The sequence below is a fragment of the Patella vulgata genome, chromosome 3 (assembly GCF_932274485.2).
Source record: "Patella vulgata chromosome 3, xgPatVulg1.2, whole genome shotgun sequence".
Taxonomy (NCBI): domain Eukaryota; kingdom Metazoa; phylum Mollusca; class Gastropoda; family Patellidae; genus Patella; species Patella vulgata.
The window spans coordinates 42,496,544-42,784,901 of NC_065881.2; the positions used below are offsets into that span (position 1 = coordinate 42,496,544).

Genomic DNA, 288,358 nt, shown 5'->3' on the forward strand with positions numbered 1-288,358 from the left:
AATATCTTCACTCAGAATAAAGTAATTTGAATGAAATTATCAATATATTCAACTCTTTATCTAAATCTTACATAATGTATCTTTAATCAGAAGCAGTTATTGTGTTTGAAAAGCTGTGACAGATGGACAAAACCATTACAATATTCCATTGAAAGGCAGGGTACAAAAATAGGAAAATTACAATATGTTACAATTCCATAATAATATGTATAACATAAATGTCACATACATCAATTATCTAATGGAAAATCTATACCTTTTACCAGCAGATTGTCCTAAAAATTTAGTTTTTATCCTCTCTTGTTCATCGTCTAGTGGTTTCATACAATCTACATCTTCACTAGAACCTTCTGAAAACCTGAAAGTTGAATAAAGCACAACATTGTCTATAGGGGAGGCAGCAGGATAGAAGTAATAATCGTCGGTCTTTTATGATGTATCATAAAATATCTTTTTAACAAATTTTAAGTGGAAAAAAACAGCCTGAGAACCACATAAAACACATTGTAAATTTCAAAATATTTAATTCAGTAACAAAATACATTAAATTAACATCAAAATGAATCCCTTGAAATTACATAAACATATAAAAGGATGGTTCTCAGGTCATTTATATTCCAGTTGAGAATTGGATTACACTTTGTATCTAAAAGTAAATGGAGACAAAAATGTATTATGAAATGTTTATATTTACAAACCACAGCCTTGAAAAAATAAACATTCTGTTTGAGAGAGTCTATGTCACTAATTCTTATGAACTACATAGCAAGGGGTTTTCAAATATAATGACTAGCTATAGACTCCTCACTAAATATTAACATCTCAATAGAAAGGTGAGCATGACCCATGATACAATCTTTACTACATATTATTTAAAAACATAATGGTCGTAATTTGGTAATCTAATATACATTTTTGTTACTTTGAACGAAAGATGGCCTTGAAGCCACTTGTATGTGTCACAGTACCTGAGAACCAACCCATACATACATGTATAATACTGATATTGCTCATTGAAATCTTAATCTTTGACATTCAATTTAAGATCAAATATCTAATAAAGAAAACAGTAACAAAACATGAAAAATATATAACAGTAACTGTGATAAACATAAGTATTTGCTAACAAGCGGTTGCTATGCAAGTTACACCCACATTTTGAAAGAGATGGACAGAGAACGAGCTAAAAAAAATAATGTGATTTTTTGTACAATCAGGGTCCATAATCCAGGAAGATATGCTCCGATATGCACGAATATCGAAAGGAACCGAGATCTTTGGGTTATGAACATATATTTCAAGTTTAATCAAAATCAGATAAAAATTGTGACCTCTAGAGGGTCCACAACCTTCGTATTACATACTTTTACACAATTTCCGTACAAAGTGTGACCTCTAGAGGGCCTACAACCTTGATATACCAGATGTTTACACTATTTGCGTATGAGGGGTGGCCATTTTGTCTGACAGTTTTGGTCTGATTTTCACGAAATTCGAACTCATCCAACATTATGGTGTAACAGTGATATATTCCAACGTTTTTGTAAATCAAATAATAATTGTGACCTCTAGAGGGACCACAAGCTAAAATCACGATTTTTCGTACAATCAGGGGACATAATTCCGGAAGTTACAGTTCGATATCCGCAAATATCAAAAGGAACCAAGATCTGTGGGTTATAAACATATATTTCAAGTTTCATCAAAATCAGATCAAAATTGTGACCTATAGAGGGTCCACAACCTTGATATACCAGATGTTTACATTATTTGAGAACGGGCGGGGCAGCCATTTTGTCTGGCAGTTTTGGTCCGATTTTCACGAAATTTGGACCCAACCATCCTTACGGTGCAAAGGTGATATATTCACATGTTTTTTTTTTTCAATCAGATGATAATATTGTGACCTCTAGAGGGACCACATGCTAAAAACGTGATTTTTCGTACAGTCAAAGGCCATAATTCAGGAAGTTACGATCAAATATGCGCAAATATCAAAGGGACCCAAGATCTTTGGGTTATAATCATGTATTTCACGTTTCATCAAAATCGGATCAATCGATATACCATATTTTTACACTGTTTGCAAACGAAGGGTGGCCATTTCGTCCAGCAGTTTTGGTGCGATTTTCATGAAATTCAAACTCAACCATCATTAAGGTGCAACGGTGATATATTTAAAAGTTTTTTTTAAATCGGAATAAAATTGTGAGCTCCACAGGGTCCACAAGCTAAAAAACATGATTTTTCGTACAATCAGGGACCATAATTCAGGAAGTTACGGTCCAATATGCACGAATATCGAAATGAACCAAGATCTTTCATGTTATAAATTTACATTTCAAATTTCAACGAAATCAGATAAAACATTTGACCTCTATTGGGTCCACAAGCTAAAAACGTGATTTTTCATACAATCAGGGGGCCATGAACTTACGGTCTGATACATGCCAATATCGAAAGGAACCAAGATCTTACGGAGATAAACCTATTTTTCAAGTTTCGTTGCAATTGGATAAAAATTGTGACCTGTAGAGTGTCCACAAACAATTGTGGACAGACGGACAGGGGCGATGGCAATATATACGTCCACATGAAAATGTGGGCGTATAAAAAATATATAATTAAGTTTAAGAATTCTTGGAATCACCAGTATTAACTAAATAGTAAAGCTAACGGTACCCATTATTAGTCTTATTTACGACAGAAGTATCCGATAAACGTCGCACTAGAGACTTTTTTATAATGGACGGACTAGGAATTTCCAAAGGTGTCGTCTTAACGGGTGATATGACTGTTTTCCTGAAATGGAGAATACAATGAAAAGACATAAGATACAGATCAAAACAATAATTTAACACTTGTCAAAAAGTCTATAATGACTTCGATATGCATATTCTTTGGTAATTAGGCTCACATTCATTAAAATAATTACAATTTCATAACTATTAATAATCGACACATTTGATAAATGGACAAATCCTTTTAATTACTTATCTAATTCTAAGTTTGGTAATAAAATAATATTGACATGTGCGGTAACTGTAATTCAATACTTATGTAAACAAAATAATTCATTAAAATATTCAAGCAGTATAAAGAGTTTGCATTACGAAAATATCCCAGCGGCTGCCAGGCAGGATATGCCTACATTTTGCAAGAGATGGATAGAGAACAAGCTACAGAAAAAGCGATTTTTCGTAACATCAAGGGCCATAATTCAGGAAGGTACAATCAGATATGCGTGAATATCGACAGGAACCAAGATCTTTGGGTTATAAACTTACATTTCAAGTTTTATCAGAATCAGAAGAAAATTGTGACCTCTAGAGGGTCCACAACATTGATATACCATATTTTTACGCTATTTGAGTATGATGGGCGGCCATTTTGTCCGTCAGTTTTCGTCCGATTTTTATGAAATTCGAATTCTACCATACTTAGGGTATAAAGGTGATTTAGTCAAACGTTTTTTTTAATCGGATAAAAATTATGACCTCTATAGGGTCCACAAGCTAAAAACGTGATTTTTCGTACAATCAGGAGCCATAATTCAACAAGTTATTGTCCGATATGCGCGAATATCGAAATGAACCGAGATCTTTGGGTTATAAACTAACATGTCAAGTTTCATCGTAATCAGAAGAAAATTGTGACCTCTAGAGGGTCCACAACCTTGATATACCATATTTTCGCCCCTCAAACGCAAACAGTGTAAAAATATGGTATATCAAGGTTGTGACCCCTCTAGAGGTCACAAATGCCAAACTTGTCAAATTTCCATAGTAATTGCTTCAAAAAGCTTTACAGGTTGATTTATCCGATCCTACTAAGCGAGCTAAATTCACAATGAATAATGTTTATTTAACACCACACATCGCATGGGTTGCCAGGCAACAAAACACACTGTATGACCATCAGAAGCTTTGCGCCAAACTGTGACAAGCTGAACAATAATTTAAAAAATATAACAGTTAAAGTCTCTAACGTGCTAACAAGATTTATAACAAAGTTATTATTGAAAATGAATGGGATACTTTCTTCCTTTGAATAGTACAGACAAAAAACGTTAATTCAGAAAGATAGGTTAATAATTGCAGCCTACAAAGTGGCAACAAGGGCTGGCGACAAGATAAATGTAAATGAAGAAAATATGTTTTAATATAAAGAGAAAACTTACACAGGAGACTTTGGAATGGATGGCTGCGGCAAACTGGTATGTTCAGCCTCACTGGTAGGCTTCGCTTTTTGTAAGGCAATCTTTGGCAAGCGTGCTCTTTGAAAGGGAATAGGCATATCTGGATCAGGGGTATGATCACTTTTATAATTAGCAGAAGGCAAACATTTTAACAGTTCTTCAAGTTTATTCATACTCTGTTGAACAACTACTTTGGGTTTTTCTATTTTCAATTTTTGAGTAACAGTTTCGCTGTCTGATACAGCATTTCTTCTCATATCATTTGATACTGTATTCACTTCATCCGATGAACTAACTTCTGTTAAGTATTTTTGAGCCTTGGCATTATTTTGGGGCTTCGAAGTGTTACTGATCAATTTAATGAAGTTATTAATATCGGCTTTAGTTTCAGACAGGTTTCGACATGGTACAATCTGAGTAGAGTCTGCATTATTTACATCTAAAATTATAAAAATTAATAATTATGTGTAGGCCCTACATTTCTAATGTGCTTTTCTCAGCAAGAATTACAGACCGTTGGATGGCAAATTCTAGCACGAATTTAAATAAATAAATATTTAATTAAAGATAAATTATTTAAGATTTAGATAATGAGCTGACAATTCTCACTACACAGTTAACCAAGCAGTTGTCATGCAAGATATGCCCACATTTTGCAAGAGATGGACAGCAAACAAGCTAAGAAAAAGCCATTTTGACAACAAGAAGGCACCATGTAAATCCAGGAAGTGCAAGTATCAAAAGGAACCCAGATCTTTGGGATATAAACATATTTGGAAACTCGGATAAAAATTGTGACCTTTAGAGGGTCCATAACCTTGGTATTAGATATTTTTACATGAAATGAAATGAAATGAATTGGGGTTTAACGTCCTACTGTTCTGCCCCTATACTGGGCTAATGAAGACGGGCATACGCCATACAGTGTGCTATGAGGGAAATTTTGCCCGGCAGCGGCACTATCGCTTACTTTTATATCGAATTCCAACTGCCAAGGGATCTTTTACGTGCATTCCAATGTATACACAGGACCTCGGTTTTTCGTATCATCCGAAGGACTAGACAGCTGTCCTTGTCCGGCCCTCTGTTCTGCACCACTGACAAGGGGAAACCATGTCGGAAAATCCAGATGAACTTTCTCGGCCAATGCAGGGATCGAACACCCGACCTCCAGGCTAGCGAGCCAGCGTCTCAACCAACTAGCCACCGTGGCCCCTTATTTTTACACTAACTGCATACTAATTTAGTCGGGCAATTTCTGTCTGATTTTCACAAAATTCGAACTCAACTAGCCCAGGGCTAGTCGTCTACTGTCAGACACTAGCCCGGCATTAATTTCCACTAGTCTGTAGTTGGACATGGTACAAGCTTTAATATTAGTCTGCATCTAAAATAAAACTTGATAAATGGAATAACTGAAGAAGATTAGGTGGGAATGTGAAAGTCTGCACAAAATTTTCCTCCTAGTGCATGAACATCAGGGCTACCATAATTTTGCTCATCAGACATTTTTAGTTCAAGTTAATATAGAGGTCAGAATTAGGACACAACATCAATAAGCTTCCATTCCCTCTAATAGACTTCAAATACAAATATTTTCATGTTGTATAGCATGTGTTCTGAATGCAAAAAAATATGTGTTTTTGTAATACGAGAGAATGAAAGTGTAGCGACCTGTAACTGCTTCAATCCCATGCCAGTAATATTCCTCCAAAATTATGTGCCTTCATTATTATGGCAGAAAATGAAAGCATACGGCTAAAACACAGAAAAAATTTTTTTTCTTGCAGTGGCTTGCAATTCTAATTATCAATAGTTCAATATTTTGGTCAGTAAAATTTAAACACCACATAAGATGAAAAATCTAAATTTCATGTACGTATAGCCAATGGTTACTATCTCCACTTTACGGCAAGTTAACACCAATCTGATTAAAATTAATTCGGCTATTAACGTTTAAGTATCCGACACGCCAAAATGCTTTTCGTTTTTTTCAATTACGACCTTAATCTGGTTGATTGGCTGGTGACGTCACAGGGACTACACACAGAATATAAATTATCTATAGAATATATCACTGTCTATACACACCACCAGTTGACAAGTGTCTATAGACGGTCCAAATAACATGTGATTGGCCTAATCATAATCACCGAATTATCGTCTTGCATTGTTATAGATTAGACATTTGTGATTGGAATATTTTAGAGTGAATTTAAAATGTTGTATTATGCCGTAGATCCATTTGATCTGCCTTTGATCAAACAGGCCACATGGCAACTGCAGACGACACAAGCAATTAGCGCATTTACCAGTAATTTGGATAACCCCGTAATACTTGATATCCCAAACTATTTTCTATAAGTGCAGAAATACAAATGGTGCCAGTCACTTGTCGATATATTCATTATTAGCTATATATAATAATAACAACCATTTCTATACACAAAGAACAACTTTTATCATACTCATTTGAAATTCACAGCGAATATAGATTTCTCTGATGACCATGCATAACAATAGATTGCCCTCATTTCTCAGCTAATCAATGCTGGGAATCTTATTACCATGTACGGTTCCATGCACCCTACGGGCGTAGTAACTGAGGTTAAATTTTGGCGAGAAAATTGCATGGGATTCATGGACATGAATATCAAATACATGTGATCATACGTGGAGTTTCTGGTGCCGTTTGGTGAGTGTTTAAACTGTCAATGTAATTGTAAAATACCTTTATTATAAAGAAGTTAAACGATGTTAGACATTATAACCTAATCTTATCACAACCGTTTATCCATCGAATAATTTATATTCAGATTTCATATCCAGTCAATTAAATGTTGCTTAAACGCCAATCAACAAATAATACGAGGCTACTTTATTACAAAAACATCGGTAAACAAAGCTAATTGATTGTTGGGTAAATAATAATTATAAACAACAACTGATGAGTAAAACATAATTATTTTATACAATTAATGTGTGTATGATTCTACGATTAGTTGTCGTGAGGAGAAATGTTTGTAGAAAAGTTCCCCCGTAACTTTTTTCGTTTGTTCGTGGGGTATTACGCACACGTTCCACCATAATGTCTTTGATCTGGCCAGCATAAAAAAGTAATTACATAATCATCATTCTTAATCCCACATCGAGGTGTAAAGTAATTTATGACCCCATGTCTGTGCAACTTTAGTCAGATTGATTAATGACAGATATTAACGACACTACACTTGCCATATTATTATAAATACACAAAGATAGTTAGATGACCCTTCTCAATCTGTTATTCGATTTAGATGGTTAACAAAAAATTTATTTGTACTGTACTAACGTATATTGAGATATTTTTTCGTATTTCATTTTTACGGTCTATTTCAGAGTAATGAAGTCAAATCCACATGCAGAAAGAAAGGCTCTGTACGATGGCTACAGGAAAACGCGATACAGTTGACTACTTTGATAACGGATAGTCATTTACAAATCGCGTTTCAATCATGTTTGACTTTTATGATACATTTTGCATGACCACATCTTTTTACTCCTGTACTCTTTTACTCAGGGAAATTAAAACCACAATACTCTTCCGATAGAAAAGTATCTCAAATCATTTGGACTGCAAACAATGGTAGAGGAACTCTAACAAAAAGTCACTTTAAAAAAGTTTTAAAATCGCTGTCGTTAGAAGAGAGGGCGGGACATTATAAGACAAATTTTAAATTGGATCTTAAATTACAAAACAAATTATTCCGTAGTCAATTGGTTATTTATTAATGAATACGCACGCCGGCTGTATATAGGTAATTAAGGAAAAAACATTCCGAATATGCATTTGGGGGATTAAGAGTGTTTTCGATAATTGGCAAAGTCGTTTTTAATTTTAATCAGATTGGCTTGAACTTGTCGTAAAGTGGATATAGTAAGCATTGGCTATACGTACATGAAATTTATATTTTTTATCTTATGGGGTCTTTAAGCTTTTTTTGCTCCAGTAGCTGTTACAAATAGACTAATGTGAATCTTTTTAAGTATGGGTCACTGGTAATGGACACTACAACAGGCATATAATAACTATTATTTTACTGAAAATAAAACTCTTTTATTCAAATTTTGACAGAAATGACAACAAGCGGTTGCAATACAAGATACACCCACAAATTGCAAGAGATGGACAGAGTAACGGGCTTAAAAAAAATAATGTGATTTTTTTGTACAATCAGGGGCAATAATCCAGGAAGATATCGAAAAAGAACCGAGATCTTTGGGTTACAAACATACATTTCAAGTTTCATCAAAATCAGATAAAAATTGTGACCTCTAGAGGATCCACAACCTTCGTATTACATACTTTTACACAATTTGCGTACAAAGACCGGCCATTTTGTTGGACAGTTTCATTTCAATTTTCACGAAATTCGAATTCAACCTTCTTTATGGTGGAATGGTAATATATTTAAACGGTTTTTAAAATAGGAAAAAAAATTGTGACCTCTAGAGAATCTGCAAGCTAAAAATGCGATTTTTCGAACAATCAGGGGCCATAATCCATTAAGTTAAGTTTGGATATGCACGATTATCAAAAGGAACCAAGATCTTAGTGTGTAAAAATTGTGACCTCTAATTGTGTCTTCTCTTTTGAGATGGTATGTGAGGGTTCGTTTTCGTCTGGACTGTTCTGCCATTGTCGTTTTTTTTGCAGGTTTATCGGCATCAACATTACTGAAAATAAAAATTCTTTTTTGGTTCCAATCCATTTTCCAAACACCATCAAAAATAATCTGTCGGTCTTTGTCTGTGAATTCATCACACCGCGTCTGTTTGTTCTTTTTGCAGGATGGCTTACAACCACGAGGTAAAATAGCCTTGGGTTGTTTGATTGTAGAATAAGTGCGTTTTCCCTCTACGGTTTTCTTTATACCCTTATACAACTGACCCTGCATCCTTGCTAAATAATTTATTCGTCTTTGGCGAAGTTTTGTACTTGAATTGTAGACATTCGCAGGATTTTCAGTAGAGGAATCAAGATCAGAAGCATTCTCTAAACAGGTTATCTCAGTAATTGGTGATTGCGCAGGGATTATTTCGAATGGGAGGGTCCATTTAGGTGATTTGGCTTCTCGAACCTATTCCAGGTCTTCAGCATCAGAAATATCTTCAGAATCACCAGAGTTGTTCGGACTATGATTGATAGTAAAACAGCGACGTTTACTTGTCAAGGGATTAGCTAAGTTTTTCGGTTCGCTGGCCGATGAATAAAGATTAGATGTCCCACTCTGTGATTGAAAAATCGGGGCAGATTGTTTTTTTTGTTGTAATAGACTGTTGTAGAGCCATTCGAACACATGTCCAGTTGCTGAATTTATTTGAGATCATTGTGATTCTGAAATTAAAAAAAAATATGATGTGAATTGTCATGATCTATTCTTTCATTTGATTTACGGCTGCCAAGGTGGCTCAGTCTCACTAACTAAGAGGCCTGAGGTTCGATGGCCTAGTCGTAAGGATGGGACGAAATACAGAGACCTCGTGTATAAATTGGTGGGCACATAAAAGAACCCTTTACAGTTGGAATGCTATTGATGCCCGGGCAACATTTTCCTCGTAGCACATTGCATGGTGTATGCCCGTCTTCATTAGCCCGGTTGGAGCGGAAAAGTAGGACGTTAAACCCAATTTCTTTCTTTCATTTATTCGTTTGATTTGCCGATAGATCTATGCAAAACCACGCAAGTCGATATAATTAAAACAAATTAGGAGAATGCATAAACACGTAACTCCAATTTAGGCTCAAAATAGGACGTTGTCAAGGCGTTTTCTATTAGATTGCTCTCATATAGCACATTCTATAAGACACAATTTACTTCTATCAGTCATACAATATGCCAAATTTGAAAATTCAAAAATCTGACAATTGTCCTCATTAAACAAAATAGGGGAAAAGATTAATTCGAAAACCAATCCATATCACTTCAGAAGTAATATTTATCTTAGTTTATCTTGAAAATATCAAGCATATAGTACAAAAACTTACCTAATTACACCATTTAACTCTATTTAGACATTTAGGCTTCCTCAGGCTAACAGTGTACACGTGGTCGAATGCGAGGTACGTGGTTTTGGCGTGCATCATTTCTAACCAATCGAAATACAAGGTTTTGTTCATGTGACTTTTACACCAAATTTTATTGGTGTAGACGTACAGGTTTTTTAGACAGTATTTATCACGGCGGAAATAGTTGATTTAAGCAAAAACATGAAAATCGCAAAAAAAACGAGTTACGCGGTTTTGATGCCCGATCGACGATCTAAGGTCTAAAGAAAGACCTGTAATAGGCAGATTTAGCTTTAATTAATTGCCCTTTTAAGACAATAGTATGCTGGTGAAATATGTACACATGCACATTGGGAATGTCAATTTGCTAACCTTAAAGTGGGGTATGGGAATGTCAATATGTTAACCTTAATCAAAGTGGAGAACAAGACCTTAGCAAAAATATAAACAATTCTTTGTGCAGAGCGGCTAGGAAATATACTTGCTTTTATTATCTAGTTGATAAACAGGTGAAACAGTAGCATACTTTTTCTTCACAAGATCATCATTAACACAAATTCTACCTGAAGGTGTGTTGAGATACAATCGAACATATTTTACACCTGCTGTATTTACATACTTTATCTCTACCTGAGATTTAGTTGATTCTGAAAAATTAGGGCAGAATTCCATCACATCCAGATTCAAAATTTGTAACATAATGAAAATTGATCTCTAGCTGTGAACGACTTGGGCTTACAGCTATACAGTGGACTCTGTCACATCCGATCTCTGATCACTCCGGATTGCTGTGACATCCGACATGATTTTCATGTCCCGATTTATTTCCTTATTACTTCAGCCAAAAAATCGCTGGTAAATCCAAATTCTGTATGTTCCGGATTCCGACATCAATCAGCCGTCCCGTCACATAATTTCCATTGAATCGACACCGTATAATCCGTACTTCAAACGGTGGGTGTGAAGCATCCAATTATCGGTGAGATTAAAACTCAATGGGTGTGAAGCCAGAAAAGATTAACAAGCAATCACCAATCAATTATCGGTGAGATTAAAACTCGCAAGCGCCGGTCTGTGTTGATTACTTTGATAATGTTATAAATTCTTTGTTGATTATTTTACAATTTATATTCTCTTGTAAGAGTGCGCTTGGTATTTGATTTTAGTTACTCATGTCAAATACCGCGACATTATATAAAAATTGCTGCGATTGAAGAATCATTATACATTATTGTATTCAAAATGTCTGAACATCCTGCAAAGCGTGCCCGAACAGATTTTACATTAGATGTAAAGCGGCAACTTATAGCAGATTTCGAGAAAGTTCCACGACCTGCGCAGAAGGATTTATCCGTTAAGTATTCAATTGGCCGAGCTACAGTGTCAAACATATTAAAGCGTAAAGATGAATTTTAACAGAAGTTTGCCGATAATTTAAACTGCAGTAAGAAACGATTTTACACCAACTCAAAATTTGAAGACGTCAACACAATGACACATTGTGATCGGTAAAGCAGAGAACAGGAGATGTTTTAAGGGAGTGGACAAGATCAACCTGCCAGTCAATTGGTCGGCCAATCGCAAAGCTTGGATGACAGGTGCCATTTACTCTGATTGGCTTGAAAAACTCAATATACATTAACGACAGACTTGACCTATTCAAAATGCCTACGCATGCTCAACGACATTAAACACTTCGCACAGATTAAGGACGAAAAGATGATCGCAACAATTCATTTGTTAGAAGATGTTACGATATGATTCCGGTAATCTTAAGCAAACTACTTTAAACGATTACATGCATTGATATTTATAAATATATTGTACGCATGCATTGATATTACATGTAAATGATTTTATGAATATATTGTACGCATGCATTGTTATTGTTAATTATTTAATGTAATAAAATTTTGAAAGTACAGAAAAGTTTATCATTTATAAAGGGAATAGCATTCTGGTGATTCGAAGCTACAATATAAAAATACTTCCGGTTTTCGAAGTTACAGTATTTCCGGTTTTGGAGAAAGCTCGGTATTCCGAAACGCTGTGTGATCCGAATTATTGTAACGATCCCGTACGATGTCGGATGTGACAGAGTCCACTGTATGTGCAAATGAACTGACATGAGAAACATTGATATTAACCAGTTGATATGTGGCACAATCATTTCTCTTAAAACCTCTTACAAGCAATGAAAAAAAAAAAACATTCTCTATATTCCAGTCAACCAGCCTATTTAAGCATTTACTACCAATAGTCTTGTAGTAGTCGCAAATCAAAATCTACATACACTAAAGACCAGACTACAGACCAGACTACAGAAACTTCTGGTCGACCCGTATCCAGCTCACCACACATAAATTCTAGCAAACTAAACATTCAGATTGGTGCAGATCGAATTCCTAAACAAAGATTTTGTCATGTGTGGTTTTCGTACAACTTGACAGTTTTCCTTGCCTGTCCTTACTCTAAACCAGTGTGTTCCAGGCTTAAAAATCAGAATCATACAGCTATATTTACCTTTATTCAAATCCTTTAAATATTCTTTAGCAGAAAGATCCCACACTACACAAGGGCTGAAATTTAAATAATATCAAATCAAGATCATATAAATTAAGATTTTATTAGGACTTGATAAAACCTTTGAATATTACACCATTTTAAGCTATGATGTAAATCTTATTATCACAATAGCAATAATATCTGTGTGTATCATAGCATGTCCTATGGTAGTGATTGTTTAAAAGATTAATTTTTCATTGTTTACTTTCAGCTGGGTTAATTGCAATAATTAATTTAATTATGACAGTTACTGCAACATAGTAAATTTTCTTTTCATTCTGAAAACATACAGATTTAATGGAAGGAAATTACAGCCTTGTTATAGTTAAGATAGCTGTTTCAATCCAATCCGGTCAGGTAAATCCCAGACACAATGGTCTTATAAGATCGTCATGGAAACAAAAACTAATTATTTTTATTACACCAAGAGATATCTTGAAACCAAGTCAAGTATTGTGATTTTCACTTACGTATCTTTGGCCATTAATTCAGCATCTAAAGCAAGTGTCAAAGCCTGTATTCCATACAAAGCATATCTTCTGACTTGATGTGGCACGTGTCGAAATTCTTCAGGTATTTTACGAATTCTAAATCATGAAATTATATATGACAAATTACAGTATGATCATATAGCTAATATATAATAATTCTGGATGAGTTAATCTAATCAAGTTCTTATGTTCACAATTACTGTTTTACTTTCTGTGTATATATAACACTACTACTACTACTACTAATACCTGTACTATCTAACTTACTCGTTAACTGGTATATTTTCCATTTGTCCATAATCCACTAAATAGCATCTGAAGAAAACAACAAACATAATCAACAGGGTAGGAACAACTCAGAACACTTTAAATTCCAGGAGTTTTCAAGGAGTTGATTACCAGATTCCAGGAGTCCCTGTATAGAAACATTTTATGACTACCTTCAGTTTTATATTTTAAAATATATAGCGAAACAACAAATGTTAATTTTCCAGGAGTTTCAAGCAGTAATCTTATTTTTCCAGGAGTTTCCAGTACTGGAAATCATATTTTCATTTTTCCAAGAGTTTCAGGTGTGTGCAAACCTTGAATAATGCATACTGGTATTAAATAATACATGAAACTATATGTCATTAACTTTGATTGGTCACTGATTACATTTGTTTTCACACTTTTGCCTAAAGAAATGGGGTTTAACATAGTACAATTCCACACCAATCAGGCACACTAGGGAAATTTTAACAGGGCAGCAAACTACAACATACTCTATTTCCAATTATCAGGGGATCTATAACATGCTGCATATACAGGATCTCTGATTTTTCATCCTATCTGAACAAATAGATGCTTTTCCATACAGACTTTCTCAGTCAACACTGGAATTGTATCTTGGACCCTTCTACACACAAAAGACACTTCATTAAAACTTTCAATTATAGACTACTAATAAATCAATAAGACAGCGCTTTTATCTCTATCGATTTTTACAGCCAAGTTTGAATAAGAACTTGTATATACCACCAGAAAAATTGGCCTTTTTATAACCCTTAATAATAATCAAATCTTACATGCACTGTCTTCCTCTACTTGTTTGAAGTATATTCTCTACTTTAACACGATGCCATGTTTTATCTTTTATTCGAAATCCTGCATACACCTCTTTTCCCTAAAATACGCAATTATTCATTCATTATCTTCAACCTTGAATATGTCATAAAATGAATTGTAACTAAATCCCTTTGATTATATTACTATTATTTATATTCCTGACATGACAAAACAAATTATTAGAAAACCAGCGGCTGCCAGGCAGGATACGCCCACATTTTCGAGAGATGGATATCGAAAGGAACCGAGATCTTTGGGTTATAAACTTACATTTCAAGTTTCAACAAAATCGGATAAAAATTGTGACCTCTATAGGGTCCACAACCTTGATATACCATATCATTGTGTTACTTCAGAATGAAGGGCGGCCATTTTGTCTGTCAGTTTCGAACTCAGTCGTCCTTAGGGTCTAACAGTGATATAATAATACGTTTTTTTTAAATCGGATAAAAATTATGACCTCTATGGGGTCCAAAAGCTAAAATCGCGATTTTTCGTACAATCAGGGGCCATAATTCAGGAAGTTACTTTCCGATATGCGCAAATATCGAAAGGAACCGAGATCTTTGGGTTATAAACTTACATTTCAAGTTTCATCAAAATAGGATTAAAATTGTGACCTCTATAGGGTCCACAACCTTGATATACCATATTTTTAACGAAATTCGAACTCAACTGTCCTTAGGGTGTAACGGTGTTATAATAATACGTTTTTTTTAAATCAGATAAAAATTATGACCTCTATAGGGTCCACAAGCTAAAAACGCAATTTTTTGTACAATCAGGGGCCATAATTCAGGAAGTTACAGTCCAATATGTGCGAGATATGCGCAAATATCGAGAGGAACCATGATCTTTGGGTTATAAACTTACATTTCAAGTTTCAAAATTATTGGATAAAAATTGTGACCTATAGGGTCCACAACCTTGATATACCATATTTTTACGCTATTTGAGAACGAGGGACGGCCATTTTGTCTGTCAGTTTTGGGCCGATTTTCACGAAATTCAAACTCAGTCGTCCTTAGGGTGTAACGGTGATATAATAATATTTTTTTTTAAATCGGATAAAAATTATGACCTCTATAGGGTCCACAAGCTAAAAATGCAATTTTTCGTACAATCAGGGGCCATTTCACGAAATTCAAACTCAGTCGTCCTTAGGGTGTAACGGTGATATAATAATAGGTTTTTTTAAATTGGATAAAAATTATGACCTCTATAGGGTCCACAAGCTAAAAATGCAATTTTTCGTACAATCAGGGGCCATAATTCACGAAGTTACGGTCCGATATGCGTGAATATCAAAATGACCCGAGATCTTTGGGATATAATCATACATTTCAAGTTTCAACAAAATCAGATAACCAGCGGCTGCCAGGCAAGATACGCCCACATTTTAGAGAGATGGATAGAGAACAAGCTAACAAGAAAGTGATTTTTCCTACAATCAAGGGCCATAATTCAGGAAATTACAATTCGATATGCGCATATATCGAAAGGAACTGAGATCTTTATGTTATAAACTTACATTTCAAGTTTCAACCAAAATCGGATAAAAATTGTGACCTCTATAGGGTCCACAACCTTGATATACCATATTTTTACGCTATTTGAGAACGAGGGACGGCCATTTTGTCTGTCAGTTTTGGGCCGATTTTCACGAAATTCAAACTCAGTCGTCCTTAGGGTGTAACGGTGATATAATAATATTTTTTTTAAATCGGATAAAAATTATGACCTCTATAGGGTCCACAAGCTAAAAATGCAATTTTTCGTACAATCAGGGGCCATTTCACGAAATTCAAACTCAGTCGTCCTTAGGGTGTAACGGTGATATAATAATAGGTTTTTTTAAATTGGATAAAAATTATGACCTCTATAGGGTCCACAAGCTAAAAATGCAATTTTTCGTACAATCAGGGGCCATAATTCACGAAGTTACGGTCCGATATGCGTGAATATCAAAATGACCCGAGATCTTTGGGATATAAACATACATTTCAAGTTTCAACAAAATCAGATAACCAGCGGCTGCCAGGCAAGATACGCCCACATTTTAGAGAGATGGATAGAGAACAAGCTAACAAGAAAGTGATTTTTCCTACAATCAAGGGCCATAATTCAGGAAATTACAATTCGATATGCGCATATATCGAAAGGAACTGAGATCTTTATGTTATAAACTTACATTTCAAGTTTCAACCAAAATCGGATAAAAATTGTGACCTCTATAGGGTCCACAACCTTGATATACCATATTTTTACGCTATTTGAGAACGAACGGCGGCCATTTTGTCTGTCAATTTTGGGGCGATTTTCACAAAATTCAAACTCAACTGTCCTTAGGGTTGAACGGTAATATAATAATACGTTTTTTTAAATCGGATAAAAATTATGACCTCTAATGGGTCCACAAGCTAAAAACATGATTTTTCGTACAATCAGGGGCCATAATGCAGGAAGTTACGGTCCGATATGGGCAAATATTGAAAGGAACCGAGATCTTTGGGTTATAAACTTATATTTCAAGTTTCAAATAAATCGGATAAAAATTGTGACCTCTACAGTGTTCACAAGCTCAAAACGTGATACATGCCAATATCGAAAGGAACCAAGATCTTAGGGTGATAAACCTATATTTTAAGTTTCATTGAAATCGGATAAAATTTGTGACCTGTTGACTGTTCACAAACAATTGTGGACGGACGGACGGACAGGGGGGACAACAATATACGTCCACATGAAAATGTGGGCGTATAAAAATGTGTTTAACATCCACTAATACAGTGATATTTACTTCAATAATTTTCAGCAGGCTTTAGGCTGGCTACCCTATACCTTGTCATACATGTATTAAAAGCCTGATATTGAAACTTGATGCAATAATGTGATGACGTTCAGTTCATGTGGTAGACCACTCAGCCACCCCCCATTAATACATTTATTCTATAACTACATGCAAATTCAAGCAAATATCACTGCATACAGCTATTGAATACAGTAGAATCTGTATGAGCAGCCACTCCTATTCAGCGACATCTCCTTGTAAGTGGTCACGATAAATTCCTCCCGTAGAAATTTTGTTGTTTCATCTCTATTCAACGGTCACTCCTCTAACGCAGCCAGAAGTCACTATTTTACTAATAAATTCAACAAAACATCGCCCATTCAATGGCCATTGTTGAATGATACCATCTTGTCATTCTTTGTAACACCCCCGCTAATCCCGTGAGTAGTAGTTAATTAACTGGACCCCCACTGATCAGGTAAAAAGAAATGTAAAAATAACAATCAACCCGGGATTATCTGTTAATTAATCTTTTGTTTTATTAAACGACTAACCTAATCATTGCTTTCATGCATAACGACACATTATTTGATACTGATTGAATAAAATAAAAGTACCAAGTTTTGTCACGATCATCTAGTATCTCTTTTCCATTGCCACTTTATTGTTAAACAGACATTTTAGCGCCTCCTATAATATTACATACATAGTTACACCCTCTGTAAATAGGTGATAAAATTAGCAATGTTTTTTTGTTCATGTGCTTTTTTGATAAAATAAAAATAATTCATCGATTTTCTTCACAAAAATGGATAAATATTATCGAATGCATCACAATGGTAGACAGTAGTATCAAAGGTTGGTACAAAATGACAAGTTTACAGAAGTTATGTCTGAGATTTGAGTAAAGAATTTTTGTTCGGCGCAAGATTTAGCGACGGTCAAATTTACCGCTTCCAATGCATTCAAGCGTAATATTTAATTTATGTCAGCACAAAAAGCACCAAGATTTTATTAAGAGGCCACCCCCGTTAAGTTATGTCCGAGATTTGAGTAAAGAATTTTCGTTCGGTGCAAGATTCAGCGATGGTCAAATTTACCGCTTCCAATACATCCAAGCGTAATATTTAATTTATGTCAGCACAAAATTACGTCAAACTGTAATGACATCACCACTAGCAACCACAATTTTTGCCAAAAAAAAAAGAAAGATCAAAAGGGCGGAACTTATGATGAATTTTAACGTTATTGGTGATGATTTTTAGTTTGTAATCTGGATAGTACAGTGTATTTTGAGATTTACATGTAGTTATGGAATAAAAACAGAACTCAATGACCAAGGATACACTCTCTGGAACCATTGAATAACCCCGAGCGGTATTCAATTGTCATTGAGTTCTATCTTTATATCATTCAATATATAAGCATAACAAGTTTAATTATTATTACTTATTGAGATATTTGCCAAGGCGACATGACACTTACAAGTTGAGGTTGAAATTTATCATTAAAAAACAGTTGATCATTATTACAGTATTCATTCATTTCCTGAACCATTTGATGAAATATACCAAAAGCAGAGGTTTTATTCACTGAAGGAATTTCTATACCTAAGAAATCTCCGGGGTCATTGACCTGAAAAATTAATTTTTTATGTACTATGTTCCTTCAGACAATAATAATATTATTATAATTATAATATACCAGCGGTAACCAGGCAAGTTACGCCCACATTTTGCAAGAGATGGATAGACAACAAGCTAAAAAAAAAAGATAGGTTGCCAGGCAACAAAACATACACCCACAGCAGCTAAGTCGTCCGAGCAGTCAACAAGAGTTGTCACATATTTTTTCTATTGTCGCTAATGAAACATTCATAAAACACTAAAGTCTGGTTAAGAGTAACAACTCATTAAGTAATTATCAGAAAACTATTAGAATTTGTATGGCTTTTAGTTATGCCCCATGCTAACATTTAGTATACGAAACATCATGGATTTAGCTGTTCAAGTTATCAAGATTTTTCAAAGTAATTAAGAGCCAGGCTTCTTCGTCTCATGGCCTTAAACACTGTGCATAAATTTATAGTCATTCGGACATTAGCTTTAGCCTCTAAAGCGTCCACAAGATTTTTCAAAGTGATGAAGGGCCATAACTCTGGCAGTAATTATCGGAAACTGTTGAAAATCAAAAGACTTCTTCATCTCATGACCGCAAACACTGTGTATAAATTTAATGTCAATTGGATATTAGCTTTAGCCTCTAGAGCATCCACAAGATATTTCAAAGTGATAAAGGGCAATAACTCGGGCAGTAATTATCGGGAATCGATGAAAATCAAGACTTCTTCGTCTCATGACCTTAAACACTGTGTATAAATTTTAAGTCAATCGGACGCTTGACCGACGAACAGACAGACGGACGTCCGGACAGACAGGGGTGACGACAATATACGACCACATTTCAAAGCGTTTTTCATACAATCAGGGTTCATAATCCAGGAAGTTATGGTCTGAAATGTCCGAATATCGAAATGGACTGAGATATTTGGGATATAAAAATATATTTTTGAAGTTTTATCAAAATCGGATAAAAATTGTGACTTCCAGAGAGTTCACAACCTTGGTATTACATACTTTTACACTATGTGCGTACAAGGAGCGGCCATTTTGTCAGGCAGTTTTGGTCTGATTTTCACGAAATTAGAATTTAACCTTCATTATGGTGGAATTGTGATATATATTTAAATCGGATAAAAAATTGTGACCTCTAGAGAATCCACAAGCTAAAAAACAAGATTATTTATACAATCTGGGGCCATAATCCAGGAAGTTACACTATTTGCTTATGAGGCACATGAGGGGCAGCCATTTTGTCCAAACTCAACCATCATTAGGGTGCAACGGTGATATATTCACACAGTTTTATAAATCGGATAAAAATTGTGACTTCTGTAGAGGGACTACAAGCTAAAAACGCAATTCTTTGTACAATCAAGGGCCATAATTCAGGAAGTTACGATCCAATGTGCGTGAATATCAACAGGAACCATGATCTTGGGGTTATAAACATGCATTTCAAGTTTCATCAAAATCAGATGAAAATTGTGACCTCTAGAGTGTCCACAAGCAAAAAACATGATTTTTTGTACAATCATGGGCTATAATCCATGAAGTTTCGATTCGATACATGCCAATATCGACAGGAACCAAGATCTTTGGGAGATAAACCTACATGTATATTTCAAGTTTCGTCAAAATCGGATAAGAATTGTGACCTGTAGAATTCCACATTTCCGGTTCGATTTTCACGAAATTCAAACTTAACCGTCATTATGGGTTACGTTACAGTCCGATATGAGCAAATATCGGAAGGACAGAGATCTTTGGGATATAAACATATTTTTTAAGTTTCATTACCAGTGGCTGCCAGGCAGGATACGCCAACATTTTCGAGAGATGGATAGAGAACAAGCTAAAAGCGCAATTTTTCCTACAATCAAGGGCCACAATTCAGGAAATTACAATTCGTTATGCGCAAATATCTAAAGGAACCGAGATCTTTGTGTTATAAACTTACATTTCAAGTTTCAACAAAATTGGATTAAAATTGTGACCTCTATAGGGTCCACAACCTTGATATACCATATTTTTACGCTATTTGAGATCGAAGGGCGGTCATTTTGTCTGTTAGCCTTGGACCGATTTTCACGAAATTCGAACTCTACCATCCTTAGGGTGTAACGGTGATATAGTAATACGTTTTTTTTAATCAGATAAAAATTATGACCTCTATAGGGTCCACAAGCTAAAAACGTGATTTTTCGTACAATCAGGGGCCATAATTCAGGAAGTTACAGTCCGATATGCGCGAATATCGAAAGGAACCGAGATCGTTGGGTTATAAACTAACATTTCAAGTTTCAACAAAATGGGATAAAAATTGTGACCTCTATAGGGTCCACAACCTTGATATACAATATTTTTACGCTATTTGAGAACGAATGGCGGCCATTTTGTCTATCAATTTTGGGCCGATTTTCACGAAATTCGAACTCAGCCCTCCTTAGGGTGTAACGGTGATTTAATAATACGGTTTTTAAAATTAGATAAAAATTATGACCTCTATTGGGTCCACAAGCTAAAAATGCAATTTTTCGTACAATCAGGGGGCATAATTCAGGAAGTTATGGTCCGATATGCGCGAATATCGAAAGGAACCAAGATCTTTGGGTTATAAACTTACATTTCAAGTTTCAACAAAATCGGATTAAAATTGTGACCTCCATAGTGTCCACAACCTTGATATACCATATTTTTACGCTATTTGAGAACGAAGGGCGGCCATTTTGTCTATCAGTTTTGGGCCGATTTTCACGAAATTCGAACTCAGCCGTCCTTAGGGTGTAACGGTGATATAATGATATGTTTTTTTAACTTAGATAAAAATTATGACCTCTATAGGGTCCACAAGCTAAAAACCCGATTTTACGTACAATCAGGGGCCATAATTCAGGAAGTTACGGTCCGATATGCGCGAATATCGAAAGGAACCGAGATCTTTGGGTTATAATCATACATTTCAAGTTTAATAAAATAAATGGGATAAAAATTGTGACCTCTACAGTGTTCACAAGCTAAAAACGTGATTTTTCGTACAAACAGGGGCCATAATCCATGAAGTTTTGATCCGATACATGCCAATATCAAAAGCAGTCGAGATCTTTTGGAGATAAACCTATATTTCAAGTTTCGTCATAATCGGATAAGAATTGTGACCTGTAGAGGGTCCACAAACAATTGTGGACGGACGGACGTCCGGATGGACAGGGGCGACGGCATAAAAACGCGATTTTTCGTACAATCAGGGGTCATAATTCAGGAAGTTACGGTCTGATATGCGTGAATATCGAAAGGAACCAAGATCTTTGGGTTATAAACATGCATTTCAAGTTTCATCAAAATCGGATTAAAATTGTGACCTCTACAGAGTCCACAACCTTGATATACCATATTTTTACACAATTTGCGTACAAGAGGCGGCCATTTTGTCCGTCAGTTTTGGTCCGATTTTCACGAAATTTGAACTCAACCTTTATTACGGTGTAACAGTGATATACTAAAACGTTTTTTTAAATTGGATAAAAATTGTGACCTCTGCAGGGACCACAAGCCAAAAACACGATTTTTCGTACACTCAGGGGCCATAATTCAGGAAGTTACGTTCCGATATGCGCGAATATCGAAAGGAACCAAGATCTTTGGGTTATAAACATGCATTTCAAGTTTCATCAAAATCGGATCAAAATTGTGACCTCTAGAGTGTCCGCAAGCAAAAAACGCAATTTTTCGTACAATCAGGGGCCATAATCCATGAAGTTATGGTCCGATACATGCCTATATCGAAAGGAACCAAGATCTTAGGGAGATAAAGCTATATTTCAAGTTTCGTTGAAATCGGATAAATATTGTGACCTGTAGAGTGTCCACAAACAAATTGTGGACGGACGTCCGGACCGACGGACAAACAGGGGCGACGACAATATACGTCCACATGAAAATGTGGGCGTATAACAATAAGCTATAGTCTGCATCTGTATTTTATAGTTTCACAATTTATAGAATTCAGTTCTCACCTCTATAATATTTATGTCTATCAAATTATCCATATTTACAAATCCTTGTGGTAGTAGTTAATTCTGAAAAAGAGTAAGTTGAGTTTAAATTATATGTACTAGTAGATCTTATGTGTATTGAAATGCTACATGTACTCAACACAAAAGATATAAAAGCTGGATTGAACCAGAACCAGTAAACACATTGATCATTAATTTTTTTGTATATCCCCAGGAGTCTGAATGGTGTATGCATCCATATGGAGACTGTCATATAACTAATATTCTAACCAACCCAATACATAACATATTCTTTTTATTCAAGGAAGAACACAGATACCAGACCAGAGCTGTTATTTTAATTTGAGAGGGGTCATTTCATCCGGTCCTGATTTTTATACGACTACATGTTTTTGTGGATGTATACTGCTGTCGCCACTGTCCATTTGTCCGGCCGATGTTGACAGAACTTGAAATATGGGCATATCTCCCAAAGATCTTGGTTTCTTTCGATATTGGACCGGGTCTCGGTTTTAGCTTGTGGATCCTTTAGAGGTCACAATTTTCATCCAGTTATATATTTATATCCCAAAGATCTGGGTTCCTAATGTTGATACTTCAGACCGTAACTTGCTGGATTATGACCACTGATTGTACAAAAAAAACGCCTTTTTGTTAGCTTGTTCTGTCCATCTAATGAAAACGGGCAAATGCCATACAGTGTGCTATGAGAGAAACTTTGCCCAGGCAGCTGCACCATGGCTTACTCTTATATCGAATTCCTACTGCCACGGGATCTTTTACGTGCACGCGCATGTATACCCTGGCAGGCGGTTTTGGTACCATCCGAACGACTGGACGGCTGTCCTTGTCAGGCCCTCCGTCCGGCACCACTGACAAGGAGAAGCCAGGCTGGAAAATCCCAACAAACTTTCTCGACCGATGTAGGGATCGAACATACGACCTCCAGGCTAGCGAGCCAGTGTCTTACCCACTTAGCAACCGTGGCTCTCAACGATTTAAGATACTGATGATCAATAAAAATGTAGACATTTTAAAATATTTGGGAGCTTTTGTATACAATTTGTTCATGTCTTTGTAAAGTGTATCTTTGTATAGTTATGTACGTGTATATGTATCTTTGCTTACTGCATGTATCTTTCTATTATTTTTATTTGTATATGCACATAATCTTGTAATTTTTTTACGCAATAAAGTTTCTTCTATTACATCAAATTTAAAATATAAAAAGCTTAGTATAACTTTATGTAATATTTGAATAATTATAGAGCAGTGTAATATGATACTTAGTATGCCCTAAACACCACATCATCTGTATCAGATAATTATACATTGTCTTTGACAAGTTGATGACAAGATTCTCTTCAACAGAATGTATTGTCTGTGGGGGTCGCATTCCTAAATTTGAGGAAAAATGGCTAATTTCCACCTAGTCCAAGCACTGTATGTATATAGGGATCAAAATTTTGTGGTACATGTATATCTAACATTTACTCAGTTAAAGATATATTATTCAAGAGCTAAATTTGCCTATGGCAGGTCTTTCTTTAAGCTTTAAAGGAGAAAAATCTCAATATTTTGGCACCTAGAAATGGACGCAAATTGGTCACAACGCATACAATAATGCAATATGAATGCACTGATTTACATTCAATTGTTTCTGTTTTTACTGTTATTTCTAATCAGTTATGTTCAACGAAATATGCGAAAAGTGCAAACTGAATGGTGTCTGGTTATTCCAATCTATGTCAATTGTCTTCCCCTGTGGGATATGTTTAACCTTGTTCATCCAGTTGCTTCATTACAAATGGCACTCAAAAGCATTCTGGCACGCGATTCATGTGCCAAGTTTAAAATTTTCATTGTGTCCTAAATATTGAGTACCAGAAACCCATCTTTTCACGGTAAGATAACATCAATGTTGATTTAAATTGACCAATAAGTCATGTTTGCAATGTCGAAGAATGTGGATGATACCGAGTTAAAGACTTGGCTACCGTCCTTTAAATGTTATATAAATTATTAATTAGACATTTATTAACATTTAAACATGACAAGACCATAATCAATTCTTGATGCCATTGGATGCTGAAGTTTTTAACTAGATTAGAATGGTTTGGCAATTTAATGATTTAATTTTAAAATGGAGAAGCAAGTCTAAAACTAGAATATACCAGTACCGTGATTACGATAATTAACAATCAATGCACACATCTTGTCAAAACTACAGTGATAAATTAGCTTAGAATAATGTATCTTTAATAATATTAAAACATAGGTAGATGAGGAACATCAGTGCAAGATAATTGAGGGTATTTAGTACTATCTGCCGTAGCTATCATGAATCCCACCACATGAACTGAACAATAACTCGTATTTTTCTTCAAAATAACAATTGATTATTTATTCAATTGCCACCACACCCAAATATAATTATTTTCTACACCCCACCCATAAATAATTTTTCTCCTCTAATTAAGGTCATTACATTTTTCAGCGCTTGCAAAAATAAATTTTCAATCCTTATCTGCCCCTGTTGTCCCACCCTATCAATATTCTCAACCAGTGTGTGCCGTGGCACACAGGTGTGCCGCTAAATCTTCCTTAGTGTGCCGCGAAATTTTGAACGGCACACCAAGAAAATTTCTCACTAAAGAAGCTAGCTATTTGACTGATGAAATTCGAAACACTGCAATAAAGTAAGCCCACAGCCACGTTTTTCTTTTTTTAGTTCAAGTCATTCAATGTGTCTATGACTAGACTGTGCCTACGGTTGTATGCCGTCTATGACTTGACATGTTTTTATTTTGCAAAATTCAAATATTGGCAAAAAAAGGTTGAGAACCACTGGAATAGAATAAAGTGCATCATCGTTTAGCTGTTCTCCCTCTATAATTTCACCATTTCAATATAGAACAAAGCAAGATTACACGTCTCATCAATGACATACATATACGACAACAATGAAAGAAATGCCCACATTTTTTGTTCTTTTTATGAAACTAAATTAATCGGTAATTTATCCAATAGGTACTCATACAATTTGGATCTAAATTAAAATCAGTTTGGAAAAACAATATTATTTAAAGTGCACATAAGATCGACGTGGGAACTTTTCGCTATGTGTAGCCAATGGTTACTATATCCACTTTACGGCAAGTTCACACCAATCTGATTGAAATTAATTCAGCTATCTTAACTCAAAGTCGCAAAAATAAACCTCAGGTTAAAACGACTTTGCCAATTATCGAAAACACTCTTAATCCCCTCAGACGGCAGTGACGTCACAGTGACCGAATGAATATTCGGAATGTTTATTCCTTAATTACCTATATACTGCCGGCATGTGTACTCATTAACGCCCGACTGATTCATTAATCCCCTAATCAAATAAGACAACTGACTACGGAATAATTTAGAATTTGTTTTATAATGTACCGCTCGCTCTCTTTTCTCACGACAGCGATTTTAATACTGTGCTTTAAAGCAACTTTTTCATAGAGTCCCTCTACCATAGTTTGCAGTCCAAACGATTTGAGATACATTTTCGTCAGAAGAGTATTGTGGTTCTAATTTCCCCGAGTAAAAGAGTACAGGAGTAGAAAGATGTGGTCATACAAAACGAATCAAAATAGTCAAACATTATTGAAACGCAATTTGTAAATGACTATCCGTTATCAGAGTAGCCAACTGTATCTCGTTTTCCAGAAGCCATCGTACGGCCCCTGTCTTTCTGCATGTGGATTCATTACTTCATTACTCTGAAATAGATCGTACAAATGATGTACGAAAAAATATCTCAATATACGTTAGAATTAACAGTACAAATAAATTTGGTTGGTAAATGGAATAACAGATTTAGAAGAGCCATTTAACTATCTTTGTGTATTGATAAAAGTGTAGTATCGTTTATATCTGTCATTAATCTATCCTACTAAAGTTGCGGACATGGAGTCATAAATTAATTAAGAATGCTGATTAGGTAATTATATTTTTTTACGCTGGCCAGATCAAAGACATCACTCTAGGTGGAACGTGTGCGTAATACCCCACGAACGAACTAATCGTACACACGTTAATTGTATAATATAATTAAGTTTTACTCATCAGTTGTTTATAATTATTATTTACCCATTAATTAATTAGCTTTGCTCACCGATGTTTTTGTAATAAAGTAGCCTCGTATTATTTGTTGATTTAATTGACTAGATATGAAATCTGAATATAAATTATTCGATGGATAAACGTTTGTGATAAGATAAGGTTATAATGTTTAACATCATTTAACTTCTTTTATAATAAAGGTATTTTACAATTACATTGACAGTTTAATCACTCACCAAACGGCATCAGGAGCTCCACGTATGATCAAGTGTATTTGATATTCATGTCCATAAATCCCGTGCATTTTTCGCGCCAAAGTTTAAATTCATTTACTACGCCCGTAGTGCATGGAACCGTACATGGTAATAAGATTTCCATTGTTGATTCGCTGAGAAATGAGGGCGATCTATTGTTATGCATAGTCATCGGAAAATTCCATATTCGCTGTGAATTTCAAAAGTTGTTCTTTGTGTATAGAAATGGTTATTATTATTATATATAGCTAATAATGAATATATCGACAAATGACTGGCACCATTTGTATTTCTGTACTTATAGAGAATAGTTTGTGATATCAAGTATTACGGGGTTATTCAAATTACCCGTAAATGCGTTTATTGCTTGGGTCGTCTTCAGTTGACACATGGCCTATTTAAACAAAGGCAGCTTAAATTGATCTACCGCATGATACAGCATTTTAAATTCAATCTAAAATATTCCAATCACAAATGTGTAATCTATAACAATGTAAGACATTAATTCGGTGATTATGATTAGGCCAGTCACGTGGTAATTGGACCGTCACTAGACAGCTGTCAACTGGTGGTGTGTATTAATAATGCTATATTGTACACACAATGAGATATTGTATAGATAATGTACAGTGCACTCTGTCACATCCGACATCGTACGGGATCATTACAATATGTCGGATTACGCAGAGTGTCGGAATACCCAGTTTTCTCAAAACCGGAAATATTGTAACTTCGAAAACCGGAAGTGTTATTATAATGTAGCTTCGAACATAGAACTTCGAATCACCAGAATGTTATTCCCCTTTAAAAATGATAAACATTTCTGTACATTCAAAATTTTATTACATTAATTTTTATTTCATTTAACATGCGTAGGCATATTGAATAGGTCAAGTCTGTCGTTAATTTATCTTCTTCGCCGTCTTCAGTTGATCGCACTCTTGTCTTTGCTATCACGTGTTCATTGGGCGTACTCGATTGAACGTTCCGGAATTGAATTCTCTCAATCCCAAAAATAGTGACAATCGAGTGAAAATGGGTACTTCGGGCTACAACGCATGCGTCAACTGGATATATAAATATCTCATCCAACCATGCAGCCGAGACCTGTTCGTCGTGTTTAATTACGTCACAATTCTACTCACACCACCTCCGTCGCCGGGACTGACAGAACTGTGAAAGGACTGAATTCTGCGTCACTCGATTGCAATTCTGTTAATTCGGGACGTTCCGGACTGTGAATCGAGCATCCCCAGGTCGTCGTCACACGGTTCGAAGAGATCCGTTGGGTGACCAAACTTATAGGTTATTCAGGTTCAATCGGCATGCGCAACGAATGTTTCCAACAGGTGCTAGGAATATTTTTACGACTGTGAATTCGGGGAAAAATTCGTGGATATTCTTGAGTATTTGTCACAACTGTCGTACAAGAGATTAAATTATCAAAGTAATCAACAACGACCCACGGTAGCGAGTTTTAATCTCACAGATAATTGATTGGTGATTGCTTGTTAATCTTTCGTGGCTTCACACCCATCCAGTTTTAATCTCACGGATAATTGATCGGTAAGTGTTTGCTTCACACCCACCGATTGAAGGCCGGATTATACGGTATCGATTTAAGGTCGTAATTGAAAAATTGAAAAGCGAATTAATTTTAATCAGATTGGTGTGAACTTGCCGTAAATTGGATATAGTAACCATTGGCTATACGTACATGAAATTTAGATTTTTTGTCTTATGTGGTCTTTAACATTTTTTGCATCACTCGAGAAACATAATTATGAAGGTTTTATATTTGACAACAATAACCTTCGCTCTACTCAGGCACTGATGTCTTTCGTCTTGCTCCTGCCACAGTGGCGGATTTTTCTAAGACCTTCCTTTGAGCAGGTTTTGTCATGATTTGATGACAAAAAAGTTACTGGCCTGTAACTCCTGTGATTTCCAATTAAACCGACTCCAAACTGTACTGCACATAGCTTAACATATAATAAGCCTTAACTGCAATATTTGTAGCCGTGATAATTCTCTTATAATTTACGGCTACAGTACAATTGTTACACTATTCAAGGCATTGCGCAAGTAAAATTAGGTTCAATTGCAAAATTTTCAACACACATCATCACAGTTTGCATGGAAATAAGGCAACTTAAGGTAGGGGAGGACGTATTTTTAAGAGCATGCTGTGTCGCATACTGACTCTATAGTGAGGTAAGCAGGGTCTTATTTTCTCACTTAAATGTTCCTTTACATTGTACAGGTGTTCACAGGAACTGTCACACGACCGTTTAGCAGTAAAAAGTTGTCCAGTAAAACTGGGAGCTGAAAACTTTTTGACAAGGAGTCAATAGTATTAGTATCCTTTTTTAGTCTCTCTATGCCAGTTCCTGAACGTGAGTGCATTTGAGACCTACGTTCAGAGCTGAACTACCTGTTACGTATTAATGTTTCCACTCCTACGGCACGTACTGAAAACCTGCAAAGTGTACCCTACTGTAACGCACCATAAAACTAGTCTGAAGTCAAACTAGCCTACTGTACAAAGTGACTGTCTCTTGTGTGTGTAGTACAACATGTAGACAGGCAGTGAGTCACAGTGTCGTGAAAACGAAACCTTGAAAATCATTGCATTTACTTATTGACGCATGACAACCATTTATAGTTATCAGTAACTTTGAACTTCTTAATATCAAATCATTTACAATTTACTATATTTTACTATCGTTATTTAAATCCATACCATCATAAAAATAAATGGTTGATGATTCTGCTTTCTGCACTCAGTTTTCGCTTCGTCCATGACCATTCGGAAGTTTCCCGCTTTATTGGGTACAAGTCCAATTAAGTTACGATATCCATCAAATGAGTTTTAATCAACACAATTTACATGAATTTTTTTCAGATTAAATCTAATTTGAACTTTTCGTTTACAGATTTTATTCTTAAAAAACCGAAAGTGGAATAACTTTGAATAGTATAATTTCTGTCTTGTTACAAACTAAATGATCCCAGCGGAAGCACGTGTTTTAATACTTTTATGTGTGATTATTGAGTCTTTTTTCTTGGAAACAGAATTTGTGAAAATGGAATTTAATTGAATTATTAAGTTAAAAGCTGTATTCTGTCACTAATTCATCATGTCTGAAAAGCGACAGACAGCTAACCTCTCAAAAAATCTGCTTCAAATGAAGGTAAATATCGCCAAGCGGGGATCCAATAATAGACTCTTCAAAAAAAGTGGGGGATAGGCATATAATATCATATTTTGATTAGGGCCTAATGCAAATACCGGTACCTATCTGGCGCTATTGCACTTTCGTACCTCTACCAGTTCCTGTGGTCGTAGGAACTTGAAATTATTAGAGGATGTTACGGGGGACTAGCAATGACCACACACCAAATTTCAGCCGAATCGATCAATAACTTTTTATGCTAGCCCCCCTTAACATCTTCTGAAAATTTCAAGTGCCTACGACCACGGGAACTGGTAGAGGAACGAAAGTGCAATAGCGCCACCCTATCTTAGTATCTATGCAGGTGTGTGATAAGATAAGATATGTTTATTGCATCAAAACGCCCATTAAGGACATGATAAATAGTCATGGGCGTCACACCTTGTTTTTCTGGGGGGTCTGAATTGGACCGACCCCCGACCCCATATTTACATAGTAGGCTCTAACTCCTATTTATTTACAACAATTATTTGGATTAGTTAAGATTCTGTCTGTATAAAACAATGTACAAATTAAAACACAATCACTTATGTTTACTTTTTGAAATCCATTTATACACAAAATGTACATATTACTTTAAATATCTATACAACTTTCTTGTAACTGTCAATGTGTATATATATATATGTATATAGTATTGTAGTTAAAGATGGGTTCCCAGAAAAGTATTTATTCTGTGGTTATTTCCAATAAAAGTATGGCAATTTTGGTATATATATGGAAAGTAGAGATATCCAATCTTACTAGAAAAATACTGGATTCCCCGAAAAACACTCGTGGAGCATATACAGGACAAAAATGTAAGGGTTCCCCATATCAACAGCCCGACGATTAAGAACTTCTACACGCTTAATGTCAAAGGTCACAAGCGAACATTGAGCGCTTGATATACAAGTTGATAAACTTTATGAAGAGTTAAACGTACAGTACTTTCTGAGATAAAAATGACTGAAAAAGACGCAGGTAGTGGATGATCCGAGAATTTAATTAGGATTCGATAATTGTAATAAATAGTAAGCGATTAAAGACACCATCGTCTTATGTATGCAATGAATTCTCCTCTGACTCCCAAGACGTGACGTAAACATGACCTGGTTTGATCGATTTTTAATAGCAGGGCATTCCTTCGTAACTACAATGTTTGAGAAGGATTTGAAGCATAATTATGACAAATTAATTAGTTTGAATATGTTTTTGGTCCATATTTACCATTAAATCACCGAGTTTGTACGCGGGAACCAATCTTTAACAAGGTGATTGTCAAATATTCATTCTCATAAACTAAAGTTATGTGATCAAGTTTTGTTTCATTTGGATCCTCCTCATAAAAATTCCCTTACTAAACTCCCTTTGTCGTGTTGTTCATAACTCAAGCGTAACATTCAATATGTAAAATTCATGAAAAAAATATGAATACGGCACCCCCTGACTTAAACATGATAAACATTGTATTGGTGTGATGTTTTAGTTTAACTCCGTAAAATATGCCAAAACAGTGTTTACAGAACACTGAAACTTTAAAAAAAATTTATGGGGGTGGCCCCTCCAAACCCCCGTAGTGGGAGAGTGCCCCCCCCCCCACACTCCCTATCGCGCTACATTGGCTGCTGCGCAGCCTCGTGCCTCCAGCGTCACAGATTGTCAACATTTTACATAATTTCATTTGCGGACCCCCCCCCCCCCAAATATATATTTCACGGCTAGGCCTCTGTAAATAGTCATGGACACTTGACATGCTTTGAGAGTATGTTCACAGATGAAGAACTTATCTCCCCAACATAACCACTGAGCTGCACATGCGACACGTAATAGCGCCATACATGTGGAAGGGGCTCATTGTCAAATTTGACACTTCAAGGAAGGGTTGATGAAAACTGCCGCTTGCTGGTTTATCCTATCCATGTTTGCTTTTCTATCAGTTCTTACATAAGATTTACTATTTAGCGTATCTTTGCTTTAGAGTTAGAGTGTTACGTTTTATTTGTTCGGGAGACGTGTGTTCGTCAACGTCAATTAACCGACAACACTGCAAGAATTGGCCGTGGCACTGCAAGAGGAGTGGATCAGATTGCCCCAAATCGTGATTGGACGGTTGATTAGGAGCATGCCACAATGAATTGCTGTATGTCTGAGGATTGGTGGAGCAATTACTCATTAAGGCATAAAACAAAAACGTCTGTTTTCACTTTTGACAGTGTATCTCTTTGCGAGTGAAATGGTGCTGTCAGATAAGCCACCCATATGAACTGTTTATGTTCATGTGTAGGCAGTAGTAGTAGTAGTTCTTGGTGTTTAACGTCTGCTTCCACATAAGTGATATCGCAGACAAATGTGTAGGCAATTGGCCTGTTATTAATATACACTGGTTACCTCTAATAAAAACAGCAGTGCGTTTTTGCAGTTTTGTATTGTTTCTGAATATCCCCTACTTTGTTTGAAGAGTATAATATTGAATTAAGAGTAATTTTCAATATTCAGCATTGGCATATTGTCATGACATTTCATCCACTATTATGTAATTTTCATCCACTTTTTATATATTTTTTATCTATTTTTTTATGTATTTTTCATCCACTTTTTTTTAATGTCTTTCATCCACTTTTATAATGTATTTATCATGCTGACTGTAATGTATAATTTACATGCTGCCCAAAAAGGGTGTTTTATGTAATAAAATCTATCTTTAAAATCTCTCTGATATAATTAAAGATACATTATGGGAGATAATATAAAGAGATGGCAGTTCTCGCTATAATAGTTAAAAACTAAATAGTGTAAAGGTAATTTCCTGAAAATTTCAGTCAAATTGATCCACTATGAGCCGAGAAAAATCATTAATAGAAACACTTAAAACAGCATAGTCTCGATTATGCACTTTTTTTGATTTAATTATCAATGGTCGTTAGTGATTACACTATTTTGCTTGAATACACTATTTTGCCTATAACGTTTTTTAGGACTTCGAATTCTGTCTTATGGTTTGGATTGTTCGTACTTGGTTTTATTTTATATAGGAATCTAATCCAGCCAACATCAAAGACTAGCCTTGACAATGACATCGAGAGTTTATTATGGTCTGGATAAGTTAATTAATGTCTAATTGATAATTTAGATAACATTTCAGGCCTAAAGAAATACTTGTAATAAGCAGATTTTGCTCTTGCATAATGCATGTTTAAGTAATGATATGTCATTATGAGATGATTTACATGCAGCCAGAAAATTCTGTTTTATATAATATCGGTCTATCTTAAAATTATAAAAACATAATAATGATTAGATCAGAGAAAATTATTCAGCACTTAATAACTTAGAAATATTTGACTTGCTCAGGCCTCCGATAGCTCGATAGCTGGTGGGTTTTTTTTACTACTGTTTTCATCCAGGGAGTGTTTGATACATGTACATTAGTTCTTGTTTTGGGAAATAATTGCCAAAGGAATACCATTGATGAAGGCAATAAATTATATCTTTAAAGAACAGTTATTTATAGATTTTCTAGATTACCACAGATGGTCTAATCTGACCCCCCCAACCCCCACCCATTGACTCTAAATTATAACATTCTTGTACTTTAGTAAGTGCTATGAATCACTGTCAAAAGGACTAATAGGCCAAAAGTTCGCTGACCTACTTAAACTTTTAATGGAAATGAAATGGGGTATAGTACGTCCCACTTTATAAAGCCGCTTTCCAGGTTGTTATTCAAAATAAAAATATCTAACTGGAAATAGGTTGCAATCTGACAAGCTATAAAGATCATCGCCAAGTATGAACCGCTGCTCACCTTGTGCACATGAAATTCCAACTATGTGGTTATTGGATGTCAATATCAACCCCTAATGACTTTACAGAAGGTTGTTACAGGGTTAGGTGGCCACTTTAAATCATCTTGCTAGTCTAAAGTTGTGTAACTTTAGATAGTCTTTGACAGTGTATCCAATGTTCCTTTTTTTGTGAGGGAATTTGTGTGTATATGCATATTCTCAAACAAGACCTTTGGATGTTTTCAAAAAATGACATAAAAATGGTCTCTATCATGATGTTTCTTTGCAAGCCGACATCCATCAAAACAGCCATTAACAAGCAAGCGAAAGAGTCAACATACTTTGAACTACAGTTTTAATTTTGCTGAAAAAGAAACATTTACATGGCTGGATTAAAGATACATTATGGGAGATTAGATAACAAGTTGGCAGTTCTCACTATAATCGTTAAAAACTAGATAATGTAAAGGCAATTTGCTGAAAATTTCAGTCAAATTGATCCACTATGAACCAAGAATTAAGCAATTGAAATTTCCACTAAAGTCGGTACGATAAAAAGCATAGTCTCGATTATCCATTTAATAATTAAATCGTGAAGGAAAGTTATTCAGTAAATCAGAATATAATCTACTAAATATCGCAGGCTAGCGATGCCATCGAGAGATGATTATGGTCTGGATAAGTTAATTAATGTCTAATAATTTAGATAACATTTCAGGCCTAAAGAAAGACCTGCAATAATCAGATTCAGCTCTTTCATAATGTATGTTTAATTTCATTCAAAAGAACTATAAAACTTACAGCACAGTAACGGTACTACTGACTCTCTTGTAATCACATCAGTTATAGCAGCAAGTAATTCGATTATAATAGTTTGCCCTTTTTTATAGTTTATGCAGAGAAGTGTTCTAAGAATAGAAGAAGAGAAAAATGCTGAAGAAAGACAAAGAGATATTGATGATGAACATTGGGTTTTAGATGTGCCTGATCTGCAGCAAAAGGAGTAAGAATTTTAGGAAAAAATATTATATCAATTATCATCATAAAAAAATGCTTGCAAATCATCTAAAGACTACTAGCTCAGCCTCCTGCATAGGTTAGGTTTAGAATAGATTTGAAAAATTATTGCCCTTGCACAGTTTGTAGAAGCATGTTAACACTTTAGCAGCAAGTCTCCATAAGATCTACTTGTAATTTATATCCTTATTTAAAGATACCTTAGCATGTACAAACTGGGGGATTTGATGATATATTTGGACTAAAAACATAATTTTTTACATATTCAATCTAATTTATTTAAGTTTATCAACATATACATCAAGTGCTCCCCAACACAAAGAGGTCAGACAATCTACGAGTGCAACCTTTGACTTCACTTGAGCATACAGCCCTTAATCATTTAGTGACATCCTCTCATTTTTGTCCTCTGCGTTTTTCGAGTAATCCAGTATTTTTCTAGTAAGATTGGGTGTCTCTACTTTCCATATATATGTTTCATTACCTTTTGGATTCCATAAGATAGTAAATGCTACAAAGAAAGTTTTGATGAATTTATGAGGCCCTACAATTTATAATATAAAAAAATTTCAGGCAAAAGTATAGAATTGAACCAAGTTTCGTTGTTTGTGAGAATTTGAATTATGGTAGAATGTCCTTCAAAGGTTGTAACCCAGAAATAGAGGTAAATCATTATATCTTTTTTTCATACATTAAGTTAAATCTGAATGTCTGTCATCTGGCTAATTTTTGACAGATTCCTCTTTCATTTGATGAGATGAACCCTGTTGCTGGTCAGCATTCTAGAGCTTTCTTTTCTAAAGGTAGGTATCCGGGAAAAGCATGTGAACACCATACAATTAGATTTATTGAGGGCATAAAGGATTCTTATCAAATTTGATCAACATCTGATTTTTCCTTTCGGATAAGCTGCTGTCTACGGATATCTTTTTTCAGGACCATGTGGACGTATATCCCAACTTTGCGTGGCTATCTTTCCTGATCATTTAGATAATTTATGTTATCCAATAGATGTATTTAAAATTGGTATTGTCAAGGAAATAAGACTTTCGTTCCCCTTTAAAATAAATTGAATTTTAAGAGTGAAAAGAAGAAATGTAAGTTTGACAGTATTTCAGAATTAACCATTTAAACATTCTCTTAAATGTAGATGAAAAATTGTCTAAATTTCTTATTTATTTTTTAAAAGAAAATAATGGCAGCAAGCAATGCTGAAAAAGAATATAAAGCTGCTAGAGAAAGTGAGAGAGAGACAGAAGTAAATGATCAGGAAATGGCAAAAAGGTAAGCTGGATTAGGTTCCTATTTATGATCCAACACTGCAATATAGATATACATGTGTACGACCGTCCTTCTTGTCTTTCTGTTTCTTCCTTTGCCCAGAATTCTTACAATCACTCTCAAACTTAAGCTGGATTATATTATGTTCCAACATTGAAATGTATAACAACTGTCACTCATATTCCACCGTTTCTTCCTTTGTCAAATGTATATGAGCTGCTTACATTAGAAATGATGAGCTGATGTAATTGATTTACTTTTAACGACTTAGCCTATACAAAAATAAAATTATTCTGGTTTGAAGAAAATCCTTTAAAGGAGGAAATTTTTATGCTTGAGCTTTTAAATAGTTAAAGGATTGTGTGGCTAAAATGGTTACAGTGATAATATATACATCTATTTTCATTTATGTTTTAGATATTCCACTCTTATTGGTATCATAGCTAAAAAGTTTACCAACAAAAGAGGAAGAAACAGTCAAGCTGGCAAAGAAGAGAATGGGGATGGTCCTCAGGAAGCAAAGAAAAAAGTTCCCAAAGTATTTCCGGATCCTCCAAAACCCTCCACTTTAGAAAAAGTTAAGAAATTTTTAAAACCTGAAGATTCTTGACAGATGATATTAATGATTTAAATTATGAAATTGACACTTTAATTGTAATTAAGAAAAGTTTTCAAATTAAAAACTTGATTATGTCCATGTGACTTGTATAGGGAAACAGTAATGGACAGTAAAGTGGGTTACAGCTGAAATCTGTAATTGATAAGACTATTGTAATTACATGGGGAATATGTAGCTATTGTTGACCTGGAAATTATCATCAAATATGCAGTTACAAATGTGTATATGGGCGAAATGGTAAATGATTAATAGGGTATAATGTGATCAGGATAGTGAGGGTTTTTACACTGACTTGGGGAAACCAGATACTGATGATATGTGTTTGATTTGGTTTTGTAAAGTAAACCACTGACACCTCTGCTAATGTCTTAAATTTATATATAGAATCTAATTACAATATTACAGCAAAATATTGAGGAGCTGTAAGCTAGTTTGTTTTTAAAACATTACTACATGTACATGTATTCTTGAATATTCATTTCTTTGTTGCAGTTGCTGCGTAATTTCTTAAGTTAGGATGCACAGTAGCAGAAAAACTGCCTTTGTTATATAAAATGTTATTTTTGGTTAAAAATCATGAATTCCCAGGCCATCCTCGAAATCCAAAACACTCATAAATAGGCATGGATAGAAAAGATAAAAAATCTTGGTACATCTGTATACCCTTGATATTCCCTCTCTTTGTCCAAATTGTAGCATAATTAGATTTAAAGAGTCTGTTATCCCAGATACCTTCGCATGACACTTTACATGTAATACATTAGATTTTAAGATATAGTGTTTGTAAGAGTGTCAATTTCGATTCAATGATCTGTAGAGGCGATATTCATATGCAGTCACTATTGTTGTGTTTTTCAATGCCTGAGTAACAATGGAATGTATACTTAAAACATCGATTAAGATTTTGCAGTAATGATTTAATTGTTATAAATATATGCTTTTATATGTATTATAAAATTAGACTATGGGTATTTAATAAATGAATTTATTTAGTAAGAAGATTATTTCTATTACTTAAATATGTGTGTTACATTAATGTATTTTTTTTTTAAACTGAATAAAATCATGAACAGTACATACATATATTATTTTTACTCACCAACAGCCCCCTAAACTGTTGGCCATGCCCTATATGGTATTCTGCCTGTGATGCAATAATTCCATAGGATTAGTTAAAAAGGCATATTTTTATACGCCCACATTTTCATGTGGACGTATATTGTCGTCACCCCTGTCCAATCATCCGTCCACAATTTTTATCCGATTTCAACGAAACTTGAAATATAGGTTTATCGCCCTAAGATCTCGGTTCCTTTCGATATTGGCATGGATTATGGCCGCTGATTGTACGAAAAATCGTGTTTTAAGCTTGTGTTCCCTAAAGAGGTAACAATTTTTATCCAATTTAAGAAAAAAAAACCCGTTTGAATATATCATCGTTACACCTTAATGATGGTCGAGTTCGAATATTTCAAAAAATCGGACCAGAACTGCTGGACAAAATGGCCGCCCCTCGTACACAAATGGTGCAAACATCTTAGTTTGGAGGCTCAGTGCGGAGGGGTGTCCATCAAATGGTCACAAAACCAGACCCAACTTTTCTATAGTAACATTTCGCGTAGAATACGATGCCGAGTGGTAATCAGTCCGCTGTTGGGGTGTTTTCGAAATATTCGGGTCAAATGAGTTAATTTGCACTGAAAGTGAATGCGCGGTCATTCTTGTATCATGAAAATAAGCTGAAAAAGATCGAAAGTAATCACCCTTTCAATAAAAATGTAAACTTGCTAAATTCACCTTTGTTCTTTGTGACCCCGGAGGTCAAAAGGTGAAATTTTCCGTTTTAACATTAAGAAGATTTAAAGTAATAAATGTCAGCGTAAAATATAAAAACTAAAGCGAAACCTGTTCTAATTAATAATCTGAACATTTAAAATGTATCTTTAGGTAGTCTTAGTACCGAACTTTTACTTTGGAACGTCGAAAAAGATCTTACATAACAGAACCAAAACACTTCGAAACCTGTTTCAAAAATACGTAAAAACTGTCAAATCAAAATCAAAATCTCTCCGAATTAGTTTTACAACGAATGATATACATAATGATACTAATTTTCTGAAAAAACAATTGAATAGTTTCATGCCTGGACTCCTGCCAAACATTTCCCCGGTAACATTTACCAATACGACAATTATATCCCGTGAGCTATTATGTAAAATGCATCCGTCGGTTTTATCTGTCAGCGTAAAATATAAAAACCAAAGCGAAACCTGTTCTAATTTATAGGAACATTTAAAAACATTGCAAAATTTTAACCTGTCGTCAGATACATGTTTTCCGGTCAAAGATTAACGTCGGTTTTCCCAGATTGGGATTCCCGGAAATCCACGCGGCCGGCAGTTTCATGGAGTTTAACCATGAAACTATACAATTGTTTTTCGGACAACTAGTTTCATTATGTATAACAATCGTTGTTAAACCAAACCGTGAAGATTTCGATTTGACAGTTTTTACGTATTTTTGAAAACAGGTTTCGAAGTGTGTTGGTTCTGTTATGCAAGCTCTTTTTCGACATTCCAAAGTAAATATACGGTGCTAAGACCACCTAAAGATTGGTTTTAAATGTTCTTACTATTATTTAGTACAGGTTTCGCTTTAGTTTTTATATTTTACGCTGACATTTTATTGCTTTAAATCTTTCTAGTGCAAATACGGAAAATTTCACCTTTTGACCTACGGGGTCACTAAGACTAAAGGTGAATTTAGCAAGTTTACATTTTTATTGAAAGAGTGATTACTTTCGATCATTTTCAGCATATTTCATGATACAAGAATGGCTGCGCATTCCCTTTCAATGCAAATGACCTCATTTGACCTTTGACCCCGAATATCTCGAAAACGCCCCAATGTCGGACTTATTACCACTTGGCATCTTTTATAATAGAAAAGTTGGGTCTGGTTTTGTGCCCATTTGATGGACACCCCGCACACTGAGCCTCTGGTTTATCTGGTATATCAAGTTGTGGACCCACTAGAGGTCACAATAATTTTGATCCCATTTTGATGAAACTTGAAATACATGTTTATAACCCACAGATCTTGGTTCCTTTTGATATTTCCTGAATTACGGCCATTGATTGTACCAAATTTAGAGGTCACAATTTTTATCCGATTTAAAATAAAACGTGTCAATATATCACCGTTACACACTAAGATCTTGGTTCCTTTTGATAATCGCGCATATCCGAACGTAACTTTCTGGATTATGGCCCCTGATTGTTCGAAAAATCGCATTTTTAGCTTGCAGATTCTCTAGAGGTCAAAAAAAAATTTCCGGTTTTAAATACCGTTTAAATATATCACCATTCCACCATAATGAAAGTTGAATTCGAATTTCGGGAAAATTGAAATGAAACTGCCTAACAAAATTGCCGCCCTTTGTACGCAAATTGTGAAAAAGTATGTAATACGAAGGTTGTGGACCCTCTAGAGGTCACAATTTTAATCCGATTTTGATGAAACTTAAAACATATCTTTATATCCCAAAGATCTCAGCCCCTTTTGATATTTGCGCATTTCAGACCATAACTTTCTGGATTATTGCCCCTGATCGTACAAAAAATCGCGTTTGTTTTTAGCTTGTTCTCTATCCATCTCCTGCAAAATATGGGCGTATCCTGCCTGGCAGCCATTGGTTCATTTTTTGACAGAAAGATGGGATCAAATGTAGGGATCTGGAAATTGACCTTACATTCTGTCAGCCAGTTGCATTACTCACTAATTTTCTTTAGTTAGACAATCGATTCCACAACATTTATTAAGTAAGTGGTTGCAATGCAAGATACATCCACATTTTGTAAGGTCCCGATGCTTCACATCCCTGTTGGGGGAGATTGCTGATTATCGGTATGGTTTTTCCCTGACGAACAGACGAACCAACAGAGATTGATCACAATTGCTAGGTTTAATGCTCTAATGTTCCCAATTCATCACACCAGAAAGCCTGCGACTTAATTACACCTTTTGCGTAAAAAGCGGAGACCATAACCCAAGTAGATCCTTATAATATATTCTAAGTTTTATTTAAGACAGATAGAATAACCATTTAAATGGATCAAAATTCACGTCAAGAATCATTCAAATGACTATACTCTGTTCCTAACGCGTTATTAAACCAGTGCACTCACTCAGCCACGGTGTCCCAAACAAAAGACAAAAGAAACGAATTTGAAATAATATTTTTTTTCATTTGTTAACTTCACATCATTATGATATGTTTATAAAATTAACAGATTTATTGATTAAATTTATAATAAGCAATGGTTAATATAATATAGGTAAAATTAAATGATATAATTAATTTAAGCATTAAAATTGTCAAATTTGACTTAAGCATTATAAAATGTAAGGGCCAATTCCCGTACAGCTTTCCAGGGGAGGCAATTTCACAAGTTGTAGTAATTTCTATAATTAATTTATGCCCAATCTGATCCATGAAAGTTTTTAAAAATTGACTATTAATCTAACAGTCCATCGAATGTTCATTATAAGAATTAAGCCTGGACTTTTCGGCTTATGAGCGCCATAAGTGCGATTATTACTGCTAATGCAGACAAGCTCAGACATGCGATAGCTATTAATGAACTTCCTTCTGATTCTCCTGAAAAATAATGTCAAAAAAATTAATGATTAGGGTGTCAATATGGTTGTGGCCATAAAAAGACTGAAGTAAGATAACCCCATAAATGTCAGAAATAAAATGCCAAGGCCAGGCCGCTGTGGCAAAGGTATTCTCTACTAGCCTGTAATATACAACATGGTAATATCTGATTATGCCTTTTCTTGTCTGTACGACCCCCTCCCAGCCTAATGCGCCTTTCTGATACTATACTTTCGATTAACTGGCCGAGCTAACGTCGACTGATTAACTTAGCCGTTGCTAGCAATTTAACCCTCTTTAAAACGAAGACGTTGGATCCACATCTTCATTGGTCTAGTGTGGGAGCAGCAATAAGTAAACTTACTTTTTAGGGTAGTAAACATGATAGGACCAGTAGTAATAACATAAGATTGATGTGATGAACGTTTCCGCCGTCTGTTATTGCAGGTTGCATCACATTCGTGAAAACTGCAAGCTGCTACCTCACAGTGTACGTATACTGTTGAAACTATTGTACTTTGATTTTGTGGGATCGCTGATAATTTGAAGCTGAATTTGATCTCGTTGCTTCTGGTTTTTCTAACTCTAACTACTCTTGATTCACACCTAAAATATTCAAACATTTTATTCAACCTGTTGAAAGAATATCCATTCCAAACGGAAGATCGCGGAATGCACATTATCGATGGGTTTTGTCCCTGACGAGCAGACGGACCAACAGAGAACGGTGAAATCATGGCCACTATCAGCCACCATACTATTGGAGAAAATCTGAAGTAGAATGTCGAAAGTCAAAGTTGACAGTACAAAGTCTATAGTTGATGTAGAAAGTATAAATTCTGTCCTTGAAATTAGAATTAGGACGATTAAAAGTTGAAAATCTTGATGTTTTTGCAGATTAAATGCATAAAGTTATAGGTTTCGACCTTTAAATTACCATTTTAGATAAAAAGTTTTTCTTTAATTTTTGATTTTCTACTTTTTATCCAAGATCGCATTTTGAACCCGATACCTGATGTCTGATTGTCGAGTTACGAAAATGGCGAAATTACATGGCCACCACTATCAGCCACCATATGTTGGAGAAAATCCACGGTAGAAAATCTGAGTAGAATGTCAAGAGTCAAAGTTGATAGTAGAAAGCAGAAAGTCGAGAGTTGATGTAGATAGTCGAAATTCTGTCCTTCAACGGAAAATTATGACGGTTTAATGTTAAAAACTTGATGTTTTTGCAGATTAAATGCATAAAGTTACAGATTTCACCATACACAAATGCTTTTAGATAAAAAAAAATTCCCATTTCTTTAATTTTCTATTTTTTACATTCTACTTTTGATTTTCTATTTTTTACATTCTACTTTTGATTTTCTACTTTTATTCTACATCGCATTTTGAACCCGATACCGTGCCATACTAGAAAACTCACAATTTAAACGGGAAGTCATGGTCCGATTTCCACCGAAGTCGAATTTGTCCCCGAATTTAGTTTAATTAACATTTATTTTAACGTTAATTAAAATCAAATAAACCATTGTGACCTTTGGAGGATACCAAAATCTTTCAATTCATCATATTTTTGTAATTACTGAACCGAGTGAACCATTTTTTATTTTAACTTATATTCCTTCTAGAGATTTAACTTTAACAATATTTGAAGGGATTCAAAACCATTTAAGTGACGTTCGGCTGATTTAACAGACGGTTCTAGTAACAATTGGTTACCCATTTTCATATAGTTTGGTATTCTCGTTATTGGCTGGAGATCGAGTTGTTGTTGCAATACAATTTTCGGCTCGTACTCCAATTTTCGATTGGTTTTCTTCAATGACCAATTGAATGTTGATGCTACCATCTGGTTGAATCTCAGCAGGATACTCAGATACAACTTCAGTAAAATCATCTTTCCTATATTGATTCATCCTAATAACACCAAGCAGACCTTTATTCTTCTCGTACAACACAACTCTGTCCCGTACTGGGAAGTCATAATTAGAAAGATTTTGAGTTTCCGGGTAATTACACTCGATAGAGATAGTACCATCAGCAGATGAGCCGTAAGCATCTGAAAATTCAACAAATAAAACATACAAATAACGAAACAGAAATCAGTATACGGCTGTATTAGTTGGAGAAAGGTGACGTGGAATTAGTTTAACACCGGCTTTCTTTTACGGTGATATAGGAAACATGTTGAGAAAGTTTCACTCTGCAACATTATCCGGCAAAAACAATAATGACCTATGTGAAACGCTTTTTGTGAATTTCAACATATTTTCAACAGCAAAGGTAATTTTCACGAAGAGTTGTATCTCCCAAGTACGGCAGAGTAAACCTTCTAGGGATAACATAATCTGATAATAAAAAGGATGATTACCGTAACGGATTTTACTAACCACGTAGCTCATTTCGAAAGATCAGCGAATGGTTGCTGAATTCAACGGTTGTACCACATTCATTCAAACCAAACTCTTTTAAGATATGGGTTCCATTAAACCTGGTTCTACACCCTGGGTCGTTTAATTTCCATTCTGTGGAATGTAAATATGTCTTTGGTATCAACAGTTGAATGGACTTCTTGGAACACACAATGTCGTTCCTGGACTGCAAACTTTCATTAGTTACTGGTTCTATAGTGTCTAAAATATTAAAAACAAAAACTATACAGCAATACATTCTAAACTGATGTTGATGTCTGTACGTACAGCGGCTCGGCAACCTGTAATATACTAAAAAGTGATTAGACATCTACCATCCCTGAAATCGTCAGCAGTCATACCCTACTAGTCCAGTCCCGTCCAGACTGCGCAACTTAACGCAAAATCATGCAATATACTCACGTAATGTATCTGTGACCTTCGTCCTACCACAGTGATTTTCAACATACTTACAGTTTCACGTTACCGCTCTTTGGTTGGGAAATTTAATCTATATATAATCGTCAAATCTCCAGCGTCTAACTTACTTCAATCTGAAATAAATAAAATATTTACAGTTTTAAATGAAACCCGAAATGACATAAAATTCATAACGGTTTTCATCACTGTTTCGTTATACTCAAAATTTTCTACCGGTTGCAGGACGGTGTCATCACACAAAACGTGTGCCCTGACCTGACCCAATAATGTTGTGTAATACAACGTACCTCGTAATACATCTGGGGAAGAAATCCATAATTACGTAACAGCAGCAAAAAGTACACAAACACACGGATGCGTACTTATCGATTTTGTTTGGGGGGGGGGGGGAGCAAAAATGAAACAGACTGATGCATAGGTCCCCAATACGAGTCGAGCAGCGCGGGTGCTAGCTTTCTAGAGGGGTCCGGGGCATTTTTTTTTAATTTAGAGTCCCTGAAATGCCAATTCCTGGACTTTGGGGGAAGATTCTACAGAATTCCGATGGTCAGAAAACACTTAAAATATGAGTAAAATTGAGTACTACGCATGGGAATCCATGTTATAAAATTACAAAGTAGGCTACTGTGAATCTGTGACAACTTATGAAAGTTATAATAATTACATCATTTGCATGGACCTTTATCTTCGATATATTGTCGTGGTGGATACAATGACATATGTACATAATAGCATAGATATGACTATGTCCTCATATTTTCATCAACCGCCCACACTTTTTCTAGAACCCTCCTGAATCTTCCAATTATTTCTAAACACTGTTTCCAGAAGTTTCCATGATTTCTAGAAGTTTCCAAATGACAATTGAAATTTTAGAAAGTTTGATCGCTTAAAATGGTAATAAACGATAAATTTCGATGAACTATTATCTATTATCGTGACCTGCAAGGAGCATGTCCCTGGACCCCCCCCCCCCCCATAGAACGCTCGCATACCTGTAGTGCGCCACTCATATTACGGACCTGTGCATCAGTCGGTTTCATTTTTACTAAACACCCCCCCCCCCCCCAAAAAAAAAATCGACATGTTCGTCCCTGGTTGCTTTACTGGCAGGTTAATGGATGTCGATTCTAGTGCATTTACTGTCGAATATTCAAATTTCACTAAAGAAGACTATACATGCAGTTACTATAATTAATTACCTTTCAGCTGAATATATACACTCGGTAGATTATGCGCATCTGATTGTCAGTCGAGCTTCAACATTTCCGTTTCGCTGCAATAGTTTCATTGGTTTTGGACGTTGGTCTGACAAAAATCAGAAATAACAACATTCAAATAATTCAATACATGTATTTCATTTTGAAAATCATCAATCTTTGATTCCATTTCCATTCTATCGTCTTCTTAATCAAAAGAAAAACAAATCACACATTGGTCTGCATCTTGACTATATTTGGGTGCCTTCTATTTTTTTTGGTCCAGATAGTCTTCTACGTTGATTTTAATGGAGTTTGCTTTAGAGCTTGAAACTTCATCTTTTTAATCTTAAACGTCCATAATTACGATGAGATCAAATTTCAACTCTTAATTTGTTGCTATCTTTAAACAATATTATATGACATCCACAGTCTTTGTCTTTAACAACAGATTATGCTAATAATAGCTGCCGATTGTAGAATAAATCAATGGCAGACGGGACCATATCTTAATTTAGAAAGTTCTAAGATGTACGGCCACAATCTGTTTCACAGAGAATTACGAGTCTTCTAATATCTCTGTAAAAGATGACTGCCTTTAACACGTGCCATCACAGCACGCGGCGTCAATCATTGGCTGAATGTCGCGTGCATTGTTTATATAAGACGTTACTGCCTCGGGCAGAATGCTGCCTTTTAGTCATTTTAATACCCATAAATTTATACTAAATAGGAAATAATTTTTACTTACAAATACGTCAAACGTCTTTATTTATTTTTCTAATACATCAAAAAAATGTTTTAGAATTTAATTTGTCGGTGGAAAAAAGGTAATATTTGAGACTCATTAAGTCGCATTGATGTCATCTTTATCAGTGATTGTAGCGGCCTAGCGAATATTAAAACACAGATCCTATTTCGTTTCGTTTTTATAGTTCAAAATTTAGTTTCACTTGTCTTTACTACACTAGGATCTCGTATGAACTCTGACGCGACCTATCGCTATACAAACGGTCAGATCTTGTAGTGTAGATAGGTGTAGTGTAGATAGGGCATCGAAAGTATAACCAGTGGTTGCCAGGCAGGATACGCCAACATTTTGCAAGAGATGGATAGAGAACAAGCTAAAAACAAACGGGATTTTTTGTACAATCAGGGGCAATAATCCAGAAAGCTATGGCCTGAAATGTGCAAATATCAAAAGGGGCAGAGATCTTTGGGATATAAAGATATGTTTTATGTTTCATCAAAATCGGATAAAAATTGTGACCTCTAGAGGGTCCACAGCCTTCGTATTACACACTTCTACACAATTTGCGTACAAAGAGCGGCCATTTTGTCGGGCAGTTTCATTTCGATTTTCCTGAAATACGAATTCAACCTTCAATATGGCAGAATGGTAATGTATTTAAAATCGGAAAAAAAATTGTGACCTCTAGAGAATCTGCAAGCTAAAATTGCGATTTTTCGAACAATCAGGGGCCATAATCCAGGAAGTTAAGTTCGGGTATCCGCAATATTATCAAAAGGAACCAAGATCTTAGTGTGTAATGATGATATATTCAAACGATTTTTTAAATCGGATAAAAATTGTGACAATCAGGGGCTATAATTCAGGAAGTTGTGGTCCGATATGCGCGAATATCGAAAGTAACCGAAATCTGTGGGTTATAAACATGCATTTCAAGTTTCATCAAAATCAGATAAGAATTGTGACCTCCAGAGGGTCCACAACCCTGATACATAATATTTTGACACTATTTGCGAACGAGGGGCGGCCATTTTGTCAGTTTCGGTCCCTTTTTATACGAAATTCGAACTCAGACATTTAGGGTGTAACAGTTATATATTGTAACGGTTTTTAAATCGGATAAAAATTGTGACCTCTATGGGGTCCACAAGCTAAAAACGTGATTTTCCGTACAAGCAGGGGCCATAATTCAGGAAGTTATGGTCCGATATGCGCGAATATCGAAAGTAACCGAGATCTGTGGGTTATAAACATGTATTTCAAGTTTCATCGAAATCAGATGGGAATTGTGACCTCCGGAGTGTCCACAACCCTGATACACAATATTTTGACACTATTTGCGAACGAGGGGCGGCCATTTTGTCAGTTTCGGTCCGATTTTTACGACATTCGAACTCAACCATACTTATGGTGTAACAGTGATATATTGTAACGGTTTTTTAAATCGGATAAAAATTGTGACCTCTATGGGGTCCACACGCTAAAAACGCGATGTTTCGTACAATCAGGGGCCATAATTCAAGAAGTTATGATCCGATATACGCAAATATCTACAGGAACCGAGATCTGTGGGTTATAAAGATGCATTTCAAGTTTCATCAAAATCAGATGAAAATTGTGACCTCCAGAGGGTCCACAGCCCTGATACACAATATTTTGACGCTATAATTTGCGAACGAGGGGCGGCCATTTTGTCAGGTGACAATTTTCTTCTGATTTTGATGAAACTTGAAACGTAAGTTTATAACCCAAAGATCTTGGTTCCTTTCGATATTTGCGCATATAGGATCGTATGGCCCCTGATTGTACGACAAATCGCTTTTTGTTTAGCATGTTCTCTAGTAAGTGCAGGGGGGCTGCACCACACAAAATTTACACAAAAACAAATACACGGACAAGACATCGTACTCAGGAAAACACAAACAGACAGACAATTCAAAAAAAGTGACTTCACTCAAATTTGAAAACAATCAGGAATACAACCCAAAGAAACCATTGTGCAATGCCAGCATGAGTCATGATCTGCTATATGCGACACGAAATACGAATGTAAGCATATGAAGTAAAATTCAACTATACAAGTAACCATATCGGTGAAATGTATAAAAAAGTAGTCTAAACTAACCATCTCTTGCAAAATGTGGGCGTATCCTGCCTGGCAGCCACTGGTTACTATAATTATAACTGTAAATATACATATAATTTTAACAGTGTAGCATCATTGGGAAAAGTCAAGAATAACAGGATCATTAAAAATTATAAAATTACCCTTTCGTGTTTTTATCCATCACATTCATCGTTTTGGTGCTTGCTAAACCAGGCGCTACAATTTTAAATCCGGTCTTATTCGATCGCAAATAAATCACATGTACTTCCCTGTTATCAAACAGTACTTAAATTGAAATGAGATACTTCCTTCTTTTGTCAGGCAAGGACACACTATTAAAGTATTGTCGGCAAATTGTGTACGAATGTCATTTCATCACACCCAGATTGTAAACCTAAGTTGATATTTCAAAATGTAGGCTTTCATTTAATTTAAGCAGAATGTTAACATTATATAGTTTTAAAACATACATATTTGGGACCTTTGCCTTTTGAAATAGGACCTTATAATACCTATTATAAGGTCCATGATCAGAGTATAAAAATCTTAATATTGCGTCCCTGACTCGTTGTGTATATTTCCTTAATAACAAAATAGTTTTACTATCATAAATTTTGAATAATCACATACGAGCAGGTTTGATAAAAACAATGACATGATTTAGCACCAAATGGGAAGAAAACAAAGAAAATCATATTTGAACAAGAGGTTGCCATGCAAGATAAGCCCACATTTTGCAAGAGATGGACAGAGAACAAGCTAAAAAAAGAAGCAATTTTTCGTACAATCAAGGGCCATAATCCAGGAAGTTACAGTCTGACATAATCCAGGAAGTTGTACGGACCGATATATGGAATATCTACAGAACCTAGATCGTCGGGATATAAACATGTATCGGATCAAAATTGTAACCTCTAGAGGGTCCACATTCCACAACCTTGTATTAGGGCTACATACTTTTACACTATTTGCGTACAAGGAGCGGCCATTTTGTCAAGCAGTTTCGATCCGATTTTTACAAAATTCAAATTCAACCAACATTGTGGCGTAGCAGTGATACATTTCAACAGTTTTTAAAAATGGATAAAACTATTTGCGTACAAGGATCGGCCGTTTTGACACGCAGTTTCGATCCGATTTTTACAAAATTCTAATTCAACCAACATTATGGCGTAGCAGTGATATATTTCAACAGTTTTTAAAAATGGATAAAAATTGTGACCTCTGGAGGCTCCGCAAGCTAAAAATAAGAAAGGAAGGGAGATCTTCGGGCATAAATATAAATTTTAAGTTACATAAAGTATTACATACTTTTATACTATTTGCATACACGGAGCGGTCATTTTGTCAGGCAGTTTCAGTACGATTTTCACGAAATTCGAACTCAACCATCGCTAAGGTGTAACGGTAATAAATTTAAACGTTTTTTTAAAACAAACGTGATTTTTCGTACAGTCAGGGGCCCTAATCCAGGAAGTTACGATCTGATCTGCGCAAATATCGAAAGGAACCAAGATATTTGGGTCATAAACATACATTTCATGTTTCATCAAAATTTGATAAACATTGTGACTTCTAGAGTGTCCACAACCTTGGTATTACATACTTTTACACTATTTGCGTACAAGGAGCGGCCATTTTGTCCGACAACTTCGGTCACATTTTTATGAAATTGGAACTCAACCTTCATTGATGTGTAATGGTGATATATTTAAACGGTTTTTAAAATTGAATACAAATTGTGACTTATAGCGGGCCCACAAGCTAAAAATGTGATTTTTCGAAAACAATCAGGTGTCATAATCCAGGCAGTTACTTTTGGATGTGCGCGATTATCGAAAGAAATCAAGTTCTTTGTGATATAAACATGCATTTCAAGTCTCATCGAAATCTGATTAAAATTGTGACCTCTAGAGAATCCACAACCTTGATATACCATGCATATTTTTACACTATTAGCGTACAAGGTGCGGATATTTTGGTCCGATTTTCACGAAATTCGAACTCAACCTTCCTTACGGTGTAACGGTGATATATTCAAGTGTTTTTTTTTTTAAATCGGATAATAATTGTTACCTCTAGAGGCACGACAACCTAAAAACGCGATTTTTCGTACAATCAGGGGCCATAATTCAGGAAGTTACGATCCGATATGCGCGAATATAGAAAACAGCCAAGATCTTATAAACATGCATTTCAAATTTCATCAAAACCGGAAAAAAATTGTGACCTCTAGACGGTCCACAACCTTGATATACCATATTTTTTTACACTATTAGCGTACAAGGGGCGGCCATTTTGTCCGATTTTCACGAAATTCCAACTCCTACTGTTTTGCTCCTAAAATTGACCTCTAGAGGGACCACAGGCTAAAATGCGATTTTTTGTACAATTAGGGGCCATAATCCATGATGTGTCGAACCGATACATGCCAAGCAACCGAGATCGTTTGGGGATAAACCTATATTTCAAGTTTCGTCAAAATCGAATAAGAATTGTGACCTGTAGAGTGTCCACAAACACTATGCGTCCACATGATGCGTCCACATGAAAATGGTGTAACAATGCACTTGTTAAGGTCTAACATATAACACCAGGGTCCGTATTTAAAGGATAGTCTAACATAGTCACTTAAGAATGCGTTTGCGAAAGAACCATCAGGGACCGGCACATGGTTGGAGAGCTATTTTCACCATTTTTTTTTTACGAATGATGGGTAACTTCTCCACCCCCCCCCCCCTGCCACAACTTTAGATTAATCGAAACATTTTTAGGGTGTAGAAACAATTTGAAATTTTATTTAAGACCAAAAAAAGCGCGTAGATTAATGAAATAGGGTAGCAGATATGGTTAGTGAGTATTCTGAAAGCTTGATGGACTTTCATCGAGAGGTATTTGTTATAGAGAAATGAAATGAAATGGGGTTTAACGTCCTACTCTTCTGCACCTAACCTGGGCTAATTTAAGACGGGCATACGCCATACAGTGTGCTATGAAGGAAATTTTGCCCGGGCAGCGGCGCTACGGCCTACTCTTATATCGAATTCCAACTGCCAAGGGATCTTTTACGTGCACGCCAATGTGTACACGGGACCTTGGTTTTTCGTCCCATCCGAACGACTAGGCAGCTGTCCTTGTCAGGCCCTCCGTTCTGCATCACTGACAAGGGGAAATCACGCCGGAAAATCGAGATGAACTTTCTCGGCCAATGCAGGGATCGAACACCCGACCTCCAGGCTAGCGAGCCAGCGCCTTACCCACTTAGCCACGTGATCCCCCGACTTAAAGTGCTCCAAGGTACCAAAATAGCTCAATTTAGGTATGTCATTTTATTCTAGCTCTGTTTAGGTATGTCATTTTATTCTATCTATATCTCACCCACTGCAGGTATAACCAGCGGCTGCCTGGCAGGATACGCCCAGATTTTGCAAGAGATGGATAGTGAACAAGCTAAAAACAAACAGGATTTTTTGTACAATCAGGGACAATAATCTAGACAGTTATGGTATGAAATGCCCAAATATCAAAAGGGACTGATATCTTTGGGATATAAAGATATGTTTTATTAAGTTTCAACACAATTTGCGTACAAAGTGCGGCCATTTTGTCGGGCCGGAGGCTGACACCTCTGGTACAATCCGCTATAATCCGCTACTCATTTTAAGTGTCATCAAAATCGGATGTAAATAGTGACCTCTGGGGTGTCCACAAGGTAAAAACATGATTTTTCGTACAATCAAGGGCCATATAATATATCCATGAAGTATACGGCCCATAACATGAAATATCGAAAGGAACAGATCTTTGGAATACCTATAGTTCAAGTTTCGTCAAAAGCGGATAAGATAAAAAGAAATTGTGACCAGTAGAGTGCCCACAAACAATTTGTGGACAGACGTCAGCCAGATCTTTATTAAAAAGCGTGCATATTAATATAATTATTTCAGAGAATCACGTCTATAATATGACGTCATCTGCAATGATTTCAAATCTAAATATTACAACTGGTTATTCGCGACATTCACCGTCGTGCGAGTAAGGTCCCTTTAGTTTAAGATGGTTGTGTTTTGGTTTTTATAAAACCAACCTGCCACATGCCGATCACTGTCCTCAAAAAAGTTACTCCTTTATAAACCTCTTAAAGATGGATATGTTTCGATACCCTTCTAACGGCAATCGTAGTAGGTAACACTAACAGCAGAGGAAGTACATGTACTAAATAACTGCCATCCAGTCAACAATCACAATGGACAATCAATGATCAATGTCGATGACATTATTAATCATCAGGAGGCCGTAAAGTTTAAGTAAGTTTAAGTTTAACAAAACTTTTTGGGCCATAAAACATTACAAAACCCGGGGTTGGGTGGTACGTCCATTGGTCCAACCGCTGCGCCTGGAACCATAAGGTCTGTCATTGAGTCAAGTGGTGTGGTTTTGATTCCACGTGTTGTACATAACATCGATAACAAACCTTAATCTCTCAACCCTCCATGTTTCGAGATAAGAGAGGATGCCATTACCTTCAATGTAGCACATGCTGGAGCGATTCGCACCCTGCATTTGTAAACAAAATTGACAATATTTTTAATCAAAAAAACGATTGGTTATTGTCATTGTTATTTATAATATTTCTGCCACACCCAACTACAATTAAGCATATAATCCTACCTGAAACGGGTACAAATCCCCGCTTTTTAAATCGAAGCGACAGTAGATTGCTTTTTCCGACATTTAAAATTTACGTCTGTAACACATAAAGGCGGGGCCTTGTGTGCAATAGCCAATCAAAGTACCCATCTGATCAGAGTTGCGCAGTAGTAATACGGCGTAATTATGAACGTCAGAATCAATTTTGATAAAAACAACGCTTGATTTACTTTATTGTCAATATTTGCTGATAAATGAATGTTGTTTCAGTAGATTGGACTGCGTATGTGTAATAAGTACTAATAGTATAAAATTAACTTATTTTTAAGATGATACATACATTAATAAAGAAATTGAGTTTGCCACTTGGAACTAAAGGCATCCAATCGTAGCTAAAAACAAGCACATCAGATCTCAGCGTTTTTAGTTACGTTCTCGTAGCTATACATAACAAAGAGTAGGGTCGCCTGTCCAACCTCATGGGTTCTCTCTGGGTCCTCCGGTTTCCTCCCACTGCTAAAGACGCAAATGAGTTATTGAAATAATTGTCAAGTGGACAATAAACCCATTTCTCTCTATCTCTCTCTCTCATTACAAAACCCCCCAAAAAATTACCAGGTAAAATATCAGTCAACAAATTACTTTATTTTGAACAAAGTTGTCACTGTTGGAAGTTTGGACTAGAAATAGGCATCAACTATGTCTGCACCATGTACAGGAATTTCCGATCGTTTGACAGACAATAACTCCACCCACATAGTCTCGATTATCAAGTAACATTCTCAATGGCAATCTCGCTTGGCAGGCCTTTCATCACCAGTTTCAGGTAGTGATGTCGGCAACTAACAGTAAACATTAGCTTGGTCAGCCATTTATTGATTTAATTTTAAATCCAAGTTGTATCCTAGCCATAAGGGGCCTACAGAGTTGATTTTGAGCTTGTCATGCAAATAAAGGTCTAATTAATAATTTCTGTAACATCTGAAGCCTAAATAAAGACTTACAAAAGGAAGATTTAGCTCTTGCATAATGTATGTTTAAGAGAGAATTCAAACTAGAATAAATGTAAATTAAAATTGTATGAAATTCAGATCTGACATGTCGATTGAATGGTAAACTTGTCAGGCCAATCTTTGTTTGATGTGCCCTTTTTTTTATATTAAAGTAGCTACGTAATGGTAATTAATTTTTTAATTATTTTCATTTTAATTTCAGTTGAATATCATCCAAGAGTTGATGTTACTAAGTTTAATGAACATGGAGGAAGATAATGTGATATATTTGGCACACCTGGAGCAATTTAAACAGGATCTGGTTAAAACTTTGGGTCAATTCCGTAAAGATAAAAGATTTTGTGACGTGAATCTTTGGGTTAATGACGTTTGCATCAAAGCCCACAGAAATGTATTAGCAGCAAGAAGTGCCTACTTTGAAGCCATGTTTTCTGGAAATTTTCAGGAATCTGAAAATGGTGTTGTTGATATTGACATGAGCCATAGTGTAGAAAATGTTGAACATTTAGAAACCTTTGTGTGTGCTTTGTATGATGGGTGCTGTAAAGTAACAGCTTCAAATGTATCTGCTTTATATCACTTAGCATCCTTTTTTATGTTCGAGCAGCTTAAAGATTGCCTAGTTGATAAACTTTTGTCAATGACATATAGCAGGCTCCAAAATATTGTACAAGCATATATATTAGCCTTAACTTATGACATATCACTTCTTCAAGAAAAGTGTTTCACTGTTATGGAAGGACGCTTCCATGATCATTTTATCTATCAAGAAGATATATTGATATTATCAATCAATCAGATGAAACTTCTATTCACGAAAAATGTCCATAGATATTGCTCACTTTCAAAGATTGTTATGTTTCTGTTAAGATGGATTAACCAAAACTTAGATGATAGAGAAACATACAAGTCTGAAAGTTTGGAATTAATTCATCATATAGCTCAACATCTAGATAGTGTGTCCTTGACTAAAATAAATGTCTTCTTAAGTAGTCAAATGGGCGATGATATTACCAATGAATTTTTACAGAGTGTTCAAGATAGAATCCATGCTATCCTCCATGCACGAGAAATCATTCCTCAAGTTTTATATGAAAATGTACCAACAACCAAAAACCCTACTGAACTATCAGGTAATCAAGTTTTTCCTGTACATTCAAACTGCCTGGTCCTGGTGGCACCTGGTCAAGATGTTATTTCAAATATATGCAACAAAGAATACGAATATAAAGAAGGCAAAAGAATTAATTTACATCAGCATTCTAAGGAGAGGCAAGTCATGAAGCTGGCAATATATGATATGGAACTGAAAAATTGGTTGAATGTTGGGGTTTTTACACCTTTTTCTAGATTCGATAATAAAAACAATTGGAAGGCAGCCACAGTTAACGATCATATTTATTTTGTCAGTCTGTATCAAAAGTTGTGCTATTCTCTGTGTCTTAAATCTTTAATATGCAAGGAAATTTGCATTAAATATATGTTGAATACATTTAATGAGGAGGCCAAGAGTGCCATACCTCTATCTGTGGATGGCAAACTTATTGTTTTGGTTTCCAATTGTGTGCCAGCCAGCAGAGAGAATAGAACAAGTCCTGATCAATATGTGGCACAGCAGAAATATTTTCAACTTGAATCAGATCTAACTTGGTCATTGAAAGCAGAAGTAGAACATAAACACTCATCCACACCAGCATCTTTGGTTAATGCTTGTAGTAAGCAAGTTATTGTCATCAAGGCCAACATAGTTATAAGTCTTGGTAAAAATTTACTAGAAATCAAGGAGGGACACGTGTTTGATTCTGTTACATCAACAATAAAGAAATTTTCAGGGCCATGTTATCTTTCATCACCAGTTCGTGTGCTTGTCAAGGGAGATAATTTACATATAGTAGATGCTGATGGTTGGAAAAGGAAATATGACTGGGTCATTGAAGAATGGATGTTCCCAGAGAAAATTGATCTATCTCTTGTTAGATGGTGTCGGTCTGTATCTAGTTTAGCAGATTATCCTTGCCTTTCTCATGTAAGTACCAATGCAGGAAATGCTATCTGGGAAATAGCTAATCATGGAACATTTGTCTATAGCAACTATTTACTCAAAATAGATGTTGATGAAAATGGGGAATTCCAGACAACTAAACACACTCCACCACCCTTCCGATATTTTACATTATGTACAGCTGGTTTTTGTAGTAATGAGCTGTTAAAATCTCTCAAAGATTCCCAATATATGGAACCACATCTCGTATCAGATAACTATTAGTGTAGTGGATGACCACTACTACTTACTTGTGTGACTTTCTTTGAACTAACATAAAGGACTTGCAGGCAAAAACATTTACAAGAATCCTTTCATAGCAAACTCAGCTGAAGAATATCACTGATAATGGAAATAAATGTTATTTTGAATATTTAATGTTTGTTATTAAAACAATTGACCTTAAATCACAACAAGCCAGATCATAAACACATATCTCAACAGTGCTATTTTAATGTAAAGCAGCTTTATGGAAGATTAGATAGAGCTGACAGTTCTTGCTATAATAGTTAAAAAAATAGATAGTGGAAAGGGAATATGCTAAATATTTCAATCGATTTACTCCACTCTGAAGCGAGAAATCCTCATTTTAATAACACTGTAGCATCGATTGTCATCATTACCGTTGTTAAGATAATAAACAAAGTCTTGATTATTCATTTTTATATTTAATCATCAATGGCTGTTGAACTGCAGATAGGGATTCAAATCTGTTGAAAATCAGACCTGTCAGATGGCATCAAGACTTGAAGAGTTAATTATGGTCATGTCACATTTAAAGATACATTATGGGAGATTTTAATAGAGAGTTGGCCATTCTTGCTATAACAGTTCAAAAATAGATGAAAGAAGAATATATTGAAAATTTTAGTCAAATTACTTTATTCTTATCAAAGTTATCACCATTGTAATTTTTGACTAGAAATAGGAGTCAACTCTCTCTTCACCGTCTCCGAGAATGGCCGATCGTTTGACAGGCGTTAACTCCACATACATAATCTCAATTATCAAGTAACGTTTTCAATGGCTGTGGTACCGTTAGCCTACTCGGTTTGAGACGGGGTTGCATTGGTTGCAATTCAGTTCGTATCACATTTATTTTTACTACAAATCAAAAATAAGACTTTTAATATATAGACAAGAAGCGAAAGTTTGAAAGGAATGGACCAAATCAATGAGGCATAATTATAGCCGACTTCTTGTTAGCCTGCGTGTACTGTAACTGGTAGGTCTACGTAACTCCCGAAGCAGACAAATACTAATAGGAAAAAGTGATCCAATGGGGCTGCAATTCAACTGGGGTGATGTTAGCTACGATGTTTATCAATTTCCATAATTTTTCTGTAAACGCAAGTGACAAACGATCGTATAATACCGACATCCAAACTCTCATTTTAACCACAACTAAACATAATATCAAGGCCGTAATATCGAACTTTCAATCAAATTGACTGACATGCTGGCTCGCTCAACAGCGGCCTCGCTTCGTACACTCTATCATTTAGCCTCAATCTAAAATTTCCGGGAGTATGACGTCAACCTAACGGTAAATCTCTGCTTACAATGCCATTTAAAAATTTAATCAATCAATGAAATCCTGTTTAAATCCAAGCCATCCGTGGGTCTACAGAGTTGATTTTGTGCTTGTTGTATAAATAAAGATCTAATTTATAATTTCTATGACATCTGAAGCCTAAATAAAGACTTGCAATAATCAGATTTAGCTATTGCATAATGTATGTTTAAGGCATAAAGAAAAACCTACAATAGGCAGATTTAGCTCTTGCATAATGTATGTATAAATAGAAATGGCCTGGTTCACAAAAAGCCTTCCTCAGCTTTTTCAGTTGAAGTACATTATATTAAAAATCTCAACAGACCAATATGCCTTATCAATATGCCACAATTGTATAGAATACAATCACTGCCTTTTACTAAGTGACTTTTTAAATAGGCTTCAAACAATGATGGAGTAGAACGGAACAACACCACTGGGGACACAGAAGTCGTCTAAATGTCACTCAGTAATCAGCAGTAATTGGGACCTGTTCAATAGTTTGCAGGATCTGATCAAAGACTTAACAAATTAAAGCGTGGGAGAAATGTGTCAGAATATAAATAAAGTGAAAGTATGCAAACAAAAACATTATTTTCCATCTTAATTTTTAAGCCTAATATCTTGGTTATCAATCCCTCATTCTCAACGATATTTTCCCCATTATTACCAATGGATTCCGTTTTTATTGGTTAAATCTTTTCGAAAAAATTTATAAAATCATCCAGATAATTCAGTTAATAAATTATTTTTCTAAAATGTATTAACTAGAGGTTTCTGAAATAAATTTTAAAATTGGTTGTTTCTGTTTTTACTTGGTTTTTGAAAATGTATTTGTTAAAATAAAATCAATCTGATTGAAACATTGAAAACCAGCAGCTGCCAGGCAGGATACACCCACATTTTGCAAGAGATGGATAGAGAACAAGCTAGAAACAAACAGGATTTTTTGTACAATCAGGGGCAATAATCCAGAAAGTTATGGTCTGAAATACGCAAATATCAAAAGGGATATAAAGAAGTGTTTTAAGTTTCATCAAAATCGGATAAAAATTATGACCTCTAGAGGGTCCACAAACTTCGTATTGCATACTTCTACACAATTTGCGGACATTTTGTCGGGCAGTTTCATTTCAGTTTTCCCGAAATTCGATTCAACATTCATTATGGTGGAATGGTGATATATTTAAACAGTTTTTAAACCAAACTCAATCAAAATTACGGTGTAACGGTGATATATTTGAACGTTTTGTTTTTTTTAAATCGGATAATAATTAAATTGTGACCTCTAGAGGGATCACAAGCTAAAAATGCGATTTTTCGTACAATCAGGGGCCATAATTCAGGAAGTTACGATCCGATATGCGATAATATTCAATGGAACCAAGATCTTTGGGTTATAAACTCACATCTCAAGTTTTATCAAAATCAGAAGAAAATTGTGACCTCTTAGAGAGTCCACAACCTTGATATCATATTTTTACGCTATTTGAGTACGAGGGTCAGCCATTTTGTCTGTCAGTTTTGGTCCGATTTTTACGAAATTCGAACTCAACCATCCTTAGGGTATAAAAGTGATATATTTAAACGTTTTTTTTTTTAAATCGGATAAAAATTATGACCTCTATAGGGTCAACAAGCTAAAAACGTGATTTTTCGTACAATCAGGGGCCATAATTCAGGAACCGAGATCTTTGGGTTATAAACTTCCATTTCAAGTTTCAACAAAATCAGATAAAAATTGTGACCTCTATATAGGGTCCACAAGCTAAAAATGCGATTTTTCATACAATCAGGGCCCATAATCTATGAAGTTACAGTCAGATACATGCCAATATCGAAGGGAACCGAGATCTTAGGGAGATAAACCTATATTTCCAGTTTCTTTGAAATCGGATAAGAATTGTGACCTGTAGAGTGTCCAGAAACAATTGTGGACGGACAGAGGCGACAACAATCTATGTCCACATGAAAATGTGGGCGTATAAAAACGATACAAATCCAACTTCACAGATAACAATCACAAGCAACTTTAGTAGTGTAAGGTTTCAACACAACACGATATTGTGTAAAATGTTGCGCTGTCAATAGTTGCTTACTATTATGTTTGAAGTTGGTTTTTTTTTCAATTTTTGATTAATTTGATTAAAATAAAGTTTATGGACCAAGACCTAGTTTTCATAAAGTATTAATTTCAGATTTGGACAACAATGGACCTGCCTGTAGATAGCAAGTTCCCATGAAAAAAATCCTAACAAAATTCTTGTTCTTTGGATTTCAGAAATGTTATCATTATTAAGTACTAATATCACATGTATCAGTATCAGGAAACACATCATAGTTACATCATTAAAGATAGGTTGCCAGGCAACGAAACATACGCCAACAGCAGCTAAATTGTCCAGGCAGTCAACAAGAGTTGTCGCATATTTTTACTTTTTTTCTTTCGGTAATAAAACATTTATAATGCATTAAAATCTGATTAAGAGTAACAACTTATTAAGTAATTATCAGAAAACCATTAGCATTTGTTTGGTTTTTATAAAGTTCTGCCCCATGCTAACATTTAGTATACGAAACATTTAATATCATGGATTTAGCTGTTCAAGTTATCAAAATTCATTGAAAATCAATATACATGTACTTGTTCGTCTCAAGACCTTAAACTCTGTATCAATCTGAAGTCAATCAGATACAAATGATAACTTTAGCCTCTAGTGTGTCACAAGATTTTTCAAAGTGATCAAAGGCCATAACTTTGGCAGTAATTATCAGAAATCGTTGAAAATCAATACGATTCTTCTTCTCATGACCTCAAACACTGTGTATAAATTTAAAGTCAATCGGATATTAACTTTAGCCTCTAGAGCATTTACAAGATTTTTTGAAGTGATAAGGGCCATAACTCTGGCAGCAATTGAAAATGAAGAGACTTCTTCATCTCATGACCTTAAACACTGTGTATAAATTTAGTCAATCGGATATTAACTTTAGCCTCTAGAGCATTTACAAGATTTTTTGGGCCATAACTCTGGCAGTAATTATTGAAAATCGCTGATAATGAATAGTCTTGTCTCACGACCTTAAACACTGGGTATAAATTTAAAGTCAATCGGATACTAACTTTAGCCTCTGGAACGTCCACAAGATTTTTTGAAATGATCAAGGGCCATAACTCTGGCAGTAATTATCGGAAATCGCTGAAAATCAATAGGCTTCTTCAGCAAATGACCTTAAACACTGTACAAATTTAAAGTCAATCGGATATTAACTTTAGTCTCTAGAGCTTCCACAAGCAAATGTGGACGCCGGACCGACAACAATATACGACCACATTTCAATGTGGGCGTATAAAGATAAGCTGAACACTTTTTTTCAGTGGATATCCTGAACCAATTTTATTGAAATTTTTATAACACATCACATCTTTAAAGATGCTTAAATAAATGATGATGCACAGTAACTGCACACATTTTAAGTTCAGTCTTGTAGATAAAATAGGTCAGGTCACCACCAAATCACATCAGGTTTAATGTTGTTTCCTTCTGAAAGAGCAGCCTGAAAGGTTACAAAAAATACTGAGAATTATTTACAATGAATTCAGAATATAAATGGCTGCAATTTTCAAAATTTTTACTATAAATCTTGTAACTATACTCTTACTTTTTACTGACATATCAGGTGTAACTTGTCAATTAACATGCGGGTGCGCCTGGCAATTACTGACCATACATGTACATAACCAGTCACCAAGCAAATGAGCTAGTATACATTGACAGCGAAGGGAATGGTAGGACTGAACCCATACTTGACAATACTACTATTTGATATAATTGTGACCTTCATTCAAAAGAAGTGTTGCGGCGTAGCTATTTCCCGATAACAATGAGTTAATTTACGATTGTTCAGTACCATTTATACTAAGCAGCAAAAGAAATGTTTATGTCACACCTTTCCTTGTGATTGGATTAGCTTTTAATGACTTTCTAACCACAGTCTTTTACTTTCTCTAAATTTGTTAACTGTTCCCTTTTTGTAGGTGAAAAAGAATAACTTGACACCCAAACATTAGAATAGAAAGCAAATGTGATTTTTATTACACTTTTCAATTATAAATACAGAATGACTACTATTGGAAAATGTTGACGTCTAATCTGGGCAATATGACTCCTTTTTGGCTTTTGGAACTCCCAAAAGACCTAGGATAATCTCTGTATAAGCACATGTCACATAATCTATTTTATTTGACTTGTATACAAAATAACTACTATTCAGTTTGTAATGTGACATCTACAGTACAATAAAACTCTATATTTTACCTTCTGTTAATCTGGCTTTTCCTCCTGTTGGTTGACACAAGACTGTGGAACAACCTACACATAACACTACTGTTTGTGCATGACTAAACACTGTTGTGATTTTGTAGCAGCCTGAAAAAATATAATATTATCAAACAATGATTGCTCGTAAATGAAACAAAAACACTACTTATATTTTATGAGTTTTCTGAACACTACTTATATTTTATGAGTTTTCTGAACATTAAAAACACGCCTTCGCACTGTTTGAGGGCTGATCTTACGTTGCCGTGTTCCAACAGTCCTCCCCGAGAGTTAGCAGTAGCTTACTGGAACCTGTTGCGCAGATGCTGTAGTCGGATGTGGCGATCTTGAGCAGCGGTTCTTACAGGTGGCGCTCCAGGTTAGGGTCGATCGGCAACTCTTCCAGTGTCGTGGAAGTGAGGTAAGCAATGGTCGATGGGTGGACATTAAAGTGTCTGGCGACGGCTACCTGTGAAGCCCCCTGATCCAGCATGCCAATAGCTCTGTTCCCGTTTTCTTGTGTAAGGCGTGGCATTCCCCCCCCCCCCCCGAGTGATGAACGTTGAAATTTTGATCTGTATTTAAAGGGCCAGAGTTCAGGGAATGCATGTGCAAAACGTGTGACATGGTACGTGAAAATAGACAACTGTTGCGTTTACACAAACCAAGTTCATTACCGAGAACTGATGGTGTTGAAACTACTATTCGGATATCCGTTAACGGATACAAAATAAGGGTTATCCAAATCATTTTACTATCCGTTTACTATTCGTTACAATATATTCTGACTTTCCTTATGCTCTATATTTAGCCATTTTTACATCTGATTACTTTGAAATTTTCACCAATGCTATTGATCACGTACGCAGCTTTGAGCATAAATGTTAATATCACGCGTATTATTTAGCGATAGTAACTAATAACAAGCCAACAGTGAGGCTGATGTCCCCCGCCAAAATACCAAAATAAATAGATGACACATTAATTTATCGCACATTTATTTTTTTTAAAGTATCAAGCAATCAAACTGATTATCAACTATACACTTAAGTTTCATCACTCTCTATCAAAGTTATCTTGTCCTAAAGCATTGACAAGGCATTGACCTAATCAACACATACACCAAGTTTGAACATTCTAGCTCAATTAGGAAGAGAGTTATCGTGCCCCAAAGTATCAACCAATCAAATTGCTTATCTCTGCTTACCCTAAGCGGAAAATGCTCATCTAATCAAATTGCTTATCTCTGCTTACCCTAAGCGGAAAATGCTCATCTTCGAACTCCATCAAGGCATTGACCTAATTAACACATACACCAAGTTTGAACATTCTAGCTCAATTAGGAAGAGAGTTATCGTGCCCCAAAGTATCAACCAATCAAATTGCTTATCTCTGCTTACCCTAAGCGGAAAATGCTCATCTTCGAACTCCATCAAGGTATTGACCTAATAAACACATACACCAAGTTTGAACATTCTAGCTCAATTAAAAGTTATCGTGTCCCAAAGCATCAACCAATCAAATTGCTTATCTCTGCTTACCCTAAGCGGAAAATGCTCATCTTCGAACTCCATCAAGGCATTGACCTAATCAACACATACACCAAGTTTGAACATTCTAGCCCAATTAGGAAGAGAGTTATCGTGTCCCAAAGCATCAACCAATCAAATTGCTTATCTCTGCTTACCCTAAGCGGAAAATGCTCATCTTCGAACTCCATCAAGGCATTGACCTAATAAACACATACACCAAGTTTGAACATTCTAGCTCAATTAGGAAGAGAGTTATTGTGTCCCAAAAAGTGTGACGGACAGACAGACGGACAGACAGACAGACGGACGAACCCATTTTAATAGTCCCCTGCTTGTTCGAAAGGCGGGGGACAAAAATATTAATGCAGTGCAACGAAAACAGTAGTCCAAATAAAAAAAGTATTCATTCATTCCTCGCCCTGGTTTATGCTAGATAGAAGCTACTTCTTGGGTTTACGGGATACAAGTTAACACTGTGTTTAGACTTCCCGCACTGTAATTTATTCACAACGACCTAGGTCACGTATATTCTCACTTACTGATTGGTTCAATAGCAGTAGATTATCAGAATGAGGCAAACGAGCATGGCGGAATAAATGTTAGATGTTTTTATTTTACTTTCTTCATTCGTGTTGATTGAGCAAAAATGATGAGTGGGAGGGCCGCGGATTACAGGAGTAGTTATACACAAATTTATTCACCTCGTTGATTTTTTTTGGATATCATGAATAGTCTTAATAATTGCGGCTAAAGGTAGGCACGTTTTTTTCTTCGCGGCTCAAACAATTTGCAAATCGAAAGTAAGATTTCATTCTCGGCATACGCAGACACTCATAAACATTGAAATAAGTAAGAAATTATGAGTATATGAACTTTTGATGTGATTTTGTTCAAGAATTTCATGTTTCCGAAATATCCGACGAATAGTATTCGGATAGCAAACAAAAGTATTCGGATCACAAATCTCGATCCGATTTTCAACACTAAGAACTGATATTGGGTTCAAACCCAGAACTCCACAAAATGAGACCCATCACAAGTTTCACTTATGTGCCATAAGATAGGAAAGCCCAAGAAAACGTTTACCAGAAATATTTCACGATTTAGGCATTGTGTTTTTACTTTGAGTGTAAATATCAAGACAATTGGAGAGCCATTAAGCTTAATATCAGAAATCATCGAAATTTAATGCATACATACATGTATAAAATTCAAGTCATTTGGAGAACTTCAATCTCTCTCAAGTGTCCAAAATGCAATCAAGGGGGGAACTGTATCCTCTAAAGTACAGACAATTTTAAAAGTGATCAAGGACAATAAAGAAATAATAAGACTTCTATGTCTCACTAACCAATACAATGCAAGTATACTGACTGCAAGGATCAACAAGATTTTCAATGTAATCAACAGGATTCTTCGTCTCAGTAACATATTTCTAAACACCACCTAAATTTTGATGCACGAAAAGGGTAACAGGAATGTACAAATGATATGTGGGGCCATTGGGGTGTATTAAAATAATGGCTAACTTCAATGGAGGGGCAATACATATATCGAATTTAAGCGATACATGTATCTACTGAAGAATATGTTTTTGTTGAAATAAACATTTTTATCCATTTAAATCATAAAAAACCAGCGGCTGCCAGGCAGGATACGCCCACATTTTCGAGAGATGGATAGAGAACAAGCTAAAAAGAAAGTGATTTTTTCTACAATCAAGGGCCATAATTCAGAAAATTACAATTCGATATGAACAAATAACGAAAGGAACCGAGATCTTTGGGTTATAAACTTACATTTCAAGTTTCAACAAAATCAGATAAAAACTGTGACCTCTATAGGGTCCACAACCTTGATATACTAACACGTTTTTTTTAAATCGGATAAAAATTATGACCTCTATAGGGTCTACAAGCCAAATAACGCGATTTTTAGTACAATCAGGGGCCATAATTCAGGAAGTTACGTTCCGATATGCACGAATATCGAAAGGAACGAGATCTTTGGGTTATAAGCATACATTTCAAGTTTTGGTTTTTTTTAAATCGGATAATAATTAAATTGTGACCTCTAGAGGGATCACAAGCTAAAAATGCGATTTTTCGTACAATCATGGGCCATAATTCAGGAAGTTACGATCCGATATGCGAGAATATCCAAAGGAACCAAGATCTTTGGGTTATAAACTCACATCTCAAGTTTCATGAAAATCAGAAGAAAATTGTGACCTCTTAGAGAGTCCACAACCTTGATATCATATTTTTACGCTATTTGAGTACGAGGGTCAGCCATTTTGTCTGTCAGTTTGGGTCCGATTTTTACGAAATTCGAACTCAACCATCCTTAGGGTATAAAGGTGATATATTTAAACGTTTTTTTTTTTAAATCGGATAAAAATTATGACCTCTATAGGGTCAACAAGCAAAAAAGGTGATTTTTCGTACAATCAGGGGCCATAATTCAGGAACCGAGATCTTTGGGTTATAAACTTCCATCTATGAAGTTACAGTCAGATACATGCCAATATCGAAGGGAACCGAGATCTTAGGGAGATAAACCTATATTTCAAGTTTCTTTGAAATCGGATAAGAATTGTGACCTGTAGAGTGTCCAGAAACAATTGTGGACGGACAGGGGCGACAACAATCTATGTCCACATGAAAATGTGGGCGTATAAAAACGATACAAATCCAACTTCACAGATAACAATCACAAGCAACTTTAGTAGTGTAAGGTTTCAACACAACACGATATTGTTTAAAATGTTGCGCTATCAATAGTTGCTTATGACCTCTATAGGGTTCACAAGCTAAAAACGTGATTTTTCGTAAAATCAGGGGCCATAATTCAGGAAGTTACGGTCCGATATACGCAAATATCGCAAGGAACCGAGATCTTTGTGTTATAAACTTACATTTCAAGTTTCAACAAAATCGGATAAAAACTGTGACCTCTATAGGGTCCACAACCTTGATATACCATATTTTTACGCTATTTGAGAACGAAGGGCGGCCATTTTGTCTGTCAGTTTTGGGCCGATTTTCACAAAATTCGAACTAGGCCATCCTTAGGGTGTAACGGTGATATAATAACACGTTTTTTTTAAATCGGATAAAAATTATGACCTCTATAGGGTCTACAAGCCAAATAACGCGATTTTTAGTACAATCAGGGGCCATAATTCAGGAAGTTACGTTCCGATATGCACGAATATCGAAAGGAACGAGATCTTTGGGTTATAAGCATACATTTCAAGTTTCAACAAAATCGGATAAAAATTGTGACCTCTACAGTGTTCACAAGCTAAAAACGTGATTTTTCGTACAATCAGGGGCCATAATCCATGAAGTTACAGTCTGATACATGCCAATATCGAAAGGAACCGAGATCTTAGGGTGATAAACCTATATTTCAAGTTTCATTGAAATCGGATAAAAATTGTGACCTGTAGACTGTTCACAAACAATTGTGGACGGACGGACGGACGTACGTCCGGATGACGGACAGGGGCGACGACAATATACATTCACATGATATAATAACACGTTTTTTTTAAATCGGATAAAAATTATGACCTCTATAGGGTCTACAAGCCAAATAACGCGATTTTTAGTACAATCAGGGGCCATAATTCAGGAAGTTCCGTTCCGATATGCACGAATATCGAAAGGAACGAGATCTTTGGGTTATAAGCATACATTTCAAGTTTCAACAAAATTGAATAAAAATTGTGACCTCTACAGTGTTCACAAGCTAAAAACGTGATTTTTCGTACAATCAGGGGCCATAATCCATGAAGTTACAGTCTGATACATGCCAATATCGAAAGGAACCGAGATCTTAGGGTGATAAACCTATATTTCAAGTTTCATTGAAATCGGATAAAAATTGTGACCTGTAGACTGTTCACAAACAATTGTGGACGGACGGACGGACGTACGTCCGGATGACGGACAGGGGCGACGACAATATACATTCACATGAAAATGTGGGCGTATAAAAATCCCTGGGCAGTATTGATTTTGTAAAATTTCTTGAAGGTGTCTACGTAGATTGAAAACCACAGTTTCTCCAGTTATATTTTTAATTTGATGAACTACATTACCTGGGCATTTGACATCCATGAAATAACTGTTAGGACTTTGAACTATTCTTTTGAGTTTATGTTTTTTCTTCTCATCTTCAGGCAGAGGATGTAATAAATCTGTAGCTAACTATAATGAAACAACAAAATACTTGTTAATGAGCTAATGAAGAGGGTTATAATACATGTATGTATTCTTCTGCGGGCTAAATATAAATAGAAGCATAATCTACTTGACACAAAATATTGCTGAAGCATAATTTACATGACACAAAATAATGCTGAAGCAAAATTTCAGAGAATTAAAGATGGGTTCCCGCGTACAAACTGGGTGATTTAATGGCATATATGGACCAAAAACATATTCAAACTAATTAATTTGTCATAATTATGCTTCAAATCCTTCTCAAACATTGTAATTGCGAAGGAATGCCCTGCTATTAAAATTCGATCAAACCAGGTCATGTTTACGTCACGTCTTGGGAGTCAGAGGAGAGATCATTGCATACATAAGACGATGTTGTCTTTAATCGCTTACTATTTATTACAAATATCGAATCCTAATTAAATTCTCAGACAATCCACTACACGCGTCTTTTTCCGTAATTTTTATCTCAGAAAGTATTGTACGTCTAACTCTTCATAAAGTTTATCAACTTGTACATCGAAGCGCTCAATGTTCGCTTGTGACCTTTGACATCGTGCGTGCAGAAGGTCATAACCGTTGGGCTGTTGATTAGGGGAATCCTTACATTTTTGTCCTGTATACGCTCCATGAGTGTTTTTTGGGGAATCCAGTATTTTTCTAGTAAGATTGGATATCTCTACTTTCCATATACCTAAATTGCCATACTTTTATTGGAAATAACTACCCGATAAATACTTTTCTGGGAACCCATCTTTAAGTTTTGAGATGTAGAATTTTTGGCCACTGCAAAGAGATTCTAGTACCCAGGATATATTCATTCACAGTGAGTTGCCAAGTTGTTGTTCTTGGTGTTTAAATTTAATGTCTGCTTCCACCGATAGTGATGATATTGAAGACAAGTTGTCATATGATATATTCATTTTCTTGGCAATGGTGCAGAGGGGTCTTTCCTGTGGGAGGAAACCCCTGAAGTAAACCTACCAAGGTTAGGTAGGCACCCCTATCTCCAAGCCACATACGGTCACCACACTAGCGATCAAGACCATGTTTTGTGTGCCACGGCTGCAAGATAGAGAGTGCTACTAGTAGCAATGCAAAAGCTCGGTAGAGGCGCCACCGATACTATTTTTATCAATGTATAAAAAACTGTCCGTAAAATGTGTCATTTTTGTTCCGCGACTTTCGGGAAGTTGTATGAACACCAACATCAACGACATCGCGCTTTTCGAGTTGAGACGAAAACAGAGTTTGTGTCAAGTGTGCTTTAGACATTCAGAAATGCATTTACGACCTATTTCTTATATTTTGAAAAAATAAAATTATTAGAAAAAGGCAAAAAAGGCGCTCGTCACTGAAAGTCAGGGAACAAAATAACCGGGTTCGCATCGCACTTTGCAACCCATTTCCGACGTTACTGTGAGTCAATGGAAAAACTGATTAGCAAAATTTTAGTTCGGAATCTAAAAAGTCGCAAATCATTTTTTATCAGATATAATTATAATACCATTTATTTTATCATTTAGTGCCTCAAAATTCAAGGGTGAATTAAAAATCCTTTTACGGTTACTCGAAAAACATGAACCAATCCTTTTTATTCTACATTTCACAACACAACGTTCATTTCAGGAGTTGGTCTGTTTTTGGTTGTGCTTATCCAGACACAATAAATGTATGGAAAACGTGACTACTTAGTACTATGCCGCATGTCTTCACTCTTCTCTCTAATGCTTAGTCTAATCGTAATAATTCATGATTTTCGATGTTGAATAACTTTTACAATGATCAAAACAATGCTCGAAGTTTGTCATATATTACATGTACGTAATTAGCCGGAAGATACCGCTTTGCAAAACTGAAATTTTGACATTGCATGCTTACGTTGGTCTTGTATTTACAGCAACTTCTGCACAATAAAAGATAATTAAATAGGCTACTACATGTATTGTGAATGTTCAGAACAGGATGAATGAATAGGTTTTTTTTTTTAATGCATTTTTAATTAATTAAATTATGTGTGATTTTACTCGCATGACAGCTATGTAACCAAAGGTGGACAAAATTACAGCAAGGTAATTCAGACCATGTGACATCAACATGAATCCTCTGCAGTTGGAATACCTTTAGCATCGTAAAGGATTGGTGTTAAAGATTATCATCCACAATACAATTCATGCCATGCGAGATCAGTAACTTGCAAGTTATGCACAAAATATGAATAGAAAAAAAAAAACATTTCCAAAATGACAATAACCCCCCAAATTTAATAAGGCCATGGTTAATTAATTGTCAGTTTCTTATGACCTGAGTTTGTGACATATACATGCTACATGCAGTAATTATTAATTATTGAGATTTGGTCGTTAAAACCCATTGGTAACCAGTGTCAGCGATTTATTCACATTTATTAAATATTTATAATTAAAATATCTGTTGCACAATATAGCTGGGCATCGGAAGATTTGATCATAATAAATAAGTTTAAATTATTAGTGATATGCTTCGAAGTTAACAGTTCGTTAATTCATGGCATTTCATTTCTTTATCCTTCGCTACTTTGACAGGTTACAAAATGACCTGTTCCAAACGGGTTGATGATTTGTTCTGACATAAATAATTAAAAGCATACCCTTGGACTTTTAAAGACAAAATAAGTTAGATTATTTAACAGGTCAGTCAAAGAATTTACTACACACTTGTTCATTTCTCTAGCCGTGAGGGAAGATAGTACCAATTGGGCAATGGCAATAGCCCGTATGTTAATTGTCGTCAACTTTGAACCCATCATCGGCACATGGCATCATGATAATATAAATACTTTTATTATTTTGTCTATCGTAATCAAACTGTTTACATTTATTTGTATCTCTGTGTCCTTTTGAGACTGTTTATATAGTGTTGTTAATAAAATACCGTGAAAGGCGTGAAGCAGTGTCAACCAGTCGGTATAGTCAGTAAATAAAATAATTTAGCAGGAATTAAAAGACATTTATATCTTTCTGTGAATTTTATTACAAATGACCAAGTGCCTTATTATAGAGTATATATGTGGTCTTTGGTGAATGTTGTAGCTACCATTCCTTGGTATGGATGAGATATGATACGACTTTATCACTTCCGTTTTGCAGCTGGACTTATTCACATTCTAGCCTACTTTTAAGTAGGCCCTACTTTACTTATCACCTACGGTGTCATGTTCATCGATAAATAGTGGATTTTAATGCGTCAATTCGCTGTTCATATTTAAAGGCAAACAAATATAGTTTTAAAGGACAAATTTTGGACCTCACTAAATTTGACCAAATAATTATGGAAGTGCGTAATTATTACGGATGAAAACGGACATGCGGGCAGGTCATGAGAATCAAACAATTAACCGCGGCCTGACCATGGCTATCACTGAGCAAAGTGTTAATTTTAATTACAAATTTTTATATTTTGAATTTAAACAACATAACTGATTTGAAGTTACAGTAAAAACGGGACCGATTGGATGTAAACCAGTTTATAGTACAGTATTCACATATTAAACGAGTTACGACCCATTTGTGTCAATTCCTAGGTCCCAAATATTAGCGATTAAACTCCTTTAAAGATACATTCCCGCGCACAAACTGGGTGATTTGATGATATATTTGGACTAAAAACATATTTAAACTAATTAATTTATCATAATTTTGCTTCAAATTCTTCTCAAAACATTGTAATTGCCAAGGAATACTCTGCTATAAAAATCGATCAAAAGAGGTCATGTTTGTGTCACGTGACAAAACATGTGCGAAGCCGGAGCAGAATTCATTGTATACACAAGACGATGTGGTCTTTAATCGCCGAGTCTGACTATTTATTACAACGAAGTGTATATTTTGCCGTCCTACGATTCTTTACTTTATTTACTATTTAGCCGTACTTCCGTTCGACATGCGCAGTTTTCGATTCTTGATATATTCCACCATTTTGGAACATTAAAAACAACTCGTCTTTCAAGTTCGGCGCAGAAGCACGATTTTACGGGAAAAACATAAACCACTGAAAGTCTAAGTAATTAAATTAAAAACCAAAATGCGCCCTTGACCAAAATAGAATAACATTCTAAATGCTTTTCTACAATTTACATTTATTATCTTATTTTCTTTTAAAAATAATTCTCCAGTTTCTACCATCAGAAATTTAAGTATGGCTATTTGCTTCCTCATAAGAAATGGAGAAAGGAGCAATGTTAGACAAAGGACGAATAGAACTGTCTGGTGGGTTGGGGTTGGGGTTAGGGTTGGGTTATGGGTTAATGTCAGACGGTAAAATAGTCCACGAGTTGAAAAAGCCGGCATCATTGCCAAAACAAAAACTGCTAAGTCCAGGAATCAGACAACTGCGCATGTCAAACGGAAGTGACGGCTAAATAGTAAATAAAGTAAAGAACCATACACTGCCTTATTACAAATATCGAATCCTAATTAAATTCTCGGATTATCCACTGCCCACGTCTTTTTCCGTGATTTTCATCTCAGAAAGTGTTGTGTCTAACTCTTCATAAAGTTTATCAACATACACTAGGGACCAGGTATCATTCAGATTTGATGAAAAACGGAAAGAAACTGAGCTTACCATCTATAATCTAATACACATATTCAGTTAATAGATTGCCATGCAGAAAGTATTAAATACCATCAAGATTCATCAAATAACGCCCAGTTTGTGCTACCGTTTAGTTTAAGAAACACCATTTAGTTTTGACATCGGTCATCTAGTTTATGACCATTTAGTTTAGTTTTGATATTGGTCATCCAGTTTATGACCATTTAGTTTAGTTTTGATATTGGTCATCCAGTTTATGACCATTTAGTTTCATAAACTAGACAACTGATGTCAAACTAAACGGTAGCACAAACTGGGCGGTTTTTGATGAATCTTGATGGTATTTTAAATTAACACTTTCTGCATGGCAATCTATTAACTGAATATGTGTATTAGATTATAGATGGTAAGCTCAGTTTCTTTCCTTTTTTTCATCAAATCTGAATGATACCCGGTCCCTAGTGATATGTAGGCCTACACTACACCAAGCGCTCAACCTTCGCATGCAACCTTCGCCGTCACACATGCAGGTATATTCCTAATCATTGGGCTGTCGATTAGGGGAACCCTTACTGGCCTAACATTTTAGTCCTGTATTATGTATACGCTCCATGAGTTTTTTTCAGGGAATCAAGTATTTTTCTAGTAAGATTGGATATCTCTACTTTCTATACTATATACCTATACGCCATATACGGATACCAAAATTGCCATACTTTTATTCATATTGGAAATAACCACCCGAAAAATACTTTTCTGGGAACCTATCAATCTAAGTCGTCCAGCTTGCAGTAGTATTACTACTAATAATAGTAATAGTAGATCTAATAATTAATAGAGAATCTCCTACGAATCGTTTTTGACACAAGTGAAGTAGATATTATAAGGTATGGTAACCATTTACGACAACCATTCCTAGGCCGTTAATCAAGTATCAATCAAGGCATGTGAAAACATCGAATCAACTGGGCATTTTTGCCTCGTTATTGCGTGTCAGACAGTAAATTCGACATGGCAAAATTTAGAATCGGTTGTACTAATAAAATAATAATTAAGCCCTGCTAATTAATGAACATGTGATACAATCGAATCGGCGAATTTTTCTTAATAATAAAGTGTACTCACAGGCATCTTGAACCGTGCAAGCTTCCAGGCAAAAAGACTGAATCGGGGTTTGCACAAATAGTAAACACGGAGTTCTTTCACAACAGGATGAAATTGCACCATGTTTTCGTAGAACTGATATTACATTTTGTTACGACATTATCAAAATTGCAGTACACAAATATACCATTGAAAGAATATGTTTATTTTAAGTCATTTGTTTTTTGGCTACCACTTTGGGGAGTATGGTATAGGCTACAGTAATAAAAGGGAGATTAATCCATTTATTATTCTCCCACTTGGAGGCAGACCACCATTAATTTCGGGTAGCACGATTTACCCATATCCACCCAAACCACCATTATTTCAACTTATAAGACAATAATTTTTATGGATATTTTATAATATACCGTTCTTTAAGTCAAATTGTCATTTTCAAATTTACATTCGTAACGTTTTGGTGTAAAAATTCAAACTGCGATTTCCAAGCAAGTTTGGATGTTGTACCAAGGGACATAACGCGGAAAACTCGGGTTTCGAATATTTTACTGGAAATTGATAATAGAAAATGTACATTTTTAATTTTAATAGATTTATCTGCCACTTTCGACACGGTAGATCATTCTATTCATTTACGTAGACTTCATTTTAAATTCGGTATTTGTGGCTCTGAATTAAATCTTTTAGAAAGCTATATTGTGGGTAGAAAACAGTGTACGTAGGCTACTTTAGTTATTTGTAAATCGTCGTCTGAATCTGTTTCGGTATCAGGGGTTCCCCACCTAAAGTTCTGTTCTTGGTCCAATTTTACTTACCCTTTATACGTCACCATTAGGCGATATTGTCAGAAAATATGGTCTCGACTTTCATTTGTATGCAGATGATACTCATATTTCTTTTACACCTATAATTGTCTATCTTCTTTCAATTTACCAAAACTGCAACTTGAGAACTGTAGCTAATTACTATTAGATAAATAGAAAATGGACGTCAAAGAACTTTCTAAAATTGAATGAGGATAAAACCGAATATTTGTTATTAGGCCCAAGGCATCAATTAAGTCGATTTGTACATGATACTCCACATGTTGTAATTGGTAACTGTGATATTTTTTCGTTTGATTCTGCTCGTAATATTGGCGCAATGTTTGATAGTTTTATGCTTATGGGAGCTCAAATAAATAATATTTGTAAACTGTGCTATTTTAATATCAGAAATATAGGTAAAATAAGTAAATTTTAAACTGTAGATTAGCGTTGTCGACTACAATCATCAATTTTATCAGCTATGGCAAATTTTGTACATCAGGTTTAGGCGCATCGTATAATATATAGGACTAGTACCAAATTACGAAATAAGTAGAAACCTATTATTATGGCAACACAGCTCGCCAGGCAACCAATTAAACTCCAACCTGTATCGACTCAGTTTATACTAACACAATGCTGTAAAAACGTACGGCAACCCCCACATGGGGGGGGGGGGGTTGCTGCAAGATTAGGTGGGCGTAAGATTTTGATCTGGGTCAATATGGCAATTTTTGCGATTTTGAACCCGTTTATTGTTATCTTTTTTTTTTTTAGTTTCATCCGAAATTAAATAAAATGGGGTTTAACATCATACGTTTATACAGTGTGCAATAATGAGGGGCGTTTTGCCCTGACAGCGGCGCTACGGTCCACTTTTATTTCGAATTCCAACTGTCGAGGGTGCACGCCAATGTATAAACTGGATCTCGGATTTTCGTACCATCTGAATGACTAGACGCCGGTCCTTGCCAGGCGCTCGGTATGCACCACCTTTCTCCGCCAACACCGGGATATGGGACTATAGGCTACGGACAAGGGCGTACATAACGATTTTGTTTGGGGGGGTGTTTAGCGAAAATGCGACCGACTGATGCCCATACCCCTAGTCAGGAACCGAGCACCACAGGTGCGAGTTTTGTAGGGGCCATGTGAAGTAGCGGATCTAGATAGGGGTGGGGGGGGGGTTCCAAATCTAGGGCGCCACCTCAGCCGCAATCCCATCCCACAATGAATGTCAACAAAATACTGGCTATAACATTAAGCGTCCCGGTAGAACATAGATGGTATTGTATAATTATATAGTTGTTTGCCGATCGTTGTACATAGATGGTATTGTATAGTTGTTTGCCGATCGTTGTCTCGCTGGAAAGCAGTTTTATTTAAGTTGACATAAAGTTTCTGTCATATATGATTGTGCCTATAACACTGAGCAACCTGAGAAAATTTTGAAAAATTGAGCCAATATCTTGGCATTTGAGGTCATTGCTGGGAGAAATTCTTGTGGACGAGGGGGCCAGAAATGTGAGTCAATTAGACAAAATCTCGAGATCTGCCCCTGTCAATTCCGCCTGTTTTGCAAGAGTTGACAGAACTTTTGTATAGTCTGACGCCCCACGACCCACACACCAGTGCCAGTGGTACTACTAACAGGCAGTTCAGTATAACCGTGAATATGATAGTGCTGAGACAGTATAAGACAACAGAGGAGTGGAAGAATGATGTTATAATGGAATCGAGCGGCGCAGGCGCGAAAAAATTTGAGATGTGTAACCGAGCTTTTAATTTTTGGGACTGGGCCTGACAATTTTAGTCAATGTCATGGCAAATGGATCCAAATTCTCGTTAACGAGAGGATAAGGAATGGGTCAGAATCTTGAGGCCTATCTGTCAATGTCGCCTGTTTTGTGAGAGTAGAACTAACAATTCTACAGTCTTTTGACCCACGACTCACTCACTAGTGGTACTACTAACTGGGCGATTCACTGTAACTGAATATGATAGTGATGAGATAGAAAAAGTCAGAGAAGGAGTTGAAGAATGATGGCATAATGAAATTGAGCGCCGTTATGTAACTGAGCTTTTAATTTTTGAGGACTGGGCCTGAGGGCACTTTACCTCAATGTGGCGCTTACTTGGTCTCTGAAATGCCCTGGACTTTGGGGAGAGATTTTGCAGAATTCTGATGGTCAGAAAACACCCCATTAATTCATTTAGTCTGAGACCGACTGCGGTGAGCACTTTTTTTTGAGACCGACTATTTTTTTGCCATGGGGTGAAAAACATTGTTTTCAAACATGATAAGTCGACAAGGTTATTTTATACTAAAGTTTTGCGTGAGTAAAGTGACGTGTGCAGTGAGCATTTATTTTGATACCGACTGCTCATAATAACGACCGACGTTGGGATCTATTCTGGCATTATTTGTTTACCTCATTAATTCATTAAGACGGCGATGCATAATTTTGAGACCGACTGCAGTGACTGCACTTATTTTGAGACCGACTATTTTTCTCCCTGGGGGAAATTTTGTTCTTAGACCTACATACAACAGAATAAGAGTGAAACACATTAAGTTGACAAGGTTTTTTTATACTAAAGTTTTGCGGGAGTAGCGTGACGTGTGCAGTCAGCACTTATTTTGATACCGACTGCTCTTATTTTGATACCGACTGCACTGATTTTGCGACTGCTCTTATTTTGCGACCGACTGCACTGATTTTGCGACCGACTATTTTTTTCCTGAAGCATAAATTAAGACTTGCAATAATCAGTTTTTGCTCTTGCATAATGTATGTTTAAACATACATTATGCAAGAGCTAAATCTGCCTATTGCAAGTCTTTATTTATGCTTCAGATGTTATAGAAATTATTAATTAGACCTTTAATTACACGACAAGCTCAAAATCAACTCTGTAGACCCAAGGATGGCTTGGATACAGTTTGGATTTAAACAGTCGTACATTTAAAATTAAATCAATAAATGGCGGAGTAAGCTAACGTTTACCGTTAGTCGCTGATGTCAATACCGGAAATTGGCGATGAAAGGCCCGCCAAGCGAGGCTACCATAGCCATTGAGCATGTTACGTGAAAATCGAGAATATGTGGGCGGAGTTATCGTCTGTCAATCAAACGATCGTCAATTCTCATAGACGGTGCAGACATAGTTGATGTCTATTTCTAGTCCAAACTTCCAACAGTGACAATTCAGTTCAGAACAAAGTAATTTGACTGAAATTTCAACATTTTCTTTTTTGATCATCTATTTTTGAATTATTATAGCAAGAATGGTCAACTCTTTATAAAACTCTTAACTAATAAAATAAAACCAAGTACGAACAATCCAAACCATTAGACAGAATTCGAAGTCCTAAAAAACGTTATAGGCAAAATAGTGTATTCAAGCAAAATAGTGTAATTAGCAAATGAACTGCTCCTCGTGTACAAAATACACGACAAACAGTGGTAACAGGTGTCCGGAAGAGTAAGCTTACCCTGCCTGGCGCCACACCCGCCATAGCTGCATCCAAACTATTAGGCGAAATGTCGGTAAAATAGCGTGATTGGCCAATGAACTATCGGTATGCAAAATGCACGCGATGAACTGTGTTAACGATGTAGTAGATATTATCAGGGAGATAGTAATAGTATACGTGTCAATTAAATATATCTAGAATAATTACTCATATTTCGCGCCTTTGTGGTGACCCATGGAAAGTTTTTAAGCTCATCTTCACCGACGTGTTCTGATGCGCTAAACAATAACAAAGTAAATATACAATTTATGATAAAGAAGAAAAAGTTATAAAAAATAACAAAAAACATTTCCCTAAAAACAGTAAAAGAAAAAACAATGTAAAAATGATATAAAAAAAAATAACTACACATAACAGTAAAATGTATAAAATAAGTAAAATGCATGTTTGAAATGCGTTTTCGAATGCGATTTGAATGCAATAATAGAAGGTGATTTCCGAATAAAATAATTTAATTTGTTCCAAAGTAACGTTGCATAAAATGAAAAGGCCCCTCGCCATAGGATGCTAGTCTGGCTCGAGATAGTACACAGTAAATTGTCACTAGAAGACCTAGAAGCTTCCTAAACAGTAAAGAACCAAATATATATGTAATTTAAAATATAAACAATAATAAACCACAAACAACCTCCAACACGTGATTAGAGTTTTTCTGGGATTTTATTCACATCATTATTAATTGCGACAAAATAGGTAACAGTGTGAAAAGACAAAAACAATGAAAACTGATTGAAAAGTCATATTAATTTTTAAATTAAATATTTTAAATTTAGCATCTAACAAAGCAGAAATTCTTTGATGCCCCCATTACCATGATGTCCTAAGCACTGCTTATTTTGCTTAATGGTTAATCCAACACTGATTAAATCCAAAACCCGATTTTGTTCCAAATGAGCTCATAATTTTTGCAGGTGTTTATAGTGTATGGTAGCTGGATAACCGCGAACTGAGCGTCTCGACCCGGAAGTAAATTTTATTAAACGTCACCGGAGTATGTAAATGAGGGTGTTTCCTGTGTTATAGTGCCAAGATGGCGAAAACATACGACTATTTATTTAAACTTTTACTTATTGGTGACTCTGGTGTAGGAAAAACGTGTTTATTGTTTAGATTTTCAGAAGATGCTTTTAATTCTACATTTATATCAACCATAGGTGAGAAATCTGATTGATTTTGATGTTATTTTCGGATAAAACTGGTCTCCAAAATTGACTCATAAAATACTGATTCTGACATCATGATGATGATCATTTCGTTCGTTCCACTGTCGGTACATTCAGTCATTTGGGCATCTGATTGTTTAAATGAAAAGTAATTGAGATATTGTAATCCAGGTTAGCACAAATAATTATCTTGCTATTAGATTATTTATCAATCTAGTGAAAAAAAGACTTTCTGCATGTTTGTCAAGTGGCCTACTCAAACTTTGAGTCAAACTCAAAGAATATTAAATTTTGACTTTGAGGAGCTAAATCGCTAATATTTGGGACCTAGAAATTGACACAAATGGGTCTCAACGCATATAATAATGTGAAATGAAATGAAATGGGGTTTAACGTCCTACTGACTGTTCTGCCCTGAACTGGGCTACTGAAGACAGGCATACGCCATTCAGTGTGCTATGAGGGAATTTTGTCCGGACAGCGGCACTACAGCCTACTCTTATATAACGAATTCCATCTGTCAAGGCATCTTTTACTTGCATGCCAATGTGTACATGGGACCTTGTTTTTTTGGTCCCATCCGAACGACTAGACAGCTGTCCTTGTCAGTCCCTCTGTTCTTCATCACTGACAAGGGGGAACCGCTTCGGAAAATCTGGATGAACTTTCTTGGCCAATGCAGGGATCGAACACCCGACCTCCAGGCTAGCGAGCCAGCGTCTTACCCACTTAGCCACTGTGACCCCCAATATAATGTAATATATATATATAAACTGATTTACATTCAATCGTTTCCATTTTTACTCTAATTTCAAATCAGTTATGTTCGGCGAAATACACCAGAAGTCTCAATCGAATGGAAATCTATAGCGTGTGGCTATTCCAGTCTACATAGTTTAAGCCATGATAATTTAGTTAAATTAGTGTAATAATAACAGTACAGTATACATACAGTGATTTCGTTTGCAACTACCTTTCCAAGAACTGGTGCTGGTTCGCAGACATTTCCTTTCGATAAAGCCACCGGTCTATGATTATGAAAAATAATCCAACAAGGGAATATTTCTCTCTCAAGATTGAAGAAGTTAATAATATTTCTGATACAGTATTAAAGATACATTCCCGGGTACAAACTGGGTGATTTGATGATATATTTGGACTAAAAACATATTCAAGCTAATTAATTTATCTTTAATTTTGCTACAAATCCTTCTCAAAACATTGCAATTGTCAGGGAATACCTATAAAAACTCGATCAAAAGAGGTCATGTTTGTGTCACGTGACACAACAGGTGCGACGTCGGAGGAGAATTCATTGCATACAAAAGACGATGTGGCCTTTATCGCTGACTATTATTACAAACTAGAAGAATGCCCGGCTTCGCTCGGGGGTCATAACCCCGAAACCGGAAGTGGTAGACTAATGCCACCTGGCCTATGTTACTCCCCGGTCCGAGCTACCCCTATACCCCAAATTTCAGACTCGGGGCAGACCTAGTGTAGCCGCCAACCCCAAACAGACAGACAGACAAACAGACAGACAAACGACAGTCACAATTATTAGTATAGATATAGAAGCCTAATTAAATTCTCTGATTATCCACTGCCCACCTCTTTTTCCGTGATTTTTATCTCAGAAAGTGTTGTACGTCTAACTCTTCATAAAGTTTATCAACATGTACATCAAGCGGTCAGTCTCCATATATACCAAAATTGCCATACTTTTATTGGAAATAACCACCCGATAAATACTTTTCTGGGAACGTAGCTTTAATAATATTGATCGTTTTCGTTTCTGGTTACCGGTATTGAATTTATTCTGATTTCTATAATCATAATGTAATAGAATTTTCTTTTATAGTATTACTACTATTACGTTTAAAAATTAATACTGGTACACAAAATAGTATATGAATATATTTTTCTTACCAGATAGGTCTCCTATTTTCACTGTAATGCAAGCTGATTTGGACCATTGCTGACTTGAAACATGGCTTATTCGATCCATGGATTATTTAGACCAAACGTCAAAGCTGATTTGGACGGTATTCGGAACACATTCATGGTTCATGACAGGCCTTGAGATCTGAAAATCACGCTGGTGTGATAAAATGCGTTCGCCATATAGTTTGCAGGAGCAACTTAACACCGCCAAATTTCTATCTGAGACAATGCTTATTATAACTAGTTTACATTAAATTTAAAGTTTATAAAAAAACACTGTTTAATACATGTAGTAATACTGACAAGTTCGCACACTCCTTGAAACTCCTTGAAAGTCCTGGAAAAATGAAAATGTGATTTCGTGTACTGTAAAATCCTGGAAAAACAAGATACTCCTTGAAACTATGACCAGGCATAATGACCAGTCAGTTTTACATAGTATTTAATGTGTCATGGTTTGATATCAATCAGCGTAGAAGCTAATTAGTTATTTACTTTATCTATTATTGTTTATTTATGTTACTGTCTCTAGTGATAATCCTGAATAGTATATGTTTTGATGTCAACACTTGAGCTTATCCATTTATAGTTAGAATATAAAAAGGTTAATGTACATCAATAGGTAGTCATTAGGTCACCCGACTTAGTAGCAGCTACGTCGGTCATCCACTGTGCTGTAAGTGTACATTGTATGTATTGAATTATTGTCATCTGTAAGAGATAAGTTCCAGTAATTAAAAGATTGAAGAACCATTCCAGACTTATTAGTTATTGAAGAACCTAGCGGTTATATATGGTGCAGATTGGGGCAAGATCCTGGAAACCTTTCTTCAAAAAGCCAAGCGAGTAGCCAACCCCCAACCAAAGATGGAACCAGTGATCCCAAGTAAACTAGAAGAAATACTTAAGGTAATGGATTTATATTCAGAAGCACATCTGTGGGGATGTGAAAATGGAAATAATCATTTCTCAGTTACCTTGACATGGAAAAAAGACAGCTTCTCACAAGGACAACCCAAAATCTTCTAGTAGAAAGACAAGAGATATTCTTAGATGCCAGAAGTTTAAAAAAAGGTGTGTCTTACTCAATAAAGAGAATACTTCAACTCACATTAATTCTCTGACTGTAGGTCCTGTTGAAAAAGGGACGTTGTATTCAACAAAAGACAGTGAGTCCCAAACGGAGAGCAGGAATACATCTGATAAAAATATTCAAGCAAAAACAATAGTGGCTGCAGCCACAACCCGGACCGTTGATAAGGGGCATGTTCAAACAAAATGGGAAACATGGACGGAAACAACACCACAACCTGATACGCCAATAGATCAAATTTTACAAAAAAGAAGAAGTAATTTGTATGGTGAATTTGAGTATTTAATTAAGTGGATAAATAAACCACATGCAGCAAATACATGGGTCTCGGAATATGACCTAGATGAGTATGGAAGATCATTGACTGAAGTAAACAAGCATAAGATTCCAGGACCGTTTCCAAAGCCAAAATGTGACACATATGAACTTTCAAAACCAGCAACCCAGACAGACATGTGAATGTGATGATCCTGGAAAATTAACATTTGTGATGTCGCTATATATTTTGAAATATAAAACAAACGTAGTCATCGAATGTTTCTTCAAAAGTTGACAATTCGTCGCCGTAAATGGACTCGTCTTTGCCGTAAATGGACTCGTCTTCGGCATTTCATTCCTAAAAGGGCATAGTAAATCTATAGTAAAATGTTAACCAGTTAGAATATATCTAGGTCAATCCGCTTACCAATCAACTGTTTCGATATTATGATAGCATAAAAGCTTACCGACCCGTTACCTGCTTCAAATCCACACCAGTAGCCTAATATTCCTCCAAAATTATGTATCTTCGTTTATACGGCAGAAAATGAAAGCATAGTTCTTTTGTCTTCTTTTTAAAATGGTATTTTAAACTGACATCGGCGTAGAATCTACTACTGTATGTAATACAGGTATAGTCTCTATGTTATTGTCATTTGCTCACGTGATTCATTTTTTCCCGCCAAAAAGAACCGTTCTTGTTAGTGATGTAGAAAGCAATGAGAACTCGGGTGCAAGTGCCATTTTAGGGGCGAAGCAGTTTGTTAAACAGAGAAAAATTTAACTGGTGTGTATTAGCTTGGATTGGAGAAATGAAAGTGGGATATTTTAGTTATTTATATATCTCGCTAGTTTAATTCACAAACTACAAAAAATCAGCATGGAAAGGGTACAAGCCCATTAATCATTTTTGGTAGCCCTGGGCGTCTGGCTAGTGGAGTTTTACACCCCTGCAAGTGAGTCCCCGTATAGAATTCTTCATCATAATGTATTTTTTTATGCTTGAAAAACATTGTTCGACTGACCTGAAGAAATAAAGGATCTCATCAAAATTAGGTTTCAACAGGCTTATATTAAAGCTTGTACTTTGTCCAACTATGGATTAGTGGAAATCAAAACTGGGCAAGTATCTGACAGTAGACTACTAGCCCTGGGCTGGTGGATTCAAATTTGTTTTAATGCCGCTGAACAGGGACTCCTGGAATCTGGTAAATAACGCCTGGAGGGTAATTGTATGCAATTAGAAACATCACTTTACTTAAGTACTGTAAGTATAGCAGTGTTTATAAGCTGATAATACCTGTTGCTTATCACTGTTGAGGTGCAATGTAGTTTGAGTTCTCTGTATTATTACAGTAATAGCTAATGAGTTTAGATGTACTGTATGCCTATAGTAGAAAACAGTTGTATATCTTCTGGATGTATATACCGGTTATTTCGATTTCATGGCATAGGTATTGCACATATTGGTTGTCCGATTCTAGATGAATCTGGAAACAAAATTATGCAGATATAAAGGTACCATTAATAATTTGTGTACTGCTAATTAATCTGGTACAGTATCAGCTATCAAAACAAAGTGATGACATCACATGGACACATGTAATACTTTCAAATTTTAACTTTAAGACACTGAACACATAAGAAGCAGGTCAAGATGGCTATAAGGAGAGATAGAGAGAGAGAAATGGGTTTTAACTTCCACTCAACACAAACTAGGTCATTTCAGGACTTACATATGGTTTAATTTTATTTCAATAATTTGCTTGCGCATAGGGGTCTTTAGCAGTGGGAGGAAACCGGAGGACCCGGAGAAAACCCACGAGGTTGGACAGGCGACCTTACTCCTTGTCAGGTACAACCGGGGATTCAAAACCATGCCAGTCGACTCAATGACAGACTTTATGATACAGCGCACACGCTAACCATTCAGCCATCCAACCCCCCCTGGCTATAAGGAAGTTCAGAATATAATCATTAATTTACCAAGTGTATTATACATATATGTTACTTCATCCCTTTACTTGGTTTAATGAAACTTATATTTTACAATGTATGCCACACATCGTTTTCTTGGATTATAATCATACTTCAGTGTGTTGGTCATGGTGTATGATAGGGGTAATATAATTCAGTCGTTGTTTGTATTTTAGAGGAGAGCCGAAAAAAGCTCCCCTTAATCAACAAATTGAAAAAAATCCCTCCCCTAAAAAAGCTCTCCCAGTTTCGATAAGAAGAATGATTTAGAAATTCATGAGAGTGATCTGATATTAATGAGAGTGATTAGATGTGTGTATGGGAAATGGTTCTGAAGATCAATAACTGCATGTTAGGGGGATCATTCCTGGTTTCATAAATGATAATATTAATAAACCCCCCTTGACAGTGTAAAGGAGAGCAATTTTTCATTTTAAGGAAAGGGTGAGAAACCCTACCGTCGGTCGACATTCAGGCGAGCAGCAGGTGCTCGAGAGCGATCGCTCACCTTAAAAAACATTGACTGATAATTATAAATCAACTAATGTTTGTGCTTTTCTACAACAATGGCTGAAACGGCAGCCATGCCCCAAAAAAGGTTTTCTTTCATATTTCATGTCAGGTTACATTGATATTTTTTTCTTAAGATAAGGACTGATTGCACTGACTGTAACCTTTAGAAATAATTATCATGCAGTGAAAACAAAGGAATGCACTAACTGGGCTAATAAAGAATACACCATGCAGTATCCTATGATGATTTGACTTATACACCACATCAACTTACACCCTCTAAACTACAGTAGATTAAGATTTCACCATTAGATTCTTCAGAACAAGAACTGTCAACTATGTAAAAGCACAATCTGATTAAAATACAGATCTATATTTTATTTCGTCTTTTTATACTTTCGATGGCCTACACTACATGAAGGTCTGACAAGTTGTAATGGAAGGTTGTGTCAGGGGTTTACGAGCGGCTTTTGACTCTATGACATCAGACAATGATTAATCAATTATTTGCCATTAAAACTCAAGAGTGCTAAAACATTAAGTTTGTTTAAATCAAACCTCAAGACCTATCTCTTCAAATGTTGTAATTAGTGAAATTGTGTTGTTGCGTGATGTGTGTGGATTTTAGCACAATACAAGACTCAATACACAAAAACACATACTTATGGAAAAACAGCTACTTAATTTCAATCAGGCTCCTAGTATGCTCCAGACTCCAGAGACTCTTATTTTATAATACGGCACAGCACCTGTCCAAACTCCTCTCCCCTTTAGGTAAAGAAGCCCCTTCGTTCATAAAAGACTCTAAAGACTAAAGATTCTGCGACAAACTACAGGACCAACCAAAAGACATACAGATCCTTTCGTACGATGTCATCGACCTTTTCACTAATATTCCTCGAGTTGAAGCCATTGACGCACTACGCCACAGATTAACTTCCTTAGATAACCCACTTGACACCAACCTCAGCACGGAAGACATCATTAACCTCACTAAAGTCCTGTATAGATTCCACCTACTTTTCCTAGGGAGATGATTTTTATGAGAAAGTACATGGATTACTCATGGGAAGATCTTTGTCCCCAATACTCAGCGAGATCTATATGACTAGTTTTGAAAAAGATGCCCTATCCACCTCACCGGTTCAACCTACAGCTTGGCTTCGTAACCTCCTCTTCAACCACCTCAACAACAGAATAAAATTCACGATAGAAAAAGAATAGAACCAATCCCTCCCGTTCCTGGACGTCCTAGTTAAGAGCAGATACATGTACCAAGAGAATCAGTCAGATATAAGTCCTCTACTACCAATTCAGCCGTGGCCCAACACATGCAATCCAGCCCAGGACACAGAATTAAAACGTATAAAACTCTGGCAGCCAACCTGAACCTCACGATAGAAAAAACCTGCAAACTTATTGAGGCCATACACATAACAGGGAACAGCCCAGACCTTAACCACGACACAGGGATATTCCTGCCTAGTGCTTATGATGGACTTACTAAATAACCTAAATATTGTGTTTTCCATCACCCCAACTCATTCTTCAGTACTGTGGAAAAGACAACTTTAATTAACTTTTTATGAATATGAGTATTATTATTTTCATTTTCCTAATAATATTATCAATACTATCTGTTATACCTACCCCTTTTTATACGCCCAAATTGAAATGTGGTCGTATAGTGTCGTCGCCCACGTCCGGCGTTCACAATTGACTTTAAATTTATATACAGTGTTTAAGGTCATGAGACGAAGCAGCCTATTGATTTTCAGCAATTTTCGATAATTACTGCCAGAGTTATTGCCCTTCATCACTTTGAAAAATCTTGTGGACGCTCTAGAGGCTAAAAATAATATCCGATTGACTTTAAATTTAGACACAGTGTTTAAGGTCATGAGATGAAGAATCCTATTGATTTTCAACGATTTGCGATAATTACTGCCACAGTTATGGCCCTTGATCACTTTGAAAAATCTTGTAACGCTCTAGAGGCTTATGTTATCATCCGATTGACTTCAAATTGATACATAGAGTTTAAGGTCTTGAAATGAACATTGATTTTCAATGAATTTTGATAACTTGAACAGCTAATTAAATCCATGATATTAAATATTTTGTATACTAAACGTTAGCATGGGGCAGAAATTTATAAAAACCAAACAAATTCTAATGATGTTCTGATAATTACTTCATGAGTTGTTACTCTTAATCAAATTTTAGTGTATTATAAATGTTTCATTACTGAATAAGTAAAAATATGCGACAACTCTTGTTGACTGCCCGAACGATTTAGCTGTACATCTAATCAAGAGATATGATAGTTGCTTTAAGATAATCACCGTTATCTAAACATACTATAGTATATCATAATTGTATTGTAGGTACTATTCCATTCTGTGGGTAGTATTGTATCATCATAGCTACTTAATTGCTTATCTTCACTCATGGCTACACTTAAGCTTAGTGTTAATTAGTTTGTGTAGAATAACCCCCCTTTGATCTTGTTGTTCTCCTGTATGGTTTCATGAATTGTTGTTGTAGTTTTTCTATATATATATTATTATAATATTAAGTAGCTGTTTTTCCATAAGTATGTGTTTTTGTGTATTGCTCTATTCAGTTACTAAATGCCTCTGAAAGATTAATACAAGACTTATATTATTATTATTATTATCAATCCGCGTTGACATTTCCAGTGGTTTACCCACAGATCCGTGCATGGCACGCCAAGAAGTCGCCGTAACAGCCCTTTTCATTGGCTAATCCCTCATTTCAACCAAAACGCTGGTAATATAACAACTCTTCCATATCCTAGTGTAGTGAAGACAAGTAAAAAGAAATTTTGAACGATAAAAACAAAACAAAATATGATCTGAGTTTTAATCAGATTGGTAAGAGCATTAACATGTTACAAAGCTTGAATTTTCTTGGTATGTAATATTGCTTGTAACACATCTGCTAAAGCTATATTTGTTATTTTTATGAAAGTAAGCTTCAATCAGTTTTGATTGTTGTTTGAACATTTTCCCAAGCCTATAATATTATTGTGTCTTTGTTTTGCAGGTATAGATTTTAAGATTAGAACAATAGAATTGGACGGTAAGAAGATAAAATTACAAATATGGTAAGTACTGTAAAGTTGCTACATGTTTTTTACCTTTAAACAGGTCAGAAAACAAGACACATGTCCCAGACACTGTCAGGCACAATCCCTCTGGGGCCTGTCATTTTGTCCAGCACAGATTTTCTCAGTGTTTTATTATTGTATTAAAACATATGCCAGGTACAATAGTTTCCAGTATCAGTATAGTATATTTCATTTTTTGTCATGACTCTTTGATTAGGTGAATTGATTATTTTAATGTGTTAATGTGAATATTTCCAAAATGATTTGTGAGCTCTAATGGCTGTGTTGTGACAGATGTCAATTTCTTTCAAATTTTCTTTATGTAGATTAAGCCAATTTTAAGACAAAACAGTTTTTTTCTATCAACAATGGACAGTCGCATCATAAGTCAGAAACAAAACTAAGCCACACAAAGCATGGAAATAGCCCATAGATGTTGACAAAGTTTAATCAAATGTAGTGCCTTCAAGAAATCAGATCTCTTTCGTGTTTAAAAGCTTTTCCAGGAACAAAAAGTCATAGAACGATAAATTTGAAAAAAACATTAAATATTGTAGCCTGTTGAATGGCAGATGACATAATCCTCTCATAACCCCAATGTTGTACATCCAATTTGTTTGAAAAAAAAAATCAGTAACTTCTGTAGCATTCTCAAGGTTTTAAGAAAAGGGTGTGTAATTCAGGAATGGGATTTCACAAAGTGCTGAAAAAAACACAATAGGTTTCACACTGTCATGACCTCAATGTTTCACACATTTGCAACATTAATTATAAATGAAATTTTGTCTCTAAAAAGCAATACCATATAAAAAGTGTCCTTACACAGCACTCTCTTTTGTTACAGGGACACAGCTGGTCAAGAAAGGTTTCGAACCATAACAACAGCATACTACAGAGGAGCAATGGTAAGATAAGATTATTAATGATTATTTGCAAATAATTTGATCAAAATATTTTATCAATACATTTCTTTAAGATTATTAAGAATATTTTCCACTGAAGTGTAATAATCCATTCAAGTATCATGAATTGGATGACTTTGTGAAGATGGCCTTTGTCATACTATTTGATAATTTATGCGAAATTGTATTAGACGAATATAAGCTCACCAGAGGACCCGAGTTATAGTTTAATAAATACATATGTTTTATTTGTATTCTCCATTGTTAGTATATTAGCTATGGTATGAGTTTATTTGAAAATGCAAATTAAATTGTTTATGAAATATTTTGAGAAAAACAGAAGGTGGGTCTGTGCTGATTTGATTCATGTATTGAACTCTAGCTTAATAAACACATTTGTCATATGCTATGTTAATGGTCAGGAATGGAACGTATCTGTTGTCTAAATTTGGTAATGAGTCCATATTGGTATGCAAGGTATGGGGTATGTCGATGGTCTAAAAATAATTTATTACGTAATATTTGGCCAATTGAATAATTAGTAGCGGAAATCTAGGCATATACAAACAATAAACAGGATTTGGGCGCTACGGCAGACAGCTATGTAGTTTTTGTAGGGAGAAGATGTAGGAATTTCCATCAGCAGACTCGCTGAGTCTGCATGGGAGCGGGTTAGAGAGAATGACTTTATTATATTCTGGTAACTATGTAACCTACATAGCCGTACTTAATATAAAATGTAGAACTGAAATATGGTATTTGTTGTTCCTATTGATGATATTATTTAAGATGTAGTATATTCAATAAGAACGTGAAGCTGTCATTAATGTGGAATGCCAGAGTGGCATTTAGAGATACGTCCTAAACAGTTAGAGAATTACAAATGCGACCAGAGACAATACTAGACGATTATGGGCTGTTTTAAAATAGGTAGTAAGAAAAGATGCATGGGTTACACGCCGTATGTGGCGACCGTCTTTTCCGTCGTCCGCTCTGCACTTCTGACAGATGACCCATGGTGCTACACCTTACTAATGCACCTTATAAGATATATAGAGTACTTCACAGAAATCTATCTTTTGTTACAGCACACACCAGATCTAGTTGGCAAAAATTAAGTTTAAAGTTATGTTGTCCTTTAGAGTGTATGCTTGAAAATTAAACCATGTATTTTCTGATAAAGGTCCAATATCAACATTCAAAGGGATGTGTTTAACTGATGGCGTGGGACAATGTCTACCGGTGTACTCATTTGCGTGCACATAAAAGATACCTTGACAGTTGGGGAATTCAATGAAGAGTAAGATGAAATACTGCTGTCTTGGCACGATTTCCCACATAACACACTTTATACGCCTAATTGGTTCACAAAAGCAGGATGTTAAACCCCATATCATTTTTTACATATAGATAAATAATGTATTTTAAGTTGTAAATCTAATAAAAGACAATATACCTTTAACTAACAGTAGAACCATATCAAGAAAATGACCCTATTTGTTTTTATTTTCAGGGAATTATGCTTGTGTATGATATAACCAGTGAAAAATCGTTTGAAAATATAAGAAACTGGATCAGAAATATAGAAGAGGTAACCTTTTTTCCTAAATATATTGCAAGATAATAAATACGTTAAGATTAACCTCAAATAATTAAATCATTGTACATAATGTTTAAACTGTAATCAATTAGTGATTTTTTTGGTCAAATCTTTATATTTGATTTATTATACTTGATTTACAGCATGCTTCTAAAGATGTAGAAAAGATGATTCTTGCTAATAAATGTGATATGAATGACAGACGGCAGGTGTCAAAGGAGAGGGGAGAAAATGTAAGTGGATATAATCTAAAAGCTTTTTAATGTAATTTGAAATTAATTTATAAATTTACACTCCTTACAAACTGATGTTGTCAGTTTGAATTTTAAAAAATTAGAGATACATCCAGTTTGAAGATGTTGGGCATATTTTTTGGGAGTTATGTCCCTTTATTTAGGTTACACAAACACTGAGCTATGAATAGGTAGATTGGTGACTACAAATAGGCAGATATTGGTGCTTTATACTAGGTTTTTATTGATAGAATATCTCTTCTTTATTGCATCAGAAAACAAACGAAACATAGTGAAATTGGTAGGTAATAAAAGCATGAAGGTTGAAAGTTAAGGTTTAATCCTAGCCTGATATGACAAGGTTTAGGATTACATGCCAGCAAAAGCAGGGTATTGAAATAAAAATGTTTTATGCTAGTACCAAAATGACCTAGTTAATGTTAAGTAAACATTAATGCCACTCTCTCTCACACATGATAGAAATATGACAATTTATAATTTTAGCTGGCCGTAGAACATGGTATAAAATTTATGGAAACCAGTGCCAAGGCATCAATTAATGTAGACGAAGCATTTTTTACTCTAGCAAGAGACATTAAAGGAAAAATGGACAGAAAATCAGTAAGTTTTATTTTATTTATTTGTGAAGGGGGGGGAGTGAACAATTTAAAAGTTACGCTTGTCTGTCAACAATTTGGTTGTGGTTTTGAATGTGACACACAGAAGTGTTCCCCAATTTAACCTGAAGATTTTATGGTACTTTCCATCCACTGCTAAAAAATCCTAGCTGTAACACCCCTGACAAGTAATATTTCTAAAATGCATGAATGGTACTAATAATATATAACAATACGACCACATTCTAGAAATATTATAGAATAAAACCAAAAAATTCTTCTTAAAGTGAAAACTAGAAACTACATAAAATGAAAACTGGAAACTACATAAAATGAAAACGAGAAATTTCTTTGTGTAGTGAAAACTAGAAATTTCATATAACAAAAACTACAAATTTCTTCATGTGGTGGAAAATATAAATTTCTTCATATACAGAATTTTAATATGAAGAAATTTATATTTTCCACTACATGAAGAAATTTCAAATGATAAAAACCAGAAATTTCAAATGTTAAAAACTAGAAATTTCAAATGTTAAAAATTAGAAATGACACACCAGAAACTGGACATCATTATTATATTTGTATAGATTTTATCAAGTAAAGAAATAGTATCTAAATACACATTATTTTTGCAGGATGCTACAACAAATGCGAAATCAGGCGGATACCAATTGAAGAAAGACAATGCTCCCAAGAAATCTTTCTGGAAGTGTTCCATACTCTGATTGGTGCTTTTAGTAAATGTGATTTTGTAATGTACCAACAATTTTGTAAAGAAACAACTTTTGAGCGTCCGAGTTCATCCGTGAAAAATGAAAAAAAAAAAAGGAACACTTGAAGTGCTTGTATCATTGTCTTGTTTATTACACCTTGTAGGTCATTATCTGAATCATGGATATATTTCCCAAGAGATGAATAAAAAACAGGGTAAAATATTGCCAGAATCATTCTAAAGAAATAAAAGATAAACTCATGGTTTATACATATTAACCAGATAAGAATATACCAAATCCACATACTAGATATTACAATAGTCCTAATCTTAATTTATTGAATACCAAAATTTTGTTTTGAAGATGGGGAAAAGAAAAAAATATGCTGATGTTCCTGCACACTGTTTATTTATTCATGATGACCTTTAATACAGGGTGAACAAGTCGACCCAATCTGCTTTTTGTAGGAATTACTGCAGTGATATATATATATAATGTATAAAGGTTTGCAGTAAACCTTTATTTATTATTACATGTATCTATATTAGATGTTTTAATGTGTATACATATTATTGATTTATATTTTCAAAACAATCATGCTCAGTATCTGAATACAGAAATCAGTTCAATTTGGGGATTGTTAACAATAATCTAAAATTGTGAACATGAAACTTAAATTAATGTTATTATTATTATATCTTGATAATTTTTTGGTTTGTAAATTCTCTTTACATTTTGGAATTTCATAATGTTTTGGTTAATCCATACAATTTTAATTTATCATATTTAATTATGAAGATGATATTACTATTTTGAAAAGGTTAAATCAAATTAATATACCTGTATATTTTTTATGAGATAAATATTTTATTAGGCGTTTATTAAAAGAGGCATTAGCACTTCTAACAAGAAAATAGATAATAAAGTTTATATATACCAGTAAACATATTAAAGATAGGTTCCCATCATACTAGAAAAATACTGGTTCCCTAAAAAAAAAAAACACTCATGGAGCGTATACAGGACAAAAATGTAAGAGTTCCCCTAATCGACAGCCCGACGATTAGGAATGGCTGCACGCATGACGTCGAAGGTTGCACACGAAGATTGAGCGCTTGGTGTACATGTTGATAAACTTGATGAAGAGTTAGACGCACAACACTTTCTAAGATAAAAATCACGGAAAAAGACGCGGGCAGTGGATAATCCGAGAATTTAATTAGGATTCAATATTTGTAATAAATAGTCAGCGATTAAAGACAACATCGTCTTGTGTATGCAATGAATTCTCTTCTGACCTCGCAAGGGTTGCTATAGGTACTGAGGGTGGTAAGTCACGTGACACAAACATGACCTTTTTTGGTCGATTTTTATAGCAGGGTATTCCTTGGCAATTACAATGTTTTGAGAAGGATTTGAAGCAAAATTATGATAAATTACTTAGTTTGAATATGTTGTTAGTCCAAATATATCATCAAATCGCCCAGTTTGTACGCGGGAATGTATTTTTAAACATTACATTAGACATTCTTTACTACAGAAAATCCAGACAGTGCTCTACTTGGGGCCAAGCATTTTGCACGAGTGTTCTATAAGCTCCTTTAAAACTACAATAGGCTATTGGTCTCATACAATCCAATTTGAACACAACACTTACACCACTGATGTAACAGTACAGTCAAATCCTTTCAAATCTCAACTTATTTTTCTACTGAAGATCTCTAAAGTATTGATGCCCCCTGTTAAGAAAAGATTTATACAAGTGTGTTGCCATTTCTGTATTCAGATGCATGTAACGTTACAGGCATATAATTATAAATTGAGATTACGCCAGCAACTTTGTAAATACATGTACATGCGTATATCCTGCAATAAATTTGTTATGAAAGGATTTATACCTATATTTTGTAAATATTCTGTCCAATTTGTTGTAGATTTTAGTTTGTTAAGTCATGTTTTGTTATAATATTTACACTTAATGTATGTTTACTGATAAAAAAAATTGTTAATTAACTACATTGTAATACCTTTTCTTTGCTTTTGAGGAAATCTTTTTAAAAACCTAAGGAAAAAGTCAGACTAACAGTCTACTTTAATCTAATATTCTAAATTTAAAAAAGAGTGGGTGAAAGGAAATACATTTTTGTATAGAGCTTATATATATTGAAAACACACCTCTTTTATTAATGGATGATTGTAAATCTCATTTGATACTATTTAATCTATAAATTCTCAATGTACAAACACCAGACCCTTGACGATAACATAGAATAATATTTTCATGGTCGCGTAAACACACCAAAGATCATTTCTCTCAAACAGATAACATTGTATTTGACAGAATGGGAATGTAAAAAATCACGATTTTGTCGTGCAGACATGGGGTATACCATATCCTTCTGTGGAAGATGTAACAAACATGTCAAGGTTGACACCCGAACACTGAGAACGTGCCATTACGTTAATTCCTATTTTCTTTGACATCATGCAGACTTTTCTACCTTAAAACATAAAAGATATTGTGCTTGGAAAATATTTGGTACTATAATGCAGCATTAATTAATGTTTTAGATAGATCATGACAACTTTAATCTCGCAAAATACTGTCTTCTAATGAGAACCAGGTGCAGTTGTAATATCCGACATTTGATCCTATTAACTCGTAATAGTTTACAAATCATATTCCTGGTTACAGTTTGTATTCCTTTAGTCAGAAGTATATGAATTATAACAAAGTCATCTGTGTCGGCCTTATGTATTTGAAACGAGTAAAACATCTTGGTCGTTAATATTTTTAAGACACTGACAGAAATATAAAGTGTTCTTGATTGTATGAAGAAGGGGATCTTTGTGTAACAAAAATGGAGAGCAAGGTCTTAAAGAACTAGTCTTAAAGTTAATACAGTCTTGGATAATTTCAATCTAATTAAAACACAGATCCTATTTCGTTTTGATTTACTTGTCTTTACTACCCTTGGATCTGGAAGAGTTGTTATATAAACCGCATTCTGGTTGATCTTAGGCATTGACAATGAAACGGTCTGTTACGGTGAGTTCTTGGTGTGTGGTGCACGGAACTGTGGGTATCCCACTAGAAACATCAACGCTGATTGGTTAATCAAATGTCTGACATCATAGGGTCAAAAGCTGCTTGTATAAAAAAACGAAACGAAATATACATCTGTATTTTAATCATTGGGATAAATTTCACAACAATTTCATGTAATCAATTTTTTGATGTGTTATAATGTAGCTATATGCTTTATCTTATAGACATGTGTTATATCTAGAACAAAACACAGCTAAATAATCACACTGGCAGCCGGCTTTATTTTTTGCAACAACAATGGTTGGTTGTTCTAGACAGTTCTTGTAAATTTCATAAATATATGTTTGAATTTCTTAAGGTTTAATCCCATACTGCATAATCTGCCATATAAAGGTGATCATTATTATCAAGTTTCTATTATAACTAAGATCTCTTATATTATTAATCAAAGAAAGACTTTAATCTTCATTGTGATAGACAATTGGATAATCCTAATACAAATACATTACCGGTACTCATTTATATCTAATTCAGAAAAAAAAAATTGATATTGTTTTAATTATAGGAGCAATCATTTTTTTGACATTTTCTGGCTTTAAAAAATTAATAAAGAATCTTTGATTTTAAAGTTTTTAACTTTTGATCTGAAATCTTCTCATGATTTAAGTTGGTCTATTTGTCATTTGATTTTACATTAAACCAATCATATTCATTGTGGATTTACAAATTTTGAATTAATATATGTACTGGTAAATGATCATGCTTATTGATATACTCTAATCTAATAGTTGCATTTATATGTCAATACACTAGTCTATGAAAGTAGTGTTAACTAATCACAAAATTCACGAACAAGTACAAGCATACTATGGACCAGGAACCGAGCATGACGTCATCACAGCCATCTCAGAGATTGTGAGGTATAAATCAGAGTCAATAATGTACAAGGAACAAGCATGTCAAGAAGATGATTAGTGTTTGGGGCCCAGTTTCTGGTCCAGAAAGATTGCCAGGCATATTTTGCATATATTTCACAAAAATTTGTGTACACTAACTTGTACTTTACAAGGTAACATTGTGTATCCACTGCTGTATAACTGAAATCTAGAGGCTTTACAGTCCATATAAATATAACAGCTGGTGAATTTATTTTTCAATTAATAAAAGTTAAGATGATTAATAATTTATTAAAGTTTAGATGTATTCCTTATTTGTAGTTCGCTTGAACACTTTAAAAACTTTAATTTAAAGAGACAACTGCTTTTTAAGGCATGTTACATTTAATCTGAGACCTTAGAACTTAAAATTGAAAGATGCTAAAATACCTCATTGTACATAATATTTTATCTTATTCAAGAAAGATAGAAAGATAATGCCTTGAACATCTTCATGTAGGTTTGTTTAAAACAATGTTCAAAATTTATTGAACAATTCAAAACTATATTTTTATCTGCATTTAGATATATTATCCTACATTCTTCAAACATGTCATTTGACAAATCTTTTGATAATTATGAAATATTAATGTATCTATCAGATAATTTTAAACAATTTTTAGTTCTATGTTTTCCAAATAATTATTGTTTACAAGCACATTATAGATGTCTATATTTAATATTAAACAAGGGCAGACTGATATACAATGTATGTGTATATAGAATATCATGGATAGATAAGTAATTAACTGCAAAGCTTCTTATTTAAAGGCAGAATGTCATTATTTGTCCATTACTGGTACAGATAGGGAAAATCTATTAAAAATAAAAACATTTCATGGACTGGATCATTGGTCGTACACTGTTCAGATATAAGTTCTTTGGATTTATCCAGTCAAGTATTTCAATGGGGGCGCATATTGCAAATGATACAAATAAAAACAGTAGGGTGAAATAAGCATATATTGTATAGGCATATGATTTTGCCTCATAATAGCACCCCTGTTCACTTTATATTATTATACACACATATATTATGTGGGATTATATTTCTGTCTATGTTGGTCATAAAGAGGGATCCTATTTAGGAATGCACTTTAACTCTTTATGTTGTTGCTCCTGTCACTGAAACTTTGTAATGTTCAGCAAGGAATAATTAAAATTTTGAATACATCAATACCTAGACTAAGTTTGATAGTGATATTGGCTGCTTTAGGCTAACTAGTAATAAACAATTTGATTGGTCAAGACTTTGGAACACAATACAGTAACTCTACTTTTAATTGAGTTAAAATTTTTAAACTTGGTGAATGTCTTGACTTGGTTCAATAATTTTCAATTTCCACTAAGGCTAAACCAAAATTAGCTATTTGATTGGTAGATGCTTTGGACAAGATATCCTTGATTCTAACTGTGGGAGACTGATGAAACTTTGTGTATAGTTTCACCACATCAAAACGTTGACTAAGTTCGGTCAAGAGCATTTCGAGTTCAGGTTAAGTATAGACAAACAGTTTGATTGCTCAATGCTAAATGATAAATCTGCAATTAATTAGTAGCCTATGTGTCATCAATTTATTTTGGAATTGAAGCTGCAGACATCAGTCTCACTGTTGGATTGTTTTAAAACCAAAATGACACATCCATTGTTGCCCCTGCCAACAAAATGCTCTATAGGTCATAGTTGTTGAGATTTCCTTCAAACTTGGTGTTTTGAGAAGCACATCAGCTATGTGCAGAGTTATTGCCCCTGTCAGCGAAACATTGTAAATATTCAAAAACAGTCAAGTGTTGTTAGGGAGTTCTTTTTCTTTTTTTTTAAAAACTTTCTGGCATTGTTCAACTAGTCATAAGGAGGAACCCTATCAAAATAAGAAGTCGCACATGGATTTTGAAGGTTTGTAAACGCTCTACAGTCTGCCCTCGTTCTAAGTTTAACTTGATATTGTAAAACTCAACTATATTTAATTGTGTATTTTTATTTAAGTTCAGCAGCTGTACATAATATAGCCTTGCTCTGTGCCATGCATTATGTACATTGTTTTGTACATTCATTGAAAAAGTTAAATAAAAATTACAATGTAGTATTCTTATTACAGACTTTTGCTTTTAGGTGTACAGGTTGGTTTGCATGTAAAAATATCGCCAGACAGCATACGATGAAGAACAGCCAACCACTGTCCTGGTGAAAAATTCCCTTCAGGGGCGTACATAAAGATTTTGTTTGGGGGGTGTTTAGCAAAAATGCAACCGACTGATGCACATGTCCCTAATACGAGTGACGCAGTCAGGGGCCGAGCACCACAGATGATAGTTTTCTAGGGGCCAGTAGCTGATCTGGATGCTTGGTCTCTGAAATGCCATGTACTGGACTGTGGGATCTGGGGAAAGGTTTTGCAGAATTCTGATGGTCAGAAAACACTTACAACATGAGTAAAATACTTTTTAATTTCTATTGGGATTAAATATGCAATAAGTAAAAATTCTTAAGTTCAATAGATCACCTTAACTTTCATAATTTAAAGATTTTTTACGTATTTCTGAAACAAACTATGCTTCCGATAACTTCTTACCAACTGTTGGACTAATGTTATTGGTATGACAATCAATAATATAATTTAAGTTATCAAAATCTTTGTAACATGCTCTCTCAATTTCTTAGACCAACATACTCTATTTTGGTATTGTTTACCCCATTAATTCATTTAGTCTGACCACTTATTTTGAGATCGACTATGTGACGTAAGAAATTTAGGTGCACGTATATTAAGTATTTGAGGTTTTTCCCTTCTATTCTGGCATTATTTGTTCACCTCATTAATTCATTTCATCAGTCGCCGATGCATAATTTTGAGACCGACTGCAGAATAAGGGTAAACAACTTTTTTTCAAACATGAAAAGTTGACAAGATTATTTTATACTAAAGTTTTGGGTAACGTTTGCAATTTTGGGATTTTTCCTTCTATTTTGGCATTGTTTGTATTAATTCAGTGAGCACTTATTTTGAGACTGACTGCATTTATTTTGCGACCGACTATTTTACACCCCTCCCTTTCTTTCCTTTAAAATTAATTTGTGTGACTTTTTCAACAAATAAGAATCTGCCAAGACCCAATACTGAAATGAAATGGGGTTTAACGTCCTACTGTTCTGCACAGACTGGGCTAATGAAGACGGGTGTATGCCATACAGTGTGCTATGAAGGACAGCGACGCTACAGCCTACTCATGTCGAATTCCAACTGCCAAAAGGTTAAAAAATTTTGGGACTTGCATCGCTCAGCAACATCCTCATTTGCACCCCCATCCTACCCTTATCAAAATTCCTATATCTGCCCCTGGTATTGTAAGGAAAGATATGTTATAGATATGCACATTCTACACATATCCGAAATTTAAATTATGACTAATTGATATATTGAGGAGAGCATTTATTTGTCAATTTCACTTTTCCATAATTTTGTTAAAAGAAAATTATGAGTACCGGTGGCCTAGTATTTAATTAGATGGTATTTACTGATAATTTAATCCATGAACAACAGTGCGGTGATAAACGATCAGTGCCCACTTGTGTTGAATCTATTAAACTGGTACTCACAGAGCATATGATTATATTTTATCACCCAATAACATGTTACCGAACGGAATCTCTCACCCGTATGCCAGCACACGGATTCGAAATCAAGTTATCAAACATATTCCTTGCGCCAATAAAAACCTATATTGACACAATAATAATTGTTACCTTTTATATTAGAAAATAGCAAGCGTTTTTATCGACCAATGATAAGCCAAAGTGGTTTGCATTCAATCAAATTTTCATCTTTAAAGTCTAATTCAAATTGGTTACCCTAACCAACGAATTTATCGACACCGATTTCCGAAACGTTTAACCTCTAGGTGCGATTTGATCAGGTGATCACATGGGTTTTTTTCAACTGGCCAGCCACAAGAATTGTTTACTGCCAATAGGCAGTAAATAAGTAACTCATCAAAGTACTTTGAAATCGACTAAATACAAATCGATTTGGCAAGTCGATAAGATATATTTAATGCATAATAAAAGACAAAAACATGCCAAAAATATGGGGAAGGCTCACTGCGCATAAAATAACTTCTAAACTAGCTTTAGTGGCTTGCAGATGTTTATATCCCCAAATTGACAGATGCATAAGGTATAAACATGCCAAAAGCCATAAACTTTCTATGTAGCCGTAAAGTTCCTAGCACCCAGAGTCAAGGCAAAGTTCGTGGGTTCATATAAACAAAGGGTACATCCATGCTACATCAAAGATAGGTTGCCAGGCAACTAAACATACGCCCACAGCATCTAAATCGTCCGAGCGGTCGACAAGAGTTGTCGTATATTTGTTCTTTTGTAGGTAATTAGGGGGCATTTAATAGACAATTTCATACAGATGACATTATAATTTTCGTCGTTTGAGGGATCACAAGGTTCTAAAAACTAAAACAAGGGCTGTAACTCTGGAAGTAATCTACAGAAATTGTTGAAATTCAACAGACTTTTTAGTTTTACTAATTCAAATAATACATATCAATTTCATACAGATCGGATGATAACTTTTGTCATTTGAACGTTCACAAGGTTCAACAATGTAAAACAAGGGCCATAACTCTAGAAGTAATTGAAAGAAATTGCTGACATTCAATAGACTTCTTCATTTCACTAATTTAAATGATGCATATGAATTTCATACAGATTGGGTGATAACTTTTGTCGTTCAAGCATTCACAAGATTCAACAATGTGAAACAAGGGCCATAACTCTAGATGTAATTAACGGAAATTTGCTGAAACTCTGAATTTCATACAGATTGGGTGATAACTTTTGTCGTTCAAGCATTCACAAGATTCAACAATGTGAAACAAGGGCCATAACTCTAGATGTAATTAACGGAAATTTGCTGAAACTCTGAATTTCATACAGATTGGGTGATAACTTTTGTCGTTCAAGCATTCACAAGATTCAACAATGTGAAACAAGGGCCATAACTCTAGATGTAATTAACGGAAATTTGCTGAAACTCAATAGGTTTGTTCGATTTACTAATTTAAACAATACCTATAAATTTCATACAGATCGGATAATAACTTTTGTCGTTAAAGCATTCACAAGGTACAACAAAGTGAAAAAAGGGTCATTACTCATGGTGTAATTACGGAAATTGTTGAAATTCAATAGGCATCTTCCTTGCACTAATTTAAATGATGCATATCAATTTCAAACAGATCGGATGATAACTGTTGTCATTAGAGCGTTCAAAAGATTCAACAAAGTGAAACAAGGGCCATAAGTCTAGATGTAATTACGGAAATTGCTGAAATTCAATAAGCTTCTTTGTTTTACTAATCTAAATGATGCATATAAATTTCATACAGATCGGATAATAACTTTTGTCGTAAGAGCATAAACAAGGTACAACAAAGTGAAACAAGGGCCATAACTCACGGCGTAATTAAAGGAAATTGCTGAAATTCAATAGGATTCTTTGTTTCACTAATTTAAATGATGTGTATCAATTTCAAACAGATCAGATGATAACTGTTGTCATTAGAGTGTTCACAAGATTCAACAAAGTGAAACAAGGGCCATAACTCTAGATGTAATTAACAGAAATTGCTGAAATTCAATAGGCTTCTTTGTTTTACTAATTTAAATGATGCATATAAATTTCTTACAGATCGGTTGATAACTATTGTCGTTAGAGCGTTCACAAGGTGCAACAAAGTGAAACAAGGGCCATAACTCCAGACGAAATTAACGTAAGTTATTGAAATTAAATAGGCTTCTTCATCTCACTAATGCAAACAACATATATCAATTTCGAAACAATCAGATGATAAATGTAGTCTGTAGAGTGTTCACAAGAAATTGTGGATGACGGACGGGGGCGACGGCAATATACGACCACATTTCCATGTGGGCGTATAAAAAGCACCCAAACCAGCTTGGGTGTCAAAATTTTATTTATTTCATAGAATTTTGGGATAATTAAACTCACTAGCCTGCAAAGTTTCTCAGAAGCCTCCCTATGTTGCATTGTCAAGAATATTACTGTAAACATAGCAAAAATATGGGTAAATAGGGTTAGGGTATGTTCACTGCACACACTATAACTTCCAAAATAGCACTGGCGGCTCGAAGATATTGATATCTCCACATTGATATTGATACTTTAACATAAAATTGCCAAATTCACTGTTTTAAAGGGTGTGAAAAAAAAAAGGCTACTGACATAATAGCTTAATTGTATAAAGTGCATAAAACATACATAATAATGTAGCAAAGCGGAATTTTAATATGTTTATAGGTTTTATTATGTCAAGTAATATAGTGTATTGAGTGAGTGCACCTTTAAACTAACAAACTGACACTAATTTTAATTGCAACTGGTCTATAATAACATCTCTCCTTTAGCTTGGCTTGTTAACCTGTACTGTTTTCTTAGAGCCCAAATCTTGGGGTGAGTACAATTCAACTCCCTTGGTTACAAGCAAGTTTTCTTTTTATCTGAACCTCACTTTAGACATCAGACATTAGATAGATTTCGAAGTGTAAGGACAATTTGATATCTTCAATGAAATTGTTTTACTTTATTTTCCAAATCTAGTTAGGTTATTTTCAGAGAATTGTTCCAGTTATACTACTTCAGTATTACAGGTATGTGTGCTAATTCTCTTATTTTGGGTAATTGGGGTTTAGATGGAGCGGATGTAGGAATGATAGAAATTGTAATATTAAGCAACCATTTTATTTAAATAGATAGAAAATAACATGTAAAGATCATTAGTTTTTCATATATACATATATATAGTAGATTATAAGGTACCGTTTTGAAAGTATATTGTATGTATAATCAGAATAATGTTATTTTCCAGAATATAGTTATCTGAAGATTTTGTTCACCATCTTGATAGTCTTATTTAAAAACCCCTTCTTTGGGTATGTTATCAATTACTTATATTATATTTAGTATAAACTTAAGGCCTGTTTAATATGTTTAATTTAATTAGTGATGTATTTTAGTGTATAAATTATTGATATATTTCATTGAGTACCAATATGCATGCCTTACTATTATTTTATTGTACTCAACTGTTACTGTGATATGTATATTAATTTTAACGTATATATATTTCAGGGTTTTTAATAAAGGTTTAAAAACTAACCACCTTAGTTTTTATTGAGAATTTACACCCCCCGGTTACAATAATAGACTATATAATATATACAGATTAAAGTACAAGTAATGTTCTAAGTGGGTAGATGTTGGCTTGCTAGCCTGGAGGTCGGTTATTCGATCCCTGCATTGGCCGAGAAAGTTCATCCAGATTTTCTGGCGTGGTTCTCCCTTGTCAGTGATACAGGACGGAGGGGCTGTCTAGTCGTTCGGATGGGACGAAAAACCGAGGTCCCTTGTACACATTGGCGTGCACGTGAAAGATCACTTGGCAGTTGGAATTCGATATAAGAGTAGGCCGTAGTGCCGCTATCCGGGCAAAATTTCCCTCATAGCACACTGTATGGCGTATGCCTGTCTTCATTTGCCCAGTTGGGAGCAAAACAGTAGGACGTTAAACCCCATTTCATTTCACAAGTAATATTGAATCCAATCTTATGATATCATATACTATACCAGAAGAAATGACAATAAATATAAGAAATGTTGGTTTATTAATTGTATGTTTACATATCAACATCAGTTTAAAATGTATAAGTACAAAAATACATAAAAGTCATTGATAAATAGAACCAATGTAAAATCTATAAAATTAAACAATGCAGACGTGCACAAGACATAGATAAATCAAAAGATACAATAAAACGGTATAATATTCTTAGAGAAGGTAAAAAAAAAAAAAATTTAAAGGCATCTGCACAGCATTCTCCAGGTGTTAACAACAAATTCATAAATAAGATGCCAGGCCCGGATCCAGGATTTTGTCGAGCGGGGGGCCATACATTGAGCAAAGGGTAATCATCAGAGTGCCGCATGCATTAGTGGTTTGGTGTAGTCCCCAGAGTCTTTGTCGCGGCCTCATTAAACAGAAACTAAAATCTGGGAATCCCATTGCTGGCTGCAGGTGCTGGTCTGAACAGTGACGACCAGTCTCACTGGGGATGAGGGGGGGGGGATGCCACGGCCCCCTGGGCCCCCCCCCCCCCCTGGATCTGCACCTGGATGCCAACGCTCAACAGCCTTTATCCAGCCTTTAACCGTCTGTAGGAAAGTGGACAAAATAAACAACTTAGAGAAAATGATAATTACATTATCTCACAACACTGAATATGTCTGACTTTAAATCAGAAATGAAAATTTCAATTTCTGTGTTTTAAGCAACTTTTTAATTTGTCTATAAAGTTCACAACACCATTGTTTAAAGATTTCACATACAACCCATCATACTTGACAAAGGCATAAGCGAACAAAAGCTCCAGATCAATCAACTGATTTCTATTGTTTTTATTTCTTAAATTAATGGTGATTGAGTAATAAAAATAAAACACCAATTATCGAATAAAAAACATACGTTTCAAAAAAGGATCTTCTGCTTCTGGTATTTACGTCAGAGGTGAAAATTCACACCGTGTCAACGATTTGCATTTCCTTTCCAAAACACATTTACGGCAAAAATTAGCCTAATCGGTTTCACCTAATTGTCGTATTTACCACGACGATTTGCCAAATCGATTATGCAACTTGCTCGCCTGCTGGATTGACGATTCGATTTCCAAGATGGCGTCCCCAACAAGGGATATGACGTGCCCGTTGCTAGATCATTTTCTTTTGAAATTCACGTTAAAATATGAATATTATGGACATTCCTAATAAAAATACGGGGCATTTGGGGACAGTCAACTGGTACAACTTTTCTTTTTTATTTTTGGGCGGTGTCGCCAAGAACATAATAAAGAAAAGTGAATTTTTTTAACATATTTCCTCAATTCTTCAGTCTTCAGCCATCTTGCGAGGCAACTCATCGCGTTTACGAGAACCGATTCGAATACCAACTCGAGACCTATGGTGACGTTATGGTGCAAAGAATACGTATAATCCAGCCAAGATCAAGCGTGTCGGCCGCCATCTTGAATAGGCTTCCAGACAGTCGATACCACAAAACTTACGGATAATAATTCTAGACTTCGGAAAGCTAAATAGAATCAAAACTTTTAGGATTTGATATATACTACATATAGGATTATTATACAGTCGAAGATTTCAAGTATATATTTTTAATTTCGACGCAATGAAGCAAAGAAAACGACAATTCCAGCCATATCCAAACAAAAAGGCAGAAATGCCAACTGCCAGCAGCTGAAGTTACGGTCATTTGGAGCGATATTTCTTTTTAAAAGTTATATTTACTTTGAACACTGCTGCCAACGTGAGGGACTATATTTGCGCTCTATTTAAAAAAAAAAAATCTTAGGGAATAGGCCTACTTGTTCACATTATTTTACCATTATGACAGAAAAGTCATAATTTTAGTGGAACTATGACTTTTCAATATTATTTATAGTAGGCCTTATATATAGTTGCCACTTTGTACAATTGAATTTTATATCATTGGAAAGAACACCACAATCTGTACATTTTTGTAACAGAGTATTTCTTTGTATAGAAAATATTTGTTTAGTTATTTTCAATTTTGTAGAGGGTATTAGGATTAACAATAATCCACTAATTGGCTTAGGGAGATGGGCCCGGCTGATTTAATGAGTCTAGGGGTAGGTAGCTAATCTTTTAATTGGCTCTAGGGCAGGAGCTTTTGAGTCTTATCACTGGTGAGAATGTATCATAATTTGGACCCTTACGATCTTGACAAGCTTTTACTAATCAAGGGCAGTAAACCTGTAATTAATTGTTCAAGATAAACAGTCATTTATGAAGGGGGGTAACTGTAGGAAATAATTCAAAATACAGGAGAACTTAACAACAAAACATAAACAGAACAAATGATACATATTCTGAAAGACCCAACATATCATTTACTTGATTCGTTGTTTGAATTGTCTTTATATATTGTCTGAGTGTTTATCTTGTGTTGTGCAGTCTTCCCGCAGTTACTTTACAAGGCTACTGCAGTATACAATGGTCACATCCACACTTCAATGTGGGAGTATAAAAATACCACTTTAATAAAAAAAATAAAAGGTATGTCATAATACACATGATGATCCCAGGTTCGTTCTGACTTTCCAAAATATTGTACAATACAAAAGGAGTTAAAAACTGTTATGTCTGACAGTCCTCACTGGCACGATCTTACAACAATACCAGCTTTACCATCAATATATAGCTGATCTCCTGTAATAAATACAAAATTATACATTCTCTTATAACTCCTTTATACACCAAACTATTTAATTAATAAAAACAAGCAAAAAATGTTTCGTGAATAGATTTTTAAATCACAATTTAATAGAGATATTAATTTACATAGAGTAGGATAGAGTCGCCTTACCTGATTTGATTTGTATTGTAGCATTACATATATTAACTACACATGGTATACCATATTCTCTAGCTACAACAGCACCTATTATGAATGAAATGAAATGGGGTTTAATGTCTTATTGTTCTCGTCCAACTGGCACATGGCATTGCATTTGGCTATGAGGCAAAGTGTGCCCAGAGAGCGGCACTAATTAGTTTATACTAATTTCGAATTTCAACTGCCAAGTGTTCTTTACATGCATGCCAAAATATACACATGATCTAATTTTTTTGGTCCCATCCAAATGACTAGACAATGTTCCTTGCCAGGCCCTCCATGCTGCATCACTGAAAAGGAGGAACCATGATGGAACAGGTACCTCTCGGCCAACACAGGGATAGAACCCAACTAAGTACAAATTTGAAGTAGTGAAACTATATACAAAATATCATCATTATCCCTTAATTAGAATCAAAGTTATTGTGCCCCAACAAAACATCAACAAACAAATTGCTTCTTAGACAAGAAATTAACCTAATGAGCACCTCACCCAATTTTGAACATTGTACTTCAATTAAAAGCAGAGTTATTGTGTTCCTAAATCGTGATCTATCAAGTCATTGGTATATAGCCTAAGCAGAAAATTCTCATCAAACTTAGTCAAGGGATATTGCCTGAATTAGAGCCAGTTATTGTGTTCCAATGTCTTCACGAATCAAATTGCTTATCTCTGCCCAGCTTAGTCTATCCAGAAATTGCTCATCAGCGAACAGTCAAGGTATTATGTTCTAAAGTCTTGACCAATCAAATTGCTTCTCTCTGCTTATCCTGATCAGATAATGCTCATTATAAAATTTATTCAAGTTAGTGATTTAAAGAAACTATAGACCACGTTACATCACTATCATTCTATTAGAATCAGAACTAGAACTGCGACGCAGTAATGACGGGTTTCACTGGTGCCACATTACCCTTGAACTTATGTCACTTCCGGTGCCTCGTTACCCTTGAACTTATGTCACATTCAGTACCAATGGAACCGTTAAACAGATTTCAACGTTAGCATTGCACACGTGTTATGAAATGGACGTAGTATCAACCAAATCCAGCAATATCAATTCCATTTATACATTTGTTACCATGCGTTAGATATGTCAAAAATGTGATCCTGACAAAATTTATTACTAACTTACCACTAAGTTAACTGACTATCTAATGGGAACTTAAAATGTGAAAAAAAAGTCTTAAAAAGTGATCCTGGCAAAATTGGTTATTTCTCGACAAAGAAAGATGGTAGAAGCAATTTTTGGACATCTATATGATCGTATTGATCCAATCTATATCTCCATTGGAATCAAATGTCATAATGTTAAACGAATAATAAATATAACTCACTTAAAAAAATATTTGTTTTGAAGGCTAAAAATAAAGTTTTTGCCAAAACGACATTACTTCCGGTGATAATGAAAATGTTAAATTAGTTCCATGAAATCATAAATGGCATCAGGCATCAAATGGTGAAAATTTTATGAAAATCAAATAATAATTGACACTTTTATAGACCAAAAACCTATTTCTCTGCAACCGTAAAAGTTAGGAACCATTTTGTGGTATATGTATGATCGTATTGATTCATTCTATTTGTTGATTGCAATCAATGATCATAAATTTAAAAACATTACAAATCGACCCCTCTGAAAAAAATATCTGTTTTGAAGGCTATAAATACAGTTTTTGCCCATATGACGCCATTTCAGGTGACACTGAAAATGTAAAATTGGATCCGCCCAGTCAAAAATCATATGGTGAAAAAAAAAAGAAAATCGGATTATAATTAACTCTTTTACAGGCAAAATAATGTGAAAAGTGACCCATGCAAAATTGCCTATTTCTCGGCAACTGCTAATATTACAAACTAATTTTGACATAAATTGTCATCGTATGGATTAATGCTACAGGTTCGTGAAAGTTGTCAAGAAATATTGTAAAAAATGAAAAATCTGAATGCATTGTAAATAGCTCATTTTTACACCTTTTTTCAGCTTTAAATCAAAATGATGCAAATGCAAAACCGAAATAAAAAAAACAAAACAAAGCAAGACATATTTTGCGTCTTTAGTATGAGCATTCATCTTGATCTATTAGATTTGTAAACATTAATATTTGCTTTTTAAAAGACCTTTCGACACGTCAAAATTGAAGTTTTGGGCAAAATTACGTCACCTCGGTGCCGTCAGAAACTTTTATATGTAGAAGTAAGTTGAGAATTTGCACCAGGTGGGCTTTTCTTTTACACAAATAAGGCAATAAATAATTAACCCAGAACCCATACACTGAAATTAAAATGTGAAAAATTTTAAAAAGTGATCCTGACAAAATTGGTTATTTCTCGGCAAGGGAAGGTGTTAGAAAATATTTTGTGATATCAATATGATCGTATTGATTGATACTATTTGTCCATAGGAATCAAATATCATAATTTTACACAAATAATGAATATCACTTACTTCAAACAATTACTTGTTTTAGAGGCTAAAAATACAGTTTTTGACAAACTGACGGTACTTCCGGTGATAATGAAAATACTAAATTACTTGTATGAAATCCTAAATGGCGTTAGGTATCACACAGTGAAATTTTTTATGAAAATCGAATAATAATTGCCACTTTTATGGACCAAAAACTTTGAAAAGTGACCTGCTGAAAATCGCCTATTTCTCCGCAACTGAACAAGTTAGATATCTATATGATCGTATGGGTTTATTCTATTAGTTGATTGGAATCAAATATCATAATTTTGAAAACATTACAAACCAGACTCGTTTGAATAAAATATCTGTTTTGAAGGCTATAAATACATTTTTGCCCAAATGGCGCCATTTCCGGCGACATTGAAAATGTTAAATTGGTTTGAACTAGTCAAAATTGACATTACGCATCAAATGGTGTTATTTTTATGAAAATCCAATAATAATTGGCTCTTTTACAGGCAAAATAGCGTAAAAAGTGACTCATGCAAAATTGACCATTTCTCGGCAAATACTCATATTACAAACTAATTTTGACATAGATTCTCTTCGTATGGATTAATGCTACAAGTTTATGATAGTTGCGAAGAAATATTTTGAAATATGAAAAGCCTGAATGGGTTGTAAATAGATCATTTTTACACCTTTTTTCACCTTTAAATCGAAATGGCGCAAATACAAAACCAAAATTAAAAAAAGTGAGTCCGACATTTTGTGCGCCTTTTGTAGGGGCATTTATCTTGATCTATCAGATTTGCAAAAATTAACATTTGCTAGTGAAAAGACGTTCTGACTCGACAAAATTGGAGTTTTTAGCAAAATTGCGCCACATCCAGTACCGATAGAAAACTTTACCGGTAATAAAAAAATTGAGAATTTGCACCATGGAGCATATGGACTTTGTTTTATAAAAATTGGGCAATAAATAATTAACCTACAACCGATAAACTGAATTAGCCAATAGGGGCAAAAAAAAATTATCGAGATAAGACGACCCCTTAACCCTGGGTAAAATGCCGTAAAAAATTATTCATTAATAAAAAAAGTTTTTTGTCAAAATTTGGCACCTAATATCTCCGAATATTCGTCGAAAATCAAAAATCTAAACTACTGTAGCTATGTGCCCTGTCTCAGGCTATGTCAAAATGTATCCAATGTTAAAATCCGACGATTATTGTTAATATTACTGCAATATTTCAAAAAACGACAACTTTGGCGTTTCAGACATTTCGCATAGTCGCAGAATGTTCGAAATAGCTTTAATCTCTAAGTCACACCCACTTTCCCAGTAAAACCGAAGACATCGAATTGATCCGACAAGTAGTTTCTGAGATATGCTCAAGTGGAAAAAAAAAAAAATAATAATAAAAAAATAATAAGCTACGCAGTGTGAAACCCTAATTATCATGTTCCAAGTCATTGGCAAACCAAATTACTTATCCCTGCATCACCTAAACAGAAAATGTTCATCAAGGAAATCATTCAAGACATTTACTTAATGAATATCTATGCAAGTTTGAAGATTCTATCTCAATCAGAAACATTGTGTTTCAAAATTGATAAGCACCTATTCATTTTCAGTTGGAAGTTCAAAAGTGCAGTACTTACCATGGGAAATAAGTCCACCAACTTCTGTTACCAAACCATTAATTAAAGGAAAATATGGTGACCAGCCTACATCTGTACATGTTACCACTAGTATATCACCAGACTGACATAAAAAATACAATTAGCTAACCTCACGCCATCACCTTTTTGTTTTAAATTTGTGATGGTTTACATAGGCTAAGGTTATTCATTAAGTCTATTCAGATATCAGGATAAAATATTGTTTATAAAAATAAATTAATCTTCAGATTATAATCATGATCACTCATCAGAATCCTTCCAAACATTTCATTTCATTTGTGATATATTTTAGATTACAATATGAAAATATACAAAACCTAATTAGAATTTCCTTGAGTGCATAAATAAAGACCTTGAAATATTATACAACTATATTATTTGCTATATTTGTCCATATAGAGAGAGACACACACACAAACTAGCTCATTTTGGGACTAACATATGGTTCAATTCTATTTCAATACCCTGCTTTTGCTGGCATGTAATCTCTTAGGCATCTGGAAAAATTTGGTGCCCCCGATGGACGGTGGGGGGCCCTTTGCCCATTGGGGAAAAAATCGGCTCCCCCAATGGGAGCCAAAGATGCCCTTTCCATTGGACGCAATACGATGCAACGACCAACGTGCCCATATCAGTACTGCCACATAAAAGCCGAGTGACATTGGTTGGACGTCCACAATGAGATTGGCGCCCATAATATCGCGTGAGGTTGGTTAGGTGTGATAATCTTCAAAATTCAAACAAGTTGCACTCTAACACGATTGCGAACTTTTTGTTTTTCTCATAAATTATTATGTACCTTAAAGTGTAATCCTTCCTTCAAATTTTTATAATCTTCATATCAAAATATCATAATATGCCAATATCGCAAATTCGGCCTCAAAATTGAAATTGTCCGTCATTTTCAGGTGCAAATTCTATTTTCCAAAATTTTCTGGGTGGGAGTGCACCCTTAGTAGGTGTGTCCACGGTATCGTTCACCGTGGACCGTCAAGTGTAGAAGCCTTCCCTCCCCCCCCCAACAATTTTCGGCTAGCTACGAGCCTGGGCCTACATGGAGTGAAATGTCTTTTAAACCTCTTCAACCCAACCAAAATTGGTACACCTTGTAAATAGAATGCTAAGAACATCCATACCTCAACTAAATGTGAACACTCTGGTGTAAATGTCTAATCATATACCAGTTAATTGAAATAAACAGATCAACATAAATCTCCAAAGATACAATGTTGGCTTTAAATTCATACTTGGTAGTTTCAGTGAACACTAACCTGAATATTGCCTGCATCTTGTAGAGTTGTTACAACTCTGGCTGTTCCATGGGCTGTACCCTGACTTACTGGCAATCCTGTTGTATATAATGATACATAAACATATTTAGACGCTGTTACCTACCTTTAATAGTACAGTACATTTAATAAAATTTTATTTTAAAAAAAAATGAATTTTTGCTTTTTCTGTGAAATGGTATAGTGTGCTTGTAGATATGTAGAGTGCTTAGCACAAATGACACAAGGTAATATTGTAAGAATAATGGTATAATTTACCTGTCCATGTAAAATCTGCACTTACAGAAACCTCTACTCCATCTTCAACCTACAAAAAAATATCTTCATCTATTAACTATTGATATCACCCATTTTTACATGTTTTTATATATATTTTCGATTCATGCCCCCCTAAAGTCCCAAAGTGCAGGAAATAGCATCTCTGTGCCAGTTGCACTCAGCAGTAAACAGTGTTGCCAACCGAACTTACTGTGCAGCTACGGGCCTGATGCTAATTATCTTACAAATATTAAAGTAGTAAATGCACTAACTTGACTAGACTATAAAGGAACTCGAATCAGCCAAATTTTCCATTGCTTAATTATGTGATCTACTTTTTCAAGCTTACAGAAAAATACTAGGGGATTATATTTTTGTTAGCAATAGTTTGCAATTGGCAACAAGGGTTGGCCATACAAAATCCACCAAAAGCATAATTTTTATCAAACCTAGTTGATAAAACCCACGACAACACAAAACTTTAAATCATATGGTATGGATGTTAAAATGAAGTATAAATAACGTTTGTTAAATTTTGGTTACTATAAGTAGGCCTACTGGTATAATTAGTCACAGGTAAATATATGAACTGGTATTAATACTTACTAATTGTGGATGACCGGAAACTACTTTTTTAAATTTATATAGCATCTGTTTCTGGTGGATTTTCCTTCGTCTGCTAGCTCTGTAAAATGATTATCAGTACTTCTAAACAGAATTAACCCTTTTGATTATCTAGAACAACAGCCAAATCTTACTTACTTACTCTTTTCTTTGATTTACAAAAAACAAATTCTAACTATCATTTTAGAAAAGAGAAGGTCACATAAATTTAAATTTTGGTCATATTCATTTCATGACACATTAATATCTTGTTTTCCAGTACCGTATTTTTCGGTGTATAAGGCGCACTTTTTTACCAGGTATTTTATTTTCTAGAAGGGGTGCGCCTAATACATAGTATTTAGCAAATCTTGGCTTTTCTGTGTGTCAACATCGAGGTCTGAAGTTGATCATATCGACAACAGCAATAAAGATGGCGGCCATTTCCCATACCGATATCCCGTATACCGTTAGTCATAGACGACAGTGGCAATAATATGGGTCAATAGCGGTTTAGTGTTATTAAAATATCTGCAAAGATATCGTAAATAATTAGATGACATATTTTTCTGCTATTCCGACATTCCGATGTCGTCATTTTTCGAGCAATAAATATGGCGGCCATTTAAGATACGGTATCGGCTTTTCCGTATACCGTTAGTCATATTTCTATTATTCCGGCTTTTCCGTATACCGTTAGTCATAAACGACAGTGCTAACAATATCTGCAAAATTCTCGTTAATATTTCTATTATTCCTGCGTATTTGATGACATATATTTCTGCTAATCCGTTTACCGGTACAGTTAGCCACTGTCGGCAATCCAAACAGTGTGTCGTCAACGGTGATATCAGTCAAGTTGACGAAAAGGCGGGGCTTACGACAGACAAAGAGTTTTCATTGGCTATTAGAAGGGTAATTTCCATTGAGCACACGCTCATTATACCATAGGCTATGGGTATTGTCTGTTACAATGACAGCGTCGATGTCATCTTGAGTATTGTCGTCGTCATCTTCTTCCACCACCTTTCTTCTTTTATTTGCTGGCTCCTTTTCTACCATTTCATCCCATAACATGTCATCTTCTGTCCCATCCATAGCATTTGATATGCAGCATTTCTTAAAGGATTTAATAATGATTTCTGGATTGATCGACTTCCACGCCTCTAGTATCCAAGTGCATATAACGTTTAATTCGGGTTTTCGTCTGGCGCCCCCTTTCGTATACGAATGTTCATCGCCTGCCATCCAGTCGGACCACATCTGTCTAAGTTTTATTTTCATTGGTTTATTTATTGATACATCTAATGGTTGAAGCATACTGGTCATACCCCCAGGAATGATGACTAAGTCGGTAGAGTACTTCCTCTTGAGGTCTGTCTTCACCGAATCAGATCGATGACATCTAAAGGCATCCAATACAAGAAGGCCCTTCTTTTTTCTCAAAGCTCCAGGTCTCTTCCCCCATACATTTTCAAGCCAATCAGCTGTTAAATTATTGTCCATCCAACCCTTTTCCTGTGTCTTTACTATAATGCCCTTTGGAAATATCATGCCTTTAGGTAGGGTCTTTCTTTTAAATATGACATAAGGTGGTAATTTTCCGCCATCTGCTGTACAGGCCAACATCACTGTGAATCTGTTCTTTTCGTTGCCGGTTGTTTTAATGTTGACTGTCTTCTCTCCTGTTTTGTGGATTGTTGTGTTACTTGGTAAATCAAATGTCAGTGGGGTCTGGTCTGCATTTCCTATCTGATCCAGGGTGTAATCATGCTTGGATCTTAGATTAATGATGAATTTTTGAAAACTGGTTAGTTTGTCGTCAAAATCTTGTGGTAGTTTCTGTGATATATGTGTTCTACGAATTGATAGGTCGTGTCGGTCCAGAAATCTGTACACTTAACTTGATGTTGCCTTGAAACTTGCATATTCGGCTTTGCCCTTTGCCAACAATAGTGCCTTTAGTCTGACTTCTGTTGTCGAAACGGGCAAACCTTCTTGACGCCTCTCATTCACATAGTCTACCAATTCTCTCTCAATTTGAGGATAACGTGCGGCGCTCCACCTATTCGCTTCTTTACTAGGTTTCATGTCGGTAAGTTTCCCCTTCATCGCCCTCCAACGTCTCACGTTTGACTCCCCCAAACTAAATTCACGACCAGCGGCCCTATTACCGTGTGCTTCAGTGTAACTAATTACCCTCAACTTCTCCTTAGCGGTATAAGCGGTTCGTCTCGTAGCCATTCTGAATAAATAATTTTTAAGAATGATGGAATGTTCACTGGTGTTTTATATACATCGGGGTGTTTTCTTTGAGCAAGACTGTCTTTTAGTAACCGTTTTAAGTTACCGACGGTTTTCATTCAACATGGATTCAGTGATTGGCCCATTGTTATAATTTACCGGTAGAGTTAATTATCTACCAGTGAGTTGTTATCGTTTTCTTTATGAAGTCGTTTGTAGTTGACAAAATCATTGTTTCTTTGATTGGTATTAAAAATGCTATTGTATTATTTTACTGATAGATCTAAATGGCTACAATCTGGGTATTGTCATGACGCGTGGAGTGGGCGGGGCAACAGACGCTATCGTTTGTCAGTTGTTTGCATAACTTGGAGTAAACTGGAATTGTTGTTTCTCTTTTACCGGTAGTCAGGATTTAAGTTGTGAGTAGCTGATCATGATATATTATATATAACACGATGTAATAGACGGCCATGTTTGTTGTGGGCGGGACTTGAATGACAATTTCACTACCGTACGAGCAACAGAATTACAGCTGAAAGTTATGCAATAATGCAATTGCGTGTTATAATTAATATAAACAAATGTAACAAAAGCAATTTATTTCATAAAGAAATATAATTATATAAAGCTTGATACGGCTAAATATCGGTAATTATTATAACTGAAAACAATAGAGTTTGACCTAGTTACTGAAGATCGCAGGTGGATTTGAGTCACATATGCTATGGCACGAGTTTCACACGCGCTGGGAAAGGGTGCGCCTAAGCCACGCATATTTTTTTTTCCTGAAACACCTCTGCCAAAGTCGCCCTGCACCTTATCTACGCATGCGCCTTATACACCGAAAAATACGGTATATCAAAACATGTCAGTTACCTCATAATTAATCTAGCTGATCTGGTTTTTAATAAGGTTCCAATCTCTGCGTGAGTCAAATAAAACATCAGATCTGCTTCTGGTATACGTCCCTGAAATAGAGAGAGAGAATTGGGGTTTAACATCCAGTCGACACAAACTAGGTCATTTTGGTACTAACACATGGTTCAATATTATTTCAATCATTCGCTTGCGCGTAGGGTTCTTTAGCAGTTGGAGGAAACCGGAAGACCCAGAGAAAACCCACAAGGTTGGACAGGCGACCCTACTCGTCACATACAATCGGGGATTCGAAACCATGCCAGTTGACTCAATGATGAGACCTTATGATATAGCACACACATGCTAACCATTCAGCCACCCAACCCCCCGTCCCTAAAATAACATCATAATACATTCCTATACAATTATATAAACACAAAAATATAATATGGAAAACAATTACTATTTTAATTAAAGCAACGTTTTGTTGAGGGTTCTCTCAACGTTTTCAAGCAAATGATAATGAAAATATGTGAGTTAATTGTATTTTACATCCGCTTTCACCAAGGTGATATCGTAGACAAGTATAAATTAAATGAAATGGGGTTTTAACGTCCTACTGTTCTGCTCCTATACTGGGCTAATGAAGACGGGCATACGCCATACAGTGTGCTATGAGGGAAATTTTGCCAGATCAGCAGCACTATCGCCTACTCTTATATCGAATTCCAATTGCCAAGGGATCTTTTACGTGCATTCCAATGTATACACAGGACCTCGGTTTTTCGTCTCATCCGAAGGACTAGACAGCTGTCCTTGTCAGGCCATCCATCCTGCATCACTGACAAGGGGGAACCACGCCGGAAAATCTGGATGTACTTTCTCGGCCAATGCAGGGATCGAACACCCGACCTCCAGGCTAGCGAGCCAGCGTCTTACCCACTTAGCCACGTGATCCCCCAGAGACAAATATATAATGAAAATAATGTACAGAAGGTTTATATGGTTTCATAAGCTCTTATTCCTTTATTGGTGATTTGACTTCATATATTAAATGGTTTCCCGATTGATTTATGGTTAATTAGCTGTTACTTGTTTTTGTATATAAACCTTCTGTACATTATTTTCATTATCATTTGCTTGAAAACATTGAGAGAACCCTCAACGAAACATCGCTTTAATTAAAATAGTAATTATGTTCCATATTATGTTTTTGTGTTTATTACGTATGTCAATTGCTAAATGACGCTCAAAGAAGGTATACAATTATACATAGACATCTTTTCCAACAACATATGTTATATTAAATTACAAAGACCTTTTCCCCTAATTTGTTTTAAATTTTATTTCATATTATGTTCTCTAACAACAGGGAAAGTGAACAATATAATCAATAAAGTCCACACTATTAAAAGTTCTATTACCTCATCAACTAATAAATCAGCAAGTATCCAATATGCCTTTTTGAATTTTTCTGACATCTCAATAGATAATGACTGAAACAGAAGCATAAAATAACAGTCTTTGAGCCGGAAAACATAACCATTTATCGCAATAAAAATCAATCTTTAAAACTTTCATATTGATACATTGCATACATGCTTTTCATGGAACATTTTCAGCTTAGTTTCTTCCGTTTTTGAAATACCAGACTGCTTACCTTGCCCCATTCTCGATCTCCCACAGCCTTCCTTGTTCTTGGTAAAAGAAATTTTATTATCCATCTGTAGAAAATATAAGTCAACAGTAAATATAATGTCCCCCGCCATAATTCCAAAATAAACAGATGACACTCATTCCATGATAAAACTATGCAGAGAGCATGTAAGTGGTGTCAACATATTTCTTAAAATATTATTAAGATTTGTTCACCCATATGGTTCTACTTTGGAGCCCTAATAGTTTCTCAAAATATTTAGCCATTTTGGAGATAATGTGGTTATGGTATTTTAGCCAATTTTGACCCATTTTCAGCCCAATCTTTGGGTTATTTAAACATGCATTATGCAAGAGCAAAATCTGCTTATTACAAGTCTTTCTTTAGGCCTGAAATGTTATCTAAATTATCAATTAGACATTAATTAACTTATCCAGACCATAATAAACTCTCGATGTCAAGGCTAGCCATCGATGTTGGCTGGATTAGATTCCTATATGCCGCTAACGGCCGTTGATAATTAAATCAGAAAAAGTGGATAATCAAGACTATGCTGTTTATAAAATGATTTTAGTAATGATGACCGAGACTATGCAAAAATTTCACCTGCTTTTTTCTCGGCTCATAGTTGATCAATTTGACTGAAATTTTCAGCAAATTACCTTTACACTATCTAGTTTTTAACTATTATAGCGAGAACTGCCATCTCTTTATCTTATCTCCCATAATGTATCTTTAACAGATCAATATATAGACAAATAAGGGTGATCACATATGATAATATGTGTCTTCAGCTTTCAGATTCACATGATGACCGATTTTCATCCCTCCGTTTAAGGCTTGCCATATGGCAAGAGAAATATGCTGTTTGACGGAACCTTAAAAATGCACCTACTTTGCATGGGCTTGGTAGACAAAGTCATGTGTAGGAGGGATACAAAATGTGACTGGTACTGTCAATATGATGAGCAACTCAAATATTACTACTCAGAAGCACGTTGCTGTACAACTGGAAATTCTCTTAGAGCTTACCACACACAAACTCATTTCCTACCTTTGGAATGCCGGTAATTCAGTTTTCATTTGATTAATGGTATCAGCTATGCTACTAGTTGACTTTGGTGGCCTTTTGTAAGACCGTGACAGAAGAATGGCCTAAACAAAAGAAACATTTGTTTGTCATTTACTGTGAAATAAATGAACTTTAATACATCATTTTAACGCTTAAAATTTACCTCTTCTGAAACATGATTTTAAAGTTTTGGGAATTAAAATGACAGACAACTTCGAATTTTATTTAATCAATAGCCAAACAAAAAATTTAAAGGTTTCACTGTCAAGGGCAGTACCTCTGTAAAAGGGTTAAAGTTCTACTTACATTAAAATACAAACAATAATTTATTTAGTATAAGTTGGGTTTTGTTGATAAATTTGTGACCTGAATTTGCATTGTGATTCAATTTGTATCTGGACAAATATATTGTGATACATGTTATATCATGACTATAGTCGTAATGGTTAGACACTTTTGGTTACAGTGGTGAAAAACTTGTTGTACGATCCTGAAGTTTGATACGACTCCTCCTGAGGACTAACTGAATAATCCTAAGAACTTATAATTATGAAACATTTGTGTATAAAGTTTATTTTTTTGATCATAATAATACTTACTTTTATTACTTTAATTAACTTTTCGGGTTCAACCTGCCATGACTTTTCATAAATTTCAGACTGAAAGATTGAAATATTACAGTGCCATGTTACAGTATCAAGGATATTCAGATCTTTGCTTCAAACTTCGGCAAAAAAAATCAAAATATCAATAATAGATAAATGAGTCCTGTGAAAACATAGGACTGTAATGGATGCAGAATGTTGGCAAATTTGCAATTCATCATACCTTCCCCCATCTACATTCATCTACATTCTTAGATAACATTATTTTCTCATATATTACCTCTCGTACACAACGATGACCATGTCTGGACAAAAATCGTTTAAAACTAGCCAGAAGATTTTCATGTCTACCGCTGTAGATGACTTGAACACACTCCTGTAAAAGCATTCCATATGTTTAAATGAGAATAATGCGAGCATAATTATTATTTGCATGCAATTTACTAATCTTCACTTCTATATAAATATTTATGAACCATACACGCTACCAGCAGCATTGTCATCCCAGATGTTTATAAAGTTGACTCTGAAGTTCAATAGAGTTCCTACTAATAAGGACTTCAATATTCTGATTGTTACAATGGTTCAGTTACAGGAGCACTAACTGTTCGCAAAATTATAGAATTTCTGCTTAGGATTTTCCGAACACTCTCTGCAAGTTTGAAAAAAAAAAGTCAACAGTAAGACTGATGTTCCCTGCTGAAATCCCAAAATATATAGATGACAAATATTAATTAATTGCACATTTATCTTTTTCAAAAGTATCGAGCAATCAAACTGATTATCTATTTTCAGTCTAAGCATAAAATGTTCACGATCAAACTCAGTCAAGGTTTTGAAGTACCTGGTTGTGCATCTATACACTAAATTTCATCACTCTCCCAAAGCATTGACCAATGAAATTGCTTAGCTCTGCTTAGCTTTAGAGGGAAAAGGTTAATCATTGAACTCAGTCAAGACATTCACCTAATGAACATCTACATCAAGTTTAAACATTCTACCTCAATTAAAAGCAGAGTTGTTATGTTCCAAAGTCTTGACCAATTAAATTGATTAACGCTACTTAGCCGAAGCAGATAATTGGCATCATCGATCTTAGTCAAGGTATTGATATAATGAATCTATACTCAGAGTTGCATTGCTCTCACCCAATTAGAACCAAAGTTATTATTTTCCAAAGTCTCAACCAAACAAATTGCTTATCTCTTCTTTGCCTTAGTGGAAAATGCGCATGATCGAACTAATAATCACCTAAACCAAGTTTGAACATTCTACATCAATTAAAAGGAGAGTTATTGTGTTCCAAAGTCTCGACCAATCAGACTGAAGTCTCTACTTTGCCTAAGCAGAAAATGCTCAGCATCAAGCTTTGCTAAGGTATTGATGTAATGAAACTTTACATGAAGTTTCATCACTCTCACTCAATTAGAATCAAAGTTGTTGAGCTCCAAAGTCTTGACCATACAAACTGCTTATTGCTCTGCTTACCCGAAAATGTTCATATGCACATTAACGAACTTAGTCAAGTTTCATCTCTTTCACTTAATTACAACCAAAGTTATAGTGTTCCAAAATATCTACCAATCAAATTGCTTATCTCTGCTTATCCTAAGCAGAAAATGCTCATCTTTGAACTCCATCAAGGCGTTCAATAAGTTTGAACATTCTACCTCAATAAGAAGGAGTATTATTGTGTTCCAAAAACTCAACCAATCAAATTGCTTATCTCTCTGCTTACCCTGAGCAGAAAATGCTCATTATCGATCTTAGTCAAGGTATTGATGTAACGAAACTATACACCAAGTTTCATCACTCTCAGTTAGAACTAAAGTTATCGTGTCCCAAAGCATCAATCAATCAAATCAAGAATCCCTAACTAAGGATATACTACAGGTAACCTACAGCTGCAAGGCAGGATACGCCCACATTTTACAAGAGATGGATAGAGAACAAGCTAAAAAAAACTGATTTTTCGTACAATCAAGGGACATATTTCAGGAAGTTATGATCTGATATGTGCGAATATCAAAAGGAACCAAGATCTTTTGGTTATAAACATGTGTTAAAGTTTCATCAAAATCGGATCAAAATTGTTTCATCTAGAGGGTCCACAACCTTAATATGCCATATATTTACACTATTTGCATTCGAGGGTTGGCCATTTTGTCCAGCAGTTTTGGTCTGATTTTCAAGAAATTTGAACTTAACCATCATTATCGGATAAAAATTGTTAGCTCTAGAGGGACCACAAGCTAAAAACAAGATTTTTTGTACAATGAAGGGCCATAGTTCAGGAAGTTACGATCCGATATGCGCGAATATCGAAAGGAACCAAGATCTTGGGGCTATAAACATGTATTTTAAGTCTCATCAAAATCAGATCAAAATTGTCGTCTCTAGAGGGTCCACAACCTTAACATACCATATGTTTACACTATTTGCGTACGAATGGCGGCCTTTTTGTCCGGCAGTTTTGATCTGATTTTTTATGAAATTCAAACTCAGCCATTATTAAGGTTTAACGGTGATACGTTCAAACATTTTTTTAAATCGGATAAAAATTGTTAGCTCTAGAGGGACCACAAGCTAAAAACATGATTTTTGCGTACAATCAAGGGCCATAATTCAGGAAGTTACAATACGATATGAGCGAATATTGAAAGGGACCAAGATCTTTGGGTTATAAACCTGCATTTCAAGTTTCATTAAAATCGGATCAAAATTATGACCGCTAGAGGGTCCACAACCTTGATATACCATATATTTACACTATTTGCGTACAATGGGCGGCCATTTTGTCCGGCAGTTTAACAATGATATATTTAAACGGTTTCTTAAATCGGATAATAATTGTTAGCTCTTGAAGGACCACAAGCTAAAAACGCAATTTTTCGTACAATCAAGGGCCATAATTCAGGAAGTTACGATCCGATATATGCGAACATAGAGAGGAACCAAGATCTTTGGGTTATAAACATGCATTTTAAGTTTCATCAAAATCAGATTAAAATTATGACCTCTAGAGGGTCCACAACCTTGATATATATTATATTTTTACACTATTTGCGTACAAGGGGCAGCCATTTTGTCCGGCAGTTTTGGTCAGATTTTCACGAAATTCGAATGCAAGCATCATTACGGTTTTACTGTGATATAGTCAAACGTTTTTTTTAAATCAGATAATAATTGTGACCTCTAGAGTGACCATAACTCAGGAATTTACGATCTGATATGCGCAAATATAGAAAGGAACCAAGATCTTTGGGTTATAAACATGCACTTCAATTTTCATCAAAATCAGATGAAAATTGTGACCTGTAGGGGTCCACAAGCTAAAAGCGTGATGTTTCGTACAATCAGGGGCCATAATCCATGAAGTTTCTATCCGATACATGCCAATATCGAAACGAACCGAGATCTTTTGGAGATAAACCTATATTTCAAGCTTCTTCAACATCGGATAAGAATTGTGACCTGTAAAGTGTTCACAAACAAATTGTGGACGAACGAACGGATGGATGGATGGATGGACGGACAGGGGCGATGACACATGAAAATGTGAGCGTATAAAAAATCAATACCATTCTATACTAATATTTGTGACTGACGATTCTTTTCTGTCTGTTTGTTCAGGGTTGGTGGCTACACTAGGGCTGTAACATATGCCTGGTGGTACTGCACTACCACTTTTCTGAGTTATACTGTGCAGCGCCGCATCATCCACTAGTTAGACAATAAATGAAATTGTACTTTATACTACAGCATAGTATCGAAGACTATGGCTAACAAATATGAATTAGGCTCTTTCCGCTAACAAATTTGGTCCTAGCCCTACTATACCTAAAGAAAATATCCTAGGCTTGAAATATTTTGAATGTTATAATAAAACATATATAAAGGGATTTAAAATGGCACTCACCAAATCAGATATTTGCAGAAACTTCTCTCTTAAGCCAGTGTCGTTTATCTCTTTTGCCAGATTTTGAATAGCAGAAGGCACTTCAGCTGAATAGACGTCCTCACACTCTGCTAACAATATCGCTAAATCTCCATAATGTTCTGACTTCCATTCTGAAAAAGTTGTTGGTCTGATGTTATTCAAGATTATAATTAGATTTGTGTTATGGCTGTTTTTCAAAACTAATGGGAAAAAAGATGCAATTATAACTTCAGTAAACAAAATGGCACATCTTAAGGTGTTTGTACTAGATGAAATATTTAATAAATGGAGGACACAACTGTGAATCAATTTTCAAAATATTACCCTGACTTCCTTTAGTAAGAATAGACATTAATACAGAGGTCCAACTGCTAGATCTAGAACTGTTATTTGTAGTACAATCCCACACCTACAAAAAATTAATTATATGTCATGTTTCTATTCCAAGATATGTTTCCTCCAGATTAATTAGATCATATAGTGCAGTATGTAAACTTATTTTTAACTAAAGGTATGACATTTCTTATGACCTAGAAAAATAAAATTATAGATTGAAAGAGATTAATAAGCTCGCTAAATAAAATCGTTTTAAAGATGACTTTTTGTTATAAGCTTGCTCTATATTTAGCTGGTCATGGAAATATACCTAACTTCTAAATAGCCTTATAATAATTATCTTGTCATTGAACAATTCTAAACAAGCCAAAAGTGAGGTAGATGTCCTCTGCATCAATCCCAAAATACATTGTATATAGAAGACATAAATATGATATTATATAAATATTATATTACTGCACATATTGACAGAAGACAGCCTTTAGCTAATTGACGAAAATGATCAACATTTTCTGTAGACATTAATCATATTATTGATGTCCAAGGCACCAGAGTAGATGTATATCATATAACATACCCGTGTATAATCTGTTAATTTAGCAGATAATTCATGTAACATACCAACCAGTGTATAATCTGTTAACTTAGCTGATAATTCATATAACATACCAACCAATGTATAATCTGTTAATTTAGCTGATATATAACATACCAGTGTATAATCTGTTAATTTAGTTGATATATCATATAACATACCAGTGTATAAGCTGTTAATTTAGCTGATATATCATATAACATACCAGTGTATAATCTGTTAATTTAGTTGATATTAGAGCTGGCAATCGAAACTGGTTTGAAGTATCAATAATCGCCGACCAACCGCCGATCAAAAATCCATAATATCGGCAAACTATTTTTACTTTTGAAAACATTCATAATTTGTGTATGAATAACGAATTATATGTGAGTTTATGCTGTAATATCATTATGTATAAATTTTCAAAGAATTTATTTCATTGATTTGACAATAAAATAATATTCCATACCAAAACCAAGGTGTCGAAACTCAGTCAACGTCCTTGTGCATATGGAAGACAGAACCATAACCCAGTGATGGGATTATGCCTGTATATTCCGGACATGTCCGACGCTACTTTCCAAACATCCTAAATTGTCCGACCAGGAATATGCCATAAAGACATGGTGAATAACATTCAAAATTCCAAAATTAATATATAGAGAGAGAGAAATGGGGTTTAACGTCCACTCGACACAAACTAGGTCATTTCGGGACTAACATATGGTTTAATTTCATTTCAATAATTTGCTTGCGCATAGGGGTCTTTAGCAGTGGGAGGACAAAATTAATATAGTCTACTGAGTGTATAACTACCACTCAACCCGATTATCGTTGATAATAGGCTGGATTGATTAGGCAATTAAGTGATCGACATATTTATTGTGTCATACCGTCTATACACCTACTTAATCTGCCTTGATTGGCTGACTTAAACCTTTGTCGGACAATTCATCAATCCAATCCTGAACAGTGATATTTTTTCAGTGGAAGCCGAAGTTTAATAAAGCTATTTCACACACACGCATGGCAGTTATAGTACAATAACTAAAATGAAAGTAGAAATCTCGCGAGACACGTGAAATTAAGAGATGTAAACATGCTGAATCTCATATGTCTGATGCCAGAGAAAAGATTCTATTTTGATGGCATATTCTCGGATTTATGATATTTTGAATGGGGTTTATGTTTTTAAATAAATAAATAAACACGCTAAGAAATGTTGACAAATATTTCGATTGGAATAATGTAAGTAGTTAATTGTTTTAGACAATAGCGTGTGCTAGAGTCGAATGCGATTATTTAGCAGTTGGTGTCATTCGCTCGTTGTGGTAGAGCAACGTTTACTGCCAAATAAATTTCGAGATGTCATTTTTTTACCTTCCGTATATAAGTCGGAACGAAGTATAAGACGAATGCCGGACTTCTTCTGAAAAATGTATCGATATATGACCCAAAAAGTATGGTAATTTTGGAGGAATTTGAAACAGGTACGGATCGGCAGTAGTCGGCACACTTTCATTCTATGGTATTACGATGTCACATAATTTTGTAGGAATATTATCGACATAAATTTGAATACCGTACGGGAATTAAACATGAAAAACAACGAGGTGCACCTGTTTTTTTATTATTTTAATATTTTGTTGACACGTGCTTCTTAACAATAAGAGTTATGCCCCTTTATTTTCGGGAAAAAATGTCTGACAAGAAAAATTTTGAAATCCCATCACTGCCATAACCGCTTGCTTGACATATCTTTGTCGCTTATGACAAGAAAAATAGATAATGAGTAAAATGTAGTTATTTCCTTTTGATCACATGAAACAGATTCCACATCCAGTTCACAGTAACAGTTTATTTCTCACAGTTACTCTGATTTCTCATGCTCATAAAATGCCTTGTATAGTGGCTTAATTCATGTATGTATTTGACTCAGAGCAGCCACAAGAAATAAGAGTAAAAGAAGGGACACAACTCTGAATGCTATGTGAAACTATTTGCTCTAATCAGTTCTTAGTGGTAGAGTCTTGTGTGAAAAACCAGCGGCTGCCAGGCAGGATACGCCCACATTTTGCAAGAGATGGACAGAGAACAAGCTAAAAACAAAAACAATTTTTTGTGCAATCAGGGGCCAGAATCCAGAAAGTTACGGTCTGAAATGCACAAATATCAAAAGGGACTGAGATTTTTGGAATATAAAGATATGTTTTTAAGTTTCATCAAAATTGGATAAAAATTGTGACTTCTAGAGAGGGTCTATAACCTTTGTATTACATACTTATACACAATTTGCGTACAAAGAGCAGCCATTTTGTCGGTACTTTTATTTCGATTTTCCCGAAATTCCAATTCAAGCTTCATTATGGTGGAATGGTGATATATCTAAACGGGTTTTAAAATCGGAAAAAAAATTGTGATCTCTAGAGAATCCACAAGCTAAAAATTAGATTTTTTGACCAATCAGGGGCCATAATGCAGGAAGTTACATTCGGATATGTGTGATTATGAAAAGAAACCAAGATCTTTATGATAAAATCATATATTTAAAGTTTCATCCAAATCGGATAAAAACTGTGGCATCTAGAGGGTCCACAATCTTGATATACCATATTTTTACACTATTTGCATACAAGGGGCGACCATTATGTCCATCAATTTTAGTTCGATTTTCCATAATTCGAACTCAACCATCATTAGTGTATAACTGTGATATATTCACATGTTTTTGTTTTTTAAATCGGATAAAAATTTTTAGCTCTAGAGGGACCACAAGCTCAAAACGCGATTTTTCGTACAATCAAGGGCCATAATTCAGGAAGTTACGATCCGATATGCCCGAATATCGAAAGGAACCAAGATCTTTGGGTTATAAACATACATTTCAAGTTTTTATCAAAATCGGATCAAAATTGTGACCTCTAGGGGGTCTACAACCTTGATATACGAGATGTTTACACTATTTGCGTACAAGGGGCAACGTTTTTATCTGATTTTCACGAAATTCAAACTCAACCATCATTAGGGTGTACCGGTGATATATACGAAAACGATTTTGCAAATCGGATAAAAATTGTGACCTCTAGAGGGAACACAAGCTAAAAACGTGATTTTTCGTACAATCAGAGGCCATAATTCAGGAAGTTACGAACCGATATGCGCGAATATCCAAAGGAAACAAGATATTTAGGTTATAAACATAAATTTCAAGTTTCATCAAAATCTGATCAAAATTGTGACCTCTAGAGTGTCCACAAGCTAAAAACTTCGATTTTTTGTACAATCAGGGGCCATAATCCATGAACAGGCCTTCACGTAAAAGGAGCGAGATCGCTCTCGCTCTCCTGGACGCGCCTGAATGTCAGCCGAGGTGCGCTTTTTATAGTTCTCCTCAATATCTAATTTGACTCCCCTCAAAGAAAATAATCAGGCAAAATATACTGGTAACGAAAAAGACTGTCAATATCACATCGACAATCAACTTGATTGTCGGCTACAATAACAGTCATACCTTATTGAGAATCGGCCATCCGGTTCATAATCCGAGTAATTAGCTCATTTAACGGTAATTTGAGGAAGACATCTCGCTCCACATGGATTGTGAAATTCGTGCTTCGCGCCCCGTCTTCGACTCTCGATCCGTACGAATTCTAGGTAGATATGAAAATAATAATTGGATAATGCATTTTATGGTTTCACTGACCCGTTGTTAGTTAAATTTAAATATTCATTCAATAATCCCTGATAGAACACCGGATATCCCGAGAAACAAATATAACTAATATATTTTTCCGTCAAGATCTTCAATGCTTTCAGATTCCCGATAACACGTGACATGCATTCTATTTTTTACACATGCTGACAGGGATTTATTCTTAAAAATATTGCCCTTTTTATTTGAGGCCATGGCATAGTCGAACGGAATTTTATATATATATAAAGCAATTTCAATCATGGGAGTCACGTGATCATTGTGTGGCTTGTCTTGAATAAAAACATTGTAAGTTACGTGATAGACAAAAACATTAATTTGTGTTTTAAATATGAAGAAATGTCATGCTGTCGCATCAGCTTATTTTCGCCGTAGTAGATAAATCCTAATTTCGATCGACTGATGATAAAAGAAGACAGTAGTCTATTCAGGAATATTACTGACTTGAACTAGTTGAAGTCAGATATTAAAGTTAACGGGAGCTTCGAATTACCCTGTTTCTTACCGGGACCTCATTTGACACAATTCTGGCCGGTTGGTTTCGAAATAGATTAAAATCTCTGGACTTTATCACAAATGCTAACAAAGCTCTCCTCAAGAGATTCAGGAGAGCTTTCTCAGTAGAGTGATTTCCCCTTTTTCCAATTTCAGGAGAGCTTTTTTTATGACTCTCCAGGAATTTATTCACGTGAAGGCCTGCATGAAGTTATGGTCTGATACATGCCAATATCGAAAGGAACCGAGATCTTTGGGAGATAGACCTATATTTCAAGTTCTGTCAAAATTGGATAAAAATTGTGACCTGTAGAGTGTCCACAAACAAATTGTGGACCGAAACCGGGGCGACGACAATATATGTCTACATGAAAATGTGGCCGTATAACAAAAGGTTTGTGTTTAATTAATGACTTTTCTGTTTAATTAGTTACCAAGCTAGGCTTAAGCATACATTGTAAAGAATACTGTGATAAGGATTATCTTTTATGGATTTATTTTTACAAGTAATCTGTACCAATTATCAATCTCCAAAATGCTTTACAAACGATTATCAGCAATATCAATATTTTCTGCTAGTACTAGCTGATGTATCATATAACATACCATTGTATAATCTGTTAATTTAGCTGATATATCCTGGTATAAACTGATGGAATCTTGACACCCAACACCAATACTATAATTCGGTAGACGTTTTTCCCATTCTTTAGTTCGACGTAATCCTCTTGATATCATCTGTAATATACAATTTTTGACAAACAATTTACCTATCAAATATAATACCTACTATTTTAGGGATCAAAAAGTCAAAATTCCTGTTGCATTGACGTCACTTCAGATCTGAAGTGAGAGATACTATAGAATCTATGGCATGAGGTCATTATCGGTCTTTACAAAGACTTGACTATACAGATACTTTAAAGATAATCAGATCAGACTGTTGCCGAGCTACCTAACAAAATACATCTCAGAAGAAAATAAAAGTTGAATTAAAATTTGGTGAACTTCCAATATGATTTTGACTTGTGACCATTTGAAAAAGTCTCAGCCAGTTTTAAAATGAAATAGCAAAAACAGCAACATGAAGAGGACAAACCAGCGGCTGCCAGGCAGGATACGCCCACATTTTCAAGAGATGGATAGAGAACAAGCTAAAAAGAAAGTGATTTTTCCTACAATCAGGGGCCATAATTCAGGAAGTTACGATCCGATATGCGCGAATATCAAAAGCAACCAAGATCTTTGAGATATAAACTTACATTTCAAGTTTCAACAAAATCGGATAAAAATTGTGACTTCTATAGGGTCCACACTCCACAACCTTGATATACCATATTTTTACTCTATTTGAGAACGAGGGGCGGCCATTTCGTCTGTCAGTTTTGGCTGGTTTTCACAAAATTCGAACTCAGCCGTTCTTAGGGTGTAACGGTGATATAATAATACGTTTTTTTAAATCGGATAAAAATTATGACCTCTATAGGATCCACAAGCTAAAAACGCGATTTTTCGTACAATCATGGGCCATAATTCAGTAAGTTACGGTCCGATATGCGCGAATATCGAAAGGAACCAAGATCTTTGGGTTATAAACTTACATTTCAAGTTTCAACAAAATCAGATAAAAATTGTTACCTCTGATATACCATATTTTTACGCTGTTTGAGAACGAAGGGCGGCCATTTTATCTGTCAGTTTTTGGCCGATTTTCACGAAATTCGAACTCAGCCGTCCTTAGGGTGTAACGGTGATATATTAACATGTTTTTTTTTAAATCGGATAAAAATTATTACCTCTATAGGGTCCACAAGCCAAAAAAAGCGTTTTTGCGTACAATCAGGGGCCATAATTCATGAAGTTAGGGTCCGATATGCGCGAATATCGAAAGGAACCAAGATCTTTGTGTTATAAACTTACATTTCAAGTTTCAACAAAATCGGATAAAAATTGTGACCTCTATAGGGTCCCACAACCTTGATATACCATATTTTTTCGCTATTTGAGAAAGAACGGCGGCCATTTTGTCTGTCAATTTTGGGCCGATTTTCACGAAATTCGAACTCAGCCGTTCTTAGGGTGTAACGGTGATATAATAATACGTTTTTTTAAATCGGATAAAAATTATGACCTCTATAGGGTCCACAAGCTAAAAACGCGATTTTTCGTACAATCATGGGCCATAATTCAGTAAGTTACGGTCCGATATGCGCGAATATCGAAAGGAACCAAGATCTTTGGGTTATAAACTTACATTTCAAGTTTCAACAAAATCGGATAAAAATTGTTACCTCTGATATACCATATTTTTACGCTGTTTGAGAACGAAGGGCGGCCATTTTATCTGTCAGTTTTTGGCCGATTTTCACGAAATTCGAACTCAGCCGTCCTTAGGGTGTAACGGTGATATATTAACATGTTTTTTTTTAAATCGGATAAAAATTATTACCTCTATAGGGTCCACAAGCCAAAAAAAGCGTTTTTGCGTACAATCAGGGGCCATAATTCATGAAGTTAAGGTCCGATATGCGCGAATATCGAAAGGAACCAAGATCTTTGTGTTATAAACTTACATTTCAAGTTTCAACAAAATCGGATAAAAATTGTGACCTCTATAGGGTCCACAACCTTGATATACCATATTTTTTCGCTATTTGAGAAAGAACGGCGGCCATTTTGTCTGTCAATTTTGGGCCGATTTTCACGAAATTCGAACTGAGCCGTCCTTAGGGTGTAACGGTGATATAATAATATGGTTTTTTAAATCGGATTAAAATTATGACCTCTATAGTGTCCACAAGCGAAAAACGCGATTTTTCGTACAATCAGGGGCCATAATTCAGGAAGTTACAGTCCGATATGCGCGAATATTGAAAAGAACCGAGATCTGTGGGTTATAAACTTACATTTCAAGTTTCAACAAAATCAGATAAAAATTGTGACCTCTATAGGGTTCACAACCTTGATATACCATATTTTTACGTTATTTGAGAACGAATGGCGGCCATTTTGTCTGTCAGTTTTGGGACTATTTTTGAAATTCGAACTCAGTCGTCCTTAGGGTGTAACGGTTTTTTAAATCGGATAAAAATTATGACCTCTATAGGGTCCACAAGCTAAAAACGCGAGTTTTCGCACAATCAGGGGCCATATTTCAGGAAGTTATGGTCCGATATGTGCAAATATCGAAAGGAACCGAGATCTTTGGGCTATAAACTTACATTTCAAGTTTCAACAAAATCGGATAAAAATTGTGACCTCTATAGGGTCCACAAGCTAAAAACGTGATTTTTCGTACAAACAGGGGTCATAATCCATGAAGTTTCGATCCGATACATGCCAATATCGAAAGCAGCCTAGATCTTTTGGAGATAAACCTATATTTTAAGTTTCGTCAAAATAGGATAAGAATTGTGACCTGTAGAGTGTCCACAAACAATTGTGGACGGACGGACAGGGGCGACGACAATATACGTCCACATGAAAATGTGGGCGTATAAAAACAGAGATTTTGAAGACAAGGGCTATAACTCAGTAAATAATGGATGAGTGATTCTAAATTTCAATTGGGTTCATCAAAATTCATCCGTATTACTATTCAAACCATCTAAGCAGGCTTGAAATTGAATAATTGACAAATTTAATCAGTGCTCACGTCTGTAAGTAGTTAAATACACCCACCAAGTTTGTAAACAAAATCTCAAAAACTGGAGAGTAATTATTACAAGTGCAATAACTCTGTAAATAAATGATGTGAAACACCTTATTTTGATTGGGAGTTTCCTTTAATTAGTAGTCAAACTGTCTCAAAAAGGCCTGAAAAGTGATTTGCAAGGTTTCTAAGAATCTACAAAATACTTGATGTGCTACACCAGTGGTTCTCAACCTTTTTTTTTCCAACGGCACACCTTGGAACAGTTGAAGAAATAGCGGCACACCTGGCTAAATATATATGAAAAATATCTGTATTTTGCAAAATAAAAACATGGTTAAGTCAGACGGCATACAACCGTAAATAGAGATTAGTCATATACATTTAGAATGACTCAAACTAAATGAAGAAAAACACAGCTATGAACTTATCAGTGAATACTCAATTGGGATCACATGCATGTTTTTTTTCACATTTTCTTAGTGTGCCAGTCAAAATTTCGCGGCACACTTAGGAAGATCTCTGGTTGAGAATCATGGTGCTACATGTTCATGTATGAAAGTAGTTGAATAAGCCCAGCAAGTTAGAAATCAAATATGAATTATAATCCAAACAAAAATAACGGTCCTTCAAACTAACATTATGTGCAACACCCCAAAATTTACATTTCTGGATTAATACTTACCCTAAGCATCTTTAAAAAATTGATAATTTTCATAAATATTCCTTCTTCTTTACCAACATACTTTAACAGTTTATCTACTGTTATAATAGAAAGAACTTCTCCTAATAATGCTAGTTCAGCCATTTCTTTTTTTGTCGATCCAACAGATAGAACAATACACTCTGTTTGCTGAAATTATATCAACTTTTCATATAGATCATTTACAATTAACATATTAAAATATGACTTTATCTATCTAACAGGTGTCATGCACAAAGAAGCAAATCAAATTTTTCGGGGGAAAAAGTCGATACTTTTTTCTGCTGAAGTACGGCCTTCGTCTTATACTCCATTTCGACTTATATACGGATGAAGGTAAACAAAAATTGACATCTCCAAAAGACTTTTTTTCGGTAACCGTTGCTCCACGATGCTCCACGATGCCCCACGCACTATCGTTTAAAACAAAACTAGTTATTGTACTATTGTAATCGAAATATTTGTAGACGTTTCTTAGCTTGTTTATTTCTTAACTTAAAAACATACCCCTTCAAAATATTATCATCAACCTATGAATATGCCATCTCAATAGAATATTTTCTCTGAAATTCGTCAAAATTGTTTTATTCTATTTTTATTAGGGGGGTTGGATGGCTGAATGGTTAGCACGCGCGCGCTGTATCATACGGTCTGTCATTGAGTCAACTGGCGGGGTTTCGATTCCCCGGTTGTACGTGCCAGGCAGGATATGCCCACATTTTCGAGAGATGGATAGAGAACAAGCTAAGAAGAAAGTGATTTTTCCTACAATCAAGGGCCATAATTCAGGAAATTACAATTCGATATACGCAAATATCGAAAGGAACCGAGATCTTTGGGTTATAAACTTACATTTCACGTTTCAACAAAATCGGATAAAAATTGTGACCTCTATAGGGTTCACAACCTTGATATACCATATTTTTTCGCAATTTGAGAAAGAACGGCGTCCATTTTGTCTGTCAAATTTGGGCCGATTTTCACGAAATTCGAACTGAGCCGTCCTTAGGGTGTAACGGTGATATAATAATATGGTTTTTTAAATCGGATAAAAATCATGACCTCTATAGGGTCCACAAGCTAACAACGCGATTTTTTGTACAATCAGGGGCCATAATTCAGGCAGTTACGGTCCGATATGCAAGAATATCGAAAGGAACCGAGATCTTTGGGTTATAAACTTACATTTCAAGTTTCAACAAAATCGAATTAAAATTGTGACCTCTATAGGGTCCACAACCTTGATATACCATATTTTTACGCTATTTGAGAATGAAGGGCAGCCATTTTGTCTGTCAGTTTTGGACTGATTTTCACGAAATTTGAACTCAGTTGTCCTTAGGGTGTAACGGTGTAATAATAATATGTTTTTTTCAAATCGGATAAAAATTATGACCTCTATAGGGTCCACAAGCTAAAAACGCAATTTTTCGTACAATCAGGGGCCATAATTCTGGAAATTACGGTCCGATATGCGTGAATATCAAAATGAACTGAGATCTTTGGGTTATAAACCTACATTTCAAGTCTCAACAAAATCGGATAAGAATTGTGACCTCTATAGGGTCCACAAGCTAAAAACGTGATTTTTCATACAAACAGGGGCCATAATCCATGAAGTTTCGAGCCGATACATGCCAATATCGAAAGCAGCCGAGATCTTTTGGAGATAAACCTATATTTCAAGTTTCGTAAAAATCGGATAAGAATTGTGACCTGTAGAGTGTCCACAAACAAATTGTGGACGGACGGACAGGGGCGACGGCATATTGAAATAAAAACTGGTTCAAATAAACTAAGAACACAACTTGGAATATTAATCAAATGTAGTCCTACATTTATAAACTGATTATTTTATCGTAGGCCTATTTAATATTATGGGCCAATTTTTCTTGGCGTACACCGGAACGGTATTGACTATTAGACTAGGATAACAGTCCTGAAACTCAATATAATAGATTGCTACTGTGGAGTTGAAAAACATTCATCTTATTATATACTGCTTCAACCTATATATGGATGGAGGTCAGAAAAACAGGTGCTTTCCCTTCAATAATCTGAACAATCTATTAAAATCTCAAAATAATCTTAAGTTTTATGAAGTGATTGTGATGACTTTTAAAAACTGAACTTTTTAAGGAAAGTTTTATGTAGAGATTGAGATGACGTTTTAATAACTGAACTTATTAATTCTAAAAATTTTCTGTGATTATATTTATATTTCATTTTTATTTATTGAGCATCTATCCTTTTTACAAAATGTTATACCATCGCAGAGCAGTAATCTTTACTGGAAACCAGACTGCAATATAGAATGTGTGATATGATATTGTTATACTTACAAATAATGATATAAATAAATGATTTGAACATGATTTTATACCACACATTACAGAACTAATTCCTCTTCTTGCACCCATACCAAAATTAAAATTCTGTTAAAACATAAAACAAAACCAGTTTAAATTCAATAAAGATATTTTACTCACATATTATACTTATGAAAGATTCTACAGTACCGTACTGTATACAAAGAAAATCAACTGGTCATATCTCCATACCTAAGGCGGTTCAGTGACTAAGAAGCTGGCTCGCTAACTTGAAGGTCTCGGGTTCGACCGAGAAAGATCCTATGAATTTTCTGATGTGGTTTCCCTTTGTTAGTGGTGTAGAACCAAGGGCCTAGCAAGGAACAGTGTCTAATAGTCATTAAGTTGGGATGAAAAATGGACGTCCCGTGTAATTATTGCTGTGTGCGTAAAAGAACCCTTGAAGTTCAAATTCAAAATAAGAGTAGGTCATAGTGCCACTGTCTGGGAAAATTTGCTCACAGCACACTGCATGGCTAATGCCCATATTCATTATCCCAGATGGAGCAGAAAAGTAGGGCATAAAAACCCATTTCATTTGTATGAAATGCAGTTTTTCCACAATAAGCCATGGATCTAAAAAAAATTCTTAAAATGTCATCAGACTTCACTGCCTGGGACATTTAATGTAAAGTAAAAGTATGAAACAATTATCTCACAGATCCATGCATAATAAGCTAATTATGAGTAATTAATTTTAACAAAGATTTACAATCATACCTGGAGAGCATAATCTATAGATCGGGCAAATGTACTTAATGTAAGTGGAGTTACTGCCCCTGGCATCATTTCACTGAAATGAGAAATTAGTCATTGCTGAAATGTGGTAAATCTTGATCTTGTTATAAAATTCATTGATTCAGCTCCAAATGCAAACATTTGATTTAGAAAAAAGACAACATGTAGAGAATCTTTATCAATATTCATGGAGACAGATTGCCTTCAACAGGTATTTTGTTATTGAAATTACTCTATAGCTAGTTTACCATGAAAATACCGACATTTAATTTCTAATTACAGTCCATTCAGTTATAAATGTAACAAATAAATCCTAGCTGATATAATACCCTATGTTGCCTGTAGTTACACATTCTATATCAGATGAAAAAGCACTATCAAATTCATGTATGATATCATCTTCTGTTTCTTGTATAGCTGTAGTTATAGGTCGGCACTGAATTACAAATGATGCAAATAATTTGAAAATGAAATATATATATTACATATAAAGGTAACTTTATATAAAAAAAAAAAACCCAAGCCAACAGTGAGGCTGATGTCCCCCGCCGAAATCCAAAATAAATAGATGACACATATTAATTAATGGCACATTTATTTTTTCAAAAGTATCAAGCAATCAGACTATACATTAAGTTTCATCACTCTCTATCAAATAGAATCAAGATTATCTTGTCCCAAAGCATCAACCAATGAAATTGATTAGCTTTGCTAAGCTTTAGCTCGAAATGTTAATCATTGAACTCAGTCAAGACATTCACCTAATGAACATCTACATCAAGTCGTTTAAACATTCTACCTTAATTAAAAGCAGAGTTGTTATGTTCCAAAGCCTAAGCAGAAAATTCTCACTATCAAACTTAGTCAAGGTAATGATATAATGAATCTATATTCAGAGTTTCATCGATCTCACTTCATTAAAACCAAATTGATCGTGCCCCAAAGCATCAGCCATTCAGATTGCTTATTTCTGCTTACCGTAAGCATACAATGTTCATCATCGAACTTCATCAAGGCATTCACCTAATAAACACCTACACCAAGTTTGAACATTCTATCTCAATTAGAAGGAGACTTATTGTGTTCCAAAGTCTCGGCCAATCAAACTGCTTATCACTCTGCTTACCCCAAGCAGAAAATGCTCATTATCGAACTTAGTCAAGGTATCGATGTAATGAAACTATACACCAAGTTTCATCACTCTCACTTAAAGTTATCGTGTCCAAAGCATCAACCAATCAAATTGCTTATCTCTGCTTACCCTAAGCAGAAAATGCTCATCTTCGAACTCCATCAAGGCATTGACCTAATAAACACCTACACCAAGTTTGAACATTCTAGCTCAATTAGAAAGAGAGTTATTGTGTCCCAAAAAGGGTGATGTACGGATGGACAAACACATGAACCCATTTTAATAGTCCCCTGCTTTCTTCGAAAGGCGGGGGACAAGAGTATTTTAAATCTAATACATATATTATTGAGATGTTTAAAATCAGAAAAAAGTCATTTCAGGACTATAACATAATTTTATTTCAATAATTAACTTGCCTGTAGGGATCTTTAGCAGTGGGAGGATACAAGAGGAGAAAACACACAAGGTTTGGCAGGCGATCCTACTCAAGTAAAAGTTTGGGATAGAAGCCACACCACTTGACTCGATAACATACTTTATAATCTAAATTGAACACGTTAAGACCATTGCCCCCCCCTCCCCCCACATTTGGCTAAAGACTGAAATTAAATGTATTTTATTAGTTATTTTATTAGTTACCTGTAATAAATAAACAGTATCATCTTTAACTGCCCATTCTATATCACGACTATTACCAAAATATTTCTCTAACTAAAATATACATACAAAAGTATAAATAAACAGCAATGAAAAGGCAGTAATTCTGCATGAATTGATTCACAACTCTGAACTGGAATATATTTCAGCCTTTGACTAGCCCCAGAATCCCAATAAGTGCGAGAAATAAATCTCGAAAACTGTGACCCGTAGATCGTTTATAGATTTCTGAGATTTTGAGAAAAGAAATGATGATTGTGATTCTAATAACATGAAATAAAGTGTACCATAATGGCGATTTGAGCTAGATTTAATATCATTTCATCAGTAAGACAGCATTCTGCTCTGTATTTAGTTTCCACACCTTCTTCTTTTATACCACCATTTTCTGTAAATATTTCAATATAGCTTAGTTTACCATATTTGCTTTTTAGTATTCAAAATAGAGTGGAGATACATATTTCTTACCTACAATAAAACATACAGCAAAATATACACCAAGTCATCCAAAAAGTTGCGACCTAACCAACTTATAAATATTGACAGACCAACAGACATTAATATACAACCACATTAAAATGCGAGCATATAAAAAACAAGCGGTTGCCATGCAACATATGCCCAAATATTGCAAGATGGACAGAAAACATGCTAAATCAAGCCAACAGTGAGGCTGATGTCCCCAGCCAAAATCCCAAAATAAATAGATGACACATATTAATTACATGAAATAGCACATTTATTTTTTTTTCAAAAGTATCAAGCAATCAAACTGATTATCAACTATACACTAAGTTTCATCACTCTCTATCAGATAGATAGAATCAAACTTATCTTGTCCCAAAGCATCGACCAATGAAATTGCGTAGCTCTGCTTAGCTTTAGCTTGAAATGTTAATCATTGAACTCAGTCAAGACATTCCCCTAATGAACATCTACATTAAGTTTAAACATTCTACCTCAATTAAAAGCAGAGTTGTTATGTTCTAAAGTCTTGACAAATCAAATTTCTTATCGCTCCCTAGCCTAAGCAGAAAAGTCTCATCATCGAACTTAGTCAAGGTAATGATATAATGAATCTACACTCGGAGTTTAAACACTCTCACTTAATGAAAACTAAAGTTATCGTGCCCCAAAGCATCAACCAATCAGATTGCTTATCTCTGCTTACCGTAAGCAGAAAATGTTTATCATCGAACTCCATCAAGGCATTCACCTAATGAACGCCTATACCAAGTTTGAACATTCTACCTTAATTAGAAAGAGAGTTATTGTGTTCTAAAGTCTAGATCAATCAAATTGCTTATCGCTCTGCTTACCCTGAGCAGAAAATGCTTATTATCGAACTTAGTCAAGGTATTGATGTAATAAAGCTATACACCAAGTGTCCTCACTCTCATTTAACTAGAACTAAAGTTATCGTGTCCCAAAGCATCAACCAATCAAATTGCTTATCTCTGCTTACCCTAAGCAGAAAATGCTCATCTTCGAACTCCATCAAGGCATTGACCTAATAAACACCTACACCAAGTTTGAACATTCTAGCTCAATTAGAAGGAGAGTTATTGTGTCCCAAACAATGTGACGGACGGACGGACAGACAGACGAACCCATTTTTCATACAATCAGGGGACATAATCCAGGAATTTATGGTGCGAATATCAAAAGGAATCAAAATCTCTGGGATATAAACATACATTTTAAAGCTACGTTCCCAGAAAAGTATTTATCGGGTGGTTATTTCCAATAAAAGTATGGCAATTTTGGTATATATGGAAAGTAGAAATATCCTATCTTACTAGAAAAATACTGGATTTCCTGAAAAACACTCATGCAGCGCATACAGGACAAAAATGTACGGGTTTCCCTAATCGACAGCCCGAAGATTAGGAGTGTCTGCATGCGTGACATCAAAGGTTGCACGCAGAGATTGAGCGCTTGATGTACATGTTGATAAAGTTTATAAAGAGTTAGATGTACAACACTTTCTGTGATAAAAATCACGGAAAAAGAGGCAGGCAGTGGATAATCCAAGAATTTAATTAGGCTTCGATTTTTGTAATAAATAGTCAGTGATAGAGGCAACATCGTCTTTTGTATGCAATGAATTCTCCTCCGACATCACACCCGTTGTGTCACATGACACAAACATGACCACTTTTGATCGAGTTTGTATAGCCGGGTATTCCCTGACAATTGTAATGTTTTGAGAAAGATATGAAGCAAAATATTGATAAATTAATTAGTTTGAATATTTTTTTAGTCCAAATATATCATCAAATCACCCAGTTTGTACCCGGGAATGTATCTTTAAGTTTCATCAAAAGCAGATAAAAATTCTGAACTCTAGTGGGTTCACAACCTTGGTATTACATACTTTTACACTATTTGCGTTCAAGGAGCTGCCATTTTATTGGGCAGTTTCGGTCCAATTTTTGAAAAATTCAAACTCAATCATCATTTTAATGGTGATAAAATTAAACGATTTTTAAAATCGGATAAAAATTGTGACCTCTAGAGTGTCCACACACTAAAAACATGATTTTTCGTAGTATCAGGGGCCATAATCTATGATGTTTCAATCCGAAACATGTCAAAATTGGATAAGAATTGAGACCTGTAGAGTGTCCACAAACAAATTGTCGTATGACAGAGGCGACGACAATATACGCCCACATCAAAAGACATTGATGGAAAGCAGTGTCGGATTTACGCATTGCTCTTCAGGTTATTAGAGCTTCACAATCTAGAGGGACCTCACAAAATTTCATTTTCGATTTTGCTTTTAAAATTTTATTTGGCTTTGTATACATCATGTAGTTTTTTTAAAATTACACAATTTGTGTAGCAAACTTTTTTTGTGAGAACTTTCAGGTGTAACTTTTTAACATGGGCCCTTCAAGCTTTTTATCTGGCACTGTAGGAAGGATAAGGTCCATATTCTCCAGCTGTTTTCATATTCGATAATTATCCATATTTCTTGCCTTATAAAATATAAAACAGACTTGTATTACCTTTAAGTGTAATAAGAGACTGTTTATCACCTATATGTTTATTTATTATTGTTAGCTTATCTTTCCATTCTCTATGTATTCTTATTGTATCTGGATCAGATTTACCACTAACAACAGACTGAAATACATAATCAATCGAAGTATTTTGATGTTAACCTGTTAAAGACAAATATTGATAAGGCAAGAGAAGAATCCATGTAACCAGTCATATCATATCCTCACTAATTAATATTAACTGTACCCAACTGTTATTAGGCTTCCAGTGACAATCACTATCACGAGCATATAAGGGGCAAGAATACTGCAAGATATTACATCAATAAAATTCCCCACCCACCCCCCAATATCTCGAAGAAGAATGGTTGGAATGACCCTGTTTGTACATGTGACCATCTTCATTAGTGCAGAACCTGATTTCATTTGTTTTTCGTCAGATTTAGGCAACGAAACCATCAGTTCCAGTTTATCGAAACCAATAGAAAAGTGCTTGAAATCTCATCTACTGCGATGCAAATTTGAAAATGTTTTGTTCTGGGGTCCCCCATCCCCATACCCACACTATTGCTAGCTCCTTTCGGAACGAGCTGCCTCTGTCAGACGATCTCTTAATCCGCCCCTGAAGTGCACCGAATTCGGCAATATCCATTTAATCTTTGTTCATTAATTTATTGTTTTGAAGTAGCTCATATCTGTCACAAAACTGTTTTAAAAAGTACTCCATATTTTATTTTGTTATATCACAAAACAGAAATATTCTTAAAAATTAATTGACTGGTATTAAACACAATAAAAAAAAATTCCCACATAAACTTATGTTTTACAGTATCAGGTTTCCATGTTTCACTCACCTCTCCCAAACCATAATTAGCATTAATAGTCATCACGCTTGTATCTCCATTAACAGGATCAGCAGTGAATAGAACTCCTGCCACATCAGATAGGACCATTTTTTGTATTACTACCCCAACACTAGTTTTAATAGCTTGACCATGTTGTCTACGGTATTCTACAGCCTGATAGGTATAAGCAGATGCCCAACATTTTCTAACAGCTTCTAATATCTATGAATATAGAGGAAGCCAAAATTATGTCAAATATCCACACGTGTAAAAAAGGTTCAATAATAATAAAATAACCAGTTGCAACCTTTTTTTAAAAAGGTCTGATTTTCTACATTTGTATACACAGCATGAGAAAGAAACACAAACCTGAGTTGTTCCTTTGACACCAAGAAATGTTTCCATCTGACCAGCTGATGAGGCTTCTGAACCATCTTCATCTAAACAAAGAATCATTCATATAATTATCAATAATCAAGCATCTAAATTGTATCTACTTAAAAGATTATTTTACACATTTATATCATTATCTTAATCTATTTAAGAACCATTAATATAAATTTAGTTGACCTAACACTGCATTTAATCATTTGCTGTCACTATCTTTCTTGTAATTTTTCTTTGTTTTATTGTAAGTTTGTTTTTCATTTTAATTGAAGTCTCTATCATTATCAGCATAGGAATGTACAGTGCAGTGGACGATTAAAGCTGGCACCCAGATTTGATATAAAATTATATGGAACTGTTTTTTTATTGTTTGCAATGTCTTTGTAAATTGTGTGACTGTCCACTGTCTAATGGGTTTTGTTTGCATGCAGTGCAGTCCTCCTGCACTTACGCTTGTACTATTAGAATCAGAACAGAGAAAACTAGGATAAAATAAACCCAATATAGCAAGATAATTCAGAGCCTCAGGTTGATATACTTGATATACTTGATAGACATGTATGTGATATATTACCAGCAGCAGACGACCTTACAGCCAGCCTTGTATTAATATAATCTGTATATAATGTAGATAAACAGTCATGGATATCTTTAACAATAGATTCTTCGACAGGAGTACATGCTAACATATCAACCAAATCTTCACAAATGGCCTGTATTTCTGTAACTGTTGACTTTCTGCAAATAAAATTTTAATAGTTCTGATGCATGCTATTAGACTGTTGTGCATTTTAGTAACACTTTGTTTTGTATTAATTTTAATATAAAGGTGGTTATCACTGTGCATTTACACTAGTTGAACCATACTGTTAATGTAAGATGTTATTTGAAAATAATCATTTTTCTGCATTTAAATTAAAATAATAAGTGTATTTATCAGTATATCTTACCTGATCAAAATACAGAGTTCATCAACTTTTTTTAATATAGCTTTGTTCTTCTAATAAGAGGGGAAAAGTACATTTGTATATTTAACACCAGTGAAATTAATAAAATGTTTATGTTGTATATTGTTATTGTACAATAATTCAAAACCAAGGCTTTAAAGGTAACTTTATTCATGAAACAATAATAAGTTGCAATAGTTTGTATAGACTTCATTCATCTATGTACATAAGAATGTTTTCTTATCCACACTAATTTTTTAGTATTTTCTTTATACCAGTAATTTAATTTTATCCATCAATAGAATATACTATCTTTACCTCTATATGTTTATCAAATGCCATTAGAGTCAAACAGAATCCTTGTGGTACAACGGTTTTTATCTTCAAATAAAAAATTAAACAGATATTCAAATATTAGTTGCACAAACAGTAGACATTGTTCGGGTTAAACAAACAAACATATTAATTACAATTCCCTGGCAAATGTAGAGGTCCAATATATCCTAGACTAAAAGGTAAATATACAGATTCGGTGTTTCAAACCATACACATTAAAAAGTAGTCTAATCAAAAAGCAAACATGTCAAAAAATTATTAATTTTGATCAATCATATGTAAGTTATGGCCATTTATAATTTTTACTTCTACTGATTTCACGTCACCATCTTTATTGTCTTAGAATCATCAGTCAATGATTGTAATAAATCTGAAGTGAGAGTCCTGTTACAAACTGTAATTAATGCAGCCATAAATATCAACCTAATTAGTACTGGTACACAGGAATGAATGGCATTTTTGTTAGTGTTCGTGATTGTTCAATGTGTAAATACCATGCTCAGAACCTGAAATAGTGCAATTATTAGTGTTGGTTACGTCATTATTGCAGTTAATAATCATAACTACTATGCTCCGAACCTGAAATAATGCACTCATTAGTATCGTTAATAATCATTACCACTTGTAATTACCATGCTCAGAACCTGAAATAATGCACTTATTAGCATCAGATCAGTTACATCATGCTCAGAACCTGAAATGGTGCACTATTTATGTCGATTACGTCATTAGTACCGTTAATAATCGTTACCACTTGTAATTACCAAGCTCAAAACCTGAAATCATGCACTTATTAGTGATTAGTGTACGATATGTCATTATTACCATTAATAATAATTACCACTTGTAATTACCATGCTCAGAACCTAGAATGGGGCATGTACAAAATGTATTTGCTTTACCATGGCCACAACAACTTAGCATAGGCCTACAATACATCTGGTATAAACATGTTCCACAAGGCATGTTTTAAATCAACACATATTTTGGTTGTGTGTCAACCGTGTCAACCTTTGTCAATCTCCCGTTTCTTTTTCTACAACCTCCCGTTTCTTTTTCTACAACCTGTTTATTGTATAGTTCCGACATCCTATCATAAATGTACCATAACAGGTCTGCACAGCATATCTTAGAAGTACAAAAGTTTGGAGTTCATATAATCATTCCCATTTTCATTTATTTCATTGTCCAAGTAAACCACTTCTTCAAAAACAAACATGTTTACAAAGCATGTTAAAGATCGGTTGCCAGGCAATGAAACACGCCCACAGCAGCTAAGTCACCTGAGCAGTCAACAAAAGTTGTCGCATATTTTTTCTATTGTCAGTAATGAAACATTTATAATACACTAAAATCTGATTAAGAGTAACAACTCATTAAGTAATTATCTGAAAATCATTAGAAATTGTTTGGCTTTTAGTTCTGCACCATGCTAACATTTAGTATACGAAACATTTAATATCATGGATTTAGTTGTTCAATTTATCAAAATTCATTGAAAATCAATATACTTGTTCGTCTCAAGACCTTAAACTATCAATCTCAAGTAGAGGTCGCAGTCAAGCAAAAATCTGCTTTTTTCACACATTTTTTTCAAAATAAACGCAAATATTGACGGACACTGCGTAATTTACACGCAGAAAAATTATATTATTCTATTTCGTAGTGTACACTACGTCATCAATTTCCGTGCTTCACACGGCATTTACACACCGCTACTGTACATAGTCTCTGTAGGTTTTTATAATTCCTCTTATTTCGTTCATAATCTTTAAGTTCATGGCAGTAAGCCTTCTATTCTATACGTAGCTATTCTGAGACCCCCTATTTTGCCACACTGGAAGCAATAAAGCGCATTTCATACAACACTTTGGGATGGCTAGAACACGATAAACTGTTTACATTCAGCCAATCAAATATTGGCTTTGATAGGAATAGTTTGCATTTTACTTCCTGTCGAAGTGAAAGATTGAAATAACTGTGCCGTCGACCATAGATATGCCGTCAACCTTCAGTCGTCATACAGTATCAATGAAATAAGAATGCTTAAAATAGGATTGTTCACGTAACGATTTTACTTGCTTCTATTGAGTATTTTGAGAGACTCTAAATCACGCAGATGTAGAGAGCAAAAACGCAAAATTTTTGAATGTCTGCGTATTTTTACGCAACTCGAAATTGATCCACTGCGACCTCTGATCTAAAGTCAATCGGATGATACTTTAGCCTCTAGAGCGTCCACAAGATAATTCAAAGTGATCAAGGACCATAACTTTGGCAGTAATTATCGGATATCGTTGAAAATCAATAGGCTTCTTCAATTGGATATTAACATTAGCCTCTAGAGCATCCACAAGATTTTTTAAAGTGATCAAGGTCCATAACTCTCGCAGTAATTATTGGAAATCACTGAAAATCGGATGTTAACTTTAGCCTCTAGAGCGTCCACAAGCAATTGTGGACGCCGGATCGATGGACTTCAGACAGATGGACGGGGGCGACAACAATTTAGGACCACATTTCAATGTTGGCGTATAAAAACTAAAAACATTTTGAAGGACTAACCTGATTTTGTATTCGAGTAAGTAGAGCTAATTGTGAACCTTTACCCCCTACAATCTGTGAATTACAACTAGCTATATCAGTAAAATATACCATAGTAGCTCCTCTACATATTTCATTTAAATCTTTTAATAATGGTTCATATAGATGTGGTAAAGATACATCTTGTATATAACTAGGTCCATCAAAATTCCTGGCAAGAAAAAGATGTAAATGATATGAGAAGAAATGAAAATCAATTGACAGAGTTAATTTATGAACATTGTTTGAATATCGCACCAAAGAAAAATTATCTACAGTAATGGTTTAATTATTATGAACATAATTTATACTCCTAACAAACCAGTGGCTGCGAGGCAGGATACGCCCACATTTTGCAAGAGATGGATAGAGAACACGCTAAAAACAAAAACGATTTTTTGTACAATCAGGTGCAATAATCCAGAAAGTTATGGTCTGAAAGAGCAAACATTGACAGGGACTACGATTTTTGGAATTTAAAGATATGTTTTAAGTTTCATAAAAATCGGATAAAAATTGTGACCTCTAGAGGGTCCATAACCTTTGTATTACATACTCATACACAAGTTGCATACAAAGAGCGGCCATTTTGTCAGGCAGTTTCATTTTTAATTTTCCCGAAATTTGAATTCATCCTTCATTATGATGGAATGGTGATATATCTAAACGGTTTTTAAAATCGGAAAAAAAAATTGTGTCCTCTAGAGAATCCACGTCCATATGAAAATGTGGGCGTATAAAAATTATAGGCAATGTTAAACCAACCTGTAGCAATACTCAGTAAGACCTCGTCCTGGTATACCATTAATTTTAAAGGTAGAAAATCTTTCTAGTATTTTATTACCTCTATCTTCATGATGATACCAGACTAGTGTCATACCTCCATTAACTTCAACATCAAACTTCTGACCATCTGAAGAATTGATACTAGATAATATATATATACATGTATGTCCATTTCTTGGGGGCCAAATCCACCCATAAGCTTGCTCAATAATATTGCATTCTTCTACATAAAACACTTTTTAACACACTATCCATATTTACTTTGTTTAAAGATATGTTCCCTTTAAACTTATATCTTACGAAGCCACAAATGCAATGACTAACAAATATCAAGTTATAGACCAAAATTGCAAAATAAATAATCGACTCAAGTCGCTTAGAAACAAAATTCGTAATAGAAACAGTATGGAGTGCTAATCCAGTAGTCAATTTGTTATTCATAATAGAGGGTTTGGGTGACAGTGTGGTCTAACACATGGTGTCATTGTTTCAAGTGGCATAGTTTCAATCCCACAACAATTGTAGGTGATTCATAAAGAACTTGTTCAATCCATTTCAAATAAATAAAATATTGTTTAAACTAAACTTATTGTACGTGACAAGGAGTAGGGTCACCTGTCTAACCTTGTGGGATTTCTTTGAGTCGTCCAGTTTCCTCCTGCTAGAGTCCCTCCACCCAACTAGTAAATTATTAAAATAAAATCATGAAGTTGAACTATATGTTAGTCCCAAACTGACCTTTTTTTTGTTGAGTTTATGTTAAAACTTCTCTCTCTCCCACTCTCTGTCTCTCTCTCCCTCTCATAATATTGATATTGTTTATAATATTAATAATATATTACGCTTTTAACAACTGCAGAGATAATTAAAAGCTGACTATATGTATTCAAAAACTTTGGTAGTGGCATTATTTTTGTCATTAACAAAATTACTCTTGAAAAACTCTATTATTTTTATAGTAACATTTCTACTCATGTGTCCTTCACTGATTTCTCTCATGAAGCTACTAGTTTCATGCTTTTTCTAACTCTTCAGGCTTACGTGAGAATATTTCCTACTTGCTTCTTTGTTTTTGTTTTTTGTGACGATGGAACATGTACCCTATATGTATTAAATACTGAAGCGTTTCTTTATTGAATTTAAGAGTTTAGACTAACTTTTTATACATTTCACCGATGTGGTTACTTGTATTGTTGAATTTTACTACATATGCTTACATTCGTATTTCGTGTAGCATATAGCAGATCATGACTCATGCTGGCATTACACAATGGGTTCTTTGGGTTGTATTCCTAATTGTTTTCAAATTTGAGTGAATTCTGTGTCACTAGACCCGGGACTGTACAGCGCAGTGGACGCTTACGGCTAGCCCCCGGATCTATTCACTTTTTTTAAATTGTCTGTATGTTTGTTTTTTCCTGAGTATGATGTCCTGTCCGTGTATTTGTTTTTGTGTAAATTTTGTGTGGTGCAGTCCCCCTGCACTTACTATTGAAGACCTGAATACAATTGATGTCCCAGGAGAACCGGAGAGGTTTCATTTCACCCTAGTTACTTTTTCTGTAACGTGTTGATGTAAAAGAGCGAAATGAGTATACGTTGCTTATGACAGAAATCTTTGATGGTTATTCACCACTATATAGAGTTCAAATTATACAAATTGTAAGTTATGTGTACCTGCCCAGAATGAAAAGGAATAATGTTCTGGTGGTTCTCCGGATTCACCAATCTCCCATAGCTTCAAGTCTACATCAGTTATAGGTACCATGTCAGCATTGGGAAAAGACACATAGCCAATTTTCAAACTGAAAATGTCAAACTTAAATTTAGGCCACACAAAAAAAAATATCCTTGTTCTCAAACAATCCGTCCCAAAAATCTATTTTTATTTTTCAGTATTATTTTCTGAAAGCATCACTAAATGACTTTTCAGAAACATCACATATCAATGCACTACATTTATCTTATCATGTTGTTTATAGTAATGTGTGAATATCCAGTATCATTTATGCTTGTCAATAACATTTATAATTGAGCCTAGGCTACATTTCCAGATTCATGCAAAAATCATTTTCAATTTGCGGACATCTGTTTTTCACTGCTTAATCCATGCTAAAATGTACTCAATGTTGATGGTTCAACATTTCATTATGAAAACAAAATAAAAATAACAATGGTAGATAATTTCCTGGGATGGATTCAATCGGATTAAAAAAGAACCCCATCAAAAGATGGTGCTGGCTTGTTTTGACCATGACCTGTTTAATTCATCATATCTTTTTAAACACTGAACAGGATTGAACCATTTTGGGACCGAGTTTAATCTGATGAACTAATACATACATACTGTGTAAATATTTGTGGTTGACATAAAACACCAATCTGGGCTACAAGACCAGTCTGAAATAACAAGAAAAGAAAATTCCTCTCAATAATTTATAATACTTTTTTTTTGCTGTTACAAGTAGCTGTCATACAATCTTAATATTTGGGGGATTAGCTGTTTCCAAAAGCCTCACTTCTTCCGTTTTGAAACAGGCTGACCGTGTATGGAACTTGTACAACAGTGAAAAAAGATGGAATCAGAATTTTGTGCTTTAACTCATATACAGAAGCAGGGGATAAGGATATGAAGAAATCACAAGATATCCCATTATTGTGGACTAATTAAAATAAATATGAAATCGATCTTACTTCAAGCCAAATAAAATGGATGGCATATCTGTGGAATGCTCTCCAGTCTCTTACACCTACAATAACAGAGGTACAAGTAAATCAGATGATAATGTCTGAATGATAAAATGTAAATGAAGGAAAAGAATGGAAAGCACAGTAAGTAAGTAAGTAAATTCATTGCATAAAAACACCCACGAGGAGCAGCATACAATTACAACCAGCGGCTGTCAGGCAGGATACGCCCACATTTTCGAGAGATGGATAGAGAATAAGCTAAAAAGAAAGTGATTTTTCGTACAATCTGGGGGCATAATTCAGGAAGTTACTGTCCGATATGCGTGAATATCGAAAGGAACCGAGATCTTTAGGTTATAAACTTACATTTCAAGTTTCATCAAAATCAGATAAAAATTGTGACCTCTATAGGGTTCACAACATTGATATACTATATTTTTACGCTATTTGAGAACGAAGGGCGGCCATTTTGTCTGTCAGTTTTGGGCCGATTTTCACGAAATTCAAACTCAGTCATCCTTAGGGTCTAACAGTGATATAAAAATAAGTTTTTCTCAATCGGATAAAATTTATGACCTCTATTGGGTCCACAAGCTAAAATCGCAATTTTTCGTACAATCAGGGGCCATAATTCAGGAAGTTACGTTCCGATATGAGCGAATATCGAAAGGAACCGAGATTTTTGGGTTATAAACTTACATTTCAAGATTCATCAAAATAGGATTAAAATTGTGACCTCTATAGGGTCCACAACCTTGATATACCATATTTTTACGTTATTTGAGAACGAAGGGCAGCCATTTTGTCTGTCAATTTGGAGCGGATTTTCACGAAATTCGAACTCAGCCGTCCGTAGGGTTTAACGATGATATAATAATATGTTTTTTTAAATCGGATAAAAACGCAATTTTTCGTACAATCAGGGGCCATAATTCAGGAAGTTACGGTCCGATATGCGCAAATATCGACAGGAACCACGATCTTTGGGTTATAAACTTACATTTCAAGTTTCAACAAAATCGGATAAAAATTGGGACCTCTATAGGGTCCACAACCTTGATATACCATATTTTTACGCTATTTGAGAACGAACGGTGGCCATTTTGTCTGTCAATTTGGAGCGGGGTACAAAATATTATTTCGAATGGTTTCGTGTTTTGTACATTCCATTAGAAAATGAAACTCATCCTCTACAATATTGTTAGAGCAGTGTCTACAAATTCTGCCTTATTCAGGAATGTTATGGTACCAACCTCTCTCTATTTGAAGATGGTAAATGATAAGGCGGAGGGAGGTCATTGAACATTTATACTGTTTGTTAGATACGAATAGGAGATATGCTGGCGGTTTTGAAATTTGTCATAAAAAGGCTGTATATTCTAAGTTTTGGCTTATGGTTGGTATAGTTATCTTTCATATTACAGGTATTTCAATAAAATGAGTTGAATTTAGATTCTAACAAGGATTTTATATTGTATTTTGAAAGATTATTGATATTAATGTCAAATTCATTTATTATTTTAAGGATCACGGCAGACCAGGAAAGTTTGGGTACTTTCAGCGCAATTTTAACGAACGAGATGGATTAAAGATTTTAGATCATTCAGTCGTTTATAATATAACTACATTCATTGGTACACAGAGAAGTGAAGAGGGAAAAGTTCAGACAGGCAGCCAATATTTGAAGTTTTAGTGGGCTGCATTAGGAATGATTTTGCTGTTTTCTTTGTTATTGAATTTTATTCAATTCTCTTCCAGTTTTTGTGGTATTGTTTTTGCTATGAGCAATTTGAGATCCCCAGAGTTCCGAGGCATATGTAGCGATGGGTTTAACAATTGCTTCATACACTTTCAGTAAAACTTCAGTTGGTAAATCATCACTGCCACAAATTTTATTGCGTAAACTGAACCAGACACTTATTGCCATAGCTGCTTTATATGAGCCATTATTTGTAAAATTAAGTCCTAAATATTGGTATGAAGAGACATGATCCAATATTAAAATTAATGACGGTTTATCGCTCTACTTACCCTGAGGAGAAAATGCTCATTATCAAACTTAGTCAAGGAACTGATGTAATAAAACTATAAACCAAATTTCATCACTCTCACTTAATTAGAACTAAAGTTATCGTATCTCAAAGCATCAACCAATCAAATTGCTTATCTCTGCTTCTCATTTGAACTCCATCAAGGCATTGACTTAAAGATGGATTCCCAGAAAAGTATTTATCGGGTGGTTATTTCCAATAAAAGTATGGTAATTTTGGTATATATGGAAAGTAGAGATATCCAATCTTACTAGAAAAATACTGGATTCCCACGAAAAACACTAATAGATAATAACAATTTTTTCTAATCATTTTAGCAATTTAATCAAATTTGTACATACATGTAATCTTATACTTCAATTAAATTTAACGATCCTTTCTTTCTTTTTTTAACAATCTTTATACTGTACATAAATAAATTTTAAAATCCTGTGACGTCATCACCATTATTGTATATAAGGCGTCACAGGATCATCATAATTTAATCTTGATAAAGGGTATTGCACCCGAAACGTCGACCCATTAAACAATCTTCTACTTCTACAAGTCTGTTGTGTATTCTGTTGAGCGGGGATTCTTTAATTTTATTATGACAAATTAATGAGTCTGAATATGTTTTTAGTCCATATATACCATTAAATCACCCGTTTGTACGCGGGAACCCATCTTTAATAAACACCTACACCAAGTTTGAACATTCTAGCTCAATTAGAAAGAGAGTTATTGTGTCCCAAAAAGTGTGACGTACGGATGGACAGACAGACAGACGAATCTATTTTAATTTATTTCAACAAGGAGTCAATGGATATCTCAAATATATAGCAACCTATTTTAAATATTTGTGGTTGAGACAAAATCTATTTTTAAGTTTTACAACTATACCATAAGTATGATCTCTAACTGTTTTTAAACACACTTTCTCTTCTTCAAAACCTTCCACTTTAATCCTTCCCCTTAATTCACCCCATTGTTCATAATGAGTCTGATGTTTACTGAAAGAAAATACACAGTAAAAGGCATGGATATACAAATATAAAGTATAAAGGACAATATATTTTCTTTAATAAATTTAGGATTCCTTTTTCTTCAAAGCATCAACACAAGCCTTGTTGGCATTTTCTGTGTTGAATTGGTGCCAAATACTGGTAATATTTCAATCCCATCATTGTTTATTAATTTTTGAGGTATCTACAGCAAACACACATTAATGCAGTACAAGCTGTTAGTAACATCTTAAAAAGATATTTACCTTTCTAACTTTTGATAAAACTGTTTTGTCCAAGGCTCTCTAGCAATTCCATCAGAAATCAGATCTGAACTCATATCAGTATCAAAGTTAAAACAATCCGTAAATGCAGTCCATCTGAAATATTGATGATAAAACCAACATTGATGAGAGCAAGTAATTAATATACTAAATAAGACCTATTGACAGTCGTGTTAAATTCTATATGCATATCCGAAACAAAGTAACAGAAAACATACATAGGTGGTGATATTTTGGTAGAAATTTGTTAAAAGAATATTAGTATTACTTACATGAACGACATCTGAACAGATGCAAATTTTTCATTCTTCTCATTTATGTCATTGTGTAAACCAACTCTACAAACAACCAACCAAAACATATTTCTTTATTATAGTAAAACTATAGGCCAACACTTCTCAAGGGCTTCATTAGAAAAATATTTTATCTTAATGGTTAATAATCTTCATTTTTGTCACTTTTAATGATAGGTTGATAGACAACAATACATAAGCCCACAGCAGCCAAGTCATCAAAGTTCTCAGACTATCTGTGAAAGACCTGGACAAAGTCAATGGATTTCATTTATGTTTTTACCCCTTTGAGCCACCCTAAAAAAAAGTTGTTCACAGCTGACATGACGTCATCATTTCTAGGAAAAAGACAACCGTCTAGTTCTTTTTTCATTTTTGGAAACAGGTCTCATCCATGGTTACAAATCTGGCCAAAAAATTATCAGGATCTGCTACGAGAGGTTAGGAATCTGACACATTTCTGATCCGCTGTCAAGAGCTTTGGCAGCCATATTGCAGAAACTTTGTCATTCCTAACACGTTGAATATAATGTGCTCAACCCTCTCATGAAAGACGCCCACAACACTGGCAATACCTCGAGTGGTCAATAATCGATCAGCCATCAACATGTCATGAACCTGGGTAATGTTTTCTTGAATGGTTGCTGTTGATGGCCTTCCAGGACTTGGACAATCTGATTAAAATACACATCTATATTTCGTTTCATTTTTTTATACTTTCGATGGCCTCTACTACATGAAGATCTGATTGGTTGTAGTGGAAGGTCATGTCAGAGGTCATATGAGTGACTTTTGACTCTATGACATCAGGCATTTGATTAACCAATCAGCATTGATGTTTCTAGAGGGTTACCCATGCACCTCAGGCCAAAAACTTGCTGTAACAGAGTGTTTCATTGGCTAATCCCTTACATCATCAAGAACACGAGTTATAGTTATATAACAGATCCTAGTGTAAAGTCAAGTAAAATGAAATTTTGAACTATAGAAATTGAAACAAAATATGATCTGTGTTTTAATCAGATTGGGACTCGGGTCATCGTCAAGGCTCTCTCTGCCACACTTAAATTCTACAACCCATTTCTTTAATGTGGAAAAGAAAGGGTCATTATCTTATTCAAATAATACTCACCTAAGCAAGCCACTGTAAGTTATTCTCCATTGCTTCATTGGCTCTAACACTTGGAATTGTAAACCCGAGATATTAAAAGATGAACTATCATTATTTGCTATGTGAACATCAGGGTGGACTGGATGTTGAAATTGACCAATACCAGGCAGGTCTAAAAATAACCAAATTTCACCACATCTATCAGGTCGCCTAGCAACCCGCATCACTATATTCATTCCATTTGTACCAAACGCAGCAAAATATGTTGTATCAATTGCCTGTGTGTTGAAAATAAATGTAAATAAAATCAAATTTCTATCATGTGTGAAATAATCATCACATATAAATATTTCTTTAACATTTGCCGATTCTTATTTATGTTCCTACACAAAGTTTTCTTTACAAAACACCTATGTTTCACAGAGTATGTTGTATAATGCCTATTTAGACTGATTAATAGCTGTCAACCTTCATCATATTTTCATCCAATCAACAGATTCTCTTTAATGTTGACACAAATTTCAAAACTTAAAAAAAGTTAGGAACGAAACTAAATGCAAAATCTATTAATAATTAAGCCTGCAAGGGCTAATTTAGTAAGTCCCAGTGTATTTTATATAATTCAATATACTTTTTGAAATCCAAACTTGTCTTCTTTTTTTGCTATGAAACATATTAATGTGTTTTGTATTTTTACTAAAACTTACAAATGGATCAAAATCTACAGGCTGGATAGATTCCATTGTTTCTGGATCTTTCTGTCCAAGACCATATCCATATGTGAGACCTCCTGTGAGAACGCCATTATTAATAAATTTATCTGTGGCTTGCTTTCTTTTTCTAAGCTTTAAAACAACACAGAATAACCACTTCTTCAACCAATACCACTTCCCTGTAATCAGAAACAAAATCTTTAATTTTCACACTCACTTTTCAACTAGAATGATAAATTTCTCATATTTGTTCTTTGTTTTGTGTTCTTGGAATGCACTAGACTACTGTATACAGACAGAAAGGTTTCAAAGAAAGAAACTCAGACTTCTAACCTAAATTTACAGTCTAATTATTAATATATCAACATTTCATTCTGTTGTATATTCGGGTTGTTTACTCAAATTGATCAAAAGAAATTTATTCATAAGATGTGTTCAGTAATGTGAGGTTGTAATAGGTCGATACCAGATCAACCTACTAATCAAAACCTGTGATACAGAAAATACAGCAAATTTTTTAAAAAATCTTTGATTATCAAGACAGTCGATTTGCTGTCAAAGGTACTAATATGCTGTCATCATATGCTTTTCTTAAACATATCTATACAGATGTTAATTGTATGATCAACCGAATGAAATAAAAATAAAATCCAGAATTGGTTAAACAGTCATTATGCAAGAGCTAAATCTGTATACTGAAGGTCTTTCTTTATCATTTAGATATTAATTAACATATCCAGACCATAATCAACTCACGATGCCATCTTTAGCTTGCGATATTTAGTGGATTTGAATGCATTTTGTGATGGATAATTTAACGTAAAAATGGATAATCGAGACTTTGTTTATTATTGGACCAACGTTAGTAATGACGATCGAAGCTAGACTAAAACTGAATCGCTAATATCTCAGTTCAGAGTGAAGCAATTTGACTGAAATTTTCAGCATATTCTGTTTTCATTATCTATTTTTTAACTATTATAGCAAGAACTGTTAACTCTTCATCTAATCTTACGTAATGCCCCTTTAAATTAACTGCACATAAATGCATAACCCTGGATAAATTCCTCTTTTAATAAGCCTGATATTTAAATTTAAGCACAAAAACATACAAAACTGAATATTCTAATAATGTGCACAAATTTGTTGCAAACTAATCAATTGTTTAAGTGACAACAAAAGATTAAACCACACCTGCTGTTACACACACAGGTCTAGTGTAAAGTCATTAATAATGATGCTAACATTTATTCATATTAATATTCCCAGCTGTCCTAAATTATATATAAATTAAGGATAAGGAATTCATCCACATAATTTTATGCAGTGTGTAATAATTATTTAAGCTCTTATATTGTAGTTACAAGTTAGCTAATTATTTAGAGCACGTAAAATGGTCATTTCAAAATTGTACAAACACTTTAGCCAATTGCACACCAATCTGATTATTCTGTAGTCATTTTTTTTATTTAATTAGGGGATTAAGGAATCAGTCAGGCATTAATGAATACACACCCTGGCTGTATATAGGTAATTAAGGAATAAACATTCTCAATATGCATTCGGTCACTGTGATATCTCTGGCGTCGGAGGGGATTAAGAGTGTTTTCGATAATTGGCAAAGCCAGTTTTACGAGAGGTCTATATATGCGACTGCGTGAAGATGGCTGATTTAATCTTCATCAGCTTAGTGTTAACTTGCCGTAAAGTGTATATAGTAACCACTGGCTACAAGTACAGAAAATTTGCTTGATCACTTAATGTGCTCTTTAAGTCTTGTAGTATAGAGGCTAATTTAGCAATATTTAAAAAAATAAGAATTTACCTGGTTGACTATAAATATTGTTTACTTTAGGAGGGTTTTTCCTGACAAGCTGCCACAGGAACAAACTAACAACAGCTGTTACAGTGATTAAACACAACATCATTTATATCTGCTTAAAAAAAAACAAACAAAAGCAAACCCTAATATTATATCACAGTTATCGTTTTTTTACCTACTCTTATTTCAAATTCCTACATTCAATGGTTCATTTACGTGCATGTACATCAGACCTTCAAACGACTGGACACTGTTCCTGGCGCCAGGTAAATAAAATGTAAACTCTGTTAAATACAACAGGTGGATTGACATTATCATGTTACAGAATGGTACTTCACAGAATTTGCTTTTTATTTACTGGTACTGGGACCTAAAGATTTACAATGGCCAAGAAAGTATCTCGGGATTGTGACATGTCAGTGGTGCAGGACAGAAGGCCTGGCTAGGAACAGCGTCTACATTCAATCGTTTCGGTTTTTACTGTAATTTCTAATCAGCTATGTTCGGTGAAATTCACGAGGAGTCTGAATTGAATGGCAGTCTTTGGCGTCTGGTTATTCCAGTCTATACCGGTAGTATTCTCCTGTGGGATATGTTTAGCCTAGTTCATCAAATCACTTCATTATAAATGGCACTCAAATGCATTCTGGCAAGCGATTCGTGTGCCAATGTTAAAGGACAATATTGGTGTCAGTCATTATCACATGTGGGATAGCACACTGATCCGCAGTGAATATTTGCTTGGCCGCGACAATCACTGATAAGGATGACATTGATGCGGCTTAATGAACTAGAAATATTAACTTTTTTCCTGCGACAAATTAAATTCTAAAACATTTTTTGTACATATTTGAAAAATAAATAAAGGCGTTTGACGTATTTGTAGTTAAAAATTATTTCCGATTTAGTGTAAATGGGTATTAAAATGACTAAAATGCAGCATTATCTCCGAAGCAGTTATGTCCTATGTAAACAATGCACTCGCCATTCAGCCAATGATTCACACCGCGTGCTGTGACAGCACGTGTAAAGGCAGTCATCTATGACAGAGATATTATACGAGACTCGTAATTCTCTGTGAAACAGATTGGTGGGATAGAACTGATTTAACACGTTCCAAATATGATTTTAATACAGAGATCATTGCTACAATAGATGAGTAATGAAGGTCTCTACAAAAGTAAATGATGAACACAAAAGTAAAACACGACTTATCCTTCTACATAACTGACTGAAGTGACGAGTGCACAGGCGAATTTCTGCTCACCAATAATCTCTTCGAAGACCAAACGTTGTTATATGAGACTGTGAGAGGATATTTGACAATTCAAAACAGAAATTGACAGCCACTAGAAAAGAGAAAACGATCTAGTGATATTCAATTACTTTTTTGAATTGTCAGATATCCTCTCACACTACTCACAGTCTCACATAACAACCTCTGGTCTTCGAAGGAATTGTTAGTGAGCAGAAATTCGCACATGTAACTGTTATCACTCGTCACTTCAGTCAGTTATATAGAAGGATAACTGTCTTGTGTTTTCTTTTGTGTTTGTCACTTCCTTTTGTCGAAACCTTCATTACTCATTTATCGTAGCAATGATCTCTATGTTAAAATTATATTTGGAACGTGTTTAACGAGTTCTATCACATGTGTCTGACACTAATATTGTCCTTTAAATATTTGATATCCTATAAGCCCATCTTTTCACGGTAAGATAACAACATAATGTTGATTTAAACTGATCAATTGACTAAGTCGTGTTTGCAGATGGGATGTCCATTTCTAGTAGGGACTACATGTAATCCATCTTTTGTCAAACAACACAAATTAAAAAAAAAAAAAATCGGATGATAAATATTATTCTTAGTGTAGTAGAATCTACGTGCCAACTCGACAGAGACATTTCAATGTGGAGTTTAAATACCACTTTGCTACTTTTAGTTTAGCCTATGATACTACATCCCACATATTATATAAAAAAAAGTTAGTGAAAAGGTGATAATTTCAAACAAAAAGGGCAAAATTTTAAAATAATTATAAAAGAATAGCAATGCTCATACGTAAAACTTTGTAAATGTTGCATATCAACTAAAAGAATTCATCTAGAAACCTTAATCTTTTTTGTCTTTTCTCAGTAGAATTGAACTTTGACCTAAGATGTCAACGCGCCTGCTTGAAATGCACCAATCGTTTTGAAGAACAACAATTATTGTTACTAAATTTAGTTCGTTTATGGAAGCTGGTGCAGGTAGTCTAAACAAAGTATATCGTAAATGTAAATGTATTTAAATATATAGCCTAACTTTCAGGCATATATAAATGTATAACAATTAGATAGATACGTCATTATTTTCAGCATTGGTATGGTATTGGTAGAAATATTATCTAAATTTTCACAGCCAATATTAAAAACATGCCCGGGCAAATATTAGTTTTCTGTAATGCGTTTCTTTATTGAAGTAATAGGTTTATTTGTTGGTCAAGTAACCAACATAAACATTTTACAGGTAATGTGTGTGAAACAGCTTTATTTAACGTCCGCTTCCACCGAGGTGATATCGCAGACAATTAACAGGTAGGCTAATATTATCTTGTGGTTTGTATTCCTATCATAATACATTTACCTCGTCTTTGATTGGTTTTATTACATGTTCGACGATAAATAAAGATTTCTTCGTTTGTTTTCAAGTAGGCTACTTTGAGAATTTAAATACCTAGAATATGATAAGTGTAAATACATGAATGAACTGTGAATATGGGGAAACAAGGGGAAAGCATTTACAATGTATGCACATGGGTCAGCTCTGACATGTCAAGTTCTCTGCGATCGTGTAAAGGTTGTCCAATCATGGACCTTATTATGGTCCAATTAATCTCAAACATTATCTCATTGTAGGGTCTTATTGAATATTCACTGCTGATCAGTGTGACATTCTCTAACAGCTCTTATGGAAAATATCGATGGCTGGTGGTCAAAATTACTTAAAATTACAAACAACGAATACAAAATATTTCGAAAAAACTTACTGCAATGATAAAAAGACAAATACAGCAATTTTCCATAGTCGATACAATAGCAGGGGCGGATTGGCCGATCGGGTGATCCGGTCGGAGAAAAAATGAAAAAAATAATTTTGTCCAATTCGTCTAAAAAAAAACCTTTTCTGCTGAACATTATATATAGGGGGGGGGGGGCATGTATTGGACCGGCCATGGAGCGATGATGATCATGTTGTAAGTGGCCGGTGGCTTTAACGGGCCGCCACGCCATCACTGGAGTCTGGAATGGGCTGGTATAATAGACTTTCTGGGCCGGGTGTGCTGGGTGTGGGCGGGAATTCGGAATCCTGCAATGGGGATTCCGAATTTCATCCGAAAATTTCATCAGATTCACCCGACACTGTTGCCCGCAAATTTACTTATTATTAAGTCATCTGCACCCTGTTTGTGGGGATACGCCAGAAACGTCTGCCGATGGTTCGTAACTCAGCAAAATTTGATGATAGCTGGTCTGCTGGCTGAATATGAGTGCGAGACGATTTCCTGAGGCTGGTGTTAAACATTCCTTGACATTTTTATTAACTCATTATATTATTTGACAGAGATTATAATCAGATATGCCACCAAATCGCATATTTGGGGTTCAGTTTTCAAAATTTTCCCGGGGGAGAGCCTCGCGGACCCCCCGTCCGGTATCCGCGTTCAGTAAAAGGGGCCGCTCCGACACGGGAGTCCGGGCCGATTCCCGGACCCAATCCGCCCCTGTACAATAGTTAAAATAATTTTTGAATTAGGCAAAATATAGTGCTAAATTGGGTTGATCTGATTATTGACATGACATCTACACGACTGAATTTCCGTTTCAAAATATTAAACAGAAGTCAGTTTGTTCACTAATTTTAGTTTCGTTAGGGTTAAAACTTTTGACAGTCGAAGAGTAAATCGCGTGTTTAGATTTCATCTGTAAAACTAAAATAGACAGATAACCATTTCAAGAAGCAAATCAACACACAATCACTCTACGCTTATTTAACCCAAATCAAAGAGATCTAATCATCTGAAGCCCAAATCCATATTATGTTCATTGTCAAAACCTTATAGGGGGCATTCTTTAACGATGGTATCAAGCAGGGCACGTTTTTTCAAATAATGACATATATATCATCTTTAAAGGGCATTTATAATTATTGAAAGCTAGTGAATGTTATCCATAAAGCTGTTTGTATATAATAGATTAATAGCATATCCCTGTTAATTTTGTTTAACCATTATTGTGTTGTAATCTCTTTTAAAAGGAAACAGAGATAACCAATAACCTGTAAAGCAAGATGTCACTAGAAGGTGATGAATTGGTCAAGGCAAATGCTCATGAAGTAGTCGAATTCTTTAAAGCCATCAAATCAAATAACATCAAATGTGTCACACGAATGTTGAAAAAGAAATTAGTTGAGACCAATGTTTGTGATCTGGACGATTCCTGCAAATCTCCTGCTTTGTTGGTAGCTTGTCGGCTTGGATATAAAGAAATTGTTTCTATTCTTTTAAAAGATAAAAACAAACCCGCAGACGTCAATGCCGAAAACTTGATAGGAATACGCCCAATATGGTAGCTATTTTTTATACACTATATTCAGTTGCTATCTAAGATTTATACAAAATATTTTTAACTTTTTTAAAATACAATAGGAACGTGTCTGGAAGAGAACCAATCAGAAATGGGAAAAATGATAAGTCTATGTAGGTCTAGGGGGAGATTTCCATTCATACTTGGGCTACGGAGTCCCGTAAAGTGACAAATTTTGAACTGAAAACTGGGGGTATATAGCATTTTACTGGAAATTATTGTTTTAAGACAAAATTTATCTTATTTATTGATAAGTCTATATAGGGGGGATTTTCATTCATACTTGGACTACAGAGTCCCGTAAAGTGACAAAATTTTGAACTGAAAACTGGGGGTATATAACATTTTACTGGAAATTGTTGTTTTAAGACAAAATTTGCCTTATTTAACATACCCTGTAAGGTCTCAAACTTTGGTTTTCACTAAAAATTTAATTTTCAGAGAGGATTAGGTATCCAGCCTCTATATTATTAGCAGTTGGAACATACAACTAAATGGCCCTACCAATGAACAAATTTGTGTCTGTTCATATCTTTTGGTCCCAAAATTGCCTTCCCTTTTCCTGTTATTCCACTGATATCAGAATAGTTTTTTATTTGATTGCTGTCACCAATGTTCGTGAATAAAATAGTTCATCTTCTTTTACAGGGTAGTAGCACAAACTGGAAATGGTGAACTAGCCGAACTGTTATTGGCAGGAAACACATGTCAAGTGAATTATATTGATAAAGATTCCGGTAAGTTTCAAATATCACCTGAAAGCCAGAAGGATATTGATACCGTTTTGTTGAATAGAGTAAGTAGAGATCATATAACCACAATTTGCTTTCAGGATGCAGTCCACTGTACAAGGCAGTGTTGGGTAATCATACCGAGGTTGTACAACACATGATACATGTTGGGGCAGATGTGAACACAAGGCGCTTTGGACTTGAGTTAGAAGGAGAAACTGTCCTAATCAAGTGAGTAATAGGATTAACACATAAAAGTCAGAGAAAAATAACAAACAAAAAAGTCAAGTTTTTGGTGAGCATGTCGAAATCAGTTTGATCTAATTGTTATATAGACATTTTACTGCGATTAAACCTAAATCTTTCTAATAATGATATTTTATTTTAACGCCTCATATGACCGAACATTTTAATGGGCAATATCTTTTGTATTTTTTTCAGGGCTATCCAACTCAATAATAAGGATATGTGTGAACTTCTAATAAATTCTCTGTGTGATCTGAAGGCTAAAACTAGTGGTGGTTTAACTGCATTACATTATGCTGTTTCGTATTGTCGATACGAAATATGCGATCTTCTTTTAGAAAATAAAATTAAATTACATTCGTCAACTCCTGAAGGTGCCACCGCCATGACAGTTGCAATTGACCAAAACAACCCAGTAATGGTTCAGAAGCTGTTAGACTGGGGTTACAAAATGGACAGCAAATATAAATATTTAGAAACACCGTTAGAACAAGCGATTAAAGTGCATCACGAAGATTGTGCTATGGTTTTAGTAAAATATGGATGCTGCGTAGTCAGAAAGAAACATAAACAATCTTATTTCAAGATGGCTGTTAACGAAAAACTGGAACGTTTGATGGAGCTTCTTGTGGATGTTTATCCTTGGTTTCTGAAAGAAAAGTGGATTTGGAAACGACAGTGGCCCGTTTCTATCTATAATACACCACGTATCATAGAATGGCTCATATCACAATCTTCAAACACCAAAACTTTAAGATATTTGTGTAGGAGCAGAATTTTCAGAACATTGGGTCATTTCCCAAGTGTCAAAATGGATCAGCTACGTATTCCAGAGAATATCCGGGAATATATTTCATTGAATAATACAAAGGTGGCATTGGAAGAAAATGTGCTGCTTTCTGAAGACTGCCCCTATGATTGTCCTGCAATGTGTTCACGCCGTTATTGCCCCCCATTAGATATCTCTGATACAGACGAAGATATGGAAGCCTATAACTACCATTCATAATTTCTACTTTTCGCCCCTTCAAAACACCAAAGTCGAAAAGTAGAAGTTACGACAAAATGTGAGACGACGGCACGCAATACAAGCCAAAATCGACTCGAAAATAGGAAATTAAGAAATAATACACCGCGATAATAGCGCCCCTCGTTTTTTCCTAATTTCTTATTTTCGACTTGCATTTTGGCTTGTGGTACCGTCTTGTCGACTTTCGCCTTAGACATATTTTTGTATTATTGATGTCAAGTAAGAAGGCGCCAACACGCATACCAAGCCATCATGCAACTCGAAAAGTAGAAATTGGGAAATAAACACACGCGCTATTAGCAACCTATCATTTTGGCTTGCTGTCGTACTGGCGACTTTTCGAGTTTCGCCTCGGAAGTGGTTGTAGTCTCAATTTACCAGGTCACATTTAAATACGTGCAAACAGGGCTCACACTGGCTTTCATTTTTTTACGCCAAATGGGTAATAACTTTTATTTAAAAAAATTGTTCATATTTTTTCTCCGCCAACTATACGAAGATGCCCCCATTAGATATCCCTGGTACAGACGAAGACATCGACACCTAGTCTATTAATTTATTAATCAATCTAAACCTTTGCATGTCCTTGAATATGAAACATCTTTAATGTGACCACTTATTTTATATATCATGATATATGCAATGTTCTTAAGAACAATGACCTTAGATAGTAAGCCTATCTGCAGTTTCTTGAGTAGTGCTCCAAAGACGAAGTGATGCAATCATTGGGATACTGTAGACAGGTCGCATCCGACATAAAACATTCGCCGCTAAAACTGTTGAAGTCCACACTCCGGCAAGTGAATGTCGCCATTGAGCACTTATTTAAACAATTCTGGAGAGACGTGTTTGCCAATGATTGGGTATTGTGGCCAGCCAATGACAAATCCTTGTATTGGTTATAATCGTCACTGTAGTGTTCACAACCTGAAAAAGATTTTTAAGTTATTAGAATTACACTTGGTATAATCCAACCTTGCTTATCTCGAATAGGTTGGTCCTTAATGTTTAATATAACGAATCTTTACACTATTATACCAGTAATATAAATTTATGTCTCACGTATTCGTTTTTTAAACCTTACCAAAACTACAGGAATCATTTTGTGGATTATAACTGTATCCTAGTTTACATCGACACGCCCCATTTGCACATTCACCGTTATCCATCAAACATTCAGAATCACCAACGCAATGGTTCCCACGCACAATCTTGATCTCTGCAATTATAAGACAACATTTAGCAATGGGGTGAAACGTCAAAGTTGAGTGTGTGGAATAGACTTTTGTCTTTGTCAAACATTCCCTCACAATCCTATTAATTGTCTCTATCTACATTCTGCATATCTTCAAACTAATCCAAGAAAATAATATTAATGATAAAAAAAAGCATTTTCGTGAATTCGTTTATACAATTTTGGAGACATTCAAACGGTGCTCAGAGCTTAAATTGCTCTTTTCATTTATACTCAATATAACGGTACGTACCTTCAAAGGTTCGTGATATACTAACCCTACTCCACGTATAATTTTATTTATAACCCCCAAATTTGAAATCCTGGATTTTAATAGTTGACCCCTAAATTAAAACAACCCTTCCGAAAATATATTGGGAATACCTTTATAAGATTCGTACTTTCTACAGTTTGCCGAACATCTGTTGCCTTGCTTACATGAATAACTTTGCCTTTCATTCCATTTCTGCGGTTAAAAAGTACAGCCTATAATATGTTTAGAAAACAAAAACATGGTAACACAGGTAGACCTATATTTATTTATTTTTAAAAAATCAACCAATATTTACCTGGCCTGTAACATTATAACCAATATCATAATAGTGAAATCCAGTCTCTGAAACAAGGTATCCTCTCCCATCACACCAGTTCGCTTTCAGAATTTCACATTCATCTGAAGATCCAATATTTAAAGCCCTGCAAGAAGCGGTAGCCGCACATAACCTAACACAATCAATTACTGTGATTCCGTACACTGTCAGTTTCTCACTGGTGTCAATTTGAAGTTTTTGATTTACTGAGCTTCTAAATGCTAGATAATAGTGGATATTCGAACCATGTAAAAGAATAGCTTGTGTTAGGACAAATGTCAGAAAAGAATGCCACATATTGATGTCTTCAAGGAACCTTGAACTTAAAGTGATACGATCTAAACCGTTCTAGAAAACCGATAACCCCAATAAAATAGGAATCGATTTGTAAGATAGAATGGTATGTCCAATGTTTAATTAATAGAAATTGGTTATGTAAGTCGTTGATCAGTGTAAAGAAAGGCAATTAACTAGGCATATAATACTAAAATATAGTAAATCCAACCAACGTTCTGTCAAGTCTCAGTTTGTTTTCTTTATATAGCCCATCAAGTCGTCCACTAACCTTTAATGTTTTTAACCTTTTCTGAATGACTGATGGATTTGGTAGGTCGATTGCTTGTGTGGTGCATATAATTTGTTAAAATTAAGTTGGGTGGTGGCACCCTAAAAGGGAAATTTAGACACTATTAACGGTTCCATTGAGTCGGTGCAGGGGCCAGTTTAGCAGCTTTCAATTACTGAACCACTCAAATTTAATAGTGGGGGTATGAACTCATCACCATAGGGACAGCTTTTGAACACGTACCTTTCAGGGGCAAATTTTGGAGATTTTCTTTTCTGGATTAGAACAACATTCTGTACGTTTTCAGTTGTGTTTGGAATAAAGGTCACAAGAAGTGGAAAAAGGTTCGGATCTATATCAACCAAATGAATCATGAGTAAAATTACAATTGTATCCCACATCTACACCGAAGTTAAATTTTGGTTTTTAAACCGGTTTTAAAATTATCACTTTATTTCCATGGCTAAGCTCATATTTGGAACAAGACATTGCCAGATGCTAATCCGTCTGAAGTGTGGAGTGCAGTCCAAAATAAAATTACTTGGGGGAAAAGTTGGAGCCATGTTTTAAAACAATTAACATATAAGATAAGCTAAAGCAGTGGACACATTAGCCGAATCGTTCGGCCGAATCAATCGGCGCCGAATTTTATTCGGCCAATTGGGTGGACACACTAGCCGAATGCTTCGCCCGATTCAACCTGTCGGTTGCATCGCCTTTCACGTCACATGATTAAATATGGCGGCGTCTATGGCTTCAATCTATCACGTGACTTCTCGATATGAGTGGTGATTGGCTAATGAATTCTATATTCGGCCGAATGCTTCGGCGAAGCGAACACACCAGACGAATATAATTCGGCCGAATATATCAAACCTGTTTGATTCGGGCGAATGACAGTGGACACACTAGGCGAATTTCGACGCCGAATATATCAAACCTGTTTGATTCGGGCGAATGACAGTGGACACACTTGGCGAATTTCGACGCCGATTGATTCGGCCGAATCATTCGGCTAGTGTGTCCACAGATAAGATAATTTTATTGCATAAAAACGCCAACGGGAGCAGCATAGCCTACAATTAAAAAAAAAAAAAAAAAATCACATTAGAACAAGGCTACTCAGTTCACTACTAATTCAAAGGCGATGCGTAAAGAGGTCTAAATCGAACACAATACCTAATATGAATAGACTGCGATCCTACAATGTAATTTACAAGTAATTTCCAAATAAAGTACGCTCACAACAAAAAGAAAGAAAATAAACATGACTAGAATATACGAATAGAATATATTAGAATAATCAAATATATTTAGTGCTCTATATATACATAAATACATGTATACATCAGAAAAGGTCCTGTCAGGTCACATCTCTTGAATTAAGAGCAGAACACGCAAAACGGCAGATTTCGCGAGATATACACCTGGGTGGGGTAAATAGATTGAAGAAACAGAACTGGAGAGAATTGGAGACAATTTGCTTCCGAAGATTTTCATACTTAGTGCATTCAAGGAGGAAGTGTTTTTCATCTTCAACGACAGAAAGGGTACGCTGATTACATAACCTTTGTGGAACATGTGGAACAGGTATATTTTTGTACTTCCTTATTTCTATCTCCAGCCTACAGCCTCCAGCTGATGTATAAGTAAGTCAGCTGGAGAATAGTTGGTAGCCTGTATCCAAATAATGCGGCTTAGAGTTATTTCCCTTAGAAGAAAAATTGGAGTTTCCTGTTTATTAATAGACCAGTTGTGTACAGCGAAATTTAAAGTTGCCAAATTTTGGCTTGTAATTAAATAGATTTTAATAAAATGGTGGAATTTGGTTCGGGACCAGTGAAAGAAACAATAGACAATACTGTGTTTATCATACCTGGTATAATAATAGCAATTTTAGTAGGTAAGATGTCCTGAATCTTTGGCTATCTCCAACAATATTTTTCTGTTCCATCTGGACGTGGAGTGTGTAATTGTTTACAGTAAGTGCCAACTCAGCATCTGACAGAACCTTTCAGTTTTTATATACACCCATGTTTAACGGCGAGGGTTAGTTTTTAGAATGAGTATGCTGATACATTCTTAGGCAGAAGATACCATTAATTTCTCAATAATCTTGGACGTTCACTACACATTATATAGGTACACATCACAATCATTGTCAATCAGTCATTCATTGTTGTAGAAACAACTGAATTGACAGTTATCAGGTGACAACTTGTGGACATTTAACCATTTATTTTACAGTCCAATCTTATCTTGCCAGAAGTATTTAAATGACAGGCATTTTGCAGTTTGCAGTTTAATATATTTACAAGCTTTATAAAATGTTTCACATTTTGAGGCAAAACCTACATATACATGTACATGTAGGCCTACCGTATGTAAATATTGTAAGTACTAAGTCACACGTGGTGTTTGGGGCACTCATCCCAATCTGAAACCAGTAGTTGCCAGGCAAGATACACCCACATTTTGCAAGAGATGGACAGAGAACAAGTGATTTTTTGTACAATCCCGGAAGTTACGATCTGATATGCGTGAATATCGAAAGGAACCAAGATCTTTATTGGGTTAAAAACATACATTTCAAGTTTCATCAAAATCGGATGAAAATTGTGACATCTAGAGTGTCCACAAGCTAAAATCGTGAATTTTCGTACAATCTGGGTCCAATACCTGCCGAGATCCTTGGGAGATAGACCTATATTTCAAGTTCGTCAAAATCGAATAGAAATTGTGACCTGTAGAGTGTCCACAAACAAATTGTGGACTTACATCCGTGCGGAGAGGGGTGACGGCAATATGGGCGTATACAAAATGTATATTACTACCCAACCGTACCATACCCAGAAAGAAAGATATAATTTTAAAATGATTAGCAACAAATTAACAGAGACATATTAAATTAATATTAATAATATGTCTCTGTAATTATTAGATTGATAACCAGACAGACATCAGACCTTAATTGACATAGGAAAATACAAGGAGAGCAATGGATCACCCCCAAAAAATTTATTTGAAGGCATGAAGGTGAGCATCACACCTTACAAAGGATACAGTTTGTATACCTACTTGTTATTTTTCTTTACCATGTCAAAGGAAAGTGGATGGTTGCTCAGTTGCTCTCTTACTTTTCACATTAAGCTAAGTTTACATAGTTAGATCTATTTCACATGACTACCTGCAGATTTCGTCATAGGTCACAAACAGGGCTAGCGCTAACCCTAGCCCACAATCCTCAGCAACAATCACGTGCCCTAACCCTTTTTACATCCCGTGACCTTGGGTAAATCTCCAGGTGGCCATGTGAAATAGATCTAACCAGTTTACATGTAAGTGATCCAAAATTATCACTCTCCTTTTGTGTAAGGATCTTTTAAACAAATACAATTGTATTATTCTGAATTTTAATAGGATACCTCATTGTGTTCCTGTCCCATGAATAATCCCACACCATGGTATATTTGGCCTAAAAATATATTAAACTAATTAATCTATCAAAATGTTGCTTCAAATCTTTCTCAAGACATTGTATTCGTGAGGAAATACCCCATGCTATAAAAATCGATTAAAAGAGATGACGTTCTCTTTAATCCCTGTCCATTTATCATAAGTATCAATTAAATTCTCAGATTATCCACTGGCACTGCCCACATCTTTTTTCGGGTTGTTTTTATCTCACTTTTTCCTAGTTCGTTCACCATCAAGTTTATCAACATATCAGACAATCTTCGAGTGCAACCTTTGACAACACTCGAGCAGACAGCCTTTAATCGCCAGACTGCCAATTATTGACACCCTCATATTTTTGTATTGCGCGTGCTCCATGGGTGTTTTTCAAGGAATTCAGTATTTTTCTAGAAAGATTGAGTGTCTCCACTTTCCATATATACCAAAATTGCCTTACTTTTACTTTTATTAGAAATAACTACCCAATAACTATACTTGTGGGAAAGTATCTTTAACAATCAAAATGTGATTGGAAAGTTATCTCCTTAGAACATATTTGAAATTTACCATCCAATATTTTTAAAATCAAATAGGGTTCCTTCTGTTGTGTCCACAAGATTCATGAATTTGATGCTAATTGTCAATTGGGGAGGTAAAATGTAGCTTTAGAAATATTTTGGATTTTAATAGAGTTCCTCATTACTCCCCCTATGAATATCTTCACCATGTTGTAATCAATTCTACAAAGAACTTTTTTATGTATCACGTTTGCTAAGTTTAAAGCGGGAATTTCACATTTTCTAAGAAAGTCAAAACATAATTATTTCTATGTCTTTTGCTCAATAGGTTATCAACTCACTATTATACGACCATGGGCATTATTTCCCACCCTTAAAAATCATTGACACAGGAAATAATAACACAATTACCTCTTTTTTTTTTCTATTGCCACCATGCATTAGCTACCTTCAAACGTTGGAATTTGAAGTTGAAAATGATATTTTTGCCAATTTCTCAGCTGGCAATAGTGAATTATAGGATTAATAGGATTATTCTTTAACAAGGTAGGACGGTTTATGGATACCATCTATTTTAAGGCTTTATTTTAATAAATTTTAAAAATAGAACTTAAAAATATGAAATTGCAGCTTTAACAGTCAAATTGTAAGCTGAAAGATAACATTACTCTTTGTTTTACCTCAATGACCTCGATGAACAATCTCACAGAGTTTGAAACGATTCTTTTTAAAGCTTTCTGTCCTGCATCCCATTCACAAGATTTCTTAAATATGAATGTAAACATGGGGATAACCACTGATTTGCAATTGTTAATGTCGATAGGGTTCTACATGTATCTAAGGTCCAAAAATGAACAATACAACCAAATTTGAAAACATTCCATCGGCAAAATGTGTACCAAATTTACGCCAAAAATTTTGAAATTCATTCGGGTTCTTCCTTAAATGTTAATAAAAAATCCCACAGAGTTATCGTGTTGATAAAATTTTGCAAATGGGGGGATAACTCTGAAATTTACGGCCAAAACTTTTAGTTTTAAATCAAATGCACAATTTTCACACAAGAACTTTGTATAACATTGTTTTTACCTACACATTAAAGATGTGCAGTTCCAATTTTCTGATTTGTTCTTTAAATGGCATTTAGTAACTGGATAGAGTAACAACAAAACACATACTTATGGAAAACAGCTACTAGTGTATTTAAGGCGACGTTTCGTAGAGTATTCTCTCAACGTTATCAAGCTACGAAACGTCGCCTTAAATACACTAGTAGCTGTTTTCCATAAGTATGTGTTTTGTTGTTAATTTTCTGATTGTTTCATTAAGTGATTCATTGAGTGATTTTTCTTTGCAAATAAAATACATTTCAGTCCAAAAATGGCCCAGTTCCATTCAGTATTTGATATAAACTGAATATGATATAAACAGGCTAGAGCCACCTATATTTACGGTTTCACACTGCATAGCTTGTGTGAAACACCATTGTTTTTGTTAAGATTATTCTTATTATTATTTTTTTTTTCCACTTGAGCATATCTCAGAAACTACTTGTCGGATTAATTTGATGTCTTTGGTTTTACTGGGAAAGTGGGTGTGACTTAGAGATTAAAGCTATTTCGAACGTTCTGCGACAATGCGAAATGTCCGAAACTCCAAAGTTATCATTTTTTGAAATATTGCAGTAATATTAACAATAATCGTCAGATTTTAACATTGGATACATTTTGACATAGCTACGGTAGTTTAGATTTTTGATTTTCGACGAATTTTCGGAGATATTAGGTGCCAAATTTTGAAAATTTAAATTTTGACAAAAAACTTTTTTATTAATGAATAATTTTTTATGGCATTTTACCCAGGGTTAACAGGTCGTCTGATTTGAGCAAAAATGTGAATATTTTTTGTCTCGATAGTTTATCAGTTCTAGGTTAATTATTTGTCCCCCGCCTTTCGAAGAAAGCAGGGGACTATTAAAATGGGTTCGTCCGTCTGTCTGTCTGTCTGTCTGTCTGTCTGTCTGTCTGTCTGTCCGTCCGTCCGTCTGTCTGTCCGTCACACTTTTTGGGACACAATAACTCTCTTCCTAATTGAGCTAGAATGTTCAAACTTCGTGTATGTGTTTATTAGGTCAATGCCTTGATGGAGTTCGAAGATGAGCATTTTCCGCTTAGGGTAAGCAGAGATAAGCAATTTGATTGGTTGATGCTTTGGGACACGATAACACTCTTCCTAATTGGGCTAGAATGTTCAAACTTGGTGTATGTGTTGATTAGGTCAATGCCTTGATGGAGTTCGAAGATGAGCATTTTCCGCTTAGGGTAAGCAGAGATAAGCAATTTGATTGGTTGATGCTTTGGGACACGATAACTTTTAATTGAGCTAGAATGTTCAAACTTGGTGTATGTGTTTATTAGGTCAATGCCTTGATGGAGTTCGAAGATAAGCATTTTCCGCTTAGGGTAAGCAGAGATAAGCAATTTGATTGGTTGATACTTTGGGGCACGATAACTCTCTTCCTAATTGAGCTAGAATGTTCAAACTTGGTGTATGTGTTGATTAGGTCAATGCCTTGATGGAGTTCGAAGATGAGCATTTTCCGCTTAGGGTAAGCAGAGATAAGCAATTTGATTGGTTGATGCTTTGGGACACGATAACTTTAGTTCTAATTAAGTGAGATTGATGAAACTTGGTGTATAGTTTCATTACAGTAATACCTTGACTAAGTTTGATAATGAGCATTTTCTGCTCAGGGTAAGCAGAGCGATACGCAATTTGATTGGTCGAGACTTTGGAAAACAATAACTCTCCTACTTTGATTGTCCCCCGCCTTTCGATAAAAGCAGGGAACTATTAAAATGGGTTCGTCCGTCTGTCTGTTTGTCTGTCTGTCCGTTCCGCTTATTTGTGATAAATTTATATGTGTCCTCTAATTATTTTCCTATTTCGGCGGGGGACATCAGCCTCACTGTTGGCTTGTTTATTGTCCGATTTTTATAAAACAAAGTTCATATGCTCCATGGTGCAAATTCTCAATTTTTTTATTACAGCTAAAGTTTTCTATCGGCAACGGATGTGACGCAAATTTGCTAAAACTACAATTTTATCGAGTCGGAACGTCTTTGCACTAGCAAATGTTAATTTTTGCAAATCTGATAGATCAAGATAAATGCCCCTACAAAAGGGGCAAAAAATCCCGGACTTTATTTTTAAATTTTGGTTTTGTATACTCAGCCAAATTAAAAACTTGACACTCAGGATTTTTGGGACTAGATTTTTAATATTTGGTTTAAGGCAACTATTTTAGTGTTATGTTGTGCACAGACGACCTTGACATCAACAAAAAGCAAGAATACGTCTCGCCGAAAGTCCTTAACATTGATTACGTTCGTGATGTCACAGTACCCCCCAAAATGAAATTCACAGACTTGGAGAACAATCGGAATAAAGTGTTTAGTAACGGTTGTGGCCTCCCCTAGCGTCTCGTACTGTCACACAACTTCTTCTCATGGATCTCAGAACATTAGTAAACACTATCCGAGGAAGACGTCGCCACTGCTCAGCAAGAGCATGTTGAATGTCCTGCAACGTCAGTGGTGGATTCACTTGCTGACGAACACGTCGACCCAGTTCGTCCAGCATAGAGCCTACCTATAGCACGTAGACGTTCTACATTTGAAAGGCGCGGCATTTTCTAACAAAGATGAAAATAACAATTTTAATTTGTTTTTCCAGTTCAAGTTATGTGTGCGTGTTCAGTTTAAGCAAACTTGCATCGATTGACCTCACGAGTTTGTGTTTGCACGTGTTTTTCAGGTTTTTCATCTTTATATGCTCAAAAGTCACGTGACTTTACAATTTTATGAAATTAAAGGCTTCTTACTACTTACTATCGTTAGAAACACTTTAAAATTTATTTGACTTACCAGAAAAAAAAATTTGTTGAAATTCATCAGTATCAAGTTTTTAATTTGGATGAGTATATTTGCGCCATTTCGGATTTAAAGGTGAAAAAGGGTGTAAAAATGAGCTATCTACAACCCATTCAGGCTTTTCATATTTTAAAATATTTTTTCACAACTTTCATAAACTTGTAGCAATAATCCATACGAAGAGAATGTATGTGAAAATTAGTTTTAAATATGAGCAGTTGCTGAGAAATGGTCAATTTTGCATGAGTAACTTTTTTACGCTATTTTGCCTGTAAAAGAGCCAATTATTATTGGATTTTCTTAAAAGTGACACCATTTGATGCGTAATGTCAATATTGACTAGTTCAAACCAATTTAACATTTTCAATGTCACCCGAAATGGCGCCATTTGGGCAAAAAATGTATTTATAGCCTTCAAAACAGATATTTTATTCAAAGGAATCTGATTTGTAATGTTTTTAAAATTATGACATTTGATTGCAATCAACATGAACCAATACGATCATACAGGTTCCTAACTTTTACGGATGCAGAGAAATAGACGATTTTCTACTAGTCACTTTTCAAGGTTTTTGGTCTATAAAAGTGTCAATTATTATTCGATTTTCATAACATTTTCACCATGTGATGCCTGATGCCATTTATGATTTCATGGAACTAATTTAACATTTTTATTATCATCGAAAGTAATGTCATTTTGGCAAAAACTGTATTTTTAGCCGTGAAAACAAATATTTTTTGAAGTGAGTTACATTTATTATTCGTTTAACGTTATATTTGATTCCAATGGAGATATAGATTGAATCAATACGATCATATAGATGCCCAAAAATTTCTTCTACCATCTTTCTTTGTCGAGGAACAACCAATTTTGTCAAAATCACTTTTTAAGACTTTTTTCACATTTTAAGTTCCCATTAGATAGTCAGCTAACTTAGTGGTAAGTTAGTAATAAATTTTGTCAGGATCACTTTTTTGACATATCTAACGCATGGTAACAAATGTATAAATGGAATTGATATTGCTGGATTTGGTTGATTCTGCGTCCATTTCATAACACGTGTGTAGTGCTAATGTGGAAATCTGTTTAAAGGTTTCATTGGTACCGATTGTGACATATGTTCAAGGGTAACGAGGCACCGAAAGTGAAACCCGTCATTACTGCATCACAGTTCTAGTTTTCTTTTATTATTAAACATTAATTTTATATTTTTTGATATTATGGTGTTTGCTAGTTTAAAGAATGTGCACATTTGCAAGCCTGGAAATAAAGCACCTTTCACAGACATTATTAGGCACAAATTGAGGCTTTGTCAGGTTCAATTCTTTTGTTCAGCACAGATTTGTTTTTACTTTGTTCTTATTGATATTTAAAATATGTCTAGCACAAAGTTCATATGTCAGATAGTTCATTACAACTAAAATCATTATTTCCAGTCGGAAGGTTTTTTTTGTCCCTCGCTTTTCAAAGAAAGCAGGGGACTTTTAAAATGGGTTCGTCCGTCTCTGTCCATCCATCTGTCTGTCCGTCACACTTTTTGGGACACAATAACTCTTCTTCTAATTGAGCTAGAATGTCCAAACTTGGTGTGGGTGTTTATTAGGCCAATGCCTTGATGAAGTTCGAAGATGAGCATTTTCTGCTAAGGGTAAGCAAAGATAAGCAATTTGATTGGTTGATGCTTTGGGACACAATAACTTTAGTTCTAATTAAGTGAGAGTGATGAAACTTGGTGTATAGTTTCATTACATCAATACCTTGACTAAGTTCGATAATAAGCATTTTCTGCTCTGGGTAGGCAGAGTGATAAGCAATTTGATTGGCTGAGACTTTGGAACATAATAACGCTCATTCTAATTGAGCTAGAATGTGTTTATTAGGTGAATGCCTTGATGGAGTTTGAAGATGAGAATTTTCTGCTTAGAGATAAGCAATTTGATTAGTTGATGCTTTGTGACACGATAACATTAGTTCTAATTAAGTGAGTGAGGACACTTGGTGTATAGTTTTATCACATCAATACCTTGACTAAGTTCGATAGTGAGCATTTTCTGCTCAGGGTAAGCAGAGCTATAAGCAATTTGATTGGTCGATACTTTGGAACACAATAACTCTCCTTCTAAATGAGGTAGAATGTTCAAACTTGGTGTAGGCGTTCATTAGGTGAATGCCTTGATGGAGTTCGATGATACACATTGTCTGCTTATGGTAAGCAGAGATAAGCAATCTGATTGGTTGATGCCTTGGGGCACGATAACTTTGGTTTTAATTAAGTGAGAGTGATGAAATTCCGAGTATATATTCATTATCATAGGCGTACGACCTATGGGGCTGGGGGGGCGGCCGCCCCCCCATTTTGGGCACCAAATGCTGGGAAAATTTGGGCACACAATTGTACTTTGTAAAAGTTGTATAAAAAAAATATTGTCTTCTTGAATGTGTCCAATTTAACAGTGAATTTATTGTCCCCCGCCTTTCGAAGAAAGCAGGGGACTATTAAAATGGGTTCGTCCGTCTGTCTGTCTGTCTGTCTGTCTGTCCGTCCGTCTGTCCGTCCGTCCGTCACACTTTTTGGGACACAATAACTCTCTTCCTAATTGAGCTAGAATGTTCAAACTTGGTGTATGTGTTTATTAGGTCAATGCCTTGATGGAGTTCGAAGATGAGCATTTTCCGCTAAGGGTAAGCAGAGATAAGCAATTTGATTGGTTGATGCTTTGGGACACGATAACTCTCTTCCTAATTGGGCTAGAATGTTCAAACTTGGTGTATGTGTTGATTAGGTCAGTGCCTTGATGGAGTTCGAAGATGAGCATTTTCCGCTTAGGGTAAGCAGAGATAAGCAATTTGATTGGTTGATGCTTTGGGACACGATAACTTTTAATTGAGCTAGAATGTTCAAACTTGGTGTATGTGTTTATTAGGTCAATGCCTTGATGGAGTTCGAAGATGAGCATTTTCCGCTTAGGGTAAGCAGAGATAAGCAATTTGATTGGTTGATACTTTGGGGCACGATAACTCTCTTCCTAATTGAGCTAGAATGTTCAAACTTGGTGTATGTGTTGATTAGGTCAATGCCTTGATGGAGTTCGAAGATGAGCATTTTCCGCTTAGGGTAAGCAGAGATAAGCAATTTGATTGGTTGATGCTTTGGGACACGATAACTTTAGTTCTAATTAAGTGAGATTGATGAAACTTGGTGTATAGTTTCATTACAGTAATACCTTGACTAAGTTTGATAATGAGCATTTTCTGCTCAGGGTAAGCAGAGCGATACGCAATTTGATTGGTCGAGACTTTGGAAAACAATAACTCTCCTACTTTGATTGTTAGACTATAAGTAAAGATATACTGTTTGATTGTTCAATACTTTGTAAAAGATAATTTGTGATAAATTTATATGTGTCCTCTAATTATTTTCCTATTTCGGCGGGGGACATCAGCCTCACTGTTGGCTTGTTATTATTATGTAACATACTAAGAACCTAACTACATTTTTTGGGCACCAACCACCACCGCCCCCCCAGTCAAAAATTTCGCCGTACGCCTATGTTCATTATATCATTACCTTGACCAAGTTCAATGATGAGAATTTTCTGCTTGGGCTAAGGAGCGATAAGCAATTTGATTGGTCAAGACTTTGGAACATAACAACTCTGCTTTTAATTACGGTAGAATGTTTAAACTTGATCTAGATGTTCATTAGGTGAATGTCTTGACTGAGTTCAATGATTAACATTTCGAGCTAAAGCTAAGCCGAGCTAAGAAATTTCATTGGTTGATGCTTTGGGACAAGATAAATTTGATTCTATCTGATAGAGGGTGTTGAAACTTAGTGTATAGTTGATAATCAGTTGATAGTATAGCAGTCTATGGCGAACCAGGGAGGCATCCTATTCATGTCACTCATAAGTATAAAATGATTAAATATTGGCTCAAAATAACCCGGATGTCTGTTGCTATAAACTTCTGTACAATTTGCATTGTATAGGCCGCACAACGTGGGCGACACATACATGTATCGAAATGTTTCTAGATAAGTTGGGGCTACAACACACCTGGATAGAACAAAGTGTTGATAGCATTTCCTGGTTTTTAAGTTTAGTTAAACATACATTATGCAAGAGCTAAATCTGATTATTGCAAGTCTTTATTTAGGCTTCAGATGTCATAGAAATTATAAATTTGATCTTTATTTACACAATAAGCACAAAATCAACTCTGTAGACCCACGGATGGCTTGGATTCAGCTTGGATTTAAACAGGATTTCGTTGACTGATTTAATTTTAAATGGCGTCGTGAGCGGAGATTAACCGTTCTGTTGACGTCATACTCCCGGGTCGAGGCTAAATGATAGAGTGTACGAAGCGAGGCCGCTGTTGAGCGATGCCTTAACAAATGACATCTAAACTATTTAAAGAGCAATAAACTAAACACAGATAATGACAAATTATACAATTCCTGGAGACCATGTGATTACTAATACAGACGGACAGGTCTTTTGTCTTTTAAGACAAAAATATTTTTATTTCCCCAATCTATACCTATAGATTTATCATAATTGTATTATAATATTATGTCCTATATTCAATTGATTTAATGCATGCCCAAAATACAAGTAAGAATGAAAATTTACCCTCCCACTCATTTTGTTCAATTGTTATAAAAATCCAAAAAGGTAAAACACAAATTTGGATATGATGACAGCAGAGATTATGTAGGTGGAGTTAACGCCTGTCAATCAAACGATCGGCCATACTAAGAATCGGTGAAGATGGAATTCAATCCCATTTCTAGTCAAAAATTACACTGGTGATAACTATGTTCAGAATAAAGTAATTTGACTGAAATTTTCAATATATTCTTATTTCATCATCTATTTTTGAACTGTTATAGCAAGAATGGCTAACTCCTTATAAAAATCTCCCATAATGTATCTTTAAGAGTCGTTTATTCTGTATTAGTGAAGAAACTTGGATAGAAAATTTGGAGACATCTGAAAAACATTACCTGTATAAAAAGTATAAGACTAGCTTAGTATTTGAAAATTACCTTAGTTGTATCAATACCAGATTCCACAAATCTCTCATTAGTGGATTTAGGTGCGGTAATCACCGCCTTGCAGTAGAAACTGGTAGATGGTGGGGCACAGCAAAAGAAAATAGAATTTGTCTTTATTGTTTTGAACTACATAATGTGTGTATATTGGAAGATGAGGTTCATTTTATCTGTCAATGTCCATTGTATGAGACTAAGAAAAAGCATTATTCCACAAGAATGTATCCTTAATGATTTAAATGTATTGTTTATTCAAGTTATGTCTGACTGAACCCAACCTAACCTTAGCAGTCTTCATATATAAAGCTATGAAAATACGAGAATGTTACAAACATAAAATGAATATGAATGTATTTTTTTATCTACTTTATCATGACATGGGATATTGTTTCATATTTTGAGAGTGTAATAGAAAATATTTTCTTTTGATGTTAATTGTTTGTAATTATATCACATGTACTATGGGCTGTAGGCCTGATACTGATGTTTCAATAAAAAAAAAATCAGTTTGATTGCTTGATACTTTTGATTTGAAAAAAATAAATGTGCGATTAAGTAGTAGTTATTAGCACACTTTCCGAGGTGTATCGGTGAATATCAGGACAGTTTTGGTCGAGGGGCCCAGCCGAGGCGGCTCCCGACCAAAACTGTCCTGATATTCACCGATACACCGAGGAAAGGTGCTAATAAGTTACTTACATCACATTTCTATCGAGTATTGTGAAGCAAAATGTGAAAAATAGTATTTATTATCGAGTCGTTTCAACCGAAAAGTGACAAATACTTTCTGTTCTTTCATTATTTATCCCTTTCTGAGCCTCACGTTACATTTCATGGTAGAATGATTTTGCAGTTGAGAGACGACCTGAGTAGTATTCACACGTGCGTCTTGCTATGATACTCTGAGCGTAAAACAATCACGTGTTTGTTTAGACTACATCGTCAAAACAATGTCTATTGCGTAGAGGACTGCGATATTATTAAATGTAGTGTAAAGGAAATGCGAAACGTGGGTCATTTCTGGTGAAAGTATGCATCGGCGGATGGTTCTTCCGTTGAAATTTATTTGTAATAAAGTTTATGACTTTCTAGGCGTTTTTTTTTCCATCCTGCTTATTTTCAATGCCTGGGAAGTGTCCAGCAAGAGAACTGCGCCTTCTATCATCACAATTAATTAAAATAATTATTCAATATTCTAATTTATATATTTTGCATATTAATATAAATCAAACCAAATTATGAAATAGATGCCAATTGGTATGTATAATAATTGATTTTTGTAATATGTTGTTATGTTAATTTAATGTCATTGTATATGTTATTGAACTGCCATGTAGTTCCCCCCATTTTGTGTTGTTACTATGATTTTGACTAGTTGTTTCATGTGCATTGTTAGAGCCTCGTTATCAATTGCGATCTGGGTCGGACTAAACATCCGCTACTTATTGCTTGATAGATATCTAAAATGGTATAAAAGTATAGTGTATCAGAAATGATCAGTACTCTTTCTGTACATTTCTGATACACGGATACTTTTAAGCATGTATTGCAATTAAACAGGACAGTTTTATCAAAGGTTGCCAGTGGCAACCAGTAGAAGTGGGATGTAATTAATATATGTCATCTATTTATTTTGGGAATTCGGCGGGGGACATCAGCCTCACTGTTGGCTTCTTATACATTACTCATGGTTAGACTCATACTAAAGATACTATGCATACATATGTTTTTTTTCATATAATAGACAATCAATCATTTCATTGCAGCTATTTTGATTAATTTGATTAATTTGGTAAAAACAGCTTTAAACATTTTAAATTTAATGCTGTTTGTGTGATCAACCATATGGTTAATGGCTTGCTGAGGTATGACCTGCTTACTGTGATAGATATATGTGATATGTCATGTGTTTACATACATGTGGATGTCAATTACAACAATCTAGGAAAGGGACTACATGTGTTTTTAACAGAGGGAATATTTGTTACCATATGGTAGTCAATATCTAATAATAATAAGACTAATTCTCAGCAGAATAATTAAGTATACAATTCTTTAACAGTGTTCTACTTTAGACTAAATATATGTTTTTTTTTAAAATATCCAAAAATTAATTTTATTCTACTTTTCAAGAATAAAGTTTTTTAACATATGCTCTGTAAAATAACTACCTATGAAATGTACAGAAATTTTATTTAATTATTTAATTAATAATAAGTTGTATTATTGATGTAAGCTTATTGGGATTTATATAATTGATTTTTTTATTTAATTAATTTTATAGTGCATACAACTGAAAATAGTACTTATTTAGAGTGATTCTGACAAGAAATTTTTCATAAAATAATTTGTTACTTATAAAAATTCATAAAATATGGAAGGTGAAAATGAAACTGTTGATGCTAAATCAGAATTTGGTAAAATGGCAGTTAATGACACTACATCTACTGTTATTATGTTTTTAATCTTCACACTGCTGATTGGATCAGTTCTAGGTACGACAATATACTAATTCAATCATATGGTTAATCTACATAATATTATTATATAGACTCAAGCTGTGATCGGCATTACAGTTCAAGTCTGTTCGTGGCCCGTCTTGACTCAAGAGAAAACTGTATTAACTATTGGGTACCTGGTTTTGGGTAGCTGAGAATTGATCTATCCTGTGGTTTCATGTTTTTTGCCCTCCGCCTTTCTAAGACCGCTGGGGATTATTAAAATATGGAGCCAAATCGTTGCCAAATTAAGAGAAAATATCATAGTTAAGATTGCAAAATTATCATAGTAAAAATGGCAATTTTCGACATTTTTTACTTGTAAGTACATGTATGACATCATAGCACAAAATCACTGTATTATTAGTATCAAAACAAAAATTGCATGATAAAAATCAACAATGTAAAATTCTAGTTTTGTTTTTTTAACTTTCCACTGTTTGCCTTTGCAAATTCACTGCAACTTTTTCATCTTTGCATTTTCAACTGTCAAAATTTCTGCATTTTATTTTCAACCACACAAATTTCTCCAACTAACTGGCCCAATAAGGAAAGGGCATGTTTCCGAGTAAGGCCGAAGTTGACGTCAGAACACATCGGTTTTATATGCCCACATTTTCATGAGAATGTTTATTATGTTATGCTGTCAACAATTTGTTTGTGGACACTCTACAGGTCACAATTTTTATCCAATTTTGACGAAACTTAAAATATTTCGATAGTGGCATGTATCGGACCATAACTTCATGGATTATGGCCCCGGATTGTATGAAAAATCACATTGTTAGCGTGTAGACACTCTAGAGGTCACAATTTTCATCTCATTTTGATGAAACTTGAAATGCATGTTTATAAACTAAAGATATTTGATATATAGGATAATAACTTCCTGAATTATGGCCTTTGATTTTATGCAAAATCACACTTTTAGCTTGTGGTCTCTCTACAGGTCACAATTATTATCCAATTACAAAAAAATGTGTGAATATATCACCATTACACCGTAATGTTGGATAAGTTCAAATTTTGTTTATGTCCCCAAATAGTGTAAATAGATGGTATATCAAGGTTGTGGAGCCTTTGTTACAATTTTGATTCGATTTTAATAAAACTTGAAATAACTTCCTGATTTATGGCCCTTGATTGTACGAAAAATCGCGTTTTTAGCTTGCGGTCCCTCTAGAGGTCACAATTATTATCCAATTTAAAAAACGTGTAATATATCACCGTTAGACCCTAATGATGGTTGAATTTGAATTTTGTAAAAATCAAGGTTGTGGACCCTCCAGAGGCCACAATTTTTATACACCCCCATTTTCATGTGGACGTATATTGGATTCGCCCCTGTCCGTTCATCCATCCACAATTGTTTGTGAACACTCTACAGGTCACAATTTTTATCCAATTTCAATGAAACATGAAATATAGGTTTATCACCTTAAGCTCTTGGTTCCTTTTAATATTGGCATGTATCGTACTGTAACTTCATGGATTATGGCCCCTGATTGTACGAAAAATCACCTTTTTAGCTTGTGAACACTGTAGAGGTCACAATTCTTATCTGATTTGGTTTAAACTTGAAATGTATGTTTATAACCCACAGATCTTGGTTCCTTTCGATATTCGCGCATATCGGACCATAACTTCCAGAATTATGGACCCCTGATTGTACGAAAAATAACGTTTTTAGCTTGTGGACCCTATAGAGGTCACAATTTTTATCCGATTTAAAAAAACGTTTGAATATATCACTGTTAGACCCTAAGGATGGTTGAGTTTGAATTTTGTAAAAATCAGACAAAAACTGCCGGACAAAATAGCCGTCCCTTGTTCGCAAATAGTGTAAACATCTGGTATATCAAAGTTCTGGACCTTCTAGAGGCCACAATTTTGATCTGATTTTGATGAAACTTGAAATGCAAGATTATGACCTAAAGATCTCGGTTCCTGTCAATATTCGCCCATATCGGATCGTAATTTCCTGAATTATGGCCTCTGATTGTACCAAAAATCACGTTTTTAGCTTGTGGTTCCTCCAGAGGTCACAATTATTATCCGATTTAAAAAAACGTTCGAATATATCACCGTTGCACTATCATATTTGTTGAGTTAGAATTTCGTGAGAATCAGGCCAAAACTGCCGGACAAAATGGCTGCCCTTATACGCAAATATAGTGTAAACATCTGGTAAATCAAGGTTGTGGACCATCTAGAGGTCACAATTTTGATCCGATTTCGATGAAACTTGAAATACATGTTTATAACCCAAAGATATTGGTTCCTTTCGATATTCGCGCGTATCGGATTGTAACTTCTTGAATTATGGCCCTTGATTGAACAAAAAATCACGTTTTAGCTTGTGGTCCCTGTAGAGGTCACAATTTTTATGGCTCCTGATTGTTCGAAAAATTGCATTTTTGGCTTGCAGAGTCTCTAGAGGTCACAATTTTTTTTTCCGATTTTAAAAACCGTTTAAATACATCACCATTCCACCATAATGAAGGTTGAATTCGAATTTCGGGAAAATCGAAATGAAACTGCCCGACAAAATGGCCGCTCTTTGTACGCAAATTGTTTAGAAGTGTGTAATACGAAGGTTGTGGATCCTCTAGAGATCACAATTTTTATCTGATTTTGATGAAACTTAAAACATATCTTTCTATCCCAAAGATCTCAGTTCTTATTGATATTTGCACATTTCAGGCCATAACTGGATTATTGCCCCTGATTGTACAAAAAATCGCGTTTGTTTTTAGCTTGTTTTCTATCCATCTCTTACAAAATGTGGGCGTATCCTGCCTGACAGTCGCTGATTATTTGATTTAGATGAAACTTTAAATTCACAACAATCTTGGTTCCTTTCAATAATCGCACATATCCGAATGTAATTTCCTGGATTATGGCCCCTGATTGTTCGAACTATCGCATTTTAATAGTCCCCCGCCTTTCGAAGAAAGCAGGGGACTATTAAAATGGGTTTGTCCGTCTGTCCGTCTGTCTGTCTGTCTGTCCGTCCGTCTGTCTGTCCGTCACACTTTTTGGGACACAATAACTCTCCTTCTCATTGACCTAGAATGTTCAAACTTGGTGTAGGTGTTTATTAGGTCAATGCCTTGATGGAGTTCGAAGATAAGCATTTTCTGCTTAGGGTAAGCAGAGATAAGCAATTTGATTGGTTGATGCTTTGGGACACGATAACTTTAGTTCTAATTAAGTGAGAGTGATGAAACTTGGTGTATAGTTTCATTACATCAATACCTTGACTAAGTTCGATAATGAGCATTTTCTGCTCAGGGTAAGCAGAGCGATAAGCAATTTGATTGGCCGAGACTTTGGAACACAATAACTCTCCCTCTAATTGAGCTAAAATGTTCAAACTTGGTGTAGGTGTTTATTAGGTCAATGCCTTGATGGAGTGTGAAGATGAGCATTTTCTGCCTAGGGTAAGTAGAGATAAGCAATTTGATTGGTTGATGCTTTGGGACACGATAACTTTAGTTCCAATTAAGTGAGAGTGATGAAACTTGGTCTATAGTTTCATTACATCAATACCTTGACAAAGTTTAATATTGAGCATTTTCTGCTCAGGGTAAGCAGAGCGATAAGCAATTTGATTGGCCGAGACTTTGGAACACAATAACTCTCCTTCTAATTGAGCTAGAATGTTCAAACTTGGTGTAGGTGTTTATGAGGTCAATGCCCTGATAGAATGCGAAGATGAGCATTTTCTGCTTATGGTAAGTAGAGATAGGCAATTTGATTGGTTGATGCTTTGGGTCACAATAACTTTAGTTCTAATTAAGTGAGTGTGATGAAACTTGGTGTATAGTTTCATTACATCAATACCTTGACTAAGTTCGATGATGAGAATTGTCTGCTTAGGCTAAGGAGCAATAAGCATTTTGATTGGACAACTGATTCTAATTGAGGTAGAATGTTTAAACTTGATGTAGATGTTCGTCTTGACTGAGTTCAATGATTAACATATCGAGCTAAACCTAAGCAGAGATAAGCAATTTCCTTGGTCGATGCTGGGACAAGATAACTTTGATTTTATCTAAAAGAGAGTGATGAAACTTAGTGTATAGTTGATAATCAGTTTGATTGCTCGATACTTTTCAAAAAAATAGATGTGCGATTAATGAATATGTGTCATCTATTTATTTGGGGATTTCGGCGGGGGACATCAGCCTCACTGTTGGCTTGTAGCTTGTAAACCGGCTAAAGGTTGATTGTACGAAAAATCGCTTTTGTTTTTATACGCCCATATTTTCGTTGTCGTCGCCCCTGTCCATCCGTCCTTCCGTCCACAATTGTTTGTGAACAATCTACAGGTCACAATTTTTATCCAAATTCAATGAAACTTGAAATATAGGTTTATCACCCTAAGATCTTGGGTCCTTTCGATATTGGCATGTATCGGACTGTAACTTCATGGATTATGATCCCTGATTGTGCGAAAAATCATGTTTTTAGCTTGTGAACACAATTTTTATACGCCCACATTGAAATGGGGTCATATATTGTTGTCGCCCCAGTCCGGCTAAAGTTAATATCCAAATAAATTTATACACAGTGTTTAAGGTCATGAGACGAAGAAGCCTATTGATTTTCAGCAATTTTCGATAATTACTGCCAGAGTTATGGCCCTTGATCACTTCAAAAAATCTTGTGGACGCTCTAGAGGTCAAAATTAATATCCGATTGACTTTAAATTTATACACAGTGTTGAAGATCATGAGACGAAGAAGCCTATTGATTTTCAACGATTTTCGATAATTACTGCCAGAGTTATGGCCCTTGATCACTTTAAAAAATCTTGTTGACATTCTAGAGGCTAAATTTAATATCCGATTGACTTTAAATTTATACACAGTGTTTAAGGTCATGAGACGAAGAATCATTGATTTTCAACGATTTCGGATAATTACTACCAAAGTTATGGCCCTTGATCACTTTGAAAAATCTTGTGACGCTTTAGAGGCTAAAGTTATCCGATTGACTTCAGATTGATACACAGAGTTTAAGGTCTTGAGACGAACAAGTATATTGATTTTCAATGAATCTTTATGACTTGAACAGCTAAATCCATGATGTTAAAAGTTTCGTATACTAAACATTAGCATGGGGCAGAACTTTATAAAAACCAAATAAATTCTAATGGTTTTCTGATAATTACTTTATGAGTTGTTACTCTTAATCAGATTTTAATGTATTATAAATGTTTGATTACAGAAAAAAGTAAAAAAACGACAAAAGTTGTTGACTGCCCGGATGATATAGCTGCTGTGGGCATATGTTTCATTGCCTGGCAACCTATCTTTATCCGTTTTAGCTTGTGATCCCCCTAGAGGTCACAATTATTATTCGATTTGAAAAAATATTCGAATAATGATTGTTGAGTTCGAATTTTGTGAAAATCGGGCTAAAACTGCTGGACAAAATGGGCGCCCCTAGTACTCAAATAGTGTAAACATCTGGTAAATCAAGGTTGTGGACCCTCTAGAGGTCACAATTTTGATCCGATTTCGATGAAACTTGAAATATATGTTTATATCCCAAAAACATTGGTTCCTCCTAAGGAGATATCGCAGTAGATTATGATATATATCACACAAGCGATATCTACTGTAGAATGTATTATTGGGTGATAAAACACCATTACACACTAAGATCTTGATTCCTTTTGATAATCGCGGATACCCGAACTTAACTTCCTGCATTATGGCCCCTGATTGTTCGAAAAATCACATTTTTAGCTTGTGGATTCTCTAGAGATCACAATTTTTTTTTTATTTTAAAAACCATTTAAATACATCACCATTCCACCATAATCAAAATCAAAATAAAACTGCCCGACAAAATGGCCGCTCTTTGTACGCAAATTGTGTAGAAGTGTGTAATACGAAGGTTGTGGACCCTCTAGAGGTCACAATTTTTATCCGATTTTGATGAAACTTAAAATCAGTCCCTTTTGATATTTTCACATTTCAGGCCATAACTTTCTGGATTATTGCTCCAGAAACAATTACACAAGACAAATCCATGGAAACGACACACTATATACATATATACGTGGGGATCACGTGGCTAAGTGGGTAAGACGCTAGCTCGCTAGCCTGGAGGTCGGGTGTTCGATCCCTGCATTGGCCGAGAAAGTTCATCCAGATTTTCCGGCGTGGTTCTCCCTTGTCAGTGATGCAGGACGGAGGGGCTGACAAGGAAAGCTGTCTAGTCGTTCGGATGGGACAAAAAACCGAGGTCCCGTGTACACATTGGCGTGCACGTAAAAGATCCCTTGGCAGTACGAATTCGATATAAGAGTAGGCCGTAGTGCCGCTGTCGGGGCAAAATTTCCCTCATAGCACACTGTATGGCGTATGCCTGTCTTCATTAGCCCAGGTTAGGAGCAGAACAGTAGGGCGTTAAACCCCATTTCATTTCATTTCACATATATACGTATATATAAAATCAAGTGAATGGATCCTGGGGCCATCTTAAAGTGTTCACTGCACTATACAGAATTTTGACTAATTATAAAACACCTGCTGATTAATTGTCCCCCACCTTTCGAAGAAAGCAGGGGACTATTGCAATGGGTTCGTCTGTCTGTCCGTCACACTTTTTGGGACACTATAACTCTCCTTCTAATTGAGCTAGAATGTTAAAACTTGGTGTAGGCATTCATTTGGTGAATACCTGGATGAAGTTTGATGATAAACATTGTCTGCCTACGGTAAGCAGAGATAAGCAATCTGATTCGTTGATGCTTTGGGGCACGATAACTTTAGTTTTAATTAAGTGAGAGTGATGAAACTCAGAGTATAGATTCATTATATCATTACCTTGACTATGTTTGATGAGACTTTTCTGCTTAGGCTAACGTGCATAAGCAATTTGATTGGTAAAAACTTTGGGACATAACTCTGCTTTTAATTGAGATAAAATGTTTAAACTTGATGTAGATGTTCATTAGGTGAATGTCTTGACTGAGTACAATGCTAAAGATAAGCAGAGCTAAGCAATTTCATTGGTCTATGCTGTGGGACAAGATAACTTTGATTCTATCTGATAGAGTGATGAAACTTAGTTTAGTGTATAGTTGATAATCAGCTTGATTGCTTGATACTTTTGAAAAAAATAAATGTGCTATTACATGTAATTAAACATACATTATGCAAGAGCTAAATCTGTCTATTGCAGGTCTTTCTTTAGGCCTGAAATGTTATCTAAATTATTAATTAGACATTAATTAACTAATCCAGACCCATAATCAACTCTAGATGGCATCGCTAGCCTGCAATCTTAAGTGGATTGTGATCCGATTTACAGCATAACTTTCCTTCTCGATTAAACGATTAAATGGATAATCGAGACTATGCTGTTTTACGTACTAACTTTATTAATGATGACCGAGGCTAGGCAGAAATTTCATTCGCTTAGTTCTCGGTTCATAGTGGATCAATTTGAATGAAATTTTCAGCAAATTGCCTTTACGTTATCTAGCTTTTAATTATTATAGTGAGAACTGCCAACTCGTTGTCGAATCTCCCATAATGTATCTTTAATATGTGTCATCAATTTATTTTTGGATTTCGGGGGGGACATCAGCCTCACTGTTGGCTTGTTAATTTTATAAGACAATATTTAATGTTATGTTACTTGTAGGTACAGTAGGTAATTGATTTATTGTAGGTACTAACCATAGAGGTGTACTTTATTTGAAGTACTAGTACGCTAACATCAGTATTTTCATTGAAGACCACAACTTATTAGGCCTTTATATTTGCTACCTGATACTTGTTTTTATGAATTCCACTTTTTAAAGATATAAATAAACCTCTGTTAATGAATAAAATTCAGGAACTATTACTAACAGGATGCCATCGACAGTCAATAATTTAGGGTTGGGTTTTTTTTTTTTTAACTCTGGGTCTTGTCGGGGAGGCACATACCTGGTATTTATAAATAAAAGATTCTACTCTCAGGTAAAATGAAATTAACTAAGATGAAATTAGTTTTTTCTTTCTAAAACCTCAGAAATAGGTCTGATCGTCATTTATTTTATTTAAAAGAAATTTTGTTTCTAGTTTAGCATTATTTAACCCCCAGTTACAGTACTATGAAAAGAACAAATAATCCATATTCCATTAGATTTTAAAACTGAAACTGGACAGGTAGGCTCTGCTGCATGGTTTGGGATCACAACTACCATACCTTATCATGATCAATTGAATAGGTAAATTAAAATATTCAGGGAAACCGACCCGGCGATAACATTATTTATGCACACCTCTTTCCAGGGATATTTTATTTTATTTTTCAAAACATTTCCACAAATTTCAGATCTTTCTTCAATGACTGAATTTTGATGGGGGAGATCAGAACAAAGCGACCGCAGAAAGCTGAATAACTGTCATCGTTGAATAACTGTAAAGCTTTTATTAATTGGTTAAGGCGGCCAGAATCCTCTTCTGTAGTTACACTTAATTCAGATATAATGCCAGCAATCTGCTCACACATTCATTTCGATGTTCTGCCAAAGATTTGTCTGATCTATTAAGACAATGAGCCAAACTCAAGTTTCGATGATATATAAGGAATTTATTTCATTTTTTTTTTTTTTTTAAAACAATCTATAAAATCAGATAATTCTAATTCTTAGGAATTATTCTTGGAATGGAGCATTAATTTTAGCCGAGACGATAAGTACTGGCATCTTATAACTTCGACTGAACCTGGGACCACACCCTCTGTCCACTCGAATGGTGAAATTCTGATTGTTGAAAATGCAACGATGAAAAAGTTACAGTGAACTTGCAAAGTAGAAATTGAAAAACATAACTAGATTTTTAGTGTTAATTCTTGTCAAGCAAATTTGTTTTGATACTAATATAGTGATTTTGTGTTATGTGATATTTATGAGTGAAAAATGTTGAAATTTGCCATTTTTTAATTTTACCATTTTGACTATGACAATTTTGTAATTTTAACCATAATATTTTTCCTTAATATGACGATGATTCGGCTCCGTATTAAAATGGGTTTGTCCATCTGTCACAGACAGACTGTCTGTCACACTTTTTGAGACAACAACTCTGCTTCTAATTGAGCTAGAATGTTCAACCTGGCTGAGGGTGTTTATTACCTGTAGGTGAATGCCTTGGCTGAGTTTGATTGTCCCAAAGCATCAACCAATGAAATTTCTTAGCTCGGCTTAGCTTTAGCTCGAAATGTTAATCATTGAACTCAGTCAAGACATTCACCTAATGAACATCTAGATCAAGTTTAAACATTCTACCGTAATTAAAAGCAGAGTTGTTATGTTCCAAAGTCTTGACCAATCAAATTGCTTATCGCTCCTTAGCCCAAGCAGAAAATTCTCATCATTGAACTTGGTCAAGGTAATGATATAATGAACATAGGCGTACGGCGAAATTTTTGACTGGGGGGGCGGTGGTGGTTGGTGCCCAAAAAATGTAGTTAGGTTCTTAGTATGTTACATAATAATAACAAGCCAACAGTGAGGCTGATGTCCCCCGCCGAAATAGCAAAATAATTAGATGACACGTATTAATTAATAGAACATGTATTTTTTTCAAAAGTATCGAACAGTTAAACTATAGACTAAGTTTCATCACTGTCTATCAAATAGAATCAAGATTATGAAACTGATAAGCTCTGCTTGGCTTCAGCTCGAAATGTTAATCATTGAACTTAGTCAAGACATTCACCTAATGAACATCTGCATCAAGTTTAAACATTCTACCTCAATTAAAAGCAGAGTTATTATGTTCCAAAGTCTTGACCAATCAATTAAATTGCTTATTGCTCCTTAGCCTTAGCAGAAAATTTTCACCATCGAACTTAGTCATGGTAATGATATAATGAATCTATATTCGGAGTTTCATCTCTCTCAAAGTTATCATGCCCCAAAGCATCAACCAATCAGATTGCTTATCTCTGCTTACCGTAAGCATACAATGTTCATCATTGAACTCCATCAAGGCATTCACCTAATGAAAGCCTACACCAAGTTTGAACATTCTACATCAATTAGAATGTGAATTATTGTGTTCCAATGTCTCGACCAATCAAATTGCTTATCGCTCTGCTTAGCCTGAGTAGAAAATGCTCATGATTGAACTTAGTCAAGGTATTGATGTAATGAAACTATACACCAAGTTTCATCAATCTCACTTAATTAGAACTAAAGTTATCGTGTCCCAAAGCATCAACAAATCAAATTGCTTATCTCTGCTTTCCCTAAGCGGAAAATGCTCATCTTCGAACTCCATCAAGGCATTGACCTAATCAACACATACACCAAGTTTGAACATTCTAGCTCAATTAGGCAGAGAGTTATCGTGCCCCAAAGTATCAACCAATCAAATTGCTTATCTCTGCTTACCCTAAGCGGAAAATGCTCATCTTCGAACTCCATCAAGGCATTGACCTAATAAACACATACACCAAGTTTGAACATTCTAGCTCAATTAAAAGTTATCGTGTCCCAAAGCATCAACCAATCAAATTGCTTATCTCTGCTTACCCTAAGCGGAAAATGCTCATCTTCGAACTCCATCAAGGCATTGACCTAATCAACACATACACCAAGTTTGAACATTCTAGCCCAATTAGGAAGAGAGTTATCGTGTCCCAAAGCATCAACCAATCAAATTGCTTATCTCTGCTTACCCTAAGCGGAAAATGCTCATCTTTGAACTCCATCAAGGCATTGACCTAATAAACACATACACCAAGTTTGAACATTCTAGCTCAATTAGGAAGAGAGTTATTGTGTCCCAAAAAGTGTGACGGACAGACAGACGGGACAGACAGACCGACAGACAGACAGACGGACAAAAATTAGATGTGCAATTAATTAATATGCGTCGTCTATTTATTTTGGGATGTCAAGTATAATGGACCAATAAAATTCCACAAATAGGGTTAGGCGCAAATCCTTGCCTTGTGAACACGATTTGGTGTGAAGCATTTTGGTCATGAGAGGATGAACAATATCAATTTTCACTGTTCCATGACTTTTCGTTCTGGAGTTTTCCCCCCTTTGCCCTTCCATTCTGGAGTTATCCCCCCTTTGCTGAAAACCTTGTGAACTTGGTAGAGACTGTCGTTTTCAACAGATTCTTTTCAAATTGGGTGTGAAGCGTTGTGGTCATCAAAGGATGAACCCTATCGACATTCAGCATTCTACACCTTTTCATTCAGGAGTTATTCCTCCCCCCACGCCTGCTGACAACTGTGTGAACGAGGCATAGGCTACAGTTCATGACTGATTCTTTTCAAATTTGGTGTTATCCCTCTTTTTTGATTTTTAAAAGGATTTCTTTCAAGCATTGGTGGGAAGCATTGGTGTCATGAGAGGATATTAAGTGTTCTGTGACTTTCCATTTCAGAGTTATCCCCCCTTTGTTTAAAACCTTGTGAACATGATAGAGGCTACATTTTTTTTAAAAATTAGGTGTAAAGCATTGTGGTCAAACCTTATCAATTACCATGACTTTGCTGCTTGTGGGCATATGTGGGCTGCCAAAAATGATTTTTTTTATATTTGGCTACAATGCACTGGCAATCACCCCACATCCATATATATATTTTTTTTAATGTTGTAGGATTTTTTACCTGGAAATTGGTAGCAAGCCTTAGAAATAAACAGAAATTAAAAGACGAAAAAAAGAAGCTCAAACAACAAAAGAAAGATAAAGAACTACAGAAAAAAATTAAGAAAAAATAAATACTAGACCTATTTATTTGAGACTCTTTTCAATTTAAAATATATTGTTACAAAATGGTTATGGGATTTGAAATGGTAGCAGTTCAACAGGTAGACAAGATCAAGGTGATGGATAAATTTACATAAAGAAGCCAAAAACTAATTAAAATAGGAAATAATCTTTACCTATGTATATTAGTTATTAGAGCAACTCCTGGCAATTTGAGGAATAATTTACACAAGATAATTTATAACAAATGTTTGTTAAAGTTATTTATATTTCTGTTGATTCTTGATTTATTTTTAAGTTGGTAGATTATTTAACTTTGTAGATTTCTGTTAAAAATAATATTTAGTGAATGTTCAATGGATACCTGTATAACATCAAGGCAATAGCTACAAGCTTCTATTTTTTTTATTTTTTTTGATCCATCTATTTAAAAATAAGATCACTTTTCAGAATAACAAAGATGAATATCAATATTCTGTCTTGTTCATAGTTATTTATATGACAATCAGGAAGCTAATGGAAGTCCACTGAATGAGCATAATGCACAAGACAGAGATATTTGACTTTGAGAATAATATTTAAGTTTATTATTGAATTGAAATCATAGTATGTAAAAAATCATTATCATTTTACCTCATTATCATATTCATTTTGAAATGTGATATCCTTAAGTCAGCACAACACAATTTTACCAAAACATTCTAGGCAATCCAGATCTCTTTGACCATCTTAGACACAGGTTACGATAATCGTAATCGCCTTCGTCACTTGTCTGCCACTTTCTCTATTTTGATGCATCTTTGGAAAGGTTATTATTTAATCCCACTGGTACATTGTTAGGTTTTTAGCACTATTTATAGCATGTGAAAGGATGTTTTGGGGATTCAGTATTCTCAAAACGATCAACAAATAATCCGTGGATAATGTAGAGAACATGGGTTATGTAGAATTTGGGTCATGCCCCTAGCCTTAATGGGCATTACTCATTTTTGGATGTTTGTACATTGTAAATACATGTATATCAAAATCTATCCACTAGAATGTTTCAAATTTGTAAGGGCTGGATCCCAGGATGTTTGTTGCAATGACTAATTTAATGAGGATGGTTACCCAGAGGCCCTCATTTTACTCAAAATTGAATAAAAACATTTTCTACTGTATAATTTTAATACACAGGTCAGAATTCTATGGTATACAATAACTGCTTAGTAATTTTTTGACTAGGCTTTATCAAGCAGTGGTCTAGTCAAAATGTCGCTCAGTTATAAGCAATAATTGTATTCCATAGAATTGTGAACTGAAAGAAATCTGATAATTTTAAGGTTAAAGACTTACTGTAATTTCTAATCCGTTATGTGTGGCGAAATGCTGGAAGAGTCAAAATTAAATGGCAGTCTTTGGCATTTGGTTATTTCAGTCTACACCGGTAGTATTCTCCTGTGGGATATGTTTAGCCTCGTTCATCGAGTCGCTTCATTACAAATGGTGCTCGAAAGCATTCCGGCACACGATTCGTGTGCCAATTTTAAAATTTTCATTTTGTCTTAAATATTGGATATCAGAAGCCCATGTTGTTGACCAATAAGCTGTGTTTGCGTAAAATAACATCGATATTGTTGACCAATAAGCTGTGTTTGCAATGTCCAAGACTGTGGATAATATAGAGTAGAGACCTGCCTCCTTTAAGTTTCAAATTGTCATACTTTTAATTAAAATGAAAAATTAATCAAAAAGAATGTAATCTATAAAAAAAAAACCAATAATCAAAGGTATTGTAAATTGATTTTAAATTATTTTTTTTTAAAAGTTGGTTTAACATACATTTGTGTTTACTATCTTTTAATTGTAACTGCTGCTAATATTAAAACACTGCTAAATCACTGGTACTGCTTCTAATATAATGTTATATAACACTGCTAGATTTTGTGAGGCCCCTTCAGCTGTAGCTAGTATAGGTATGCCTAAACAGGGGCGGATTGAGGATTTTCAGAAGGGGGGGGCGTGCTGCCCCCACTTGGGAGTGCGAAGCTCGGCCCTCGGTGGGTGGACTGACAGGCAATCAACCAAATCACCAACCGGCTCTTTTCGGAGTAAATTACGATGGGGATCACTACCATTTTTAAGTATTTTTGTTCTCCTTACCCGCAAATTGTTCGCTACTGCAAAGGTGGGGGGGGGGGGGATTCCCCCCTTGGATCCGCGCCTGCTAAATCTGTTCTTTATTTTTGTTCATCACTGAAATGTCAAATAATGTATGATCATTTGCACTTTTATTAAAGTTAGAGAATGGAAATAAAAAATAATTGTAAATCCTGCCAATTCTTTTTGAGTGTCCTACTGAAATCAATTCAAGGGACACAACACCAAAAAGCATAATATGAATATCAGTGAAATGAACTGCAGGTTAACTTTCTACTTGTCTGGTTGAATATTCAGTACTATCTAAGGATTCATTTTAAGGACCTTGTATACCCTTCAGACACAAATAGTTATTTTTGGGATCAACATATGCAATTGTTCAATTTAATTTCAATAATTCGCTGGGACCTTATGTGAGAGGAAACCAGAAGACCCAGAGAAAACCCATGATGCAAACATTAAGAAACATTTGTGCATGCAAGAAAGGATTGGGTGATAAATAACATCTCCTACTCGTCTTGTTTGAATAATAAAAAAAAAAAAAATAAAAAAAAACTCAGCAGAGCCTCGGGGTTTTTTTTTTCGACTTGTGTTGATATCAAACAAGACGAGTAGGAGATTCTCCATTTCTATTCTGGGGACAAAGTCCTCAATAGCAGTACATTTCTTTCGTGTATTAATTGGTTGAATTACATAATGCTCAAGGAATTCTACATACTTATTACATCCAGGTGACATTGAGAACAGGCACCAAGTCACTTTACAGATACAATTGTAAAAGAAAAGGCAGTTATATTTATTTATTTTTATTAAGTATTAAAATGTATGAAAGTAGCAGTAATTAGTTACTGTACAGTAAAATTAATTAATTTCAAATAGTATATATGTATTGATGTTGAAACTTCCACTATTGGATACTGAATTCTTAATGCCTTTTATCAAATTTCATACCCATTTCAAAACTCAGTTTCTCGCAACACCCCTGAGACAATTCTAGATTTAACCTTTCTTTTAAAAATCTAAAATAATAGTTCGTAAAACAAATGGGTTTATTCTGACCAATCCTCTTTAGACTAAAATGAAAGAAACAATTTCATTTTTACTTTCAGGTAATTAATAAAATATGGGGTTAAGAAATTTGAAATACATATTTTAGATTTTAATCATGTTATTGGGCATAAAGGACCATATTCACGAAAAATATGTCTTTATTATAAATATAATGGGGGTTGTCATTGTCTTCATGGAGGTCAATATTTCTAATTGCACAAACTAATTATGATTGATGTGTAAATGAATATTTAATATTTGATTAAGTTCTCCCATACCTTATTCATGTATGCCTTTATGTTAAATGTTGACCATGAAATATTTTAAAATAAATTTTACCTTAAGATTTAGAAGTTCTTAGACACATGTACCACAATTGCAATATACTGCCAACTCTGTTGGATCAACAACCCAGATCAAATGTTCAACTAATCAGCCCAAGCATAAATCGCTTGAATGAAACTATACACACACAAGAGTCATGTTGAAAGTCTTGACCGCTCAGATTGCTTATCACTATGCTTAACCTAAGTAGAAAATGCTCAAAGTTATTGTGTCTCAAAGCACTGACAAATCAAATTGCTCATCTCTACTTGGCCTAAGCGGAAAATGCTCATCAAACTGAGTCAAGGCATTCACCTAATAAACATTCTACCTTAATTAGAAGCAAAGTTATTGTGTTGTAAAGTCTCGGCCAATCGAACTGCTTATTTCGGATTAGCCTTATTTGTTGCCAAATGACTGTTTCTTTCATTGACATGGAAAATGAGGCTTCACCACATAACCAAAAAGGAAAATTGTTAAGACATTGGTGTCATTTCCATTTTCATGATTATAGAATATAATTTGTGATATATTACGAGGCTTCTTCAGGCTGTTTATGACTAATCGGCCAGTTTGTACATTTTTGGGATTATCAAAATTACTGCTAAATGTACTTGTATGTGAACTGAATGGGGTTGACAATTCTCACATAGATATGACGTTAACCAACTATTTGTATTAGGATAGCTGGCACCTTTAATTAGTTTTTACATGCCGTCGACGACGGAACTCTGAGGGATGGAATGTCGTATAAAGATAGGTTGCTAGGCAACGAAACATACGCCCACAGCAGCTAAATCGTCCGGACGTCAACAAGAGTTTTCACATACAGGGATAGAAACTAATGCTCACCCGGTAGCCTATGGCGAGTAAAAGGTAAAAGTCAGTACGGGTGAATGAAATTCAAAATCAATTAGCCCGTGTGGCGACCTGATATTTTGGTAGTTGTAATAATTGATAATTTGTACTTAATGAACAGTCATGAAACTAACTTCCGAAAATCATCGCCATCACTATTTAAGATTTTATTGCATCGAAACATCCATTTAGGACAGCATACAATATAAACGTGTTCATAAAAATTATAACAATATGACAATTATACGCGAGCTTGCTGATTGGTTGAAATTGTATATGATAACGAGGGAGGGTACGGAACAGCCTTTGTTTACACCTCGATGAATTATGAAGAGAAAGTCGATATAATTGAATACTTTTTCAGTCATATTTCAGGTTAATTATCATAAATCGCCTAACCTAATCGTTGATATATATATACATGAAGCAATTTAGCGAAGAACATGGATGTTAAAAGGTTTTATAACAGCGATATATTACGGCAATGAAGAGGCTCGTAAATACCCGTGCTCTGCTATAAATAACTTCATCACTCGGTGACAACTTATGATATTAAATTTTAAGGACATTACATCATATTATTTTGCACATCACAACTGAATTTATAAAACATAAATGAAATATAAATATAAATGAGGCCCCTGAAAAAATCTATTGTATTGAAGATTAAACTTCCAAAGGACAAATATGAAATGAAATGTGCCAAATTGAATTTTAATATATATGTCTTCATGACTGATTAATGAATTCATTATTTGATGAAAAAACAGAGGCAACAATGAACAAAGTCTATTTGTTGTATTATTAAATGTGCCAAAATAAATTTAAGTGCATGTATTTTGGTGTTTTTGACTGATTAATGATGAACAAAACAACAGTCTAGTAGAATGTTGGCTGGGCTAGTAAGATCTGAAAGCTACTAGACCAAATGGCTAGCGACCATTTCAGGTTAGTTTCTACCCCTGCACATATTTTTACTTTTTTCGGTAACAAAACATTTATAATACACTAAAATCTGATTAAGAGCAACAACTGATTAAGTAATTATCAGAAAATCATTAGAATTTGTTATACGAAACTACGAAACGTTTAATATCATGGAAGTTATCAAAATTCATTGTTTGTCTCAAGACCTTAAACTCTGTATATCGATCTAAGGTCAATTGGATGATAACTTTAGCCTCTAGAGCGTCACAAGATTTTTCGAAGTGATCAAGGGCCATAACTTTGGCAGTAATTATCGGAAATCATTAAAGATAGGTTGCCAGGCAACGAAACATAACCCACACAGCAGCTAAATCATCCGGGCAGTTAACATGTGTTGTCGCATATTTTTACTTTTTTCGGTAATGAAACATTTATAATACAGTAAAATCTGATTAAGAGTAACAACTCATGAAGTAATTATCAGAAAACCATTAGAATTTGTTGGTTTTTATAAAGTTCAGCCCAATGGTAACGTTTAGTATACAAAACTTTTAATATCATGGATTTAGCTGTTCAAGTCAATCGGATGATAACTTTATCCTTTAGAGCGTCACAAGATTTTTCAAAGTCATGAAGGGCCATAACTTTGGCAGTAATCGGAAATCGTTGAAAATCAATAGGATTCTTCGTTTCATGACCTTAAACACTGTGTATAAGTTTAAAGTCAATCGGATATTAACTTTGGATATTTTGGTACCTAACTGTAACCAAGCCTGGAAATAAGGCACCTGTCACAGACAATGTCAGGCTTTGTCAGGTACTAAACCTCTGGTGCCTGTCATTTTGTCCGGCACTGATTTTTCTTTTTTACTGATATCATTAATACATGTCCGGCACTAAGTTGAAAATGTCAGGTACTATTTCATTAGTGCCTGACATTTTGTCAGGTACATCTAAAACCGTTATTTCCAGGCCTGATTGTAACACAAATAAGATGGAGAGATAGATGTTTTAGGTGAGACTACAATACTCCTTGCCACTACAAATCAGGGATTTTACCCGACTTGCACAGATAACAGATTGCATAATCTGCAGACAGTAAGTTCAAGAGAAGATATATAATTTATTTAAATAGAACCAGCGGCTGCCAGGCAAGATATGTCCACATTTTGCAAGAGATAGAGAACAATCTAAAAACAAAAGCGATTTTTTGTACAATCAGGGGCCATAATCCAGCAAGTTATGGTCCGAAATGCACAAATACCAATAGGACCTGAGATCTTTGGGATATAAAGATATGTTTTAAGTTTCACCAAAATCGGATAAAAATTGTGACCTCTAGAGGACCCACAACCTTCGTATTACATATTTTTACACAATTTGCTTTCAAAGAGCGGCCATTTTGTTAGGCAGTTTCATTTCGATTTTCCCAATATTCTAATTCAACCTTCATTATGGTGGAATGGTGATATATTTCAAAAAAGAACCAAGGTCTTTGGGTTACAAACATGCATTTCAAGTTTCATCAAAATCTGATCAAAATTGTGACCATTGATATACCTATTTGCATACAAGGGGTGGCCATTTTGTCCGGCACTTTTGGTCCATTTTCACAAAATTCACACTCAACTGACCTCACAGTATAACTGTGATATATTCAAACTTTTTTTTTTAAATCGGATAATTGTGACCTCTAAAAATGCAATTTTCCACACAATCGGGGGCCATAATTCAGGAAGTTACGATCTGATATGTGCAAATATCAAAAGGAACCAAGATCTTTGGGTTATAAACACGCATTTTAAGTTTCATCAAAATTGTGATTGCTTCAAGTCCACAACCTTGATAAACCAGATGTTTACACTATTTGCGTACGAGAGGTGGCCATTTTGTCTGGCAGTTTTGGTCCGATTTTCACAAATTCGAACTCAACCGACATTACGTTGTAACAGTGATATATTCAAACGTGTTTTTTTTTTTAAAATCGGATAATAATTGTGACCTCTAGAGGAACCACAAGCTAAAAATGCGACTTATTGTACAATCAGGACCATAATTCAGGAAGTTATGATCCGATATGCGCGAATATCGAAAGCAACCAAGATCTTTGGGAGATAGACCTATATGTCAAGTTTCGTCAAAATCAGATAAAAATTGTGACCTGTAGAGTGTCCACAAACTATCTGGAAGAACAGACAGGGGTAAGAGCATAATACGTCCACATGAAAATGTGGGCGTATAAAAACCAGAATTCTATTAAAGATTTTAAATGTGGGCGTATAAAAACAAGAATTCTACTAAAGATTTTGAAGCTACTTGTCAAATCACTGGCAGAACAAATTAACTTTAATCACTAGATGCTTTTTGGTCAGAGATTTCATATTCAGATTATGCATATGTATCATAGTTATGAAGGCCGGGACAAGTGCAATTTGATTCATAATACATATTGCAAAAGTCAAGACCTAAACAGTCTATGTTTCTCTCTTCCAAGTATTTTATTTTCTACATCAAATTCACAGCTGTAAAAATTAATATCTTCATATTGAAGGTATTGACCAACACTAGCAGGCCGGGACAAGTGCAATTGGACAAAATTAAACCAAACATTGCCCAAGTACCAACCTACTTGTAGAGGTACATGCATATTAGCAGAAATTGATTGATGAAAGCCATTTGTAAATTCAGTACATACAAAAATAATTTATCAAAAGAAATCTAAATCAATAAAATAAGCAACAATGAGGCTGATGTCCCATACCTCACATCAGACTAACTAGATGACACTTCTTAAAATTACTTGCACATTTGTCTTTTTAGAAAACATCACACAATCACTTATCAATCTGCTTAACACAAACAGAAAATGCTTATTGTAGAACTTAGTCCAGGTACTGATGTAATGAAATTATTCTCCATGTATTATCACTTTTACTTAATTAGAATTTTGTTCTAAAGCACTGAAAAATATCAATTTGCTTATCTGTGCTGAAGGTATTGATGCAATGAAACTATAAAATTACACTAAGTTTCATCAAATGGCTTCTCTCTGCTTAACCTAAGCAGAAGAGCTCAAACTCAGTAAAAATATTAACCCAATGAACATTCAACCTCAATTAGATTTTGTGTCCCAAAAATGTTTGACAGACAGACGATCCCATTATAATAAGCCTCCTACTTCCATCGAAAAATGCAGTTGACCCAAGAATTGACAATATGGCTCTGTAATGATATGCATATCAGTAGAAAACAGCAGGCCGGGACAAGTGCAATTTGATTAATTTACCAGATTGCAAAAATCACAACCTGCTATTTATCACATATTAATCATTGGTTTAACACTACTAGTACCATACAGATTTTCTTTAATACTACATTCATCTTGACTAGAATGGTAGTCCATCAGTGTTCAATTTCGAGAGGGAACAAAGTCAGACAAAAAAGTTAGCATAGATGATCAAGAGGGCCAACCCTTTTTTCATCAAGGGCACAAAGTCACAAAAGAAATATATTTTAGATCTTGTTAAATGATATTATTATATCTGAAGCATGCACTTTTGTAGACCCAGAAAACATTAAATAAATACAATATTAATACTCAATGAGTTGCTCTAGAAAGTGCATGCAGGGACTAATAGTAATACACAACACTTATCAAATTAATTTCAAAGAGTACATCATATACTTTGTTGATAATAAAAATCTATATTAATTCTATTAATAATAGAAAGTAAGTGAAATAGTAATAAAATGAACTTTGTTGTAGCTATGGAGAAGACATAACATTTCTCCATATATCTCACAAACTGGATTCTGGAAGATGCAGAACTTATAGTATTCAACTCAGTATTGAGACGGGTAAATTTTCTTCTTAACCAAGTTAATCTTTTTTTCCTCAAATTGTCTCAAAATTTTTACCACTATCCTCCAAATCAAATATTCCAGAGAAAATAAAAAAAAAATAAAAAATTTCTTTTGCCAGTTGTAAATTATCTTAAATCCATCTTTCTTTCCTTTCTTCACTACCTCTGTATCTTTATCTGAAAACAAATTAAAACAGTATTACCTTCATTTTCCAAAAAAATAAAAATAAACAAGGTCATTTTATTCCATCTCATTCTCAAGCTTAATTTTAGTGCTTTTTGCAGTACTTGTGATTTACATTGTACTGTTGGTTACAGTACAGTAGCTTATATATGATATTATACCTACATGATATATTGGTATTATGCAAGGTATGTAAGGGCTTCAATTTAAAGCAAATAACTGTTGATGTGCAAGAGGATTGAGAACTATTACAAACTCAGTACAGCTGCAGTTGAAATTGTCTTATAACATCACAAACTCAGTACAGTTGCAGTTGAAACTGTCTTCAACATCAAGAAACAATAGGATTACAAAAGAAAGCACAGTCTCATTTACCCTACCTGTTATATTTTAGTACAGTTAGTGTAAATAAATTATAGATATAAGCTTACTCAATCTAGACAAGTATCTTGCACATGTAGTACTACCTGCTCAACTATCATCTCTAGTCAACAACTCCACCCTAAATAGCCAAAACATACTGCATGGGCAATAATAAATATGTTAGGACAAGTTTAGATTCTTGGAATATGATTACAATTACCAGTAACCAAAGAAATAGGATTACAGATTAACAGATTATATTGTTATATACTAATAATAAAGATAAGATTATGACATAATTCCAATGAATGAAATAAATCTAAATACATGTGACCCTAGTAATTATACACATACAGTAAACCTCGCATAAGTCAGATCTTCGGTCAACTCGGAGAAAATCGTTTGGACCATTTGATCTTGAATGTTTTTCTTATTAAATTTCTGCGCTTAAGTTGGATTTTTGCTCAACTCGGATCAAAATGTTCTGTCCATTTGATCTAATTCCAGCATTTTTCCTTTACCCAAGTCGGATTGGCAGTATGTTCACAACATGCTGTTAAAAATATGTCCCCCTCCACCAAACGGCCTGACTGACGCCACTGAGCTCCAAATACAGGGCAGCGCACAAATTTGTAATTGGGCTAGGCAAAGCAATAATTGACTGAAGTTTCTCAGCTTTTCAACGATTCTAATTTTTCCCCACCCCAGCTTACCTAAATTTCGTTTCGTCTTATATGGCGAAGCCACGTAAATCCGTATGCCACCCCACATCTAGATCTCAATGGCGTCCACCAAAGCCGTTTAGCAGAAGGGGACAGGTTTTTATCAGCATGTTGTGTTGCACATACTGACTCTAGCGAGGTAAGCAAGGTCTTATTTTCTTGCTAAAATTGTAAAATGGCAGTAAAAAGTTGCCCAGTAAAATTGACCGGGAACCGATTTTTATTTCGACAAGGATACAATAGGATGGTTCCTGAACGTACAGGGCGATAATGAGACCTACGTTTCGAGCTGAACTAGGTCTTCCGCTAACTCGGATCTTCACGCAAGTTGGATAAAATTGGTCAGTCCATTTAGATCTGACTTATGCTAAGTTTACTGTATGATCATTTTCATTCTCTACATTAAAGCAACAGGAAATTATAGAGTTGTAAAGACTTTATTGATAACAAATTGAAATTTTGAACTAGTTAAGAAAATAAACCCAATTTTTATTGCCAATAACTTTTAAGTACATACCTGATAAAGAATTATTAATCCAAAATGTCACAAATAACATAAAATATCCTTTATAATAATGTTATCCATCTTGCAAAGACACTATTTTATCATTTTACAGCAAAAACAATATACATAAGCATACATGTACCTACATGTACACATATTTTACAAGGTTACTATCCTCAATCTCCTCTGTCATAATCTATACCAATTTTTCTGCTCAAGTCTTATTACATCACCAAGGCGACTTCAAACATTGTAATAACCTACACAAAAACCTGCCACAGATCAAGTCAGTCAACCATGAACAGCATCAAAGTGACCAATTTATTTAGTCATTTATTTCTCTATTGTGTTACCTGTAAAACAACAATTAACCGTCACACATTGAAATAATCATTGCCCAAAGACGGAGTTTAAAAGTTCATCCACAGAAGATTGTCAACATTAAAATCAGTAATTTCTCTAAAAAATGTAAACCATACATATTTACTGTGAATCAATTAGTTAAGTATTGTAAATTATTAAATAAGTACATGTACTTAGGCCTTACATTAAAACTTAAAAACTTTCTTACAGGTAAAGTAAAAGTAGGTGATAAGTTATGCCACATAACTAGTTCTAAACTCAGTGTACAAGATATTTTTCATGTTGATATAGCATTTGTTATAGTCTGCTTTGTATTCTAAATAGTAGTATAGCTAGCCATAAGACGGTATCTTGTTACTACATGTCTAGTTATATCCAGCCCAATATATTTTAATCACCATACCCTGATTATACCCTAGTCTTTTTAAGAGGTTAAATAGTGCATTGTGATAACTTGCTCATCCGTAGCATTTCCTACTGCAATATTTGAATGTCCAATGTAATAAAATCATTGCCTGAAATGTCATTGTCAACCACTTAAACAGTTCAGTATTGTTTAAACAATCCGATCTGTATAGGGCTATTCATGGACTAGGTGGGTTTCCATTACCCAGACCATTACAGCAATGACTTGCTTCAAACACTGTCAACTTGTACCTAGATTACCCAAATATATATGAGCTTTGCTATTCATATTACATGTACAGGTAGCTTCAAGTAAGTTCAAGTCTACTCCAACTTGTCTACAACCAATATAAACCTGTATTTTAATAGCGGACGCCAAATAAAGCTATTTCACACATACTCTAACCATAGTATACAAGTCTAGCATAGTTCAAAGTACTCAAACCAATTTAAATATATATCTGGTATTGTTCTAACATAAAAACAAGAAATAAATATTTTGCAATATATGATACATGTAAATGGACACACGACAGCGAAGTTTCTTAATATTTACAAATAGTTCTGTCATTGTGTAATAAACAAAACACTGGAAGCTTACACAATATATGTTCATTGGTTTCGTTATCAGCAACAGAATTCAATGGAAGCTTGTTAACTTTATGAGAACTTTTTAGATTAGGAAATTTCAGTTTTAACTGACTCAAAATGTAACAGTGAACAAAGTAAAGGTAATAGTAATATGTCAAAGTAAAGGTAAAAATATGTCAAATAGAAACAGTACCAATCTTGTTATAATTTAAAGGAGCTAAAACTCTATTCTTTGTAATCTTAAAATGCCGAAAAGCAAATATTAATGTACCGGTAATATGAATGTAGATACTAATTTACATTTGATTTTTAAAAGTTTGATTGTAATTTCTAATCAGTAATGTTTGGCAGAACATAGCTGTCCAAATTGAATGACAGTTATTAAGTTTACCAATTTATCCGTTTCTAGATCAGCCATTTTTATACACCCACATTGCTCCATATAAATATTGTAATAAACCTTTTTATTTCTTTGACATCGGAATGCCTAAAAGTTCTTGAAAGTCGGCGAATCTGCTTTGGCTCAGCGACTCGAAGATTTGTACAATTATATCTTCCGTATCCACGCGAATTCCGCCAAGTATCATGGTACCAAACTTGCGTACTAAATAGAATACTGCGCTGTTGAGGTGAAGAATTCAGATTTTAAAATATGCGTAATAATACATTGATTATCAAAACACGAATCACACCTGTGCATGGTCCTGTATTTACATGTACCGCGTGCGGAGGACAAGTAACGCCCCCTGGAATTCCTTTCTCACATATCCTGTCTATATTTATGCTACAAGTACAAATTATATTTATATATGAAATATTTTTCTGATCTAATTATTTGATTTTGTAAATTTTCTAATAAATTATTCATAGCCTTTATTTATGATTGAATACATGTCACCAGGCAAGGAGCCATGTGCATTTCCATTCCAGCTACCACTATATTTACTGTGGTGTCATTACGATAGAACTATTTTAGATGACCTGGGGGTGCGTTTTAATTTATTTAGATATAATACTTCATAATGCTATAAACTAGTGTCAAGCAGATGAAAACAAGCGTAGATGATGTGAAATTCATTGTTATAAAATTGTCTACTTCCAAACTGTGTGAGTAACTGTTGCCTACGACAAAGCGAAATGTAAACAGTGCAAATGGCGGCTCTTCGCGGTATTTCCGGGCTTAATTCTTGCATTTAGAAACAAATAATTAAATGTACGTGACGTGAGTATTGTAGTCTTAAGTCAATTTACTGACTTGTCGGCGACAAGTAGACAGGCGAACATTTCGAGCCATGAAGTAGGGGATATTGAAATGCAAATACCTATGCAGGTTATGATATTATGATAAATAGTCATGGACACTTGACATGCTTTGAGAATATGTTCACAGATGAAGAACTACCACTGAGCTGCCCATGTGACACGCAATACCGCCATACACGTGGGAGGGGTTCATTGTCAAATTTGACACTTCAAGGAAAAGTTGATGAAAATTGCTGCGTGCTGGTTTATTCTACCTATCCATGTTTGCTTTCTTATCGGGTCTTGCAAGATTTATTGTTTAGCGTATCTTTGCTTTAGTGTGTTACGTTTAATTTGCAATGAGACGTCTTCAACATGATTAACGTCTACATGTTATTGGCATGCTTCAAATGGGTTCTACACAGATAAAATTAGCCAACATGCTTAATGTGTCACAGTCTGATAAGCTGACTGTGGAACCCGTACCAACAAACACACAATGTTGATGATAGACCTCGTTCAGGTCGTCCTAGAGCCACTACACAAGCCCAGGATTGATACATTCGTACACAGGTCCTGCGAAATCGAGGACAGACGGCCTATCAGCTTTCTGTAAACTTGTACAAGTTAGAAATCGGTTACATGCAGCCCATTTGCATGAACGATGACCGCATAATGTGCCTCCATTAACTCGCCAGCACATGGCAAACAGACGACAATGGTGTTGGCAGCGTAGAAATTGGGGTAATCGTCAATGGGTGCGTGTAATGTTCTCAGCTGAGTCCAGATTTACTCTGGATTTCACCGATAGGCCTGCTCGCGTTTGGAGGCGTGTAAATGAACTTCATGCTAACGTTAACATCAGATAGCATGACAGAATCAGGCGTGGGTCTGTTATGGTGTGGGGAGGAATCACCATGACTGGCAGAACGGACTTGCATATTGTTCAAGGAAGGGTCACTGGTGTGTACTACCGTGACTACATCCAGGTACCGATAGTTCTGCCCTTTGCTCAACGTTTGATCTTTCACGATGATAATGTCCGTACCCACCGCGCTCGTGTCGTGAATGACTATCTCCAGCGTCACCATATTGTCCTTATGCCTTGACCAGCCACGAGTCCGGACCTTTCCCGTATAGAGCATGTCTGGGACACGATCGAGAGACGTGTTCGCAGTCCTTCACGTTTACTGAATGGTGCGGGAGCTATAAAAAAAACTCTGCCAATTTCAAAAAAAGCTCCCGTAAAAAAAAAATCTTCTTAATAAAATTATATTTATAATATACAGTAGAATCTGTATTAAGCAGCCACCCAAGGGAATTTTCACGACTGACCGCTTAACGGGAGTGGCCTCTTAATAAAATCTTGGTGCTTTTGCGCTGACATCAATTAAATATTACGCTTGGGTGCATTGGAAGCAAACATCAATACTTGCATCGGTAAATTTGACCGTCGCTGAATCTTGCGCTGAACGAAAATTCTTTACTCAAGTCTCGGACATAACTTCCGTAAATTTTTCATTTTGTACCAACCTTCGATACTAATGTCTACCATTGTGATGCATTCGATAAAATTTATCCATTTTTGTGAAGAAAATCGATGAATTAATTTTATTTTATCAAAAAAAGCACATTGACAAAAAAACATCGCTGATTTTGTCACCGATTTACAGGGGGTGTAACTCTGTATGTAATATTATAGGAGGCGCTAAAACGTCTGTTTAACAACAGAGTGGCAATGGAAAAGAGATACTAGGTGATAGTGACAAAACTCGGCTTCAGTCGGTAGTTTATTTTATTCAATCAGTATCAAATAATATGTCGTTACGCGTGAAAACAATGATCAGGTTAGTCGTTTAATAAAACAAAAGATTAATTAACAGATAATCCCGGGTTTATTGTTATTTTCACATTTCTTTTTACCTAATCAGTGGGGGTCCAGTTAATTAACTACTACTCACGGGATTACCAGAGGTGTTACGAAGAACGACAAGATGCAATCATTCAACAATGGCCGTTGAATGGGCGCCGTTTTGCTAAATTTACTAGTAAAATAGGGACCGCTGGCCGCGTTAGAGGAGTGACCGTTGAATAGAGATGAAACAATTTAGAATTTTTACAGGGGGGATTTATCGTGATCGCTTACAAGGAGATGTCGCTGAATAGGAGTGGCTGCTCATACAGATTCAAGTGTACTTTAGTTTTGTCTCATATTCTTTTTATTATGCCATTCATATATCTCATGAATTTTCGTCAGCGTGCTTCTTAGTGCAGAATTTGCACTAAGTCTACCAAACCAATTTTACAAACCCATTTGTCTCCCTCCGTGGCTATATGCCCTCCAGTAATTCCAATTTTAAAATGTCGCATATTTGGCTGTTTTGACCATCTCCAGACATATTGATAGCGATAATCAAAGCATTGCCAATGAGACAAGCCGTACATGAAAACATTTTAAACAACGGAATGTTATTATTAGACGTACGTCATTCCCGCAGATATTCTCCATCAACAGCAGGCGAAATATTAGGATGTCAAGTAACATCATATTCTATTGGCTAGTTTTAGACTGCTATCTAATTAAAACGAGCCTTGCATTAGCATTCAATATGGAATAATTATGGCAGCCCTAGTTTTACCATGGAAACGCTCATAACTCATAACTCAAGGAGGAGGTCATACTCGAATATGTGCAGGTTTAAAAATAAACAAAAACTGAAAGTAAGGTAGTTTATGAATCTCAATATTTAGGAGAGCGATTTAGCTAATTAGCGGGCGTATTTAATGACCCCCGAAGATAAGTCCAGGTGTGTCGGGAGGTGCAAGAGCGAAAGCGTGCCTTAAACATGAAGAACTGGTGTTCGTTGACATCAACGTCAACCAACAGCACTGCAAAAATTGGCTGTGGCACTGCAAGAGAAGTGGGTCAGATTGCCCCCAGTCGTGATTGGATGGTTGATTAGGAGCATGCCACGACGAATAGCTGAATGTCTGAGGATTGGTGGAGCAATTACTCATTAAGACAAAAATCCAAAACGTCCATTTTCACTTTTGACAGTGTATCTCTTTGTGAGTGAAATGGGTCCGTCAGATAAGCCGCCCATATGAACTGTTTATGTTCATGTGTAGGCAATTGACCTATTATTAACATACACTGGTTACCTCTAATAAAAACAGCAGTGCATTTCCGCAGTTTTTAATTGTTTCTGAATATCCCCTACTTTTTTTTTGAGAGTATAGTTAACCAGCGGCTGCCAGGCAGGATACGCCCAAATTCTGCAAGAGAGGGATAGAGAACAAGCTAAAAACCAGCGGCTGCCAGGCAGGATACGCCCATATTTTGCAAGAGATGGATAGAGAATCTAAAAACAAACACAATTTTTTGTACAATCAGGGGCAATAATCCAGAAAGTTATGACCTGAAATGAGCAAATATCAAAAGGGACAGAGATCTTTGGGATATAAAGATATGTTTTAAGTTTCATCAAAATCAGATAAAAATTGTGACCTCTATAGGGTCCACAACCTTCGTATTACACACTTCTACACAATTTGCTGCAAAGAGCGGCCATTTTGTCAGGCAGTTTCATTTCGATTTGCCTGAAATTTGAATTCAACCTTCCTTATGGAAGAATGGTGATGTATTTAAATGGTTTTAAAATTCAGAAACAAATTGTGACCTCTAGAGAATCTGCAAGCTAAAAACGCGATTTTCGAACATCAGGGGTCATAATCCAGGAAGTTAAAAACGCGATTTTCGAACATCAGGGGTCATAATCCAGGAAGTTAAGTTCAGGTATCTGCCATTATCAAAAGGAAACAAGATCTTAGTGTGTAATGATGATATATTCACACGTTTTTTGTAAATCAAATAAAAATTGTGACCTCTACAGGGACCACAAGCTAACCAGCGGCTGCCAGGCAGGATACACCCACATTTTCGAGACATGGATAGAAAACAAGCTAAAAAGGAAGTGATTTTTCCTACAATCAAGGGCCATAATTCAGAAAATTTACAATTCGATATGTGCAAATATCGAAAGGAACCGAGATCTTTGGGTTATAAACTTACATTTCAAGTTTCAACAAAATCGGATAAAAATTGTGACGTCTATAGGGTCCACAACCTTGATATACTATATTTTTACGCTATTTGAGTACGAGAGGCGGCCATTTTGTCTGGCAGTTTTGGGTCGATTTTCATGAAATTCGAACTCCGCTGTCCTTAGGGTGTAACGGTGATATAATAAAACGTTTTTTTAAAATCGGATAAAAATTATGACCTATATAGGGTCCACAAGCGATTTTTCGTACAATCAGGGGCCATAATTCAGGAAGTTACGGTCCGATATGCGCGAATATCAAAAGGAACCAAGATCTTTGGGTTATAAACTTACATTTCAAGTTTCAACAAAATTGGATAAAAATTATGACCTCTATAGATAGGGTCCACAACCTTGATATACCATATTTTTTTTACACTATTTGAGAATGAAGGGCGGCCATTTTGTCTGTCAGTTTTGGGCCGATTTTCAAGAAATTCGAACTCGGCCGTCCTTAAGGTGTAACGGTGATATAAAATTACGATTTTTTAAATCGGATAAAAATTATGACCTCTATAGGGTCAACAAGCTAGGAACAAGATTTTTCGTACAATCAGGGGCCATAATTCAGGAAGTTACGGTCCGATATGCGCGAATATCGAAAGGAACTGAGATCTTTGGGTTATAAACTTACATTTCAAGTTTCAACAAAATCGGATAAAAATTATGACCTCTATAGGGTCCACAACCTTGATATACCATATTTTTACGCTATTTGAGAACGAAGGGCGGCCATTTTGTCTGTCAGTTTTGGGCCGATTTTCACGAAATTCAAACTCAGGCTTCCTTAAGGTGTAACGGTGATATAATAATACGTTTATTTAAATCGGATAAAAATTATGACCTCTATAGGGTCCACAAGCTAAAAATGCGACTTTTTCGTACAATCAGGGGCCATAATTCAGGAAGTTACGGTCCGATATGCGCGAATATCGAAAGGAACCGAGATCTTTGGGTTATAAGAATACATTTCAAGTTTGAACCAAATCTGATAAAAATTGTGGCCTCTACAGTGTTCACAAGCTAAAAACGTGATTTTTCGTACAATCAGGGGCCATAATCCATGAAGTTACAGTCCGATACATGCCAATATCGACAGGAACCGAGATCTTAGGGTGATAAACCTGTATTTCAAGTTTCATTGAAATCGGATAAAAATTATGACCTGTAGACTGTTCACAAACAATTGTGGATGGACGGACGTCCGGACAGACGACAATATATGTCCACATGAAAATGTGGGCGTATAAAAACGTGATTTTTTTGTTCAATCAAGGGCTATAATTAAGGAAGTTACGATCCCAACCTTGATTTACCAGATGTTTACACTATTTGAGTACGAGAGGCGGCCATTTTGTCTGGCAGTTTTAGCTCCGATTTTCACGAAATTAGAACTCAACAACCCTTACGGTGTAACGGTGATATATTTAAACGTTTTTTTAAATCAGATAATAATTGTGACCCCTAGAGGGACCACAAGCTAAAAATGCAATTTTGCGTACAATCAGGGGCAATAATTCAGGAAGTTACAATCCGATATGCACGAATATCGACAGGAAACAAAGATATTTGGGTTATAAACATGCATTTCAAGTTTCATCAAAATCGGATCAAAATTGTGACATCTAGAGTGTCCATAAACTAAAAATGCGATTTTTCGTACAATCAGGGGCCATAAATTATAATCCATTAAATTATGGTCTGATACACGCTAATATCGAAAGGAATCGAGATCTTTGGGAGATAGACCTATATTTCAAGTTTCGTCAAAATCGGATAAAAATTGTGACCTGTAGAGCTTCCACTGACGTAAAGGGATCTTGCTAAGTAGGGTCAGTAGGCAGGTTTTGTGATGGGTCAGTTGGATTACCGGAAACAGAATATTTTAATTTTTTTGGGGGGGGGGGCTCAAATCAAGTGTACCCGAATCCCAGTAAAAAGGAGTGTTTAAACTTTGTATACCGGTATAATTTACACTATAACTATTTATTATGGTACTAATTTTACACTAGAGATTGCTGGATATACTGGTTTTGGAAAAACTACATTTTCGGAAAAGGGACACACAAAAGCTGAAATCGATATTTTACTGTAAATCCACATACTTTTACTTTTAAACCATAGGAAGTGATAAGACAAGATTGTCAATAGTATACACATCCTGTAGTATAAAGTTTATCATGTTTACCAGGTCTCCCACTTTCTTCCTGCACACTCCACTTTTATAATCATTGTAACATGCAGGTCAGCTTCAACTGAATCAGATTTCTATACAGAAACGTAGTAAAGTACTAAAGTGGAATAAAATCATCTTTTCTGTTAAGACAAATAATACATTTATCTTGAGATAAAATGTCTCCCTACAAATACTACTGTCACACTTAGTTTGAACTAAACAAGTTTGATCACAGAAATACAGTGTTTCAACAAGTTCAAATTTATAAACCAAGTAGTCATGGTAAACATCAAGTAGAGTTGACAGGTATAAGAATTCTTTACAGTTATCTATTACAAAATATGGAGAAAGTACTTCAATAGTTTATGTTTGTCATGACTCATTAACTCTGCTTGTTTAGTTTTGTTGTCAAGATTATCAATAGTCACACCTGTGAATATCTTCTATATTATATTATACCAATTGCCACTGAGAAAAATAACTGAAAGCGATCCTTACAGATTCAACAAGTAAATGATTTTTGATAACCTAGTTGAATTGAACAATATCTGAGACATACCAGTAGAGTGTAATATTATCCAATTCTTTCATACATCAGGTTAACGCCAATACAAATTTCTTTTATAGCAACAGCTATCAACTTTAAAATTTAATATAAACTCTAAACATGCAATGTACACACAATATGGGGAGTGGGAACATTATACAGAATGCTAATAAACTACATGTACATGTAAGTAATAATTACAAAGTATTATGCATCTAATTTTCTATACTGTGTAGTATATTTTAAACAGAACAATACAAAGACTGGTGGCAGGAAATGAAACATTCGCCCACTGCAGCCAAGCTCTCCACAAAGGTTGTCTCAAGTTTTATTATTTGTGGGTAATGGGAGCATTTACATGACACTAAAAACTGAAAAATTAAAGGATAAAAAGACATGAAGTAATTATTAGAAATGAAATGGGGTTTAACGTCCTATTTTTCTGCTCCTACTGGACCCATGAAGACAGTTATACGCCATGCAGTGTGCTATGTGTATGAGGGAAATTTTGCCCGGACAGTGGTACTATGGCCTACTCTTATTTCGAATTTCAACTTTCAAGGGTTCTTTTACGTGCACACCAATGTGTACACAGGACCTTGGTTGTTTTGGGTTTTTTTTTGGTTCCATCTGATCCATTAAACAATGTCCCTTGCCAGACCGTCCATCCTACACCACTGACAAGGGCAGGCAACATAATAAACAGGGTTCGCATCAAAGTTTGCGATCCATTTCTGACATTACTGCTAATCAATGAGAAAAAGATAGGTTGCCAGGCAACAAAACATATGCCCACAACAGCTAAATCGTCCGAGCGCTTCTCAAGGGTTGTCGCATATTTATTCCTTTGTAGGTAATTGGGGGCCTTTAAAAGACAGTTCCCTACAGATCAGATTATAAATTTTGTCGTTTGAGGGTTTACAAGGTTCTACAAACTGAAACAAGGGTCTCAACTCTGGAAGTAATCTACAGAAATTGTTGAAATTTGACAGGCTTTTTCATTTTACTAATTTAAATAATGCATATAAATTTCATACAGATCGCATGATCACTTTTGTCATTCAAACGTTCACAATCGCCATACTCTAGAAATTATTGACGGAAATCGCTGAAATTCAATAGACCGGTTTCCCAAATTTAAATAATGCATATAAATTTCATACATATCGGATGATAACTATCATCAATCGAGCATTAACAAGGTTTAACAAAGTGAAACAAGGGCAATAACTCTAGAAGTAATTATTGTAAATTGCTGAAATTCAATAGGCTTTTTCGTTTCACTAATTTAAATCATGCATATAAATTTCACAAAGATCGGGTGATAATTTTTTGCGTTAGAGCATTCACAAGGATCAATAAAGTGAAACAAGGGCCATAACTCTTAGACGTAATAAACGGAAATTCAATAGGCTTCTCCTTTTCACTAATCTAAATAATTCATATAAATTTCACAAAGAACGAATGATAACTTTTGGCATTGGAGCGTTCACAAGGTTCAATAAAGTGAAACAAGGGCCATAACTCTAGACGTAATAAACGGAAATTGCTGAAATTCAATAGGCTTCTTCGTTTCACCTGTTTAAATAATGCATGTTAATTTCAGAAAGATCGGATGATAACTTTTGGAGTTATAACGTTCACAAGGTTCAATAAAGTGAAACAAGGGCCACAACTCTAAACGTAATAAACGGAAATTGCTGAAATTCAATAGGAAATGAAATGAAATGGGGTTTAACGTCCTACTGTTTTGCTTCTAACTGGGCTAATGAAGACGGATTCTTTGTCTCACTAATTTAAATAATGCATATAATTTTCAGAAAGATCGAATGATAACTTTTGATGGACGGACCGACCGACGGAGGCGACGGCAATATCCAACCACATTTCCATGTGGGCGTAAAAATGCGATTTTTCGACCAATCAGGGGCCATAATCCAGGAGGTTACATTCGGATATGTGTGATTATTAAAAGGAACCAAGATCTTTATGATATAAACATATATTTATGGTTTCATCCAAATCGGATAAAAACTGTGGCCTCTGGAGGGTTCACAACCTTGATATACCATATTTTTACACTATTTGCATGCAAGCGCCCGCTCCTTTATGACTATGAACGTTAGTTTAATACAATTTTCACGAAATTCGAACTCAACCATCATTAGTGTATAACTGTGATACGATCATATATTCACACGTTTTTTTTTAAATCAGATAAAAATTGTGACCTCTATAGGGACCACAAGCTCAAAACGCTACTTCCAAACCGTGGCGGCTTTTCGCGGTATTTCCATGCTTAATTCTTGCATTTAGAAACGAATAATTAAATGTACCTGACGTGGATGTGAGTATTGTGTACTGAACATCAAGTAAAATTTAGTCCACCTGTTGCAAGCGACTGGTAGTTTTACTAGCTACCTGTCACAATGTAAAAATTGAATGTCGCTGACAAGTAGACAGGCGAACATTTCGAGCCATGCACCAGGGTCTTTGCCGACGTAGGGGTAATTCACAAAAGGTGGCATCAACATGAAACATGTCATCTGCAGTTGGAATTTGTTTAGCAGTAAGCACCCGTAATCGATCGTACATGACTTGTGTCGAAAATATGAATTAAAAAACATATTTTCCAAAATAACAATAAACGCCAAACTTGACCATACTATAATTTATAGGCTATTATACTTATAGTAAATAAAAAGTAAACTGTTACATTTAATTAATATCAAGTCATGACCAAATTTGTTAAACAAAATCTAATTTATTACAGTAGCAAAAATTTATTAAAACTGTTTCACACTAACCAATTGTCGACAGTTATTTTGTTCTCTGAATAAGGGGAACCACGCCGGCAAATCCTGGTGAACTTTCTCGGCCAAAGCAGGGATTGAATACGGGACCGCTAGGGTAGCGAGCCTACATCCTATCCACTGAGCCACTGTGGCTCCCACACAAACCAAAACTTTGAAGACAATTGAACATAAACCGAAACTTTGAAGACAATTTCATAGACAATACACGCAGACATTGCAAGCAAAAGACAAAAAAAGACGGTATATAGCCCGCAAAAAGGCCGGGACGAGTGCAATACAAGATCTTTAAATGCATTGCAATGGTTCAGACCCCTCAGAAAGCTAATTCATATTTTTCATCTGATCTCGTGATATTTCAATTCTATCAAATCTACTAACACCTAAATATAGCTGACGTCTACTATTTATATGGATTATACTTAACCTATTTAAAACTAGAGAAGTTATGTTTGAAGACTAGAGCATGCAAATTTCTGCATACAGTGTATGACATGTGCATAGGTTAATAAAATCTAATAATTTGAATAGATATATTGAATTACCAGCAGGGCTGTCCGTAATTTTTCAGTTGATTAGCAGTCAAAAAAATAGTCCAATTTTGCCAAATTTTATTAGCAAATTTAAAAATTGATTAGCAGTTTTTCAGTTCAACATACAACTAAATAACAAGATATTACTTTAATTCATAACAAATAATTAGATTTCATTCTTAGATTTTTTAGCACTGCTAGAGGTAGCTGACAGTTTGTGAATGTTATTTAGACTTTTGGTTAGGTCTTATATCTTAAGTCAATTCTTGGCAGTAGCTTCCGAAGCCTCACTCATTTTAATTGTCATTTCTTCGTCAGAAAACTATTTCGTCTGCTTTTTGTCGCATGTTACTATTTTTGTTTAATCGGACACACAGTGGATTTAACCAGGGCTGTCGGTAATTTTTCAGTTGATTAGCAGCACTGCTAATCAAAAAGTCCAATTTTGCCAAATTTGATTAGCAAATTTAAAAATTGATTAGCAGTTTTTCAGTTTCAACATAAAACACCTAAATAACAAGATATTACTTTAGCTCATAACAAATATGATTAGATTCCATTCTTACTATTCTTAGATTTTTTTAGCACTGCCACAAGTACTTGTGACAGTTTGTGAATATGATGTAGACATTTAGTTAGGTCTTATGTCTGAAGCCAATTCTTAACAGTGACTTCCGAAGCCGCAATCATTTTAATTGTTATTTTTTGTTATGTTAGAAATCTTCGTTAGAAAACAATTTCGTCTGCTTTTTATCGTGTATTGCTATTTTTGTTAAATTGGGCGCACTTCGATTAACTAGACACACACGATATTTTAGTAACGGGAATTTTTACTTTGATTTATCATTTTACAATACGTTAACATATATTTATTTTTTATATTTTATTTACAATACGTGGGGGATACACTGGATTTATTTCTTTCAAAATGAATATGATATAATTACTTGATGTCTCGCAACGCGAGTGGTACTACTTGATTCCCTATTTCCGGTTTAATAGTCCCTATTCATAGAGTTATGTCCCTGTATTATATAGTACCGTATAATGAATTGTGTCTGGGTAGTTCGAGTAGTAAATGTCACTCGGAGAATTCAGTTTTGTTTATAAAATTTTATTCAATATTTTATACACGTTGAAAGTGTCGAGAAAGCCTTCTAGTCTTCAAATGTGGATTATCCTTGTGTCAATATCCAAAATGACAGGCATATTAATGATTCGCAGTAACTGCGAATCAAAAACTTTAGATTTTAATTTTTGATTAGCAACAGACAAAATATGTATCGCAAATTGCGCTGCGATACTGGTTGTCGGCAGCCCTGGATTTAACGAATAAACTAGATTAACTAGACACACGTGATATAAACAATAACATTTTACGGGAATTCTTACTTTGATTACTCATTTTACAATACGTTTACACGTACATTTATTTTTTTATATTTCATTTACAATATGTCACAACTACATGCAAGCTTAATGCAATAGTATAAAAAAAATCAAGCTGTCTTGAAAGGAGGTATGGCCTCCAAGACAGAAGAAATTGACTAAAACTGTCTATCCAAACCAATTTATTTGAGATTCTATCCTTTTATATTTCAATAAAAACAAGCCAACAGTGAGGCTGATGTCCCCCACCGAAATCCAAAAATAAATAGATGACACATATTAATTAATCGCACATTTATTTTTTTCAAAAGTATCAAGCAATCAAACCGATTATCAACTATACACCAAGTTTCATCACTCTCTATCAGATAGAATCAAAGTTAACTGGCCCCAAAGCATCGACCAATAAAATTGCTTACTGTCTGTTCCAGGTGATACTCCGACTCGAAAAATGCTTGCCATGCCTTCATTTTTTAATTAAAATGGCTAAAACTTTATGACATAGCTGGAATTGTCATCCCTTTGATTTCTTCCCTTAGAATAAATGACTAGAAGTCCGTTAAAATCCGGTATTCTCGTGTAAATTTCATATATTTCGACATTGTCACTTTCTCAGAACATAAACATTTCGACTGTGCGTGCGTTAAATGGGGCACTTGCATTTCGCATTAGGGTAGACAGGTACTTCACAAATTTGGTGCATTCGGTTAGAAATGTCTAGTGAAGGAGAATTCGCCTGTTTGTTTCGCGACAATAATACTTGTTAGGTTTTCACACTTTGAAGCTTGTTTGAAACAATATTGTTTTTGTTCAGATTGATATGTTTTTTTTTCTGTTTCCACCTTATGACAGGCGGATGCGGTCACAATGGGCCATTTATATGACTTACTAATTCCATTTATATGACTTACTAATTCCATTTATAAAGCTTTATAATTAATTACTTACTTAGGCACGTGCGAACGCTGAAACCCCTCGAAGCGTGTGACTGAATTGAATATTATTTTCATAGCTTGATAAATGATTTATAAAGTCTTGTAAATAATATGGTAGCTATATAAATCTATTTTCTAAGTCTTATAAATGAATTATCTAACGAACTAAATATTCGGGAAAGTTCGTACATCTGCCCGGAAATTCCCGAGGATGCTTCGGCCAGCCAATCACAGGTCGTCTTACTGAATGGCAAGCCCCTCCCACTCCCGTCCGCGGTTTTCGAGTTGTGTGCGTCGGTGTCATAGGGCCTACATCATTTTATTCGTACATTTTTTCCTTTAATGGAATTCGGACGCACTAATCTTCCTGCAGAAGATGACCATGGTCAGGATGAGGGTATGTTGTCTTCAAGAGCTTGGGTCCACGCGTGCCGCACAACATCCGACACGATATTTCGGCAAACTCGCAAGAAATTGTGAAAAGAACTACCCCAGTCGGTGGGTGGAGGGGGAGCGGTGACCTTAGCAAAGTAAATAAATTTGAATAAATATCTCTGGTAAAATGATTCCGAATTTTGTTTTCTGAGACTTTTTAGCTTTGATTGAGAGAAACAAGCATTTTTTTTTACCTTTTTGGAACACTTTTAGGGGTTAAAATTTAGCTGCTGTTATAAATAAGCTGAGCAAGACTGAAACCAATTTTCGAATTTCGTTTTCCTGCAATTTAGATCTTAACGCTGAACCACAACTATTTTCAAAGAAGGCATATATAAGTCATATATAAGAGCAAACGAAAATCTGTAGATCATTTCAAATTTTTGACATGTCCGGGAAATAAGCAATTTTGTGGGAATCACTTTTCAACTTTTTATGTCCATAAAAGAATAAATAGTTGTTTGATTTTCATAAAAAATTTGCAGTATTCTGTGAATATTCCTTAGATGTAACCAATTGGTCACTGAAAATGACATTCTGGCAAAAAATATATTTTTGCGAATATATACATCAACAGATTTTAATATTCCCCACTGTTCATTACATTATCGATATTCATAGAATTGCATTGCAGCAGATTGAATGGTAATGTGATTAAAACACAGATTCTATTTTGTTTCGTTTTTATAGTTCAAAATTTCGTTATAATTGTCTTTACTATAGAATCTGGAAGAGTTGTTATCATTGACGTGTTCTGGATGATGTGAGGGATTAGCCACTGAAACGGTAGTTACGGCAAGTTCTTGGGCTTTTGATGCACGGAACTGTGGGTAAACCACTAGAAATGTTAACGCTGATTGATTAATCAATGTCTGATGTCATAAGATCAAAAGTCGCGCTGAACATGATCAAAAGACCCCCAACATGAACTTCCACTATAATTTGTCAGATCTTCAAGTAGTGTAGGCCATCGAAAGTATAAAAAACGAAACGAAATATAGATCTGTATTTTAATCGGATTGGAATAGTATTAGTAACCTTTGGGATAAAGTGTAAAATATTTGTAAGATGTCTTAAAATCTTTTGGACATACAATAGTTTCACATACTGGTATTCCTTTAAATATAGACCTTTAGATTCAGGCACAACAGCTTTGTTTCCGATGTTGTAGCAGAAAAGAAAACAAAAACAAGCGAATGTTAGGAAAATATAGTCCCTTAAATAATGGAATACCGTTTTGCAGAATTTCAAGATAAAAATTACGTGATATGTCAAGGAATGTGTCAAACAATTATATTACTGTAGTTATTTGAGAAATATAATACAGTGAATTATAAACCAATGAAAGGTTTTTAAAAAAAATATTGCCTACATTCTAAATATACAAGTAAATTCTTTGTACGGGGCTCTAAAGCCAGATCGCAAATTAGGGAATAAAAACTTTTTACCAAAATAAGATACATTTGACCTGACCAGTTAGCGACCATCCACAATCTACACAGTAATGGCTCGTATGTAAGTGAATTTCTTTTAAAGATGCATTATGTAAGAGCCACATTTGCCTATTGCATATCTTCCTTTAGGCCCTAAATGTTATTTAAATTATTAATTAGACATTTATTCTCATGACCAGTAGGCCTACATAATCAACTCTCTAAAGCAACGGATGGTTGTGATTTTTAATGGAGTGAAATGGATAATCGAGAATATTTTTATTATCGTAAAAATGGTAGCATTTATAGCTTCGCTCAGAATTATGTAATTTGACTGAAGTGTCAATATATTCCTTTATCATTATCTATTTTTAATCTATTATATTTAAACTATCAGCTCTTTATCTTAATCTTTAGATAACAACAGTCACATGTCATGTTATTGATTTAATAACTGTCTAAATGATCTTATATAATAGTACTAGTAGTAGTATTTTTGTTGAAGGTTTCATTAGGAATTGACTACATAGAAAATTAGTTGATCGCCATGCCAGTCTTAGCTCAAGTTTAAAATTTCCAACAGTTCAAGGCAAATTTTAAGCCACTGAATAATGCAAACCGCCATAACCAATGGACATTATGGACCGAGTAAGGTTTGAGTATGTCTTGCAGCCTCCTTCCACAATTCCATCACATGTGTCAGCACGGTAGCGGGTTAAAATTTGCGTGTAGCTTATATCGATATCAAAAGATTACAACCTTCGGACGGAGGGAAATTAAATATTCAAGTTAGTGGGACAAACAACCGTGGTCTGGGATTCAGTAAATAACTCTTTGAAAAGAGTTATATTCTACTGGACCGAAACAACCAACAATACATCCAAGTAGGGTGAAACAACTTAAAGCAAACCCAGCACCCCTTGTCCACTTAGGCTCGCCCAGTTAACTAGGCCAAACATGGCTGTTTTCAGTTGTAAGATGTCAACAAACTTCGATTTTATAAAGGAGAAAGGCTATAAAACTTGACCTGAACTTAGTTCTCACAAGAAAGAAAGCAATGGGGTGACCATTCAAGGTATTTCACAAAGTTTTAGCCATTTTAATTAAAATTTGAAGAAATGACAAGCAATTTTCGAGTCATAGTATTACCTGGAACAGACAGTAGCTCTGTTTAGCTTTAGCTCGAAATGTTAATCATTGACAAGATATTCACCTAATGAACATCAAGTTTAAACATTCTACCTCAATTAAAAGCAGAGTTGTTATGTTCCAAAGTCTTGACGAATCAAATTGCTTATCAATCCTTAAAGGACAATATTGGTGTCAGTCATTATTATGTGATAGAACTGGTTAAATACATTCCAAATATAATTTTAACACAGAGATCATTGCTACGGGAGACGTGTAACAAGTACGTCAAGAAACGGGAAGTGATGCCAAACATGACAAACACGAGTTGTCCTTCTATATAACAGACTGAAGTAACGAGCGGTAAAAGACAAACGATCAAATTTCATTTCACTGATAATTCCGTTGAAGTTGAAAAGTTATTATATGGGACGGTGAGAGGGTATCTCACAATTTAAAAATAGAATTGGCTGTCAGTAGATAAGGGATACGAGAAAAAGTAGAAAAATCCTGTTCATTCCCCCGTTTTTATTCATTCTGTTCTTAATAAAAACATGGTAATGCACAGACTTTTTCTAATTTGTTTGTTATCTTTTATCTACTGACAGCCAATTCTTTTTTTGAATTGTCAGATATCCTCTCATCGTCTCATATAACAACATTTCATCTTCAACGGAATTATCAGTGAAATGAAATTCGATCGTTTGTTACCGCTTGTTACTTCAGTCAGTTATATAGAAGGACAACTCATGTTTGACGTCACTTCCCGTTTCTTCACGTGCTTGTTACACAACTCCCGTAGCAATGATCTCTGTGTTAAAATTATATTTGGGATATATTTAACAAGCTCTATCACATATTTTGTAATGACTGACACCAATATTGTCCTTTAACCTATGCAGAAAAATCTCATCAAACTTAGTCAAGGTAATGATATAATGAATCTATACTCAGAGTTCCATAACTCTCACTTAATTAAAACCCAAGTTATTGGCCCTAAAGCATCAACCAATCAGATTGCTTATCTCTGCTTACCTTAAGCAGACAATGTTTATCATCGAACTCCATCCAGGCATTCACCTAACGAAGCCTACACAAAGTTTGAACATTCTACCTCAACTAGAAGGAGAGTTATTGTGTTCCAAAGTCTTGACTAATCAAATGCTTATCGTTCTGCTTACCCTAAGCAGAAAATTTTCATCTTCGAACTCCGAACTCCATCAAGGCATTCACCTAATAAAGACCTACGTCAAGTGTGAAAATTCTCGTTCAATTAGAATGAGAGTTAATGTGTTCCAAAATCTTGACCAATCAAATTGCTTATCGCGCTGCTTACCCTAAGCAGAAAAAGCTCAATATCAAACTTAGTCAAGGTATTGATGTAATGAAACTATACACCAAGTTTCATCACTCTCACTTAATTGGACCTAAAGTTATCGAGTCCCAAAGCATCAACCAATCAATCAAATTGCTTATCTCTACTTACCCTATGCAGAAAATGCTCACACTCCATCAAATCATTGACCTAATAAACACCTACACCAAGTTTGAACATTTTAGCTCAATTAGGAGAGTTATTGTGTACCAAAGTCTCGGCCAATCAAATTGCTTATCGCTCTGCTTACCCTAAGCAGAAAAAGCTCAATATCAAACTTAGTCAAGGTATTGATATAAAAGAAACTATACACCAAGTTTCATCACTCTCACTTAATTAGAACTAAACTTATCGTGTCCCAAAGCATCAACAAATCAAATTGTTTATCTCTGCTTACCATAAGCAGAAAATGCTTATCTTCGAACTCCATCAAGGCATTGACCTAATAAACACCTTCACCAAGTTTGAACATTCTACGTCGATTGATTAGAAGGAGAGTTATTGTGTCCAAAAAAGTGTGACGGACAGACGGACGGACAAGCAGACAGACGAACACATTTTAATAGTCCCCTGCTTTCTTCGAAAGGCGGGGGGGGACAAAAAAATCTCTGATCTAAGTTTTATTACATCAAAACATGAACTGTATAACAAGCATGGCTTTAATCCAGCTAAATCTTATTTAATATTTTATAAAGCCCTGTGAGCAGAGGGTACACCGTGTCAAGGTCCAGATTTTGCCCTGACAGAGGTGCTACCGCCTATTCTTATTTCGAATTTCAACTTTCATGGGCTGTTTTACGTGCACAGGACATCGGTTTTCCGTACCATCCAAATAACTAGACACTGTCCTTGTCAGGCCCTCCGTCCTGCACCACTGACAAGGGGAAACAGCACAAGAAAATTCTGAGAAACTTTCTCGGACAAAACCCAGTGTTCTGGAAACACAGGGATTGTCTGGAAACATTAATCACCTGTCTTAATCAATATTTCGAGTATAAGATTCTTTTCCTACATTTTAAATGGACCAGTTGTCGTTGTCAGTAAGATACATGTATGGTATCCAAATTCCGGAACACATATGCACACATCCTGTACGGAAACAAGAATTGTTTCGACATATTCTTCAGATGTAAGAAACATCAACATTGATAATATTTCGGTGAAGAAAATCAAATATCTCTTTAGAATGACCATTTTACATAAACCAGTAATACTCATAGTCAGAATTGAATAATTTGTTTTCACACTCCATTGGTTATGAATAAATGTGAAATTTTTATTCATAATTTTCTATTCAACACAATGACAACTTGTTGCTTAGCTACAAAGAATATATGAAGAGATCAGAAGCTAGTAATGACAGTGTACTTATTGAGATTTTGGTGTATTGTGAAGTTTTCTAGCCTATACACAACTACTGACATGAACCACATTAATATATTTATAAGCCTTTTACTCAATACCAATCATCCATACATGAAAAGGTATTTTAGGAGCACATTATATCTCACTATACGATCTCTGCTCTTTACTGATTTACATGTATAATATTATCAAGATCATTAGACCGCAAATTGACACCCACTACCCAAACTAGTCTTGTTTGTGAATGAATAGTAATGTCAACTAGTGACTACAGAAATTCTCCATGAAATAAACTCGGTAACCAATTTTTAGATTTTCTGATACCACTTACCAGCGCAGACATAGAATTTATTTTTGATTTCAACAACCTTGATTGGTGACTAGTTGTCAGTCGGCCACTGTATGTTCCAGTCTACCAAGAAAATTTGGCTTCTGAATTAGTCAAAATTACCTCACTACGTCGATGAGGCATCTTATTGTCGCTCTCATCTCTAAAACACCCAGTCATTGTTTTTTAAGGCGAGCGATCGCTCTCGAGCACCTATCGCTCACCTGAAAACTAAAGATAGGTTGCCAGGCAACGAAACATACGCCCACAGCAGCTAAATCGTCCGGGCAGTCAACAAGAGTTGTCGCATATTTTTACTTTTTTCGGTAATGAAACATTTATAATACACTAAAATCTAATACAGAAAACCATTAGAATTTGTTTGGTTTTTATAAAGTTCTGCCCCATGCTAACGTTTTGTATACAACTTTTAATACTGTATCATGGATTTAGCTGTTCCAAGTCATAAAAATTCATTGAAAATCAATATACTTCAAGTTCGTCTCAAGATCTTAAACATTGTGTATAAATTTAAAGTCAATAGGATATTAACTTTCTCCTCTAGAGCATCCACAAGATTTTTTGAAGTGATCAAGGGCCATAACTCTGGCAGTAATTATCAGAAATCGTTGAAAATCAATAGGCTTCTTTGTCTCATGACCTTAAACACTGTGTATAAATTTAAAGTCAATCGGATATTAACTTTGGCCTCTAGAGCGTCCACAAGATTTTTTGAAGTGATCAAGGGCCATTACTCTGGCAGTAATTATCGGAAATCGCTGAAAATCAATAGGCTTCTTCGTCTCATGACATTAAACACTGTGTATAAATTTAAAGTCAATCGGATATTAACTTTGGCCTCTAGAGCGTCCACAAGATTTTTTGAAGTGATCAAGGGCCATAACTCTGGCAGTAATTATCGGAAATCGCTGAAAATCAATAGGCTTCTTCGTCTCATGACCTTAAACACTGTGTATAAATTATCAAAATCATTGAAAATCAATAGACCTTGAACAGTGTATAAATTTAAAGTCAATCAGGTATTAAGTTAAGCGTAAAGAGCGTCCACAGGATATTTCAAAGTGATCAAGGGCCGTAACTCTGGCAGTAATTTAAAGTCAATCGGATATTATCTTTAGCCTCTAGAGAATCCACAAGATTTTTTGAAGTGATCAAGGGGCATAACTCTGGCAGTAATGATCCGAAAGCGTTGTGAATCAATAGGTCTTTTTGTCTCATGACCTAAACCGGTCGATGTCAATTTGAAGTCATGACGTCAAGTGGTCAGGCTAAATAAAGGCTAAAGTGAAATATTTTGCATGCCTATTTCAATCGACTACTGTCGGATAATTATAAGTGATAAACATTTGACACCTAGGCCCGGTTGCTATAAAATTCTTAAAGTAAGCACAAAGTCATGCTTCACTTTTTCTTACGCAAGAAACTTATAAAAATACTGTCCCTAGAAAATTCTCAAGACCATTCTTACGTAAGCACAAGTCAAGTATAAGTCTAAGCACATTGTGACTGGTAAAGTTTACCATAAAATGAGACTATGATGCTCTTTAACGTCATAAAAACAACTTTGGTATGCGAATTACGTCATAAATTTGTCGTCTGCTTCATTGACGTCATATATATATCGTTGATTTAGATGCATTTGACATGTCCCCTATACACATATAAAATGTGCCACAAGATAAAAAAAACGCAGGCATACAAACTAACTGAATAATTGTGAGAGTGCCTTATCTCAAAGTAGCCTGTGTGTTTGTAGCCTATTGTTTACTAATTGGCAAATAAATAAAATGGTTTCAGGGTAGGCCTTGAAGTGAAATTTTCTATAGCATTCTTAATTTGAAATTTCTTCTGGAGAAGGATTTTCTGTCTTGTAATTGTCTCTTTGGTATCAAAAGGTGTCGGAAATGCCGTCAAATAACTCTACGGTCAGCCATCTTTTTGAAGCAGAAACAGACTTAAGAGGTTGGTAAGCAAGCCGTATATAAACGCTGTCTATATTTACGCTACAAATGAAGTATAAATTATATTTATATATATACAATATTTTTCCGACTTAATTATTTTATTTTGTCAAATTGTCTTATAGATTATTCATAGCCTTTATTTATGGAAATTGTTTTAAACTTTTTAAATGATTAAATACATCAGACAATGAGCCGTGTGCATTTCCATTCCAGCCACCACTATATTTACTTTGGTGTCGTTACGGTAGAATTATTTTAGATGACTTGGGGGTGCGTTTTAATTTATTTTAATAATACTTCATAATGCTATTAGCTGGTGTCAAGCAGATGAAAACAAGGTAGATGGTGTGAAATTCATTGTTATAAAACTGGTTACCGGTACTTGAACTTCCAAACTGTGTGAATAACTGTAGCCTAAGCTGAGCAAAATGTAAACAATGCAAATGGCGGCTTTTCGCGGTATTTCCGTGCTTAATTCTTGCATTTAGAAACAAATAATTAAATGTACGTGACTTGGTCGTGAGTATTGTGGTCTTAATTCAATTTACTGAACATCAAGTAAAATTTAGTCTTGCGGCAGGTAGTTTTACTTGCTAACTGTCTGACGAAAAAAAACGCTGGTCAGTGATAAGTAGACCGGCGAACATTTCGAGCCAATAACCAGTGGCTGCCAGGCAGGATACGCCCACATTTTGCAAGAGATGGATAGAGAACACGCTAAAAACAAACTGGATTTTGTATACAAACAGGGGCAATAATCCAGAAAGTTATGGTCTGAAATGCCCAAATATCAAAAGGGACCGAGATCTTTGGGATATGAAAATATGTTTTAAGTTTCAACAAAATCGGATAAAAATTCAACCTTCATTATGGTGGAATGGTGATATATTTAAACTATTTTAAAAATCAGAAAAAAAAAAATTGTGACCTCTAGAGAATCAGCATGCTAAAAATGCGATTTTTTAAACAATCCGGAGCCATAATCCAGGAAGTTACGGTGATATATTCGAAACTTTTTTTAAATCGAATAATAATTGTGATCTCTAGAGGGACCACAAGCTAAAAACGTGATTTTTTGTACATTCACAGACGTGATTTTAGCTGTGTGTTGGAAAAAAAATCTGAAAAAAACCCCGTGGGGTGCGGAAATGGGCGTGTCCAGGGGCATCGCCAGTGTGTTATGGGGGCCATAGGTGTTTTTAAAGTAAAGGGGGGGGGGGCTGATAATGAATTTTAAAATTCTTGTATTTGTCTACTAATTTACTACAAATTTTGGCTAAACTTATATTTAATTTATTTCTCTTCCATTTACAGAACTACGGATCAGATCTTTTGATTGTCACTGTATAATTTTCTAGACTAGAATGTGTTGCGCTAACTCTAAACTCCCCATCCCTCGGACCGTAATTAATTTTAATAATTCACGAATCATTCGGACATTGGCTTTACGAATAGAACATCTCACAAACTTGCCTTCCCACTCCGTTCCAACCATTTCCACTTCCATACATTTTATGGAATACATGTAGTTTGGTGTCGACGTCTCGATCTACGACCATAGCGCGAAAGAACTGACAACGATAACCTATCAGTCTACGATACTGTACTGTTAATGTTTACATCGCTGACATCCGGTTAGAAATTTTTTTTTATGATTTTACACTTTTAAAACAAGGTGCTTGAACTAAAACGGAATAATATCGTAACAAAAGCGTTGTCAAAAATCGGAACCGACCGCAAAAAATCAGAACCAGGCGGGACAAAAAGCGGAAATCCGCTTTAAAGCAGGAAAAAATCATGTCTGCATTCAAGGGCCATAATTCAGGAAGATACAATCCGATATGCGCGAATATCGAAGGGAACCAAGATCTTTGGGTTATAATCATGGATTTCAACTTTCATCAAAATCAGATCAGAATTGTGACCTCCAGAGGGTCCACAACCTTGGTTTACCAGATGTTTACATTATTTGCGTACGAGGGGAAGCCATTTTGTCCAGCAGTTTTGGCCCGATTTTCGCGAAATTCGAAGTCAACAAACATTATGGTGTAACGGTGATATATTCGAATGTTTTTTTAAATCAAATAATAATTGTGACCTCTAGAGGGACCACAAGCTAAAAACGCGATTTATTGTACATTCAAGGGCCATAATTCAGGAAGATACAATCCGATACGCGTGAATATAGGCAGGATATGTGAGAAAGGAATTCCAGGGGCGTCACTTGTCCTCCGCACGCGGTACATGTAAATACGGTACCATGCACAGGTATGATTCTTGTTTTGATAATCAATGTATTACGGATATTTTAAAATCTGTAATCTACACCTCAACGGCAAATTATTCGATTGAATATGCAAGTTTGGTACCATGATACTGGGATACGGATGATAGAATTGTATAAATCTTCGAGTCGCTGAGCCAAAGCAGATTCGCTGACTTTCAACAACTTTTAGGCATTCCGATGTTGAAGAAATAAAAAGGTTTCATATTACGATATTTATATGGAGCAATGTACGTCAAGACCTAAACAATTTAAGAGTGTGTGTGTGTACCTACATGTACATGTATGGATATGTGTCATGTGATTGGTCTTTGATAATTGAGAGTGATTTACTGAAGCGACAGGTATGAAGAAAAGCCACCCGTCGCTTGCGAAGGGTAGCTTTTTTTTAAACATTTCGAGGCCTGAATACAGGTTAGTATAACATGATTGGTTTGGCCTTCCATTAAACCAAAACTTTGTCCAAATCCTTTATGAAAACAAAAGAACTGTTTGGAATCTTCATCTTTTATCGACTAATAAATATGAACAAATGGACATGCAGACAAGTACATGTATCCCACACCCGACAATGTAAACATCAACAGTTAGCTGGAAGACTTCACAGTGGTCAACTGTCTTAAGCTAGATACTTGACCTCTGCAGTTTTGATAGTATTACTTTACCCAAATCAGTATCAGTCATACATTATCAAATATAAATCTGTTATCAAAGAACCAAAACTTAAAATTTTCAACATTTTGAAGGGCAATGCCTTAATTTTTTCATAATTCTATCACTAGTATTTCACTTTTTATACAGGTCTAAAACTTTTTTTATTTTTAACATGAACTCTGTAAAAGTTATTAGTCCTCTACAATCAATGAAAGATCTGCACGGTTGTCATGCAAGATACACCCACATTTTGCAAGAGATGGACAGAAAACAAGCTAAAAAAAATATGTGATTTTGGCATTCATGTTTGATGCGACTCCAATTTTTGTGTTATAGGTTTTAATCTTAAATACCTGACGCTAACCCTAACAGATTATTAGAAGGTAGGAAGTTCCATGTGGACACAGTACGTACAGCTAACCGCTTGTTTTTCGGTGTAAAAGTGATGGAAATAGAAAAGCGAGTCGGATCAAACATTTTTTGTACAATCAGCGGCCTGTAACGGTCCGATATGCTTGAATATCGAAAAGAACTGAGATCTTTGGGTTATAAACATACTGTAGTTCAAGTTTCATTAAAGTAGCTAAGTCTCTAATTCAATATCATCCAAAGTCTTACACATTGAAAACGCGAATTATTTGTCAATTCAAATCAACATTGATGTTGTGATCTTACCGGGAAAAGGTAGGCTTCTGATATCCAATATTAAAGACAAAATAAACATTTTACCATTGGTAAACGAATCTGTACCATATAGATAACAAACCTCATCTCTCAACCCTCCACGTTTCAAGATAGAGATGGTCCTATATATATATACTCAGCCAAATTAAAAACTTGACACGCGGGATTTTTGGGACTAGATTTTAAATATTTGGTTTAAGGCAACTATTTTAGTGTTATGTTGTGCACAGACGACCTTGACATCATACGTCTCACCGAAAGTCCTTGACATTGATAACGTTCGTGATGTCACAGTACCCCCAAAAATGAAATTCAGACTTGGAGAACAATCGGAATAAAGTGTTTAGTAACGGTTGTGGCCTCCTCTAGCGTCTCGTACTGCCACCCGTCTTCTCATGGATCTCAGAACATTAGTAAACACTACCTGAGGAAGACGTCGCCACTTCTCAGCAAGAGCATGTTGAAGGTCCTGCAACGTCAGTGGTGGATTCACTTGCTGACGAACACGTCGACCCAGTTCGTCCCAGATGTGTTCAATAGGATTAAGGTCGGGGCTATGCAACAGCCAATCCAGGACTTGGACACCGGCATTTCTTAAAAAATTCTGGGTAGCAATTGCTGTATGGGGTCGAGCATTGTCTTGTTGAAACGTTAGTCCAGGCCCATGTCTCTGCATAAACGGAAGAAGAACAGGTTGCAAAATCTGATCCCTGTACTGGACAGCATTTAAGTTCCCTTGGACAACAACAAGAGGAGAACGTCCATGTGCACAAAAAGAACCCCAAACCATGACGCTGCCGCAACCAAATCGGTCAACTTCTCTGACGCATACTTGAGCGTAACGTTCACCTCGTCTGCGGTACACTCGGACCCTGCCATCGGCAAATCTCAAAGTGAATCGAGATTCGTCAATAAAGACAACCGAATTCCACTGTCTTTGAGTAAATCTTATGCGTCTTGTGGCCCACACAAGTCGGTTACGGCGATGAAGAGGTGTCAATATTGGTCTATTATGGGGCCTCCGAGCTCGAAGACCAGCAGCCTGCAAGCGATTTCGAACAGCTTGTGCAGTTACCCTTCAACCAAACATCTCTCTACTTGTGGAGGTTGCACTTGCAGTGACAAATCTGTTTCTAAGATGACGTAATCGTATTGCTTATCTTCCTGGAGTGACGTCATACGTGGCGCTCCCGCACTTGGGCGGTCGGCAATAGTTCCAGTTTGAAGCACTCTCATTCTAAAATTAATTATTGTCTGCAGGGCTGCCGACAACCAGTATCGCAGCGCAATTTGCGATACATATTTTGTCCGTTGCTAATCAAAAATTAAAATCTAAAGTTTTTGATTCGCAGTAACTGCGAATCATTAATATGCCTGTCATTTTGGATATTGACACAAGGATAATCCACATTTGAAGACTAGAAAGCTTTCTCAACAATTTCAACGAGTATAAAATGTTGAATAAAATTTTATAAACAAAACTGAATTCTCCGTGTGACATTTTCTTCTCGAACTACCCAGACACAATTCATTATACGGTACTATATAATACAGGGACATAACTATGAATAGGGACTATTAAACCGGAAACAGGGAATCAAGTAGTACCACTCACGTTGCGAGACATCAAGTAATTATATGATATTTTGAAAGAAATAAATCCAGTGTATCCTCTACGTATTGTAAATAAAATATAAAAAAATAAATGTTAACGTATTGTAAAATGATAAATCAAAGTAAAAATTCCCGTAAAATATCACGTGTGTCTAGTCAATCGAGGTGCGCCCGATTGAACAAGAAAGGCAATACACGATAAAAAGCAGACGAAATTGTTTTCTAACGAAGATTTCTAACGTACAAAAAATAACAATTAAAATGATTGGGGCTTCGGAAGTCACTGTTAAGAATTGGCTTCAGACATAAGACCTAACTAAATGTCTACATCACATTCACAAACTGTCACGAGTACTTGTGGCAGTCCTAAAAAAATCTAAGATTAGTAAGAATGGAATCTAATCATATTTGTTATGAACTAAAGTCATATATTGTTATTTAGGTGTTTTATGTTGAAACTGAAAAACTGCTAATCAATTTTTAAATTTGCTAATCAAATTTGGCAAAATTGGACTTTTTGATTAGCAGTGCTGCTAATCAACCGTGAAAAATTACCGACAGCCCTGATTGTCTGGCGTGAACAATTAATGGCTCTTGCAACAGTGACCACAGACTGACCAGCATAGAGCCTACCTATAGCACGTAGACGTTCTACATTTGAAAGGCACGGCATTTTCTAACAAAGATGAAAATAACAATTTTAATTTGTTTTTCCAGTTCAAGTTACGTGTGCGTGTTCAGTTTAAGCAAACTTGCATCTATTGACCTCACAAGTTTGTGTTTGCATGTGTTTTTCAGGTTTTTCATCTTTATATGCTCAAAAGTCACATGATCCACATGACTTTACAATTTTATGAAATTAAAGGCTTCTTACTACATACTATCGTTAGAAACACTTTAAAAAATTTTTGACTAACCAGAATAAAAAATTTGTTGAAATTCATCAGTGTCAAGTTTTTAATTTGGCGGAGTATAGTTTAACGTGGAAAATGCGAACGTGAAACACATCAGGCTTTATTAAGCGCAATTGACAACATTTTTTATCAAAACGACTGATTATTGTTATTTCTGCCACACTCAATTACAATTACGCATATAATCCTACCTGAAATGGGTACAAATCATCGCATTTTAAATCGAGGCGTTGTAAGTCGTTACTAGGAAGCCATCTTGAAAAGCTGTCTATCATTGGCCGTAGTTATGGTCCATGATATCACTTACCGTCGCACAACCGATGATAGATGTAGGGTACCAGATGCGGTCCAGATGTCGAGGTTTTCCGAATGAAAAGAAGCGTGTAGGATGGACTATGATGGCGTTTCCAAGTCGGCAGAAATGACGCTTCATTAATTTAAACGCGAATATTTAGAATAAGGCAATAGTTGTGTCACTACATTGGCCAATGAAAGTTTAATAAGTCATAAATAGTATAAAATTATTTTTAAGATGTTACATGTATTAATAATAAAAACTGAGTTTGTCACGTCAAACTGAAGGCTCCCAATCATAGCTATAAACAAACACATCAGTATATCTCAACATTTTTAGCTACGTTCTCGTAGCCATGTACCATTGTGCGTTTCAGCGTCATTTGTAGCAAGTGACCAGAAAGAACAAAGCTAGACATATTCCACATTTCATGTCAAACCGTCACGCCATATCTTATCTGGAGAGTATGTGCAATAGCATGGCTCGAAATGTTCGCCTGCACATTTAATTATTTGTTTCTAAATGCAAGAATTAAGCACAGAAATACCGGGAAAAGCCGCCATTTGCACGGTTTACATTTCGCTCTGTCGTAGGCTACAGTTACTCACACAGTTTGGAAGTAGACAATTTTATATCAATGAATTTCACACCATCTACCCTTGTCTTCATCTGCTTGACACTAGTTTATAGCATTATGGAGTATTATATCTAAATAAATTAAAACGCACCCCCAAGTCACCTGAAATAATTCTACCGTAACGACACCACAGTAAAGATAGTAGTGGTTGGAATGGAAATGCACACGGCTCGTTGCTTGGTGTATTTAATCATTTAAAAAGTTTAAAACAATTTCCATAAATAAAGGCTATGAATAATTTATAAGACAATTTGACAAAATCAAAAAATCATATTTATATTTCATATATAAATATAATTTGTAGCGTAAATATAGTCCGGATATGTGAAAAGGGAATTCCAGGTGGCGTTATCTGTCCTTTGCACGCGGTACATGTAAATACGGTGCCATGCACAGGTATGATTTGTGTTTTGATATTCAATTTATTACGGATATTTTAAAATCTGAATTCTACAACTCAACGGTGAAGTATTCGATTTAGTACGGAAGTGTGGTACCATGATACTTTGCGGAATTCACGTGGATACGGATGATAGAATTGTACGAATCTTCGAGTCGCTGAGCCAAAGCAGATTTGCCGACTTTCGAGAATTTTAAGGCATTCCGATGTCGAAGAAATAAAAAGGTTTCATATTACGATATTTATATAGAGCAATGTAGCCTACGTCAATGACCTAACCACGTGTGTGTGTGTACCTACATGTATGGATATGTGTGATGTGATTAGTCTTTGAGTTTGATAATTGAGAGTGACAGGTTATTTACTGAAGCGACAGGTATGAAGAAAAGCTACCAGTCGCTTTTTTTAAACATTTCGAGGCCTGAATAGACTGGAATAACCAGACGCTAGAAATGGCCATTCGGTTGAGACTAATGGCAGATTTCGCTGGACGTAACTGATTTGAAGTTTGAGTCAAAACGGAAACAATTGAATTTGAAATAATTGAATATAAATCAGTTTATATACAATCAGATTACATTATTATATGCATTGCGACCCATTTGGGTCAATTTCTAGGTCCAAAATTAGCGATTTAGCTCCTTTAAAATCGGATAAAAATCGTGACTTCTACTTCTAGAGGGTTCACAACCTTAACAGCATGTTGTGTTGCACATACTGACACTAGCGAGGTAAGCAAGATCTTATTTTCTCACTAAAATGTTCCTTTACATTGTACAGGCGTTCACAGGGACTGCCACGCGACCGTTTAGCAGTGAAAAGTTGTTCAGTAAAATTGTGACTGGGAAGCGAGAGAGAGGGAGAGAAATGGGGTTTAACGTCCACTCGACACAAACTAGGTCATTTCGGGACTAACATCTGTTTTTTTTAATTTTTATTTCAATAATTTGCTTGCGCGTAGACAGTGGGAGCAAACTGGAGGCCTCGGAGAAAACCCACGACGTTGGACAGTCGACCCTACTCATCACGTACAACCGGGGATTCGAAACCACGCCAGTTGACTCAATGACATGTCTTATGATACAGCGCGCACATGCTAACCATTCGGCCATCCAATCCCCCGGGAAGCGAAAGTGTTTCGACAAGGATTCAATAGGACGGTTCCTGAACGTACTACAAGTGTACTGAGACCTACGTTCACAGCTGAACTATACAGTGGTTAATATTGTTATCTAAAGTGGCTAGAAAATATAGGCTACATTTCTATTTTATCCAACTTCCAATAATTCTTGGAAGACTTGAGTTTCAGTCACCGAGTCAGCTAAATAATTATAAATCATAGACGGTCACAGAGGCATCTCTAAGTAGTCTAAGTAGTAGTAGTTGTACTAGCCTAATTCAACTGAATCCTAGTCAATAGCCTAAAGTTAAAGTAAAGTGTAAAGGAGTGAAGAGTCACCAAAATATAGGAAGGAGGAGGTGTCATTTATTTCAACTAGCATTATACACTCTTAATGAAGGGCTTCATGCGGTGCTTTCAACTATATCTGTTTTAATAAATTAGCCTATGACTGTGAAGACGAATTTCATTCACACGTCTGCACCCATCGTTTCAACGTGCCGAGAGTTGGACTGTCCCAGTTCACCACTTTGACATTCTACTGGCTATCCTGGCACTCTGTCAAAAGATTATATAAATGTTTCTGGTGAACTTTGCAAAGGCTATTTCATTGGATTTTAGAAAAGAAGCTCATATTATAATATCACCACAAACCTGAACTTTCCCAACTCGAAAACTTTCCCGCGAAGTTTTCTAACATGTGTAATGGCGTCCGTGACATGTGGATCACTAAATTCCCATAATGCACCATGACTCCAGTTTCACCTGTTCGCGCGCTAATCGAGGATGACAGGGGAATCTCGTTAATAAAATATCATCTAACTATACTATATAGATTATTAATAACAATATTATGGTCTAACATAATAATCTATTAAGCTAATTAATGTGATTAACAGTACTGAAAGTCAATAGTTAACAACTTGAACTCTTCAATTGCTTTGGAACGGCTTTCTGGTTGAGAATTTTTATGATCTAAATTCCCCGTTGTATGTTTTTGAAAAATAATTTAGCTTTAGTATTAATATTATGAGCGCTCACGATAAAGAGCCCCACTTAACAGTGCGCTTACTCTTCTAAAAACACTGATAACGCTTCTCGTTTGCAAAAGTTACATTTTGGGCTAGCCTATACTACAATTTTGTAATAGGCCCTGTTGCCCCCAAAAATAAGGTAAATGTTTCGTTAATGTCGAGCCCTGGTAGCTAAGTGATTGAATACCCCCACCCTCCTGCCCCGATAGAACACTGAATGTTCAAATCAAGAATAAACTTATCATATATTTCTTCTGACACGCATAATTTGTAGTCCTACTAATAAGTTTTTAAAATTGTCTATTAAGTGTAAATTGTGTTTATATACAACAGTAATAGGCCTACGTGGTTAATATTGTTGCCTATATAACTCGGACTAGAAAATAATTTCTACCAAGTTCCTAACATCTTGAAGAGTTGAGTTTCACAGTCACTGAGTCAGCTAAATAATAAAAGATCATAGACAGCCACAGACTGACAGAGGCATCTAATTCAACCCGATAAAGGAGTGAAGACGTGTAATTCAAGTAGGCCCTATAATTGTTACAAATTAAAACGTTTATCACAAAACTAATAGGCCTAGATCTAGCTATACCAACAACAGGTTTGTCATTAATTATTAGGCTACACATCACCACCTTGCTCCATATATAGGCCTACCTGGTCATCCATGATTCAGTAGGCCACATGCGTTATTTGTCGTGCACAAGGTAGAATATAGCCTATACCCTTTTAGGAACATTAATCGGTATCACTCTTTGGGTGTCCACGCAAACTAAGCCTACAAATATTTATTTTTATTTCAGGGATGTTTTAAATTTTATCGTGCTTAAACTTGATCAACGTACGGGACGATTTTATATTTTCCTGATGATAATTTCCCTTACACCTCAATCGCCAGCAATAAGACGTTTGCCTATATAAAGCCTGGCGCACACTATACGCGATGACATAGGACTAATAATAGGAGATTTCGGTCGCCGACGATGAAAAATCAAAAACTCGTCTAGTGTGCGCTAGCAATTTTTCGTTGCCAGCGACGCGATGGTCGCTGATATCAGACATGTTTCATGTGATCGCCCAAGTCGCCGCTTCGTCGGCAACAAATAGTGTAATTAAGCGACGAGTTTGGCGAAAAATATCACCGCGACATAAGTGGAGTGAGCACACTACACCGTCTCCACGACGACTTTGGCGATCACGATAAAAAAAAAAAAAAACTCACGTGACACCTCTAATTGCATTTTAGTCGTCATCGCGTTGAATACATAATGATGAGGGGGCGGCGTCGCCGTCTTAGTACAACGCCGATCGAGTGCTGTGTGTTTATAGTATTCCAAGTAACGATCTCAAATTGGGCGACTCTGGTGTATAGAAAACAGGCTACGTGAGGATGAGTCTAGAAATATTCCAGAGTATCCTATATAAAATTAATCCTCTCATTACCAAACAAACAACCAATAAGCCCAGGCGAGTGATTGACTGTCACCCTCCGTTTTCTCGCTACAGTTGCTGGGAAAAACGCCCATTCTGATTACCATCTACACAAAGCCTAGTTGTCAGCGGACATAGTCCGATCACTCAGAGGCAGTTCCTAAAGGAAATACACAAAGACCAGTCGAGGGACCCAGGGCACCGATGGGTGCCATTCGGCAAACCTCGACAGATTCTACGCATCTAATATAGGGTAACGGAATCTGTCGAGATTTGCCGAGTGCGATGGGTGCCCGGAGTCTGAAGCAGATCGTGGTTAAACATCTTACGGGAATATTCCCCGAAGTAAAAAGATGACTTCAGCCGCCACAGCCGAGAGATCTTTCAGTGTACTTGCGAACTTGAAAAGTTGGAAAAGATCAACCCTCATCCAAGAGAAACTCCGGGCTTTAGCCCTACTGGCTATTGAAAATGAACTTATCCGAACACTGGATGATAAGATGATGATCGATGAGCTCAGTAGTCGTAAACAAAGATGCAAATTGTTCTGAACTTTGTAACATCTCAGTCCGGTGATTTCACTTGTTACAACAGTTCCCCGCAATTATATGTCATTTCGAATTTACCGTCATTTCCGCGCATTGTAAGCCATTCGGAACTGAATAGATTTCGTATGTGATCAGATACATGTATTATGCAGAGGCGGATCCAAGGGGGTGAGGGGCGCCCCCCCCCCTATTTTTCGACTGTGCCCTTTTTTTACTGCTGAAAGTGCCTGTTCTCGGACCCAAATATGCCCGTTCCCAAACCGTTGCAGGGATCCTATAAATGACTCAAACCATCGACTCAAACACACCAGTCTGGTCTAATTAATGCTTCCACTTTCAAACGAATCCTTGTTGTTTAGCTGACGGTGCCCTAATCCTATAGAGTGACTATAGGATAATTTTCTTGAGGGGGGGGGGGGACCCCCCACCCCTGAAAGTGCCTTTTCTCAGACCCAAATATGTCCGTTCCGAAACCGTTGCAGGGATCCTAAATGACTCAAACCATCGACTCAAACACACCAGTCTGGTTTAATTAATGCTTCCACTTTCAAACGAATCCTTGTTGTTTAGCTGACGGTGCCCTAATCCTATAGAGTGACTATAGGATAATTTTCTTGGGGGGACACCACCTCCACCCCCCTCTCAGCGGTGTGCCCCTTCTCCGCGGTCAGTGCCCTCATTTTGCGGGGCCCCCCTTTTCAAAATTCCTAGATCCGCCCCTGTAATGTAATTATTATTGTATAACAGACCGTTTAATTGTGTTACGCATGCGTGCCATTCAAAAGGAAATCTAAGATAAGATAAGATAAGATTTTTATTGCATCGAAACATCCATAGGACAGCTATATATACAATATAAACATGTACATATATTTTATAACAATATGACAAATAATATTTACAAATAAGACAACGGTACTGGTAATTTTAATCTAGCTTATAATTCCTTTGAATTTGTACAACAATTACTTCTCAACAATAGACTTCGGCGTGTGATATTATATCATCCTCTCCCATCAAAGAAAAACAAATCGAGTAATCAGGATTTTCTGAAAGACTTCGAGACTATGATTTCCGAGCTCATTCTCCTTAACACAAGTCTGCTTATTATTGGAGGTTTGAACTTACACTTTGATAATGTAAACGATTCTACTGTTTCCAAAACATCCTAGACTAAACTACACAAACGTGGACATATTTTTGACTTTGTTATCTCTGAACGAAACAGCCAACTTATTAATACACTTGAAGTAACTACAGATTTATTGTCAGATCACTACCCAATAGTATGACATAAACCTTGAAAGCGCATCGTCTGTGGAAAAAGAAATCATGAGTAGAAAACTGAAAGATATTGATGCTGAGAAGTTTGCGTCGTCTATCAAAGAGGCTGTGAAATGTATTGATTCTGATGATCCTCTAATTCTACTGCGTCGGTATTCCCAGGTCATTGAGTCCCACACTTGACGTATTTGCTCCTGTAAAGTCTCGCAAAAGTAAAGGCAACCATCCAAATCCCCGGTATACTGATGTCATTCACCCTGAAAGAATTCTCAGACGAAAAGTAGAAAGAAAATGTGTAAAAACAGGTCTTGAAGTTGATAGACAACTATCCCAATCTCAGTCCAAGGAGGTAATAAAATTGATCTCAGGTGCTAAGACAACTTTTTATAAAAACAAACTCTCTGCAACAGATTCTAAAGATCTTTTTAATGTTATCGATAAACTTATCTCTGAAAATCAAAAGAAATTACCAAAGTCTAATTCAAATGTTGTGCTAGCTGAACGTTTCAGTGACTTCTTTCATGACAAAGTCAGTGATATCAGACGTACTCTTGACAATACTAGCAGTGGGTTAAATGCGTTTGAAGAACATCATGTACCAAGCCGTTTGTTTGAGTTTGCCCCAGTTACAGAACATGTCCGGTCCATCATTGGTAAGAGCAAGTCAACTTCCTGTAGCCTAGATCCCCTTCCAACATGGCTTCTTCAATTGCCAAAAGCTGTGTGCCATTAAAGACTGCCCTTGTGATTCCACTTCTGAAGAAACCATCGCTTGATTGCGAGATCTTCAAGAATTATCGGTAAGGTGCTTGAAAGGGTGATAGGGAGACAAATGACTAATTATTTGCAAGCTAACGATCTTCATGAACCACTGCAGTCTGCTTATAAAGAAGGTCACAGCACAGAGACAGCACTCCTGATGGTAAAAGCTGATATTGATGCAACCTTGGCATCAACCTTATACTTCTAGATCTAAGTGCGGCATTTGATACCATCGACCATAACATTCTGTTCAATCAACTGCAGTTATCTGTGGGAATCAAAGGATCGGCGCTGGATTGGCTGAAGTCTTATCTAACTGACAGAAGCCAATGTGTCCATATTCATAGCAGCAACTCTGTATCTAAACCGCTGTCCATTGGAGTCCCACAGGGATCGGTACTAGGTCCACTTCTTTTCTTACTGTATGTACTTCCACATGGTAAAATTATTCATAGACATGGTATCAGCTATCAGCTAAGACTATTTTGAAATCATTACCTTGTATTTTTCACCGTATTTGGTTCCTTATGAATCTTTGTAAGGGGAACCACAGGCACAATTAAGCTATGAGTTCTGAATGGTAAATGCACCAGAGAGAGCCACGGTAGTTCAGTGATAAAGGTGCTGGCTCATTAAAGATACATTATGTAAGATTTATATAGAGAGCTACCCATTCTTACTATAATAGTTCCAAAATATATCCTTCAAAAAAAGTAGGGGATATTCAGAAACAATACAAAACTATGGAAATGCGCCGCTGTTTCTATTAGAGGTAACCAGTGTATGTTAATAACAGGCCAATTGCCTACACATGAACATAAACAGTTCATATGGGCGGCTTATCTGACGCCCCATTTCACTCGCAAAGAGATACACGGTCAAAAGTGAAAATGGGCGTTTTTGATTTTTGTCTTAATAATGAGTAATTGTTCCACCAATCCTCAGACATTCAGCAATTCGTCGTGGCATGCTCCTAATCAACCGTCCAATCACGATTTGGGGCAATCTGACCCGCCCCTCTTGCAGTGCCACGGCCAATTCTTGCAGTGTTGTCGATTGACGTTGACGTCAACGAACACGTCTGCCGATCATGTCGCAGACATGCTCTGTAGGGGAACGACCGGGACTCCTGGCTGGCCAAGGCATATGGACAATATGGTGAAGCTCATAGAGTTGTTGCCAAACTTGGATTCAACAGCTTAATACATTGTAGTGTGCCATAAAAGATTTTACCAAACACTGGCCTTTTTCTATTGTGCATAGAGGATGTTGATGTTGGGAAAATTTATTTCAACTTAGTAAATACAGAGGGGAATTGAACCATTTTTGGGCTGATTTTCCATTTAGAGATTTAACTTCCACAGCATTTGAATTTGCAATTGACTAAACATCCTTCAAATGACATCAAGGGCTTTATTAATAGATATAAAATTTTATGACAAGGTTTGGAGGTCCACCGCTTTGACTATGAAATCAAAAGAATGAATATAGAGCCAGTCGTAAGTATCCACTTTTCTGTACAATTCAGGATCTATGACACAGGATACACTTAATTTGTAATCGAATTGATAACTAAAATAAAAACAACAAGCCAACAGTGAGGCTGATGTCCCCCGCCGAAATAGGAAAATAATTAGAGGACACATATAAATTTATCACAAATTATCTTTTACAAAGTATTGAACAATCAAACAGTTCAACCAATCAAATTGCTTATCTCTGCTTACCCTAAGCAGAAAATGCTCATCTTCGAACTCCATCAAGGCATTGACCTAATCAACACATACACCAAGTTTGAACATTCTAGCTCAATTAGGAAGTGAGTTATTGTGCCCCAAAGTATCAACCAATCAAATTGCTTATCTCTGCTTACCCTAAGCGGAAAATGCTCATCTTCGAACTCCATCAAGGCATTGACCTAATAAACACATACACCAAGTTTGAACATTCTAGCTCAATTAAAAGTTATCGTGTCCCAAAGCATCAACCAATCAAATTGCTTATCTCTGCTTACCCTAAGCGGAAAATGCTCATCTTCGAACTTCATCAAGGCATTGACCTAATCAACACATACACCAAGTTTGAACATTCTAGCCCAATTAGGAAGAGAGTTATCGTGTCCCAAAGCATCAACCAATCAAATTGCTTATCTCTGCTTACCCTAAGCGGAAAATGCTCATCTTCGAACTCCATCAAGGCATTGACCTAATAAACACATACACCAAGTTTGAACATTCTAGCTCAATTAGGAAGAGAGTTATTGTGTCCCAAAAAGTGTGACGGACAGACAGACGGACGGACGGACAGACAGACAGACAGACGGACGAACCCATTTTAATAGTCCCCTGCTTTCTTCGAAAGGCGGGGGACAATAAAGGGAAGACGGGCATACGCCATACAGTGTGCTATAAGGGAAATTTTGCCCGGGCAGCGGCACTATCGCCTACTCTTATATCTAATTCCAACTGCCAAGGGATCTTTTACGTGCATTCTAATGTATACACGGGACCTCGGTTTTTCGTCTCATCCGAAGGACTAGACAACTGTCCTTGTCAGGCCCTCCGTCGTGCATCACTGACAAGGGGGAACCACGCCGGAAAATCTGAATGAACTTTCTCAGCCAATGCAGGGATCGAACACCCGACCTCCAGGCTAGCGAGCTAGCGTCTTACCCACTTAGCCACGTGATCCCCCATATTCATTGAACTGTTCATTGAACTGTCAGTTTAATTTTTCCTTGGTAACCTTGTTCGTTGTTGGCCTATTGACATTGGCTTTGAATTAGGGACAATCCACACCCAGATGCAATTGATGGCAGTTAGAAAATAGACATTTTGCAAGAGATGGACAGAGAGCAATCTAAAAAGATAGGTTGCCAAGCTACGAAAAATACGCCCACAGCAGCTAAATCGTCCGGGCAGTCAACAAGTGTTGTCGCATATTTTTACTTCTTTCGGTAATGAAACATTTATAATACACTAAAATCTGATTAAGAGTAACAACTGTTGAAGTAATTATCAGAAAACCATTAGAATTCGTTTGGTGTTTATAAAGTTCTGCCCCATGCTAACGTTTAGTATACAAAACTTTTAATATCATGGATTTAGCTGTTCAAGTCATAAAAATTCATTGAAAATCAATATACTTGTTCGTCTCAAGCTCTTAAACTCTGTGTATCAATCTGAAGTCAACTCTGGCAGTAATTATCGAAAATAGCTGAAAATCAATAGGCTTCTTTGTCTCATGACCTTAAACACTGTGTATAAATTTAAAGTCAATTGAATATTAACTTTGGCCTTTAGAGGGTGCACAAGATTTTTTGAAGTGATCAAGGGCCATAACTCTGGCAGTAATTATCGAAAATCGCTGAAAATCAATAAACTTCTTTGTCTCATGACCTTAAACACTGCGTATAAATTTAAAGTCAATCGGAAATTAACCTCTAGAGCGTCCACAAGATTTTTCAAAGTGATCAAGGGCCATAACTCTGGCAGTAATTATCTGAAATCACTGAAAATCAATAGGCTTCATCGTCTCATGACCTTAAACACTGTATAAATTTAAAGTCAATCGGATATTAACTTTGACCTGTAGAGCGTCCACAAGATTTTTTTAAGTGATCAAGGCCATAACTCTGGCAGTAATTATCGGAAATCAGTGAAAATCAATAGGCTTCTTCGTCTCATGACTTTAAACACTGTGTATAAATTTAAAGTCAATCGGATATTAACTTTGGCCTGTAGAGCATCCACAAGAATTTTTGAAGTGATCAAGGGCCATAACTCTGGCAGTAATTATCGGAAATCGCTGAAAATCAAAAGTCTTCTTAGTTTCATGGCCTCAAACACTGTATATAAATTTAAAGTCAATCGGACCGATGGACGGACGGACTGGGGCGACGACAATATACGACCACATTTCAATGTGGGCGTATAAAAATGATTTAGTTGTGACCTCTAAAGGGTCCACAACCTTGGTATCACATACTTTTACACTATTTGGGTACGAGGAGCAGCCATTTTGTTGGGTTGTCGGGAAGTTTTGGTCTGATTTTCACCAAATTCGAACTCAACCGTGATATATTAGAATTTTATTTTAAATCAGATAAAAATTGAGACCTCTAGATCTGGGGTCATAATCCAGAAAGTTACAGTCCGATATGCACAAATATGGAAAGGAACTGGGATCTTTGGGTTGGAAACATACATTTTAAGTTTCATCAAAATCGGATAAAATTGTCACCTGTAGTGTGTCCACAAGCTAAAAACATGATTTTTCGTACAACCAGGGGCCATATTCCATGACGTTATGGTCCCATACATTCCAATATCGAAAGGAACAGATATTTGGGAGATAAACCTATATTTCAAGTCTTGTCAAAATCGGATAAAAATTGTGACCTGTAGAGTGTCCACAAACAAATTGTGAACGACGTACTCACGGCAACGGGCGACGACAATATACGTCCACATGAAAATGGGGGTGTATGTGGGTGTATAAAAGTGCAAGAATAGTCCTATGTGGGGTGGATTGGGAAGAATCTTAGGTCATTTGCAGCTATAGCCATAGTCAAGCTCAACAAATGAATTGTCCCTCTTAACTGATTGATGCCAAGATGCGATTATTTGTGTTGATTGCATTCCTTACCAAGGACAGACACTTATTATCAATTCTTCCCCACTCACACTGGAAAATTCTGACATTGCCACTGTGAAATTGATAATGATTCACAAAGCGTTAAATTAATACAAAGGCTAGAATATAAATGTAGTATGCATTTATTTTACAAAGACAAAATCTGCTACATAAAAGATACAATGATATGCAATATAATATTTCATGCTTTGTACATTCTGTGTTGTAAATGGAACCAAGTTCAACTGTGTTGTGTAGAAGAGAAATGCCAGCATTATCTATTATATACATTATCAAAACAGTGATCTATTATTTTCTTTAAAACAAGCTATTCAATTATCAAAATCAAAAAGAATTCATTGAAACATAAAAAATAGCACTGCTTCACTCTACATATAATGGCACTAATGGTAGCCTAATAATTACTACATTCAACAAACTAATCATCTATCAAATGTCATACGTGATAAAAAAAACAGATGGCATCTTTCTAAAAATTTCTTACTAAAGCATTTTTGGACCAGGAACTTGTCCGTATGCACTTTCATCTTTATGTTCTTCTTTGGGGTTGACGCTCTTCGAAAAAAGCCCAAAACTGTGCCAATTCAAATACTAGTGACATGAAACATGCTCGCATATCGATTTGTGGACATCAATATATGATAATTCACAATTCCAAGATGGTGGTGATGACATCATACTCGATTCCTGGTCCATATTCTTACTTGTTTAATTTAATAAATACCAGTAGTATATTCTTTAAGCAAGGTGCAGCCAGTTTTTCCATAGACCTTACACCGATGAGAAAGCTTCTAAAACTTGAGTTGTCTAAAACAATGCTCTCTAGTTTTGTAAGAAATAATATTTGCGCTTTAAAATATGAATCCAAACAAATAGAACACGATCTCTTCATGATTAGATACCTTGACAAGAGGTAGCAGATAAGTAAACTATGGATATGTTGAACTGAGTATTGCAATAAAATGTATTTCTTATGGGTTAAAGATCTGATATATGTAGTAAAATATCGAATAATATTAATACATAACAAAGTTTAAATTAAATAAAAAAAATAGCACCCTAAATGACATAATACACATACACAAAATTAAAGTTAATCATTTTGTTCTCCACTATAAATACCAACAAATCAATAATACGACGATATGTAGATGACTGTATTTTGTGATTTAATCTCAATAAAACATCATGGTGTCATATTGCGTCATGATCTCTACATTATTACGTAGTCAAGAAGTATTAGACATAAAATATAATTTTTCTTTTAAATAAGCACCAAAAAAAGCTCCCAAATATTTATTTTTTAAACAAAATGGCCCCAATAATTAGAAAACCTTTTTTTTTTGTTAAAAAATGCATGGTTTTATTCCTCATATCAGATCTGAACAAATTTTACCACTGACAAATTTTAGGACCAACACATCGCAATTAGTATTACAAGTCCCTGATTAAATTTTGTAAACGATGGGGAATTCAAAGATATTGTTTAAAACAGATTTGTAGCTGAAAGAAACAAAAATATAACACTACCAACTAAATCAGTAACAAAAAAACTTCATAAATACACTTCAACATATATCTCAAGTTATAAAAATGGTATATCCCTAAATAGTATTTATAATATTTGATTCATTTCTATACAAATCGTAATATAATATACAATTGGTTTATATGAAGGACTTTATATTGTATATAAGTCCTCACATACAAATTTAACATATAGGTAGGTAGGTAGGTAGATAGACAAGATATATGCTAGTTGTTATTGGCAACCATTCTTTCTACATGATTTAAATTAAACTGATGCCTGGGTATGTAAAGTGAGATATAGTAGTTCTATAAACACAAACTAGCTAATAATATCACTCTTGTTCGGTTAAATCATACAATACAGAACAGCCTCAATGATTAGATAGCACCATACAGACAATTTCAAAGCTGAACAAATTCTACAGTCAAAACTAACCAAGTCAAGAATAACAGACATACAACTGTATTTTTGTCCAACAAATTACAGAGTAGTTTGCCATAACTGTTTTCAGATATAGTGTTCAATTAAGAACTAATTAGGTAATGTTATTGCTCTAGAAGTACCTATCAATATCTACAGGGAATAAGCGTGACATGAAAGAAGCAGTACAGGCACACATGATGATGGTTTTAAAACGACGAGGATGAATCATATTCTTCTGGTCTATCTTTATATTTTTCTTTACGTAGATAGGCTAATCTCTTTCGGGCATCTATCAATTCTTTTTCTTTTCTTATTATTTCCTCCTGGGCCATTATTTCCTGAAAAATCAAATTGAAATTGTATACAGTATTTTTTAAGTAATACAAGTTGGTTGGTTCAATATATATACTATTCAAAAAAAGTAGGGGATATTGAAATGCAAATACCTATGCAGGTTGTGATATGACAAATCACTTTGAGAGTATGTTCACAGATGAAGAACTTATCGCCCAACAGAACCACTGAGCTGCACGTGCAATGCACAATAGCGCCATACATGTGGGAGGGGTTCATTGTCAAATGTGACTCATTATTAAGACAAAAATCAAAAACGTCTATTTTCACTTTTGACAATGTATCTCTTTGCGAGTGAAATGGGACCGTCAGATAACTGTTTATGTTCATGTGTAGGCAATTGGCCTGTTATTAACATACATTGGTTATCTCTAATAAAAACAACAGTGCATTTCCCCACTTTTGTATTGTTTCTGAATATCCCCTACTTTTTTGAAGAGTATATTAGTGTGTCTTGTTTTTGTGCCAGGAGATCGGTCAGACATAGATCTAGTTAATTCACTGTGAACAAACCTTCGTAAATCTCTCTAGGTATCCACACTCTTTGGAAGAACAGAGATAATTTGCAAATGAAATAAAATTGGGGTCTTACTTTTCTGCTCCATCCAGGCCAATGAAGATGAGCAAATGCCATGTAGTGTGCTATGAGGGAAATTTTGGCCAGACAGTGGCACTACAGCCTACTGTTATTTCAAATTGGAACTGTTTAAGGTTCTTTTACGTGCATGGGACCAAATGACTAGATGTGTCCTGCACCACTGACAAGAGGAAACCATGCTGAAAAATCCTGCTCCAAGACCATTTATCATGAGGACAAACAGACAATAAAGGTAGAAATATTAAAGCAACTAACCTGTGCGATACCGCCTACCATACGTTTATTAACAGTAACACTGGCTTCTTCATCAGTATAATCTTTAGCTTGGTGAGCCGATCTAACTAATGCTTCTGTAGCTCTCTTAACAGCATTGCCAGCAGCCTGAATAATACAGTAAAATAATTAGATAAATCCAAATCTTTTAAAACTTACAATGAGTCCTGTGCTTAGTTTTCTTGGTATGCCTTGGAACAAGAAACAAATCCAAATCTTTTTGTCATGTTGTGTTTAAAGGCAGCAAGTGGATGTAAAATACAATGAGACTGTTGTATACTTTGACAGTCATGGCAGTCATGCCCAAAATAAGACTGTAAAATATTGGGCCCACTTGACTCGTAAAAATAAGTCTCAATCAATTGTACTGGGACAGACTTATTGTGCAGTTTTATCCAACATCAAATGGATTAAATTACTGACTAATACATGATATCCAATTTGAGTCCTGAAAGATACTACTGTTATTCTTCATCCATGTTTTACATGCCCATTGCATAATTGTATGTAAATGTAAATGAAATGTAAACAAATGATAATAAACCCAAACCTGTAAACGCTGCATAGCAACAGAACCTGGATCAGCTTTAACTTTACAAGCCATGAGTAACTGGGCAGTGGAACCAGCCACTTCCTTGGCAGATGCTATCAATTTCTCTTCACTTGCATGACCCTGAACCATCGAGTTGGCCGCTTCACATAAACTGTGTGTTGCTGCAGCCACCATCTTGGCCTGAAAATATTTATAATTAAAAAATATGTACAAGAAATATAAGTTCCTAAAAGGGTTAGAGCAATATATCTAGTTATTAGGAATGTTGATAAATGGCACTGCTATGGATTATTCTTTTAAAATTTCAAAACCTTATAAAAAGCTTTGAGATTCTGACAACATCCCCCTTCCCAATGAAATAGTAAATACAATTTTAATAGCTGTTTTCAAACAATTTAAATTCATTGAAATTTTGTTTTCAATATTACTTGTTCTAAGTCATTTCCGTTGAAATATTTCGATAAGAAAAAGGCGGATGTCTGTGATTTTTCTATTGAGAATGTTAGCCCTAGTAACCTTATCTACAAATATATTAAACAGGATTCTACAGACTTTTTTTTTAAATTTTTTAAATTGTTTTCCATGGATATTTAAAAGAAATTATGGGGAAGCATTATCCCCATAATGACAAAATACATGCAATAAACTTACAGCAGATATTAAACCTTGTGACCATTGTCCATCTTCATCTAAAGTGTGTCTGTGGAACGTTGATCCAACCTACAATATATTGTTGTTAATTAGCAGACAATACTAACTTATAATACTATTTAACATAACACAGGGTTGGGAAGCTAACAAATTTCATTTCATAAAACTCTACAACCTATAAAATACTACACAAGGTTAGGTCATGGTCATGATGCTGGATCTTCATTCGGTATATTTTATTTATAGTGTTTATATTTATTTATATGTGAACAATTTAAAACTATCTGAGAATTAAAACCTTTCTCCCACCTTTCCTTGTGCAACCAATTCCCTTTGTGCAGCAGAAGCCGACTTAACAAGGGCAGCAGTTGCAGCAGCAATAGATTTAGCAGCATCCAAAATTTGTTCTTCAAAATTCAAACTTTCATCTGCTTGCTAAAAGGAAAATATGATACTGACTTTCAACATGTATTCATATTAATCATTTTTCTAATGTAATGTAAAAAAAATTTGTATCTGTAAATCTATAAGTATATGCTACTATATCTATATTAATGAAAATCAAAGTGAAAGAGATATTGTAAAATATATAGGATACTAATATACCTAGATTTGAAAATAAAATGGTAGGAAAACTAGAAAAAAATCAGCAAATATGACTGGTCTACAGGATCACAAATACAGTATGTTACAAAAGCTGTTGGTGCTATGGCAACACAGTGCAAGATGTCATGGTGCTGGTAGGTGCTGAAAGGACAGACCTCTGTATTGACATGTTTGATACTTGGTGGATTTTAAATACATCACCACCAATTATATCAAACATATCTCACAGAGATCAGCAAACTCTTCACACAGCTGTCTGCCCTTGGTGCAAGTTTTTCAATCAATAAGACGATATCTACATAACTAATAAGAAGCAGACACAGTTCCACACCAAAAGCAAAATTAATTAATAATGGCTACTCATTGTTTTCAATTAATTATTATCAAAATTATTCTTTATTTTCATTGCATATTACAAATATCCAATTTTCATGTAAATGAAAGTTTTTTTGTGGTTTATGGCTTGATATATAATTCATGAAAAACACAAAGTAAAAAAAAACCCCAAAAATTTAAAAAATGGTGCAAAGTGACAAAGAAAAGAAAACAACTTACTCTTATTGCTTGTCGTGGTTTCAGTGCCGCTAACTTCTTAGCAGCAGCTTCAATGGAGTTGGCTGCTCCAAGTAATTCATTTTCAGCAATAACAGTAGGGTCATCTGGATCCACCCAATCCTGACCTGAGAACGAGAGTATAAAGGCTATCAAACATCTGTAAACTGAACAAATGTAATGTGTGGATATACATGTATTTTTTTAAAAAAAAAACAACAAAGGTTCAGATTTAAAATAGATATATGTCTATAATAAATCGATGAACTCAAAAGTTCATTTATTACTTTAAAGAATTCAAGAACTATTAACATTTGAAATCAAAACATTTGAAATAATATCTAATCGTATTCCACCATAAATCAGAATGATCACTATTCATGGATCACACACTTTCAATTAGAATCAAGTTTTATGATTAAATTAAATAATTTTATTGCAGATAAAGTAAAAGGTATTTACCAGGCTCATTTATTGAAATTACCAGTATAACAAATTTATATTAGCATAAAAGGCTTAATAGACTCATTTTAATTACACACACCTGTATCTTCTCTATTTTAAATATGTATTTTGTAGCAAAACATTTGTAAAATTAATAAATAAATCTGAGGTGACAAATCTGAAAATGTTGTACATATATGACATTTTACCGTGCAAATTATTTACCATATTCAAAGTAAAAGATGCATGCCCACTTAAATTCTTGGGGTAGCTAACTGCGACAAATTCTAACCAAACACTGAAGGTAAAGGTTTGTATGAAAATACCCTCAAAAGACATTTTCCGTTTTTGCTAATTGTCAAGACACACCATTAAAAACTAATGTTAATTAAAATTGATGAAAAATCAAAACACCCAAAATGTCAAATGAAAACAATATAGGTTTTTCTTTCTCGGGTCTAATGCTTTGACACTCGGCAAACCTTGGCAGACTCCGGTACCCTACATCTAGCCTTGGCTATATGACGGTAAGTGATATGTAGCTACACTCGTACAATTGTGATGTGGCTACCGGTTTACTTATTAGGAAAACTTGCCGCTTTTAGAAAGAATAAACATGGAAGAAAAAAGCTTCAGACATTGAAAGCTTTATATGATAAAAGACTCTTTACAGACGTCTTCATGGGCGGCGCCATTTGTAATCCAGGCACTTAAAAGTAGTTCCAATGGCGGAATTTGTCATACAGCCGAGACTAGATGTAGTGGAGTCTGCTGAGGTTTGCCAAGTGATACTTTGTATGATGACATCATGCATGGGTAAATCAAAAACGTGATGGTTTTTTTAAAGCCACAGGGTACCTTGTGGCAGCAAAGCATTTATTACTTTGAATACAGTATATTGTGAAATTAGTAACCTCCCAAAAAGATTCATCTCTTACAATCACCTGGTTAAAATAAGCCTATAGTCAGCCTTTTAACTGATTGGAAAAAAGTTCCAAAGAGACTTTCGAACACTCAATCATCATTTGTTAATACATCATCTCTCATGTCTGATAGCAGACACACAGAATCAATGTTAATAACAAACGATGGGTTTCAAAGGAAGTTTCAAGTTTGACTATTCTATCTATGGGTTGGTTATCTAACAAGTTTATCTATGGAGAATGCAGGATTACAGCAAAGACTTTTAAACATATTCTATAACAAATGTACAAATCATAAAAGAATTTCACGTAAACCTTGACAAACTCTCACAAAAAATCACCATAATAATGAATTATATACATGAAATCATTCAATATTTCAAACCCTTTACTTATCAGGTTAAAAATTTAGGGTTAATTTCACAAAGTGCATTTTTTTTATAATCAATTTATTATTGACAACGAAAGACTTTAGGACCAGTAAGTGCCAAGTTGATATCAGCAAGCAAAAACACATAGTTCTGCATGATTATCACACTCAACGACAATAGAAACTTAAAATTTATTAAAATCTGATTGGAATTCAATTTATTCTATTATGTACTATCTTTTACCATTCTCGAAGATGAGAAAATTAAACAAGCCAACAGTGAGGCTGATGTCCCCTGCCGAAATCCCAAAATAAATAGATGACACATATTAATTAATCGCACATTTATTTTTTTCAAAAGTATCAAGCAATCAAACTGATTATCAACTATACACTAAGTTTCATCACTCTCTATCAGATAGAATCAAAGTTATCTTGTCTCAAAGCTTTCTTCGAAAGGCGGGGGACAAAAAGTATCATTTTATCAACATTTGAAATATGACCAAAGAGCGTTTACTATCATTGAGTTTGCAGTTGTACCAAGTGCACATCGACCTTAAGATTCAAAATAAAATGAATTTATTTGATGAATAGTCAACAAATGATCTGAATTCTGATTTTATACAGAAATAATGTCATGAACATATTATAATATAGTAAAATGAGAACAAAAATTTGAAGAAGATATAACTTTTCTGAATCTCAGAAAACCCAAAAGAATCTCCCATTTGATTAACCTTTCACAAGAATCCATTGAAACATTGATCAAATTTATATCTACCATTAAGATATACAAAATACATCATCTGAATTATTAATAACACATTACGCACAGACAACAAATAATATATTCATTTCATTTTGGCTTATTATGTTGATTTACCATTATTATGCTTATTGTATTTCATGTTTATTATTGCCAAAAGTATTGACACTCAGGGTTTACTATGGGATCGTTGAATATTTACAAGCATGCTGACACACCATGCAAGGGAAAGACATTTTTTTATTAATTATACCCTATTGTCGATCTATACAAAACGCTCCAACACAAATGAGCATTGATCTTATTGGGGGGCAATCTTGTATATTCACCAAGACAGCTTTTTAATATTCAATGACTGAATAAACAAGCCAACAAAAGGCAATTATCATGCAGACACACAAACTCACAAGAACAATTTAGTTGAGGAGAAAAACTGTGTTGGAAAGAGGACATTAACTTATCAATGGTAACTCTCTACACACTATACTGGGAATGAGGGGTGACATTTTTAATAATAAGAAGAATGTACACAACAAGGGATATGGGTGTTCTTCATAAATAAGTCTCACATTACAGTAAATAATTATACTATATTTGTAATCAATATAAATGGGAAAGCGATTACGGGCTGTCTATTCGGGTATTTACGATATATTCAGCTCTTTGTAATAATAAATAAAATAATCATAATAATAAGCTGAAATAAAACATGCTGCAACAGAAATGTAAAAACTCATGTTGTAACTTGTGCTGAGATGTATTATAATTATAATATCAACAAACACTAAATCTACGTGGTTATCATTATTGTCGTTAGTTATCTCTAGTAGAATTCACCTATACAAGCTTATTACCTGGTATGTACGACCATCGAATTTCAATAGAATCTGAGAAGAAAAGGGGTAACAATTGTGTTCAAAGTTTATGTCGATCATCTGTATAAAATATACTAATAAGGATTGGCCATTCAAAATCCGATCTTTATTTGTGGCAATATATTAAAAAGAAATTGGGACAACCAAATAATGTTGTTACAGCAAATAAACTTTCATTAAAATAGTTTTCAATATCTTCTTATTAAGTACAAAAAGACCACTGCCTTGTATTCAGAAAGTAACATACAACAATGAACATTTTATAAAAGTGCACAATTTCTTTATGTCAGGCCTGTATTATTTAAATCAAAAACCAAATACCTGAAAAGAATTCAATCATAAAGAAAAGGGGAAAAAAAAATATTTTCAATTACAAAGAAAAGAAAATTCTGATTAACAGATTTAACAGCTAAAATAAACCTTTAGTAAAAAAAAGAATTCAATATCACAATTTTGAGGCTATGGTAGCATCAAATGTTTTATTAAAAACAGATTAAAATAAAAAAAAAAATGAAGCAACTAAAAAAGCGGTTGGAAATAAAACAACATTCAACAACTAAATGAACAGACCTCGTCTTGGTCGCGGTAAGCAGTCTGATGGGAAAAAAAATGAACGTCTATAAGAATACTGACATTCAAACTATTTGAACCACGATGATGTATGATAAAGATAGGTTGCCAGGCAACAAAACAGATGCCCACAGCAGCTATGTACATAGGGGCTTTTTCAAATTTGTATTCTTTTGTAGCTAATGGGAGCCAAGTAGTTGATAACTAGCCTTAACAGAAATCAAGTGGATGATAACTAGTCGTTACAATATTTTTTTAAAGATCAAGAGCAATAACTCAGACAGTATAGAAAAAGAGATAGAAATGGGGTTTAACGTCGACTCAAAACAAACTAGGTCATTTCGGGCCTAACATATGGTTCAATTTTATTCCAATAATTTGTTAGCGTGTGGAGGTCTTTAGCAGTGGGAGGGAATGGGAGGACCTGAAGAAAACCTATGAGGCTGGACAGACGACCCTACTCCTTGTCACATACAAGCGGAAAATCGAAACGCCAGTTGACTGAATAACAGACCTTATGATCCATTCGGTACCCCCCTCAAACAGTATAGGTGATTTTTAGAAATGGTTGAATGAAAATTAATCATGCACATAAACTCTGCCTATAAATTTCAAGTCAATTGGATCATAACTTTTGCCTCTAGAATGATTGTGGACAACTGACAGACAGGCATAGGTGAAGACAATATAGGACCACATTTTAATGTGGTGTATAAAAACACAATCTATTTGTTTACTTATTTATATATCAATAGATACAAACATAAACATAATAATACAAAATAACCTTAAATAAATAAAGGTAATAAACCTAAGGTGGCATAAACAAAATTGGACCTTTACCAAAAAATAAAATATATTTTAGTGAATATGGCTGGAATAGAAATGAGCTCCACTATTCATCCATGCATTAGATAAATCTCGTTTGAATGAATTTATTTTCCCTACAACATTCTTTAACAAAAGAACAGCCTATGAAGTACCAACTATATCTTGCAGTGGAAACAATTGTGGTCATGGATGTAACCTACTTGCAAGATCAAATTATAATATTTTTCTATGTGGAACTTGTGGGGTGAAATTAAAGCTATTATGATTCAAATTTTATAAATCAAAATGAATTTTCCTTATGTTGTACAGCCTTTTTCCTCATTTACTTTATATACCTGACCTCACAAGAGAACTAATAATGCATAAAAAATATTATTTTTGGGGGATTGAATTTTGTTAAATAAATAGTCTGAAATATGTGCTAAGTGAACTTTCTCAGATAATATAACCTATAAAAGGATCCAAAGATAGGTTGCCAGGCAACAAAACATACGCCCACAGCAGATAAATCGGCCGGGCAGTCAACAAGTGTTGTCGCATATTTTTACTTTTTTCGGTAATGAAACATTTATAATACACTAAAATCTGATTAGAATTTGTTTGGTTTTTATAAAGTTCTGCCCCATGCTAACGTTTAGTATATGAAACTTTGAATATCATGGATATAGCTGTTTAAGTCATAAAAATTAATCGAAAAACAATATACTTGTTCATCTCAAGATCTTAAACTCTGTGTATCAATCTGAAGTCAATCGGATGATAACTTTAGCCTCTAGAGCATCCACAAGATTTTTCAAAGTGATCAAGGGCCATAAATCTGGCAGTAATAATCGGAAATCACTGAAAATCAATAGGCTTCTTCGTCTCATGGCCTTAAACACTGTATATCAATTTAAAGTCAATCGGATATTAACTTTATCCTCCAGAGCGTCCACAGACCAACAGACGGACGGACGGTGGCGACGACAATATACGACCACATTTCAATGTGGGAGTGTATAAAAACTCAAATATTGTTTGTCACAAACAGCCTCATTTCTCAAAAATGAATTCATTTCTACTCAGTTCTAGGTATATAAAATAAATCCTAATAATACGTATTTAATTTTTATATATTCATACAAGAATTTGCAAGATGCTATAAAATCAGAAAATAACCACCAAAAAAAGCATAAAAATGGTGAAGAAAAAACCTTACTATAAAATATTATTGCACACTGACCATAAATGAGAATAATTATCTTACCTTTAATAGCTTCTGATGACTGCATTAATTCTGTGACAGCATTAGCTACTTTCCTCGATATCAAAGATAATGTCTGTCTACCTTCTTGTGAAGGTTTTGAAAGAACCTATCAATAACAGAAAATAGTCATTAATACTGTTCTTTTTTTTTTCAACTATTTATCTATTTTTCAATTTAAGATGAGATCAAAGCAGGATATCGAGAAATGTTTTTGTTAATGACTAATGATATTTATCCCGACTTACCATGTGAACATGTTCTAATAATTCTCTATAAGCTGTACCACACATTCTACCAGCATTGATAGCTCTCTGTCGAATTTCAGATGTTTCTGCATTTGCAGCTGCAGCCTGTTGAAAATTTCATAAAAAGAAAACATAAAAATACTGCCTTGGTGTAATCTTATTAATACAATTCAAGCCTTAGTTAAAGGTATCTTCTCTGGAGGATAATTAGTTCATCTGTACGACGATTTACCGTTACTTATTTTTATATTTGTAATGACCACCAAAACTAAAATTATACACTTAAAAATTGTCTTATTACCGGTAGGTGAAATATTTTGGATAGCTGTTTGGTTTTTCTAGCAGTTTGGGTAGGTTTTCAAATCAAGAAAATATATCTTTTGTAGAATTGTCACATCGTATGTATCTTAAAATAAATCTCCATCTATTCTACTAACCTTACAATTATGAAGTAAATCCATAATGGCTTTACGCCCCATATTAGATGCAGCTATAATGTCCTCTTGTTTCATGGAATTGGCTGCTGCCACTGCCTTGGCTGTAGCCGCTGTAATGGGTTTGGTGTAACGAATCAGATCTTCTGCAGTTGCCTTCTTACCAATAGTGTCTGTGGTGTCATAAGCCTGTTCAGGGAAAATTAGTTCACTTAAGTTTCATACAAGCAAAAGCTGAAAGGTAATTCTAAAAATATTAATTCTTTTTCCAGTTAACAAAGTTAATATTCCAAGCTTACCTTAATTTCTTGGTTAATGGCTTCAATAGTTGATTCAAGAGCTCTAGTACCCCGTACAGCCTCATCTTCCACAGTTTTAACAGTCTTTAACAACGATGTAACATTAGTTACCATTACCTACAAACAAAATGGCCTCATAAAACAACATTTTGTCCCAATATCTTTATATTCTCTACTTTTCTTAATTTGTGGATGCGATGTAAATGTTTAATAGATAATGGATGTGCCGAGTATGTACTCAATTTACAAGCAGATTTGTTATTACTACAAGTAATTCCTATCTATATCATGTCAAGAATATGAATTTGAACCCAAACTTTATAGATACCTGTCTGTTCATATTGTGTTACCATAATGTGCAATGGATAATTTGTATTCAAAATTCCACCTTAATCATGCATGTTACATCATATAAACAAATGTATTCAATGATGGCTTTTAAAGGTTTTCTAACATTTCAGTGTCTTCTTTCAAGAGAACTTCAATTAAACAAGAACTCTGTTCTTTGCTTTAAACTTTTGTTCCATAAAGTTACGTCGACAAAAAGCAGGGGCCTAACTTCACAAAATCTTGTCAGTTTGACAATTTTTATGACATAATTTCAATACGTCAGATTGGCAAGACAATATTTCACAGAATATGAATTTTTTTTAGCTGTTATCTCAAATTAAAATTATAAATTTTTAGGTGTTTTAACACATAAAACCATGAAAATCAACAATATTGTGCTTCAAGGTTAATTATTTTAAGTATTTAATTTTACTGATCTACAGGTAAATTCTGCAACAGGTCAATTTCACTACCAGTCATTCAAGCCTGGCAAATATAATGGAAATGAGAACCCAGGACAATAACCATATTTAATACTGGATAGATGGATATAAATGCAGACAGGTTGATGATATATATATTCCCCTTTAGTACCAATAATATATAATGTATGTTTATCTACTAGGGTCAGGTATGTATATATATATATCAAGAGTGTTTTAGTGGGGTCGTGATAAGGTATATAAAAGTTGGATACCAGTATGTATGCAAGGATGACAGTTAGAACAGTATGGTAAACATTAATACTCAACAACCCAGTTATCTTTATTATCAACCCCTCACTTACAATCTACATATCTTAACAACTTTTCCTTTCTATCATATCTTTTAGCCTCTATATTTTAAACCCAAGTATACTAATTGATTTGTTAGGATGTACAGTGTTAAGAGTATAACTAGACTATCTAAATCTGAAAGACAATTATAAACACTACAGTTGTATGGTTACCAAATAAAAAAAAAAAGTCTAATAAAATGGTATGGTAACTAAAATACAATAAATTACAAAGAGCGTTGAAAGGAGGGTAGATTTAATAAATCTAGTTAAATTGATTAAATGATAAGAAAAGATTATCTCGATAAATATATTCTTAAGTCTAATTCAAATAGGACACAGCAAATTGTAATACCATACTGCTCAACAGTCAAACAAGCTAAATAAAGTCATAGTGGTAGCAAACTAGGAATGTGTGACATATAATCATTAATAACTCGTTGTTAAAACATAAAATAATAAAACAACTCAAAATGTTAAAAAGAAACAGACACAAACAGAAAAGGAAACTTTTATTCGACAATAGAAAAAAAAAAAGAATACAGTTCAAATTCTAATCAAACATGTACATTATATTATAAAATACATAGTATTCTAACCAATGAGAATAATAACTAGCTATATTTTTTATATATAATATATTTGAAAATACAAAACTTTATTAACTAAAACCTAACTTTCAACATCAAATTAAATTGTATCTAAATGCATTTAAATATATATATATATATATAATATAAAAACCACTACATATACAACATCTTTATTATTATGATATGTTAATAAAAATCTTGATAGGAAAATTAAAGCTTTATTGAGTTAAAAAAAAGTACAGTAGTAATCAGTCTCACATAATTAACTGTAGGTGATCATAGAGTGACACAACATGGAGGGGAGGGAGAAGCAGGGGGAAGGGGTGCAAATGTGTGATCTGTACAATTTGATAAGCTTGCAAGAATCATACAGGATTTTCTACAGTACAATACAAAATGGCCATATCTGTATTTACATACTGTTGTAAAATAAAAAATTATCGTTTGGTAAAAATCAAGTGATTTTATAGTTGTTGTTAAATACAATATCAATTTATTAACAATCCTTGAAATAATAGTTATTCAACGATATCTACCAGATTCTCAACTGAACTAGTGAACATTATTCTACTTGAGTACTTTAATATAGTAAGGATTGCGGTAGAAATCATTTACGGATACATAGGTTGTGCTAAAGAAAACTTATCACTAAATGTTGCTTACTACTGCAGTAATCTTAGATAACGTTACTATTTCAAATTTTTTTTTTATTTTAAATTATATGATTCAATTAATACTGACTAGATCTATTTTCATAAAATGCCATTACTAGTATGTACATCACATTAATACAAAATCAAACAGAACACCAACAAATGTCTAACATTAATAACCTCACTACAAGGTTTACAAGGTTCCTTATAATATACATCATACATAATCTAGGTCAGAAGAGAACTAAGTAGTTGGATATCTGAAGCGCCAAGATGGCTATTAACATGCCCAGGATTTTTTGGAGCAACTGGGGGAGGAGGACGTGGCGGTGTCATGTCAGCCAACTCATCCAAATCAGATGACCAATCATCATGCAGAGAATAGTCAGGAGGCGGAGGCCTAGGTGGTGCATCAAAATCCTTGTGCAGGTCAAAGTTCACATTAAAATGAACTGGTGCATTTCTAGAGTTCATGTTGCCATTCATAATATTCATATTGGTAGGTCCTTGACCTTTAGATCTTGGCATAACTGGTGGTGGAGGTGGGCCACGTTGAGGCGGATTTGGTACAATAACTAATGGCTTTCTTTGTGGTTGGGGCATAATTCGAATTGGCTGTGGTGCCGGTTTTGGATGTGCTATTATCTGAATTTGTGTTCTTGCTGCAGATGGTATCTGAACTCGAGGCTTTGATGGGTGAAAAAACAATTGGCTCTGAAAATAATTTATATAACCGAGTCAGAAACTTTACAAGACCACAGGAATCTGACCTTCTAATCATATATATATATGCATACACCACCGAACTAGACAATATATAATAAAAAAAGAACAGGAATGCAATGCCTGTTGAAGCCTCGATTTTACCTGCTCTCGCTTCGGCTCGTTTTTTTTTCAACAATTCGTAATGTCAGGCAATCAAACCTCTGTCAATTCACTCAGATATGTTTTTTCTTCAATCTAGCCGTTTGATTTGCATAAATACTCCCCACAAAACGATATCATAGCCACTTGTTTCCAATATTTACATTATTTTCGTTCATTGACGTTTGTCATTGAATCAATGCGCTGATGTCACACAAAAACCTAACCAAACTCTGAAGTCCCGTATACTTCCGCCTCAAGATCATGAATATTCACCAAAACCTTGCAGAAAATGTATATTCAAATCCTCTGCTTCGATTCTACACCCAAAAGTCAACAAAAATCGCCATGTTAAAGGGGGGAAATGGAAAGGGAGAGAAATACTACAAATATCTTTGGCCCTTGTTTCAATGGTCTAGTCACTGCGGATTGATTTTGTGTAACGTCAGCACATGGATGCAATGACAGGCATTGCATTCCCGTTCTTTTTTTTTATTATATATTGTCTAGTTCGGTATGGTGTATGCATATATACGGATAGAAGGTCAGATTCCTGTGACAAGACTTACAAATTGAACAGATGGACATCACTTATTTGTAAACATGAGTCAATAATTACAAGGTATTATAGTAGTAATAATCAAATTAACCAAGAGAAAGTTTAGATATAATAATAATAAAAACATAATTCAGCAAAGACATGAACAAGTGGAATAAAATGGTTAGTGCAACAATAATCAAGAACTGATGAAACCTTATATTCAAATAGTGTCACACATTCCTAGACTAGTTCAATTTGGTGGGGAAACATAAATTACCACTTTATCAAATCGAAGATTGCTTGACAGACATAGAAACCTCTTTCTGATTTGGATATAACTTTTTTGTAATTCGGTAATACATGATCTAGCCAATTCTCAGATGCTTTCAATTAGATATGAAAGATTTAAACCTATCAGAATTGCTACAATTAGATTTTAAAATAACACAGAATCGATAATAACGTAATTAGATCTTTATGTATTGTAGGGCAACTAAAATTAAAATCAGAATGAACAAAGATAAAAATTTCTTTATTAGTTGTTTCTAGAATAAATTAAATGTATAAATTCAAAAGAAATTGGCTAGTTGACAAATCAGATGAACAAGAAGTGAAAAAAGGGAGGTAACTATGTCTGTTAATCAACCTGGATGTCTTGAGAAATAAAACTGGTATCATACCTTATCACAGCACACAATAAAACACTTGATGTATCTAACTAACTGGATGTTAGTGTCACATGCCTTCATCTATAATCTTCTTTAAACTGGTTATTTATCACACACATGCTGTTATAAAAGCTATTTTATAATGCCAGATCATTTAAGCGTGTTTTGCATGAAGATTTGAAGAAATTGAGGATGATGTCTGCTGTAATGATGTTATTGGTTTATGTATGTAACAATTCACCAATAACTTTATATTGTTCCAAGTAATGTATATTATGCTTGTGTAGTTTTAGTATTACAATAAATTAAATCAAGGTTATATTTTGGGTTTTTTCTGGTGTTGTGAATATATTGAATGTGCTATTGATTATGTAGAAATGCAGTAACATCAAACCATGCTTTCTGCAAGATTTGTAATTTGAAATTTTAAGATATGGTTTTAGTTTTTTAATTCAACATGAATATCTTAATTATTGTATCCTTTGCTTAAATCCAAATAAATGGAATATTTTTCCTCAAATTTTCTTTAAAAAAAAAAATCAACCATCTGTGCTATAACAAAAAAAAAACCCAAAGTACTATTTTCTTTTTTAGTGGTGACTTCTGCTTTCTTTCCATATAAATTTTAATGACATAGTTTAGTTGATTCTTTTTCAGTAAAATAAGACTTCACAGGCACATGAATCAAACCATTAATTTGTACTAGTATTTAAAAAATCTCTCCAGTCAAATGGCAACATAGATTTGTCTCATTGTCATACTCATAGTTCTCAGATGACTGAAATATTTCAAGTTTAATTGAATCTATTGACATTGTTTACTCACAATGATTGATACTACTGGGTATCCATATTCCAGGAGGAACTCAAAGTAGAATTTTTGATATTTTGATAATCAGTATTTGGTTTACAGATTCATTCAAAATCAATCACTGGGTTTTTCTCTGAATCTTAATGGTGAAGCTCAACTGTACTACATAGTGATTGTCTGGCAGTAAAATATTTGAAAGGAGAAATTAAAACGAAATAATGTCTGTGTGTACCCTTATATACCTATTATACAATAATTTACAAGGTCTGAAACCATCTCTACATCATGGATTACATTACAAAACTGTTTTATTTAGGAATAGAATAAAAATTCTAGACACTGGTACAAATTAAGAATTGACATCTGTTTCAAGAATCTGTGAATTTATTTGTGATTAATAGACTAACATGCCCATACACTGTTACATCACTGAAACTGTACCAAACTGCAACAGGCTATTTCACTTACCTTAGCTGAATCTTTTAGATGATGCATAGCTGGATCTTGTACATCTTTACCAGATGCATTTTTAGTAGCGCTGATTAAATCTGAGAGAGCAGACGCAACATCTTTAACAGCATTAATTAATAGAACCTGTTTAATAATATACACATATAACTATATATAAAACATTTACAGACAAAAATGGCATAGATACATAAATATCAATTGTATAACAGATTTGATCAAAGTAGCCCAATCAATTAACAAAGATAAGTTTGGTAATGTTCAAAGAATACTCGTAGAAACATTGTCTAAATATATTAGTAGCTGTTTCTTCTAACTCTACCAGTTAGTAAATACCACTAAAAGATCATTACACAATTTGTTTTTATATTAAATTAATAAATGATAGTTAAGTATGTAATTACCTGTGCTTCTGGTTGTTCTGAAGTAAGAGAACCAGCACCAAATTTAACCACATCTGCTAATCTAGTGATAGTTTTAACAGCTTGTTGAGCAGCAGAAGCTAATTGTTCCTGATTAGAAGCTGCTCCAGCAACAAGTGTTTTTGTGTCTTCAACTAAAGCCTTGGCTGTTTTTAGAATATTATCTCTGTATAAATGGAAAAAAAGATATTTAACTAATGTATAATGTAAGCACCCATATTTAAAAGTAACATTAACACAACTCAAGTATATGTAGAAAGAGAAGTTCATTTCCAGTAGACAGTTTTTAAATAGGTCTGTCTGTCCATATCAAAAGAGAATAAATTTTTGGACTATATAAATTTACCTGTGATCTGCGAATGATTCATCTCCTTCCGGATTTAATGTACCAGCTGTAGCAAACATTATAGTTGTATCTAGATCTCCTATAATACCACTAACAGTACTAGCAGCATTAATACAGGCTTGTGTACCACGTGATCCAGCCTGGAGAGCAGCTAAGATAAACGACACCTACAAATAGAGAAAAAAATATACATATTTTTTCCCCACTTTCAAATGGCTGCATTTTGGCAATCTAACATGTAGTAGTCAACCAAGAAAGAAAGATTCTTACATGACAATCAAATCAAAATGTATATATTGTACCTTTTCTGATATACTTCTAGCATGATCTGATAGATCTCTTCTAGCATATTCATCTGTTGGATTCATCTGTAAATTACCAGCATCTTGTACAATCTCAATCATAGATTTACCTAAATCTTGTACTGTTGATTGAATACGGTGAGAAACCTGTGTATAAAATATATATAAATTCATTTAGTATATTTCAATAATTCGCTTTTGCATAGTGGTCTTTAGCAGTGGGAGGAAACCTGAGGACCCGGAGAAAACCAACGGGGTTGGACAGGCGACTATACTCCTTGTCACATACAACCGGGGATTCGAAATCATGCCAGCTGACTCAATGACAGGCCTTATACAGCGCGCACATGCTAACCATTCGTCCATCCAACCCCCTATGGACGGACGGACAAGGGCGACAACAATATATGTCCACCTGAAAATGTGGAAGTATAAAAACCCTGTATGATACTTACATCAACATTGGTTGTAGAAGATACAGCACCCCTAGAATTACTGACCAACTGACTATAGTCTCGTGTCATCTGATTGGCCAATTGACCTAGATCGCTCACATTAGTTGTAGATTTTCCAGTCTGAAATGTAATACCATTTTATATATATAAATTATGTTGTTGTTGTCTGAAATGTAATACCATTTTATATATATAAATTATGTTGTTGTCTGAAATGTAAAACCATTTTATTTATATAAATTATGTTGTTGTTGTAAACTTATTCAGAAAAACCTAGATAGGTATCTAATGTGTAATAAACTATTTCCACCGAAAGCAATCAGTGCATGTATGTAGTTTTAAAATGTATCAATAATCATATAGAAGTTTACCATATCTTGTGCTGTTCTAGCTATTTGTTTAGCTAGTCTAACCATATCTGTTTGATAATCTACAAATGATGCTTTCTCTCCTACAGCTATTCTTTCATCAATCTAAAAAAAAACAAGATTGTGGGTGTTAGATTTGATATGTTATTCCTATACTATCGAATATAATTTCTCTCTCAATTTTAAATCTACTCTTATTTCATACCTATCAATTGTACTGTAAATAATGCATATCTATTTATTATTTCTATTATATTAACCTGCTTAGTTTATTTATACACATTCATTATTCTCCATTTATTTTGTACATACAATTTCGAAAATCATACAACAGAGTACATTTGCTTAAATAATTTTATATGTTGTATAATAATCATTCATTATATAGATTTTACATTAGTATGGTTTTCTCACCTTTGTAATAGATTTGGATATACTGTCAATCATACTGGAAACAACACCTGTCTGTGATGCAGCTTCTTCCATTGTTTGTAATAAATCTATTAAAACATCTTTCATATCATCAGCTGCATTATCAATAGGTTGATGTGCATGAGATGACTGAAATATAAACCATCCAAAACATAGCATTCAATCCAGTAGATATTACTTAATAACTTTCTATACTTTACTAAAATATGTAGAATAATTATAATGAGAGTTAAGAAACAATTTTAGAATTCTGATCAACGTACATAATTTCTGAGAAGTATATGGCAGCTACATGTACCATATTGGTGTGACACAACTGAATGGTATACAATGGCAGTATATCTTCCCATCATGTGACACACGGCATCGACCCTGTGAAGGGATTATTTTTAGGTAAAGTTGTCCCCAATGGAAAAAAAATATAGGTAATTTGTCTTCTACTGCATCAACGTTTTTTTCTGGATTAAAAGAAATGACAATTTTCTCCAAAGTTATTTCTGGGTTAACAGAAATGACAACTTCTGACCACTGACAGATATACAACAACAGAAATCAATCTTTAGCAGATTAAATAAGACAAAATAATCCATTACCTTGGGATTTCCAGCACCTTCTTTAGCTGCATAAACAAATTGCAAAGCTGATTCTGCGACTGTTTTAGTTTGATCTAATATATTCATTTGTTGTTTAGAGTTATTGTTCCTAGATGCTGTACCTATAGCACTATACGATAATGGTTCAAAATATGATGTAATTGTGGTTATCTGCAATAGATTCCATACATTTTGTTTAATAAAATTGTCAACTCACCTCAGATATACAGAATAAACCATGTGTAATTAAATACTTCAGGTATAATCACTAACTATGCCTTTCCGTTCATATTTTGATTATTTGAATCTAATCTGATTAAAATACAGATCTATATTTTGTTTCGTTTTTTTATACTTTCGATGGTCTTCACTGCATGAAGATCTGACAAGTTATAGTGGGAGTTCACGTCAGGGGTCAAACGAATGTTTTTTTACCCTATGACGTCAGATATTGATTAATCAATCAGCGTTGACGTTTCTAGTGATTTACCCACAGTTCCGTGCAACAAAAGGCCAAAAGCTCGCTGTAACAGACCGTTTCATTGGCTAATCCCTCACATCAGCCAGAACACATCAATAATAACAACTCTTCCAGATCCTAGTGTAGTAAAGACAAGTAAAACTAAATTTTGAACTATAAAAATGAAATGAAATAGGATCTGTATTTTAATCAGATTGATTTGAATCATGATACATAACAATCAACTTACCAAATGACCCAAATTTTCAGGTTCTCTTTTAGCAGCATTACGTACAAAGTCAATCTTTTCTAATATTTCTCTAGCACTGTTTATCATCTGTTCTTGGAAGGCCTGTGATATATAAAGAAAATATAATAAAGAAAACATAGGTTGCCAGACAACAAAACATACACCAACTGCAGCTAAGTGGTCTGAGCTGTCCACAAAAATTGTCACATATTTTTTCTTTTGTAGGTAATAGGCACTTTCAAAACACTAAATAATGAACAAGAGAAACAATCCATGAATTAATTATAAGAAATAACTAAAATTTGACTGGCTTTCAGTTCTTTCTAGTGCTAACATTTATGTAACAGTAATCAGATAACTTTAGCTGTTCGAGTAATTGGAAATTATTGAAAGCAATAGGCTTTTCTGTATCATGAACTTAAAAGATGTGTATAAATCTAGTCAATGGGATGATAATTTTAGCCTCTAGGGTGTCCACACGATTTTTCAAACCACAACTTAGTCAGTAATTATTGGAAAGTCTCCCACAAGCAATTGTAGCTGCAAGACCGCCGGACGGGCGGTGACAACAACATACGACCGTGGCACATCTTAATGTAGGCGTATAAGAATCATTCCACCATTTTAACTAGATGGGCTTAAAGACTAAGAAAAAAATAGTTCATCTCTTGATGTTATTATGCATATAAAACAAGATCTTACCGCAAGTGATTTTTCGCTCTGTGGGTGTAAATTCTGACTGATGGCGGCTAAAGAAGCTTGATCTAACTGTCGGATAACTCTATTAATCTTCTCAATACCTTCATCACATTCATTCTGACCAGGTGCTGAACCTCTACAATTATAAATTATCTTGCGTTAAAAAAAGATGCTAATGTAACAACATCAAATCACCATGATACGGCCAAAAAAAGGGTTCTATTTCCTGTAACAGATGGAAAATAGGGTAGGGTTGGTAGGTAGGGTTTTTTTTTTCTTTTTGTTTTTTAATGTTACATTGTTAGATTTGTAATGGGTCGGTCGGTTTACCGGAAACAGAACATTTTTTTTTGGCCTAACAGGTGAGAATGATATTTGACAATGTGTATAAACCCAACAAAGATCAATTCTAGAATGTTGAAATTCACAATTTTATAGTGCAGACATGGGGTATAAAATGTGGCTTTTAAAAAGCTAGGATCAGTACAACTCTAACAGTTATGTGGAAAACACAGAGAAGCATCATTGCAATAATTCAGTGGGGCCATCACACTATAATACTGAAAATGGCCGTCAGTTTCCTGCAGAGCAGGTTTCCACTAGAAATCGACTAAGGCCTGGAAGTGTACGTGTGAAAATGCCTCGACAAGGGCAGCACATTATCCTGCAACATGCAACCTCTACAGGATTACACGCTGCCAGTTTCCTGTAATTAGGTCATCAGTCTCATATCACGCAAGCACCGTCAGGCAAAAATCAGTGGTACATTTTCATTGCCTCTCGGTACAATAATTCCAACTGATCAGAGCATCTAAAGTGTCCAGTAAAATGTAACTGAGAATAAAATATACTATAAAACTAAAATTGTTTATGTATACTGTTAAACTTACTTGATGGAAGAAACTAATTGTTTGATAGAATCAGACACACTCTTTGAATGATTGGAATACATCTGATATGTTGGCGGGTCTCTTGGATTAACAGCTAATTGTTTAGCGGCTTGTAACATATTACATGCACCATCAATCATGGATTTACCAGCAGAAGTGATTGGTTCTTGAGCTTGTCGAGCCTAGAATACAAATAACCGTTATAATGTGTTTCATGATACAATTAAAATTCAAAGATAACTCACTACAGATTAATGTTTATATGGGTAATAGCGACTTCTAGGAAAAAGTTTACAAGGAATTATTAAACTTATGTACCTTAGGACTGATTTTAGCTGGTTTACTAGCAAATTCTGGTGATGAAGCAAATGTAGTTAGTTCTTCCACAGCATCAACTAAAGGACGAGCAGCTTCAGCACACTTCTGTCTATTTTGGTCAGTAAAGTCTTGGTCCAGTGCCTAAAAATATTCCACAGATGTGTTTTTATAGGCCACAATAAATTAATAAAATCAGAAGTAAAATGTCAGACCTGATTAAATACTTGATAAATCAAAAACCTATCTTAATTAAAAAAAAATTGTCTTTTCGGAAATCATAAATTGCCTTATTTCCACTTGTTAAATTGTTGTCTGGAACAAGTGCTATGAATAAACATTGATAATTCCAAAGAATTCAATTATTGTAGAGCAAAGTTACTCACTTTTATTGCTTTGACTAGCATAGCTGTACTGTTAGCAACATCCTTAGCACTCTGTACAAAATGTCGCTTGGCAACAGGGTTAGCGGTTTTGGAGGATGCAACACGACAGGCATTACATAAGGCAGACGTGTGTTTGGCCACAACAGTAGCAGCAGACAGAACCTGAAAATAATTCATACACAACATTGATTAATTCTTCAATCTAACAGTTATTTTTCAGCACCTAAAGTGTAGAGGATATTCATGTGTTTTGCCTTGAATGATAAGAATACAAAAATGAAGGAGAATTTGAAAGATTGCAAAATTAGGTCAATAAATATGTAGCACATTATAAATGTTTTAATGAAGTTCTGTAAACAAAGAGTAAAATGAATGAAAGCATGCAATATGCGATTATTTAACTTTCAAAAATCTGAATTAATTTAATACATGCAATGTTTTCTGCGTAAGCAATACAAAAATCTCTTTTTGCACAAGATCCAAATGTAAACTGTAAGAAGAAATGTTATCCAGTATATAACATAAGTTATCATATGCATATAATATAGAGATATAATAAAAGTAGCTGTGTTTAACCAGTAATCGAATTTCACCTGCTGTTGCCAAACTTCCATGCCTGATCCTGTCGCACTATTTTAATATCCAATCTACATTAACACAATCTTACTTTTGCTTTGTTCAATGCAACCCTGCTCTAATTTCTTGGGATCGAGACAAGACAGGTAAAATCTTGCATCATTTGGCATGTTAACGTTAAGTTTCTTTGCTTTTTCATCATGTTATTTAAAGTAATAATATGTTTATTAAGTTTATGGTCATTACACATTTGACACAGCTACTATTATAGAGGTTATTATATATAAATATATACATGGCGTTTAACATTATGGTTGGTGAATATCAAATATTGGATGTGTGATTAAATCAGGATGACAGACTTTATCTGTTATATATACGATCTTCAAAAAATATTTATTTACAATATGTTATTAATATCATAAACATAAGTTTTAACAAATAAAAAAATATATCACAATCAAACCCAAACTAATGTCTGCCTAGCCATACACATCTTCATATTATCAAGCGAACATGACCATATCTTATTACCCAAGGACCGATATTAAAAAGGGGCTAAGAATGTCGGACAAATATTGACTTTCTTAGGCTTGAAATATGTCGGTGGTAGTGTGTTATGAACACAAGTTCTACCAATAATATTTGTCTACACATAGAATGTTCACAAGATATGCATTATCCTTAATTTGATAATATGATGATGAGCCATACAGTGCGTTGCAATACGATGACAGCTGAAAACAAAACATTATACCGCAAGACATGGCAAACATACACAAACAAAATACCATAACTATGCAGATTTAATCTTGTATCCATATATGGCATATGAAAAACATCTGTTATATCAGTTTCCACTGACAATATTGTTCAGTATACATTTCCTATAATGTAACTCACTGGTGCTAGATATAAGGAATAGTGTACCGGCAGTAATTATACATGGGATAGCCACTAGCATCGATCACAATACATACATGTACAAATATATAACATATATATATCTTACATATATTCTTTCTTAATGTACATTTAGAATATTTATAATTTTCACAATTAATCATATTTATCTCTGTTAAACACTTTTAGTACCACATGATGTTGTTAAAAAGAAATTTTCACTTCTAAACGTTTAAAATGAAAATAGTGCAAACACAAAGAAATTATGAGAATTTACAACAAAAAATAATGTTTTCTGTGCCGACATTACATCTAAATTTTATAACTTAACCAAAAGAACAGAACCAGATCTGATTGGACAAAATACAGACATAAAAGGACTTTCGACTGGCGAAGAAAATGCCTTATAGGCATGCAAGTCTTACCATTGACCGTATGGTCCAGGATTCGTAATACTTAACAAACAAAACAAAATACAAACAGGTTAGAAAGAAAACAGATGTTAACCATTGACCTCACAATTTAAATATTTATCTGCTCAATAGTCAATTAATACAGTGTATCTCCATGTTACTTTTTGTTGTTTCAACTACAATCGGTTTTAGTATCTACATTACATACAACCTAATTCCATACCATTTATCTAACAGGGTTTTTTTTATATGTTACCTCAAATATGCTTTTCAAAGATCTACAGGAATTGAAGAAGGTTTAACAAGGGACAGATTATACAAGGGATTATAACTACAATATCATATTATATATATATATAGATATATATATATATATGTGTAAAACACAAGTTTCGCATTAAATGCAGATAAATACGAAAATTGTCAAGTTATAAATTATAAGATGGTTATTTTAGAATGTTTTAACATACCTGGGCTTGGGCATTCACCTATTTTAAGAGTTCAGAGTTCAGATGTCAAATACATGCCAACAGTAGTAATAATACTAATATATTTGATTTGTAACAATGAAATGATAAAAATATGCTTGTTGTACCTCAAATATAACTACTCCACTCATTGTCTACAAGTTTCTATTTAAACCAATCCAAGTCAATCTTTACTCCATTAACAGTTTATATTCTCCAGAAGAAAATATGTATCTATGGCATAAAACAATCCTTTATTGCAATCAGTGATAAACACACAGTAGATGCTTAAATGTCTGTCCACAGAATTCTGAATTGACGGAATTGCAATCAAGCAACACAGTTCTGTTAGTCCCGATAACAGACATGGTATTTGTAATACCAATAGTGCATCCCTTTAGTATCAATAAAACCTATTTCATGTGATACAACCAAACAATATCTTTGCAATTTGTTAATCTCATCCTGTTTTCAAGGAAGTGCTGAGGTTAATAAAGAATAATTGCCATTTATACATAATATTTTCTAGAAATTCATAGAAACTCATAGTTGCCATTTATTCATAATATTTTCTAGAAATTCATAGAAACTTTTTGGATTAGAGACTGGCTTGAATGAAAAATCTAAACAGAAGGAAAACAAATATTTTTCAAAGTACAAACTATGATATTATGTCAACTCAAAATCAGAACTAAAGATTTTTAATGCCAATAAAAAGAAAACATTTGCTTTATTCAATGAAAACCATATCACATGCCATTTTCAGAATGTAACAAAAACTTTTTTTTGAGTAGTGTTTATTTCAATCAACGGCTAATTCTATCATGCTGACACACGAACTAAAAATTCAAATTGTCATCACAGCTGACAAGTGTTTTAATTTCTAATGGGCATGATAATGAATGATAGGATGTGAAATGTTTGTACCCTATATTATTGCATGCTGTAAATACCTAATAAATACTTTATAATTAATCAATAGTAAAGCTGTTTTGTTTGATCTAAAAGTGATATTTACCTGTTGTTGAGAGCTGGCTGGATTTGTGAGGTTCTGACAAGCCATCTGTATTGCTTGATTAGCACGGGCAAACTGTGACTGATCTACTATACCCGGTCGACCAGGTTCAGAAGCTGGATCAGCGATTCCTACTAAATAGGCTGCCTACAAAATATCAAAAGGGCCTTATAAACAATTCCAGAAACAATACATGTCCCTCACCGGAATGGGATTAAATAAGTAAATTTACATGAAAGAAATAGAAATCTATTATCGTACATAGCTAAATTAACTGTTATCTATTAAATATTCCCCCGCTTATCTTCATCTAATTTAGCCCCATGATCCATTCACTAAATCTGATTTCTACGTTTGTTTGTGATTTCTTCGTATTGTCTTGTTGTAAATTTGTCTTGTGTAATTGTTTGTGTCTGGTGCAGTCCCCCTGCACTTATTATTAGAGAAGAACTGGCATATCAATTAAGAAATCTACAATCAACAAACCTGAGCAGATGATTCTGTTAGACCGCAAATAGAATTGGCAAAGTTACGAACTGAATCACAGAAATCATCAATATCATTTCTTTTAGCATGATTAGAGATTCCTGTCATAGCATCACCTAATGCCTGAAAAGAACAACACAAACAATGAATATAGTCCATCTTAGTCCAAAAACATTAAACGAAACAAAAACCCCCAAAACACAGTTCTATGGATTGTCCATTTGTGCTAATTTATCTAATACCAAATAATCTATGACCAGAGCAGCCATTGGCTGGATTTTGTTGTGCTGTATAATACAATAAATTATCATCATTATTATACAATTGAAAAATTTTTATCTGTTGAATTTTCACTTAGATACGGTAACTTAAGAGTTTGTATAAATGTTTTTTACAAAGAGAAGTACTGGGGTTATTGGAACATGGGTTAAGCCAAGAATTATTTAATTTATTGATTTTAACTTCATAATTATGCAACACAAAGTGCGTTGTGGGTAAATCAAAACTGGTTTAAGGTGCACATTTTATAATTTGGAAGCTAAATATAATATATAATTGTAAATGATTTTAAAATAAATAACTTGTTAAAAGTGATCGTTTTGGAAGATGTGTTACAAAAGGTTTGACTTTGTGTAATATAACCAGCGGCTGCCAGGCAGGATACGCCCACATTTTGCAAGAGATGGGAAGAGAACAAGCTAAGCAAAAAGCGATTTTTCGGACAATCAAGGGCCAAAATTCAGGAAATTACGATCCGATATGTGCAAATATCTAAAAGAAATAAGATCTTTGAGTTATAAAGATATATTTCAAGTTCATCAAAATCAGATCAAAATTGTGATTTCTCGAGGGTCCACAACCTTGATATACCATATATTTACACTATTTGCGTATGTCTGGCAGTTTTGATTCGATTTTCACGAAATTCGAACACAGTGTAACAGTGATATATTCAAAGAGCTTTTTAAATCAAATAATAATTGTGACCTCTAGAGGAACCACAAGCTAAAAACATAATTTTTCGTACAATCAGGTGCCATAATTGTGGACGGACGGATGGACAGGGGCGACGACAATATACGTCCACATGAAAATGTGGCCGTGTAAAAACAAAAAGATACATATACACACTGAATAATACAAGCATTTATATATTGTATAGAAGTATATAAAACACTTAAAAGTTCCACACAGGTTTATTATAAATCCTAATCTATTCTTTTTTTCCTATAAAAAAAACTTCTTATTCTAATTGACCTATATGATTCAACAAATTTATAACTATGCCTATTATTTGTCTACTTAAATAAAAACCATGGCAGAAAAAAATTGGTACATGAAAAAGTTTTACAAAATATTAACTAATAATAGGCTATGAAAATTAAACTTTTACTTTTACCAAAAATTGGCTACAAAATAACTTGTTTAACTTCGACAAAAAACAAAAAATTATTATGATATAAATAAATAATGATTACGAGAAATGTACAATACAGAACTAAATTAAAAAGATACGTACACATACCTGAAATAATTATATACAAACACAAAATAATCAAATAAAAATAATAATTTACGCAATATAAAGAAACCGAAAATGACTCATATGACTTAATACAAATTGATTCGCTTACCTTTAAATGACCATCAGCCTGAGTTTGCTAAATATGTATTTGAACAACTTCATGAAAGAGGCCAATTCTTTTTATTTTTTTAAATAAACACTGAACTATAGAAAGACTAAACTTATTGAGGTTTCACAAATATTTTTTTTTAAAATGTCACTTCATAGCTCGTTTACAAAGGAAATTTTCAATATTGGGATAGGTCTCTTGTTAACTCCAGATGGAATATAGTATTCCAGAGCTAAATCTGCCTATTGCAGGTCTTTCTTAAAGCATTAAATGTTATATAAATTATCAATTAGGCATTTATTAACATAAGACCATAATCAACTCTCCAGGCCATTAGATTAAGTAGATTAGAATGATTTGGCCATTTAATGATTTAATTTAAAAATGGGAAAGTGAGACTACCGGTAAGTCTCAAATATACTTGTACCGTGGTTACGATAATAAACAATCAATGCACATATCTTGTTAAACTACAAACAGTAACAACTTTGCTTAGAATAAAGTAATTTGAATGAAATTTTCAATATATTCATTTTGCATTATTTTTGAAATATTATGGCAAAAATGGCCAGCTCTTTATCTAAATCTTATATAATCTATCTTTATATTCATTTACGAGAAGCAGGAGGGAGGGGCTTACAAGAAAAGCTGTCTAGTCGCTCGGATGGGACGAAAAACCGAGGTCCCGTGTACACATTGGCGTGCACGTAAAAGATCCCTTGGCAGTTGGAATTCGATATAAGAGTAGGCCGTAGTGCCGCTGTCCGGGCAAAATTTTCCTCATAGCACACTATATGGCTTATGCCTGTCTTCATTAGCCCAGGTTAGGAGCAGAACAGTAGGACGTTAAACTCCATTTCATTTCATTTCATTTACGAGAAGTAAATCTGTTAGTGATTAATTAAATGTAATTTCAAGCTATCTTTCAATCTACTGTAAGCAGCTTTTATTTTCTCACATGAAAAGGAGCCATCAGCACATCCATTTAAAAGTAAAAGGGTAAGAGCTACATACCTTGGACTTCTCCATCACACTATCTAAACAATCGAAATATGTCATATCACTCACAGGTTCATTAGGATTATCTAAAACATTTCTCATCATCTGTTTAAAAGATTTAATAATCATGTAAGAGGAGTAACATTGTATAAAAGTTCATATTATTTTAGTTAGTTTCATATGAGTTACCTCCCTTTAACCAATGTCCCTGAAATGCCTATTACAAAGTATAGTAAAGATCATCTTTCTGAAGCAACGACTGCAAGTTTTACAGCATCTGGACATTGCTAGATTACTTCACAATTCCTGAACTTATAGCTACATTATCTGCAGATTGTGACATAGCAAACCCCACAGAAACCTTGACATTGGACGAACCTTGAACTTTGCCACTTGATTATACAGGTAGACATTTTAGCTTGAAAGTGTGAGATTTGGTATTCGCAACGACCAAGGAATCTGATAGGCTCACAAGCTGGGCTTTCACCCAGTCAAAAAAAGTGCCGAAATATGCAGGGTATTACGTGAAGGCCTTGATAAGATGTATGTAGTTAATGCGAGATCAAGCCTTCTTTTGAAGATGAGTCAAAACCAACCAATAAAATGCTGGCAATAGTGCTGTGGTGTTTTATTTTATTATTGTCCTCAATTAATTCTACAATCTTACACTAATAATTACTGAAATATTTTTATGAGTTATATAACATATCCTTATAATATGAAAAATAACATAACCAAGTTTGTCACCATTGTCAATTGTTGTAAGTGATGTAGTTTAGGAGTTATATGTTACCTGTATTTGTCGCAGGGCATTATCACATTCTTTTTGACCAGGAGCAGACACAGTGCAGATATTAATCAGATGGTTAATACTCTCAGTCACAGCTCTAAAAAAAAATCCATTATATACAGAATGTAATTGTTCAAACAATAGAGATATGTGAGTTTGTAAAGTAATTTTTAGATATCCAATTCCCTGTATTTCTTTTAAAATTTAATTACGACAGAATGCAAGTGACACACATAGGCAACAATAGGTGTCGGTCCACTTTGACCATACTTCAAAAGGTTATGTCCAGGTAAACTCGAAAAACTGGACATTTCGAAATCTGATTATCCTTAACATAGTAACCATTATTGTAACTGAACCCCTGATAAACCTTCTTGTGTATTTCAAAATGCATTAAATTCACATCACAACTCATGAGATATCTAAACACAGGACAGAATTCTATGGAATAAAATTACTGTTTATTACTGAGCAATGTATGTAGAAGCCTAGTCCAAAGCTCACTCAGTAATAAACAGTAACTATATTCCACAGAATTCTGTTCTGTATATTTCCAGTTCAATTACTAAATGCCACTGAAATAATGAAATATCTAATTGAAGAAAAAAAAGCAATTTACCTTGCAGCTTGCGCCAAGAGATTTTTAGCATTTGGTGCATTGGGATCTGCAGATACAGATTTAGCGGCTAGTAATAATTTACTAGATACCATAGATACACTCTTTAATCCTCCTACAATCTGATTCTGAGTTTCATAATCTTTGGTTAATCCGGCCATAGTTAAACCATTGTGCACAAACTCTTGATAACACTGTCCATAACGATTAGATGACGAAGCTAACTGACTTGTAGCACCTCTAGAAGCTGTAACTATATCACTAGCAGCTTGATTTAAATTAACGGCGGCATTATTCATATCAGACTGTACTTCGTTGTAGTTTTTATTTGTATTAGGGAACTAGAATTAATGATAAAATTATTTAATTTACATACATTTGTACTTTTGGAAGAAATATTCTAGGATATTCTTCACAAAATCTGGAATCAATATTAAGTTGATTAACACACTTAAGTTTGTAGTCGTGATTATATTTTTATGTATAATACATATGTATAATATCTTACTTACGGATGGATTAGCTAACATCTGACTGGAAACTGTTATTTGTTGTATAGCATTATCTACATCTCTTTGTCCAGGTAAACAGTTTATACAGTTAGATAAAGCATTAGCTACAGATTTAGCCACCTAAAAATATAATATATAACTAATAAATTAAAACATAACCAATTATAATTAATACTCTTAACTTGCTTGACTTTCTATACATGAGTTTCAAAGTTCAGGTAATGTTAAAAAGAATTCCTGTTTCTTGAAGTTCCTAGAAAAAAACATATAATTTTGTGGTTTAGCTGACTTATACGAAAGATTCAATCTCTCTCATTAAATAACTCTAAATAGGCTGAACACTTAACAAATGCTATGTATGCACTATAAAAGAAATAGTTATCTGTGTAGTATAGACCAATAAATACTTACAACCAGAACAAAATAAAGATGTTACTATTTAGCATTGGATTATATACCTGTGTTAAGCGTTGACTGTTTTCAGGATTAGAAGGGTTTTGGAGAGCACATTTGGCTTCTTCTAATAATCTTATGGATTTATCCATAACATCATGAGCACTACCAACAATATTATGTTGAATTTGTTCATCTTTAGTAGTAGCAGCAACACCCCGAACAGCTGATGTTAATATCTTTAAGGCATTAGCTGTATCTCTACTAGCTATTCCTACATAATCTTCATTACCCTACAAATAATATATTACACATAAACAAATAGTAAATTTATAAAGGGTTGGAAATAACACATATCTATAGTGAGCTAGATCTGTAACCACAAGTTAACATGCCTAATTACAAAAGATCAATGAATTCTCAAAGAATTTAGGAACATCAAAGAATTCCCTGTCTCTTAAGGTTAGGGAATACAAAATAAACGTCGCCAAGTGTCCTCTTGAGGAATAAGATAAAATTATTAAAGTATGAGAATGTATAAAGATATTAACCTGTGCAGCTGCCGTCAGTAATTGTGACATAGAAGAAGCAACTGTTTTAGATGTAGCACCAAGTTGTAAAGCTGCTGTCTCTGCCTGAAATATCAACAATAAACTAATAAATATCATTGCAATAAAGTACATAATACCATTTTTTTCAATTATGGCACTCAACCTATATTACTGTAAGGATACATCAGCAGTAGTACATGTGTCAAAGCAAACACGCTTAATTTTCAGGAATATGATGAAAAATTGACTTTTATACATTTAGAACAGGTAAGTTGAATAAATCTAACAAGCGAATAACATACCGTTTCTCCTGGTAAAGGTAACAAATTACCAGTTTCAGCTGATCTTTGTACACCATCTAATTCTCTATCTAAAGCTCTTAGTTGATCTAAAGCACTATCAACTTCTAGTGAATGACAAGCTTCCTGGGCCTGTAATAATATCAATATTATTGACAATGTTTAAAATAGTGGGAAGAACAGTACTTGTAATATATTCAATCAAACCATTTTCTTAAAGAGAATTAACTACATTACATTATTTTATTCAAAACATTCAATAATCAGAAATATCTAACTTGGATTCAAAACAAATTAATTTTTCAGATCAATAAATGACAAATGTACTTATTTCTCTGTTCAAGACAGAATTGCTAAAAAAATTTTTTACCTTGGCAGCAGCTGATCTAAGTTCGGCTAGAGCTGTAGCCATGGCTTTTATATTATTATTTAGAGTTAGAACTGAAGACTGGTCAGCTACAGTAGGAGCAGCAGAATTAGCCTGGGCCATCAATCTACTACATGGCTGCAATGATACAATGTTTCTCATCAAAATGATAGGTGGAAAGAATTAAAACACAGGAACTTTATTAAGTATTGATTACATTTCAAACACATTGAAGATTGTATCCAAATCTGAATTCTTATTTAGCACAATTCTGAAAACACAAATTCATTTTTACTGACATTGATAATATTGCTAAATACAAAGTAGAATTTATCAATTTGAAATAATTATATTACCTGAATAAATTCCTGACTAGCGTTAATAAGACCAAGTTGTGCTGATGCACTATCATAATGTCTCTGTGCAGCTCTAATACCCTGTACTAAGTTAGGTATCTCTTCATCAACCACCTACAAAACCGAAAGGGTTATAGTCATGGCTTACAAATTACAGTGTTAATGTATAATTTACTATATTATGTTACTGCATACTCTAAACTTGTTTTCTTCATATATATTGCAGAAAAGGTTATTACAGTAAGTAAATTACCTGACATTGTGCAGACAATTGTTGTTGTGAGGCTGTATTATGGTTGGATTTATTAGCTTGTTTAGAAGAATTAATGAGTTGTGTTGAAGCTGATACTGCTTGTTTTGCAGCATTCTATAAAATATACACAATACATTATATATCAACACATACATCAGTCTCATTGAGAAAATATTCATCTTAAATCAATCCTGTTACTTTATAGAATATATAATTGAAATAGATTTGTTACCACCATGTAGAAAGTTTGTCTAGATTCACTATAAATCCTTTGTCTATGAATAAAAACATAAATTCTAATAATTGATATCTTTAGTTGATATCATTACTAACTTTCTTTTCATCCAATTATTATATATATTGACCATCAAGATTATATTTTAATAATTTACCTCTAATCTCTTGACAAGTTTTTTCTTCAAGGCGTTACTAGCAGCTGAATTGGTCGCTGATCTCAGTTCTTCTGCAGCAGAACGTAACATCATCTGCTGATTAGAATCATTGGGGCTAGTGGCACAACCCTGAAAAAAATAGAAAATACCACTTAATATATGCTCAATAAAACTATAATTGCTTTATACTAGCTAACCCAATTTTACACAATCAGAAAGAAAGGTTGTCAAGTAGAGATCATTTTTCGAAGGACTCAATGTTTTGAGTTGTATATTTCAGATATATTATTAAGGCCATTTCTTCACATTTTCGATTTCCATTTGTATGCTCAAACCCACTTTTATCAAAAGATACCCCAAATACTGCTTCTTTAATATCAAGAAACCTGATATTTTCCATTATAATGCACTGTGAATTAATCACACAAACTATAATACATACCTTAGCAGCCTCGACTAGATTAGCTGTAGCATCAGCTAGTTGTTTAGCAGCAGCCAATAGACGTTTTTGTACATCTGTATCTGGATGTGATTCAGCTTGACTACGTATAGCTGTGACGAGTTGGGATGTAGCCTGAAAACAGATTTGGGAGAATTAGTTGTCAGATGCTTATTACACCGTTAAGTATAGGTCACAAGTAACATTTAGTATTATTGATATATCTAAATTTGGATATTGTTACGATACTGATGATTAGCAACTTTGCAGGAAGAGACATCAATGGTAGTGTCTCTGATTGGATGACAATATGATGACAAGAGAGAGCAACTCCCCGTGACAGAAATGGTATATCTTCCCAAAAAGAAATTGATTTAAAATAAAATACCTGTGCTAGTTGTCGAGCATTTTTTACCATCTCATGAGCATCACCGACACTACTAAATAATCTATCTGTGGTTGTAATAATCTGATCAACAGCTTCTTCATGTATTTCTGCTGCCTGAAAAAAACAATTTACCATTTACTATCTTTCAACAATTTAATAATTATTAATGAATCATAGGCAAAATAAGTAATTGTAGTTTCCCCTACTTGTATGAAACATCACCACCAGCCTTGGTAGAATTGGGGATATATTTTCTGTTACGATATAGAAACCATGATTGACAGAGAAAAATTTTGGAACTGGCTAAAGTCAATTCAGAACATTTTTTATGACTGTGGTTTACACACTATTTGCACTAAATGCTAGTCTCTACCATACAAACTATGTTGGAAGTAACTATGTCAGTCTTAATTTTATTTCAGTGGTAACTGATTAAAAAACACAAATTATATGTTTAACCATTATTGTTGCTTATCTTACTAATATGGATGTATGCAATAATGTTTCGTCAAAAATCAACAAACAAACAAACATACTCAATTAGGATCTAGACAATCAAATGAGATTCAAAATCTGTTTCTTGTCATCAATATCAACAAACATCCTGATGATCAAGTCTATTAAAATAATTGTATAATAGTTTTAATAATTATACCTTTGTTGGACCAGCAGCCTTTTTGATATGTTGTAATAAATCATTAAGAGCCTTGGTAACAAGTGTAGCCGCTCCACCTAGATCTTGTAATACATAATCATCTCTACAAGCCCCCTGGGCAGCTTCAACAATACCTTCTACAGATTTAGCCACAAGTTTAGCTGCTTCTATAAGTTGTTCTTGACAAGCTGGATGACCTATTGTTGGTGCTACAACCTGAAAACAGATTATGTTTAATACATTTAATGCTCTTCAATTGAAAGAAACATCATGAATAGGGTACAAGAAATATTTTAGTTTTTACCAGTTTCAGAGTGTCTTATGTGACTTTGTACAGTTATATTTTTGTACGAGTTAAACATTTAAAAAATAAATACAAGCGACTGCCAGGCAAGATACGCCCACATTTTGAAAGAAATGGATGAGAACAAGTTAAACAAAAAGCGATTTTTCGTACCATCAAGGGCCATACATTGTACCACTGGTATCGTTTAAAACAGTGTTTTTAGCGCTAGAAAGTATGCATATAGTTTACTTTCAAAACATCGTTTGAAAATTACAACCAGCGACTGCCAGGCAGGATACGCCCACATTTTCGAGAGATGGATAGGGAACAAGCTAAAAAGAAAGTGATTTTTCCTACAATCAAGGGCCATAATTCAGGAAATTACAATTCGATATGCGCAAATATCAAAAGGAACCGAGATCTTTGGGTTATAAACTTATATTTCAAGTTTCAACAAAATCGGATAAAAATTGTGACCTCTATAGGGTCCACAACCTTGATATACCATATTTTTACGCTATTTGAGAACGAGGGGCGGCCATTTTGCCTGTCAGTTTTGGGCCGATTTTCACAAAATTCAAAATCAGCCGTCCTTAGGGTGTAACGGTGATACATTAAAACGTTTTTCTAAATAGGATAAAAATTGTGACCTCTATAGGGTCCACAAGCTAAAAACGTGATTTTCGCCATAATCCATGAAGTTTCGATCCGATACATGCCAATATCGAAAGCAGCCAAGATCTTTTGGAGATAAACCTATATTTCAAGTTTCGTCAAAATCGGATAAGAATTGTGACCTGTAGAGTGTCCACAAACAATTTGTGGACGGACGGAAAGGGCTGATAACAATATATTCCATATGAAAATGTGGGCGTATAAAAATTTATATGAGGTGAGAAATCATTTCTAGAGTGTTTGATTATTATTATTATTATATACATTTCATTTACCGAAGTATTTTGTACAGTTTCCGGTATATTTGTGTGATAGTTAAAAACAATGGTTAGCAAAAACTAAAAGAATTTATATGAAGACTTTTTTATACGCCCACATTTTCATGTGGATGTATATTGCCGTCGCCCCTGTCCGCCTGGATGTCCATCAATAACTTCCTGAATTATGGCCCTTGATTATACGAAAAATCTCTTTTTGTTTAGCTTGTTCTCTATCCATGTGGGTGTATCTGCCTGGCAGCCGCTGGTTTATAGAAAGGTAAGAAAATTCATATAAAGTAAGAAAATGGGTTACCTTAGTACAAGCCACAAGTTGTGAGGTTGCTAAAGCACATTGTGTAGCAGAACTGATAACCTTATTCTGTAATCCCTGATCTTCAGTTTTATTAGCCACTGTTTTAGCTTTTAGAACTAGAGCTGCTGTAGCATTAGCGACAGCTTTAGCTAGAGATAGTAGTGTATCCTGTAAATAATTATATACAAATTTTATCATATTTTATCAAAACATTTTTAACAAATAGTCTGGAGGCTCAGTGCGGGGGGGGGGGGGGGGGGGGGTGTCCATCAAATTGGCACAAATCTAGAGTAAATCGACATTCCAAAGTAAAAGTTCGGTGCTAAGACCCCCTAAAGTTAAATTTTAAATTTTCCTATTATTAATTAGAACAGGTTTCGCTTTAGTTTTTATATTTTACGTTGACATTTTATTGCTTTAAATCTTCCTAGTCCAAAAATGGTAAATTTCACCTTTTGACCTCCAGGGTCACTAAGACTAAAGGTGAATTTAGCAAGTTTACATTTTTATTGAAAGTGTGATTACTTTCGATCATTTTCAGCTTCTTTTCATAATACAAGAATGACTGCACATTCACTTTCAGTGCAAATGAACTCATTTGACCTTTGACGCCGAAAATGCCCCAACGGCGGACTGATTACCACTCAGCATCGTATTCTACGCAAAATTTTACTCTTGAAAAGTTGGGTCCGGTTTTGTGTCCATTTGATGGACACCCCCCCGCGCTGAGTTATATGCATATAACTCCCAATTTACTCTTAACAAATAAGTAAATAAAAGATCAGTTAATTACACACTAATAAAATCATTTCATGTCTTATCTTATATTCTTATATTTAGTTTGGGTAGAGCCGGGGTACCTGATAGGCTTTGTCCATATCTTCAGTTGTTTCGCCAACATTATCCATAACTTCTTGACTGGCTTCACCAATTTTACCTGCGGCTGATAATAATTGTAATCGGGGCTGAAAAATATATATGTAAATAGAATATATATATATATAGGAGGACTTTTTGCCAATTTTTTAAACAAAATAACCGGAAGCCTATGAGCTTTTTATAATCTTGGTGGAGGGAATTCTTCTAAATAAAATCTTGCAACATTACTATCAATTATCCCTGTAAACCATGTTACGAAAACATACCTCTGATGAACCGGGTTGTGCAGCTTGTAAGAGATTACTGAAGGCACCAGCTAAACGTCTAGCAGCATCCATTAACTTATTACCACTATTAGAGTCATCTTGTAGTGCAGCCAACATCTTTACATCTCCACTAAACTCTCCCAGATTAGATGAACTAAAATAATATTTTCATCAAGCTGTTTATTATCATAACAATATACCACAATGTGAATACACGATGTAGGCCGCCAAAGTCACAATTTTTCGAAATAAAACTAAAAGTGATGATTTAGGAGGGATTTAGGAGTCGTAGAGAGTAGGATTTATGACCAAAGCTAATTAGGCTTTATTGTCACATTTCAGTGTTCATCTAACAATAACATGTTAATTTTACTCCATCAGAACACTCTATAAGGTACAATTTTCCACATTTTTCTACATTGGGTATGCATTCAATATATAATAACAAGAAAGGACTTACATTTGATTGACAGCTGAACCGACGGCAGTATAATCTATTTCATCTTGATTACCCGATGTTAATGTAACTAATTGTGCTGTAGCAGCGTTCATGGCAGACAGCTGACTTCCTACTTTCTGTCTTGACACATCTAGCGCATCTTCTCTCCATTTCTTTGATGCCTGGATATAAATACAGTTTTCATCAAGTCATTTATATTTACCGACTAAAAATTTAATTTTGATAAATTAACATAACAATTATTTAATTTGAATTAGCAGAGAAACATAATAAAATTAATAAATCAACATTTAAAAGTATTTGCTATTCTCGATTTGGACATCTACTAGAGCAGTGATTCACAACCTTTTGTTGGTTGAGATTCCATTCCAAAAACCAACATTTGATCGCCACTACTTGAAGAACAAAGTCACCCGGGTAAATCATCCACATCCCGATATAGATAGAGTGGGAATCCCCTAAAACTAGTTCACTTTCCTGATCAAAATGTTGTGCTGAGAGACTATGGAAATAAATCGTGGATGTGAGAGAGGAAAGACGATTGGAAATGTGGCAAGAGGTGTATAGATCAGAGATTTATATGCTTTTCATGAAAATAGCATTTTTTCGAAAGTTTCAGAGTAGTCCGCCAACACCCCAAGAAAAGTGTTTCTGGGGTCGTGCTTCAAAGGTTGGGAACCCAAGTATTAGAGGGATATTTAATGTTGTCTTATGACATATTCCCCATTCTATTAAATTCATAGTAATCATTAACTATGCCAAGTATTTATATGAATATGTTATCCTATACCTTTTTCTATCATTTATATTTTGGGAATCAGATTTTTATACTTAAAACATTTTCTATTTTATTTTATCATGTTTACTCCAGTTCTCCTGTGTCATCATTTATAAAAGTCATTGGCCTGTTTCGGTATCTCAAGAAAAAACAAAGGATTATTCTTTTGAAGTTTTTGTACTCTCACCGCTGTTTTTTTTTCCTAAATTTGCTTTATCTGCATTCTTGCATTGATTATTAAGTGCATGGTGTGATGAGTAGTTTTCCTGCATTGTCTATCAGAATGGTCAAAAATTGTAGGCCTACAAGGTAGTAAATGCAATAGATACTTACTGGATCAGAACCAAGAGTAGGTAAATCTGCTTTATGTTCAAGTTGACTCTGCGCAGCATTAACAGACGACAAACCTTCTTCTATTGTCAATAATAACGCTCTCTGAGCTTTATTTAAACCAACTTCTTCACGGCTCTTTTCCTACAAAATATAATGAACTCAAATAATGAACAGTATTGGTATGTGGAGTAAAAATTAAATTGGATAATGATGTAAACCAAATATAGTCGAACGGGAAAAATAATCCGGAGTAAAAACCATGTAAAAAGATTAAAAACAAAAAGGGTAAATTATGTACTTCTGACAAGTCATTATAATTCTATTTCAACAACTATTCTTCACCAAATTTACCTTGGAATAAGATAATACTAGATTTTAGCTTGAGGGAACTCTTATTTCAAATCCTGTATATTGGTTCTTTGCTATAGGTAAATGTAAATTTGAATTCCTGAAGTTTCATGCTAACACACACAAAATTGTTTAGTTGAATAAGAAACCTTCAACAAAACATGCTTTATTACAAAATAAATATATAGTTAATATCACTATCAGTAGGTAAACTGTACCAATCATATAAAAACCTTGTCTGTAAGAATGTGATATATATTATGTAGAGGATAAATATAAATAATATGTAGGCTATTCCTAAACCCAATAGCTGTGCTCAGAAAATACTATATGTGTGATTTATATATTTGAATATGTTCATAATGAAAGAAACAGAACCCTTCAAAAGAGAAATCTGTGTGTATATATTTTCAAGAGTAAAGCCTACCAAAAAAGTCGTGGACGCATCGTGATATGATTGTTCACTATTATTTAAAGAAAATAACTATGCAATAAATACAAATATTAGTATAAATAAATAAATAGATGAATAATAAATAAATAAATAAATAAATAAATAAATAAAATAAATATACTCAGCCAAATTCAAAACTTGACACTGATGAATTTCAACAAATTTTTTTTTCTGGTAAGTCAAATAAATTTTAAAGTGTTTCTAACGATAGTAAGTAGTAAGAAGCCTTTAATTTCATAAAATTGTAAAGTCATGTGGATCACGTGACTTTTGAGCATATAAAGATGAAAAACATGTGCATAAACAAACTCGTGAGGTCAATCGATGCAAGTTTGCTTAAACGGAACACACACACGTAACTTGAACTGGAAAAACAAATTAAAATTGTTATTTTCATCTATGTTAGAAAATGCCGCACCTTTCAAATGTAGAACGTCTACGTGCTATAGGTAGGCTCTATGCTGGTCAGTCTGTGGTCACTGTTGCAAGAGCCTTTAATTGTTCACGCCAGACAATAATTAATCTTAGAATGAGAGTGCTTTAAACTGGAACTATTGCCGACCGCCCAAGGGCGGGAGCGCTACGTGTGACGTCACTCCAGGAAGATCAAGCAATACGATTACGTCATCTTAGAAACAGATTTGTCACTGCAACCTCCACAAGTAGAGAGATGTTTGGTGGAAGGGTAACTGCACAAACTGTTCGAAATCGCTTGCAGGCTGCTGGTCTTCGAGCTCGCAGGCCCTATAATGGACCAATATTGACACCTCTTCATCGCCATAACAGACTTGTGTGGGCCACAAGACACATAAGATTTACTCAAAGACAGTGGAATTCGGTTGTCTTTAGTGACGAATCTCGATTCACTTTGAGATTTGCCGATGGCAGGGCCCGAGTGTACCGCAGACGAGGTGAACGTTACGCTCAAGTATGCGTCAGAGAAGTTGACCGATTTGGTGGCGGCAGCGTCATGGGATGGGGTTCTTTTTGTGCACATGGACATTCTCCTCTTGTTGTTGTCCAAGGGAACTTAAATGCTGTCCAGTACAGGGATCAGATTTTGCAACCTGTTTTTCTTCCGTTTATGCAGAGACATGGGCCTGGACTAACGTTTCAACAAGACAATGCTCGACCCCATACAGCAATTGCTACCCAGAATTTTTTAAGAAATGCCGGTGTCCAAGTCCTGGATTGGCCGTCGCTTAGCCCCGACCTTAATCCTATTGAACACATCTGGGACGAACTGGGTCAACGTGTTCGTCAGCAAGTGAATCCACCACTGACGTTGCAGGACCTTCAACATGCTCTTGCTGAGCAGTGGCGACGTCTTCCTCGGGTAGTGTTTACTAATGTTCTGAGATCCATGAGAAGACGTTGTGTGGCAGTACGAGACGCTAGGAGGCCACAACCGTTACTAAACACTTTATTCCGATTGTTCTCCAAGTCTGTGAATTTCA

The 288,358-nt window shown here is 34.8% G+C and overlaps 9 protein-coding genes and 4 long non-coding RNA genes across 31 annotated transcripts in view; 5 read left to right on the forward strand and 8 right to left on the reverse strand.

Annotated features, from left to right (window-relative positions):
* Positions 1-573: 573 nt before the first annotated feature.
* On the reverse strand, positions 574-30,072 carry LOC126814896 (putative ATP-dependent RNA helicase TDRD12). The gene is made up of 10 exons (XM_050540344.2): positions 29,938-30,072; positions 22,837-22,899; positions 18,687-18,836; positions 14,371-14,468; positions 13,571-13,618; positions 13,283-13,399; positions 12,771-12,826; positions 10,733-10,894; positions 4,181-4,637; positions 574-2,802 (listed from the first exon to the last, which is right to left on the reverse strand). The coding sequence occupies exons 2-10, from the start codon at positions 22,867-22,869 to the stop codon at positions 2,673-2,675; spliced, it is 1,251 nt and encodes a 416-aa protein (XP_050396301.1). The 5' UTR covers positions 22,870-22,899; positions 29,938-30,072; the 3' UTR covers positions 574-2,672.
* Positions 30,073-30,235: 163 nt separating this feature from the next.
* LOC126814899 (M-phase phosphoprotein 6) lies at positions 30,236-38,189 on the forward strand. Its single transcript, XM_050540349.2, has 5 exons — positions 30,236-30,388; positions 35,088-35,200; positions 35,788-35,878; positions 36,404-36,498; positions 36,913-38,189. The coding sequence occupies exons 1-5, from the start codon at positions 30,335-30,337 to the stop codon at positions 37,103-37,105; spliced, it is 546 nt and encodes a 181-aa protein (XP_050396306.1). The 5' UTR covers positions 30,236-30,334; the 3' UTR covers positions 37,106-38,189.
* A 3,148-nt stretch (positions 38,190-41,337) lies between these two features.
* On the reverse strand, positions 41,338-48,989 carry LOC126814897 (ZP domain-containing protein). Of its 2 annotated transcripts, XM_050540345.2 has the most exons (7): positions 48,848-48,946; positions 48,705-48,763; positions 45,832-45,937; positions 44,168-44,742; positions 43,497-43,836; positions 42,139-42,380; positions 41,338-41,774 (listed from the first exon to the last, which is right to left on the reverse strand). In XM_050540345.2, exons 4-7 carry the CDS (start codon positions 44,517-44,519, stop codon positions 41,668-41,670), a joined length of 1,041 nt encoding a protein of 346 aa, XP_050396302.1. In that variant the 5' UTR covers positions 44,520-44,742; positions 45,832-45,937; positions 48,705-48,763; positions 48,848-48,946; the 3' UTR covers positions 41,338-41,667. The 2 variants fall into 2 exon arrangements, with proteins under 2 accessions (XP_050396302.1, XP_050396304.1); XM_050540347.2 differs by lacking the exon at positions 48,705-48,763 and having other exon boundaries at positions 48,848-48,989.
* A 2,708-nt stretch (positions 48,990-51,697) lies between these two features.
* LOC126814888 (uncharacterized) lies at positions 51,698-58,092 on the forward strand. Of its 2 annotated transcripts, none has more exons than XM_050540329.2 (2): positions 51,698-52,005; positions 54,552-58,092. In XM_050540329.2, the coding sequence occupies exon 2, from the start codon at positions 54,573-54,575 to the stop codon at positions 56,613-56,615; it is 2,043 nt and encodes a 680-aa protein (XP_050396286.1). In that variant the 5' UTR covers positions 51,698-52,005; positions 54,552-54,572; the 3' UTR covers positions 56,616-58,092. The 2 variants fall into 2 exon arrangements, with proteins under 2 accessions (XP_050396286.1, XP_050396285.1); XM_050540328.2 differs by lacking the exon at positions 51,698-52,005 and adding an exon at positions 52,693-52,993.
* A 4,194-nt stretch (positions 58,093-62,286) lies between these two features.
* Positions 62,287-73,886, reverse strand: LOC126814900 (uncharacterized). Its single transcript, XR_007677790.1, has 3 exons — positions 73,732-73,886; positions 67,908-68,016; positions 62,287-62,375 (listed from the first exon to the last, which is right to left on the reverse strand). It is a non-coding gene; the product is annotated as an uncharacterized LOC126814900 (long non-coding RNA).
* A 5,168-nt stretch (positions 73,887-79,054) lies between these two features.
* Positions 79,055-98,280, forward strand: LOC126814898 (ras-related protein Rab-8B). Its single transcript, XM_050540348.1, has 7 exons — positions 79,055-79,208; positions 88,072-88,132; positions 88,980-89,040; positions 90,551-90,628; positions 90,781-90,870; positions 91,375-91,491; positions 92,126-98,280. Exons 1-7 carry the CDS (start codon positions 79,085-79,087, stop codon positions 92,213-92,215), a joined length of 621 nt encoding a protein of 206 aa, XP_050396305.1. The 5' UTR covers positions 79,055-79,084; the 3' UTR covers positions 92,216-98,280.
* A 5,566-nt stretch (positions 98,281-103,846) lies between these two features.
* LOC126814887 (putative phosphoenolpyruvate synthase) lies at positions 103,847-142,861 on the reverse strand. Its single transcript, XM_050540326.2, has 25 exons — positions 142,520-142,861; positions 141,928-141,998; positions 141,568-141,780; positions 140,720-140,837; positions 137,993-138,093; positions 137,688-137,759; positions 136,246-136,352; positions 135,899-135,971; positions 135,152-135,244; positions 132,792-132,959; positions 129,061-129,192; positions 123,659-123,743; positions 123,314-123,465; positions 119,675-119,770; positions 119,389-119,448; positions 118,772-118,872; positions 117,721-117,784; positions 117,485-117,556; positions 116,079-116,170; positions 112,959-113,037; positions 112,353-112,401; positions 112,077-112,153; positions 110,785-110,887; positions 106,676-106,750; positions 103,847-106,518 (listed from the first exon to the last, which is right to left on the reverse strand). Exons 1-25 carry the CDS (start codon positions 142,632-142,634, stop codon positions 106,463-106,465), a joined length of 2,424 nt encoding a protein of 807 aa, XP_050396283.1. The 5' UTR covers positions 142,635-142,861; the 3' UTR covers positions 103,847-106,462.
* Positions 142,862-142,961: 100 nt separating this feature from the next.
* LOC126814892 (uncharacterized) lies at positions 142,962-158,717 on the reverse strand. 2 transcript variants are annotated; one of them, XM_050540339.1, is made up of 13 exons: positions 158,660-158,717; positions 156,549-156,657; positions 154,718-154,902; positions 154,032-154,288; positions 152,879-152,944; positions 152,589-152,702; positions 152,222-152,331; positions 149,292-149,347; positions 148,945-148,997; positions 148,275-148,402; positions 146,577-146,724; positions 145,794-145,983; positions 142,962-143,273 (listed from the first exon to the last, which is right to left on the reverse strand). In XM_050540339.1, exons 2-13 carry the CDS (start codon positions 156,649-156,651, stop codon positions 143,181-143,183), a joined length of 1,503 nt encoding a protein of 500 aa, XP_050396296.1. In that variant the 5' UTR covers positions 156,652-156,657; positions 158,660-158,717; the 3' UTR covers positions 142,962-143,180. The 2 variants fall into 2 exon arrangements, with proteins under 2 accessions (XP_050396296.1, XP_050396297.1); XM_050540340.2 differs by lacking the exon at positions 142,962-143,273 and adding an exon at positions 143,874-144,094.
* A 79-nt stretch (positions 158,718-158,796) lies between these two features.
* On the forward strand, positions 158,797-163,742 carry LOC126814893 (putative ankyrin repeat protein RF_0381). Its single transcript, XM_050540342.2, has 6 exons — positions 158,797-158,824; positions 159,057-159,124; positions 160,845-161,155; positions 161,822-161,910; positions 162,006-162,135; positions 162,346-163,742. The coding sequence occupies exons 3-6, from the start codon at positions 160,878-160,880 to the stop codon at positions 163,157-163,159; spliced, it is 1,311 nt and encodes a 436-aa protein (XP_050396299.1). The 5' UTR covers positions 158,797-158,824; positions 159,057-159,124; positions 160,845-160,877; the 3' UTR covers positions 163,160-163,742.
* A 226-nt stretch (positions 163,743-163,968) lies between these two features.
* LOC126814905 (uncharacterized) lies at positions 163,969-166,292 on the reverse strand. Of its 2 annotated transcripts, XR_007677797.2 has the most exons (5): positions 165,813-166,292; positions 164,984-165,110; positions 164,799-164,880; positions 164,265-164,399; positions 163,969-164,107 (listed from the first exon to the last, which is right to left on the reverse strand). It is a non-coding gene; the product is annotated as an uncharacterized LOC126814905 (long non-coding RNA). The 2 variants fall into 2 exon arrangements; XR_007677796.2 differs by having other exon boundaries at positions 164,984-166,292.
* Positions 166,293-167,188: 896 nt separating this feature from the next.
* LOC126814903 (uncharacterized) lies at positions 167,189-196,315 on the forward strand. 2 transcript variants are annotated; one of them, XR_007677793.2, is made up of 3 exons: positions 167,276-167,472; positions 192,670-195,411; positions 195,535-196,315. It is a non-coding gene; the product is annotated as an uncharacterized LOC126814903 (long non-coding RNA). The 2 variants fall into 2 exon arrangements; XR_007677792.2 differs by lacking the exon at positions 195,535-196,315 and having other exon boundaries at positions 167,189-167,472; positions 192,670-195,474.
* A 5,069-nt stretch (positions 196,316-201,384) lies between these two features.
* Positions 201,385-236,206, reverse strand: LOC126814904 (uncharacterized). Its single transcript, XR_007677794.2, has 4 exons — positions 236,118-236,206; positions 203,728-204,068; positions 202,557-202,627; positions 201,385-202,118 (listed from the first exon to the last, which is right to left on the reverse strand). It is a non-coding gene; the product is annotated as an uncharacterized LOC126814904 (long non-coding RNA).
* A 9,081-nt stretch (positions 236,207-245,287) lies between these two features.
* Positions 245,288-288,358, reverse strand: part of LOC126815229 (talin-2-like) — an 81,031-nt gene continuing 37,960 nt past the window's right edge. For 4 of the 14 annotated variants that reach the window (XM_056099792.1, XM_056099793.1, XM_056099798.1 and 1 more), the window contains exons 15-63: positions 286,100-286,240; positions 284,989-285,149; positions 284,529-284,682; positions 284,244-284,348; positions 283,384-283,551; positions 281,850-282,065; positions 281,195-281,308; positions 280,810-280,941; positions 280,368-280,496; positions 279,976-280,089; positions 279,723-279,836; positions 279,370-279,504; positions 279,003-279,131; positions 278,701-278,784; positions 278,215-278,442; positions 277,757-277,876; positions 277,248-277,585; positions 276,632-276,725; positions 275,854-275,943; positions 274,840-274,866; positions 273,206-273,328; positions 272,723-272,866; positions 271,708-271,725; positions 271,250-271,279; positions 269,346-269,507; positions 268,963-269,103; positions 268,645-268,826; positions 267,758-267,890; positions 267,056-267,157; positions 266,346-266,516; positions 265,735-265,881; positions 265,324-265,425; positions 264,953-265,072; positions 264,498-264,644; positions 264,196-264,362; positions 263,832-264,015; positions 263,428-263,553; positions 257,726-257,842; positions 257,430-257,615; positions 256,993-257,097; positions 256,748-256,853; positions 254,671-254,694; positions 254,080-254,112; positions 250,726-250,850; positions 249,874-249,999; positions 249,565-249,633; positions 248,911-249,093; positions 248,343-248,468; positions 245,288-247,473 (exon numbers count right to left, since the gene is read on the reverse strand). In XM_056099792.1, coding sequence (XP_055955767.1) covers positions 247,342-247,473; positions 248,343-248,468; positions 248,911-249,093; positions 249,565-249,633; positions 249,874-249,999; positions 250,726-250,850; positions 254,080-254,112; positions 254,671-254,694; positions 256,748-256,853; positions 256,993-257,097; positions 257,430-257,615; positions 257,726-257,842; positions 263,428-263,553; positions 263,832-264,015; positions 264,196-264,362; positions 264,498-264,644; positions 264,953-265,072; positions 265,324-265,425; positions 265,735-265,881; positions 266,346-266,516; positions 267,056-267,157; positions 267,758-267,890; positions 268,645-268,826; positions 268,963-269,103; positions 269,346-269,507; positions 271,250-271,279; positions 271,708-271,725; positions 272,723-272,866; positions 273,206-273,328; positions 274,840-274,866; positions 275,854-275,943; positions 276,632-276,725; positions 277,248-277,585; positions 277,757-277,876; positions 278,215-278,442; positions 278,701-278,784; positions 279,003-279,131; positions 279,370-279,504; positions 279,723-279,836; positions 279,976-280,089; positions 280,368-280,496; positions 280,810-280,941; positions 281,195-281,308; positions 281,850-282,065; positions 283,384-283,551; positions 284,244-284,348; positions 284,529-284,682; positions 284,989-285,149; positions 286,100-286,240 — 6,324 coding nt within the window. In that variant the 3' untranslated portion in view covers positions 245,288-247,341. Of the gene's footprint in view, positions 247,474-248,342; positions 248,469-248,910; positions 249,094-249,564; positions 249,634-249,873; positions 250,000-250,725; positions 250,851-254,079; positions 254,113-254,670; positions 254,695-256,747; positions 256,854-256,992; positions 257,098-257,429; positions 257,616-257,725; positions 257,843-259,329; positions 260,791-263,427; positions 263,554-263,831; positions 264,016-264,195; positions 264,363-264,497; positions 264,645-264,952; positions 265,073-265,323; positions 265,426-265,734; positions 265,882-266,345; positions 266,517-267,055; positions 267,158-267,757; positions 267,891-268,644; positions 268,827-268,962; positions 269,104-269,345; positions 269,508-271,249; positions 271,280-271,707; positions 271,726-272,722; positions 272,867-273,205; positions 273,329-274,839; positions 274,867-275,853; positions 275,944-276,631; positions 276,726-277,247; positions 277,586-277,756; positions 277,877-278,214; positions 278,443-278,700; positions 278,785-279,002; positions 279,132-279,369; positions 279,505-279,722; positions 279,837-279,975; positions 280,090-280,367; positions 280,497-280,809; positions 280,942-281,194; positions 281,309-281,849; positions 282,066-283,383; positions 283,552-284,243; positions 284,349-284,528; positions 284,683-284,988; positions 285,150-286,099; positions 286,241-288,358 lie in introns of those variants that run through there. The other 10 variants (XM_056099795.1, XM_056099796.1, XM_056099794.1 and 7 more) reach the window with 10 other exon arrangements.

What these genes read in the sequence shown, in the direction of transcription:
- LOC126814896 (XM_050540344.2), bottom strand. Translation starts at nt 22,869, where the DNA reads ATGGATAATTTGATAGACATAAATATTATAGAG. An exon ending in GAAAATATACCAGTTAACGA is followed by an intron (nt 13,400 to 13,570) that starts GTAAGTTAGATA and finishes TTCATGATTTAG; the next exon opens with AATTCGTAAAATACCTGAAG. An exon ending in TCCATTCCAAAGTCTCCTGT is followed by an intron (nt 2,803 to 4,180) that starts GTAAGTTTTCTC and finishes TCTCCATTTCAG; the next exon opens with GAAAACAGTCATATCACCCG.
- LOC126814899 (XM_050540349.2), top strand. Translation starts at nt 30,335, where the DNA reads ATGTCTGAAAAGCGACAGACAGCTAACCTCTCAAAAAATCTGCTTCAA. An exon ending in AAAATCTGCTTCAAATGAAG is followed by an intron (nt 30,389 to 35,087) that starts GTAAATATCGCC and finishes CCTTTTTTATAG; the next exon opens with TTTATGCAGAGAAGTGTTCT. An exon ending in GTTGTAACCCAGAAATAGAG is followed by an intron (nt 35,879 to 36,403) that starts GTAAATCATTAT and finishes ATTTTTTAAAAG; the next exon opens with AAAATAATGGCAGCAAGCAA.
- LOC126814897 (XM_050540347.2), bottom strand. Translation starts at nt 44,519, where the DNA reads ATGTCTAATCACTTTTTAGTATATTACAGGTTGCCGAGCCGCTGTACG. An exon ending in CTTTCGAAATGAGCTACGTG is followed by an intron (nt 43,837 to 44,167) that starts GTTAGTAAAATC and finishes TTGAATTTTCAG; the next exon opens with ATGCTTACGGCTCATCTGCT. An exon ending in ACCAAACTATATGAAAATGG is followed by an intron (nt 42,381 to 43,496) that starts GTAACCAATTGT and finishes TGAATATTTTAG; the next exon opens with GTGTGAATCAAGAGTAGTTA.
- LOC126814888 (XM_050540329.2), top strand. Translation starts at nt 54,573, where the DNA reads ATGTTACTAAGTTTAATGAACATGGAGGAAGATAATGTGATATATTTG.
- LOC126814898 (XM_050540348.1), top strand. Translation starts at nt 79,085, where the DNA reads ATGGCGAAAACATACGACTATTTATTTAAACTTTTACTTATTGGTGAC. An exon ending in TACATTTATATCAACCATAG is followed by an intron (nt 79,209 to 88,071) that starts GTGAGAAATCTG and finishes TTTGTTTTGCAG; the next exon opens with GTATAGATTTTAAGATTAGA. An exon ending in CAAAGGAGAGGGGAGAAAAT is followed by an intron (nt 90,871 to 91,374) that starts GTAAGTGGATAT and finishes TTATAATTTTAG; the next exon opens with CTGGCCGTAGAACATGGTAT.
- LOC126814887 (XM_050540326.2), bottom strand. Translation starts at nt 142,634, where the DNA reads ATGTTAGCATGTACTCCTGTCGAAGAATCTATTGTTAAAGATATCCAT. An exon ending in AAGATGCAGGCAATATTCAG is followed by an intron (nt 110,888 to 112,076) that starts GTTAGTGTTCAC and finishes TTTTTATGTCAG; the next exon opens with TCTGGTGATATACTAGTGGT. An exon ending in TACAATACAAATCAAATCAG is followed by an intron (nt 106,519 to 106,675) that starts GTAAGGCGACTC and finishes TATTTATTACAG; the next exon opens with GAGATCAGCTATATATTGAT.
- LOC126814892 (XM_050540339.1), bottom strand. Translation starts at nt 156,651, where the DNA reads ATGATGTTGTGTTTAATCACTGTAACAGCTGTTGTTAGTTTGTTCCTG. An exon ending in ACTTACAGTGGCTTGCTTAG is followed by an intron (nt 152,945 to 154,031) that starts GTGAGTATTATT and finishes GGTTGTTTGTAG; the next exon opens with AGTTGGTTTACACAATGACA. An exon ending in TCTGTTCAGATGTCGTTCAT is followed by an intron (nt 152,703 to 152,878) that starts GTAAGTAATACT and finishes TCAATATTTCAG; the next exon opens with ATGGACTGCATTTACGGATT.
- LOC126814893 (XM_050540342.2), top strand. Translation starts at nt 160,878, where the DNA reads ATGTCACTAGAAGGTGATGAATTGGTCAAGGCAAATGCTCATGAAGTA. An exon ending in ATAGGAATACGCCCAATATG is followed by an intron (nt 161,156 to 161,821) that starts GTAGCTATTTTT and finishes CTTCTTTTACAG; the next exon opens with GGTAGTAGCACAAACTGGAA. An exon ending in GGAGAAACTGTCCTAATCAA is followed by an intron (nt 162,136 to 162,345) that starts GTGAGTAATAGG and finishes TATTTTTTTCAG; the next exon opens with GGCTATCCAACTCAATAATA.